The sequence below is a fragment of the Emys orbicularis genome, chromosome 6 (assembly GCF_028017835.1).
Source record: "Emys orbicularis isolate rEmyOrb1 chromosome 6, rEmyOrb1.hap1, whole genome shotgun sequence".
In the NCBI taxonomy this organism is placed as follows: Eukaryota; Metazoa; Chordata; order Testudines; family Emydidae; genus Emys; species Emys orbicularis.
In genome coordinates, this window is record NC_088688.1 from 104087295 (window position 1) to 104368105 (window position 280811).

Below are 280811 nucleotides of genomic sequence, written 5' to 3' on the forward strand. Positions count from 1 at the left end.
GGCCAAGAACTAATGGGCTGCAGAGAGCTTTCCTTTCACCTTGTTTTTCTGCAGTTAGAGCTGAGGCATGTTGATGGGATGGGATGGCTCATGTTGCCACTATTTGTGCTGGATCTGTTCTGTGGATGGCGATCTTCAGTCAAGCTGGCTGGGAATTTTTTGACAAGCCATTCCCCCACCCCACCCCCCAGCCCCAAAAAAAAGCCAATTTGTCAAAGTGGAAACTATTGCAAAACAGTGGGTTTCAAGAAATCTCCAGACCACCACCCCCATTGGAATATTTGTTAATTGTTAAAATGTCCTATTTTGACATTTTCAAACTGAAAAGTTTCATTTTTTTCAGTCAAAATGACACTTTATTTTGAAATTTTAGTAAATGTAGACTAAAAAATGGTGAAAGGGGGAAAGGTCAAAAACAAATGGAAGATTTCAAAATTATTAAAATTAAATCTTTTTGACTGACCCAAACCGAAATGTTCTTCATATTTTTGGGTCGTGAAAAATTTTGTGATTCTGTCTTTTCCTCCCAGTTCAGGATGGGAAGGGAAAATTTTTGCAGGTTGGGGAAAGACACCAGTCTCTATGGCCGTATGCAGAATAGTTTTAGCTGTGTTGATCCCAGGATATTAGCAAGAGAAGGTAAGTGAGGTGATATCTTTTATTGGATCAACTTCTCCTGGTGAGAGGGACAAGCTTTCAAACCACACAGAGCTCTTCTTCAGGTCTGGGAAAGACGTCTCCATGGCCCTGTCTTTCACCATCCCTAACTTCATTGAATGAAGGGGGAGGCAGGAGAGGGAAAGAAAATAGGAAAGGCTGATAGGCAGGGAAATCTCATTCCATAGTGCAGAGATGTATATCACACACTGAGCTGCTAGGCTTCGGTGGGTCCCTGTGACTTTGTGTCATAACCTTCAGCTGGCACATACAGCTAGGCACATGTTCACCTGCTTGAAGCTACAGACTGATGTGGGAGGGGAGCCTCCCGCTCCTTGACTTACTGTGTCCTCTGTGCCAGAGCGAGGGAGGCAGAGCGGATAGGCAGAGGGGAGGGAGGGAGTGGCCGAGGCCGAGGAGAGCGGAGCAGGGTGGAGAACGGGCCGGCAGTGGATGCTGGGCAGCTGGCACAGGTCAGTCTCACCCGGAGCTCAGCCTCTCACTTGGCCGGGTAAGAGGCGGCGGCCGGCTGACAGCAGCATCCTGCACCAACTACTCCCTTGTTTGCCCATCACTTCCAGCAGGGGAGGGGACCGGTCCCGGCTTGTAACACCGGCGGCGCCGTGCGGGCTTCACTCATGCAAACCACCTTCTGCCCCAGCCCGGCGAGGGAGAGCGCCGCACCCCGGTAAGTGCTGGGCCCGCGCTGGGGCTGGGGCGGCGGCAGTTGGGGGGAGGAAGGGGCACGGGGGGGGGGGCGAGCGGGGAGGGTTCCGGGCTAATCCCCTCACCCTCCCGTTGGCCCTTGGCAGAGGTAGGGAATGGGGGGGACCGAAAGGGGGTAGAACTGCCCCCCACACTGATCGTTTGGTATCTAATCCCCCCATTCCTTTGAAATGGTTTCTTTGTGGGGCCCCCATCCCTATCCCCCCCCCATTTGGTTACCCTTCTAAATTAAGCAAACCCACCCAAGTGGAGGGAGCACCTCCTCCCCAGAGCAGGCAAACCCATCCCAAATGCTTTTCTTGCCCTCAGTGGGGCTGCCCCCGCCCCCCTCCATGGGACAAGATATTTCCCAACACACAGCCCCCATCATAGGGTGCTCTGTGATGTCACATGAGATGTAAGGAGATGGTGCAGGTGCACAGCAGTGAAGCTGAAGCTTGAGGTGGGGGAGAAATCAGGAAATCGTACCCCCTCCCCAAGTACCTCGCCCTTTATATGAAGTGTTGTTCTGAGACTGGGTGTTCTGGGGTGGAGGTGGGGGGTTGGAGAAAGGAAAAGTTTTGCAAAGTTGGAACTGAGTTATTGGTATCTATGTGTGTGTCTGAGACATCTTTGCAATGACCCAGAGGAAGGGTATATATTAAAAAAGAAAGTCAGTGCAAAGAGGGTATACCCTCCGTATTCCTAGATATGTGTTATGTGCAGATATGCGTTATCCTATGGGCTCAAATCTCTTCAATGTGTGTGTCTGTCCATCGATCTAATCAGTACTTTGTAGAATTATCGAAACTGGGGAGGTACAGGGTGTATTTTGTCACTCAGTTCACACATCTAGAATTATATTTCTGATTTCCCTTTATAAATATCTCAAGAGAGAGCTATTTTGATCATTGGTTGTGTAAATTGCAAGCACAGCCACTGACAATGTTTCTTTATCTTGACTGTTTAATATTATTTGTGGCAGACTGGTGGGGAGTCTATGTAAAATGGAAAATAAAATATCTCCCCTATGGGCTGTAGACAAAATTTTATATCCCTGGCATCATCTGGAAATGGGAACAATTTTTTAATAAAATCAAGAAAAAATGGATCTGACTGTGCAACTGCTGTGTGCATAAATATGGATAATATGTGAAATTATATATTTAACAAGACAGTAATCACTGGTTTTTAAAAGTATTTTAAATTTATTTTTAACATTTCATATAATCTGTAATAATCAGACATGTTATACCTTAATGTCCTGAATAAGTGGCATGATATAAAGTCTTTCTATGTGCATATTCAGTATACAGTCGTAATATTAATTATTTTTATTGCTTACAGCATAAAATATCTAATGATTGTATACATCATTTTCTGTATTAAAATATACCTTTGAAAAAAGTTTAAATTCATTAATTTAAACAGCCATTATTCACAGTAGTTGTTCTGTGTTAAAGCACACTAATGGCCCAATACTCCAAACTCTTTCTTATGTTCTTACTCGCACACATAGTCCCATACACTTCAATGGCAATATTTGTGTTAGTCAAGACTATTTGCTTAAGGGTTTGCAGGATTGAGCACTTAAGTTTTTAGAAGATATATGTCACGTGTGCTTTTACTTTTCAAAAAACAAAGAAAAAATATTGATAAATGATATTTTTATCTTCGGTAGTCCAAACACTTTATGGTGTTTTAGGGCCTGATCCAAAGCAGGCTGAAGTCAACGGGAGCCTTTGTCTTGAATTCAGGGAACTTTAAGTCCATGTCTTAATGGGACATAAAGAAGACATAGATGTATTTAATCTTTATTTCAATCCTATTGTCACTAGAGTTATTCCTACCTAAAATTCAATGATTGTTGCAGGATTGTTTAATTTAAATTTAACGTTTAAATTAAAACTGCTTGAGCTGCAAATAGGTCTGAATAGGACCATATTTGTCCCTAGGTTAATATTATATATATATACATATATTCTCACAACATTTGGGAATTACGCATTGTGTAATCAGAGTGACAAATAATGAAGAAAAGGAATACTTTTAGTAGCATCCACTAACACAATAGTTTATTCATTTTTACAATATACTTTGGGGACAGCTTTTAGTCTCCGCTGGAATTATTTGTCATCTGCTATGAGTGACTTAGTTCTGAATGGCATGAAATGGTCAGATTACTGATGGATTTTTATCCACGGGATTTTCCTCCTGTGCAGAATTTATTTTTGTATTAAAACAAACATTTTGTTGCTGTGTCTGCTGGAAAGCTTAGTTTTGATTGGATGTAATATGACACTACATTACAATTTGTGTTTGCAGTGTTGTAGCCGTGTTGGTCCCAGCCTATAAGAGAGACAAAGTGGGTGAGGTAATATCTTATATTGGACCAACTTCTGTTGATGGAAGAAACAAGCTTTCGAGCTTCACACAACTTTTTTTCAGTTCTGGAAAAGGTAACCAGAGTGTCACAGCTAAATGTGTGGGATAGATTGATAAGTGTAAGGTGTTAACACATGTTGCAGGAGACTACTTAAAAGGAAGTGGGCAATTAAAACACAGGAAAAATGTTTAATATTCTGTATTAAACTCTTTGTTTAATCATGTACAGTAAAACATCTTTTAAAAAGTCAGGTTTCTAATCACGTTATAATATTAATAAAAATTGTTTTTCCTTTTAAGCATGAATGACGAATATACTTCATCTGAAGCATAAAAGTACTCGATTCTGGAAAAGCACGTGAAAGCACCTTTAGCTTTAAAATCAGGAAGAAGTATGAAAGAACAGTCTGTCTGATACTGAATTTCTGGGCCACAACATCTTACAGAGAACAAAAAATGGCTCTCTCTAAAAACATTGCTGCAAGTATCCTTGAAGAATGGTGTTTGGAGGAACCACTGTTTAGGTGTAGGAGACATCAGAATGTCAGGAAAAAACTGAGACTGATACGAATAATAGGTCTTTTCATGAGTATAATGGCCATTAGCACTTTCTCTCTTTCAATTAGTGCCTTTTTCAAGATGGAGCCACATAGCACAGAGATGACCAGTAGTCTAGGTAGCCAAAAGTCAATGCATGGGCATCAAAGAACTCTGTTGGACGTCAAGGAACAGAATCAAAATGGCACTCCAGATTCACCTATTTCTATGAAATATGAAACTGAACACAATAATGCAACAGAAGAACACTCCAAGGGAGAGTACCCAAAAGACCTTTTTTCTCTTGCGGAAAGAAGAAGGGGGGCAGTAATCCTCCATATCATGGGAATGATTTATATGTTCATAGCCTTAGCCATAGTCTGTGATGAGTTCTTTGTTCCTTCATTGACTGTCATCACTGAGAAGCTAGCCATATCTGATGACGTGGCTGGGGCAACATTCATGGCTGCTGGTGGTTCAGCTCCAGAACTCTTCACATCTTTGATAGGAGTCTTTATATCTCACAGTAATGTTGGCATTGGAACAATAGTAGGATCTGCAGTATTCAATATCCTGTTTGTTATTGGAATGTGTGCTTTATTTTCTAGAGAGATCTTGAACCTTACCTGGTGGCCGCTCTTTAGGGATGTGTCCTTTTATATCATGGACTTGATCTTGCTAATAATCTTTTTTTTGGATAATTTAATCATGTGGTGGGAGAGCTTAACACTACTGATAGCTTATTTTTGTTATGTGACTTTCATGAAATTCAACGTTCAAGTAGAAGAATGTGTGAAAAAAATTTTAAACAGGAACAAAGTTGAGAAGGTAACAACGGCAGATTCTGAACAAAAGGTTGGTTATTTTTTAATATGTATATAAATCTGAAATGCTTCTGTCTTAAGGGCCCTTGATGTGGTAAATATATGTGACATGGAGGTTTCTAGGTTTTCCCAAATATTTCTGTGATTTCCATTATAGTCCACTATACCAATCAACTGGCAAATAAGGCATGCAATAGCTTTTTGAAGCTTATTTACTCCCAGTAGCTTTTTACTCCATAATAGTCCAAGCCAACATTTACCATATCATGGTGTTTGAGATACTACAGTTTTCCTCCTATACTCTTAAATTAGACAGTAGCTTTAGTATCTCTTGGCAAATGCTGCCTTTTTTATGACTACCACAGCACTTTCTTCACCAGGAACAAGTAAACAAATTTGGAACAATATACAAAAGTACATCTTTTGTAAATTTATCTGTAGAACAGATTGGATCCTGTTATTTTTCCAGTTATTTGGATTTAGAACGATTTCATCACTTTTTAATAATTTTTATATGAATTAACTTTTCATTTTTCTTTGCAACATCTCAGTGATTACAATGGTATAGGGCTGAGCCTTTAATTTAAACAAATATCTTTATTGCACGTTATCTATCAGCTGAACATACTACAGTTATAAGCCTCATACTTGGGCCTTGTGATGAAAGCTGGAGATGTTTGTAATGGTATTCAATGGATCTGGTTATCATCAACTTGGTGAAGATAACTATAAAGAGAGTCTTTAAAAAGTAGATATTTAAGCTAATTAGAAAGCTGAATTCATAAATACTGCATGTAGGCAGTGTGGAATTTTGTCTCAGGGCTTTAGAATACTTGTGCAAACTTTGCATGTTGTCATCTAGGTGGGGTTTAATTGAGAGCCTAGTTGTATATGAACATGAGATGTTGGCATGGGGGGATTATTTACACAGAGATGATACAGTCACATTTTTTCATTAGTTAAAATTATGTTGTTCAGTAAAGTATGATAGAATTAGCCACCATTTTGTGTGTTTCTGCAGCAGCCACAAAATGGTGGAACAGAATAAAAATGATGATCTTGATCTCTCTATGTCTCTGTATACCTGTGAGTGTATTGTATACACACAGATAGATATATGTATGGGCTCCAATCCTGCTGCTGACAGCATACAGTCAGACTGGTGCACCTGTGTAGAATGCCAACTAAGTTAATGGGGCTTCACATGGTACTGCAGTCCACCTAGGTGGTGTTAGTTGTGGGACTGGAGACAGAAAATGATCAGAAAAATTTCCATCAAAATAACATTCAATGAAAATGGGAGGGAAAGTGAAATGTTTTTCATTTTCTGACCAGCTTTAGCATATATATATAATAATGTTTATATATAAAGAGACTCCTTTTGGCCTTTGTATTCCATCCATTTTCCCCAAACAGAGCTGTCAACTTTCTCTCTCTACATCTCTGTTTGAAAATTAAAAACGGAAGGAAAATAGCAAACAGCTATTTGCCTTAAATAATAAAGGGTCTTTCAAAAGTTGTATAAATATGTCTGCTTCTTAAGAATGAATTCTCTGGTAAGGAATTATAAAGACAATCGTATTTTATACTAAACGTGTTTCTGTAGGAAGTGGCTGAAGTATATAGAGTACTCATAATTAATCAGTCCATGGTTACCTTATCTATTAATCTTCTTATACAAGACATATGATGTTATAACCTGTCATACAACATCTATATACTATTTGAAGTTTTTCTCTCATCAAAATAAAAATGGAATCTGTCAATTGATTTGGATTATCCAGGTCAGTCTATTTCAGTCTATAAAGTAACAGTGTATTGTACATATATCATAAGGATTTATTTATTCTTTACTGAACAGAAGAATAAAATATTTGAAAGCCAAATAAAATGTTCTGAATGCACACTAAAGTACTCTTGATAGACTTGACTAATTAGACAAAAGCCATTTTGCAAAGTTCACTCATTTACTATATCTGAATAGTTAATTCATTTTCTTAAAGCTGACTCCATACCCATTTCAGCTCGTGCATTCCATCAGTGGTTCACTCATGTGCATGTATAGCTAAAGTAAAATGGGTATTAAAGAATCATAAAATTGTCAACTTTTTTCTAGAGAAGTTAGCTTTGCACCAGATTTGTGAAAAGACTGGGAAAGTGGATTCTGAGAGAATAGATACATATTTGTACGAGTCAGGTTGTAAAAGACTTTGGAAATTTCTATTAAAACTTTGAAATAATAATATATTAATTATCAATTCATTTAGTATTCATATGAAAAAAATTATCAGGATTAACTCATTTGGTAATAACAGGGCTGTCATATAGTAAGTGCTTCAATAAGAATCCTGTTGTAATTCTGCATTCATTTATTTACCATTAATCTAAAGTGTTAGATAATTGCTTTACATTGCTTTTTAAATGGGGGAAAAAAAGGAAAATGCAGCAGTCTCTCCTATAGAAATGTTAAAGGGTTCACTTTGTACAATCATTTCCTAAAGCAGAGAATAAAAATACTTATTGAGTGGTTAATCTCAGTGGCACATGGATGCTTACTCCCCAACCAATGGAGATTAGAAGAGCTGCAGAGGTGGTATTCTTGATCTTTGAAGGCAGAACTGCCTTACTTCCATACTATCCCTTCCTCCATAGGAAAAGTGCCATGGTAAAAAATTATAAAATTACCATACTTATATTCAAAAGCAACAAATGTAATTGTCCCTAATGCAAAATTGGCTTTTGTTAGATGTTTTTCTGTGGGGCATGGAATAGTGAGACAGCTTTTTGCAATCACAAGCTAGTGATTAAGGGTGTTTTCAGGGACTCCAACTGCAAAGGTTGTTTCATGCTTTTGGGTTTTGCAAGACTCACTAGATAATTTTCCTATTCCTTTTTGTTGTTTCTTCTAAATGTGCAGTACCAGCTCTACCATGGGTAAACTGGAAAGTGGTCAGCCAAGAAAACTGTTGTCTATGGTATTTATCTTTAAGACTTTATTGTAATCTGACAGCAGGTCAACAGAGTTCTGAGAGGTCTAAATAAAGAATCATAAAGCTGGATAGCTGAAGGGTTAAGTGGCTTAGCAACAAATCTCAACCTCAAAGAGTAAAAAATCTAGATGGTCATGACAGATGAAAAATATTTGAAAAGCTTAAAAGTCCTGTTGAAGTAGATGGCAATACTTTGATTATCAGTCCCTTTCAGTAAAAGTTTGCAGGAAACTTGCTATGCTCTAAGAGGGAAATTCACCCCATTGCAGGAGCCCTCATAATTAAGGCTAAAGCAGGGCGTAAGTAGTGTATACAGCACAGGGTGAATTTCATCCTATAAAGAACAATCTTCTGAGTCAACTGGTGTATTTTTAGTCTTAAATCATTTTGTTTGTCCGTCTAGCTACTTGCATAGAGATGGTGTAGATCACCCTATTGGTGTTTAAATATAAATCAATATGAATATCTCCTATCAAATTAAAAATAGGTCTTAATTACGTATGAAATTGTCTGTCTGCCTGTTAGTCTTTCTCAAGGATATTTCTAATGCTTGTGTCACCATATTGTTTAGGTGCCTCTTGAGTTTCACATAGATCTGAGATGTATAGGTGGCATCAGTAGATTGTGAGCACTGAAGCGCAAACAGAAAGCCATTTTTTGTGGTGTAGTCTTCTCTTGTTGTATGAATTATCTGTGTAAATCTGTGCATCTAGACAGGAACATCTGCATGCTGAGGGGTTTAAATTTAATGTGGGTTCACTTTAATCCTGTGTTTTCCAGCTGTTGTTCTTTAAATTTAAATATCCCTGCCCCCTTTAAAAAAAAAAGTACAGGTTAAGAAAATCTGGCAGAAGTTGACGTGGGCAAAGGCATGCTAACAACAATTTAGTGAAACAGATGAGAATGGTACAGATTGCAAGCTCCTTGGGGGTGAAGCCTATGTGGTCCTTAGTATTTTCTAGAGCACCAAACATACCGACAGTGCTCAGTGAAAAATTGTGATAATCCTCCTCCTCAGTTCCATTCTGCCTTTGGGGAAGCACAACCTGCTGAGCAGCATGGTGAGCTCTGCAGGGATGTACAAACAGGAGGGGGAAGGAAGGAGGACAGATAAAAGGGGGAAGAGATCAGAGAAGAGACACAGAACAAAAGTGGACAGACAAATGGGGAGGTACCAGGGGATGATTAAAATATGAACATAAGGGCAAACCTAGTAGTGTAGTAGCAGCACATCACAATTCAGAACCAACCTTGGTCTTTGGTTTCCAGGCCAGCAAGGGGCTGGAAGTGCTGTGAATGGATGACACACAGACTGGCATAGAAGCCTTAAGTTTCTGACTAGTGATCCTATACAGGAGTAGCATGGAAGAGCTTTTAGAAAGAACCACATTTATTAACCCATGCCCTTGCTAGTTGGATGGAGGGGATAAAAGGAAAGAGGTAAGGACTGAAATAAAGGATGGGAAGAGTAAAACAAAAACCAGCATGGGGGTAAAAGTGGAGAGGTACAGATAAACATACAACTGTACAAAATCTAAGGAGAGGAAAGAGAAAATGAGAAAGGAATAACTTTGAAGGTAGTGAAAACAAGGATTATAGCAGTTTTATTGGTTGCCTCCACAGAGAAACAAAAGATTGGAATGCCAATGCAAGGGAATGAAGGGAGGGATAGCTCAGTGGTTTGAGCATTGGCCTGCTAAACCCAGGGTTGTGAGTTCAATCCTTGAGGGGGCCATTTAGGGATCTGGGGTAAAAATCTGTCCCTGGATTAGTCCTGCTTTGAGCAGGGGGTTGGACTAGATGACCTCCTGAGGTCCCTTCCAATTCTGTGATCTCTATTAGCAGATCTGCCTTCAGCTGAGGTGCAATAGCGGGGTAGTCTACCCTGCCACTGAAAATGTTGAACCTTTTCTGTAGGTAGAAGGCTTCAATCTGTTCTTGAGATGGCAACTTCCACCTCGTTAAGTACAATTACGTTATTACATTACAGTCTTCCCGCACCAATGTTGGCACATAGGACAGAAACTAGTCTCTTCCATTCCTCTGTCATTTGCTGCTGCTTCTATCTGTTCTATATTGTTGAAATCAACTGTTCTGCTCTCCCTACTAAGGGTTCTTCTAAAGGTTTTTTTATGGGCAGCCTTGTTTCCTCACACAAGTTAGCTTCCACTTGACAGCTTCATGTGGGAGTCTGTGTGCTGGCATCTGGAGTAGATGCCCCAAATGTTTCCAGCCTTTCCATCTCATTCTACTGGAAATTAGCTGCTGGTTGGAGATTTCTCAGGTTTCTTCATCAATGATGAAATCTTTCAACAAATGCCCAGAATCTTTCCTAGGCACTTGCTTTTGAATGTGTCTAGTTTTCTAGTTGTAGTAGATCTCCAGCTCTTACAGCCATATGTTAATTCTGAGCTTATGGTTGAATTGAAAATTCTCAGTTTTGTTCTGGTGCTGTATATCTTTCATTTCCATATGTTGCTGGGTTTAGTAAATGCTGTGGATGGGTGCCTTTCCTACCCTTGATTTCACTTCCCTCTTGAGGTCTTCATTGGCCAATATGCTTCCAAATTAGGTGGACAGTTCTATTTTCTTGATATGTTTGCCTTCTAATGAAATGTTAGTAGTCAGTGTCTGGGTTTCAATTATGTTTGTTTTTGTATAATTAATTTTGAGCCCTTCTTGGCCTGCTGTTTTTGCTGGTTTGTCTATCTTTGTAACTTTTTTGAGTTGTTGCTCAATAGTGCAATATTATCAGCAAAGTCTGGTCTTCTGGACATTTTCCATCTCCCCATCCTATACCAGTGTTTCTGTTACTATTGCACTATTGCACTTGTGCAGTATTGCACAAGTTAAAAATTACTTAGACAAGTTAGATGTCTTCAAGTCACCAGGGCCTGATGAAATGTATCCTAGAATACTCAAGGAGCTGACTGAGGAGATATCTGAGCCATTAGCGATTATCTTTGAGAAGTCATGGAAGATGGGAGAGATTCCAGAAGACTGAAAAAGGGCAAATATAGTGCCCATCTATAAAAAGGGAAATAAAGACAACCCAGGGAATTACAGACCAGTCAGCTTAACTTCTGTACCCGGAATGATAATGGAGCAAATAATTAAGCAATCAGTTTGCAAACATCTAGAAGATAATAAGGTGATAAGTAACAGCCAGCATGGATTTGTCAAAAACAAATCATGTCATACCAACCTGATAGCTTTCTTTGACAGGGTAACAAGCCTTGTGGATGGGGGGGAAGCGGTAGACGTGGTATATCTTGACATTAGTAAAGCTTTTGATACTGTCTCGCATGACCTTCTCATAAATAAAGTAGGGAAATGCAACCTAGATGGAGCTACTATAAGGTGGGTGCAAAACTTGTTGGAAAACCATTCCCAGAGAGTAGTTATCAGTGGTTCACAGTCATGCTGGAAGGGCATAATTGGCAGGGATCAGTTCTGGGTCCGGTTATGTTCCATATCTTCATCAATGATTTAGATAATGGCATGCAGAGTACAGATATAAAGTTTGCGGATGATACCAAGCTGGGAGGGGTCGCAAGTGCTTTTGGGGATAGGATTAAAATTCAAAATGATCTGGACAAATGGTCTAAAGTAAATAGGCTGAAATTCAATAAGGAAAAATGCAAAGTACTCTATTTAGGAAAGAACAATCAGTTGCACAAATACAAAATGGGAAATGACTGCCTAGGAAGGAGTACTGCGGAAAGGGATGTGGGGGTCATAGTGAACCACAAGATAAATATGAGTCAACAGTGTAATGCTGTTGCAAAAAAAGCAAACATTATTCTGGGATGTATTAGCAGGAGTGTTATAAGCAAGACACGAGAAGTAATTCTTCTGCTCTACTCCTCTCTGATTAGGCCTCAGCTGGAGTATTGTGTCCACTTCTGGACACCACATTTCAGGAAGGATGTGGACAAATTGGAGAGAGTCCAGAGAAGAGCAACAAAAATGATTAAAGGTCTAGAAAACATGACCCATGAGGAAAGATTGAAAAAATTGGGTTTGTTTAGTCTGGAAAAGAGAAGACTGAGAGGGGACATGATAACAGTTTTCAAGTACATAAAAGGTTTTTACAATGAGGAGGAAGAAAAATTGTTCTTCTTAACCTCTGAGGATAGGACAAGGAGCAATGGACTTAGATTCTACCAGTGGAGGTTTAGGTTGGACATTAGGGAAAACTTCCTAACTGTCCGGGTGGTTAAGCACTGGAATAAATTGCCTAGGGAAGTAGTGGAATCTCTATCATTGGAGATTTTTAAGAGCAGGTTAGACAAACACCTGTCAGGGATGGTCTAGATAATACTTAGTCCTGCCACGAGTGCAGAGGACTAGGCTAGATGACCTCTTGAGGTCCCTTCCAGTTCTATGATTCTTCATTATCTAGTCAGTAGAAATGCCAAACAATAGCAGCGATAAAATGGAGCCCTGTTTTATGCCAGTCTGTTGTCTGGTTATTCACCCTTACAGAGCACATTGCCTTTCTGTACATGGCCTTGATAATGTTAATGACTTTAGCTGGGATTCTGTAGGACTGAAGAATATTCCACAATGTACATCTTTGCAGACTATCAAATGCTTTTTGAAAATCAATGTAATTGATGATATGGATAACTTGCCATTCTATATGTTCTTTTATGATGGTTCTTAGTGTGAATATCTGATCTACACAGGATTTCTTGGACTTGAATCCAGCCTGTTCTTCTGTAAGCTTCACATTCACTGTCACTTTCATCCTGTGTAATATCACACTGTATAAAGCTTTCTCTCTATAACAGAGAGTAATGTAACTTGTCTCCAGTTGTTCCAGTTAGTACAATCACATTTTTGTGGTATTCTGGCAATGATTCAGTGTTTCCACTGATCTGGAGGGGTCTCTTTTTTCCCAAACTTAATTGAACAGCTGTGTCAGGCTCATTTGGGTGATGGTAACAGGTGCTTTTAGCATTTTTGCTGTGATTTGGTCATCTCCTGCTGCTTTGTTATTTGTCAGCTTCTTGACTGCAGCCCACTTGTGACATCTATATTGGACCATTGTTAATGTCAAGTTGATCAGGTTCAGATGTTTGAAATCTGGTACTGGAGTGGAGCTGCATCTGTTGAGGACTTCTTTGAAATGCTCTGCTCATCTGTTCTACCTCATTTGCAAGCATTTTTCCATCTTTGCTTTTTATTGGTCCATTTCCTGTTTTGAAATTTCCACACAGGGTTAAGTCACTTGGTAAACAGCCCTATGGTTTCCTATCCTCCTTTGCTTTTTTCAGTATTTCATTGGTCTTAGCATTTGGGAGTTTTTCTTTCAGTTCTTTTCTTTCCTTGATGAGACACTAGGTCTCTTGGCTTATCCATTTCTTTGTCTATTTTGATATCCAAGCTGCAGCTTGAATCACATTGTTCCTGAGCAGTGCCCATTTTTCTACGGGTACAGTCTGTATCTCGCCATCTTCTGCCTCTGGCAGTGCCTCAAATCTGTTCCATAGTTCAAACTGGAATTTCTCACTGTATTCTTTGGTTTTCAGTTTTAAGTCCAGTTAAAACAGCATAAGTAAAGCACATCATTTTAGGTAATGGACGATTTTGAGGAAGGCTATGTTTCAGGTTTTTTGTACAAGATTTTGTGACAAGGATACTCATTGTTGAGGAAAGACTCAAATCTCATCACCTGGTAAATTCCAAAACCAGCTCCGTTTGGCAACTAAAAATAGTATGTGGGTGGCACTGAAATGTTGTGAAATGACATCTGTTTCAGAGAGAATAACATTCTTGACAAATAGGCTTAAAGTTATGTACTAGCCAGTTTTAAATAAGCATCTGCATATTAAGAGAAATTATCTTTAAAATATAAATAATTTTTACCAGTGAGACATGGTTTGAAATGATCTTATTGCTGACTTTCTTGTTTTGAAAAGTCTTAATAGGTTACATTCAGTGTCACATATGCTACTTTAAGAGGTGCAGTACTCTATACAGATTTAAAAGACTTGGCACATTACAGTAAATTGCAATAATTGCACTATAAATGACATGCAATTAACAAGTGAAATTTTCAGATATCTTTAGGCAATGCCCTACTTTCAGATAATTATAATAGAAAAAAATTACCCTATTCAATATTACCAGGTTGGATCCGATATATAATTGCTTACGGTAAAATCTTAGTCACCATGCACAGCCAGAGTAAATGTGGCACCTACTAAAGTTTTGTGTTTAAGTTACTGTTGTGGCCTGCTGAGCTTACTTTACTCAGCACTTTTCACCAGTGAATCCACATAGTTTGCAGACCTTCTAGCCATGAACCTACCCTATCCCAGCTTGCTCCCTTTCCTCTAGTGCGACAATGGAGAGAGAGTTTGTGAAGCACTATTTTGTGATTCATACGGAGTTCGGAATCTCCCTCCCTCAGCCTTTCCACAGCTGGCCAGCCCGCCTCTTTCCCCTTCCACACACACCAGTCCCACTGCCTTTGGGATCCTGCATGCCTACACAAGGAGGAGACTGGATTTTCCTCACAGTGTGCAAATATTGCATCATTAAAATTAGTGGGCCAAATTCTGGCCTGATCAAGACTTAAAGGTGTAAACACAATGACTATCTGCTTGTATTTGTCTTAAAAAGAATTGGGGAAACTTCTATGTAAATCACTGCGGTAGCTCAGAGAGCAATATATGGTGCTACTAAAGTTGCACTAAAGACTTTGGAGTGGTGCTAAACCTTAGGATTCTCACTGATGCACATGATTCTTACTAGCTGTTTCTAGGCAGCAGTTGGAACCATTAAATAGATATTATTCTCAGTTTTTCATAGCATCTACCATTAATTGATCCTCAGAGGAGCAATGATTATAGTGATTTTCACCTTCAGATTATCTTGTTTTTGTATGTATTCCCCTGGGTTAGCAGGCTAAATGTGGCAGCATAAAAATGTGAGACAAATAAATGCTCTTACATCATGGCCACCCACAAAGTTTTAGATCATATAACCAGTGTTAATTACAAAGGGGAAAGGAAGACTGAAGATTTAACACCTTTGGTCAGAACAGATCCATCATCTTATTAAAAGAACCATTAATTAAAAACAAGTCAGATAATATTTCTTAAAGCCATAGTAATGGCATTGTAACTTAACGTGTACACGTGTTGTTAAGAGTTTGATAATTTGAGCCATTGAAAATAGCACACATTCCTCTGACTCCATATTACAAAATGCCTTTGCCCCATATTATATCATCTTTGCACATTCACAAATAGCTTTTTCTAGTTATTGTCAGTTTTGTTATTGTAGCATCCAGAGGCCCCAGTCTGGATCAAGACCTCATTATGCTAGGTTCTGTACAAGGTGGGTGAGGTAATATCTTTTATTGGCCCATCTTCTGTTGGTGAGAGAGAAGCTTTTGAGCTTACACAGAGCTCTTCTTCAGGTTATGTACAAACACATGTAAAATCAGTCCCTGCCCTAAAGAGCTTACAATAGAAGAAGACAAATTGCATATGACAGGTTTGGGGAAGGAGATGTGATCCAATGTATACAATTTTCATATAATTCTATACATTTACTTAGTCACAGTCAGACTGAAATACCCTTAATTACATCAGCGCTAATTGGGGCTGCTAGAAAAGTAGCTCCATTTGATAGGAAAAATATTGTATGACACTATGAATGAATTTTACGTGCACCTGCTGTAGAACCAAACACAATCAACTAATAACTCTTCATTAACCTTTGAAGACATAGGACCTGATGGGACACTAGACAGGGAGGGCTCTGAGTTACTACAGAGAATTCCTTCCCAGGTGTCTGGCTGGTGGGTCTCGCCCACATGCTCAGGGTCTAACTGTTTGCCATATTTGGGGTCAGGAAGGAATTTTTCCCTGAGTCAGATTGGAAGAATCCCTGGGGAGAATTTAGGGGTTGCTTTCCTCTGCAGCATGGGCATGTGTCACTTGCAAGTTTAAACAAGAATAAATGGTGGATTCTCTGTAACTTGAAATCTTTAAATCATGATTTGAGGACTTCAGTAACTCAGCCAGAATTTAGAGTCTATTACAGAAGTGGGTGATGAGGTTCTGTGGCCTACAGTGTGCAGGAGGTCCGATTAGATGATCAGGATAGTCTCTTCTGACCTTAAAGTCTATGAGTCTTTAATATCTATTACTATGGGGGAAATGACCAGTTATTTTGCTACCAATTAGAGCGGGGCAGAGAAAGGTAATTCTGTTGTGTGGATGGATTTTGATATTTCAGAATTTAGTTTTGTTTCAATTAGGAGCAAAAACAAAAAACTTTCAAAATTCTCTACAAAAGGGAATGGTCCCCATCTCCAGGCAGTCCACATGACAGGGTTGTCCTGGAACTGTGGGTCCTGGAAGGCCTGGGTTTCCTGGCCCCAAGGCAGTTCACATGTCTGGCTGTCCCAGAGCCACAGACCCTGGAAGCCTGGAGTCATCAACAGCACACCAGGTGGGTTGCTGAAAAGCCAGGCAGGAAAGTGGGCAGATTTCTGCTGGAACCCATGCAAGATTCCATCAGAACTTAATCAGATTGTGAAATATTTTGATTTTGCCAAATCATCGAATTCTAATGAAGCAATGTTTTGTCTAAATGTTTCCAGCCAGCTCTATGGCCAATATAAAACGGTCCCTGTTGGACCCCATTGAAATCATTGGCAAAACACCTATTGATTTAAACTGGAGCAGGAACAGGTCCTATGTCTTCAGAGGTCAATGAGGAGTTATTCTTTTTGATTGTGTTTGGTACAACAGCAGGTACAAGGTTCAGAGCTCACATTGCTTCCAAATCAGCTTTAAAAAAATCCACTACTGTTCTGGAATCAGCTGTAACTGAAAGTTTACTTTGGCAATTTTTACAGTCCCACTGTATGCGCAAAGAGAGCCAGTTTTATCAATGAAATTCAGAGAATAATTATTTCTTCAGTTAAGATATTATGCATTGATCTATTACCAATCTACTCTTCTCCACCCAGTTACAAATATATTCATTTAAGTGGATAGCCATAAATATCTATGACCTTGACTGGCTTTTTTAAGGTGAGGTGCGGGAACAGGCTTAAAAGACATATGCTTGATGATATTAACAGCTCTAAAAAGCACTAACACTTAAAGAAAAAATAGAACAGTGTAAAATTGTTTTATGTTGTAGGAGAAATAAACGCATCAGGAAATATTACTGCAAGCTTCACTGGCAATTTAATCATAAATTATGCTCAGGAATTAATCCTGCTTTATCACCTCTTAACTGCTTACTGCTGTGAGACTAGCCTAAAGTAAATGGTATTACCAGTGACATTTATTGCATAACCACCTAGTGTCAACATTTCACCCTTTTACACTGCTGTAGAACAGCTCTAGCTAATGTAGAACACCCTTTAAGGAAGCGGAGGGTTTGCTGACAGACCCAGTATTTAGGCTTCAAGGCCTATCTACTTACACAGGCTTTTGCTTGAAGAACTGTATGGGAGGAATCTGAGATTCTCTGTGTGGGCAGGGATTGGGGGTGTGAGTCTGAACTTTCTTTGGGGTTGATATTTAATATTATGATAATTTTGTTGTTCAATCAATGTACTGTGTAGGTGCTTAAAGATCAAATAAATCAAAATCCTTTTGATTTCCTATTAGATTCCGTTCTGTCACAGTGATTAGTTAGTTAACACTTATGACAGATTTACATTTTTAATGAAAAACATTACATTTTTTTAAACATATCTTGGAATTCTGGAATTGCAATAATACTGCAAAAGTTGGGTGTGGGGTAGTTGGAAATAATTCATATTATCCAGGTATCCATTACAAGATAAACCTCTCAAATAATTTGAAAACCTCATGTTGTGCAATAGCTGATATATCTGCATGATGTTATTAATATTACCCTAGTCCTCCCATCCCCCTTAATGTTTATTATAACCACTTGTAGTGTCTTGTTTCAATTTATCGTGTATACTCTTTGAGGTAAGGGGACGTGTTCATATATGCCTGGCAAATTGAGACCTTGATCTTGGCTGTGTTGGGTGCTACAGCAATACAAATAGTAATCAATCATGAAAAAAATAATCTGAACAGTCTGGATTAATTAAACAAATGATTCTCTTCCCTATATTTTGGATACCAGAACAAATGGTCTCCATAGGAGTTAAATCCACCAACTCAAGATGCAGATCCAAAGCAAGTTTGTTTTGGGAATTATGGAATAATGAAGCCAGCCTGGCTGGAATTTATAGATACACTGCCTGTAACTACTCCCATTAAAGTCAATGGCAAAATTCCTGTGGAAAAATAATGGGAGAATGATCAAGACCTAGGGCTGCCAGCAGTGGTGGATTTAGAGTTAGTGGGGCCCTGGGCACAGCTTCATTTTTGGGGGTCCCCCTTTGGGACCCAGCCAAGAAAAAGAACATTCTCTCTTATCCCCACCCCCTGTTTTTCATTTTTTCCCCTTCCTCCTCCTCCTATATTATAAGTAATGGGAAGTAAATGAAAAAAAAATGAGGTACCTTGATTGGGGCAGGGGGTTGGGATTCAGAAGGGGGTGTAGGGTGCAGGCTCTGGGCTGGAGCAGGTGGTTGGGGTGCGGAAGGAGGGTAGGGGGTGGTACTTGGGCGGCATGGCTCCCAAAGCGAATGGCACACACACCCCTCCAGCAACGGCTCCTTGGCGAGGGGGCGGCCAGGGGGTCTCTGCATGCCAATGCCCATAGATGCCGCCCCTGCAGCTCCCATTGGCTGCAGTTTCCGGCCAATGGGAAGTCGGTACTTGGGGCAGGGGCAAGGCGTGGAGACACACCCACACCCAGGGGCCGCAGGGACATGCTGGCCACTTCCGGGAGTGAAGCAGCGTGAACGTAGGGCGGCAGAGCAGGCAGGGAGCCACCTTAGCCCTGCTCCGCAGCTGCTGGCATGTCTCTGCGTGCTCCTTGTGGGGAGGGGGACAGCGGGTCTCCGTGCTCTACCCTGCGTGGGGGTAGTGCGTGGAGCCGCCTCCCCCCGCACACACACACACACCAGGGGCATGCAGAGACATGCCAGCAGCCAGCCGCTTCCGGGAGTGGCGTGGGGCCACCAACCACGGCATGCAGGCAGCCTGCCTGAGCGCTGCTGCGCTGCTGGCCGGGACTTAGGGGCAGGTTGTCAGATATTTGTCCTGCATTTTGGGGGGGCCCTTGTTGGGGGCCCCGTGCCACTACATGGATTGTTTCATGGTAAATCCACTCCTGGTTGGCAGGCAAGGGGAGCGCCCATGTACCTAGGGGCTGCCAGGACCTGGCAGTTAGTTCCTGGGAGCTGCGGTAAGCGCTGCCGGGACCCCGCACCCCCTTCTGCATCCCAACCCCCTGCCCCAGCCCAGAGTCCCCTCCTATACCCAAACCCCTCATTTCCAGCCCCACCCCAGAGCCCACACCCCCAGATGGAGCTCGCACCCCCTCCCGCACTCCACACCCCTTGCCTCAGACAGGAGCCCCCTCCCATACCCTGAACCCCTCATTTCTGGCCCCACCTGAAGCCCACACCCCCCAGCCCAGAGCCCATATCCCCCCACACCCCAACCCCCTGCCCCAGCCCAGAGCCCTCTTCCAAACCCAAACCCCTCATCCCCAGCCCCTCCCCAGAGCCCTCACCCCCTTCCTCACCCCAACCCCCTGCCTCAGCCCGGTGAAAGTGAGTCAGGGTGGGGGAGAGCGAGCGACGAAGGGAGGGGGGATGGAGTGAGCAGGGGGCAGGAAGGAGAGGGGCAGGGGCGGGGCCTCAGGGGAAGGGGCGGGATAGGGTGTTTGGTTTTGTGCGATTAGAAAGTTGGCAACCCTATCAAGACCCCTGGTGGGAATGAGGGCACTCAGCACAACGCACAATTTTCAAAGATAAAAATAATGCCCAGTACCCCTTAGGATCAGGCCCAATGCCATATAATAAATTCCATTTATTATACAGCTTTCACATCACCTTCACTCTGCTCATTAATCTGTGTTCTATGGGACTTCAAAAAACATGATTCTAATGACTTTGTCACATGAATATCTAATGAATTTATCACATGAATATCACCTGCTTATATGGTGTGTGTATATATATATATATATATATATATCCATGTGATAAATGGCTCTCAATTGAGAACAGTTTTTATCATGCACCTTTCACCACTTCAACTGCACTGTGCCCACTAATCCAGGTTTATGGGAATTATTCTAATATTTCAAATTTCTGAGCTGCCTCAAACTCTGTTTTTAAAATCAGCCTGCCTGTGAACATAAGCCACATTGGATCAGATCAATGGTCCATCTAGCCCAGTATACTGTCTGACAGTGGCCAGTACCAGATGCTTCAGAGGGAATGAACAGAACAGGACAATTTCAAGTGATCCATCCCCTGTTGTCTAGCCCTGGCGTCTGGCTGTACAGTTTGAAATATTTCCTCCTTTTCTCCCCAAATATGGAATCCATCCAACCCACAGATTAACCTCTCTGAGTCCCAAGATATGCAATGCTAGTCCATTGCCATATTTTATTATGCATAAATATATCATACCCTATAAAGCTAAAAATAAGAGCTCCATACCATTGGAAAGGGGAGATTCCAAGCTTCCCAATGAGAGACAATCAGCACTTATTTCTAGCATGGGAAAGGTCCAAGACTTTACCATTGTGACATTTTATGCATAGAAAAGCTATTTTAGGTCATTTGGGGAGATATGACTCCTTCTGAGCCCCCTGTGGCAGGACTCATGGTAATTTAGGCACCTGGCTTTATAGCCAAAGGGATAGAAAAATAGTCCAAATATTTGTAAAAGCTTTCTAAAACATTTTTTCTGTAGTATATACAAAGTACATGATGGTACGGGGAGGGACTCATAAGAGTTGATCTGCATACAGCAACTTACTTGTGACTTTTCCACTCATCATGAGTAATTGTAAACCCCTGTTGATACAACCCTTATACCTCACCATCAAATGAGAGACAGACAGTAGGTAACAAAACTGAGTGACCACCTAAGGCATCATGGTGCACACTGTCTGCTTCAGTAACTCTTGGCAACAGCAAGGATACAGCTTAGATCCTCCTCCTCCAAAACTCAGATCTCTACTAGCTGATATTGAGATTAAAGCAAAGGGAAATGAGGGGAGTGCAAAAAGCAGATGGAGGGCTCCCCCTACACGGCTTGGCTTGCAAGAGCAGTGATCCCCCACAGGTCCTCTCCCTCCTTCTTGGCTGGTGCAGAGAGTGCTCCCAGTCACTGCTTGTGCTTAAGGAGAATTTCTGAGAGCAGTTATCGGGTCTATGCAAGGGCACAACCAGAATTTTTCTAAAGGGGACCCAGAGCTCTCCCTCCCCTGCCCTGCCCTCTCTCTCTCTCTCCGTGCTCTCCCCCTGAACACAACCCCATACACTCTGTCCTTGCACACTCACCCCACTGCCTCTGCACCCAGCCCCTTGCTCCCCTATATTGCCCTGCACTTAGTGCTCAGCTCTCTCTCCTGCACCCAGCTCTGCAGTCTGCCTGCCCCGTCCCCATCCCCAAGCTCTTACCCAGAGAGGTGGTCATGCTGAAGAGCACCATCCTCATCAAGGGCCAGGCAGTTCTGGGAGCCCCAAATCCCATCCTCCTCCTGCGTCTCTGTTTCCCTAGGAAGCACCAAAAGACTGGATCTAATCCTGCCAGGGACTGGGGGTTCCCGGTGCCCCCTTTTCCACTTCTCTCCATGGGCGAGGGAAGGACAGCAAGTTGGGGGGTAAGCAGGCGCATGGGTCTACAACACCACTCGAATTTGGCCTGGTTGCCCTTCTGTCCTGATGGGAGATCAGCTGAGCCAAAGTTTCAGTTCCGGTCAAGGGCTGGGATAGGGGAGCTGGACCCCCTGCCCACTCCACCCCCCCTTAAGGGGCTCCTGGGTCTGTGACACATGGCTGCATGTTCTGATTACATCCAGTAGTATGAAGCGGTACATACATACACCAGGCAGTTACATGAACTTCCCTAATTATAACAATGCTTGAATGTTTCACGAGGAGTTGAAATCCCTTTGCTAAAACCAGTGCAGTTAATCAGTGACCATTTAGAACTCTAATTATTACTACACTGCACATTTTGGCTGCCCAGAACTTCATAGTGGAGATAGAACTCAGATCATCCAGCTCCAAAAGCGCAGGTGACTACCATTTGAGCAAAAGATAAATCTGCTATGGCTGTTGACTGTATCTCTTTATTGTTATTATATACATTTTAGTGCTGATCAGAATTTTAAAAAAAAGGGCGGGGTTTGGTCCAAAATTCCTTTTTTTCTAAAATGAAAATTTTAATACAAAATTGACTTTTTTTAAAATGGTGGGGTGCTAATTTTTTTTCATTTTTGAATTTCACCTTTTTCTGTTCCACAAATATAACAATGATATCTGGATTTTTTTCATTATTTGAAATAATTTAGTGAGTATTTTGTGTGACAAATTCGTTGTCTGTAGTTTGTTTGCAAGTGGTTAATTGAGAATATTCAGTAAGTTAAATATTAATTTTGAGCAGTTTTGATTGGACACATCTGTCACAAAATACATTTATTTCTAATCATTGGTTGGAGAGCATAACGCTTAGAATCAGGTGCTCACAAATACAATTACCAATTCAAAATTCATTTTCTGCAATTATTCTCCAAAAATTGTGTAAAAATTTTCTGATTTGGCATATCTTCTTCTGCCAGAAAATTCATGGACAGTAAACAAAAAGGGGTGAAAACACAACTAAAATGAATTCAGTAAAAATGTGGAACATAGATATTTGAAACATTTTTTGCAGTATTTGCCCAGGTTTGCTTATTAACCACCAGAATGCAACTCCTGCAACCTCAAGATTGTGGGCAGCAAAAAAGGGTAGTGGTTCCATTAAGAGTTCCAGAGAGTGGCTGGCAGGGGAGGCATCACCTGAGCTGGTTGGCATGATGGTGGGATTTAGGTAATCCAAGGGCCCCTGTACATCTGTGGGAGGTTATATAAACCCTGTTCTCCAGCATGAGCCCTTCCCCCGCCACCTTTTTGGGGACAGGGAAGACATTTTCCCCTCACTACCATATTGGAGTGGGGGGGGGGTTCACCTTCTCCACAGCAGCTCAGGGATCCAGTGGGATAAGAGAGCAGGTACAGTTCAAGTTGTAATTTAGCAGGTGGCATGTGTCCAGTGCAGAAACTTGTTCCATAAAGGGTCCAGTTTCCTGACAAACCCCAAATGGACCTGGGTTTTGGGAAAGCCATCCCCTGAAGAAGCTTGGGAAGCTAGGTTAGAGCTCCCATTGCCACAGTAAGCCCCAGATAGATTACCCCAGACAGAAAAAAATCATTTTGTTTCATTAAATCTTATGGTTATGCTAGTCTTGCACATTTATGAGGGGTGGCTTTTGTTTGGCAAAAGCCATGCAACCTTTTCTGCTATATTGAAGACCGTGGTGAAAACATTTGATGCATAAATACAAAAAACAAGGTAGAGCTTTAGTCTTAAAATAGCATATGACAGCAGTTAGACATGTATGTACAGTAACAAGAAAGAACCAAATTGCAAACTCATGCTTTAGTTTAGGATTTAAGAGTCTAGATATGGTTATCTCTTTCATTTAATCTTCTTAGAAACCAGTGACTTTCAAGCCTGGTAGAACATTTTACAATGAGCTGTAGGAAGCTTTATTTCTGCTTGCCTGATTGGATTAATGTCTGAAAGTAAATCAATGGCCAGCATCTTGACTGCAAACTAATCTTGACACAAGGTAGCAGCCATGGCATTTCAAAGAAGGTGGGAGACATGGTAATTGTGCAGAATAGTAGGGACTAGGGTGACCAGATGTCCCAATTTTTGGGTCTTTTTCTTATATAGACTCCTATTACCCCCCCACCCCCTTCCCCTAGTGGGGACTAGCAAAGAAATGCTTACAAGAACAGGAGATGCTCATTTGAGTGAGAGGCTGTTTTTCAAATAGACAAAAGGGGTGAGGTAATATCTTTTATTGGACCAACTTCTGTTGGTCTGAGACAAGTTTTTGAACTTGCCCAGAATAATCAGTTATTGCCAAGACACCAGTATATATGGGGAAGGACAGGAAAACATTTCTTAATTCTCAATAATTTTCTTGTGCAAGAATATTTTTTGCGATTAACAGCATTTTTTCCCACAAAAAGATGTCTTTCAGAGTAATGCATGATACTCAAACAAAACCGGGACCACAATTCTTTTCTGCTAAAGAAAAATGTTTACATTACTATTATGTGTTAACTGCAAAAAAGGCTTGATCCTGCACTTGTTGAAGCAAGTCAGAATTTTTTCATTGATTTCAGTGGAAGCAGAATTGGGACCAAAAGTCAGGACATTCAGAGTTATGATTCTATGTTCCCTCCCTCCACCCTCGGCTATCTGATAATTCCCAAGTGGCTGGACTGATTTTCTTCAGACCTTCACAAACAAAACCGCACATGCACCAAGACACCACTTCTGGGCTGAGAACAGGCACAAAGGGCTTCATTCTGAAGTACTGAGTGCTTTCTGCTCCCATTGACATAAGTTGGAGAGAAAGGCCCTCAGCACCCCACAGGATCAGGCTCAATCATTTCCATCCAAAAATGTAGTTTTTGAAGAAAAGTTATGAATCTCAAAACCAAAGTGACTGCTGTATTGCTGGTGGGATACTCTAGTAATCTAGTCTGTGAGTGATAGAATATCAAGACATAAAACTGTTATCTTTTATTCTACTTTCCTGTGCCTGTTTTGACAGAAAGGATAGTATTATTTGAAAACATTGAATTGGAATGGTATTTTTGTTGGAGGAAATGTTTTCAGAAATAAAGTATTACTAAGGGGACAGAGTAGGACATTAATGTTACAGTAACATACATTTCTTATTTTGCCTTTTAAAATGACTACTCCTTGGCAAAGTGAATGGGAAACTTTTTTGTCAAATTAGATACCAGATACTCAAAACAATTTTCAGTTTTTCCTACTGTTGTAAAAGATGTAGTTAAATTGTTTATTAAAGTAATAGCAAGGAAAATGACATTATATAATAGGCATCAATTGAAGAAAAATCATTTCTAAATATTGCTATCAAACATGCTCAGGATTCATTGTAGACAAAATATTTTAGAATGATAAAATATAGTTATAGGACCATTAAAATGTTTCTGGTAACATCATTTGTACATCTGTATCCATAATAAAGTGGCTTGAAAGATCAACTTATTAAATGAAATTTGATATATATTCTTATCTTCGATAATTTAGGTGTTTTTTTTTAAATCATCCTTTATATCCAGAAAATGGAGAGAGCTGATTAACTTTCTCTTTACATTAATAATTTGACAGATAATAATTAGGCATCTTATTAGTACCTATTAGAACAAGTACATAAATACTGCTGTGCTGATACTGCCACAGCTGTAATCGGTGAATGCACTTTAGCTGGAGCCCTCTTGGTATAAGAGAGAGGGACCTACTGGCAGATGTTCTCCACTGGGGACCCTCAACTTTGGAAACTACCTCCCTCGGTCTGGAATTGTGCTTGTCTGCCAAGCTTTAGGCCATCTGCAAGGCCCATCTCTCTACCAAGAGGAAGTGTTTGTGTTAAAGTAGGTACTGGTTAAATTAATCTAAAGTTTTGCTAACTATTTTCTGGTTTGGGATTGAGAGTTGCTACTGGCTCATTCTTTTATTTTATTTTTTTATGTGATTCACCCAGGAATCACGCCAGTGCCATCTCAGTACAAACACTCCTTTTATCAGTAACAGTCACCTTGATTAGTCCAAATCCAAACTGCCCCAACTCGAGTCTCTGTACAGTGCCAATGCCAAGTGTGGGTCTCTGCATTTAGTATCTGCTGCCGTGGTCCTAGTAGTGGCCCAGATTTCTCTGCTGAGTCTTGGCTGCCCCCTGTGTCTGGTCCCTGGGTCAGCCCCTCACCTGTGGGTTCTAGCAGTTCTGCTCTCTGCTATCTCCCTAGTAGCTGCAGCAATGTACACTCCCAAGGACACAACATGCATTGCACAGCCACACTGCACCACCCTGTTCAGTCACTAATTCAGGATCTCCTTCCATTTGATTCTCAGCTGCAGTGCAGCGCATACTAACTGGGGCCATGTGGTTACGCTGCTCTCTGGACCTGTTCCCCAGCCCAGAGCTGACTTTTCTCCTGCTGTGGTCCTGCAGCAACAGTAGGCACAGTTACCCACTGCTCATGCTGCCATGTCCTCCTTCTTCCCCTTTCCAGGTGACTTTGCCACAGGAAATTGAGGTGGAATTTCCTTCCATCTCACTGTCCAGTTCCTGTTTGTTTGTTCCCCTGCCAATCAGGGCTTCAGAGGCACAGCCAGTTTTGATGGAGTGGGAATTTACACCTCCAGATACTTCCTCTCTTGAACATACCTAACCCCAAGTAAATCATTCCAAAGAGTGCATCAATTCTTTATATTAGCTATATGGTGATATTGATGTCACATGATGATGCAAACTCATTGCATCGTGCTGCCACTAAGTAAATTAAAATACATGTTTATATGCAAGTCAAGCCTATGGAAAGACTGCTCCACAAATATTCTGACCAGGTCATGAGTGCTGCATGTAACTCCACAAAGAGTTGCATATGACTAATAAGCTACTGGTGGAGTACCATTAGTATATATAAAAGTTAAGTTCAATGCGTACATGGAGACTACTCATTGTAAAAACACATTAGACAAATTCAATAAGAACTCATGTCTGTTAAACTTAGATAATCATTTCTCTATTACTTTCAGAGAATTACGTTATTGACTGGATCCTCTGTTCATTGCTTTGATTAGCTTTTAATGCAAAAGACTGAGGATTTATAATGGCTGAGTTAGTTTGTATACAGCTCCTAAAATAACAATGGGAAGTACTTATTAGCAGTATTCCACAATTCTAAACCCAAAGGAAAAAACTAGCATACAGTTATGCAGACTCAGTGGCATTGGCAAGTTTGGTGCTCCACAACTAACAAACATTGTGGTTTTCAAATAACTTTGGTATACAGAGGAAGCATGTGTGGTGCTTAAATCCCAAGATTGGGAAATAAGAGAATTATCAGCGTTCTATTCAGGGCTCATTCAGACTGGCTGTGTGAACCTGGGCGAGTCATTTCACTTCCAGGTGCCTCAGTTTCCTCATCTGTGAAATGGCAATAATGCTTACCTCAATTATGTTCGTAAAACAGTTTGACAGCCTTAGATGGATGGCCCAATGAAAGTGCAAAATAATAATTATTGCTATCTATACAATACAGGAATGTCACTCTCTTAAACTGAAAATGTCTGTTGAGTCAGTGTAAGTGACAGAAACAGCAACAAGCATGGATGAGAGCTCTTTTTGTTCAGAATATCACCAGGCTGAATCATCACTGAGATTCACAGTCTGTTACCAAACCATTTTTAAGTTCTCCACCATTTTGATGTTATGAATTACACTTGTGCAGTGTACAGCTACAATAAGGCATGTATCTATACCATTCCAAGAGTCCTAAACCATTGAGATATCTGGGGCAATTCAACCAACCGCTACCCTTACTCCACAGCTAATTTACATGCAACAGTGTAACTGGATGTATGAGGGGGACTGCACAGATGGTGGATTACTTGGCCCAACTGCGAGCCACACAAATCAACACAAATCTCCCAGCACATCATTCCAGACACAAATCAACACAACCACTCCCACAACCATGCAAGTAGTAACCCCAAACACACATAGCCCCTCATTGCAGCACATATCCCTCATATGCCACCTGTACAAATCAACACAAATCTTCCAGCACAACACTACCCCCCCACACACAAATCAACACAACTGTGGCATACACAATAACCCCAAATAGACCTTCACCACAACTCATACGCCTCATTTGCCACCTGCACAAATCAACACAAATCTCCCAACACAACCTCCCATACAACACAACCAGCATACACCCCAAACATCTCTCTGAAGCCTAAAATGGGGATTCAGTATGAAGCGATGGAAACAGCTACAAAGAAGCTTGAGAGCTCTTTTTTATTAGACTATTGCCATTGGTTACTATCTACTTTTTAAGGTCTGAGCCACTTTTGGCTTTTTTTACACTCATGACTTTGTGAATTACACCAGTGGTTCTCAGCCGGGCTACATGTATCTCTGGGGATATGCAGCGGTCTTCCAGGGGGGACATCAACTGATCTAGTTATTTGCCTAGTTTTACAACAGGCTACATAAGAAGCACTAGTGAAGTCAATACAAACTAAAATTTCATACAATGACTTGTTTATACTGCTCTATATACTATACACTGAAATGTAAGTACAATATTTATATTCCAATCAATTTTTTATAATTATATGGTTAAAATGAGAAAGAAAGCAGTTTTTCAGTAAGTGTGCTGTGACACTTTTGTATTTTTATATCTCATTTTGTAAGCCAGTAGTTTAAGTGAGGTGAAACGTGGGGTATGCAAGACAATCAGACTCCTGGCAGGGTACAGTAGTCTGGAACGGTTGAGAACCACTAAATTACACCCATGCAATAGTACAGGCTTTAAGCTACTAGTTTTATTATAAAAGCCTTTGGAAATAGGGGGAGGGTATCAAAAAAGGAACTCCATTTGCCTGCACCAGGGCTGATTTTGGTCTCATACCTCATTCTTAATCATATGTTATTTCATGGCCATCATGGATTTTGTAGAATACACCTCTACCCCGATATAACACGAATTGGGATATAACGCGGTAAAGCAGCACTCCGGCGGATCAAAGCAAGTTCGATATAACTCGTTTTCACCTATAACGCGGTAAGATTTTTGGCTCCCGAGGACAGCATTATATTGGGGTAGAGGTGTATATGAAGTTGACCCAAAAACCTGAAATTCAAACATTGCCAATTTTTCAGTTGCCAGACCTGACAGAGATGGGTGTGAGCAACCAAACATTTTCATTGAGGTAAGGGTGAAAGTGCCTGGGGGAGATGGGAGTTAAGCCTTGGCTGGAGCCAGATGACCTGTTCTTAGGCTTCCTTAGATTTTAGTTTGTATACCTCTTCACTGAAAGCAGTGGGAGAGAAGAGAAAAGAAAACAGATGATCCTATGAACAAGGAGAACTAACTTTCCCTATTTTCCTAAGCTCTTACTTTTTTTGTTTTCTGTTTTCCTCTGCTGCTGCTGCCAGTGGGTCTACTTTACTGGTTTCTCAAACTGTAGACCATGAAACACTTCCTGGCAGTCTGCAGTCTGCAGAGGACGGTATATTAAATGTATTTTTGGAACAGATTGAAGGGCTAGGAGCACTCCATCCATTCCACTGCAATGAACTGACTGGTGTCATGGTGCTGGTTCTCCCTGTTTCTAGCTGCTCCATGGTGGTAAGGAAAGCTAAAACACGGAAAGCTAAAACACAGAAACACTTTTCTAATATTACTTGCTCGTGTAGGCAATTGCTATAGTTGCCACAGATGTTATAGGATTGTGAATGGGAGGGAAGGTGGAGCATGAGAGAGTTTTTCTATTAAGGTGAAATCCATGCTAATAAAACATTTGTGACCACTGGTCTGTTCTGCAGGGCAGGTTTCTTGTTTCAGCTACCTAAGTACGACTTAACTATTCAAAAGTGAGAGAGACAGGAAACATACATTAAACGTTTGGGGAATGAATGCCTTGCTGCAAGGACAAGTTGGCAATTATGGCATCTGTTGTTTTAAGGTAGAATTTCTCATGGGTAAGGTGAGAGGTTCTGCACTATCCTGTTTGATCATAAAAGAAAAGCTACAAGCTTCCATGCAAAAGTCCCAATGCATAGGGTTCGAGCCAAAGCCAATGGGAGTCTTTCCATTGATTACAATGGGTTTTGGATCAGGCCAGTAGGAAAAGAGAAACTGATTATACTGCAACATACTCTGTGGAAAAAAGAGATGAGCATGAAAGAGTTGTTTGGCTCTCTAGGGCTCTCTAATTGGGTGAAAGCATGCATGTTTACTAGTGTGCCAGCCATCCAGTGCTCAGAACAACTCTACTGTAATGAAGTAACGTTTTAGGAATGTAAAGTTTCCAGAACATTTAAACTAATGTTATTGAAATTGTTGTGGCATTGAACAAGTTATACACAAGTTATTCTTTTCTATATGAAAAATAGATTCCAAATTTTTTTTAGAAAAAATATTACTCCATCAAATTCTATAGGCATTTGACTGATTTCTATAGAACCCCATTGGCTTCATTTCTATTAAATTCTGTACAATTTTTCCAAAAAGGAATTTACTTAAAATTTTCTAAGGTTTTGATACAGCATAAAAGTGAGTGGAAATTGTTTCTTCAGGTATGTATGGAAATATTTCTAGCACTTTATAAGCATTGTTTAGTTGCAGCTGGCTGTCATATATGTTTTTGTGTTTGTATATTGCCCTGTGAAATTTGCTTCATAAAATATGGCACTGTGCTTCCAAACTATATTGTTATTGTGGGCAAAGTTGCACATCTAACATGTAAATTAACATCCTGCAAATACACACGCTACATCAGAGAACTAAATATTTGAGAAAATATATATGTTAGGAGTCTGCGTGGTGGTAATAGGCATCATTAAAACTAATAGAAATATGCTTCCCTTGATCTGTGACAGAGTTCCTGTTGGCATCGGTGGCAGTTATGTGGGTAGATCAAGGGCACTATGTGCCCTGAGTATATAATTTAGGAGAAATAAGATAAATTGATGGGCTCAAGAAATAAGACTAGATGTGCAAGTGAAATAGTGAAGACACGTTTCTAGATGTCCTTTCCAATCAGTTTCTCTAATAAGATTTCCTATATGTCAGAAGTGGCATATGCAGATGATATGCTTGTCATCATAAGTGAACTTTTTATTGAATGCTATTGTTACATAAATCACATCCCAGATATCAGTGATTCAAATCAGAGTCACCCTAGACAGTTCTAGCTTGCTGTATGTGCTGACTGGTAATTCCATTGGAGTTGCATCAATATAAAATGTGTGTAAGATGGTAGGGAATCATATACTGTAGTACTGATACCAGAGGATACTATATTTTCTCAGCTATCTCCAGCTCTTTCTTTTTGTGCACTCATTTTCTGCATGCTGAACAACACTTTTTGCAAATACAGTCTCAGAAAAAGCCATATGAAAGGGGTACATGGAATTCAAAAGAATAATTCATTGAGTCTGCTTCCACATACTTTAAATCACAAAAAACAGTTTAATGTATACAAGGTTTCAGTATCACACTATTCAATTAAAATAAAGAATACACAACCCAACACTATTAGCAAGTCTACATTATTGTTCTACTTTAAGTCTGTGGTCAGGGCCGGCTCTAGCCACCAGCGTCCCAATTGGGATGGCACTTTTCAAGGGGCGGCATTCTGGCCCTTTGAGCGGCACTTTTTTTTTTTTTTTTTGCTTTGGCGGCGGCACTCCGGGTTTTTTTTTTTTTTTTTTTTTTTGCTTGGGGCAGCAAAAAACCTGGAGCTGGCCCTGTCTGTGGTAGTTCTAATATGTGAGGAATTATAAATTAGTGGATCTGACATTATCAGTGGTAAAAGTGAGAAACTCATTGACACTATAAACTGGACACATCAGCAATTATCCAGCTCACTGGTAGCTGTTGCATTAATAATATGACTTGTGCTGATGTTGAGATTGGAACAAATTTTGGTTTTTGTCTCTTCAGTGTCAGCAAAAGAGTTGAGGTTTAGGTTTATGTTGTATTGTCAAGAGAACTGTAGAGAGTGATCAAGAGAAAAGACCAGAGAAAATGTTTTCCATTTTAACTATCAGATTAATTCACATTAATGTGCAATGATTTGCTGATCAATATTCAGATGCTTTTTAAACTCTTGTTAAAGTTTCAACTCAGGTATTCTGTATGTACAACAGCAAAATTGAGGAAAGGGTCTAGGAAACTGCATATTTGCAGCATTTGTGGACTGTTGCCCCTCTGTTGAGTGGGAGGAGATGGGACCTTGCCGGTCAGCTTCCTATTGGAAAAGAAATCAGTGTGGGGAATCTGGTTATATTCTTAGTGTGACTTATTTTAATTACAGATATACACCAGTCATTGAACAGAGGTGGCCACAAAACAGCACACAGGCAGTCCCCTTTTTCAAGAGTCTCGGCCCAAAGACCAGAGGCCAGTTCCTAATGAAAAATTCTGCCTCAAGAGTTTACTCTAGTTAGAAATGTTAAAGCAGAAACAAACTCCCGTGTGGCTTGCCTCAGCTCACACTAAAACCATCACAAAACCGACAATACCAGCAGGACTAAAACTATGCCTGAACTATAAGAAAAAGAACTTAAGACTACATGTAATGGTGCCATCTGGCAACCCCTTCCATAACATGTAGTATATATATATAAATTATTCACCATATACATTGCATGATGATTTTAAAAAAAAATCAAAAGCTTTTAAAGCAGCATTAGCCTTACCTCTAAGTTCTTGGATCCCATCCTCCCCCAAGATTTAGGGATATTTGTATCTATGGTTTTGGTTTGACTCATAATAATTGAGGGGCAGTTGCAAAATTCTGATCCAGATCTGAATTTCCCCAAATGTTGAGGATGTTTAGATCTCTGGTGGTTTTGACTTTGGCCCATCTCTATTTTAAAATGTCTGTTGCATATACTCATAGAATTATAAGATCTCCTGAAAAAGTGAAAACTTCAGTGAATTGTTTCATTTGTGTTGGATTTCACTTGTGTATCAGAACACTTTTCATGTGGCATAAGGGTCCAGTGACCTGCAGACCCCATTTTCATTATTCACAGATGCTTGGTTTGTTATACAGTACGCCACCTGTTCAAAGGACTTGAGATGTTGCAGCTATTCAGCATCACTGAATATCAGACCATATTAAGGCCTTGATTCGTGATAGCATTCAAGCACATGCTTGACTCTCAGGCTACATCTACACTTGGAGCTAGGAGTGAGATTCCCAGCTTACATACACATACTCATGCTAACTTTCATTGAGCTAGTGTGCTAAAAATAGTAGTGCCTGGTCAGTGGCAAGCAGCACCATAGGCTAGCTGCCCTGAGTACAAACCCACCTGGATCTCATGGGGTATATAGTCCACGTTTCGCTCACCACTATTAGGCTACGACAGCTACACTACTATTTTTATCACACTAGCTTTATGAGAGCTAGTTTGAGTATGTCTGCTCAAGCTGGGAATCGCACCTTAATTTCCAAGTGTAGACATATACTTAAATCCCAGTTGTTTAGAGGCTGTGAGTAAGTGCTCTCCTGATTAGGTATAGGTGTCTAAATATGGCTGTAGGTGCCTAACTTTAGGTAGCTGAGTGTGAAAAGTTTGGTTTTATGGTCAGTTCCTGATCCCATTTAAGTAAATGGCAAAACTCCCACTGTCTTATCCATCTTGCCTTGAGACTTTGAGGGGGGGGGGTATTGGAAGCATTCATTTGTGCAGTGTAGGATCCAGTTTAGTTGTCTACTTTTGACCTTTTCATCCTTCTGACATCAAAACTGCCTTTTATAGATTCCAGAATCAAGTTTAGCTTATACCATTTTATTTCAGCTTGCAGCAGTTGTTTCACTTGAAGAAGATAGTTAAATTGTACTTTGCCATACATAAAAAATACCTCCCAACGCTGAAAGGTTCTGTACTGCCAATTACTAACAATGTACAGTTACAATAGGGTGACCAGATGTCCCGATTTTATAGGGACAGTCCCAATTTTTGGGTCTTTTTCTTATATAGGCTCCTATCACCCCCTACCCCCTGTCCCGATTTTTCACACTTGCTGTCTGGTCATCCTAAGTTACAAGGAACAGTGTAATATATAGTACAGATTAAAGAATACTAAAACAAGGTTTGGGTTGGAAGAGGTGATGTAGCAGTGCGACAACTCACCGCCACAGCACCTCCTGCTGGTCATACTGGGAATTAGCTCTTGTCCAGCTCCAGAGCGCCTCCTTCTGGCCAGTGTCTCGCCTGCCTTAGGCCCCATATCCCTCCCAGACCCCAGTGCCCCTTTCCTCAGGGTTCTGCCCCCAGCAGAACTCCCTTACTCTGGATCTCCCCTCCCAGGGGAACCCCCAACCCTCTAAACCTACCTTGCCTCAGTGGCTACTGCCAGTCATCATCTAGCCGCGGCTCACTGAGGCAGACGGCAGTCCATAATGGCCACTCATCATTGGCAAAGGGTTAGGATCAGCTGCCTCTGCCTATTCCTGGGCTGCACCTCTTTAGCCCCAGTACCTTTGTAGGCCTTCAACAAGGCCTGTAGCCTGGGATTTTACCAGGCTGGAGCTCCCCAGCTCCCTTTGCCCTTCCCCAGCACTGCTCTGCTTCAGGTACCTTGCTCCCAGGCAGCTAGCCCTTCCCACTCCAGGGCTAGAGTGAGACTCCCTTGTCTCCTGGCCCCACAGCCCTTTTATCTGGGCCAGCTGTGGCCTGATTAAGCCAGCCACTCCTGGGGCCACCTACCTCGCCAGCCTCCCTCAGCTGCTCTTAATCCCTTTTACCTTGGAGTGGAGCAGCCACCCCACTACAGGTGGTTATACCAGAAATTGAACCATTTCAGATTTTAAGAGTAGTTGGATTAAAAATAAAAAATATAAAATAAACTTCTGCTAAATAATATTTGCTGTGTGGGAAGAGAAAAAAATTAGTCCTCCATAGGGTGACTCTGAGGCAGCTTCACACTTTATCATGCTAAGACTTAAGATTTAGCTTAAGTTTTATATTGTCTTACCTCACATGCACAGTGCACACCATTAGAATACAATGAGTAAAATATTTGACAGAGAAAGGAACCACAATGTCCAAGCATACTAAGCTTTATTGGTTTTATACATATGGTGAGAAAAATGATTCATGCAATGTTTATATTCTCCAAGTATATGTACACAGTACATATATTGAATGTATCCATACACAGCATGCTTATGCTTTTTGCTATTTCCACACGTAAGTGTGTTGTTACCTAGATAACATCAATTTACAAATAAATATTTTATAAGTTGGTATCTATTGTAATATATTTCATGCATTATAATTTTCCATACCTAATAGGTAACATTTTTAAAAGTGTCCAAGTGTCCTTGCAGCCTAAGTCTCATTGAAAATCAATGGGACTTAAGCTCCGAAATGCCTAAGGGTATATCTACACTGCAATGAAACACCTGCAGCTGGCCCATATAAGCTGACTAGGACTTGCGGGGCTATAAAATTGCAGTGTAGTGGGGTCCCAGAGCCTGGACTCCAATCCAAGCCAGAATGTCTACATTGCAATCTTATAGCCCCGCAGCCTGAGCCCTGTGAGCCCAAGTCAGCTGACAAAGGCCAGCCACCGGTGTTTTATTGCAGTGAAGACATACCCAAAGTCACTTTTGAAAATGAGACTTATGCTCCTAAGTAATTTAGGCATTGCAATGCTGAGTAGAGCAATGCCTAAATATCTTTTAAAATCTGGGTCTTGGGCACTCTTGGAAATTTTATCCACCATCTAAAGCAGTTTGAGACCTGAATGACAGAGAATTAAAACATATACATTGCACATATCCTAAAACATTATATGTTATTTGCTATATGACATTTATTTTCACTTGTAAGGAGAAGAGATAACATTTTCCTGACCGTGTAGCTAATTAGTTATCCATCTTTTTTTCATTCCTGAAGATAAATGTCAGGACAGCGATCAGTCATCATGTGCACTCCAGTTGAGTTTATTCAAATATATATGTCCTGGTTTTCAATAAGTTATATAAACTGTATATACAAATATGAGGGTGTAATTCAATAACTAATTTGAACACACAGGTTATTATGAGTGTGGATACATATTGGATTACATTCACAAATTCAATTATTTCCATGTACAGGTAGAGTAATTGTGTGTATAAAGAGACATAAAATTGCATGAACATTTTGCATGTGCTGTTGCATACTGAACATTTTGAAACTCAGGCTCATTAAGTATATTTAGACATCTTGAAAGACAAGACTTCTTTTAATTTTATTTTTCAGCTTCTTTTTTATTGAGGGAACTTGATGGTATATACAGACTCCATCTGTACATAGAAGGCAAAAGAGAGACCCACAGGAGAGCTTATTCATAGGAATTCAAATACATATACTGTATTTTAACAGAGTTCTACTCTTTGATACATATAGTTTATGCTCCCAGATGGGAACATGGCTTACTCTGGAACCAGAAGTTGCTGGTGACTTCCAAAGGAGCTGCCATGTAGCATTGTAAAAAAATTTCAATTTTTTAAATAAATTTTAGAGTTTGGGATAGGTTTTGAGTTGTGAGCCCTGAGGTTCTCTATTGATACACAGAACAGGCATAGCCAGTGTAGCAGCAGTGCAAGCTGCTTAACCCTCTAAGGTTAAAAGGGTAGTTTTGGCCACATGCCTATTCAATATTTTAATCTCTCTTTGGACACTGCCAACAAGGTTGACAGTTGTGGAGGATTTTTTCTGAGCTGGTTACTCATCTGCTGGGTACTGATCTAAACTCACCAAACTCATTTCACATTGAACATCAGATGGGAATTACATTTCAGACCCTACCAACCTAGGCTGGATTTGAACCAGTGACTCAGGGTTGAAACATGTTGTACCCCATCACTAATCCTACAAAGCACACAGTCCCTCTGACTAGTTTTATTTTTAATTAACACTTAGAACATCACCAATATTGAAATACTGATCACCAATATTGAATGAGTGGAAGGCTATTTTACATAGGTTTTTATGCACAATGCACATAAGGAACACCTGTACTCCCCTCCTGCACAAGTTACCAACATCTTGAGTCACAATAGCGGTCGGGACAGGGAGAGTAACCACTCCTACTGTGTAGGTGGGCAGGAAGTGGGTTGGGAATAGGTGGAGCCTTGGCTCTGCCCTGACCTCACCCCAAAATGTGCCAGCCAGTGCTGCTGAATTGGAGTGGAAAGGGAAGAAAGCTGCACCAGTCCAGGAGATGGCACGGCTTTCTTCACCCATTGAGACAAGGGGGAATCAGGTACTGAATTATGACTGAGTCACAATTCAGCCTCTGGTCTGCTTCTGGGGCATTGTGAGTATGCACATCCCCTTTGTCAGGGTGGATAGATAGCAAAGTGTCAATCCAGCCCCATGTAGATTCAAATGCAAAATTCTAGTTTTCACTGCCTTTTCATTTAGGCTTGTTTGAAAAGTTGCCCAAAAAAGAGAGAGAGAGAGAGAGAGAGAGAGAGAGAATAATTCAAAACATATTCGTTGGCAGTTGATCACACATTACTATGTATTTTAAATTACATGCCTCTCAATAAATATTTTAGATACTGCAGATGAAATTGTCTCATGTGTATTATAACCTTAAGTAACTGCTCCGAAATGCTCAATGCAGCATTACTAAATCAAGCCTCTGATGTGACTGTGTGAGGTAATTAAATGTGAAGTCACTTTAGTGGCTCTGCAAACATTTGTCTGCCTGGACTCTAAGCCTCCTATGTAAGAAATTCCAGTGAAGGGGCAAAAAATAAAAAATAAAATTTTAAGCTGCATAGGGGAAAAACCTTTAAATTATTTCTGTTATTGGTGCAAAATGTGAAGTATTTGTTGAAAATGCTTGAGATATTTGTCACTTTTTTCATACCACAGACCAGATCCTTGGTCCTGCTCTGGGTGCTTTGCACAGAGCAACACTACAATCAAATTAATGTCCATTTGATGATTCCACTTGCATTGGCAGATCTTCAGGAGGTGTAGACAGGCCATAGTGGCTTATAGGCTGGATGTCTGAGAGAAAGGAGGCATGGCCTGTGTCCCAGCAATTCCAAGCTGTTGGAATGGTCCTTCAGGCTGCTAGGATAAGTTAAAGAAGTTCTCAGATCATTCTAATTTGTGGTGGGGCACAAGGCTGGTATCAGGATCAGAAGGCTACAAAGGAAATAGAAAAAGAAAAAGACTTTATATTCTATTGTATTTTTAAGAACTTGTACATTATTCTATAATCAAAACTGTTGCATAATGCATATATATATGCAAGAAGGCAGACTTAAATTTATGCAGGAAGCATTAACTGTGGTATTTCCTAACTTTTCCCTTCTTGATAATAAGCCTAGCATTCGGTTAGCATAATTTAAAAAATATATTGTTGGTGTATATCAGAAGTTATTTTTGATAGGGGTGCGTATCTAGTAGCCTGTGAAACCATCACCCAAAACAATCACATCTTCCACCACGGTAAGAGCTTTGTAATTAGCTAGCAGAAACATTGCTTAAAGTGGGCTAAGTTAATCAGTTCCCTAGTCTCCAGCGGAAATCTCTTTTTATAGTAGCAACATGTGGATCTGACATACTGGGTTTTGTTGTTGCTTGAATCTTAACCTCTTGGGTGGGAGATAGGAGTAAAGCAATGACAATATTTCACAGGATTTTCTCATACAAACATAACTTTTTAAACTGATTAAATATAGTAGATTCTAACAAAATAGAATAAAATGGCTTTCTAACGACAATAACTAAATACCTTCTGGAAAAGGTTTTATACCCAAGTGCAAATGATATAGGCAGGCTCTGACAATTGACACTTTGCTTGGGGAATCACACCTTAGTACACAGAACAACTAGACAAGAGAAGAAAGGGATGAAACAAATATTTGATTACAGTATTATTTTTATGTCATGGTTTATTTTGAGCTACCTTGTTTCTGAAAACATGCAGAGTGGCAAATTAATGTCTGCTAGATTTTTGAACATATGCAATATAAAGCGAACTGAAATAGTCTGACTATTTTAAATAACAATAATTAGTGGGCAACATTCACTTTTAACAATGGAAACCAAATAAAAACACTCCATGAGCAATCTTTCTTCAACAAATATCAGCTTAAGATATCTGAATGAATCTTTTCCAATAGGAATGACATTACATTGAGACCCAGGACTTCCAAGCTAATTATAATAATTGCTGTTCCTGACCTGATCCCTTTGTTTTCTGGGTCTCATTTTTCTACAGCCTAATCATTATAAGCTTTACGTAGTTCTAGATAACTTCTAATTAATTTCTAGGCCTCTTTTATTTTAATTATGCTGGGTAAACTCAGAGTTAACTTTCATTCACGTATGCTAAAATTCACAGTCAACTCACTGTGCTGCCTCAGTGAACAATGATACATAACACTCTTCAGTTCATCAGTTTGTTTCTTTTGCTTATAAGATGGAAAGTTAGCTTGAATTATCATTCTTATTTTACAAGTTATTTGTGTCTCCAATCCACCTCTCCCCTCTATCCCATACACACACTGAAATTCAAGTTTTTCTTCAGCCTGTAGTCATATTTTTAATTGCATGGGACATTGAAGAGTATCTTAAATGTCATGTCTGCCAATGTTCATTTACAATGAAGGCTTGTCTACATGGCAAAGCTATTGTGAAATAAGCTAGGATGTGAATTTAAAGAGCAATAGCTATTCACCACTAGCTGCCTATGTAAACACTCTTATTCTGCTCTCTAAGAGTGAACGAAGTTGAACCACACAAAGGCAATTTTAGTGTGCAATAAGAATGTCCACGTGGGGGAGCTAGTGCAGAATAGCTGTTCTGCAATACCTATTCCAGTCTGCCAAACCTGTTGAATTAATCTGGGGTCTTCTTCAGGCTACTGCTGTTGTTCTGTCTATATTCCAAAAATGTGTAACTAATCAAATGCTCTTTCAATAGTGCAGAGAAGTCTGCAGACTAGTGAACATGTGCATCAAACTATCATACCATACCAGTCATGTTACTCATCTTGTTTCAGGAAGAAATATACCCTTACTGGCCAGCCTACTGTAATCTAGAATTCTTGAAATAAAGTAAGAGAGCATTATTTTAAGGCTATGTAAAAATGGGTTTACTATTTTAACCAATTGTGGAAAATCAATTTACATAAGCAGGTATTCTTTGAACATATAATTGTTTAGAAACTCAGGTAAGCTTAAGCACAGAATTTTTCATTGAGTATTTACAGGCTGCTAAAAAAATCCTGAAGAATATACTAACAATTTCTCCACTGAAAATGTTTCTTTGATGCAAGTACTGTATAGTACAAGTAGGTTCTATTTCTAATCTGCTCTAAACATAGCATCCATATATATGATTCTTTCCTGGGCTTTGTCTTTATTAATTTTTATTTAAAAAAAAAAAACTAAGCAAATTTCAACCTAAACTTTCTCTTGAGCCTAGCTATTCCTAGGATTTTTCCTTGCCCTTAGCTCCCTCTGCCCCAGAGAGAGGTTCCAACCCGTCTTATATTCTATTTGTAGTTAACATGACCCACTGGCAGCAGAAATAACTCCTCATATTTATGTAGGTTTCTATCACCTGGCATTAAGATGACTTAGCCAACGAGCCCTAGAACCTGCCATCCTGTAACTTGTAGTATCAATTATTTTTATTTTGGTTACTGAGCCCACTCCTGAAGTCCTTAATCAGTCACTAATCAACCAAAGCTCTTAATGGGAAACAAATATTTAGAGCAGCTAGCGGGGATAGGCATAATGTAAGTTGTCTTTTTTACAACCGCTCTTCTTTTTGTTCCTCACCGTGCAGTGACACCATCATAATTCTTTACATGTGGCATCACAAATGGTTCTCATGGAAATGACTAATGTTACTAATACAGGATTGACCTTGCTGACTTGGAGCCTTAAATCCTGCTATAGCTAGCAACAGTGTCTAGGTAGGACAAGCTTTTCTCCTTAATGCATTGCAGGTATTAAAAGAGCAAAGCTATGCAGCCTCACAGCAAATTTTGTTTTGGTTATTTAAAGAAGCCACTGCTTTCCTCTGCAATCCAGCCTGCAGAGCCAAAAGCATTTTAATGAAGTGTATTTCCCCGACCCCTACATCAGCTGTAAACACATCACTAGCATAGCAGCAGCAGCAGCAGAAAATCATAAAACCAAACTGTGGAAAAGGGACTCCCAAATGCATTGTAAATTGTAAAGAAAAAATCAACTGGGAGACAGTATAGCAATGCACTTTTAATGCCAGCCATGCATTAATGATAAAAGCATGTCTTCCCTAATAAATCTTGCTAGAAAAGGTGCAGCTTCCTGAAGAGCTCAATTGGATGATCAAGATGACTAATCATTGGTTTAATGCATTCAAAAGGAAGAGGCAGAAACAGACAATTGCTTATAAGAGCTTTATTGAAATATACATTTTCACTGATGTAGTTTCTTATTTTTAAAATGTTCCTACCCAATGCTTTGTACATGCACAAATCACAAATGCAAAGGTCCATATAATAAATCCTCTTACTACCGTGTATCCATACCAACCTCTTCAAGCTGGGACTCACCTGGGAGACATGTTTCACTCAGTGCAGCTATATTACTGTTATATTTGGCAAGTTCTGTTCTGCTGAGTGCTGTGCACCTTTCCAGCCCACCAGCATCATCAGAAACAGTATGGACATTCCAGGATGCAAAGTTCATTGTTCTTTGTGTGTGATGTTGCCTTTTACTGCACAGTTGGATGACCAGCTGGTCACAGCATACTAGCAAGTCAATAATGGAGTGAGCAATGTTTAGGGATCCTTTTCTCCCCCTTCCCCAGATTGGGGAGAGCAGCACTATCCCTAAACAGGTTGCTCTGATGCATGAGAAGGATATAGATGCCAATGTTACTTCAAGTCAACAACGGAAGACCATCATTCTCGCACCATCTGAATGTAGGTTTGTGACTAGGGACACCCGGCAGCATCCTCTGCCTGTCCCTGTCACCATTTGCCCACTGCCACAGGGCTTTTGTGACAGATTTCAGTTACCAATCTGCCTGAGGCGTCAGGTGATCAGGCTGAGGCCACAGGAACATTTGGGGAGGAGATGACGAAATACACCAAGGGTTTAAATTTTAAAGCTTTATTAATACAATAATAAAATAACAGCGGAGAGTGATGGGTGCTCCCCCCATCACTCAGAGGAAGGAAGAAAGCGTTAGTGCCCCAAGCCCTAACCCACTTTCATACTCACACATGCTCTACCCACGGCTGGCCAAGCCTGGGTGTACCATAAGAAGAAGAGGGGGTAGGGTGGACAGGAGTTCTATTCTGGGCCCAGGCCGTCCGAGGTCCGCTGTTGATCTCCGAATTGATCTCCAGCTCTCAGGAGGGTTTTTAAGTCCAGGGTGCCTTTGGGGGTGTTTCGTTCCGCGACCTCTGTCCCTGGTGTTCTTTGTACCAATCCAAACTGGCTCTCTGTGGTCTCCTCAACTTTCCCAAAACACACCGGCTAGACTTTGTTGTCCTCTTTGTTTTCCTCCATGCTGGCCTTCACTTGTCTCGCTCGTTATGGGCTGCCTCTGCAGGTCTGCTCAGCTGCATCTTCCTTTCTCACGGCTGATTGGTAAATTCTGGGCCCCCCTCTTTCTTGGCAGGCAGCCAAGAGTCAGATGTGTGTTGTGGCCTTGAGCAGGCTGGAGTCAGCATCTTATCTTTGGGCCTAGCAGGAGTGCGGAGTTAACCCATTCTCTGCTCTCTTCCTTCTTCCCCCTCTGGCCTCACGTGACCTGCAAAGGAATCTTCCGTTCCACACTCACTCACACCTTTGACCCTTCCCAAAATGCCCTGCGATGCTTGCAATAGCGTTAGCAATATACAATGCTGATCTGCCTTCCCCAGAGGACCCCTTGGGCCATTGGGGTGTGACACTTTCAAAGAACAGAATGAGTGAAGAGATAGCAAGGAATAAACACTGTAAACCTGCACAAAGATTTGTTTAAAGGGGTACTAGGTTGTGCATGACTAGTCACGCTGCCTTGGCTTTGTCAGCCATTTTGTCCACTGGTGCAGAAGGCTGCGATGAGCCGGCTGACAAACAAAGGTGCAGCACTTTACAAGGTGCAGGCAAAATAACTGAGAAAATTGCATGCATAACCCTTTGAAGGCCAAAGTGATCAAGTAAAGCATTGCCAAAGCTTGTAGACTGAAGCAGAAAGAGCTGCTCCACAAAACTCCATGGGCCATGACTGGCTAGCAGGCCAGACAGCCCTGTTTGACCTGCACCTAAACCACCTGCCTACTGGGGCTAAGAAGCCTGGTCTACCCCAACAATGGGCTACTTTTTATCTGGCCCCTATTCTCTGATGACAGCTGAAATGCATCTGTTCATGTATGGCAATGTGCATATGCACTGACTCATATTCAGTGGTGTTTTGCCAGATCTCTGCATCTGGGTAGTATCAAGTATGTTGCTCTCACATTGCTTGGGATGTACAGGAGCAACAAGCAAATGGCAGTCCTGAAAGTGGGAGATGGGGACCAAACACAGCTTTCATAGTGCTGGGTACCACTCTGGTATAATTGCCTTTCTGATGTTTACTCTTGTGGGAAGTGTTCTGCATCCATCTATCAAACAGGATTGTTGGATTTTCCTCTGAAGTGGACCTCAAACCCTAACAGGAGATGATGAGGGGACAACAATCTCTAGTGTATTTCCCTTGACACTAAGTCAATGCCTGGAGTACATTTTCTGCCAGTAGGCATAGTATTATCATCATATAGAATGCAGAGTACCTACATACCTGCACTCTGACCAAGACCAGCTCTATTTTTTCTAGCTCATGCAGCCAAGAGCAATTTCCTCAGAAAAAGGGATGCAGAGGTGCTTCTCCACCCGTCTGGTGAATGTGAAGTTGCACAGTGGAATTCCTTTTAGGGAAATTGCCCAGAAGCAGTATGCTTTCAAATCACTTCTGGTACTCTGTATGTGTGTCTCACTAAGCCCAGCACAAAGGAAGATGAAGATTTGTGACCAAGTAGTACATGATTGAAAACATTTGGGTAAAATGATTAGCATTCTTGAACAACGCCTAAATTTTGCTGGGAGTTTGTTCTCTCTCTTATCTTTCCTTCTGTGGAAACTTTTCAAAATATCTTTGAAGGAGGTTGTTATAAGATTGACTGAATATTTGATAGTCTTATAGAGAAGTCATAATTCTTATCCTCCACAAATGCAGTGCACTATCATCTTCAGTACTGTATGATAATGAAGATGATGATAAAACAGGGAAATTCAAAGCAAGAACATACTGTAATAGCATGTGTCAGTAGATCTATCAGTCCCTTCCAGACTTTAATCTTCCTAGGTTCCTGTAGTAAGTTATTAACAACTGTGTGCAGACAGCTCATGCACTGCAAGAAGAGAAATACAACAGCCATCTAACTTCCGTTGCAAAGACTAAAGTCACAATCTAGCCCCAAATGATTTTACCAATTCAAGAATAACCATCTCAGTGGATCTATGCAAAGATGTTCAGTAAAACAATGAACAATGAATAATGATTTTTAAGTAAGCTAGGCACCTGTGATAATGCTTCCTGTGTTCTATTTAAAGCTTAGAAATCAGTAATTACCTTAAGTGAGTAATCAGCATGAGAACTAGAGAATATGTAGAGCCAAACCATTTTGTTAGCCAGCAGGTACTCAATTATCAGTGTGAAGGGAGAGAAATCACTTTTCACATTATGTTGAATTCTGAAAAGGTCAGTAAGGTCCTGCTGATTCAAATCAAAACCTTCTCTTAACTGACATGCCCATGTTTTTCAATAAAAGTACCATTTCTTTTTATTACTGCAGAAAGGCAACGAAGACAAGGATTGCAGAAATACCTGATTTAGTGGCAATTCATGATATTCAAAGAAGGAATATCGTCTTAGAATAATAGAATCATAGAATATCAGGGTTGGAAGGGACCTCAGGAGGTCATCTAGTCCAACCCCCTGCTCAAAGCAGGACCAATTCCCAACTAAATCATCCCAGCCAGGGCTTTGTCAAGCCTGACCTTAAAAACCTCTAAGGAAGGAGATTCCGCCACCTCCTTAGGTAACCCATTCCAGTGCTTCACCACCCTCCTAGTGAAAAAGTTTTTCCTAATATCCAACCTAAACCTCCCCAACTGCAACTTGAGACCATTACTCCTTGTTCTGTCATCAGGTACCACTGAGAACAGTCTAGATCCATCCTCTTTGGAACCCCCTTTCAGGTAGTTGAAAGCAGCTATCAAATCCCCCCTCATTCGTCTCTTCTGCAGACTAAACAATCCCAGTTCCCTCAGCCTCTCCTCATAAGTCATGTGCTCCAGCCCCCTAATCATTTTTGTTGTCCTCCGCTGGACTCTTTCCAATTTTTCCACATCCTTCTTGTAGTGTGGGGCCCAAAACTGGACACAGTACTCCAGATGAGGCCTCACCAATGTCGAATAGAGAGGAACGATCACGTCCCTCGATCTGCTGGCAATGCCCCTACTTATACAGCCCAGAATGCCGTTAGCCTTCTTGGCAACAAGGGTACACTGTTGACTCATATCCAGCTTCTCGTCCACTGTAACCTCTGCAGGTCCTTTTCTGCAGAACTGCTTCCTAGCCATTCGGTCCCTAGTCTGTAACAGTGCATGGGATTCTTCCGTCCTAAGTGCAGGACTCTGCACTTGTCTTTGTTGAACCTCATCAGGTTTCTTTTGGCCCAATCCTCTAATTTGTCTAGGTCCCTTTGTATCCTATCCCTACCCTCCAGCCTATCTACCACTCCTCCCAGTTTAGTGTCATCTGCAAACTTGCTGAGAGTGCAGTCCACGCCATCCCCCAGATCATTAATGAAGATATTGAACAAAACCAGCCCCAGGACCAACCCCTGGGGCACTCCACTTGAAACCGGCTGCCAACTAGACATGGAGCCATTGATCACTACCCGTTGAGCCCGACGATCTAGCCAGCTTTCTATCCATCTTCAGGCAATGGGCTGAGCCTGCATGCCCTCTGTATACAAAGCTCTCATGTCAACAGTGTTAGCAGTTCTGATGTTTAATTTGTAAACCTTATGTTACAGAATTAATACCGCATGAATAAGGACAGATTACAAAATTTTCAGGTATAGTTTCAGGTTGTCGGCAGACTCAGAGACAGTGTTGCAGCAGTTTATGTTTGGAATGTTATATTCACAACCCTAAGGGCTGGATTGCTTTATTTTTATTTATTTATTTAATTTGTTTGTTTGGGTAAATGAATACCTAGATTCTGGAGAACAGTTTTCTGGCAAGATGATTTCTTTGTAAATTGCCCAGCTGCTGAATTATGGAACACACAGGTCCCTCAATACAACAAATCAAAGAGATTACAGATCAAATTTTCCTCTCATTAACACTGGTACAATACCAATGTCTTCAGTGGGGTTGCAATAATGTAATTAAGAGGAGAATTTGGCCCTATTTATTCAACATATGTACCATTTAATCATAGAATCACAGAAATGTAAGGCTGGATGGGACCCTGAAAAGTCATCAAATCCAGCCTCTTGTGCTGAGGCAGGACCAAGGAAATTTAGACCATCCCTGACAGATGTTTGTCCAGCCTGTTCTTAAAAACTGATCTTAATGAAATGAGTCAATTGCCTACATTAAGTAGACTATATAATTTTTGAAGACAGCTATACATTTTTTAAATTAAATATCCTTTGGGTGTTATTTGCCATGAGGATTATCTTGGAGAGAATTAAAAAATGATAATCTGATTTAAAGTGAGAATACAGTAGAACCCAACTGAACCATACATCACTAATCCAAAAATTGGCAGTTTCTCCACACTTCTCAGCAAAGATTTAACAGCAGATTGCTATAGTCAAGACTATAGTCAGTCAGTATTTTTACTATATCTGTTGTAGTATAGTTAGTACATTCTGAAATATTATCATAAATAATTAGTGTTAAACTACAGTTGTCAAATAAGTAAAGTACATTTTAAATGCTTTATTCTTCTCATTGCATTCTTTTAACTTGAACAGAGGCAACTCCTACATTTCCTCCATGGCTGATCACGTTCCCCTGGCAAAGGAACTGGTGCCATATCTGTGGGCCGGGGATATATACTCACTGCATAGAGTGGAGTCCCATTGCATGGGGGCTGTAGCAACCTGCCTAGAATTTAGAGAGAGGAGCACAGGTGGCCTGAGGGAAGAGTTTGGAGGAGGCACCAGGAAGTCATTCTGACTGCACAGAGCTAGAATGCTAGCTGCAGTTGCAGCACCTGTGTAAATAGTTATAAGAACATAAGAGCTGCCACAGTGGGTCAGACCATGGTCTCTCTTGCCCAGTATCCTGTTTCTGCCAGTGGCCCATATCAGAGCTTCAGTAGGAGTGTACAGAACAGGACAATTATGGAGTGATTCACTTCTATCTTCCGCTCCTGGCTTCTGGTAGTCAGAGGGGTTAGGGTTGCCTCACGCATGGGGCTGCGTCCCTGACCTTCTTAGTTAATAGCCATTGATGGGCCTATCCTCCATGAACTTATCCAGTTCTTTTTTTAAAGAAGTTATACTTTTGGCTGTCATGACATCTCATGGCAATGCGTTCCACAGGTAAGTTGTGTGTTGTGGAAAACCATACTTCCTCTTGTCTGTATTAAACCTGCTGCCGTGTTGACTTTTTCCCACAAATCATGTTTATCTGTATGTCTGATCATTCTGTTCTTTACTATAGCTGTCACCAGTTTGCCTGCTACTGAAGTTAGGTTCACCAGTCTGTAATTGCCAGGATCTCCACTCAAGCCCTTTTTAAAAATTGGCATAACATTAGCTACCTTTCAGGCATCTGATACAGAGGCTGATTTCAGGGATAGGTTACATATGATAGTTAATAGTTCTGCAATTTTGTATTTGAGTTCCTTCAGTACTCTTGGGTGAATTTCATCTGGTCCTGGTGACTTTTTACTGTTTAGTTTATCAGTTGGTTCTAAAACACATCAGTTTAGGACTTCAGATTTGGTTCCCAAAAAGAGTAGCTCTGTTGTGGATCTATCCCCCACATCCTCTGCAGTGAAGACTGATGCAAAGAATTAATTTACCTTCTTTGCAATGGCCTTTTTTCCCCTTGAGTGCTCCTTTAACACCTTTTGTCATAAAGTCGCTCCACTGCCTGTTTGGCAGGCTTCCTGCTTCTAATGTACTTTAAAAAAATTGTTAGTTTTTGCTTCTTTAGCAAATTGTTTCTCAAATTCTTTCTTGACCTGCCTTATTATACTTTTATATTTTACTTGCCAGAGTTTGTGCTCCTTCCTATTTTCCTCATTAGGATTTGACTTCCAGATTTAAAAAGATGCCCTTTTGCCTCTAGTGGCCTCCATTACTTTGTGTTAAGCCATGGTGTCATTATTTTGGTCTTCCTACTGTCTTTTTTGATTTGTGTATACATTTAGGCAAAGCCTCTATTATGATGTTTTTAAGTAGTCTCCATGCTGCTTGCAGGTATTATACTCTTGAGACTGCCCTTTTTAATTTCTGTCTAACTAGCATCCTCATTCTTATGTAGTTCTCCCTTTTAAAGTAAAAAATTATTATGCTGGGTTTTTTGTTTTTTTTTGGTATTTCCCCCCCCCCCCCAAGGATGCTAAATTTAATTACATTGTGGTCATTATTACCAAATGGTTCAGCTATAGTTAAGGCTCGGCATTTGTCACAGGGGTCACGGAAGTAATGGATTCTGTGACTTTCCGTGACCTCCATGACTTCTGCAGCCAACCCTCCCCCCCCCAGTACCCGTGGCACTCCTCCAGGCTGTGCCCCCCTGGTACCCACAGCACCCCCCTCAGGCCACCTCTCCCAAGCACTGGCAGGACACCTCTGGCCATGCCCCCCCAGCACCCATGGCACCCCCTGGGCCACGCCCCCCCCCAGCACCCATGGCACCATGTGGGCTGGCCCCCCCAGCACCTGAGGTGCCCCCAAGGCCACCCCCCCCGAGCTGTTCCCCCCCCCCCCATTTTAATCAGGGGTATATAGTAAAAGTCATGGACAGGTCACGGGCCATTAATTTTTGTTTACTGCCCATGACGTGTCCATGACTTTTACTAAAAATATCCATGACTAAAACGTAGCCTTAGCTATAGAATCATAGAAGATTAGGGTTGGAAGATACCTCAGGAGGTCATCTAATCCAATCCCCTGCTCAAAGCAGGACCAACCCCAACTAAATCATATAGTTACCTCCAAGCTAGGACAGCTTTTGTTGAATAATGTGAGAGTCATCATGAAATGAAGCCTTTAAGGGTAAAGGAAACTAACAAGGAAATAATAGGAAGAATGTTGGAGCTTCCTTCCCAAGAATATAAATTGTAAAAGTAGTTATTATATATGTACTTTAACTAGTTTGAATCTAAATATTTCATACAAATAGTTGTGGGATAAAGTTTCTGCATTGGAGTGACCCTTCAGATCATAGGCTTCCTGTGTACATATGATGGATTCAGTAATCAAAGGAGCTATTGTGTTAATGATTGGCAGATTTAGGACCTCCTTCCATGCAAAAAGGAACATTGGAAGAGAGGAGATGGGAATATATGCAGCTAGAGAATGAAGCTTTGTATCAATATTTTCACTGCAAAGTGGGGGTTGGGTTTTGTTCCTGAAATTAATGTTTTTTAAAGATAATTTATGCTTAGTTAAAGCTCTTTCTGGTAAAACTTAACTTGTGATTTGTCTGCTGAATAGATCTTAATAAAACTAGCTGACCACTTCAGAAAAAGACAGGAGCAAACTAAACTGAAAACAAACAGCACTGACTCCTTAAGTGAGTTAGATGTTTACCTTCTGTTGTAAGTTTGATTTTTTTTTTTACCTCTTGTCAAAGCCACACCAAACTACCTGACCTTGCATAGATGGCATCTTCTGTAAAAGTAGAATATTTCTGATATGTTTGAGGGAAATTGAACAAGGTGATTGAGAGATGGAAAGATTCAGAAAGTTAGATGATTTCACCTCATGAACAGTAGTGAAGCTCCTTGGCATGCAGACATCTTAAACATTGTAATCAGGCTATATAAGCAGCTATGGAAGTGGTTTAAGATGGCTGCAGATGCTAAAGTATTTGAGGTTTAAAATGTCCTCAGCCACCCAGATGCTGAACTAGCATAATATACAATGTTTAACATGTCAATTGGCTTCAATAGCACAATAGATTTGAGGAGGCATGTAATTGAATGCTATATTTCAATACTTTCCAGTGTTTGGGAAGTTTTGTAACTAAGAGTCTAACTTTTTTTTGGTGAGGGGGGGACAAAATAGGGGGAAGTGGAAGATTTAAGACAATTGTATTTTTGTATTTTTTTACAGGATTTTTATGCCCATCGTTGTAGTATCTGAACACTTCCCATTTAGATTGTCTTAGCAAGACCCTAGCAGACTTTAAAATTGCCATGTTCTAAGGATTTCTCCTGTAAATTATTGATACATACTTACAACCTGAACTCCATTTGAACTAAGAGTTTCTTTTCTGGGAATAATGCTTTTAGTTCTGTTGATAAAAGCTCCTTTCAATACCATGGACAGCAGTGTGCTCCTGTATGACACACTTTACCAGCCCTAAGAAAGGTTACTTGAATTCTCTCATGTGTGTGATACAGATATTCAAGGTAGAATTTCTCCTCTGTGGTTTTACTTAATGCTGATTTGAAGACTATTATTTCAGGTCAGTACAATAATCTTTGAAGTGTCCAATTGTATGAAATTGAATGCTTGTACACTATCATAAAATATTATGAGAATTACGTGCTTTTGTTTAATCCAGATTAGATATTCTGTTTTTAATTGGTTTGATTTACATTCTATGCATTTGTAATTGACATGTGGTTTAAGGGAAGAAAACAAATGACACATGGTAATTAAACATAGGGTGAGATCCTCACCTCAGCTCCAGCCCCAGTACACCAAATACAAGGGTCAAAGTGGCATAAAGGAGCCCTAAAAGTCCCATATCAGCCAGGGAAGATTCCGCTGCTCCAAGAACTATGGAAGTCAGTCATAAGTCCTCTCCCTGGACTGCAAGTTCTGTGCTTCATCTCTAAGAGGCAAATCACAGAATCTCACCCATACTGAATAGGGTCCATTCTTTTTAAGCAATGTAAATTTCCATTTGTACACAATTTTCAATTGCAGTTACTGAGCTTGCATGCACAAATCAGGTACTTGTGCTCACACGTTATCATAATTTCCCATTTGTGTACATCATCATCTGGTTTGCACAAAGAGATGCTGTAATTGCATATGCAAGTTTCTTGCAAGAATGAGAGAAATTTACCTTTATTAAAATGAAAGCCACGTTTATAAATTTCTGTAAAATCCAGTTATATGACATAATATCCATGCCCTAACAAATATTTAAACTTTCTGTGTATCCTGTCTCACATCATTACAACTTTTAGTTCAGTTGTGTGGAATCTGTTCACAAAGCACATGAAATGGATTTTACTGTGCCAACAATGAAAATTTTCATAGTAAATTTTGAATCTGATATTTCTTTAAGTCAATAGAATTCTTTAGTACTTTTCCCTGTGATTTTTTTAAAGACAGTGGTAGATATTTAATTCACCTAGAGATATTAGGGGGTATGGGTTCTGATAAATTAAAATATATTTACTTATAATAAATTGATGCTATGATTTTCAAGGAAGTGAACGCTATTAAAGCTGTGGAACTTGGAATTGTATTTGACTTAATTTTGATTAAAATGCTTGCATGATGTAGCATGGATGAGCCTCTGGACTTGTTAGGATAGGAGGGTTCAGAGGGCTGTATTTTAAAAAAAAAGAGTCAGTCCCTGCTGACTCTTTCTTGATGGTGTTTGCTAGCCCCCATGGCTTAAGATCCAGATATAGGATTCTAGGAATTTGTAAGAAGAAATAACAAGTATTTTAAAAAACTGATTGAATAGGAAATAAGCCTTGGTTTATCTGGGGTTGGTCACTTTGGAAACAGCCCTAATTAATTTTAAATAATTTTTAATGTATCCAAAACTAGCTATAGCTCATGTTACCTCAAAGCTGCAGGTCTGCTTTGGGATGCTAAGTCAATGCATGCACAGCAACCAATAACATGAAACTTGTTGTGGTGCCAACATCAGAACAGGTAGCTGTCCTCCCCCATCATGTTCCAAAGCAGTCCATACATATCATAGAGGGGCAAAATTCACTCCCTTCCTCAGGTCATTTACAAAGAAATTAATTACAGTATAACAAATTCCAAACCTTGCCTTCTCCCCAGGCATGGTTGCTCCTTGTTTCCTCTCTAGAAACTGTTCAGATAGTAAATATCTTTGTGCTGAGAGCACAGGTGCCGACTTTCTGATTTCCCCAGGGATGCTCGACCATTGCTCTCCCAAGCCCCAATCTCACTCCACCCCTTCCCCAAGGCCCCACCCCCACCCCGCCTCTTCCCACCCCATTCTGCCCCTTCACCCAGCTGATCAGAGGTGGGTGGGAGGTGCTGGGGGGAAGGAGCTGTACCCACCCACTGTTTTTTTCCATGTGTCCATGTGTGATCCAGCCCCAGAGCACTCACGGAGTCAGTGCCTATGGCCAAGAGCCATTCCCACCTCCCTTACATGCAAAGCAGAACTCATGAGGCCCCATCCAGCTATGAGTCAGCAGGAATCCATGAGCAGTTCCCTACAAGGTTCTGACATCTGCTAACATGCTGGGTCAGCACAAAGACCTTGTCACCTTTTTACACATACAAACCATTAAACTCAGTAGGCTACAGATAAAGTCAAAAAAATCTCCAAATCTTGCTTGTCAAAGCAAATTTATCTACAAATTTAAACAAACATTTGTGGTAAAAGTTTGCATTATATACCCAGTTTGGCTAGTTCCCATCTATCTTCTCAGGGTATCCTTTGTTGTTAGCCAGATTATGCCTAATGCATATGGTTAGTGATTTTTAAAAAAAAGACAAAAAACTCTTGTAACCCAATCCTGCAAATACTCCACCTAAGAAACTCCTATTGATTTAGCAGGAATGGGATTGGGCCCACCATTTGTATAATGCTTGAATTCTAATGAAAAAATACAATACCTTTCTGGACATCTTGCTACCTTTTCGGTGGTTTGAAATTTGGGTCAGATTACTTAACTGTGGTTTTCTAGATCTTAGGTGAATGCAGATATTAGAGTAGGGATTTATCTCTCCATCTCAAGGACACATCTGTGGAGACTAATTCAGAATATATGTATTACTCTTTGGTCAGCAGTGCAATACAACAGGTTGGTGTTCTTCTGTTAGAGTAGATGATCTCTGAAAGAAAATCATTATCAGAAGCAATACTCACACACACATAATTTTTTTTCTTATTTTAATGAGTTAAAATACTCAGCTGAAATCAAGTAACGTAGTGCTGAGACTACATTAATTCCGTTTAGCATTTTTTGAAGTAAGATAATTTGAACAATCTTTATTTTAATATAGCATGGATACTGAATTCATAGATGTGAACAGATATTACTCCTGGATATCACAGTAATGAGAGCAGTATAGATGCCTAGAAAGAGCAGTAGATACAAAACATAGATACAATGTCTTCTGTTGCTGTAGGTATCTAGCAGCAGACAGCATGTCTGATACAGCAACATAGTTTCCCAAGGCCCAGAGCATACTGGCTAAAGCAAAGACTATTTTCTGAAGTGTATTTCTTAACAATGTGTACTTTTTGCACTGTCACTATCTTAGCTATTACTTGGGCCATTAAAATAAAAACTTCAAAGAATCAGACCAGAAGTTATATTTTTTCACTTCATTAAATAGCCAGCTAACTCCTTCTGTCTTTCATATTTATATGATACCAATCACCATAGTATCCGGGTGCAGAACCTGGAATCCTCTAAGGTGTCCCTCAGTCACTACCTTCAAAGTTTCTGCTTTTATGCCCTAGGGAGAAGGAGCCTACATACACTGCTATCGGTAGAGAAGAGACAAGGTGGGTGGACCAACTTTTGCTGGTGGAAGAGACAAGCTTTCGAGCGTTACAGAGCTCTTTTTTGGATCTGGGAATGATACTCAGAGTGTTACTGCTAAATACAAGGTTGGACAGATTGTTAAGCATAAGAGGTTGATACGTGTTGCAATAAGTCACTTAAAGTGAAGTGGACGATTAATACCTTTGCAGTCATAGTACAAAAGAGTTTTAGGTTAAAAATTATTATAATGAGCCATAAAACCAGTGTCTATATGAAGACCATGATTTTTAGTGTCTATTAGAATTGTGAATGTAAGCTCCCACGCCAGGGGTAAAAGTAACTTAACGGACTTACCAGTATACAGGGTCCTGGACCAGGTGGGGGGGGGCAGCTCTGGGCCCGCGGAAGGGGTGGAGCCTTGGGCAGAAGGGGCGGGGCTGGGGCCAGACTCCCCCAGCCAGCCCTTCAGTGCTGCCCGGCCCGTGCTGCCTGGGGCTCTGGCAGCGATTTAAAGAGCCCGTGGCTCCAGCCTCTTTTGCCACCATCCTCCCCCATCTGCGGCCCTGCCGGTACGGTCGGCTGTGTACTGGGGACCATTTTCTTACTGGTACGCTGGACCAGACTGGCTTACTTTCACCTCTGTCCCAAGCTCATTTTTTGAAGGTGTCGTGCAGGTTTCCTTTGAGGATGAGGACTGACAGGTCTGATATGGCGTGATCACTCTGTGAAAAGTGTCCACCCACAGGTCAGAAAATGTTTTTGGCTTTTATCATTTTTCTGTGGAGTTCCTTTGACAGTGTAGCAAATGTCTGGTTTTGCCCACAGAGTTGTTATTGGAGATTTCGTGCACTGGATGAGGTACACCACATTTTGCGATAGGTGTATGTAGGACCAATGGATCTTGAAAGGTGTGTTGTGGAGGGTGTTGATCATTGTAGCAGTGGAGATACATCTGCAAGTTTTGCATCTGTTGTTCTGGCAGAGTCTGGTGCCGCTTTGAGTTGGTGTGTCCTGGTCTGTGGGACGCTTCCTTCAGATGATGAGCTTGGCAAGGTTGGAGTGTTGTTTGAAGGCCAGACTAGGAGGCTCAGGAAAGATTTCTTTCAGGCTGTAGTCCCCTCATATATGGGTTGTAATTGTTTCATGATACCTTTATGGGTTCCAGTGTGGGGTGGTACATGACATCTACGAGTGTGCAGTTGGTGTTTTTTCCCCTGTATTGAGGTAGGTTCCTTCGGGGTATTTGGGTGGGACATTCCATGATGAAATGTACTTCTCTGGTGGGGCATCCTTGTTTGGTCAAGGAGGTTTTAAATGTGTTAATCTCAGACTTTTTCCCTTGGAGCATATTCTGTGGTATCTGAGGGTCTGGCTGTAGATAAAAGATTTTTTGGTGTGTCTGGGATGATTACTGGATCCGTGAAGGCAAGTGTGGTGATACAGGGGTTTCTTGTATGTAGTTGTCTATTGGGTTCCATTGTTGAAGCTGATCAGGAAGTTGATGCTGATGTGGGAGTGTTCTAGAGAGTTTGATGAATGGTGGTGATGAAACTCTAGAGAGTTTGATGAAAGGTGGTGGTTGTTGAGGTTGTGGTGTAAGCCGATGAGGGAGTTTAGGTCATCTGTCCAAAGGATGAAAATATTATTGATATATTTCAGGTTTATCATTGGTTTTGTGGTGCGTTTTTCCAGAAATTCTTCCCCAAGGTGACCCATGAACAAGTTGTCATAGTAGGGAGCCATCCTAGTACCCATGGTTGTTCCCATGGTTTGGACAAAGTGTTTGTTGTTGAGTGGGTGGTGTCAGGAAGTTGTTGGTTGGCCTCATTGACATAGTCATTATCCTTGAGGCCTACAGTGGTGCCCCCTTTGTCTGCTGGTTTGCTCACTCTCTGGTGATTGGAGTTCAGAGACTGCACGGCTGTCATCTTGGCAGTGGAGAAATTTTGGTGGAACAGTCATTAGGGCAGAACAGACTGCAGTGAATGTCAGACTGGCTGCCTTATCCCACACAGTCAGAGCCATGCTATGTCTCATGCAGGCAGGTATTCAGATTGATTTCCAATGCCTTGTTAATACACAGAGATCCTCAGACAATCAATGCACCAATATTATCATCCGCAGAATTTAACCTTCAGTGTTCCTCATTAAGCCCAGTTAAGCATATGAAGTACAGGGAGAATAGTGAGAAACTTGCAAAGCAGCCTGCCCTATGCTATTTAAATAAGGAGAGCACAGAATGTGTGAACTTCAGAAAAATCTCATTAATCTCACATTTAAATAAGCATGCTACTGAGTCATTCAAAATCACAGTGAGAAGGGCTAGAGTCAGAGGGGAACACTGAACAGGCAGGGCTTATAACAATATCAGGAAAATGACTCTTCTGAACAAGTTTTCAACTTCTGGATTTGATGAATAAGGCAATTTAGTCAGCCACTAATGAGTATCAGAAAGTGTTTTATTCTATCACATGCAGTTGTGAATATCAATGATTGATGATAGTTATAGAATTTCAGAATGTTTAGAACAATCAACATTCTGTAGCCTGCACACTACCCAGAGATAGATATTAACTAAGAAATGTAGAAGGATAAATTCCTTCATCATATATTTAATATTATTGCAGTAAGGCTAGCATAGCCATGCCTCAATGACCATTAACACAAGGAAACAGAGAAGACTGGTGATACTAATTACTGCTCTGTAATACAAAGTCCACACCAATCTTGCCCTCCACATACAGAGTGGAATACACTACACTGAGTGAGTAAATATAATTGTAGCCTTTGTCTGTGAGGCAGAAAAGCAACTATAACAATGGACGTGATTTCACCCATATAAGTGTTACAGCCAAGGTTGGCACTGATAAATGGACTGACTTACTTTACTTAGAGTCTTTTCAGATACAAAATGTATAGGGTCCATAAAAGGGAAAGGAAGATTGGATTCCTACAGATATGCTGATCTGACAAATGATTTAATGCTATTCTGGCCTTATTTTGTATAGCGTGCAATTTGCTTGCACCACCCTATGCACCACCTAAGCTATAGGTTAAGGGTTTGCATGGGCCCTGTGTGCTAGGCTAAATTTCACCTTGGAGAGAGGATAGCTCTTTGTCCAAATAACAAGCAAACAAAACTCTGGTGGAGTAATATCAAATTTAGGTATAAGGCTTAACTAAAGCAGAAGATTTATTGAGATTTACCAAATGTGCTGATTAAACAATCTCACCACCTATGTACGAAAACTAAGAATAATTAAACAATCCATTTCCAATTAACACAATACCAACATAAGTCTATCCCAAATCCGACTAAATGTCCCCTGCCGCTGTGAAAAACAGACAGGCCTGTGTAAGGATTGAAGCTCACATGTGTATTTTGCTATTTGGTTTTAATCACCAAGGGAGAGGCCTACAATAATGCATCCCAAGGTATTGAAGCACTTTTTAGAATTCGTAAGAGACACTAAGTTTCCATGATCACCACAATTTCTAGACCTATTGTAGGAGAAATTATGAGTGCAGAGTAAGGTAGCTCAGATGTATTTACTGTGAATACATTTCACTAATTAGCATTAGCTGCATATAAAAAGTGAGAACAAAACCCTGATTTCACAGCTACATGGGTTGTACTATATCTGATATTTGCAAAGCTTTGAAAACTCTGCTTTCAGCCTGTTTAATTTCAGAATCTTTCATCCCAGATTGTTATCAGTAAAGCTTTTTAAAGGGGGTAATTGTTACATGGAATTTATTTTCTTGATTTGGTTCCATTACTTTGGAGACCATCCCAATCAACAGCAAGTTGTATAGCCAATCCTGCAACGTGCACACTCAATTCCAGGATTGGGACCCTCTTGAAATCAGTGGAAGTTTTACCATTGACTTACTGACAGCAGGATCACAGCTTTATTTGGGAGGGTGGGGTGGCTAATTCCTTCCCAGATAGTCTCATTATATAATTAATACAATTTCAACTGCAGTTGAAGGACAGGGGAATAAACCAGAAGTTCTGAGGGCATACATTTCAGACACAGCAAAGTGACTGATCTGCCTGATCAATAGTCTTGATGAAATATCAGTCCCTCTAGATTGGTGGAACCAAGTATATCAGAAAACAATTTCCAGGTGAAACTGATCCAGTTAATTAGATAAAATACTTTTCCAATATGCTTTGTTCAGAAAACTCCAGCTTGCTAGAGCATTAAATGGAAAGTTTATCTAATATAGCAGTAGAACTCCAGAGAATATAAATGGAAGGTTTTACACATTTATTTCACACTAATGGAAAATCCTCATGCTATAAATTTTACTCTGACAGTTCTAGTTACACTGATTATGTCCCTATAGATAGTGTCCTCACTGCTCAAAGCTGTTTGTTCATGGAGGTTATTCCAGAAGACTTTCATTAAAGTATTGAAAAAGGAAGAGTTTAATTTTGTGAAGATAATTGAATCAACAGAAAATAATTTCAGCATATCAATTCTATTCCACAGATCTTTGGCATTTGGATGTATTTATGAATTTAAGTAACAAACAGTAGCCTTGAGCATCTGTAATAGCAGGTACTAAAAAGGGTGGATCTTGAAATGTGCATGTCTGCCACATCGAAAAAAAGACTCCCCAAAATGGATGTGCTGCCACTAAAAGTGGATGGAAATAGAAATAAAACACTTATTGACAAGAGTGTAGTGAAGGTACTGTGTGATTGAGCTAAGTAATATTTAGAACCTTTATTGCACTTTTCATCTGTAAATCTGAAAGCATTTTACAAAGAAGGATAATTAGTATCATTGTCCTCATTTTGTAGATGGGGAAACAGAGGCCAGGAGAATTAAAGTCTTTTGCTCCTGTAGGTTAGTGATGGAGCCAGGAATACATCTGAGTCCTCCTGGTTTTCAGTCCAGAGCTCTTTCTGCTACATGGCACTGCCTCCCAAAATGTTTGGCTGAAGTAATTAATTTATTTTAATGTTTATGGGCTTTGTTCATTTTGGTTTCAGGAAGCATCTAAATACAGGCCTTGCAAACCATGAATCACCTCACAACTTTTATTTTATACCTAAGGCTTCCATTGAATGTCCAGTTTTTGTCACCTATGCTCTACAATGTTTGCAGTGAAAACACTGCCTGTGGATGGGGAGAGTTTTCCTGAATAGGTACTATATTTTGCAATAATTCAAAAACCAAAAATTCTAAATTGTCATCCTGTTTTTCAGTCCTTCATACTCTTCTATGAGAGCAGTTGAAATTCCTATATAGACAGCCCTCTTAAGGGCTGCATCTTTCCTGCATACTTAGAACATTATGCTTCCATGTGGTAAGCACAACAGAACTGTTGTTTAAATCTAAATTTTTTAAACATGTAACCTCAGAAAAGAGCTTCAAGCAGTTAAGTCTGAGGCTCCAAACAGGCCTAATAATTACTGCCCAAAAGTCCAAAAATTGCAGTGAATGTACAGCTGTATTGCAGCCTTCTGTGGAAGGAAAAAAGAGCAAGGGAAAGGTAAGTAACCCAGTCTTGGGGCCTACTGACTTCAGCTGGAGTTGTGGGTGTCTAAAGTTAGTCTGTAGGTGTCTAAAGTTGAGCTTTCTAAAAATGGGGCCAAAATGTCACTTTTGAAAATTTGGTCCCAGGAATTACAAGCTGGTCACCGACTGTGGTATCCACACTTAGTGGACACATTTGAAAGCCTCAGCCTGCTCCCTTTATATTTTGAAGGCCCTATTCAGGAAAGCACTTAAGCACATACTTATGTACCAGTGAAGACAATGGGACTTCAGCACATTCTTCAGGTTTAGCACATACTTATTACTGAATCCAGGGCTAAGGGCCAAATTCTACCCTTGGATACCCACACAACAACTCCCATTGACATGTGGAGAACTTGCAGAGACAGAATTTAGCCCTAAAGAAATATTCATGGCACAGAAATATGTTTTCTCTGCATTTAAACTTTGAAGCTTTCTATATTTCTTCAGACCTCATATAATACAGGCATTGGTATGATATATCAAAAGTACTTGTAAGCTTCTTTGAGATCCCTCCTCCCTCACCTCTGCTAGAACTGCTAAGGTGATCAGAGTCTTATCTGACTTAATGAAACTAAACCTTCAATGGAGCTAAGATCCTGATAGTTTAGGACACCATTATCCTTGCAAAGGCTGGACCAAGCAGCTTGAAAAAGTTGATAAACATGCAATTTAGTGGCTTGTTGCAAATAGCAAAGTGTTGATCCCCACTAGATGTTTAATGGCAGTATTAATAATAGCATTCATCCTAATGATAACGTGTCCCACTTCTTACTGTAAAGAACATTACTAACTTAACAAACTCATGTACAAATTATACGTAGGTGCCAGTGAGAAGCTGACACTTCTGGACTGAGCCCTGGGAGCTGTTTAACAGCACATAGCAACACTGTCCATTCTCAGTGTATACAGATTCTGAATTGCTGAAATTCACTTCAATTCTGTGTTTAACTTTCAGCCTAAGTTTCATCCCTCCCTAGCTTGGTTGTTCCTGCAGTTTCCCCAGAAAAGCTCCTCTGTCCTAGTCACCTCTGGCTCAAAATGTTACCCCCGCCATCCACTTCATAGCTTAGTTGAAGCCAATTAGACCCCACCTGCCGGTATGACTCAGCAGTATTACTCAGAATTTCAATGTAGGGTTTGAGTGCTGGGTCTGTGGTGACTCAGCAAGAAAGCTCTGCATTTTTCTATTCAAGGTCTTAGCATTTGACACCTACTACATTCCAAGAGTTGAATATTTCAATTTTAATACATCAAATGTGACTCTCCTGAGGGTAGATACCCAAGATATATCAGGGGATACATGAACAAGCTTTCCTAAAAAAAAAAAAATTAGGATTTTTTTCTTAAATAGCAACGGGGTGGTGGTGAAGTTTTTGTGTGTGTGGTGTTTTTTTGTTAATCAAAGGGAAAGAACACATGACTACAGGGCAGTAGAGGGCTGTCTCTCCACATTATCACCCTGAATACCTTGATTAACTGGAGAAGCACCTGACTCAAAATGCTTTCTCCAACTGGTAGGTGGATTGAATTTCACATCCAGAATCTTCCTAAATGCACTACGATACTGTTAACTGGGGCACCTGCCTTTGTTCAACTTTCCTTGGTAGCTCAAGGCTAGATTGTCCTCTGTTATGCACTACTCTGCACTGAGAGTAGCATGAAGCTTCAGTGCCAAATGGAGAGCTCTGGAAGGCATTGTGCCTCATGAGGCACTATACTTCCTGGAGCTCCTTTACTTATGGGGTTAGTGGGCTAACTGCAGTTCCCTTTAAGAGGGTGCAACATGTATACCTCTTTGGTTTGGGATACTCAATGCCACTTGGGGTGGTAGCAGCAAGCAGTCCTTGTGCTCAAGAAATCATAAAAAACTGTAAGTATCTGCCTCTTTTGCAGGGGGTTAGTTCTCGTGCCCTCCCCATGTATTTGTACACAGCAGGCCCTACATGTCCTCTTTAACGAAATTTCCTGAAACTGCATTAAGACTGCTTGCTGGTTCAGACTATTACTTGGTCTTTATTAACAGTTTATAGCTTGTTTTTAAAAAGTTACATTCACACCTTTTTTGGTGCCAAGGAAATTTCCATTACTTCAGGCTTCAAAAATAAATAATGGCAATGTCTCTGGCGAGATCTCCGCAAATCTACCAGCTTCCTCAATAGACTCCCTTACTGAGCTTAACCAGCATGCAGGGGAAAGGACAAATAGCAGCGAGATACCTGATCTGTATATCTCTTACCTCATCCTGGTCAGTTTCGACTTTGTGTACCAGTCAAGAGGTTTCTGCCAGTAGAGCTTCTCAAGAGCCCTTATCTCCTTATATGGCATTATTACCAACCACCAAATAAAGGAGTTCCCTACTAGTAGAGGAAATCAGTGCTGGGAGGCTGCAGTTCCTTTCCACAACATCTCCGAGCACTAGAGAAAACTCTCAGCAGAAGTCTTGGAGCATCATCCCTGCCACTAATTAAATCCAGAATTTTTAGTTGCAGTTTACGCCTGTAAACAGGAAAGCAGGCCTCAGTCTGACTGAAAATTTAGGCTTCAGTCCTATAAACACTTAAATGTATGCATAACTCACATGTGCCTGGTTGGGACTACTAATGTGTCAAATGAAACAGATGCTTAAGAGTTTGAAGGATTGAGTCCTACCCTAGAGTTATTTATATCCTAGTCTGTATGTGCCCATGGCACTACTTCTCTTCCTTATGATTTGTTAGGCCCCAAGCCTGCAATCTTGCCATTATGAGTAATCCTTAGTCCCACAAATCACCTATTGTTGAGATTACATGTGAGAGAAGGATTACTCATGGGGTAAGGGTGACAGGACTGAACCCTTAGTTGTTTTTTACTTATTTTATTTGGGTGCAATATGTGAGTCAAATCTGGAAATCCTTAATCAGTCTTTATTCAGGGAACACTCTCACTGAAGTAAATAGAGTTCAACTACAGATGAGCAGACTCAGAATTTTCTTTATAATAACCTAATAAGGTCTGGTATAATGGGTCAAATTCTCTTCTTGGTTATCGCAGCGGAGTAGCTCTGATGTGAATGGAGTTACTCTGAATGTTCACATAGGAATGGGAGACCTGAATATGGCTATGTAAAATGGTGGCTCGCTTGCCCCTTAAGGGCTGGAAGACTGGGGCTAGCTAGCTGACCCTGATTACAGAATGAGCCACACCTGGGAGACATCAGGCTGATTGCCCTATAAAGAGCAGCAGCAGGGTGCAATGAAGGAGTGGAAGTTCAGGGAGCTACGGTAGAGAGCTCTCTAGGTAGGCAGGGAAGTCCAAGAGAGATCTGTCCAAGCAAGGGTGGGACTCTAGAGTTCTCAAGGTAGGGGGCCTGGGAAAAGGAAGAGAAACTTTGGTTGTAGAGTTATGAATGGACTTTGTTTTGGGGGTTTGAGTTTTATTTACAGTTTATTTTGTATTAGTAAACCCAGTCCTCATGCAGAGGTATTTTGTCACCAAGAGAAAGCCTGAAGTAAAGTTTATTTGAACAGTCTAAGAAGGGGAAGCTAAGGCAGGCTGCCTGCAGTGTGATCCAAGGCCAATAGTGGGTGCATGGGAGGCAGCTGGCATGGTTACAGGTCCATATACTTCGTCTGAGAATGAATATAGTTTAACCAAAATTGTGTGTGTTGAGGGGAAGGGAATTCCCTTACTGCATTGCTGCAATTAGGCTCCCATGTACAATAGGATTCTATGGTAGGTGTAATATCACAACTAGTGATATCACCTATGGCTTCAGATAGCTGTCGTAAGACTGGACATGAAGGGACCTTCTCTAAGATGTGCTAAATACCCCTCTGACCTTGGTTATTTGTGCCATTCCACATTCATTTCTTAAACTACAATTAAAAAGAACCCCAATGTCTTACTGTGAAGGTCACCTTTTAATAAATTGGCTTAGATATTAAGTTACCTCCCATTGTATTGCAAGCTGTAAAGTATTTAGTAATACACAAAGCTGTAGTTTAAGATGAAAACAAAATGTTTTCCCTTGAGTAATATAGGAAGGCATTTTATTAATAATCATAACAGAGCTCTAAATCAGCAAAGCTTTATGAACAGATATTCCCATGCTGTCGGTAATCTCTATTCCACAGGAAAAATGCTCTGAGCTACTTCTGAAGCTACATAGGAAATAATGTATGAGGAGCTCAGTAAGGTACTGCTTTGTAAGTAGGGGGTGCTCAGACAGGAGCAATGACCAGTAAAAGAAAGCTGGCAAGGAGCATTGTCTGATCTCACTGTGTTGCACTGTCAGGGACAGTTGTGTCCCAGCTGTGCAGCAGATCATGAGGAAGATGGAGATATGAGATTAGACTGATTGCATGCCAGATCCTGCTTATCTTTTTCATTTGCATAGGGACAACACAGCTGGTTTAAGCTGACTATAAAGCATCTTTGGCAAGAGTGATTTGGACAGTTTAATGATCTTATATTTAAATGTGATTTACGTCTGGTTCTAATTTTATTCCTTTTTAAAGCAAACAAATTTATGCAAAATAACTTAGAGGAAAGTATTTTTCTGAATATACCTATTTGCAATAGGTACATATTTAGCTTTTATCTTCTTGAATGCTTCCCTGGATACGGATATTTTGAGATCTTTAAAAAGAACACATGGAAACAACAAAACAAACTCAACAATACCAATGGAAGTTAACTTTGATCAATGTTGCTACTAATACTTTTAAAGCTGGATTGGCACTTTGCAATCTGCCCAAATAATACAGATAGAAAAGATAAGAACCATACAATGGTACTATAACAAAAGTATTAACAATATGTTGGTAAAGGACCAATTCTGCAATCTTACTCATGTTTAGTAATGCTTACTCTTGCAAGTAACTGATTGGTACCAATGGAGTTACCCACATAAGTAAACACTACTCAGTGATGTGACTAAGGATTAAAGAATCAGGTCCAAATAAAGTATTTTTAAGCACCCACAGTAAACTGAATATTTGTGGGTCCTCAATATTTGCTATCTCAGCCTTAAATTTAATTATCTAATGCTTATTTACAAATGTCTGCATCTGATGTGGTTTATAGTAAATGAACATTACCCAACATGAAAGCTGAAATCAAAGAATGAGGAACAGAAAAATAAATAAATCAGCCATATAGCATGTTTAAAGATCAATTCTGGTCTGATATTGACCTCTAAAGAAAGGTGCCTTCTTCCCAGTTTCTCTATATTCCTGCAGAATTCATTGTGCTGCAGTTATATTTTGCCATGGAAACAGACCCTTCCTTTCTGCTCCTTATTGGAGCCAATGTTGTTTGGTTGGTTTAGTTGCAATTCATTTCCAGTCTTTACCTGTGGATTATAATTAGAAGTATGTTGCTGGGATTGGAAAGAAGGCTAAAATTGAAGAACATTTAATGCAATAATTGACAAAAATGGAGATTGCACATTCAAGGAGAGATAGCAAATTAAGTTGTGATTACATCTTTACCAGATAAACATAGTGCCTTTTAAATGATATTTTCTTGCAATCAGATACCACAAAAATTATAAAATAAATATTTTCAGAGTGTAATAATGGGAGCATAGTATACATTGCTGCCTCGTGTGGTAAATCCACTATTGCTTTTGCTCACACATATATAGTAATGGATTTTTCAAAATACATTTGTGAGTTGTCACATCTAAGATTATAGTACGGCCCCTAATGAATATTATTGTAAAGCATTTCCATGTTGCAGCATGAGGGCTGGTTCTACCACACAAGCTGAAGAGGTGGCTACAAAGGTAGCAAATGTGTCAGTGCTTAGAGGCTATCAGATATTGACATTCACTGTTTTGCGTAGGACAACAGAACCTCGAGAGCCAACTCTCATGTGTTATAATGTAATCAAATGAGTTCCATCAAAGTCTTGATACAGCTATTGTATTATTGGTTAGCACCAACAATGTGCTTGATACTGTTCGAGACATAAAAGACAGATAACCCCTGCTCTGAAGCATTTACAATCCAATCAAGACAGAGTAGACAGGAAGCAAATCAAAGCCTATAGGGGATACCAACACAGGTTTTATTGTTAGTTGATTGTCATATTATTGACTCACCTCTTGTGGGCAATGCAGAAGTGAGTCCTTAAATTGATCTTGAATTTAAGGGAGGGTCATGGCTTAATGGACTAAGAAGTAGCAAGACATTCCATACTTAGCAGGAAGCATGGAAAAAGACACAGATATGCTTATGGAAGAAATAGTTCAAAGCTGCTACCATTGGTGGAGGTGGAGCACATGTGGCGGTGCTGTAACAGTCTGAGAAACCAGGTCTAAAGTATAGGCTGTGGACACAGTTCAACTACTTTGTGACAGTGCAAACGGTATGTAAATAAAAGAAACCAATGAATTTATACCAGATACAATCATCCTTTGAAGGGATGAGGAATTGGTTTGACAGGACATGCATTCATTTCTTGACAAATTAAAAGGAATTCAACTCAAAGAACAACTACAAAAATGAGCTGCAGTAATTGAGTTATGATGGAAGACTTCGATATGAAAAGATATGTATGTCTCAGCTAAGTGATGACTAAAGGTTGTAAAGGTGTGATCACAGTCTACGAATGTTTAAAGGGCATAAACTCCCAAATGTAAAAGGAATTATTTATTATGATAAATAGACAGACAATGAGAGGTAGTGGGATGAAATTAAGAAAGGGAAAATTTAATCAGAGTATCAGAAGAAACTTCCTGACAGTAAAATCCATTAGCCTGTGGAATTGCCCAAGGGAAATGGTGGAAACGCATTGCTTGGGGACTTTTAAAATATTCTAGATAAAACAATAGATAATATACTGAAGGGAACAATCTTTCATTGACAAAGCGATGGACTGGATGATATGATAGGTCTCTTTCATCTCTTGTTTGATTAATTACATTATTAAATTATTGTTTTGGCAAACCATTGTCTCTTATTTATATACAGGCTGATTCAACTCTCATTAAATCAATGGCAGGCTTTCCATTGACTTTAATGGGAGTTGGATTGGATCCAGGATGTAATAGAAAAAATAATTTGTTTATATAAAGGGGGGGCAAGTTCAGAGGTGAGTGTAAAGGAGTCTAGAGCAAGTCTTAAACTTGGTGTAAAATACACCTTCACCTTTCCATCACGCTTAAATTACCTCTCAGCTCTCTTAGAGTATATCCACTTACTAATATCTCTTAGAGTATATTTACTTACTAATATGTCACTGTATACAACATCCCTACATTTGGTCTGCAGAGTCTACCTGAGCATAAGAGAGTCTAAAGGAATGGAAGTTTGTGTAATTTACAGCATAGCAAGAAAATGTAGCTTGCTAAGCTCATCTTCCAACTCCTCATTATGTAAATAATGCCAATTACACCACCAGCAAATGGGTGTAAGTAGGGTTGAATTTAAAGGAGACAATGCGTAAGGGTCTTACACATTATCTTAGTTTGACTTGGGATATATCAAACATGAATGAAGATACTTCTGCACTTTTTCTTTGTTGATCAATAACATTGCTTATTGGTTACATAATCCAAAAGAGCCACAGCATGTATTACAATATTTGAAACCGTAAATGCTATAGTTTTTGTTAGCCCAATTTAATAATAACAACATAATGGCCCTCTTCACATGAGTTGGAATTTGCATGATCAGTTCCTAGGTCTAGCAAATTTAAAACTCTGATATGTATGCAGTTAGAAAGTGTGCACACACAGCTGTGGTAATTGCCCATCAAAAGTACACTTTTGGGAGCCTGTTGTTTGTCTATGGACTTCAGGCCTCCAGTTTTGGAAATTTGACCCTGAGTTAAATTTTAGTTGAAAGTCCACTAAAGAAATAGAGCCATCTTAGTAGTTAATTGTTGTATTATATTCATAACTGTCTGAGGAAAAACTCGTGTGGGACTGAAATTTTCCATTCATTGTCTCAGCCCAAAGAAGTTTGAAAAGTTTCCCCCAAATCCCTTCACTTGACTTGACCTTGTTCTTCCTTCTTTTATTTTCTCCCTTGAAAATAAATTATTCAGACTGAAAGTATATGGTTAATCTTTGTGTATGGAAAGCATAACACCCCCATAAAGCAAATGTTGTAAAATGGCTGAGGTTTTGTGTTGTGTCCTCTTATAAGTGAAGCTGAAATAAAAAGTGATATCCTTCAGAGAAGAGAGCTCTATTTCTCCAGTCTTCTTTACATCTGTAAGAAAGTGTCATGCTCTAAAGTTAGATTGCAGTCGGACCAAAATGCAAATGCTTTATTTGGTTACCTTAATAGCTTAATAGGTTTTAGGGATTGTTACTCTCACAAGCCCTTTTGAGCTTATAAAATCCTAATGTATTTGCTCATAGAAACTACAGGCCCAATCCCAGAAATTCTTACTCATCTGAGTAATCTTTAAACAAGAAGTCCCAGTGGAACTTTAAGGCTTGTAGGATTGCATTCTACATTTACAAACATGTTGCAGAGAAACTTAAAGGGCGGGAAACCCTAATTGTTAGTTTTCAGAATTGAACTGAAAAACTACCATTTTCAATTTCTCTTGGCACATATCCAAAAATATTTAAAGGTCTTTTTCACATTAAAACTGAAGTTGAACAAAGATCAAATAGGTTGTATCTGTTTGCTATTATATTGGTTTTTTTTTTTATTTCTTTAAACACATGTCTATTGCACACAGATGACAATGGGGGGGGGAAAGAAGTTTCTTATCCTACAACATCATGATGTTATTAGTCTCTTTTTTGCCCATCATTAAGAACCTTTATTTATTTTTTTAGACTTGTGGGTCTGCCTTTATGCTGTGCTGATCCAAGTTGTATGGGCCCCTTAGGGGCAGTTATGTAGCCAGAAATTGCTGAAACATAAGGTCTTATGGCCATGCCCCCTCCAACCCTCGTTGGGATAGCTGGGAAGAATTGATGTAAAGCTGGGTATGCCAAATCTACACCACCTTTGGAACTGAAACTTTTTGCTCCCTTTGTGTGCTAGAGAGACAAAAAGGCCAGAGAGGGGGCCAGTTCTTTGTGTAGTTTTGCTGAAGTATGAGAACAATATGTTTGCTGTATGAAAGCAAAGGGGATTTGCCATTTTCATACTTTCAGACTATGTGACTCTAGAATAGCCTTTTTTCCTTAAAATTTCCCATCAACAGTGATGTTGACCATGGGGAGGATAAAGGGGCTTGCTGTGGCTATCAGTTTAAATGGGTTCTCCTTTAGCTTAAGTGCTTAAAGGCTTATGCATTTGAAGCTAAGGAGGCCTGGGATCTAGTTATATCTCCTTTTATGTATATTTGATTTAGCTATAACTGAATCTGTTGTTTGCTGCAGATGTTCCTATCAAAGTTTTTAAGATAACCCTGTATGCTATTTTAAGGAAGTGAAGTTTACTAAGGTCAGTACTTCATATTTGTATAATACGGGGGCTGTACCCTGTAAAATCTTTAGAACCATAGCAAAGGTCATTTCCTTGTTGGGAAATAAGGAGGTCTAAAGAAAGCTCAAATTGAAAGCATGCTCCAAGAAAGGACAGCTCGGCTTCTGGTTCTACAGAGCCTAATAAAAACAGAAAGTCTAATTCAAAAAGTATTTAAAAAAAAAAAAAAAAACCTGAACAAACCAAAAAAACAAACAAACCACCAAACAGTCCTCTTCCTGGGGACTCTTTACCTGAGGATGGCAATCTGAAAATCAGGCACTCAGGAATCTGACCCCAAAACCTGAATCGTGCTTTTCCGTAGACAGGCTGTTCATCCAGTTTTAAGCTGGCCAGTCCTGTTTTTGTATGGCTTGTCCTCTGTCCAGTATTGTTATAAAACTGGACATGGTTTTGTCTGGTATCGTGCATAGAGAATTCCATTTTGAAGAGCACACTACTCCTTCCCCACAGCAGTGACATGTGTGTGAGATCACGCTGGTGGGTATAGAGTGCTCTTTAAAACTGTATCCTCTGGGCTGCATAACCTCACACGAACTGTGGGGGTGGGATGATGCAGTGGGGCTGGGCTCTCACAGGTGGGAAGTACTCGAATGTCCGGTATTCTGGGGATGCGTCAGTGGCCATTCTACGTTTCTGGCCAGGATATTTTGAAACAACAATCATCAAATGAATGATTAAGACACTGGAATTACAACCAGTTTAGGAAGAGTTTAAAAAGCCACAGGGAAAGTTTTTCTCTCAGACCCTACATGCAAGAATGAGTCACCTACAACTAAAAATAGAGGTATCATTAAGAAGGAATTATGAAGCAGCAGCTGTGCAGACAATAGTATCCTCCACCTGTTTTTTCAGGAGCATTTGAACTTGATGCAGTGACTGGTGAAAAGTCACGATGACATCCAGGGAAAGAGAAATTTATTGAAGAGTGACCTCCTTCCTGGAGAAAACTATTAAATAAATCAGACACAAACATAAAATGGTGTACTCCCCTCACCCTCTGCTTACAGCAGTGTTCAACTTGAGGCCCTTGAGGCACTAAATTGTGGCTCTTGAAGGTGACTCTTAAGAAGAAATGTGTTTAATTATGAACTGAAAACATGCTCCCTGTGCCACATTTGCAGTTTTTAAACTGATGTCTTTTGAATCAGCACAATCTCTACAAATGAGGATGTAGGAAGTGTTGCCTCTACATCTGTCTCCCTGCAGCCACTTGAGCAGCGATGACATGTACTGGGAGCGCTGTCAGCAGCTGCTGTCCCTCCCTTGCCACAGCTCCCTTGCTAGCTGGCTGTTTCATGGCAGGGGAGGGAATATTGCATATCTCTAGCTGCTCCATTGTTTCTTTCCCTGTTGGGCTGTAGGAGCCCCAGGGAAAAACAGGATAGGAGCTTGACTAGCTCTTCTGGCTCCTAGGGAAACACCTTTCAAAGAATTGCTACTCTCCATGACTCAGCAGCCCAGGAGAGGGGGGGAAATGAGAAGGTGAGAATGCCCAACTACTTACAGCTCCCTGATTCTCCCTGGTGCCACTAGAGCAGCATGGGGACTGCTCTAATTTGCATCAACTGGCTATGGTTCCCAAGGGTCCATATATTAGCTCAGGATAGCCACAACATAGTTCACTTCAGCTACTGTCCACTCTGCTCACAACATGATCCCAACACCAAAGGCTGCAGGAAAGGAAGACACACAAACCAGCTTATGCCAGCTCTATGCTTTTTGAGGACCAACCCCATTCCAAGATAATCCTTGAAATAGGAATTGTGGGCAGCATCAGCACAGAAAATCTGCACCAAAGAATTGATTGTGACCAGTTGACTTTTTGGAACTAATATATCTGGCCCTCAGGTTGGAAAGATAGGATATCACTGGTCTGCAATCATTCCTTATTGATCCTGTAATGAAGCCATAAAGCAGAATTTATAATGTGATAGCCACTTCTATGACAACAGATTGTGATGTCAGACATATGGTTTATGACTCTTCTGCATGATCAAGCAGAACCAATAATTAATAAATGACTGAAAATCATAGCCACTAAACTTAACAAGGATAGCTCAGTGGTTTGAGCATTGGCCTGCTAAACCTAGGATTGTGAGTTCAATCCTTGAGAGGGCCATTTAGGGAATCGGGGTAAAAATCTGTCTGGGGATTGGTCCTGCTTTGAGCAGGGGGTTGGACTAGATGACCTCTTGAGGTCCCTTCCAACCCAGATATTCTATGAAAAGTAAAAAAAAATATTAATCTAAGACTTGCTTAATTTCAGCATTACTTCAGTTGCCTGCTAATTCTCCTTCCTTTCTTTTTGCAGCTATTTAGATTGTAAACTTTTCCAGGCAGGGAGCTTGCCTTTTTACCTGTTTTCAAAGCACCAAACACATTTGTTGTTAGTGTTACTAAGTGGTGCTGGTGCTGCAGTGTTGTTAATACTGCTAGTGCTCCTGTTCTTGGAGCTCCAGTGTTATCTCCACTAGCAAAGAGTGCAGCTTGCTGATTCAGCAGACTTTTGTTCCTCATAAAGAAAGACCACACGCTCGGATTGGTGGTGAAGGCCCTCTGCCAGGTTTATTGTCAGCAAAGCACAGTACTAGCACCCCATCCAACGGGCCACAGGGACATTAACACATGTCTGCCCGTGACAAGGTAAAGGCTTAATCAGCATAACAGGATGCTGTCCCCTAGGCTGATATGAAGTTGCCCCTCCTAAGACTTCACCATTTATACTTTGATACAAACAAGTTAGCATTACATTCCAGATGTTGTTAGTTACCACCTTTTACCTTGAACCTGCAAGTGCGAAGAAAACATCCTCATCCTGTCATTCCATTCTTATCTTATGAGAAGTCTGTCCCTCTCTTAGGAATTTGTTTACATAGTTACTTGAGAATGCTGTGTGTACCTGTACCATCCTCTTAGGTCACGAATGTGTTTATTTGGTTAGCTAATACCTAGTGCTATTATTCTAAAAAAAGCCTAGTTTGGTTCACTTTTAGCCATGCATACATCTCCAGCAAGACCTACAATATTATTGGTGCTATAACATTCATAATAGTAATGAGAATTTGTACTGCATGGGAGTATTTGTTCATACCAATATATGTGAAATAATAGTAAAGGAATGACAGAAAACTGCTGATTAAAAATTCTTTTCGTATTGGAGTTCTCAATTTTCATGTTTGCTCCATTGGAAAGTACTCCTGTAAGTCAACATTGATAAGTCTTTATGCAGACACGATTTGTGAGAAAGAAAGATTACTTGTATTTCTGGCAATCGGGAGAGACTAGCCCCATATAAATCAAACTATGCTCAATTTAAAACAATTCTATATAAAGATGTGAATCCAGACTAGAAGAGGTAAAATCCTGGAAGTTCTGAAATTCCTACAGGGATATTTTTTGTTAGGCCCTCAAGAGGTGGTGGCTGTTGAGTGTGATATAACTTTAAAAATCTGAATGTATGTCATCTTTCACTCTCAGATAGTGATTTTTTTTAAAAAGCAATGAAACTGATGAAGTGTCCATCTGATTATCTAATCTGGAACCTTAATCTGATATCAGGGGCCACATTTCAAGAGAAGGAGATAGAATTATATCTGAAAATTTTGCATGTGCATTAATTATGTGAATATCACAACTGCACTTGAACATGATTTTTGCCATTCTCCCACCCATATACATATACTCCAGACGTAACCAATTATTTACCATCATGGTCACACCAGTAAGCTGAGGTTTGTATTCTCTTTTTGTTCTGTGTTTGTATAGTACCTAGCACAATGTAGTTCTGATCCATGTCTAGGGCTCCAAGGTACTTCCGCAATACAAATAGTTTTCTGTTAGTCTTAAAGGTGCCACAGGACCCTCTATTGCTTTTTACAGATTCAGACTAACATGGCTACCCCTCTGATACTAGATTTGTTTTGCTAATGAAAAAGAAAAATGACTTAAGAGGAAAAGAATATATATATTCCCATCAAGAAGCCAGCCAACACAAATGTCAAAATAAACTGTGAGGTCCTTGATGAAAAAGAACAAAGTAGAGACAACATTAATTCTCTGCTCTGTTCAGAAGCTCACAGTATGATAGATAAAATGCCAGAAATAATTAAATGAAGTAGTATTGTAGTCCCCACTAGAAGCAATACACTTTATAATGAAGAATTTCCTGTAAAGACTTTGAATTCTTTCATTTCAATTTAATAGTAAACATGCTATCATTGCAGGAAATTCCCTGGCAGCGATACCAGAGAAGTTTGTTTTCTCTACATAAATGTTATGTATGCAAAATCTGAAGTAATACTGCAGAAAGGCAACGAAGACAAGGATTGCAGAAATACCTGATTTAGTGGCAATTCATGATATTCAAAGAAGGAATATCATCTTAGAATAATAGAATCATAGACTATCAGGGTTGGAAGGAAATTCAGGAGGTCATCTAGTCCAACCCCCTGCTCAAAGCAGGACCAATTCCCAACTAAATCATCCCAGCCAGGGCTTTGTCAAGCCTGACCTTAAAAACCTCTAAGGAAGGAGATTCCACCACCTCCCTAGGTAACCCATTCCAGTGCTTCACCACCCTCCTAGTGAAAAAGTTTTTCCTAATATCCAACCTAAACTTCCCCAACTGCAACTTGAGACCATTACTCCTTGTTCTGTCATCAGGTACCACTGAGAACAGTCTAGATCCATCCTCTTTGGAACCCCCTTTCAGGTAGTTGAAAGCAGCTATCAAATCCCCCCTCATTCTTCTCTTCTGCAAACTAAACAATACCAGTTCCCTCAGCCTCTCCTCATAAGTCATGTGCTCCAGACCCCTAATCATTTTTGTTGCCCTCCGCTGGACTCTTTCCAATTTTTCCACATCCTTCTTGTAGTGTGGGGCCCAAAACTGGACACAGTACTTCAGATGAGGCCTCACCAATGTCGAATAGAGGAGAACGATCACGTCCCTCGATCTGCTGGCAATACCCCTACTTATACAGCCCAGAATGCCGTTAGCCTTCTTGGCAACAAGGGTACACTGTTGACTCATATCCAGCTTCTCGTCCACTGTAACCTCTAGGTCCTTTTCTGCAGAAGTGCTTCCTAGCCATTCGGTCCCTAGTCTGTAACAGTGCATGGGATTCTTCCATCCTAAGTGCAGGACTTCTGCACTTGTCCTTGTTGAACCTCATCAGGTTTCTTTTGGCCCAATCCTCTAATTTGTCTAGGTCCCTCTGTATCCTGTCCCTACCCTCTAGCGTATCTACCACTCCTCCCAGTTTAGTGTCATCTGCAAACTTTCTGAGAGTGCAGTCCACGCCATCCTCCAGATCATTAATGAAGATATTGAACAAAACCAGTCCCAGGACCAACCCCTGGGGCACTCCACTTGAAACCGGCTGCCAACTAGACATGGAGCCATTGATCACTACCCATTGAGCCTGACGATCTAGCCAACTTTCTATCCACCTTATAGTCCATTCATCCAGCCCATACTTCTTTAACTTGCTGGCAAGAATATTGTGGGAGACTGTATCAAAAGCTTTGCTAAAGTCAAGGAATAATACATCCACTGCTTTCCCCTCATCCACAGACCCAGTTATCTCCTCATAGAAGGCAATTAGGTTAGTCAGGCATGACTTGCCCTTGGTGAATCCATGCTGACTGTTCCTGATCACTTTCCTCTCCTCTAAGTGCTTCAGAATTGATTCCTTGAGGACCTGCTCCATGATTTTTCCAGGGACTGAGGTGAGGCTGACTGGCTTGTAGTTCCCCGGATCCTCCTCCTTCCCTTTTTTAAAGATGGGCACTACATTAGCCTTTTTCCAGTCATCCGGGACCTCCCCCGATCGCCATGAGTTTTCAAAGATAATGGCCAATGTCTCTGCAATCACATCTGCCAACTCCTTTAGCACCCTCGGATGCAGCGCATCCGGCCCCATGGACTTGTGCTCGTTTAGTTTTTCTAAATAGTCCCGAACCACTTCTTTCTCCACAGAGAGCTGGTCACCTTCTCCCCATACTGTGCTGCCCAGTGCAGCAGTCTGGGAGCTGACCTTGTTCGTGAAGACAGAGGCAAAAAAATCATTGAGTACATTAGCTTTTTCCACATCCTCTGTTACTAGGCTGCCTCCCTCATTCAGTAAGGGGTCCACACTTTCCTTGACTTTCTTCTTGTTGCTAACATACCTGAAGAAACCATTCTTGTTATTCTTAACATCTCTTGCTAGCTGCAACTCCAAGTGTGATTTGGCCTTCCTGATTTCACTCCTGCATGCCTGAGCAATATGTTTATACTCCTCCCTGGTCATTTGTCCAATCTTCCACTTCTTGTAAGCTTCTTTTTTGCATTTAAGGTCAGCAAGGATTTCACTGTTAAGCCAAGGTGGTCGCCTGCCATGTTTACTGTTCTTTCTACACATTGGGATTTTTTCCCTGCAACCTCAATAAGGATTCTTTAAAATACAGCCAGCTCTCCTGGACTCCTTTCCCCCTCATGTTATTCTCCCAGAGGATCCTGCCCATCCGTTCCCTGAGGGAGTCAAAGTCAGCTTTTCTGAAGTCCAGGGTCCGTATTCTGCTGCTCTCCTTTCTTCCTTGTGTCAGGATCCTGAACTCGACCATCTCATGGCCACTGCCTCCCAGGTTCCCATCCACTTTTGCTTCCCCTACTAATTCTTCCTGGTTTGTGAGCAGCAGGTCTAGAAGAGCTCTGCCCCTAGTTGGTTCCTCCAGCACTTGCACCAGGAAATTGTCCCTTACACTTTCCAAAAACTTCCTGGATTGTCTGTGCAGCGCTGTATTGCTCTCCCAGCAGATATCAGGGTGATTAAAGTCTCCCATGAGAACCAGGGCCTGTGATCTAGTAACTTCTGCTAGTTGCCGGAAGAAAGCCTCGTCCACCTCATCCCCCTGGTCTGGTGGTCTATAGCAGACTCCCACCACAACATCACCCTTGTTGCTCACACTTCTAAACTTAATCCAGAGACACTCAGGTTTTTCTGCAATTTCATACCGGAGCTCTGAGCAGTCATACTCCTCTCTTACATACAATGCAACTCCCCCACCTTTTCTTCCCTGCCTGTCCTTCCTGAACAGTTTATATCCATCCATGACAGTACTCCAGTCATGTGAGTTATCCCACCAAGTCTCTGTTATTCCAATGACATCATAGTTCCTTGACTGTGCCAGGACTTCCAGTTCTCCCTGCTTGTTTCCCAGGCTTCTTGCATTTGTGTATAGGCACTTTAGATAACTCGCTGATTGTCCCGCTTTCTCAGTCTGAGACAGGAGTCCTCCCCTCTTGCACTCTCCTGCTCGTGCTTCCTCCCGGTATCCCATTTCTCCACTTACCTCAGGGCTTTGGTCTCCTTCCCCCAGTGAACCTAGTTTAAACCCCTCCTCACTAGGTTAGCCAGCCTGCTTGCGAAGATGTTCTTCCCTCTCTTCATTAGGTGGAGCCCGTCTCTGCCTAGCACTCCTCCTTCTTGGAACACCATCCCATTGTCGAAGAATCCAAAGCCTTCTCTCCGACTCCACCTGCGTAGCCATTCGTTGACTTCCACAATTCGACGGTCTCTACCCAGGCCTTTTCCCTGCACAGGGAGGGTCGACGAGAACACCACTTGCGCCTCAAACTCCTTTATCCTTCTTCCCAGAGCCACGTAGTCTGCAGTGATCCGCTCAAGGTCATTCTTGGCAGTATCATTGGTGCCCACGTGGAGAAGCAGGAAGGGGTAGCGATCCGAGGGCTTGATGAGTCTCGGCAGTCTCTCCGTCACATCATGAATCCTAGCTCCTGGCAAGCAGCAGATCTCTCGGTTTTCTCGGTCGGGGTGGCAGATAGATGACTCAGTCCCCCTGAGGAGGGAGTCCTCGACCACCACCACCCTCCTCCTCCTCTTGGGAGCGGTGGTCGTGGAACCCCCAACCCTAGGACAGTGCATCTCATGCCTTCCAATTGGTGGAATTACTACAGTACAGACCCGTTTACCTGCGGATGTCGGGAGTCAAGCCGTCACAACCACATGTTAATGGACCGCGGGTTAAGAGAGCCATGCTGAAATATCTTACGATATCTATATACCCATGTATAATTATCTAGGATTACATACGTATTCACAGCATCCCAAATACTGCAGGCCTATCGGTTAACGGCGCTTTGCAAGAATATAAATTCAAATGTGTAATCTAATAAAAACATTACTACTACTACATGGGGTGAAAGTAACTCAGGACACTTACTGGTGTGGGGCGGGGACGGCTCTGGCCCCCAGAAGGGGCGGAGCCTCGGGTGGAAGGGGCAGGGCTAGGAGTCAGCATCCCCCAGCCAGCCCTTCCAGGCTGCCTAGTCCGTGCCGCCTGGGGTTCCCGTGACGATTTAAAGGGCCCAGGGCTCTGGACGCTGCTGCTGCAGTAGCGGCGTCCGGAGCCCTGGGCCCTTTTAAATCGCTGGCCCCGGGGCAGCTGCTCCCTTTCCCATCAGCGGCCGAGGGGGGGCAAAAGGGGAAGGGACCTTAAAGTGCTGCAGGGTCCTTTGCCGCAGCAGCGCTTTAACGTTGCTGCCCCTTTCCTCTCCCTCCCCCCGTCAGTGGTAAAGACATACAACACGTTTCCACTCCGCACTTCCTGTCGATTTCTATGTCAGTGAGTTAGTGAGCAAATCTGTAGCGCTACATAGCAAGTTCCTGTACCGCATGTTACCGAGTCTCGCGTGTTAAATAGGTAGCACTGGGAGGTATGGCGCTACCACGCGTTAAGCGGATTCGCGCGTAAATGCGTCTGTACTGTATATCTGACTGTTGTTAAATTATGTTCCGCAAGTTTGTGTATAACTAGGATTTGTTCAGCAGAATCCCTTTCTCTTTGTTTTCATGAGTATGTGTAATATATATAAGTTTTTGTTTTGCCTTCAATACTGTTTCTTTTGGATATGTCATCTTTGGCTTTTGTTCAGCAGGTTTCCTGTATTTTCAGTTTGCTTATCAGATGTAAGGATTCCATTTATTGACTCTTCCACTGTTTTCATTCTGTCTGACCCTGTTTCTGTGGGTTCCTTTCATGGTCCACAATGGCATGGCTGAGTGACTCTATTAATGTTTCATATTTCAAAGTTTTACCTAGAGAAAAGACAGGGGTTCCAGTTCTCATAATTATCTCTGTGTGTGAAGTGACTGTTGCAAGAAGTTAGCTAAGGCTTCCAAGTCTACCTTTGATGACAGAATTCAACCCCCTGTTTCTGAAGTCTATTTGGGGTAAGTTAGAGTGCATTCCACAAATTCTAACCACTGATGCTTAGAATTCTGTCCACAACTATGGCATTTTCTTGGACAGAAAGGAGAAGTTTTGACAAATTAAATTTCCAATCTCTCAGTGTCTGCCCTTATTTGATAAAAGGATGTATTCGAGGATAGCTTTTGCTTCTGTGGATACAATGTTCAGTTTCTCTATGGTCAGAGAGATTGATGTGTTGGTGTTTTGCTTTCTTACTCCTCGCTACTTTTTTTTTTTTTAACAAAATTCTAGTCATATCCCCTCAGAACAGAATAATGACTCTGTGATTGAAGAAAGTAATTTTTACTTTTAAATGTTTGCAACATTGCACACTAATTGGTTTTATTCTGAAGCCAAATGTTTTATAGTAATGAGTTCCTGCCGTAGGAGCCTCTCTGCTGTTTGTGTCTTTGATATTTTAAAATATTTGTGTACAGACAAATTGCTGATGAAATTGACGGCCCTGGACACTGAAATCGATTCTTCTACAAAAAAAGGTACGGCATGGCCAGCAACTTCCTCAGAGTCCTGTTAGACAGTATGTCTCTGCCCTGTTAGTGAGAGACCCACTCAGTCTCCAGGCCTGCTCAGTCTTCTACCTTTTTGCTGCTATGCCAAAAAGGATGCCAAATAGTGCCAGCTGGTGTGTCCTTTGTTTTGAGGAAATATTTCCACTAGGCACTAGACAGAGATCAGATTGGAAATGAGAGATGAAAGGCTTTGTCTATTATTAATTCTGTTTTGTCCTTTTTTTCAAGGGGCCAGTTAGTAGTTTTAGTTTAAAGTTTTGGATTTTTGTACTTTCTTTATTAACTTCTTTTCTGCGACTCTGAATGCTGTGGAAGCCAATGGGGGAAAAGATACTAAGGGCTAATCTACAGTCGTTTCCCTCAGTGCAAGGAAACCGTCTTAAGCATGTTTTGTTTTTAAATGGCTACTGATAATGCAGTTGGCTGGTATGGATGGGACATAACGTTAACTGTTTTTTCTAAAAATGTTCTAGAGTTTGATCCTGTTAGAGCAACTGACCTACTCTCATCCTGAGCCTAGTTGGATTGTTTTAAAGAAAGTGACTTGGGCCTAGATCCTCTAGCCCAGCAGAGCTGTATTCGGTACAAGAACCTGGGGGTGGGGCAAATGTGGCTTTAAGACACTTTAAGATCTCTGGGTCCTAAGGCTGCCTAGGGACAGAGACAGCCCTGAGGCTTTCCAGATCATTGGCACACCCTAACTATACCCCCTTTCTCCTTGGAATGGCCTCTGTGCCAAGAGATAGAAGAGGGGTGACCTCGGAGCTGCTATGGCAGTTCTACTCCACCTGAGGGTGCCTCTGGGCATTTCCTCTAGGAAACCTGTAGTGTAACCAGGGGCCAATAACATCTGGAGAAAGTTTGAGACCCATGAATTGCCAACATGTTAGCTGCTGTTTCAGTGGTGTCTGACCCATTAGCTTGTAGCACGTTGAAGATGTAAAAATAACATTTGTAGGAAAACGCATACTACAAAATAAAAATGATCTTTGATGTAATTGTATTTCATATTGTTTAAGTGCCAAGTTCTGATAGCACTAAACATTCTGGGTCTGATTCTGATCTCATACTAGTTTTGCGCCAGTGTAGCCCCTTGGACTTCAATTGGGCTACATGGGTATGAGGGTCAGAATCAGAGCTAAGCTTTGTCTTTACCAAAACAAGAACCAGTTCTTTATTCATTTCTTCATTCTTGTTCAGATCCAGATTTTACCTGACCTCCCTAACCTTTGTCATGTAATTGCTAAGCCTCTGTGATCTAGAAAGAGTAGCTTTTGATAAATAATTCCCCTTAACCAGAATTCTGAAAAATAATTGAAATCCTCAATGTGTGTGATATGAAGAGGAGATTTCCATGACTAGATATAAAAGAGTTCAAATATGCAAAGGGGACACTATGAACACAAATTAGTCATCAGTAACCATGGTGATTCTTTCCCATTTAATAAGCTCCGTCTCTGATTAAAAGAAAAATAATAACCACAATAAAGCACTTTTCAGATGTTGCCTGGTCTTTTGAGAAGTCCAAACAGAGACACCACAACTATAATTTTTGCAGTGTTTGCGTAACATATATAAACTAAGGTATTTCCTATACAATTATCAATAAAACAAATTTATGAGGCCAACGGACAGAAACAAGAGGGAGTTTAATCTGCTTATTCTTTACATTAGCTACAGACTATTTTACACATGCATAGACTGCGCTGCTCCAAAAATCAAATACACTTGTTTCATGCTTAGCACAAACTCTTGTTAATATAAAAACTCTGTGTCTAGAAACACTGTGTAATAGGTAGTGGCTTATGCTCATCAAAACTTGATTGGAGCCCCAGAAACTCTTACATGAGAGTAGCACTTTTCATGATGATTTAGCTAGATAGAGATTGCATTTTCCCAAAGTGTAGGTGAAGATTGTGAAGAGAATAGTCTGTGCTGTATGTATTTACAATGACTGCTTTTACATACTTACTAGGTGATTTGAGAGCTGGATGTCTGATTAATAAAAATTGGAGTACTGTTTTTTTTTATAAAACCAAAGACTTTTTCATGGGATAGTTCCAGACAGATTAAAGTTGCATAATGCATTATGATTTCAGAGTGCTTACCTTATAATTTTCTTTGCATGATTAATTCAACAAGGGCAAAAGGTTTCTCTTAGCTAACTAGAGTTTTTTTTTTTTTACTGGAATGGCCAGATAATTGTCGGTACAATAGTATGGTACATTACAAGAAAATCTAGGCACTTATATTGAAATATTGGGAAGCTATCAGAACCAATAACAAACTCATCTAAAACAAGGCTGTAGGAGTCAGGGTTTGATTATTCAAACAACTGCAAAGTATTTGCTCATTCATAGTGCAAATTAAAGAGTATTCTTTCTTTTAAATAGACTGCCCTCTCCAGGTATTTCAATGTGGGTTCTGGTCTACTGTTCAGATCTCAGGCTTGTTTTTATACACTTCCCATCCCCATTATTTTTCTTGCTATAGGAATGTAGCGTATGAGAGAGCACTCTACAAGACCAGGGTCATACAGGAAGCCTCTGGTGCAGCAGAGAATTCATTATGGGTCTCCCAAGTCCCAGGCTAGCACCTAAGCACAGGACCTTACTTCTTAATATACTGTTCTTGTGTATTTATTTGCTACTCCCTGCTGTATTACTCAAACCTTCAGAACTATAGAACCTCTCTATTTTCCGTGCACTATTTAACCACCACTAGTGATGTTAATTCATTCTCGGGGCTTAATTCCTGTCACTCACAATGGTAATTCTCCTCCAAAACTGTCATAACAGGTTTAGTGTTAGGCGGTTGTTAGCAGAGCCGAGTTATGCATTACTACAAAAGAAAGAGGCAGTGTCACCCATGTTACCACTGATAGGCCTTACCAACAAGCTCCCTATCAGCCAGCTGTCTGCATATGAGTAGGTTCATTTATGTCTATGGCTGCAAGGAACAGCGGGTCAGTAGTATGAGATGCGGCATAGTGTAGTGGACTACTCATAGACTAGTCTGACCTTCTGGACATTGCAGGTCACAGAACCTCTGCCACCCACTCCTGTAATAGACCCCATCCTCTGGCTGAGTTACTGAAGTCCTCAAATCATGGTTGAAAGACTTCAAGTTACAGAGAATTCACCATTTACACCAGTTTAAACCTGCAAGTGACCCATGGCCCATGCTGCAGAGGAAGGCGAACCTCTCCTCCCCACAGGGTCTCTGCCAATCTGACCCAGGGAACAATTCCTTCCTGACCCCAAATGTGGTGATCAGTTAGATTCTGAGTGTGTGGGCAAGACCCACCAGGCAGATACCTGGGAAGGAATTCTCTGTAGTAACTCAGAGCCCTCCCCATCTAGTGTTCCATCTTCGGCCATTGGGGACTTTTGCTATTGGCAGTCACCGATGGGCTACATGTCAATGTAGGCAGTCCCATCATACCATCACCTCCATAAACTTATCAAACTCAGTCTTGAAGCCAGTTAAGTTTTTTGCCCAAACTGCTCCCTTTGGAAGGCTGTTCCAGAATTTCACTCCTCTGATGGTTAGAAACTTCACCTAATTTTGAGCCTAAACTTGTTGATGGCCAGTTTATATCCATTTGTCCTCTCCATCCCTGGTATTTATCTCTCTGATGTATTTATAGAGAGCAATCATATCTCCCCTCAGCCTTCTTTTGGTTAGGCTAAACAAGCCAAACTCTGAGTCTCCTCTCATAAAGTAGTCTTCCCATTCCTCGGATCATCCTAGTAGACCTTCTCTGCATCTGTTCCAGTTTGAATTCATCTTTCTTAAACATGAGAAACCATAATTGCACACACGAAGGGAATGAGTCCAATCACAGCTCTGATTCCATCTGTGGCCTTTGTCAAGTTACATAGGCCAAAATTTTCAAATCGAGGTGCCTAAAGATGGATATGTGGATTTAGGTGCTTAATTTTACACCCCCACATTTGATAATGTTGGCCATAAATTTCTGGTGTCTCAGCTTCCACTTCTGCAAACTGGGGCTAATAATACTTTACCAATCTCACACAGGGGTTGTGGGAAATACATAGATAATGTTTGTAAAGTGCAAAAATATAAATTCTAAACCTCTTTGGAATGCACATTTAATTCTCCACCTGGTGAGCCTAGAATCCCAGTTTATTTTAGGCTATTCCCAATTTTCCAGGGCACAGGTTTACTTTACATATTTGTAAAAATTGATATTATGGTGTTGATTCACATTAGTGCAGAGTGGGCTGTGATCATGGTGGGAAAGAGTCAAGAGGGAGGGGTTGAGAGAGTGAAACGGGAGTCTGTACTTTTATTTTTATTTTTTTGAGTGGGGATGCATGGGTTTGGTGGCAAAATGTTTTCCAGTTCTGGAGAAAATACTAAAGCCAACTCTGTTTGCTGATGTAGCTGGATCTATGCAACCAAGAAGTGTTTGGTGAATTTCCTATTTGCTCTGGCGACTCTAGTAAATTCCTTGGTAGTACACTACTTATATTTTGTCTCCATGTTCCTCAGTAAAGTTCAAATCCTGTTTCTTTTCACTACTGTCTCTGTTAGCCATTGTGTTACACCCTGGCCAGAACACAATGAAAGCCTTAGGGTGTGTCTCCTCCAACATATGTAGCCAGAAAGCAATGGAAACACAGTAGGAGATTTGTCACCAGAGAGGAAACTGTAGTTGGGGGCAATTATCTTTAGAGGAAATGGAAAGACAGTAGCTATTGGGTGTCAATCACAGAGAGAACCAGATTGTTGGGCCTGAGGTTGAGAATCAGCATTAAGAGTAAGCAATTCTTTTTTGTTGAGATTTGAACTTGATGTTTAAGTTTATATTTTAAAAGTAAGAAAATATAATATGCTCCAGTTCTTAGATGAACTAAATAAACTGCTTCTACTCTTCCTATTTTCCTTTCACAATGTTTCAGAATTAGGTTAACTTCCTATCAGACTAAAAAAGTATAAGCATTTTGTATGGCTTGATTTCAGTGACTTTATAGTCTGACATGCCTTAATATCAGAACTGAAAATTCTTATCTGTATCAGGAAGGTGGATAGTCCCAAAATATAGCTGGGACTGATGTTTGGTGAGTCACAAAATGTGCCAGCCAGGGCATTTTGATCTTGCACTTAGAATCTTTTCAGGTCTATGGCCTGGTCTACACTAGGAGTTTGTCGAATTTAGCACCGTTACATCAAATTAACTCTGCACCCGTCCACACCACAAAGCTGTTTAGTTCGACATAGAGGTCTCTTAAATTCGACTTCTGTACTCCTCCCCAACGAGGGGAGTAGTGCTAAATTCGACATGGCCATGTGGAATTAGGTTAGGTGTGGATGGAAATCGACGGTAATAGCTCCGGGAGCTATCCCACAGTGCACCACTCTGTTGACGCTCTGGACAGCAGTCCGAGCTCGGATGCTCTGACCAGCCACACAGGAAAAGCCCCGGGAAAATTTGAATTCCTTTTCCTGTCTCGGCAGTTTGAATCTCATTTCCTGTTTGGACATCGTGGAGAGCTCAGCAGCACTGGCAACGATGCAGAGCTCTCCAGCAGAGATGGCCATGCAATCTCAGAATAGAAAGAGGGCCCCAGCATGGACTGATCGGGAAGTCTTGGATCTGATCGCTGTGTGGGGCGATGAGTCCGTGCTTTCCAAGCTGCGCTCCAAAAGACAGAATGCAAAGATCTATGAGAAGATCTCTAAAGCCATGGCAGAGAGAGGATACAGCCGGGATGCAACGCAGTGCCGCGTGAAAATCAAGGAGCTGAGACAAGGCTACCAGAAGACCAAAGAGGCAAACGGACGCTCCGGATCCCAGCCCCAGACATCCCGTTTCTACGAGGCACTGCATTCCATCCTAGGTGCGGCCGCCACCACTACCCCACCACTGACCGTGGACTCTGAGGATGGGATATTGTCGACGGCCGGTTCCTCGGAGATGTTAGCGGATGGGGAAGATGAGGAAGGAGATGAGGAGGACGAGGCAGTCGACAGCGCTTACAACGCTGATTTCCCCAACAGCCAGGATCTCTTCATCACCCTTACAGAGATCCCCTACCAACCGTCCCCAGGCATTAACCCGGACACAGAATCAGGGGAAGGATCAGTCAGTAAGTGTTTTAAACATGTAAACATTTATTTTTAACAGAACAGGAATATTAACAATATTAACAATGGGTTTTTCATGATTAGTTTGCCCTAGGTGCTTAACGTTTCAGTCCTTGGCTGTGCAACTACTGAAAAAAAATATAACAATGTCCGGTTTAGCATGATTGTTTTGCCCTAGGCGCTCTACTGTTTAGTCCCTGCCAGTGCAGCTACAGTAAAATCCAGTCTATATGTCCGGGGATAGAGCAGAAATCCTCCTGGGACATCTCCACGAAGCTCTCCTGGAGGTAATTGGAAAGCCTTTGCATCAGGTTCCTGGGGAGAGCGGCCTTATTGGGTCCTCCGTGGTAGGAAACGTTTCCGCGCCAGGAGACAATCAAGTACTCGGGTATCATTGCCTTGCAGAGCATGGCGGCATACGGCCCTGGTCTTTGCAGGCTTTCCCGAAGCATCCTTTCTTTCTCCGTCTCTGAAATCCTCATCAGAGTGATGTCGCTCATGGTGACCTGCTTTGAATTAGGTAGGGGAATGTTAGTATTGGGACTGCTTGCCTGTTCCTTTACAAAACTGTAACCGGCAGTTTACAGCCACGCGGTGGAGGCGGGAGAGGAGCAGCATACAGGGATCTTTCCCTGGGACAGCCGCGAGGGGGTGGGACAGGGGCAGAGTTCATGCTTGCCGGATTGCTGGCAGCAGGGACTGGCATTGCTTTGAACGTGAAAGGAGGCCAGTGCTATTATTAAAGTTTTAAGCAGCCACAAGTCTATGGCTTACCATGTCAGCCTGTTACCCAAATTCCGCTGTCCTGTCCCGCTTGTCTGATCTGCACTGCAAGACCCCAGGCACTGAATGCGAAGGCCGAAAATTCGACCTTGTCCTGAGTGCGCATGTGATAGGTGCTGTGCATGGTCTTGTTCACAGAGAAAGACTATGTTCTTTGTTCACAAAAAAATTTATCTTTCTGAGAAATTCACTCCCTTTTTCCCATCCCACATCTGCGACTGTCTCCCGACCTACCCTGGCATCACACTCCCAGAGGCTAGCGCAGATTAGGCGTAGGAAGAAGAGGACACGGGAGGACATGTTCTCGGAACTTATGGGCTGCTCCCGAGCCCAGGCAGCCCAGCAGACCCAGTGGAGGGAGAACTTGTCCCAAATCCACCGATCACACATGGAACGGGAGGAGAAGTGGCGGCAGGAAGACCAGCAGGCGACTCAAACGCTGCTTGGACTAATGAGGGAGCAAACGGACACGCTCCGGCGCCTTGTGGATGTTCTGCAGGACCGGAAGCAGGAGGACAAAGCCCCGCTGCAGTCTATCTCTAACCGCCCTCCCCCGCCACAAAGTCCCATACCCCCGTCACCCAAAGTCCCAAGAAGGAGGGACGGCAGAGTCCGTGAAAACTCTCACTCCACCCCTGCAGACTGCTCAAGTACCAGAAGGCTCTCATTCCCCAAAATTTAATAAGTCCTTTCCTTCCCGCCTCACCCAAGCCCCCGTCCCAGTTTCATCCCCCAGTTTCATGTGTAGTTGCTAATAAAAAATACGTTTCTGTTAATTACCGTTTCCATCATGTTCTTTTAGAGGAGAGTCTGTTTGAAGGGGGGGAAGGGGGTTGGTAATTGGACAGGACAGTCACCTTTACCAGGGTACAGACGCGGGGGCAGGTTCAGCAGCAGGGCACACACACATTGCAGTCACTAGTTACCCTGGTCAGTCTGGGAGGTGGTTTTCATGTTCTGTGTGTGGGGGGGGCTATGTGACTTTGTGGCGGGGGAGGGCGGTTAGAGATCTTATGCAGCGGTCCTTATCCTGGATCACAGAGCCACGCAGCAGGGGATCTGTAACTGTCCTCCCCCTGCCACAAAGTCACATAGCCCCCACACACAGAGTCCCGAACAGGAGGGGTGGCAGGCTCCGTTGAAACAACCAGTCCACCAGTGCGGAGCCTGTCATTCCTGGAGTTTAGAAGCGTCCTTTGCATCACTACACTACACCCGCTCCCCACCACAGTCTGCGTCCCAGGTTCAATACTTTACCGCAAAAACAGTAATAAAGAAAACGGTGTTCATTAACAAATTTCAAGTGATTTTATTTTTAAACGTGTGTTGGAAGGGGGGGAACGGGGTGAACGGGGTATGTAACTGGAGAGGATAGTGAACATTTACTGGGTAAAGAAACGGGGGCAGGTTCAGCTTCTCTGTAAACAAACTTAATAGTCACAGGTTACCCTGCTCACTCAGGAACCTAGCTTTCAAAGCCTCCCGGATGCACAGCGCATCCCGCTGGGCTCTTCTAATCGCCCGGCTGTCTGGCTGGGCGTAATCAGCAGCCAGGCTATTTGTCTCAACATCCCACCCCGCCATAAAGGTCTCCCCCTTGCTCTCACACAGATAGTGGAGCACACAGCAAGCTGCAATAACAATGGGGATATTGGTTTCGCTGAGATCAGAGCGAGTCAGTAAGGTTCTCCATCTCCCCTTGAGACGTCCAAAAGCACACTCCACCACCATTCTGCACTTGCTCAGCCGGTAATTGAAGAGTTCTTTTTCAGTGTCCAGGGCGCCTGTATAGGGCTTCATGAGCCAGGGCATTAGCGGGTAGGCTGGGTCCCCGAGGATGACTATAGGCATCTCCACATCCCCAAGAGTTATTTTGTCGTCCGGGAAGTAAATACCTTCCTGCAGCCGTCTAAACAGACCAGAGTTCCTGAAAACACGAGCGTCATGAACCTTGCCCGGCCATCCGACGTTGATGTTTGTAAAACGTCCCCTATGGTCCACCAGTGCTTGCAGCACCATTGAAAAGTAGCCCTTTCGGTTAATGTACTGGCTGGCCTGGTGGTCCGGTCCCAGGATAGGGATGTGAGTTCCATCTATAGCCCCACCGCAGTTTGGGAATCCCATCGCGGTGAAGCCATCTATGATGACCTCCACGTTTCCCAGGGTCACTACCTTTGAGAGCAGTAGCTCAATGATTGCGTTGTCTACTTGCATCACAACAACCCCCACGGTAGATTTGCCAACGCCAAAGTGGTTCGCGACTGACCGGTAGCTGTCCGGCGTTGCAAGCTTCCAGAGGGCTATGGCCACTCGCTTCTGGACACTCAGGGCTGCTCGCATCCGGGTGTCCTTGCGCTTCAGGGCAGGGGACAGCAACTCACAAAGTTCCATGAAAGTCCCCTTCTGCATGCGAAAGTTTCGCAGCCACTGTGATTCATCCCAGACCTGCAGCACTATGCGGTCCCACCAGTCCGTGCTTGTTTCCCGGGCCCAGAATCGCCGTTCCACAACATCAACATGACCCATTGCCACCATGATGTCCTTGGCACGGGGTCCAGTGCTTTGTGACAGGTCTGTGCCACTCTCAGACTTCAGGTCCTCACCGTGCTGCCGTAGCCTCCTCGCCTGATTTCTCAGGATCTGCCTCTGGGAAAGGTGGATGATAAGCTGCGAGGTGTTGACAACGGCCATAACTGCAGCGATGGTCGCAGTGGGCTCCATGCTTGCAGTGCTGTGGCGTCCGTGCTGTCACTGACCAGAAAAGTGCGCGAACTGATTTCCCGCCGGCGCTTTCAGGGAGGGAGGGCGGGAGTGATGGTTGGATGACGACAGTTACCCAAAACCACCCTCGACACATTTTTTCCCCCAGAAGGCATTGGGGGCTCGACCCAGAATTCCAATGGGCAGCGGGGACTGCGGGAACTGTGGGATAGCTGCCCACGGTGCACCGCTGCCAATGTCGACGCTTGCCCCGTTAGTGTGGACTCACAAAGTCGAATTACTGTCCTTAGTGTGGACACAGACGTTCGACTTTGTAATATCGATTCCACATATTCGATTTAAGTAAAATCAAACTACTCTCGTAGTGTAGACATACCCCTAGTCTCTGAGGAGTGCTGTTCTGTGGTTTATTAGTCCCCATCTCCATTGTGGTGTCGAGAAGATGCTAACCCAAACACAGAAAGAATAAGAACATAGAAATTTTCATAGTTAAGGAGACCAAAGGGCTGTCTTGACCAGTATCCTGTCACTATCAGTAGCCAGTGTTAGAGTTTTCAGGGAAAGGCTTAAAACCCCATCATGTACCTAAATGTGTAATGCTATGCAATGGAAGGAAATTTCCTACTGATCCCAAAGAGTAATCACTGTACTTCTTGAAGTATATTTATTGGTAGTCCTTGAAGTTTTATCCTAGGTCATGTAATGGCAGATGCTACTTTTATTTTTTCCTTTTTTAGTATAAATGTGATAAATCTTTCTTTTAACTCTTACTAAACTATTTGCCAATATCCTGTGGCAGTGAGTTCCACTGATTATATATTGTGTGATTAAAGTTTTCCCCTTTTATCCATTTTAAGTGTTATTGCCTTTTAAATTTCATTTGAATGCCATTTTGTTCTGATATTATGGAAAACAGTAATTTTTAGCAGTGCTCAGCTGGATTTTCTGTTCATTCGTTATTTTATATGCTTCAGTCATATTTTATTTTATTTTTCTCCTTTCAGACTCAGATCGAGTTTAGGTTTCTGCCAGTTGAAGCTGGCAGAAATCCAGGTGCAGGGCCCCAGTGGCAAAAAGTTTAGTGAGGTGGAAAGGATGCAGCAGTGGAAAGGAGGTGACGTGAAAAGTACCAGCCAGAAAGGGGGCATGAGAGAGAGTGCACTGATTCAGCATATCCCCTCAGCAGTGTATGCTAATAGGGCTCCTATAGAGTCCTCAGCAGAAATTACAGCTGCCCTCCCACATCAGAAATCCGGAAGGAAGAAAGACTGTGATACCGCTGCCTGGCCTCCCTTGGGGTGAATCACCTTTAGAGTGCAGTGTCTCTCCTGGTGCAGATATATCAATAGATCAATGTAAATCATTATAGTATTAACCTGTACTAAGGTTGAGTAACACTTTCCACTATAACAATTGATGCAATTGTTTTTATGAAGAGCTCTAATGTCTCCTTGCTAAATTCATGGTAATCCATTCAGATTTGGTTGGGTTATGAAAATTCAAAAATCACCATCCCCTGTCTGTGGTTGGCACAGTACACCTTGTGCTTGGAAGCATCCCCAAAACCATCCACATTCTTTGTGTGCACCCACCTGGAGGTCTCACTTCAGCATGTCACACAGAGGTCAAACTCCAGATGGAGCACAGACAAAATGGATTGTCTGCATCCTCCTCCTCCTCCAGCTGCCACCTACCCTCTATTAAAATATCCTTTAGCCTAGGGGAAGGCGCCCTGTTCTGGGAACCATGAGTTCCAGACTTATAACTTTTAGCTTATGCTAGTAACTCTATCCCCTTAATTTTAGGCCTTGTCTCCACTTACAGCACATTACCTACATTGATGGGAGAGCATCTCCTGTCATCACAGGTACTTCACCTCCCCAAGAGGCTGTAGCTATGTTGACAGGAGAAGCCTTCCCATCGACATAGCACTGTCTATGCTGGGGGTTAGGTTGGTATAACTACATCACTATGTCCACATCCCTGAGCGACGTAGTTATACCGACATAACTAGTGTAGACCGAGCCTTATTAAGCAAGGACTCACACTCCACTGAGAGGCCACACAACCTGAGCCTAGAATCCAAGTCCCATCCCGGTAGCCACACTGCCTCTCAAAAAGGGCATGTCATATCTTGGGCCTTCTATATGCCATCTGAAAAAGCAAGGTTACTTGTGCATGAAACCCTGTTTCTGAGTTTGTGTTGACTTTTGTGTGGCCTGGTTCACACAAGTTAACAGTTTTCTCCAGCTAATGTAGTTTGTCTCTTAGCTTAACATGTAAAACCTGTGCAGAATGTTCATAGTTCAGCCTTGTTGCTGTTACATGGTGGCGATGTTGTCACAGTTTCTCATAATAGAATTTGGCTCTGCCTTTTAAAGAAATACCTGGAAATTAAAAAGGGAGGGAAACTACATTAAAGTAAAGGTCCTCAGGCAGCAAAGTCAAGCACTCAAAATTCAGGTTTCCTGGGCAACCTTAATTCCAGCATTTTCTAAATTCCGCTCCCTTGGGTATTTACATTTTGATTCCGTCTTTAATGACATTATCACATATTATTTTTATTCACAGGACCCTTGCTTCATTTAGTGCACAGGATGGATGGTGCTCAGTGAGTGAATGAGGGTTGTGTAGTGACAGAGGCTATCAACTATAGGACCCCTGTCGCATTCACTGCACACCTTCCAACTTCTGCAAGAAATAAGATGAGAAGAAAAAGCATGCTTTTGTGATTGAGGCAAGTGAATCACACTCAGAATTAGATTCTATCCAGGCCTCTGCAGCTTTTTACTAAAACTTCACTAAATGAATGTTCCTCACTTTCTGAGTACGCAACCTGAGACAACTGCAACTGCAGTCAGTGGGAGCTGGGGATGCTCAGCCGCTCTGGCAGTTGGGCAGCATGAACACAGGTTTGGAAATCAGGAGTTCTGAGTTGTAATGCTGGCTCTGCTACTGATGCTGTAAATTGGATCAGTGAAGTTACTGTGTCCTCTTGCCTCAGTCACTCTGCCTGTAAAATGGGGATAGTACTCCTCTCTCATTTTGCATGGGAGTTGTGAAGATAAATTCATGAATGTTTATGAAACACTTGGATACTATGGAGATGAGGAAATTAATAATTCCATATTAATTGCAAGTTTTGGATCATGTGAGTAAGTAAGGCCAAGGGCCACACATTAAATTATGGGAGTAATAAGAAATATTGAACAGCTGCCTTACACCCGGAGCACCATCCATCCTGTACATTGAATGAGATAAGGGTCCTATGGAAAAAACAGTATGTGATCATGTAATTAAAACACAAGGGGACCAAATTAAGGTTACACAGGGAACCTTAATTCTGGCATTTCCTAACTTTTAGGTTGACAAGTCAAGCACTCAAATAACATTCTTCCAATGTATTTTTAACCTGTCATATTATGAATACAATAGCAGCATATTAATTAAACATGCTTTAAAAGTAATGAGCCTAGTTTTCACATCTGGGTACCTGAAGCTAGCCAGTACAGATTTATATTTATGCACTTAATCTGACACTCGTAGGCAGCTAATTTGGTAGGTACATATCTAAGTGTCAGTATAAGAGCTTAAGTTTAGTCTCCCATTTTTGAAAAATCCCCTCCTTTTCCCCTTCTAAGGCTTTGTCTTCACTACCCGCCGATCCGGCGGGTAGCAATCGGTTTTTCGGGGATCGACTTACCGCGTCTAGTGAAGCCGCGGTAAAATCGATCCCTGATTGCTCTGCCGTCGACTCCGGAAATCCACCTCGGCAAGAGGCGGCAGCGGAGTCGGCGGCAGCGCGGCAGCGGTCGACTTTCCCGCGTCCTCACCGCCAGGTAAGCCGACCTAAAATACGCAACTTCAGCTACGGTATTCACGTAGCTGAAGTTGTGTATCTTAGGTCGGACCCCCGCTGCAGTGTAGACCTAGCCTATAAACTGCCAAAAATGACATTGACTTAAATAACAATTGAAACAATGTCTTTAAAAATATTAGATTGCAATTAAAGGGAAAAAAGAGACAAACCTTTCAATGACAAGTCTTAACATTAAGATTTAAATGACATCTTGAAACTACATGATTATGATTGGCATTATGGTAATTAAATAATCACAGGGCCTTTATTATTGTGCTATTACATTGCTCTCCTAAACCAAATATCAAGGATACCTGATTTTTAGTAAGTTCAGAGCAGTTAAGACAAGTGGGCCAGATTTAAACTCTTACTCCTGTTCAGTAGGTACTTACTCCAGGAGTGGTCCCATTGACCGACTGGGGGAGTAAGGTACTATTTCACATGAGTAAATGTCTCAAAATTTGGATCTAAAGCAACTGGCCTCAGACTAGAATGTGATTTAACAGCTGATTTATCTTTAAGCCACTTATTTGTCATTCTCAAATTAACAAAGATGCAATTCCTTAATATATCTATGATAAGATTCAATTTGTGCACACACACTGGGTAATTGCATGAACAAACTGGTATTTAGAAAATACCTGATTTGAAGGCATAAAACCCTTTAGATATGCGTAGAGCTGGGACTTCTGACAAAACAGAAATGTACACACATTTTGCAGATGCAATTATGCACCCAAATTTGAAAATTTGTCTCAATATTTGTTCAGGGTCAGGATTCGCTTCAGAAATTTCTTGATGGGCGTGAATAAAGCAGGCTTGCAAGCTCAACTAAATTCAGGAAACAGCCCTTGTGAAACTTAATGTATTAGTTCATAGAGTAAAGATGTTTTCTCCCTTGAGAAGCCCTCCTGTAAACAGGGGAGCTTTAGCTTCTCCAGCTCTTTTCTTAATAAGATCTACAAAGTGATTTGCTTTGGATTCTAACAGGCCACATTCAGGTGATGTTTAATTTAGACTGGATGATATGTAAGAAAGAACACCTCATACTCACACTCCTTCTCAGTTACTCTCAGTCTAAGGGAATTAGGTAACAGTCTAAGGAAGTGTAATTTACATACTGAGAGTGAAATCCTATGTAATTTACGTATTGAGGGTGGCAAATCTTCCATTGACTTCAGTGGGGCCAGGATTTCAGCCTGAGCATTCAGCAGAAGGTTTAAGTTAAAGTAGGTTAGGATCATTATAAATTACACCTTCCAGCTTTTTGGCATGTAAACTACACTCACTTAGACTCCCTTTGGCATTAGAAGAGTGGGTATGTGAGGATCATTGAGAAGATACCCACCCACAATTACAGAACACCTGTGAATGTGGTCTGTAAGTCTGAAGGAGTCTAAATAAGTGAGTATGTCTAAGGGAGCCTAAAGGACGTTTGGGTACCTTCCATCCTAAAATAACTGCCTTTTATAATTTTCTTCAGAGCCGACAAACAGTGACTTACTGATACCTGTATAATTGCAATGAGCCATATGCTACTTATGAAAAGCAATGCAAGAAGACATCCATAAAAATATATGTACCTATAAAATATACCTGGGACAACTTCTTTGTAAAGCCCCTAACTTGGCCCCACATTCTATATCAGAAAAATAATCAGAGAAACCAGATTACAGAGTTTAAATACAGTTTGTAATGCACTATACTCTACCAGTCAATGCACATAATGTACTTTCCTTACTTCCAGTGATGGCTCATCCAGTAAATCATTAATCTCTTTTAATTTATTATAATGTTTTGAAAAATATTTAAGATAAAAGAAAAGACATGTCAAACTTGTATAATATCCTTTCACCTAAAGAGCTGAATCACAGCCTGACAGCTCATAAAAACTAGCCTATCCTTGGCCATCAAATAGGAGCAGGGATTTGATAATTACCTTTTAATTGGTGAGGCCACTACTGGAAAGCTGTTTACAATTTTTGTGTCCAAACTTTAAAAAGGATGTTGAAAGCCAATTACACTTCTGTCTTTCACTGTTTGATACCATAACCTGGTGCTGAACGAACTGAATTGAATGCCTAATCTGATTTGTAATTAGTTTGTGTTTGGGACGAAGAGTGGGACTGTACAATTGTCTAATTATCACAGTTCATTAAGCATATATTCCTAAAAAAATTAAACCAAATCCAGATGCATACTTGATTTTGATTTTGGAGTGAATTGGAAAGATATCATCTGATAAAGAATTGAAGTTCCCAGGTGTCTTTTATTGATGATGGTGATATTTTGCACTTATGTTCAAAACTCTGTACAAATTTTGGGCCCAATCCAGCTCCCACTGAAGTCAATGGGAGGACTCCCACAGATTTCAAGGGAAGCAGGAGCAGCCCCATTTACTACTTATGGGTTCGTTATTCCTGTGTATGGGAGAAGAAACTCACTCATGGATTTACTTACCATTCTTCTGGAAGGGATAGCAATTGAAGATTCTCTGAGATGTGTTAGAAGCCAGAGCCATCCCTTCTCTCTGGAGTGGCAGAGGGTTCAGGTCCCAAAACTTGAAGCTTCCCCAAGACTCACTGGAAGCCAGAGAAATCCGTATGGAGGTGTTGTGCCCTTTAACTATCTTCCACCACCTCACCCCATGGCAGTTTGGCTCTTCCCTTATTTCCATGGCCTTGCCAACTGTTGTTGCACCCCAAACACCTCTTTAGAGAAGGCCTCACTGAATGAGTAGGTTGGGAACTCATATACGTTCCTTGCTGATCCACTGTGCATTAACTTTGCACCAAGCTATCGTGTGGGCATGTTAGTGGCAGGAGCGACTAGTTCAACAGTGAGCTGCTGTCTTCCTAGCTCCCCATCCTTCCTCCGCATCATCTTCTCTCCCCACTCCTGGAAATGATCCCCACAAACGATGGAGATCTGGAGGGTGATGGTGCCCAGATAGGACGGTGTTTAGTGTGGTTTAAATGCATAGATAGATAATATAGAGATAGATGTTCACCCTGACAGCTCAACTACTAGACCAAAGAGAACTATGAGAATACTGATCATCAGGCCTGGGCACTAAGCTTTTGGGAGAATCCTCATGAGGGTTCATCAGTCCTGCAAGAATATGTAGCTGTTTGGTGAGAATTCTTCAAAATTTGGCCCATTCTTTGGGGAAAATATTTTCTGAGAGGAACAATGCCATCTGTGGATTACACAGATTGTTCACTGCACAGATTTCCAGCCAGTATGTTACTCGTGTATGGACATTGTTTTTTCTTAGAGGGAAAGTACAATAAATCATTATTTATATTTTTATTATTTGTAGTTAGGAACAATCAAAATTATTTTAAAAAAAGAATTACATGGACTTTAATGTCAATTTTGGGTCTAACTAAACTATGTCACAGTTATAGACAGGTTCTGGTTAACCATAATGCATGAGAAGGAGGTGAGTAAGGGCAGGTGGAAGCAAGGCTATGCTTTTGCTCTTCCCCTTCCCTTGTGCCTCAGTTGAAAAGTATTTGCTAACAGTTTATGTAATTTGAGTCAGTTCCTTGGACGTTGGCGTTTCAGGGAGAGAGGTGATGGATAATCTCAGTCAGTTTGGCATTCTAGACAGGCTGTACCCACTGAGTATCAGATTTAATATCTACATGGATCACTATCAGATATTTGTCAAACAGTGTTATACCAGATGGTGAAGGTATTTATGGCATCATCATGTAAGGGTATTTGTTTAGATGTTTTTAAAGTAAGAGGCTAAACCAAAAAAATTGAAAAATGGATATAAAGCTTTATCTATGAAATATGTAGCCACTCTAAGCCGACTGGAGAGAGCTCTCCCATTGACTTAATTAATCCACCCCCAATGAGTGGCAGTAGCTAGGTCAGTGGGAGAAGCTTTCCCACCAACAAGGCGCTGTCCACGCTGGCGCTTCTGTTGGTGTAACGTATGTTGCTCGGGGGGTGGATTATTCACACCCCTGAGCAACATAAATTATACCAACATAAGTGGTAGTGTAGACATAGGGATAGGTATTGGAGGGCTTCCAATGTTCCAGCCTTAATAGCAAGCAGGAAAGATATGGGATTGTTCCTGAAATAAATGCTCAGGGCTCTTAGGTCAGGTATGAAAAACCTTGCAGATTTAACGATCATATGGATATGAAGATAGAAGAATACTATTGTGTAAGCACAATAAGGTATGGTCCACTGGATACTATATCACAATGCAATTGTATGTATTTTGCAATACTATAAAAACTATCAACAGCTGTAAGTTAATTATGATGTGGAATTACAAAGAGTATAGTGCTCATCTCCTAGTATCTGTTCTAGAACTATCTGCAATGCAGAAATTAAAAAGTCAAAACAAAAGGATGGAAATAGCAGTTTAAAAAGGAGCTAATATGTGGTGATTGTCCTGATAAAAGCGCACACATTCCTGTACAGAACGTTTGTTTTCTAAAGAAAAGATTAATATCATTATAGCTATGTACAAAAAACTGTATTCAGAGTTGGTTTAAAGGGACATAATCGATTTAAATTTGGGCCAAATTTTAAATTTTATATTAAATACGTAAGCTTTATAAAACCTAAGACTAATAAAAATAGGCTTCTCCAATTAGGATGATCCAATGAAAACAATATTTTTGAATGTAAATATTCTCCTGAAGTGTTCAAAATCCAAATGCTGCAGCACTGAGAACCTGAATGTGAAACTGGCTGGAAACAAAAGAAAAATGGGATTAGAGATTTTTCATTGTCCAAACTAAAAAAACCCACAAAAAACAAAAAGGTAAAAATAGGGCATAAGTAGTGACAAATATATTTGATTTTAAGACATTATTATAACAAATAATAAAATTTGCTTCTATGCAATATGTGATTTTTAGTTGACAGTGTCTCTTTAACATTAACACTAGTAGTCAATTCAAAAATATTTTTTTCAAACAGAAATATTATATTGGTGTAATCGTTTTCCATTAGATTTTTGTTTTTTGGCTCATATGCTGTACAACACAAATACAGATAGCCTGTTTGATATCATTTGGCGTTTATAAAAAGCTTTATTCATGTCAGTCATCAATTTGAACTAATTGTGCTTGCACTGCAGTATTAAAGAGTTTATAATTAATATAAAATAGATTAAGAGGTTTTAAAATAATTAACAAAAATATCTGAGCTCTGTGGGAGCTCTGATGTGAATACAGTTAGTCATGTGTATAAGTATTTGCAGGATCAGGCCCAAAAAGTATGCTCAGTTGTACAAGGCTTAGAGACACTGGATCCAATCCTGCAAGATGTGAAATGTCCTACCTACCACTGAAGTCCATGGAAACTGATGGTGTTCACTAACTCAAATGTGGGCCCACTGTTCGCATTTCTGCTGTTAATGTTTGTGTGAGCATCTTCTTCCTAAACGTCTATTTATATTTTTGTCATGAATATTTCTTCTGCAATGCAACTTGATATACAAGGTTTCAGCACAGGAACAAATATATTATTTACCACATTTGAAAAAATATCCATTTAACAGTTTTATACTTCATATTGCAGTAGTAGAAAGAGAGAATACCTTTGTCATTTCAGAAGTGTATTTCCATCCTACTGAAATCTTTTTTAAAAATATAAATGGAATATGTATTGCCAAAATCCAGTATTTCTGTTTACTTCAATGATTATCTTGTACAAATTAAAATGTACAGGCTATAAATTTTCTTTTAAGCAAGGTAGTTGTTTATCTTAATATACCTACCTGACGTGATCCAGCTCCCATTAAAGCCATTGGCAGTCTTTCCACTGATTTGAAGGGGTGTTGGATAGGATTATGTATTGATCCTACAAAGTGGTAGGTGCTTCTGAGACGTACCGATCACTCTCAGCTCTTATTGACTTTAATGGGAGTTGAGGGTGCTCTGCACCTTGCAAGATCATGTCCAATAAGTGGCTAAAACTCAGTAATATTTTCTCATCCTTGGTTGGATCTTTTTTCAAAATGCAAGATATGGACTGGACCACATATCTCCTCAAATACAAAAGCCTTTGTTGATCATTTTTATCATCCATATTAAGGACCCAGTCTTTCAAACACTTACACATAAGAATAACTTGACTCACATGATTAGACCCACTGAACTCAATGAGACTATTTTGGGGGCTTAAGAGCTATTTAAGTGGTCTTGGGCTGATCCCTGTTTAGGTGAAAATTTCACCTTATAGTACATTTTCCCCCGTATGAACACAGATCAGATTTGTGGGGAAGGAATAATACAATAACAACCCCTGAAAGTATATGTGAATAATATATGTGTACATATATATTTATAGAATTTATATATGTATACATATATGTACACAACATTATTAAACAATACTCATCAAAATACTGTCTAAGGATAAATGAGCATATTTTGTTGACCTTTTACTGCAGAAATTTTCTTTTCTTTTCTTTTTTTTTAAGTTCTAATAAAAGCTCTCTCCCCAGGTGCTATTTCCCAGTTGTTGTTTGCACTGAGTCAGCCTGGCTTGAGAGATAGGGGGGAATCCATTACAGACCAAAAGATAGTCTTTTCTCACATAATCATTTCTTCAAATTGATGTTCTCAGCTGGGGACATTTTGGACATAAAGAATTAAGTCCTGTGCTTCCTCTGCTCACTGTGGAACAAAAATGAACTGCTTCAGTATCAGTATTTGCTCATAATTATTTCTCTTCTACTTAACCCCCAAGGTTAAATTCGCTAACTGAAAAGGCGTGTTAACAGTTAATCTCGATGTGTGTCAAAAAGCTGAGCTCATTGCACTGGATAATTCCCCCCAGGGATTGTGCTGTAGAATACAGCACCATTTGTTGAGCTGTTTGATAGAAAGAAAGAAAGCTTAGTATGGAGGAAATGGTTTACAACACTGCTTTTTGAGGGAAGGGGCATAATCACATGAGGTTGACTGTAACACAGGTAGAGTATGCAAGGTTTTATTAATCATAGTTCACTGGTGCTTTTGTGTGTATTTTCTGGTGAATTAACACTGTATTGTGGGCTTCAGCAGATTTAAGAAAACATTATGACTCTGTTTATTGTCCATTATCACAATCCTCCCAAAAATATTTATAGAAACATAGTTCTGTGGTGCACAAAACATCCAGGCTACCATCACTAATACATCTTTTGTTCATCACAACAACCCATGCATATAATATTGGTTAGGGATCGCTACGTCGACTTGTTTGCAGAGAAACCCAAAGTCTTCCCCAGTTTTTCATCCTATAAATGTCATTGTCTTGCCATTATTGTGCTCAGAAGAGTGAAAGAATATCTGTGAGACACAAGTCACCTATTTTGTAGTTTGCAATGTCTTCAAAATTCACCCCAGAGCCTGATTCTTGTACATGGGAGGGCAATACTCTGCTGCCATGTTGTCTGCTCTTAACTGTTTGATCCTGTCAATTAGGTCTACATGGCATTTTGCTGAGTCCCATTAAGATGGGTGTTTAAAAAAATAAGCTTATATAATGACTCATAACTTCTTTTTTTAAGATATCAAGATCATCATTTGGAATCATTATCAATAATGGTCCAACCTTGATGATCTTACTTAGTTTACTACACTCAACATTCAGGCAAACTCCCATCAAAGCCAATGTGAGTTTGCCTCACTAAAGACTGTATAAAAAATGAGGACTTCAAGATTTAGCCCATTGGCTATAATTGAGACCCTGAAATTCAGTGACATATCAGAGGCAAAGATAAGAGGTTTCAGGAGCATTTCAGCTTGAACTTTTCAAAAGAATCCACTATTACCTAGTACCTACAGAATATTTAAGGTCTTTAACATCACATAGTTCCAGAGCTGTGAAATCACATTCTAGCCCATAGAATCTATGTCACTCAGTACACAAGTACTTGCTGTTTAGCTGTCTCTTCAATTGTTTGATGTTCTTCTCTGAAAATGTATGCATGCACCATGTGACATTTCTTTTTTCCCCCCCATGCATGCAGCCACCTAATGCTGGGGACAAGGATGACCAAACACTGACGGTAAGCAGCAGTTTGTATTTTTATGTCTGGGCATTTGTTTCTGGAAGGTGTGGGCAAGACAAATCTTACTTTGCTTTGGCACACTTCAGCATTTTAATAAACTTATCATCCTTCCCCACCCCCAATGCTGCTATACAATTAAAAATAATTAAGTTCCAGTGTTAAAATGACAAGTTAATTCTGGTATTCAGTTTCTATAATTTTTCATTTGGCACCAAGAATTAATGTATGTGCCCTGTACATGCTTTCATTGAAAACAGAATATTTCCTTCAGCTGTTTTTTTTTTTAATTGGTTTGTCAGGGGCTTGTTAGTTTTACAAATTGTTGGCTCTGATTATTATTTATTATCCAGCCAAATGGAATGTTTTGTGAATATTGCCATCCACAAAATGGCTGTATTCTCTAAGAATCTTATGGCTGTACAACTGCAGCTACTGTTATACTATATAATTATTGGCACAGGAAAGAGAGTCTCTTCTAGGTGTTTATAAGCCTGTTAAAATATATTAAAGATGTTTTATTTTAGCTCTATTATTTTGTGTGTCTGTGCATGCACATGTGTGCACATTATTTATCATCATTCTGAAAGTCCTTTATTTTTTCTCCAACCTTGCCAACAGCATCTGATGGAAAACCATAGGCAGAGGCACACATTGTTACTATAACTGACCTAAGGCCTGTCTAAGATGCTATCGTATAAATGGGGTATTTTTTTAACCTTTCTCTACATCGTTTTGATTATATCAAATGGTCTGTAATGGACTGCAGGCCTTCGAAATGAGAAGCTGGTGTACTTCAGGACAGAGCTAGATCATTCCACAATGAAACTAAAGATTGCCATGACTGTCAACTGCTCTTTCTCTCCCCTAAAAGAATCCCCTCTAGGTTTTAACTTGACAAATTTAGCACATAATGTCTACACTGCCTTGTCTATGCTAGACTTTTAGAACATATTAGTTACACATTCTAACAACGCACCCTTAAATCCTAGGCTGGACAAAGTTAGAGGGGTCAGTTGATTTGCCCAACGAGTCAGGGGGAGTCTGTGGCAGAACCAGGAATTGAAGCCACATCTCCTGAGTCCCAGTCTACTGATGAATGACCCCAGTGGATCCTTTGGGATGAAAGGGGGTGTATACGTGACATTACTTAGTACAAAATGTGACCGGTGGAAATTAGAAATGTTTTCACTGGGAGATGAATACAGCTCATAGTGTAACTGGATCCATTCTCAAGAAAAGGCTAAATTCCTTTTCTTTTTTCATTCAGACCAAGCCACGTCTCCAGCGAGGCGGGAGCTCTGCATCTCTCCACAACAGTCTAATGAGAAACAGCATCTTTCAGCTTATGATTCACACACTCGACCCACTTGCCGAAGGTATCCCAATAAATTTTTTTTCTTTCTCTGATGTAGAAAACAAAACAAAAAAAGATTTTCCCCTTTACTCACAAAAATGTTGTTTGTATCTGAACTACTTTCTCTTTGGTTTTGGTTTGCTTGTTTTTGTTTTTTGTTTTGTTTTTTGCAATCTCTGAGAGAGGGCTTGCATTCTAATGCCACAGTATATACAGTCCCATGAAGGATTGTGACATATAGGGATTGCTTTCACTGCGATACCAATAATAATCATGGCTGTCTGGTGGATGCACTGTAAGTACTATCTCTCTCTCTCTCTCTCTCTCTCTCTCTCTCTCTCTCTGTCTAGTTTGGGCTTGAACAGAGTTCATGTTGGGCAAGGATGTAAAAATTAGAAAGATGTTTTTACTGCTACTTGTGTGGGATGTCAATTTTCTCTTCCTGGCTTTGATGTCAGTATATCACAGGGAAGCTAAACATGGAACTAACTTGTAATATGGAATGTAGACAACATTGAGATATTGCAATCTTGGCTTTGGATGGATATTCACTGAGACTAGATAGAATACGATTATCCACAATCAACTCAGAGCCATTATTGATCTGCAACCCACTCCTCCCCCGGCCCATCCACCCCATCTTTCTCTCTCTCTCTCTCTCTCACACACACACACACACACACACACACACACACACACACACACACACACACACACACACTTTTGCTGATATTATCAAAGTGCCAAGTAATGTGTTCACTGTGTGATCCTCTAGATGGAAAACATAACTGTATATTGGTTTGGTTTGAATCTGAGTATCACCTTGTCCACTACTCCCTTCAGGTGGATTTCCAAAGATCCAAACCCAGGTATTTATTTGTGAAGTGTGTGTTCTGATTACATGACTTTTCCCTGCTGCAATAAGGTATGTCTTCTGCAATCATGTGTTTTTCAAAGTTATAATTCCTCCTAAAAGATGTGAATGGCTCAAATGGTCCTAAATGTCTAAGAATATCACTTCCAAACTTGAGTGATTATAAAATATATGAAGCACCCTAATACGTTTAAATTACTCTTCATAGTACATACCAAGAAATCAGATTTCACTGGGTATGTTTTTAAATTGCAAACATTTTTCACACAATAAAAAAAAAACAAAATAAACCCAGCCCTGCATCACTCTAAAGCAGTAAATCTCCCTTTCCATTTCACTCTCCAGACTCGCAAGTTAACACTTATTATGCAAAATGAAAGTGTCATATTTTAGCTCCTCTGTTATCCACACCATTAATCCTGCACTCAGAAAGGTTTATAGTACAAATCCAAACCCTTTGTTCCTTTAATCTGCCAAAAAAAATATGGCTATCGTTTTTGTTAGAATTATACCATTACCACAAGGATACTAGGAACACAAATCATATGTCCCTATCCATCTGAAAGCAGCCTCCACTGCTTTTGGTCTTACAGAAGCCCTGTGGTTCTCTCTGTTGATGCAATTGAGGCTGCACTTCTCCGTTTAATAGATGCTGCATTATGTAACTGCCAAAGTCTGCCCCTTTAAGTAGCATAGAGTCAGTCACAGACTGTGCCCAGTCCTATTACCATACCTAGTAAACTAGGAAACATATTGGGGTAACCCACTTGGAATCCTTCATCTGAATAGCCATACAAGAGGATAGATATGAATCTATTAATATCAAAGCAAGCAGATATTCTCAATGTTGCAACTCCTTTCCCAAACCCAACTCAGGTCCCATCTCCACCTACCTGTGAGGCAGGCCTTCCATCCTCCAGAAGCTTGATATATCACCTACCACTGCTTGTAAACTCTTCCCCCTCCCCCCCACCACAACCCCTCCATTTTCCTCTCCCATCCTTAAAGATAAGTTTGTAGGTCCCTAGCTCCATCTGTGCTACTGCACACTCTGGTTTAACTATTCCAATCACATCACGTGCTAGAGTCTACAGAAATTCAAAGTGGAGGCACTTGGGCTTAGACACAAATGGGATTCCTGAACTCATTTTTAAAGGTAGGAGTTACTAGAGGCCACATAGAGGATTGCTGCAGAAAAGTGGATTAGGGAGAATCACATTAACTTTTTAACTGAACCCCAGTACAGGCCTCAATAAAGATTCAGAAATAAGATTGATGATCAGCCAGTTTTTATTTATCTAGAACCTGTTTGCCTAGCCCTACTTCATATGTTTCACAGGCCTAGCTGATTCCTCTGTATACCATTGTCCACAATTCTTCCCCATTGCAAGTCTTGCTCCATATAACATGTACCAAAGAGGAACTTAGGATCCTCTCATTAGAATAGTCTCAGAAGGAGGGCTTTCTAAATCTGTGTTCTAATTTGGGAGCTGTAGGTGCTGGGCTCTTTTAAAAATCAGATCATGTAATTACTGTAGCAAATAACTCAGTGTTTGGCTGTATATAGTAGTTAATCCATGTTAGTAAAATAAATATTTAGTCAATACTATTTAATACAGTGTTGCTTAGTGCTTATTGCATTCATCTTAAATTATATCTGAGGAAGCTTCCTTCAGTGTTCCCACCATCTCTATCACAGTCCCCATGTTTTCTTCCATGCCTTCAAGTCCATCCTGGCATGATTTTTCCTTACAAATTGGAATTGAACAGTCTTGGCTTCTAACTGGATTTCTTAGAAAGTCTAGCCACATTTTTGTTTCATTTAACAGAGTTTAATCAGAGTTAAATGACTGGACTAAATTTTCAAAAAGTAGAAAACTACTTGCACATGCAAAAATGTCTGTGACCTGCATGTCTACATTTGCATATGTAATTACTGTGATAGACCACACTAATTTAATGTACAGATCACTAGCTAGGCACCATAATGACTATCTGCATGTGCAAATATCAAACTCCCATTGACTTCAATAGGACAAGGATTTTAACCCTGATTTGCCCATAAATGTAGTAATGACTGTTAGGCTGTGTCGAGGAGAAGCATGTGAAAATAACTATCTGATTTCATATTCCGTTGCTATGGCTTACCAAGTTTATGTTCAAACTTCTTCAGAGAGACACTTCAGACTCAGGGCTTCAGATCTTCTGCATTCCAAGAGGTTTGTAAAGCAGACACATGGAGAGTTCTACAGATCTTTACTAAACGTTCTATAACATTGACACTCTGGGATTGGAAAATCAAGTCATGTTTTTATTTTTTTCCTAGCTCATATATCAAAATCAGTAATAAAAATTCTACACTTGTAATTCAGTAAACAATGTGTAGAAAATGGATGTGCCAGAAAAGAATCCAGCTCATTCTCCCAGACCTATGTTGGCTTTGTAAGGCTACCAAGAGTGAAAAGAAGTCAAATCTTATTTTTTGCCACAAAAGTCAGCAGATATGGGCCTGAATGCACACACAGAGTTGGTCTGTTAAGTAAAAAAGTTAGTTTGACCTATGTGACCTAATATTTGCCTTGGCAACTAATGTACTTCAGTGAAAATAGTTAATAGTATTCACTTTTGAATAATTCACTTGTCAAGCCACCACTATTACCTCTTCAGACATCTAAAACTTCATTTCTTATGGGAAGAAAACAAGAAATAAATAGCAATTATGTTAAAAAAATAACAAAAGCAGTTTTTACTCACCCCAAAATATACATGAATTATTAGTCACAACCACATGATTCTATTGATGTGATCCTGTCCTTCCTCTCCCCATTTCCCTCCTGTTTGTTCTCACCTTTGCTTGTTGTGTCATGTCTGAATTCTAGATTGTAAGGTCTTTGGGAGCAGGAATTTTTCCCCACTCTTTGTTTTGCGAACTGCTTAACACACATGTGGGTTTGATACAAATAATAATAATAATTAATAACAGCTACTCAGGTCCGTGGGAGCTGTTGCATGCTCTGCACTTTTGAAAATCAGGCAGGTTTCCAGATATGGATTTAAAAGCCTAATTTAGGCTTCTGCTTTTGAAAATCTTGGCCATAGTGTAGATGTTCACTACTATCAATTTAACCACTCTGACTGGCAAATGTACAGGACTTTCATTAGCTAGAAATGATCTCTGCATATCAATTTAAATTGGATCACCAAAACAAAATCAATGTAGCATTGTTTTTTTCCCCCATTTTTATCTTATAGCAATAATGACCTTGCAGCAGGACATTTCCTGGGGATTAAAATTAATGATTGGCTGTGCTTCAGACCATCAACTATTCCCAGCCAGTCATTAATCTCCAGGAAATGTCCTGTGCCAAATTTGTTTCTGCTTAAGTGCTGATCTTGCAACCCTTCCTCGCTCGATAGTCCTGGTGAAGTCAGATGAATTACTTGTATCAATATTACTCATGACAACAAGAGCTGCAGGATCAGACTCAGTGTACTGACTCATGTATAATTAGGTCCTGATCCAAAGGCCATTGAAGTCAGTGGAAAGATTCCTATTGATTTTAATGGACTTTGGATCAGGGCCTTACTGCTGGGAAGCTGCAGAAAATCCCTCTATTTATTTTTATTAGGAGCAACTTATAGGTCTATGAATATCCCACCCCTCCTCTTCTCCTGTGTGCTAGCCTCTCGCCAGTCTCTACGATTTCTTTCTTGTTCAAATACTGCTGTTAAATGGTCACAGTGATTACACAGGTCAAGCCATCTACCATATATATCTATTTTGGGGATTTTCTATTGCGCCCATCATTGTAGTATCTAAGTGCTTCACAGGTGGATTGTCTTAATCTTCTGGACACCATACTACTATGGCTTAGTCATTATTCTAAGAAACTTGTTTTGTTTTTGTTATTTTGTTTTTTATGTTTGGAAATAAAAACCTGCAAAATCTCTTTTCAGGATATGTCTGCAAAGACCTTTCATGTTTTTTTTTAATATACAAAAGGGCATTTCATTATGCCTCTATCTTACCTTTCACACTTTGTATTTAGAAATACAGATCTCAGGCTAAAGTAACCTTAGGTGTTTTAAATTCTGACCCTTCACCAATTTAACGCAGGGAAGCAGGGGTCTTCTTTGAACATCAAATTAAAAAAAATAGGAAGGTTGATCTTTCATCCAGAGAGGTAAAAAGCACTAGGCTGTATGAAAAAATCCAATAGGATTTAAAAGAGAATGTTATGTTTCTATAGAATTTTTAAATCAACCTATAGAATTCTATAACAAGGATATAATTCTCTATTAAATTCTATACATTGGTTTTAAAATTCTATGGAAAGGATATCATCCTCTATTAAATCTCATAGCATGCTTCGAATTATTTCAATAAACCTTATTGGTTTCATCCCTACCACATTCTATAGGCTATTTCTATAAATGTGGATCCTTCAGATCTTTCAGTAAAAGCTAGCCAGCCTGCCTTATTTATTTTAACATCACAAAGTCTGTGCAGGCATTACATTTAGTAACACCCAAGAGTATAACCTCTACCATTCAAACTGTTTCTTTGAAAATTGCCTCCACAAGCCAAAGAAAAGATCAGACAGAATGATTTATTTTTGTGTTCCTAATCCTTGCCCTTTTACCTCTCCTTCCTGAATTCATTCCACTGTAGCTACCTTGTGAGTTGGACATGTGAGGTATCCAGCAACTCACAGGATCAGACCCATGGTCATCATTTTAACAATCTAAAAATCTGTTGGACAAATCCTGATTGACGCACACTCAGCATTTGCAGAGACCTGCCAAAACTCTGCAGACTGCCTAGGCTTCGCACCCACAGGCAATATTGCATGCAATCATGAGATAGGAGGGGGGCCCTCCTCACCAACAGCCAGCATGCTGTCAGCAGCTGCTTCTCTCCATCCCTGGTGGTGGAATCCAAGACTCTCTTCTCCCCATGCTATGTATTGCAAGGGGGTTGCCAGGAAGTGACACTGCAGTGAAAAAATGCACCCCCTGCAGTGAAAAAATGCACCCCCTGCATCCCTGAGCTCCAGCTAACTGACGGGGGGGGGAGTCTAAATTGGACAGACAGTGAGGGGACCAAGTGGTGCCCTCTCCCTGAGTACCAGCTGACAGTTCTGAATGGCAGGAAACAGCCCATCAACCAACAAACAAATGGGTTCAGAGGCCAGAACGACAGACTCCTCCAATACCATTCCCACCACTTCCACCAGATAAGATTTTGGGGACCACACATTCCTTGAGGCTCTCGTCTCCCCGTATAGGCTGCTCTTGTTTATTGCAACTCCAAAGCTGCAGTAGCTTCTGTAGGACATCTGCAGGGGAGACTTGGGGGCTGAAACCTGTGGAAGGTTTGTCAGGGTGGTGGGAAGCTTATCTCTGCTTTAGCAGGACTCACCCATTGAATGGATGAGTGGCTGCTCCATGGCTGAGAAGCTGCTCCATACTGTGCCCACCTGACCATTCCCAGGATCATTTAGGGTGGCTATAGTTACTCTGAGGGAGTAAGGGACCTGAGTGCGCATCAGGATTCAGCCCTCTTTGTCAGGCTAATGAAGAATATAAATCCCTACCCCTCATCTTTATTTCCTTATTGGAAAAGGCTACCTTTTAAAACTGTTGTTCTGTCAAGGACTCTCACAACAAAAACAAAGAAGCACTTACTGTAATTTTGGTGGCAGGCCAACTGCAAATGATACAGAATTGTTCATCATCAAATGCAACCTAAATGATCCAGACATGTTCTAAAGGATATAAATGATTTATTATTTCTAATCAGCTCCATATGGAAAAAGGAACCCCCAATAAAATGTGTACCAGTTGGTCTCAAGCAAACAACATGAGAATCAATGACCTTTACTGAATTTTTCTCTTATGAATGTCAAACCTCAGATTCTATAAGGTTCTAGCCTTATCTAGAATGACACTTTTATGGATTAGGAAAACCCAGGAAGATGTCGAAAGCAGTGTTGATGATGCAAACAGTGGTTCTAAATGAGTATGGAAGCAATGCCCTTGCCTGCCACTAATGGGCATTATGTTATTGAGGGTGCCATCTTTTTGGTGAGATCTCTCCTTTGTCAATAAAGATCCCTGGCACATTTTAAAAGTTATAGGGATGCTTGTCTCAATGGGAGCAGGGGAAGGAAATAGCTGCAAGGCTCACCCTGCGAATATTTCTCCCTACTTGTTGTGTTGAGGTGCCAGGTCTACCCTCCCAACCCCTACATAGAACAGGCTGTAGAACCTGTCCACCATCTTACAGATACAGTGAGAGGCAGGACCATCTGTGCAAAGGCCCCATCCCATATGGGATCTGTGTCCTGACAGCTCTTCCTCCTACTCCCTGGCAATGTAGCTGTATTGCAACCATGCAGCTGTGGTTTCTCCTACTGGTGACTGTTCAAAGTGCTCCAGTTAAAGAGGGATTTTAATCATGGTGTGGGGGCTTCAGAAAGTTAATATAACTTGAGGATATATTAATTTTCCTGAAGAATCTTTGCAGGAAGATTGCAAGGCTGTTGGCAGCCCACTCATTTCCAGCTTGTTGACACTCACGAATCCCCAGACTAACAAAGTGTTCTGCTTGGGGTCTGGACAATAGGAAGAACTCTGCTACACAGATGGCTGACTCTCCTGTTGCCATGTGAGAAAGGTGTGACCCATAAACAGAGGGGAATCTCTGCCTGAAAAATCATGGGGCACAGTTGCACCCAGTGTCTTGCCCAAATTCACAGATTTATATCTTGCATCTCTCCAGTTGGATGAGTTACTGTTTCCTTCTATACTCCACCTCCAAAATATCCTATTACATAAAAATGTACTGGTGCTGAAAGGCTGCGATTTATTATATTTGCTTTTTTTTTCACAACAAAGGTGCCTGCATTTTATTAGTAAGAGAATTAATGGCTACATATATGTAAAGCTGAGTTGAGGCGAAATATTCACAGAGTGAACCTTGCAGATATTTCCTTCCCCTGCTCCCATTGAGACAAGCATCCCTATAACTTTTAAAATGTGCCAGGGATCTTTATTGACAAAGGAAAGATCTCACTGAGTTGAGATCCTTTGCAACTTTGCAAAGATCTGGAGAGATCCCTACCATCTAAAGCAAAGAAGCCAATGCAGCAAAATGCCCTACTTTCAGTGTTTTTCTAGACCGAACACAGAAACCTCATGACTTTTCAGGAAAGCAAAGGAGAATGAGATTCTAGACATTTTTCTTTAATGGGGAATTATTGGAAATTTTTGCCTCTAGAAATAATATGTTACTGGTTTAGGATCTCAGCCACTTTTTCAAAAAAACTTTTCAGTTCACCTTAAACTTAAAAAAAACCCACCTAAGACTATGTGGAAAATGTTTGTGGTTAGCTTAGCCAAAAGGTGAGCAACAACATAGCAAAAACAGAGATCTTGGATTGTGTGCAACTAAATGCAAATATGTTTGGCTAGCTACAGATGGTATTTTAGATAGCCCTGTTAATACCTATCATAAAGCAGAGAAAGAAACAAGCTAAATAGCTCTTCTCCTCAGGGAATCTCAAAGCATTACTTTGGATTTCAAAGCCAAAGATAATAGAAAATTGAATTTCCAGCTTTCCCTGTGGTACATATCAGAAATAAATCTCATTTTGACAGCTGGAGAGTTTGAACTTTCTGTAAAGATATGTGCATTTGGTGCAAGGCAAATGATATTTTAGAATAGTGCAGAGATTTTTGTTTTGAAGTAATATTTTGAGCTGATTTATCAATTTGCATTTGAGAGCTTTAGTTTTGTTTTGTTTTTTAAAAAGTATTTATGAAATAAAATAGCATGGGGGGAGGGATAGCTCAGTGGTTTGAGCACTGGCTTGCTAAACCCTGGGTCATGAGTTCAATCCTTGAGGGGGCCATTTAGAGATCTGGGGCAAAAGGAAAAAAAGAAACTGTTATAGACAGTACTTGGTCCTGCTAGTGAAGGCAGGGGACTGGACTCAATGACCTTTCAAGGTCCCTTCCAGTTCTATGAGATAGGTATATCTCCATATATTAATGTCAAAAAGTGTCCTTGGTTTATTTAGCATAAAAGCAGGAGCCACATGGGTGATATCTCTTCAGGATGTTGGGGTCTGATCCTGTTTCTATTGAATACAATGATGATGCTCCCTTTGACTTCAATGTGAGCAGGATCACATCTGCAAGCTCTGCATCCAGGAATAATGGGTCTGTACTTAGTGACATGACACAAGAAGTAGAAGGTGTGATAAAAGAAAAAGAGGATGAGCATATTGTCCTCAGTACCCTTAAAGACTGTTGCTTAAATGTGTTAATGAGATGACATTGGCATCATCAATGCAAAAAAGCTGTACTTTTACAATTACTATTTATTATTTGTATTGCAATAGCACCTTTGAGTTTCAGTCATGGACCAGTGCCCCATATGGTGATAGATGCTGTACAAACACAGTAGAAAAGTCTAATGGAAGCTTGAAAGTCTAACAAGAATTTAGGCTTCTGTACCAATACTTTTCTTCTCTGGTTTTGAGTAGTTCAACAAATATCAGAAAGGGGAAAAAAAGATCTTTTTGTTAAAAAAAAAAAAAATGTTCCCTTTTCTTCTGCATGCTGTAGTCATAATACATTCCGCATCATACAGCAATATCAGAGCCATTGTGATTATGCCATCTGAGACAGATGAAACAGACAATGAATAAACTATGAAAGACTTGCGAGGTTTATGGAATATGTAAAAGATGGGGAGTGGGATCAAATTTGGTGTGAGATTGAACAAACAAGAAATTCTTTCAAAATAACTCTTTCCCCTATAAATTCCAGAATGCCTAATATCCTTTTATTAGTAGATTATATAGACTTTTTCATTACCTCTATTTTTCAATCTACAAAAGTATTATCTTTTATTAAATCCCTGCTAGAGGTTTAGAACTCTCATTTTGCACCTGTGCTCTGTTAATCTTCTCTGCTAGATCTTTAGCATTTTTTCAACTGTGGTGGTTCTTTGTTCTAAATCTAACATCTTTGATGAGACCAAATCCAACTTTGATTCAAATTTAGATTGAATAGGTACTAGAATTGTGTCTAGTAAAACTTTTGAAGTGGCCTCTATTACCATTTGTTTAGGGGTAGATCTCTGATCAGCTAATTGAATTGCCTCAAAAGCAATAATGGCTAGCAGAGACTGCAAAGGGGATTGGGAAGAGAGAGAGAACCTAATCTCTTTTGTTGTCATTATATGAATTTTTCTATCGCTCCTCCCTCTCTGACTTCTGTCTTCTTTTAGGAGACATAAATGAAAAGCAAAGAAGAATCCATAAAGCAGTTAAAAAAATTTAAAAAACAAATTAGAATTTATAATACTAAGGATTTAAATGAGAAAAAATCCTCAAAATAGGAAAACTATATGGTGAGCTGTGCTGGGAAATCCACCTCAGAATATAACCAAGGAGAAGTTGACTATTATGAATACACAAATCTTGATTACCAATCCATAAGCAATGTGGCAAAGATAAAAAATAGTTCTCTACTTCCTTAAAGTCACCTCCAAATATACAGTTAATCAAAATGCAGTTACACACTTCTTTAAAAAAAACCCACACAACTGTAGGATATTGACACACACAAAAATTTCCATTCAGGACTCTGACTTTTTGCAAAACTCTTTAAATTTCATGTGCCAAACCCACCACCTTCTCACAATAGGACAATGCAATCAAAACAAAATTATCAAACTAAATTGTTTAAAGTTGTTCAGAAAATACATTCCAGGCTTTTTACAGATCTCTCAATAGATCTTAGCCTCTGTTCTCAGTCTTTTCAGTCATAGAGCTATATTCATCTTAGTTATACTGACATAAACCTGATTCTCCACTCCATTAAGCCTTGTCTAGACTAGAAGAAAAGATGCTTTTGAGTTAGCTCAATTGAGAGGGTTTACCTCAATTGAAAATCCCAGTTAACACCAGTTTAGACACAGTTTAACAGCTTTAGCTTGATTTTTAGCAGGTCAAGTTAGAAGCTAAGCAAGGCCCAAGCCAGTGGGACTACTTAGGTGCTTAAAGTTACTTGATGAATCGGCGCCTTAGAGCACAGAGCCTAAGGCCTGGTATACACACAGATTTTACACCAGTATAACTATTTTGGTTAGTGGTGTGATTTCCCCCTTCTTCCCCCACTCAAAAAATAGTTATACTGGTACAATACCTGGTCTGGATGCAATTACACCAATATAAAAGTGCCTTCCACTGGTATAGCTTTTTCTTCTCCCATTCCAGGATAGTTGAAATGGTACTTTTTGTGTGTAGACAAGGCCTAAGAGCTGTAAATGAACATAGAGTAGACCTCTCGTATCTGTAGGGTCAGAGGAATGGAATTCAATTCCACAGCTCAGGGAGCACCAGCAGAGCTCTGTCAATACTACCATAGCCCACTGCTGTGCCTTCAGCCCCTGTCTCTCAAGTCCCCTTCCATATACATGAGGTAGTTTCGCTGTTAGATCTGTGTTGTCACTGACCCTCCAGCCCTCCCATGTTGCACAGCTCTTCAGCATACAGGTAATGCTGAACCTCTTATGTTAGTTCTCTGTGGCATCCCTTTTGCACAGCTGAATAACACCAAGACAGTACATAGAACATCTTTGACTTTGAGTGGACCAGAATGATAAGATAATAAATAAACAGTCTTGTATTTAGGTATATTAGGTCTTCTCTTTTTCCATGGCTAGCTTTAAGCCACGTACAGTCAAGAGGGCACAGGAGAATACACATAAGTTACCAATGGCAGGTACTTGCTACTTATTGTGAATGGCAGTCAGCTACTTGCTGATTCCCACACAGTGGAGTTGTGGGTATATCCTGTTGTATGAAAAATCTCTTCAGTCTCTAATACAAGACTGAGTTTCATTTTCTAAGGGGTATTTATTAATTATTTGTGAAATGTTTGCCTTTGGGCTATATCTCAATATCAGCAGGGAATCTGGAGATGAACATTTTTCAGAAATGTTTATGTTCTCCAGAAAGTAGAATCACAAATGTTTCAGGGACTAGAGGTCCGTTAACTGCACGCTTATTTCAACTTCACTAGCTGAGTCAGGCACCATTTTCCCATCATGTATCCATTTTCTTTCTACATTTTCCTTTCACCACCCCCTTTCTTCCCTCCATTTCAGAATGTTGTGGTGCAAATGGCTCAATATTTTGGTTCAAAGGTTGATTCTGCTGGAAGGAAAATTAAGGATAGATCTATGTTAATGATACTGCCAGGTGTGATTCTGAGCAGATCAGTAGTAACTACAGGGCTCTGGGAATGAGGGTGAAGCAGTCAGCGGTGCAGGTGGTGTTTTTGTCCTTTCTGCCAGTTGAGGTTAAGGAACTATGCAGAGACAGATGCAACATGGAGATGAATGCATGGCTGCATAGATGGAGTTGACAGGAGGGCATTGGCTTCTTTGAGCCTGAGTCTGTCAAGGAGGACTGCTGGGAAATGATGGAGGTCCACCTGATGAAGAAAGGGAACAACACCTTCGGACACTAACTCGCCAACCTAGTGAGGAGAGCTTTAAACTAAGTTCAAAGGGGGCAAGTTACAAAAGTCCACAGGTAAGTATAAAAAATGGTGACCTTGACAGAGGGCTGGAAGTTTTGGGGAAAGTGGAAAATTACAGTAGGGTCATAGGATGTCTATACACAAAAGGGGAATAAACAGAAAGAACTGCAAGTCTTAGTACACAAGGAAAAATATGACTTAATTGGCATCACAGAGACTTGGTGGGATAAATCTCATGACTGGAATATGGGCATAGAGGGGTATAGCTTGTTCAGGAAGGACAGCCAGGGAAAATAGGAAGGAGGTGCTGCATTGTACATCAAGAATGCATACACTTGATCTGATGTCTAAAAGGAGATGAGAGGCAGACCAGTTCAAAGTCTCTGGGTGAAGATAAAAGGGGAAATATGGGCAAAATGATGGTAGAGGGTCTAATATAGACCACCAAATCAGGAGGATGAGGTGGATGAAACATTTCTAGAACAAATAACAGAACTATCCAAAACACAAGACCTGATAAGTAAGGGGGGACTTTAACTATCCAGATATCTGTTGGAAAAAGTAATACGGCAAAAGACAAATTGTCCAAAAAGTTATTTGAATGTGTTGAAGATAACGTCTTGTTTCAGAGTGTGGAAAAAGTAACCAAGGTCAGCCATTTTAGACTTGATTCTAACTAACAGGGAAGAATTGGTTGCAAATCTGAAGGAGGAAGGCAACTTGGGTGAAAGTGATCGTGAAACGATAGATGATGTGATTCTAAGGAAAGGGAGGAATCAGAGCATCAGAATAAAGACAATAGACTTTAAAAAAGCAGACTTTAACAAACTCTGAGAACTGTTAGGTAAGGTTCCATGGAAGAAAATCTGAGGGAAAAAGGAATTAGGAGAGCTTGGCTGTTTCTCAAAGAGACAGTATTTAAGGCACAAGAGCAAACTATCCTGATGCAAAGGAAAGATAGGCAGATTAGTAAGAGGTCAGTATAGCTGCATCAGGTTTTCTTTAATTACCTGAAAATCAAAAAGGAATCCTACAAAAAATGGAAATGTGGAAAAATTTCTAAAGAGGAGTAAAAAAGAATAGCACAAGCATGTATGGAGAAAATCTAAAAGACTAAGGGCTAGTCTACACTAGAAGTGCTATAGTGGCGCAGCTGCACCGCTGTAACATGTCTGATGAAGATGCTCTATGCCAATGGGAGAGAGCTCTCCCATCAGCATAATAAAACTACCTTCGCAAGAGGCAGTAGCTACATCAGTGGGAGAGCTTCTCATAGTGCTGTCCACACTGACGCTTAAGTTGATGTAACTTATGTTGCTCAGGGTGGTGGCGTATTCACACCCCTGAGCGACATAAGTTATACCAACATAACCTGTAGTGTAGACAAGCCCTAAGGCACAAAATGAGATTCATCTAGCAAGGAACATAAAAGGCAATAAGAGGAAATTCTATGAATTCATTAGGAGCAAGAGAAAGATGAAGGAGAGTGTAGGTGCACTACTTAGTGGGGAAGAAGAGCTAATATTGTCCACACCAAGAAGGCTGAGGTGTTTACTATATACTCTGCTTCAGTCTTTTTCTAAGTTTTTTATTAAGTAATAAAAGCCAGAACAAAGTAACTCACTAAGCAAAATAAAGCAAGTCTAAGCCTAATACATTAAGAAACTGATTACAGGTAATATCTCACCCTCAGAGATGTTCCAATAAGCTGCTTTCATAGACTAGACTTCTTCCTAGTCCGGGCCCAATCCTTTCCCCTGGTACAGTCCTTGTTAGTTCCAGCAGACATCTCAGGTGGTAAGCAGGGGTTTTCTCATGACTGGCCACCTCTTTTGTCCTGCTCCAACCCCTTTTATAGCTTTGGCACAAGGCGGGAATCTTTTGTCTCTCTTGGTCCCCATCCCTCCTTCTAAATGGAAAAGTACCAGATATAAAATGGATTTCATTATCAAGTCACATGCTCACGTCACTATAAGACCCCTAGTCTCCATTCCCCATGGGCTGGCCCACACATACACAGGAAGGCTTTCAAGTAACTAAGGCCATTTTGAATTGATTGTTTCTGGAGCACCCTTAATGGCCTCCACTTAATATGTTTATATCAGTGATACAAGTTTATATCTTATTCTCCTAATTCCAGATATAGAAATAATACATGCAAACAAATAGGATGAACTCACTTAGTAGATTACAAGCTTTCTAGTGACACCATACAAGGGGTATTTAGCATAAAGCATATTCCAATTATGTGATATTCATAAGCATATTCCCATAAAGCATATGGGGTGCAACGTCACAGCCAACATGGATTGTCAGGGACAAATCATGCCAAATCAACCTAATTTCCTCATTTGACAGGGTTACTGGCCTACTAGGTAGGGGGGAAGGAGTAGAAATGATTTATCTTGATTTTAATAAAGCTTTTGGCACAGTCCCACATGACATTCTCATAATCAAACTAGGGAAATGTGATCTAGTATAAAGTGGGTACATAACTGATTGGAAAATTGTACTTATAAAGTAGCTATCAATGGTTTGCTGTCAAATTTGGAGGACATATCTAGTAGGGTCCTGGAGGGGGTCTGTCCTGGGTCTGGTATATTCAGTATTTTCATTAATGACTTGGATAACAGAGTGGAGAATATGCTTAAAATCTGCAGATGACACCAGGCTGGGACAGGTTGCCAGCACTTTGGAGAACAGGATTAGAAGTCAAAGGGGCCTTGGCAAATTGGAGAAGTGGTCTGAAATCACCAAGATGAAATTCAATAAGGATCAGTGCAAAGTACTTCACTTAGGAAGGAAATATCAAATGCACAAGGATAAAGCAGGGAATAACTGACTAGCTAGTAGCACTGTGAAAAGGATCTGGGGGTTATAGTGGATCACAAATTGGTTATGGTCCAACAATGTGATGCATTTGTGAAAAAGGCTAATATCATTCAGGGTGTATTAACAGGAGTGTCGAGACACAAGACACGGGAGGTAATTGTCGTACTCTACTTGGCACTGGTGAGGCCTCAGCTTCAGTACTGTGTCCAGTTTTGGACATCAAACTTTAAGAAAGATGTTGACAAATTAGAGAAAGTCCAGAGACAAGCAACAAAAATGATAAAAAGTTTAGAAAACCTGACCTATAAGAAAAGATTGAAAAAAATTGATTATGTTTAATCTGGAGAAAAGAAGACTGAGGGAGCAACTGATAATAGTCTTCAAATATACTAAGGGCTTTTATAAAGAGGATGGTGATCAATTGTTCTCCATGTAAGTTAGGACAAGAAGTAATCTTTTTAATCTACAGCAAGGGAGATTTAGGTTAGATGTTAGGAACATTTTTCCAACTGTTAGGATAGATAAGTACTGGAATAAGTTACCAAGGGAGGCTGCAAAATCCCTGTCATTGGAGATTTTTAAGAACAGGTTAAACAAACATTGGTCAGGGATGAGCTAGGTATACTTGCTTCAGCACTCTGGGGTGGGGAAAGAGATGGTTGGTGACCTCTTGATGTCCCTTCGAAACCTACATTTCTATTGTTTTTTGTCTATATCTGTAATTGCATATATTTATCTATGATGCCAATCCTACAAACACTTATGCACATGATTTATTTTATTCATAGGTGTAGTCCCTTTGAAGAAGTCCTGTGAGTAATGTTAAGTGTACGCATAAGTGTTTGCAGGCTACATTTTTATGTTGTACTCATCACCATGAGATCTGAGTGCCTAAGACTCCTCTGTAGAATTTGGTTCTGAGGCAGGTGAGGTAGTTGCCTTAGTCTTGTCTAGTTACAGAATGAAATATTTTATCCAACTGGTATTGATAATCAGCTACAAATTAACATTATCCACAGACAACAGGATTTAAAAAATCAGATGAAAACAAAGCAGCACTCCCTACCATATCAAGGGAGCTTTCACAAATCTGATTGGATCCCTAACAGATAATGTATACATTGGAGAGATAAAATACCCATGTTACATATGAGATAATCATCCAATTCTACAGGCTGTAAACCACAGACAGAATTTCTACCCACACACACAAACATATTCACTGCTACCACATCTACACCACAATGTCTCATAATGCCATGTAGGCCAACCTGCCACTGAAGTTGATGTGAGTTTTGCCAGAGGATTTGACCCTAATGTCCATGCAGCCAAAGAATTAGATACCAGAAATGTCAAATATATTGCCACTTTCACTATGTAGCAATGGAGGTTTTCAGCTTCTGTGATTTTTAAAATATACAAGGTAAGGTAACCCTGCAACCTTCAGTGGTTACTCTTCAAAAAATTTCTAATTGCTTTAGATTTACGTTAATTTAATAATAAGGTTAGCTCTATGTTTGTTGTTTACCCTAAATATTCCCTGAAATATATATAGGAAGTATACAATGCAAAATTTAGCAAATTATTAAAACAACTACTGTGTATTCTTTTTGTTTGAAAAATAATAAATACTGAAGTTTTGCGAGTTTGGCCTGACACTTTCCTTGAAAAGGTTAAGTGTCAATAATATTTACCTTATAGTAAGTTTGACAGTATTGACTTTTTAAAATAACAGTTTATTTTATGTAGCATTATGGGATACTTTGGGCCAAACTCACCACTGGCATAAGTGAGTACAATGTCAGTGAGGATTTCACTATTCTAACAGTGGTAAATGTGGCCCTCAAATTCTGGGCTCAAGCCTTTCATTCCAAAAAAGCTTATGCAAAGTACCAGAGCATCCAAAACTCAATCTTTCAACACAGAGCCTGGGTGCATTTTACATGGAATATGGCATTGAACAAGTGAACAATCAGTTATGTTATTCAAAATTATTACTGTACTATTGACTGAGTAATTATATGGTTCTTTCTGTCTTAGATACAATGCTACAATGAAATATATAGACTTGCTTACCATGAGATCTTAGCTACCAACTCCCTGAGTTTGCTGAAGTCTGCCTTCTTGAAATCCATAGTCTTTATTTTGCTGTTCTCCCTCCTACCATTCCTTAAAATCATGAACTCTACCATTTCATGATCACTTTTACCCAAGCTGTCTTCTACTTTCAAAATCTCAACCAGTTCCTTCCTATTTGTCAAAATCAAATCTAGAACAGCCTCTCCCCAGTAGCTTTCTCCACCTTCTGAAATAAAAAAATTGTCTCAAATACATTCCAAGAATTTGTTGGATAATCTGTGCCAGCTGTGTTGTTTTCTCAACATATGTCTGGGTAGTTGATGTCCCCCATTACCACCTAGTCCTGTGGTTTAGATGATTTTGTTAGTTACTTAAAAAAAGCCTCATCCACCTCTTCTTCCTGGTTAGGTGGTCTGTAGTAGACCCCTAGCATGACATCACCCTTGTTTTTACCCCTTTTATCCTTACCCAGAGACTTTCAACAAGTCTGTCTCCTATTTGCATCTAATATTTCCATCTCAACCTCAGTCCAAGTATATACATTTTTAATATATAAGGCAACACCTCCTCCCTTTTTTCCCTGGCTGTCCTTCCTTAGCAAGCTGTACCCTTCTATACCAATATTCCAGTCATGCAGATTATCCCACCAAGTCTCTGTGATGCCAACTATGTCATAGTTGTGTTTATCTACTAGCATTTTGAGTTCTTCCGACTTACTCCCCATACTTCTCGCATTAGTATATAGACATCTAAGATACTGATTTGATCCCTCCCCCCCACCCCCAGTTCTGTCTTTTCTCGCCCTTATCCCTGCTACAACAGCCCATACTCCTCCCAAATTCTGACCCTTTTCTCAGGTCTCCATGTTTTCGACTTACCTGTGGGCTTTGGTCACCTGCCCCCTTCAAACCTAATTTAAAGCCCTCTTCACAAGGTTAGCCAGTCTGTATCCAAATATGCTCTTCCCCTTCCTTGATAGGTGGAAATGGTGGCTGCGATCCTCCCAGGCTTGGAGGTACATGGTTTCTCCTCCTCCACCTTTGGGGGTGATTCCTCATCACTCGTTGCCAGGGCAGCATAATGGTTTTTCATCACTATGGTGGGTGCGTTGGGAGTAGGGGTGGAGCACTGCCTGCCATAGGCGCCGACTCTGTGGGTGCTCCGGGGCTGGAGCACCCATGTGGAAAAATTAGCGGGTGCTCCACACCTACTGGCAGCCAAACTCCCCCCTCCTCCTTCCACCCCCGAGCGTGCTGCTCCTCCCCCTCTCTCCCAGCGCTTTAAATTAAATTAATGGAGATATCCTATCTCCTAGAACTGGATGGGACCTTGAAAGGTCATTGAGTCGAGTCCAGCCCCCTGCCTTCACTAGCAGGACCAAGTACTGATTTTACCCCAAATCCCTAAGTGGCCCCCTCAAGGATTGAGCTCACAACCCTGGGTTTAACAGGCCAATGCTCAAACCACTGAGCTATCCCTCCCCCTGCTGCCTAACAGTTGTTTGGCGGTGCTTAGGACTTTCTGGGTGGGAGGGGGCGGAGTGGGGATGCGGTGCACTCGGGGGAGGAGGCGGAGAAGAGGCAGGGCAGGGATGGGGACTTGGGGGAAGGGAGTTGAATGGGGGGGAAGGGGGTGAGGTGGGAACTTTGGCTTTGACTAGCACATACTCACCAAAGTAGTCTTATTCAAGTCAATGGGATAACTCACATCAGTAAGTACAGTGGACTGCAAAATAGCACGGTCAGTGTGCAGTGCGCTCACTACCCTCTTGCGAAGCATGAGCAGGACTATAAAAGCTTTGGGGAATGTATTCTCACCTGCAAGGTCTGAGTTTCACAGGCAGTAGTTTTTCTAACAATGTGGGAATTACACTATTTTAAATCCTTTTAGTCTGAAATTACTGCTCTTGGCAGCACACCCGCTATATCTAAACTCCAGGAACACAACCAGAGCCGGCATCATGCATTCTTATTGTGCATACGTCTTCTTTCCTTTGTATTGCATCTCGTGCCTTCTACTGTGATTTTGCTTAGTTCTGCCTGGATATTTGAGTCTATGTTCTTCACCCTTCCTTTGTTGGAAATCTCCTCTGTGTTTCATCCCATTCCCAGCAGGTCCCCTGCCTTACACTAGTGCCTTTCCGCACTATTGTTTTGTCAGTTCCCCAACATCTCTTGGGTAGAAGAATTCTTTCCCACAGTGCTGTATTCCCTTCCTATCCCCTACTCCATTTGCCCCCTCCTACTGGCCCCTTCTTTCCTGATTACTATATCCATCCCTTTATCAGCTGTCTTGTTCCCATGCATCTACTTCCTGGTCCCATTTCACTGCTCCTCTTTCCTTTAGGGCCTCCTTTCACTCCTCTCTCAGTCAAGAACCTCCACTGGCTTCTCTCCCAAGTCTAGTGCATCTGATCCCAGGGGAACTGGGACAGACATCAGGGAGAGCAAGTTTAAAAGAGGAAGAACTGTTTAAAGTTAATTTGAATGCTATAGTTAAGATAACCAGAGTTCTAACTAAACAATGTATCCAGTCCTGAGCTCCCTACTCAGAGAAAAGTCAGTGGGAGTTTTGCCTGGGTAAGGAATTCAGGTGCTAAATCATCATCATATATATTTATTTTTTTAGGATTAAAACCAGCATGTACAGACTAGAACTTCCTTTTGTTATAGAAAGATTTTTACAAAACTATATAAAATCTTTTCTTCAGTAGACTTCTCTTTGCTCTAAATGAGACTAATGATAACATTTATATACATGTATATGTGTGTGTGTGTGTGTGTGTATGCACATTTACATACTCATGGAGAAAAGAAAAGAGAGTGTACAAATATGAATACATATCATTACATATGATCGATTTTTGTTAATATGTTGATTATTTGTGTAACACAATCTTTTACAGTGAATAGTGTAAAGTGTATAGCACTTTAAAAATCATAATGATGAAGAAAAGACTGTAGACTTTATTTTTATGCCAGTTTTCCTTGTATCACATAAGTGGCCTCAGAAATGCTCATCTAACAGAATCAAGTGTTTGAAATTGTTAGTAGAAACAAAGGATCTTTTTAAATACCAGATTTGCATATCATCACAATACCTTAGAATGAAAACTAAGATCAAGATATCTATTGAAATTTACCCAAGTGAAAACAACTCTTTGAATAGAACATGCAGTACATCAGCTCCAAACAATGGGCTAAGAACAAAATAATGGGCTAGCATTTTTATAATTAATTTCTTAAGTGCTTTCATGAATATGAGGAAAGAATAATTGATCTGAAAATTCCATCATCAGCTTGTTAGATATCTATAAATTTTAAGATTTCTATTGCTGCTAAGTGTTGAATACTCAGAAGTGCAATTATTAAAGTTTTACATTAAAGGTAGAACTGAGTGAAATTGATGAAAAATGTCACATTTGTGCAAAAATTTTCTCCAATACATTTTGCATGATTTTGAAGCCCTCAAATATCATTTTACATAACATTTTGGAAGATTGGAAATTATTCATAATGAATCATGCAAAACTGGAAAGAAACAGCTTCACAGAAAAAAATGAACTTTGAAAAAACTTCTGGATGAAGAGGAGGTGATGCCTCACAAAAGCCGAATTCTCTAGAGGAATAAGCACAGGCTTGAGTGTCAGGAGGGTCCTCCGAAATTCTATTCCTTCTTCTGCCACTGACTGGCCTTAATAAATACTATGTACACGTATAGCTCTTTACAAACATTTCTAAGTAGATGTCACATAATCCCATGGAATAGGTAAATATAAACTATGTAGCTTTACAGATGATAAAACTAAGTCTAAGTTATGTATCCACGTTCAGACAGCAAGTCAGCATCAGAACCACCATTAGAACCTTTGTTTTAAATTCCAAACCTAGAGACCCAGTCCCATTCATTAGGGCATACATTTTCAAAAAGTGACTGTCATTTGAGGTGCCTCCATTTTTGGGTGCCCAACTTGAAACACATTAAAAGAACTTGATTTGCAAAGGGCAGGTTCTCAGCACTCTGTAAGGTATCTAATATAAATTAAGGTACCACAAATCACTCATCTCTCTAAAAGTTAGGCTATGTCTACACTAGTACTTTTGTCAGTAAAACTTTTGTCAGTCGGGGGTGTGAAAAAACATACGGGTGACCAATATAAATTTCACTGACAAAAGTACTGGTGTGGACAGCGCTATGTCAGCAGGAGATGCTCTCCTGCCGACACAGCTAACACCGCTCGTTGGGGGTGGTTTAATTATGCAGGCGGGAGAGCTCTCTCCTGCCAGCACAGAGAAGCTACATGGGAGACCTTCCAGCCGCACAGATGCAGCAGTACAGCTGTGCTTCTGTAAGGTCTCTAGTGTAGATATAGTCGTGGTCCTTAACTACAGTGTTTGTCCCCAAATCCCATCCAGCCAAGTCACTTAACTGTAGCAAGTGACTTCTGAAATTTGCAGTGAAAAAAATCACTGTTCAGCATTTCAACAATCCATGTATGCCTATAATTCTGCAGAAATTTTACATAATCACTCTGAACTTTATTAAGCACATGTGCAAATGTGTAGATTTCTTGAATGTCTGCTGGTTCCTTATCTTTGTGTCTTTTACTGTAATGTTGTAGAGCTTGGATCATATGGAAAACTAAAATATTATGACACAATGACTGAAGAAGGTAAGAAATATTTTAGAATTGTTTGTATTCGCTTTTTGTAAGTATTTTTTAGTGCCTTTTACGTGTTTGCTTTTTCTTTTTTTTTCTTCTTCCTTCTTTTGGGGAATTATGTATTTCCTCTTTGCATGATTTCACTGACATAGTGTGATCCGCCATCATTCTTTTTTTTCACATTTTTGTCATTTGCATTTGCAATTTTGTTTCTTTCAGATAAAGACATACAACAGATAATGTTTTCACTGAAGTAAATAATACATATATACTAGTAAGTATATACTAGTATATAATGTATACTTATATCTATATATTTTATACTGTGGCTTTGACATAACACATTCAATAAGATATGCTCATTTATGGATGACCTAACCACAAAGTCTGAGAAGAATTATTTAATGACCTCAGTCTTCTGAATTATTCAACAGCTATGAGTTAACCTGATTTTTTAAAATGCCCTCCAGTTTTTCTGGCATAATTTTGAGGGCATAGTTAACTTCAACACAGACGTTAGCATTAAGATTCCAATCCTGCCAACATTTATAAGTAGGAAGTACTTGGGGCCTATCCAATGCCCAGTGAAACCAATGGGAGTCTTGCGATTAACTTAGAAGGTCAGTGCTTATAGCCCTGACTCAGGAAAGCATTGAGACACATGTTTAACTTTAATCACATGTTTAAGTCCTAGTGCAGTCAACGTTTCCTTAATTGGGATATTTTCCTCAATTGGTGGGTAAATGTTTGCAGAATCAGGGGCTATTGTCTAACTACCTGATTGCATCTGCCAAATGGGTGGTTACAGTAGCATTTGGACTTGTAATTAATTGCACATTCAAAGTTGAAGATCAGCTAGAGGCTGCTGTAAAAATTGGCCATGTGTTCATATTCATTTCTAATGCTGCATATATGAGACAAATCGCTCAATTTTTTTGTTAAAATGAGATGTTTTCAGTATCTAAAATCAAGCTGAATTTTAGGATTTTTGAAGAGAAGCCTTCAAAACTATTTGTTTTATTATGATTTTGTTTTTGTTTCTTGTATATGCGTTAGTTTGTCAGAGAAATAAAACAAGTAGCATCTCATAGCCAAAGGGCCTGCTCCTGCAAGTCAGTGAGTACTCTGTTTTCACTAGCTTCCCCTCCCATGTTGCAAGACACTGGCCTCTTCCTTAGATGGAGTTGGCTGCTGACTTGCATGGAAGACCATGAAAGTTGAAGCTTTGCCGCACTTTGCCTGGTTGTCTAGCTGGTACACTGAGGGCTAGTCTACAGCTGTGGCTCTCCGGAGTGTGAAAAATCCACATCCCTGAGAGATGTAGTTAAGCCAACTTAACCACCGATGTAGACAGTACTAGAATTCTTCTGTCTGCCTAGCGACTGCTTCTCAGGGAGGTGGATTACACTGAAGTGCTGCACCTACACATTTTAAGTGTAGACATAGCCTTATACAATGCGTTGTATTAATTCAAACTACTTTATTCCTATTTTGTCATAATAGCATAGACTTCATATGAAATAAAATAATGTGCTACGTTAACCAAGTAACAAACTGCCATTAGAAACATAAGGATTTGCTCAACAGGATCAAAACATTGTACCGTCTAGTCTGATATCCTGCCTCTGTTAGCGTAAGTATCTCAGATGTACCTGAATGTGAAATGAGGAGAGAGGAATTTCATTTCTGACCTTGTGGCAGTCAACTTTATGGCCTGGAGCATAAGATTGGACTATCCTTATCTTGCATGACTATAAATGTTAGCTTATTAATGATCAGTACATTACCCAGCCATAGTATTTGACTTTCTGACCGCTCCTCTTCTCCGCTGCCTCCACCAGTGAATAAAATGCTTGGAAAAAATTGCTGATTTCAAATATAATTATACTGTGGAACTGTACTAATGAAAAGCTGTCACACAGCTCTATATATCTTTTTTCATTCAGCACAGACAGTTCTGTATGACAGATATCCCAGTGAAAAGAGTAGCTTCTGATTTATATTGTTCCCAAGCAACAGTGAGGTTGTTAGACATAGTCAGAAAATGAGGGGGGAGGAGGAATTTCCTGCAGAAAATTTTAACTTTTTGACAAAAAAAAATCAAAATCCATATTTTGACTGCAAGTGAAAATATTTTGATTCAGAAATGCCACTGTGGTGCCTCATGTCCACATTCTCCTCTAGAGGCTGGGCTCTCTAATCAAACTATATCTCCCATTATGTACCATGGTCCCCCTCTGGGTGAGTAGATGCAGTGCATTATGTGAGATAAAGGCTAGCTGGGGAGCCTGGCCTATAGAGAACTCCCATGAGGGACCACAATGGCATTTCCAGAATAAAATATTTTGGGGTTTGATTTTTCTTTTCAGACTTTTTGATTTTCGGGTGTTTGTTTTTTTGACAAAATTGAGAACCCAATTTTCCACTGAAAAACAGGTTAGACAGAAACAGAAAAAGCATGGAGCCCTGGGCTCATTACCAACCCAGACCAATCAAATAGCATTTGCTACCAAAAGCATAATTCTCCACTTTGGGCTAGTAAGAATGCTGTATATATTTCTCTCAGAAAATGATCAAGCTACAATGCTTTATGAATTCATCACCTTCAGACTGATGTAATGCTCTGTAACTGGCCCTAGGTAAGAAGTTCAAGAAGAAACTATGGCCGTGGATGGCACGTGAACCACCCGGACCACGGGGGCAGAGTAGGAAGCAGGCGGGAGCTTTGGGACAGAGCTTGGGCGGTGCCACCCCAGGCTGTTTGGGGAGACTCAACTTCCCCTGGCCTGCAATACCTGCTGCCCATGATTATGACTATTACTGAATATGGCAGCTTGGCTCCTATGAAGGATGAGTCAAAGACAACATATTATGCTTCACAAATTACGCTGCCTCCCCATTCAGGTTTCTGATTTACAAAGCCCTAAATGGATCTGCCCATATTATCTCAGAGACTGCCTCTTCTTCCAAGACTTCCTATGGCCACTGTGGTCATCTGTACAACATTTAGCAGAGCCTTTGTATAGATTCAATGAAGCTGGAGCCCAAACCTTCTCAACAGCAGATTCAAGGCTCTGGAATATCCTCCTAAAGGATACTGAGAAAAGTCCTTCCCTCTATATCTCCAGGCCATACAGTAAAACCTACTTCTTCACTATACCATGCCTCAAAGAAGCAGAAGAATATTAAACAATTCTTCTAAGCTTAATGGTACCTGATTCTTTTTGAATATTTAACTTCATTTGTAAAAGAATCAGGATAACTTAATTGTGACTAGGCCATTCATAAGTCTCCTCTCTTCCTTCACGAAGTTATATACCATAACAAAAATTACCTAGCTTGTATTCTACATAGACTGGGAAGATAATATTTGTTCTATTGAGACCAAACTGCACCCATCCGTGTTATGCAGTGCTCCAACAGATAAATCAAAAGAAAAATTCCACTGCCATCTTGGGGGGGAAATGTCAATTTTATAGCTGCATGTTGTCAGAGTGATGTTATGTCATAGCCATAAAATATCATTTGTCTCTTAATGTTTAGAAAAATCCAAGTCAATATGTACAGCACTGTAGTATGTGCAAGTTAGTTAGCTTAAGCTAACTATATGATGATTGACTGAAAAGGTTTTAATGTTACAACTTTATTTCCTGTAACACAGCCATCTTGAAATCACAACTGTGAATTTCAGAGTGCCTACCTATCTATGTTATTTTTGCACTGAACTGCAGTTCTTTCCGATGCCTTCTTTCCAATGCTGGACCATACTGCTTTCATATTTCTGGATTTGTTAACTACTGACTTTCACTGGATAAAAGTGACTTGTATGAATTGAAAATGTTATTTGCTGTACATTTTGAAGTTTCTCCCTTTATCATAATGAATTTTTTTACAACAGCACTGAAATTAGTGGAGATATTCCAGTTTTCCACTGTTCTAATTGAGAGCAGAATCTAGTGCCAAATGAGTATAAATCATTATTACAATAACATAAATGGATATACATTCCACCCTCCTCTCACTCGCCCCCCCCCCCCACAGTTGATTAAATGATCTGTCCATTTCAAAATTAATCTTGTACTTTGTATAAAAGAGAGTTCTGTTATCTCTTTATCTGGAAGAACTTTCCCATTTTAATGGCTTGACTAGGGTGACCAGATGTCCCGATTTTATAAGGACACTCCCAATTTTGGGGTCTTTTTCTTATATAGGCTCCTATTACCCCCCACCCCCGTCCCGATTTTTCACACTTGCTGTCTGGTCACCCTAGTCTTGACAACTGATCCACACTGATGCTTCTGTGCTGCACAGGAATGCATTGATCTTCCTTTGTAATGTTATATTGGAATATATGCATTTCAAAGTGTTGTGCAAGTTACATGGACCATCACATATCAACTACATTGAGGCAGCAGTGAAACTATTAAGTCACATCCTATCCTTCCTTTTTAGTATTTTTTCTTCAAGCTGGAAGGAACAGTAATATGGATGAACCCTGGCCATTATCTAGACTGCTCTATACATATCTGAATGGTGATACTAGAAGAGCAGAGCAGTTTAAACACTCTCCTCAGGTACCATGGTGTTCAGAAAAACAGTGCCCTCAGTTACATCCATCTAACCCAACTGATTTCAATGAAGGCAGAAATTTTGGGGGCCAGTGAAGATCGGCAGGCAAGAACACAAATCTAATATTATATCTGAACCCACAACTTCTGCAGGGCTACTCAATTGTCTCATCGCTATGTCAGGTTGATCATTTTAAAATTAGAAGAGAATTTTGTAAAGATTATTTTAACATTTAAACTCCACTAGCCTTTAGTAATTTTCATGACATCTGGCAGAGCATAATCCTGCCTGTTTCTTCCTCATGATCCCATTTCCAGCTCCAGAGAGCATATCTACACTTGATAGCGATTCTGTTTCCTAACTAGGTAGCAGAATGTAAGAGGGAGTCTTGCCCAGAATATCTGATTCCCCTCTCTTCTGTCTCTTCCATCTAAGGCTATGTCTACACTACAGACTTCTGCCAGCATAGCTATGGTGGTCAGGGAGGTGAATAGGTGTAATCCCTGACTGTCATAACTTTGCCAGCGGAAGCCCCTAGTGTAGACATATTCATACTGGCAAAACTGCACTCATTTTGTTTGTGGGTGTGGTTTACTATACCAGGAAACAGTGCAGATTTGCTGGGATTGCTGCATTCACACTAGGAGTGCTTTGCTGGTATCATAAACCAGTATTCCTATACCAGTAAAGCGCTTCTAGTATAGACATAGCCTGAGGTATTCTTCATAATCTCACATGAACCAGAGCCTTGAGTCTCAAATTCATTTTCAAATCTACACCCAGTGACCAGAAAGAAATAATACTGAAGTGCCCAAACCCATTGACTAGAATTGAACTGTACTGTATTTCATTCATTTATCATTTCACTTCTTCAGAGTGGCTTGTACCCAGACGGAAGTTCCATTTAAAACGGGTCTCTTCGCTGAGATATGAACAGCATAATTGAAAGTACAATTCTAGGCTTTTCAAATTCCATTTCACCACAATTGTTTAGAAATGATGCAAGCATAGCAGCAAACTCTGTAGAATCAGTATAAAATAGTCAAAAAGCTAAGAGTGGCCATTTTGCCTTAATGGAAGTGGATTCTGCATGGTTACTGCTGTAGTGGCCTTACAAATTCAGACTGTTTAGCACTTACCCCTTTCTGCTGTTGCTCACAGTAAGTAGGCTATTGCTATGTGATGTTTGTAGTGAGAGCGAATAAATGAAGTTGTTTCTAAAATGCTCCCAACACTGCAGCAGAGTAGCTAGTTCTCCACTTTTGGCTGTCTCCCTTTTACATCAAATAGATACCACAATTACTGTGGTATTTTCAGGGCTGAAAATGTCAACTCACCAAAAGATCTCAGCTTTCAGGTGTACTTTCTGGTTCCTCCTCCTGCCCTACTGAGTCTCCAGCTTTGGATAGCATGAGAGTAGCCAGGGCTGACTGCTGTGATCTAGTTGCTGACTGGCTTTTCCCCTCTCCTCCATCAGGCACCCAGAGGCTACTAGGGGAGGAGCCCAGAGAAGAGCTGATCAGAAAATGGGGGGGGGGGGAGTTCTGTGCCAAATGTAGATGAAAACCTCAAATGTTTAGTTTGAATTGCAATTGTCCATGAAAATTTCATCTTTCCATTGAAAAACCAAAAACTGCTGCAAACTAAAATTTTCAACGAAAACTGATGGAAAATGGCTTTCTGGTGGGAAAAAATGGATTTTTTTTTTTTTGAGGATAGTAAATACTTTTTGCAAAAACTTTCATTTAGTTGAAATCCCCATTTTCTAGTGAACAAATGTTTGGATGGAAAACCTTTGACCAGGCTTTGGGATAAGAAGCCAGCTGGGGAAGGGAGAGAGGGGAGGGAGCTGCAGGTATAACAACAGCAATTGCTAAGGCAGGAGCCTCACTTAAGGAGTACATTGAAGGGAGGAGGAACTGAAAGGGAGAGCCTGGAAATGTGTGCACTAATGAATTACAGGGAGAAATAGAACTGATGGTTAAGAACAGCAGAGGAAAGAAAAGTAATGTGTTGGGAGGAGTGGGAAAATTAATGAGGGAAAAGAGAGACTTGATATACATATGTGGGAGGATTTATGTATCCATAATCAGGATACGTGATGGATTTGAGGAGGAACTGATGATTTTTGGAAGTATGTGTACTGTTTGCCTACTTCAGAACTTTAAAATTTGCATAATATTTGTATTTGTAAATGTTTTGAAAGCTTTTCCAAGGCTTTTTGTTGCACTAATATAGACAAGTTTGGTTGTCGTTAGAAATCCATCTTGAGTGGAGCCTAACAAATTTTTAATATGTTGTTATAGCTTCTGAACAGTTAATTAAGGATATGGGCTTCTGGAGAAAGTCTTTTCCTTTCTGGAAGAGAAATGAGTGGACAAAGAACCAGCATATGCCAGTACTTTTTATTCACATTATGTATGTAATTCTGGTCTCTTTGAACAAAGGTGAAGAATAGACACAGTGCCTCACGAGGTGTGTCTCAATGTGTTTTAACCAACACCCCGAAGAGTTTGTCCAGATTGGGATTTGTTTGAAATATGTTTGCTGCTCATGGTCAGCCCAGGCCTAGAAGAGACAATGACCAAATAATACATTTTTAAACATGGATCTCTCTGTCTATGCTAGGTGCAAAGGTGTCTATGATAGGTGCAAAGTTATGTTCAAATTTCTTAGTTAAAATGTGTGTGTGAGTGTGTTTACAAAGCTGATTTATTTTCTCAGTCTAGACAAACCCAAACACAGTAAACTCTTTACTACTGGAGATGCCAACTCAGCCGGATGTCCAGTCAAAGCTAGCATCCAGATGCAGTTAGCTTGTATGAAATTGTCTAGCTAACAAGGATTTATATTATAAACTATTTTGCTTGAAAGAAGCTTTTGCTTGACATAAAGTGGTGGCTAATTTGTTTAAATACACCACCCAATTTCCTTCAGTGGCTCATTAACCCAGCCCACTCAGCTATGGCATTTACATTTAAGCCTTGTGCAGAAAATCTCATCTTAGATATTTGTTTCAATAAAGTTATTTACTTCATTTCTTATTATGGGCTGAGGGTTGAAGAGGTTGGTGGGATTTTTTTTAATCTTAAAATATTTATTAAATATACCATTTGAAAAAAATGCTACAATTACTACATTCATGATCCTCTGATTTTTCTTTAGTCTTGCAGTAATAAAGTATAAATACATGAGAGAAATTATTCCTATAAATATACTATGAATAAAGTAGGTAACTGCTACGTATTACCATACATATGCTGCATGTAGTGTGTTATTGGTATTAAAAGAACCTAGAAAAATGTCATCTTAGAAAGCACCCTTTATGGATTGGCATAATGCAATTTCCATCCCAAAGCTTCGTGTACTGTAGGTAATACAGATATATCATCTGAGACCATACTATACATTTTCTACCAATGAAGAAAGTAAGGAGGTAATAAGTTATTTTTGTTTGTTTTCTCTGTAGCGACATTAATACTGATGAGACCCTATGATTCCCTTTAGCTTCCCAAAGAGATCTGTCATCATTGTTTCTGCATAACTTCCAAAAAAACCAAACAGGAGATAGTGTTCTAGAAACTTAATTTAGATCAAAGTATGGTATTTTAGAGTTTTCCATTTTGATTTTTCACAAAATATAATCTCCACTTGCTATATTTTACATCACACCTCCTTTTGTCATCCTTTCTGAGCCTGAGTGCATTAAATAAAACACAGCAGCATGTGGGTTATCACATTGCAGGATTCCTTTTGTAACCCACTCCCTCGTATAGCTTTCGCTGTAAAGTTGGGAGCCTGTGAGTAGATTTCTTGGGACTGTTCTATTGGCATTCAAATCCTGATAGAGGCTATACCTTCAGCTCTTCTTGCTGAATTCAGGAGAAGGTGAGAGAGACTAGCACCTCAAAAGATTAGCAACAAATCCATTCATTTTAAATTCCAAAGCAGTCAGAAAGGTACCTGCTTTGTAAGTAGCTTTTTGTGCATCAGACTCTTTTTTGTCGGCATTAACCCTATTTGTATTTTTTTTGTTTTTGTTTTGCTTTGTTTTTTGAATCACAAAATATGGTTTCTAGTTTCTAGGTTTTGGTCTTTTTGGTTCACTTTTCCAGCTCACTTATGGCTCATTGAAGAAACATTTTTTCACTATATAAAATAAGTATCTATTTAAGATGCTGTAGAACAGATTTTGTAGAACTGTTCCAGATTTAGCTTACCAATTTTGAAGCCAGTGTGACTTTTTGGTATATTTTAGAGGTGTGCTACAATTGGACTTTCAAAAGAAACTCAGTTACAATTGCAACTATTGGATTGGATTCAACTAATGTAAGGATTCCAGCATACCTTGATCATGATTGTAATACTTAAATAAATATTTAGTGATGGTGGAGGCTTTCTAATAAGGTATAGGATATAAATTAACAAATTAGTGAAAACAGTTCTCAGTAGCAAACGCATACACTTGTTACCTTTGGGAGTCAATGGAGGTTTAGTGATATCTGCAGTGAACCTTTGGAAGTGTCTTGTAGAAGACACATGTTTTATAAGTTCTTTGAACCAAGGTTCACGGGCTAGATAGGCAAATAGTGTACTGAGTACAAAACGGGGCAATATATTTTCCTCTAATTGGCCAGTAGAAGGTGTCTAAAGTATATTCCAAGCTTTTTATGATTCCGGGGTGACTGTGACCCACTCCCATGAAAGAACAGTAAGGTCTGTAGGACTGTTTGTCTCTGTGAAGAATGTTGCACTACATGACTGAACAAATCTTTGTGTAGTGTGCAATAATAATCACCCCAAAGTTTGTGCACATCTGGAAGAGAAGAGGTACCATAAGTTTTCAAAAGTGGAGGTCTGTGATTAGCAGTCTCCCATACAAACACTTGCTGTAAGTCTGAACATTCTTGGTGAAACCTGAACTCCATTAAAGTCAATGGGAATTTTGCCATTGACTTTAGTAGGGAAAGGATTTCACCCTCTTTGCCAGAAGAGTGAAAAGATCAAAGTTTCAAGAAATAGCATAGGAGTAAAAGAAAGAGAAATACTGCAAAGCAGAGCTCAGAGACTTTAGTCAGTAATTACATTCTATCATAAGGTATAAGCACAAATGGACAGAGTTAAAGTTGTGTGGGCAACCTGAACTTTGTCATTTCCTGACTTTTGAGTCCTTATCTACAGCCTTAGCATTGCATATGTGCAACTTTTTGCATTTTATCAGAGGTTAATGGAGAACAAGGAAGTTGAAAGGTAAATAAATGGTACATTTATTGATTTAAAAAAAAACCAGAATTCATCAAAATGGATATTTCTTTATGTATCATCAAAACAACCATTCGAAAGCCAAATATATTGATTGTACAGTATCTTAATGCAAACTCAGTCTGACCTGTCTGACTAATGGCTCTCTAAATCCAGTTACGCCGTACTCAGTCCTGGGCTTGTCCTGATTACAGACAGAAATTAGCAACAGAATGCCTATTTTGCTTTTTCTCTTTTTACAATCATTTTACCAAGTAAGTCTTGAATGGATCTGTAGTTCTGTATGGACCTTTGATCTAAATGAATTGCTTCACATGCTTCATTGGCCAAGACATCCTTTTGATTGACCTCAGCACCTCACTGAATCAGTTCTCTTGCCCTCCAACAACGAGTTTACTCAAAATGCCCAGAGCAATGGTGCTCAAGCAGGTGGCTTTTCTGCCTAGCCTAGAATGTGGTTCTTTTTTCATGTATGAATAGGGTATCATGAGAGGTCCTAACGAAGATGGCAATTACTTTGTTTTTTAAAGATACAGAAACTGAAACACAACCCCTCAGAAAACACACAGATGGAGGGGTGGAATCCACATTTACTCTGTGATAGAATTTCTTTCTGATATACTCATTACATATACATTTGTATATTGTGGGCCTGAACCTGGGCACCTCCTAAGAGATGGGGAGCATGCACAGTCTCCATTGACTCCTTGCAAGACTGGGCGGTGTATGATGTGTAATTGTTTTGGGGACTTTCTGAAGTCACTGGGAGCTTTTCGCTCACAAGGTATGAAGAGTTGGGCCCTTTGTTTAATGAACTAGTTACTCTTCACCTGTTAAAAGTTGAGAGTCATTGGTCTACACTAAAAAGAAATGGGGAAAAATGTCTGTCCTGTCCCTTTTTGTTCTTCAGAATGAATTCTAATTACAGTAATAAGGCACCAAGTGTTCACTGAGTTTTACATATTTTTAGAAAGAATGCAGGGATCACCTAGTAGGGGAATTGCATTTTTACAGTCACTCGTCTTCTGTCTCTCACACATGCATGCACATGGACACTCCTACACATTTCAGCCCTTCTTTAATTTTCTGTTTAAAGAAGAAAGCGTACATCATCATAACTACTCGGAATCACAGCACTCCGCTGCTGAAGGGGCACAACTGGCAAGGAGGTGCCATGGGAAAACCACGTATGTCCCTAAAACGGGATCTGAATAGGATTGTATAGCACCCAAAATGATATAAAGCATGAGGTACCCCTCAGTGGTTAGGTATTATTTATTTGTATTATGGTAGCACCTAGAGACTCCAAGCCCATTGTGCTAGGTGCTGTACAAACTACAAGACCTAAGTAATCTGAGTTTGTCTACATGGAAAGTTATTTTGGAAAAGATATTCCTGATTAATGCCATATGTGGTTGCTCTTATTCTGGAATTCCACTGAGTAAGATAATTCAGAATAAGGTGCTTTAATTCTGAAATAAGAGCATCTATATGTGGTGTTAATCGGGAATAGCTAATCCATTTTAAATTCACACTGTATCTTATTCTGGATTAATTTTCATGTGTAGGGAAGCCCTAACTAAATTATAATGAATGTAGGGCACTGCTTAGAACTTCTCTCCCCTCCTCCTCCTTCCTTTTATCTCCCTTCCCATCCTATTCAACATCCCTCACCCCAGGGAAAAAGCCTAAGAAAGCAGATGAACCCTGCAGCTTTTCTTGTAGGTCATTAGATCTGGATTATATCAACCCAAAGGGTGGGAAATGATTTCTAGGGCACCTGTGCTTCCCAGGGGTCTATGAACTCAAGCATTTTGGCTGATCTGAACTGTCATAGTATTTTACGAGGGGAGGAGCAGTGTCTCAGATAATTAGTCCCACAGCACCTAGTTCTTTGTAGAGCAAAACCCATACCTTAAACTCCCCTAGAAATAATTTGGTGGTCAATGCAAATCATGGAGCATAGGTGTAATACAAGCCCCATTTAGAGTGTACTGCTTTAATCCAGACTTGAAGTAACAAAGGCATGGTTAACTGACAAAATCCAGGTCTGAAATGAAAAGTTTTAAGCGTTTTGCCAAATGCAAATGATTAGAAGCACTCTGGTCCAGTCAGGATTCCTTGTGGGGCTCTGTCTCTCTGTGAAAGGGTGCATCATGCACTTCTCCTGTGCCTGGAAAACTCCCCAGACTGGTGTTTGGGGGAGGCATTGCCCCATTTTCCTCCTATCCCTCCTTAGTGCACAGGTGCTCACCTGGGATAGTGTCTCTGCTATGTATTTGCTGGCTGGCCCCTCCACAAAAGCCTCACTCTTCCCCACCCCCTTGGGCACCAGTGCGAGGCCAGTCACATTGTGGCCCCAAGGATGGAGAAGAAGGAGGTAGAGTGATATAATGATCATAACTAGGATTACTGGGCAAAAAGTGAAATAGATAACATTTTCTCTTAATGTTAAGAAGCACTTCCTTGAAGTGATCTCTGGCTGTAGAATAATCTTGCAAAGGGAGTGATGGATACTTCATCTCTTTGGACATTTAAAAGTAGGTTAGAAGATGTATTGGAGAGAAAAACCTGGCACTGGGAGAAAGATGGGCGTGGTCTACAGCAGAAAGTTGCACTGGTTTAATTTAAACCAGTTTTTAAACTGATATCAAACTACTCTACCTCGATATAACGCTGTCCTTGGGAGCCAAAAAATCTTACTGCGTTATGGGTGAAACTGCGTTATATCGAACTTGCTTTGATCCGCCGGAGTGCGCAGCCCCGCCCCCCCCCCACCCCCGGAGCACTGCTTTACCGTGTTATATCCGAATTCGTGTTATATCGGGTCACGTTATATCGGGGTAGAGGTGTAGTTCAAAAGTGTGGGCAGCTTTAGTTCAGTTTAAGAGTGGCTTAGTTTGGTTTGGTTTAAACCCATTCCTAATTGACAGAAACTAAACCACACAAAGCCATTCTTGCACTGAAATAAGAGCCTCTACGCAGGTGTTTGCATTGGTTTAACTACATTGGTTTAAAATCACACTTTAAATTAAATCAGTTCAGCCTTCTCATGTAGCTACACCTATGGACTAGATGATAGTCTAATAGGTATTTTCCATCACCAATTTATATGATTCTTGCTGAAGGAACTATCATAAAATAGCATGAACATCAGCAGGGATGCTGGGTCTTAGAGCACAAGTAAACATGAAATGAAGAATAAATGTTCCACACAAAATACAAGTTGAGACTTTTTAAAAAGCCTCTTTTTTTCATTTACCTGTGCTCCCAAGAATGTAGTAATATACCTGGGACATTATAGGCCAGATCTTGAAAAATGCTTATGTACCCATCTTGGACACTGCCACCCCCAATTCATGTGTGCAAACTGCCATGTCTGTGTGAGTGCAAGCACACATTCCTCCACAACTTGTGTGCACACCATGTTTTTCACTCGTGTCAGGCATGCACAAAATTGTGCACACAGACTTAAGATGACTCCTGTGTTGTAAATGGAAATACTTGACCTTTTCGGCATTACATTATAAAATAATTGGTGTGACTGTTCTCTCCTTTTTTCTTTTCCTTTCCCTCTTCAATTCATCTCACACTACAGGCTCTTCCCTTTCTCTATCCTTTTTTCTTTATTCAACTTTCTGACTCTTCTTCCTCTATGTCTTTGAATTATAGTCTCTGGCATTGACCCTGCACAATGAAGAGGTGAGCTGGCCTCTTACTTTTCACTGCCGCTCTGTTCTGCAGATGTTTCTGTTTCACCTTGTGCACTATATAGCAAAAAATTTCAAAATCCCCATATACATTTTTTTAGCAACTGAAAAAGAAACTGCCTGTGATATTCCCTACTGTTCTTCTGGCTGAACACATGTTATTTTACAGTGTGATGTTCATAGAATAATACGTCAACTGAATGGGGCAAAGCTCATGACTTTTCCTAAGATTCTTTTATTATTTTTTCTCATCAGGTGGATTGTGGTTGACCATTTATTCCAGTCCCACATAAATGATTGTTTCTGACCTCTTGGTGCATTAGCGTGTAATTATTCCATTATGGTATCCAGCTTTCTAAGCATTCCCAATTTTTTTTTTGAGGGGGAGAGCAGAGGCGGTATTTATTTTATTTTAGACCTCTGATTCATTTGTCCATTTCATGTAAACAGCACAGGCTGATTTTATCATAATTATGACTTACATTTGGAAATGGTGACATTCTAATATAAATCAAAGTTTGTTTATGCATGGCTTCTCTTTACTTTCTGTAGTTAATTGACAGAATGTATCCTTTGGGTAGTATTGCTTGATTTTAATGAAATACCTTTTTGTCCTAAACCATGCAAGTCTTTGCACCCCCAAAACTCCAACTGATTTCAGTGGGAGTTTAGGGAGAGCAAGAATTGTAGGATAGGACTTTCATGTCATATGTTTGTTTTGAATTAAGCCTGCATTCTACTTAATCTGTAATATTTACAATGAAGGAGGAAGGGGACAGAAGAAATAAATCATAAACACATATATTAGGATAAAAACATACAAGGAACATAAACTATGATACCACAGGGCATAAACCAACCATTACAAGATAAGCAGAGAGCTACTGTACAAGATTGTAGAGAACAATGTAGCACTAACTGGCCGGGGTTGGGAATAAAATTAGCCTATGGGAAGGTTATTTAGAAATTGTTCATTATGGGGATTCTTACGCGTTTTTCAGAAGTATCTGGTACTGGTCACTACTGGGGACAAAATACTGGACTAGATGGACCACAGATCTCATCTAGTATGGCAATTCCTATGTTCCTATAGCAGACCAGAAATTGTGTTTTTTATTTACAGCATTTTTATTTATTTGCTATTCATCTTTAATTTTTTATACTAGCACTTTTGTTGGGCAAACTTGATTGACTGCATCACCAGAAAAATAATATTTTTTTTATTCTCTTTGAGTTTTAGGGCAAAAACAAACATCTTTTTAAATTCTTAACTCTGTAAGAAACAAAAATATGCATATGCATGAATGTCAAACAATGTTTAATAATTAGTTAACTTTCTATTTGGGATAGATAGAAATTAATTCTTGGTTTTGATTTATAGAGCAAAAGCTGAAAGCTATTACAGAGAAATGTAGCATCTCAGAATGGCTGCACTTGAACAATGACAATGTTTTCTTTTAGGAAAGTTCAAAGAGAAGGCCTCAATTCTTCATAAAATTGCCAAAAAGAAGTGCCAGGTGGAAGACAGTGAAAGACGGAATGGGGCTGCTAATCATGCTGGTAAGTATAAGAGTACAGAATTATTTCTTATTGTTTGGGGTATATTTGCTATGTGTTACTTTACTTACCCAAGAAAATAAATAAACCTACATTTTTTCAGACTTGAGTGCCCTCTAAATCCATATCTGGACTCCCAAATGGGAACCTGATTTTCAGAGATGCTTAGCACCTGCAACTCCAAATGGGTTGGATTGGTATAATTGAGTGAAAAATTTGGCTCATAGTTTGCCCAATGGACTATTTCATACAGTGGGTCAGATTCAAGCTGTACACGTGTAAATGCAAAATAACTCCAGTGACATTACAAGATTTACTCTGGATTTTGACCCATTCATTTCTGGTAGGCCATTAGAGTCAGTCATTTGAGCCAAACAGGGCTAAATTTTCCTTTCTCATCCATGTATTCTATTCGGACTCCCTAAAAATTGTGCATGAAACCCCCATAGACATGAATGGGAGTTCTGTGCATGAAGAGAAAACAGAATAAAACATCCAGAGAGCTGTTGTGCAAGGTTGGAAAGAAGAATGTGCACTAATTTTGGAAATGTTCTAAAGTAAGACTGATAAAAATATGGAGACAAATTCTATCCTCAGTTATGTCCCTGGAACCCCATTGACTTCACTGATGTTTGGCAGGTGAAAGTAAGGGCCAAATTTTCACCGTGATGCTTTATTTATTTATAACATTACCAGGCCATTTGACTCTGGTATTGGGTTCTCTCTGCATGTGGAGAATACTCACTGAGATCCACCAGGTGTGCAGTTTGGACACTTACATACATTTTCCATACACCTGAAATAAATGTGCATTTTATGTGGGTCATGTATCTCCACACTTGCAAGGAGAAGAGAAGAGAATATAGGATTTGAGATCTACCCTGTGGATCTAAGAGCAAAAATGTTGCCCTTAGAGAGGTATTATGATTGTTGCTGCAAGCCACGTGGTCTGTCAGAGGAAAATCCTGCCTATCTTGCATTGGCACGCAAACCTTGATAGCAATGTTCTGTTGTGCAAGGGGGAGACTGCAATGAGGGGGTCATAGTAGCCTGCTGCAAGGTATCTTTCTGATGGGGAAAGGATTGGGGCTGGGCCCTAGGAGGAGCAGGCTTGCGGTCGGTAGGTTTGTACGCACGGCTGATCCACTAGCCAAAAGGTTTGTGGACTAGTTGTCTAGTGGGTACTGTTACTTGCAGTCTGCAATAGCAGCCACAGAGTTGCTGCACAGCTTCTCTGTAGCCTGACTATGAATTGGAAAAAATTCATGCTTCCCAGCTCCGTATATACCACCTACACAAACCCCATTTACTCTGTTTTGTTTTTTTTCAAAAAGAATATTCAGCTCAAGACTTATACATTGTTAAAACAACAACAACAACAACTTAAGTCACCTTCATGTTTCTTTTAGCCACTGCTTTACCACTTAATGTTCATTGCAGTGGAAAAAACCAAAAAAACTATCAAATGAATCTGGTAAAAACTGAATCAGTTTGACACTTGCCATGACCTTACTCTATATCTAGATGCACTTTGACACTGAGTCAAGCAATTGGATGGAATACTTTGTTAATATAGCATAATGCTGAGGAAAATAGCCCACAAGCAGTTAAATAATCTCAGATATACTGCACTTTGCACTGCTGCTGTGATCTCAGATTTTAATTCAGGACGAATCTGAGTGCAACAGTAATGCAACCACACAGCTATATTTACTTCTTTGTACAGCAACATCAGATAAAATATGTCTTATTGTGTCAGCTGTTGTTAGAGGCACTTCCTCATGACTTCTGATTGTTCAAGGATTTCTGGCCATCACTATCTTTATCTAATAATAACAGCTGAAAATTTTGACATGCCTATTGTTTAGAAGATTCCTTGAATGATCATAGGGAAAGGAATTGCATTACACAAAAATAAACGGTTCACTAGTAACACTTAATAATTCAAATAGACTGAAGTATGAGTGCAGTGTTTTATCTGTTCTTTGTTCTGTTTTTTTCATTTATGGATGATGTTACAGAAAAAATTGAACTCCCAAATACTACAAAAGTGGAAGTTGAAGTAACACCACCAAATGATGGTTCAGGACCAGTGCAAAATGGAAACATTGCCCATGGAATTGAAGAGGTTACTGTCTTTTATTTTCTCTCTCTCGCTTTCTCTTTACCCTGATAAACATATTCCTGCCTGTTTTTACTATTTTGGAAAGCTAGTGAGTTGGCTTTTACCAAGTAGGATCTTGCTGTTTCATGCTCTTAGACCTGAAGCTACAGCTCAAGGCACTATGGAGAGAGAAAACCTCGTAAAAAGCCATTCTTGGCACTGAAGTTCATACCGTGGTTTACTTTAAGTTTAAACTATGCAGACAAATTCTTAGCATTTTCCTTAGGTAAGTTCTAGCAAAAGTTGCTCCACATTGGGAAACTGCAGGGAAATGCTATCCTTGTTGTTACCTTAGATCTCTACTTTTCAGCACTACTCTGCTACTGCTTCCCACCCTAGACACCTCAGACTCATTCTGGCAGTTGGTTTGCACATTTCTATAAAGTAGTCACACTGAAACTTAAATTCCTTGAAATTTGAAAGCATTTTCCATTCTCTTACAAATATGAAAAGTCTTATTTTTACAAAAAATATTAATTAAAATTTGAACACGGACCATTTTGAGAGAGAGAGTGGCCCATTTTCAAGCAAAAATTATCTCTGCAGTTATAAGAGATAAGATACAGTTAACAATTGCAGTATGAAAATAGTGATTTTGATTAAAAGTAAAATGTCAGGGTAAAAAATATCCTTAATAAATGTTTTAACTACTTTAGCACAGCTCAAGAGTGTATTTTTGAGAAGTATACATACATGGCCTCAGTCCTGCAAATGTTTAACTTCACACATTTTTGTAGTCCCATTAAAGTCAGTGAAAATTAAGTATGTGAATAAAAGTTTACAGGACTGAGGCCATAGTGGGACCTTTTATGGAAGAGAATGGCATCCTTCCTAAAGGTTTATCTCAGGGCTTGGAAACAGCTGATACATGCCTATACACTATTCCAGAACCTTTCTGAAGATATTATCATGTTCCCCAGAATCTCAGCTTTTCATTTAAAAATAAAGCAGTCTCTAGTTGTGGTGGTGAAGAAAACCTGAAATTCGTGAATTAAGTGTAACTGAGTTGCAGAGATGAACAGAGAGCCTGGAACAATAGCTCTGAAAGGTGTGAACTGCCCCATTCATCTTGGTGAGGTGTTAACTCTGATGCCCACTGCTGACCATTCAAATGTCACCATTGTTAACTAATTCATGCCTCATGTAAAAAAAGAGAGGAAGAATCACAGACTTACACATTTTACTATGAATGGTGTCTCAATTTCATGCCACAAATGGGCGATGTGTGATATATGTAAAGATGATTATTTTTCCCCAGTCAAGGAACCTAGGAGAGCCTATAGGCATATACAAGACCCACCACTGAGTGGGAACCAAGCTCAGATAGCTGCACAGTCATATTTTAAACACCTGCCCAATCTATTGTGAATGGCATCTGATTTTGACAACTCAAATGGGTGGAGGGTATTATGTGGGTGGCTTTTGGAACAGTAACACCACTGTTTTATTTCTACTCTGATCTCTGGTTAATACTTCTAGAGCAGAAATTGTTGTTGTTCATTAGGGACTTGATCCAGCTCTTATTGAAGTCAAATGCAGTTTTTTCAATGGGAGCTAGAGGAGGCCCTAGGTGAGACACTTAACAAAAGAAAGAATGAAATGCCAAAAAGCAAGTTTATGAAAAACAATTATATTATTGGGTGCAACACTCTGCATAGTTATGTCTTACAAGGGACAGAAAATACAGTCAAAGTGCATTTACAAGGGGGAAGTCATCTGAGTTCATATATTTGTCTACAAGCCTGAAAATAACATAAGATGCACAGTAAGATACTGGAGGTGATTTCTGCTAACTGGAGAGGTTTCTGTTTATTTCACACAGCAAGTGGTGGAGAGATCACAAGAGAGCTGTACCCCATAGGTGTTTTATAAAGCACAAGATGCGGCCAAAAGCCTTTAATCCTCTCTGTTAATGGAGTTATCTGACCTCTGGAGATAGGAATGGAATAATGCGCTCACAAGACCACCTAAAGAGACCATGAAAAATATGTTGCTTTATTATCCTGGTTAATTAGGCTGTGAAAAGTGGACGTTGAATGTTGTGTCAAAAGAAGAGGATGCTGGCAATTTGCACAGTAAATTACAGTTTCTGTAAACTGTGCCATCCAGATGGATGGTCCCCCTATACTACAGAATCATCATCAGCCAAGCAAAACATGCCCCCTAAGCGAAGTAGTTGGGTATCACTCCTTTTAAAAGGATCCTCAACAAATTACACATTAATTCATGGAGAACATTCAGTTTTCATAAGGTAGCTAAGATCACTATTGTCTACACTTGAAACACTACAGCGGCACAACTGCACGGCTGGAGTGCTTCAGTGTAGACACTATCTATGCCGAGAGGAGGGGTTCTCCCACTGGTGTAGGTAAGCCACCTCCCCAAGAGGTGGTAGCCTGGTCAACAGAAGAATTTTTCCGTTCACCTAGCACTGTCTACACCGGAGGTTATGTCGGCTTAACTACGTCACTCAGTTGTGTGAATTTTTCACATTCCTGAGCTATGTAGCTATGGCAATGTAAGTTCCCAGTGTAGATCAGCCCTATTCAATGTCCACTTGGGACACGTTCTGAGAGTCTGAATTCATTGATGAACCAAAATAAATGTTGAGGCTGGTTTTAACATTAAGCAAAAATGTGTATAAGAAAAAAATCCAGCGAGTGATATTAATTCCATTCCAGTAGGCTAATATAGTCATTGGTGCATTGTTAGGTTTTATTATCCTACAGTAGCACTGAATAACCTATTGTGGTGTAGATGAATAATAATTTTGTGGCACACATGAATATTCTAAATGATCCAGTTTACAATAACTTAGTAAGGAAATCGATCCTGCCTATAGCTAACTCCTGAGAAATTATTCAGGAAAAACAGTGAAGGAAGAGCAATTGTATTTCATAGAAAGGTTCAGATGTTGTAATTTTGCATTATAATGAAGTGGATTCTAAGCCAGTTCAAAAATGGGTCAAGCAGCCTCATCATCCAAGAAGGAAAATTGGGTGGTTTCATTTCAAATAACTGCAGGACAAGCAGATAAAATTATTGCAAGGTTACAATACTGAGCAAAGCTTGGTTTGTTTTTTGTTTTTGTTTTGTTTTATTTTCCTAAACACTTAAAACTTTCAGTGAGGCAATGCTTGAAATTTTCATGTCAGATCCTGCAGGCATTAGTATATGCTCAAAATGTACTGCACTGCAGTAGAGGTGAGATGCATTATTTATCCCAGTCAAGAGTAGAGAAGCTTACAACCTAAAGAATGCATGAGTAATTTTGTACCTTCAGCTCCATCAGTCTGGAAGAAAAGTTTTAGGTGTTCACTTGCATAGGCAGAGAGCAACTAGACAGTGACCTGGCCTCAGTTATTCATGTCTTTGTCACCACTCAGCTGGACTACAGCTGGAAGTTGAAGCTAAGGAGATGAATTCAGAATGGAAATAAGGTGTAAAATTTTAACAGTAAGAGTAATTAACCATTGGAACAATTTACCAAGAATTGTGCTGGATTCTCCATCACTGACAATTTTTAAACCAAGACTGGATGTTTTTCTAAAAAGATATATGCTTCATATAAGGTCAGACCAGATGATTACAATGGTCCCTTCTGGCCTTGAAATTTATTAATCTATAAATACTAACAGTTACATTTTGAGGCAGTCTTTCCTGGCACCATTTCCACAGTCTCTCTACTTTTCTTCTTTTCCAACGATTGCCACTTGAAACTGAAGGAACATAAATCCACACCGTGTAGAGGTCAAGCATAGGAGTTTATTACACACAGTGCTGGCAGAGTGTCACCTTGCTTATTCGGCTCAGAGACACTGTCAATCAATTGATTACAATAGAATATATAGATTTTCCATGGGCGGGGGAAAGTGACGGGGTAGGCAGTTCCACACCCCAGGATAGGTTTTGCAGCAAGACAAGATAGCACATTAGCCAATGGTTAACAGGTTACATAATGTCTCCGCCCATGGTCTCAAGTTAGCAAGTTAACATTTGTGACAAAGTTCCTCCTCTATCTTGATGGGTCCTGCGCTTATTGGCAGATTTTCTTGCCTCAGAGATTCACCATGTGGGTTGGGGAACAGCCCAGAGACCTTCCCCTCTGGAAGAACCCACAGTCCAGGTCAATTGGGAGGTTTGGGGGGAACCCGGGCCCGCCCTCTACTCCGGGTTCCAGCCCAGGGCCTTGTGGACTGCAGCTGTCTATAGGCCTCCTGTAACAGCTGCATGACAGCTACAACTCCCTGGGTTACTTCCCCATGGCCTCCTCCAAACACCTTCCTTATTCTCACCACAGGACCTTCCTCCTGGTGTCTGATAACGCTTGTGCTCCTCAGTCCTCCAGCAGTACACCCTCTCACTCTCAGCTCCTCACACTTGCACCACAAACTGAAGTGAGCTCCTTTTAAAACCCAGGTGCCCTGATTAGCCTGCCTTAATTGATTCTAGCAGCTTCTTCTTAATTGGCTCCAGGTGTCCTAATTAGCCTGCCTGCCTTAACTGGTTCTAGCAGGGTCCTGATTACTCTAGTGCAGCCCCTGCTCTGGTCACTCAGAGGGCAGGGTGTCGGAGCGGCTCCGGAAATGGACAGGACTGCTCCGGTGTCTCTCCCTTCGAGGGAGAGCACTGGTGCTCAATCAACTAGTCCTGTCCATGCTCTGGTACCGGCTCAACACCCTGGTCCCGGCCCCGGGCTTCCTGACCACCCTCCGGACGTTGATTCTGGAGTTCTTTTGGTCAGGACTGCACTGGGTCTCTGCGGGGGTTCTCCATCTACCCCTGGAGGAGGGAGGGCAGGGCCTGAAGTGTCTGCACGCTCAGGTCCACGTCTTCCGCCTCCAGGCCCTGCAGAGGCTCCTTTATGGTGCAGGTAGTCCGGCATGGAGCGTATTGGCGCACGCCTTCCTGCGCCGCTTCCGAGGGCTCCGATATGACCGGCAGCTCCTTTGTCTCCATCCGAGAGGTCTTCCGCGAGGCCTCTCCGAGCTGCCGGTCTTCTACCAGGACCTCCTCCGGACCTGGAAACTGTTTTCAGTGACCAGGTCCGTGGCGGCCACCGTGGGGGCAGATCTCCTCGCGGAGCCCCTGCTACACAACCCCCAGCTTCATGTGCAGGTGGCGGAGTCCCCCATGGTGCGCCAGAGGTTGGTCCTAGCAGAAGTCACCAAAGTCGGAGACCTCCTGGACTACGACCGAGGAGACTGGCTGGATCCCCTGACGCTCGCTCAGCGCATGGGGCTCTCCAGACCTCGTACTCCCCGGCGCGTGCTTCAGGAGGTGAGGGCCGCTTTGCCGCCCGCTGCTCGGGACTATCTCGACCAGGTCCTGCGAGAGGGCATGCCCCGCCCACCCTCCACTCCGAGCCCTCCAGACTTTTTCATTGGGCCCTTGCCCCGTGGACCCAACCAGCCCCCTCCCCGTCCATTCGCCATGAGCCGGCTGCACCATTTGCAGCCGGTTCTGTTCCGGACCGCGCCAAGGAAACATCTATACACGCTCGTGCTACATGTTCTTCATGTCCTCACCCTCGCGTCCCGCCCCGATACAAAGTGGCGGGACCTTCTGCCACCTCTGGAGGGTGAGGAGCCCCGGTGGGCCAGCCTTTATTCTGCTCTGATCCCGAAGCCCACCGGGGACATCAGTTGGCGGCTCCTTCACGGAGCCGTAAGCACGGGCGTGTACTTGGCGCGGTTTACCCCTATCCCAGACACCTGCCCCTTTTGCGGCGTGAGGGAGACCCTGGCGCATATTTACCTAGAGTGCGCCAGGCTGCAGCCCCTATTCCGGCTCCTCACAGATATTTTGTTAAGATTTTGGTTGCACTTTTCTCCACACCTTTTTATTTATGCACTCCCTATCCGTCGCCCCACAAAATTGCGGGACCTCCTGGTCAACCTCCTTCTGGCCTTAGCAAAACTGGCCATCTATAAAACCAGAGTGAGGAGGTTGGCCGATGGAGTTTCCTGTGACTGTGGGGCGTATTTCAGGTCCTCCGTTCTTTCACGTATCCGGGCAGAGTTCCTCTGGGCAGCGTCCACTGGCTCCCTTGACGCCTTTGAGGAGCAGTGGGCACTGTCCGGGGTTCTCTGCTCGGTGTCCCCATCTGGTTTGCTTCGTTTGACCCTTTGACCTCACTCCTGTCCCTGTTCTTTTATTAGTTGTCCCCCGTAATTTTTTGGTTTCCAGGTCCTGTGGACCCCCCCTGTACCCCACTGGTCATAGTTGTGTTTATCTACTAGCATTTTGACATAAGACTCCTGTACCCCACTGGTCTGGGTCTGTCACACATTTAATTAATACTTTGATAAAATGTTATTAGTATAAAATATATATGTTGAATTCTGATTTGGGGTCCATAGGAATGAAGCAACTCCTTTGATTGTCCAACAGGTACATTCCTAGGGGTTAAAACAAAGAAACGGTGAACGTATATGACAATAAAGATTGTTTCCTTTGTGTTTTAAGGCAGGCATTGGTCCCTGGGAAAGGGAGGTGGGAGGAGGCCATATCTTATACTGACATGTGCCAACCTTTCATAAACTCAAGGTTGGATATGTGGGGACAACATCTCCCTACAAACCCTTCAAAACAGTCACTGCTTAACTATCCATAAAAATATATTTGTATAAATATAAATTCCATATAAGCTGGAATTTTAAAAAATTGTTCTGTTTCTCTTTGATTGTCATAACATTAAAATAAAATTAGTGTTTATCTGTAAGAATCAGATAAACACTAATTCTCTTTTTTGCACATTGACCCTTGACAAAGGTACCCCTGCTTGTCTTTGGCTTGAACACTGTTAGAATATTTGTCTTAGCTGGGCCTGACGTGGTACTACCCTAAAGCTAAAGAGTAGGAAGAAGGAAAGGAACAGGCCTTCCTGGAGTGCCCAGTCAATGCTGGGAAAGTAGCATAGACCAGACAGAAGCGAGAGAAACAGGCATTGAGTAGAGTGGAAGGAAAACTCAGTGAAGAGTAGGAGATGATGAAGAGGAGAGGCAGAAAAAAGGCTATGGGAAGGAAAAAGAGTGAGGGGCAGGGTGAAAATTAAGGTGCAATTTTAGGTAAAAGGAGCAATTGCCCCCACAAAGAATCTGCCAGTCATCTGGTACAGCAACTGAGGGTGTCAGAGGCATTCTCCACCTTGAAGGATCAAGCCCCACATTTGCCTTCAGGGGAAAGCCGCTGTTCTGAAAACTGATGGCTGGGGAACAAGTGTGCTCAGGATGTAATTTTACTGCCAGAAGCTGGATCATGGAACGCTATCATAGCCTGTTTGCATTCTGAACCGGCAAAATCTGCAAGGGAAACTAATTGTCTTCTGTCTTGTGCCTACCATATCACATTTCTGTTATTCAGTTCCCATGTCAAGAATACACAGGGTCACATTTCTGGCAATTTTATCCTTCATTAGTCCAAATTGTGATAGCTCAATCTAAATCTTTAGATCAGAAACATAATATTATGAAGTTCTGTATTTGATGCACATTTGTCTGAAGTGAAATGCATCCACAATCTGAATACTGGAATTATTGTTTTCCATATACCAGCCCCAGAAGTGTGTATAGATAAACTCTTTCTTCTTGTTTACAAATACTTTTTTTTAAACTAAAACAATGAGCAAAGGCCTCCCAGCAAAGAAGAGAAGAGGGGCTTCTTAGGGTGATCTGAGGCTAAAGCTAGAGGAATAGGGAAATTTTATTTTTTTATTTTTTTTATTTTATAACATTTTGAAATTATACTTTATTTTAAAAAGGTAACTCTGTCTGACATCCCTCTGTTTGTTCTTCCTTCTTTCTTTTTCCTTCTCCCTAGTTTTTTGTTGTTTTTGTTGTTGTTTTGTTTTCGTACATTTTTTTCCTGAGTCTAATTTCTCCTCACTTCCCTCTTTTGTTTTTTTTAGTGTTGTACTCTCTGGCTGAAATTCACTCCTATGCAGAGTGCAAGCACAAGGCCTATAAACCAACTTGTAGAAGGCTGGATGAATTTCACCCTACTTAAGACCTTCTTTCTCTCTCTTCTCTTCCTCATTCATCTTTCTCTCTTCCCCATCCTCAGTATCTTGCTCCTTCCTTTCTTCCCAGGCCCATATTCAAATTCTCATCTCCTGACCCCAGTTTTCTCCAGCAGAGGATCTAAGTTCTGCTGGACCTCTTGCCAGACCAGGGCTCCAATCCATGGAATAAGCCCAGATCTCTGCTTATTCTGCCACTGCTTGCAGGAGTCTTGAGAGGCCTTCCCTTGTAGCCCTGTCCACCAATCCAAGCCAGTTATATTAATGTTTGGTCCAATCCAAGTCCCACTGAAGTCAAAAGGAGTGACTCTGATTGACTTTAGTGAGTGTTGGTTCAGCCCTCTTGAGAGGAAAAAAATACACTGGGATAATTTTTTTTCCAATCCAATCTGTAAAATGTTCCTTTTTTTGTCCTGGTCAACCTATGCTTTCTTCCCTCTTGCAGTGTATTCCATCTTACTTTGGATTTAGTCCTAGTTATTGTGGTTTTCCTTTTGACCTTTAACAGGTTTCCATGAAGGAGAAAATTCTATTATATAATACGGTATATTTATAGCTTAGTACTGAGCATGTCTGACAAAATGAAAAGAGGACTAGAAGGACAGTGATGATATCTCATTAAATATTTTATAGGTTGCCATATAGAGAAATGATCCTTCTGAAAGTTCTCCCTCCCCTTCCCCCTTAACAAGTACTTGATTAAGCCGCTTCAGCTGTAATCATTCTAACCTGTGGCTTTCCTAAAAATAACATCCAATTTCAAGTTAGCACCTTCTCCTCCCGCCTCCCACACTTACACACACACACACACACACACACACACACTCTTTCACCAGTTTCCATGGAAACCTAATTGGAAAACTTATATATGCCAACCATCTCAAAGATAACTTTTAATGAAAAGAAAAGGCACCTTGGATGCAATGAGAACACATCACTAAACCTTCATTGTTTTCAGTGTGATTACTAAACAGCTTACTTGAGCAACTGTGGTAAAGTGGATTTAGCTTTCTTTACCAAAGAGCAGCACATGGTTAGTGCATTTCAGGACAAAGCTCTTGTCTGAGGCATTTATTCCCTTCCAAGGAATGTGTGGCCCTTTTCATCAAATTAGCGTGATTTGAATCTTAATATAGGCGTGCTCTCAGTCACTGGATGTGTTTCCCAAAATATGTTAAATGCTTCAGTTTGGGAAAGAAAGGGGAAGAGATGACAAAAGCCTTTGTTGAAAGGTAATAATATATCCCAAAGTGCCTGATATTCTTTTGATCAGTAAACATATATTTTCTGCTGCCTGAAAATCTTCTCCTTTGCCTTTTCATTGAGCCTGAAATAATTGTACAGATCTCTCTTGTCAACTTCACTTTTATGTAACTTCGAGATCGTTGCACTGCCATAAAATGGGATTGATCATTGTATTCCCATGGCTATTTACTGGTCTGTTCTACATTTTTTCTACTGTACACCTTTTTCTCTTTTTTTTGAAAAATAGGACAGTGGGAAAGAGGCTACAAGACGGGCTTACTCATCAGTTGCATCTCCAGATCACTAGGATTGTTATTTCCATTTGCCGGCCTGCTGAGCATAGTTTGTAATACAGCACTCTACGTGTCTCTTTCTGTACCCACCAGTGAACGCTGCAGCGTAACTTTGAGGGAAATAAATGGGTACAAGTTCAGGATTTTCTAGTTTCCCAGGATTCCAGCAGTAGACCCGGAAGGTATACAGATTGCAGTTATGGCATATGGGTTAAAAATCATCCACATATTCCTTATCAGCATAAAATCCAGCCAAAGAAATCTAGCCTCCTCTTGGTGGTTCACAGTACATGGAGGATTTACATACACCCTTACCATTAATGTGAGTTACCTATGTAAATGGGATGTATCCTAAGAAGAAATAGATGCAGGGTAGCATAACTTGAATTTTTGCCACATGATTCCACAAGGAGAGGTTGCTCTTCTTTCTGTCTTAGGTATTTATATGGCCACTGTTACTGTAGGAGCTCAGCACCTCATAAACTTGAATTTATTTAGCCTTACAACACCTCTGTTAAGTAGGGAGAAGTATTATTATCCTCCCATTTTACAGATGGGGAATTGGGGGACAGAGGCTAAATAACCTGCCCAAGGTCATCCAGAAAGTTTATGGTGGAGCAGACTTGAGACCCAGACTAGCATCCTAACCCACTTAACTGTCCTCCCTCTCTGTCTCGGTGAGGACATAAAATAGCCTGAGATTTGCTTTTTTGTAGAACAAAAGTAGATCTTAACATTGAACAATAAGATATCAATTTAAGGCAGGTGACATTTTGAGATATCATCCTATTTTTATCTTAATTCCCTCATTAAGAAAGGTCATGTTGGTGGGTGGTGTCCACTGTCTAGAAACAAATAGCCATGACTGTCTTTTGTAACACTAAGAAGCAGAAAATGGATAGGAACACTCTTACACGTGGTATGATATCTATCCTTCAACATGATCAAAGTGAATCATAAATGGTCCCTGTCTGCCTGTTTACCATTTTCACTGGAAACCTGATGCTAATTCTGTGCTGATTATCTGTGTCAGGAATCAATATACAGGAGAAAAGCACAAACAGAAAAATATATAGTCCTTGTCTAATTTGGGACACTATAACGAGGCTCAAAACTTAATATTTTTAACTCATATGAGATCCCTGTTATAAGATGTAATCAATTTATTGTAAGCAGTTAATAAGTATTTACACACTTGGGAACACTGATACATTTTGGAGTGGGTTATTTTATTTGTTTTTCAGACTTTTTTACATCCAGAACAAAATGCAGTTTTCAGATGCAGTCCTAGATGAACAACTGTTTTTCCTGAGTAATATATTTTGAGCATAAGTATCTAAACAGACAATTCTTCTCTGCTGTTTGCTAGAAGCAGTGAATACACTATGATTTTGGCAGATGGGAATCGGTATAATCTGTTGGTTATAAACAAAAGAGTTACTGATGAAATGTCACCATCTGTTGGCATTGTTGAAATGCTCTGAGTCATACAGTCATTACTTTTCACTGTAAAGTTTTCTCAGAAATGGCCTGATTATGAGTAAACTAATAGGAGATGGTGTCTAAGGAGTTACAGGGAAGTATCTAAAGAAGAAATTACTGAAGTTGGAGGAGAGTGTCATTTTAATTTATTGTAATGTGACACATGCAAGAGCTGAAGTGTAGAAAAATCAGACTCTGACTTTATAGAGAGTATCTCAAAAGACAGTATTGAAAGTAAATTTGTTGTGGAAATTAAAATAGGAGACACGTTCCAAAATTATTTTCCCAACCTTCATTTCTGTAAAATAAAAGCTTGATTTTTTTGTTGTTGCTGACCCACAATGTAACATGTAAAGGGGATATCTGTCTAGTGTAGTTCTTACTACATTTTTATTGATTGATTGATTTATATGTATTGCGGTAGCACTTACAGCAGTGGTCCCCAAATTTTTTCCGTCGCACCCCGTCCTTACCCATAATGGAACCTGTCTGGGCCCTCTCCAGGAACTGTGATGGGGAGCCACAGCCGGGAGTGGGGCCAGAGCTGCTGTCGCGAGCCGGGGCCTGTGGTTAGGGACCCAAGCTGGGGTGTGAGTGGGGCTGGAGCAGAGCTGGGGGCAGAGTGGGGCTGGCCAGCACTCTCTCCCTGCCCCCTATGGGGGTTGGGCAGGGCCCTGCCATGTCCCCCGAATGTTCCTCCATGCCCCACAGTTTGGGGACTACTGACCTGGAGGCTCAGTCAGGGATCTGGGTCCATTGTATTAGGCACTGTTCATGCACACATAAAAAAAAGATGCTTCCTGCTCCAAAAAACTTACTGTCTAAGTATAAGATGAGAGAAAACAGGTGAATATAACCCGCGGGCAGAGAGGGGCAGGGAGCATAGCACAAGGGAATAGTGATACGATTAAGTTTTGTGTAGCAAGTAAACCACACAAATTGCCTTTTTGTGTAATATTTTTGGTACAGTTACTGTATTATGAACAACTGTAGAGAGTTCACACATATCTTAATAAAAAAAACACTTGTTATACTGTGACAGGTATTAAATAAGTTTAATGGGGAAGACTAAAGAATATAATGGTAAGTTATTCTCTTCACTGACAGTTCACTGAGGCAGTCAGTTTGAAAGGAACAGTATTCATATATTCTGATGGTTATCTAGAATACTAAAGAATTAGTTCTATTCATAACATGAATAACATATATAGTTATATTTTCCTTGGCATATTCTGATCCACATTTTCAAATGAGGCCTTTAAAATGCACCTGCAAAATTTGTGGGCACATCCATCTGCTTACACCAATGTATATTTGCATGGACAGATGGACATTTACACACGTACGGCCTGATTTTCAACCTAACTTTAACCTGACCTCTGTGCGACTGCAGTTATTAGGAATCCAGGCAATGAAGATATCTAAGTACTTCACAACACTCACAAATGTATCCTTTTAGCATTCTTCCTTGGCAGTGCCCTTTGTGCTAGATTGGTATCTGCTTACATTTTTCTCAACCAAATCTCACCAGAGAATGAATCTTTTTGCCCTCTTGCTTTGTTTCTTTCTTGTCATTTCATGAGGGAAACATACCTAGTATTGTTAGACTGGCACATTGACTTCTGATCATACAGGCAGCCAAGGATCATCAAAATTAAGTTTCATCGTTAATTATTAAAAACCAGGAATTTTAGTAAGGACACGGAAATCCATTTACACTTGAAAATACTCCCCAAAAAATTTATCCCGCAGATGGGTTTAATTCAGAAATATTGCAAGCATCTCTGACTGGTCTAGCTTGAGTTATTTCACTCATAGAATCATTGAATAATAGAATCGTAGGACTGAAAGAGACCTCAGGAGGTCATCTAGCCAAGTCCCTGCACTAAAGGCAGGACTAAGTATTATCTAGATCATCCCTGACAGGTGTTTGTCTACGTTGCTCTTAAAAATCTACAATGACAGAGATTCCACAACCTCCATAGGCAATTTATTCCAGTGCTTAACCACCCTGACAGGAATTTTTTCCTAATGTCCAGCCTAAACTGCCCATGCTGCAATTTAAGCCCATTGCTTCTTGTCCTATCCTCAGAGACTAAAGATAAAAAAATTTCTCCCTTGTCCTTATAACAACTTTTTATGTGCTTGAAAACTGTTATCATACCTCCCACCCCCAGTCGTCTTTTCTCCAGATTAAACAAAACCAATTTTTTCAATCTTCCCTCATAGGTCATGTTTTCTAGACCTTTAGTCATTTTTATTGTTCTTCTCTGGACTTTTTCCAATTTGTCCACATCTTTCCTGAAATGTGGCGCCCAGAACTGGACACGATACTTCAGTTGAGGCCTAATCAGCCCAGAGTAGAGCAGAAGAAATACTTCTTGTGTCTTGCTTACAATACTCTTGCTAATTCAGTGTAGAATGGTGTTTGCTTTTTTTGAAACAGTGTTACATTGTTGACTCATATTTAGCTTGTGAGCCACTCTGACTCCAAGATCCCTTTCCACAGTTCTCCTTCCTAGGCAGTCATTTTCCATTTTGTATGTGTGCAACTGATTGTTTCTTCCTAAGTGGAGTACTTTGCATTTGTCCTTATTGAATTTCATCCTATTTATTTCAGACCATTTCTCCAGTTTCTCTAGATCATTTTGAATTTTAATCCTATCCTCCAAAGCACTTGCAACCCCTCCCAGCTTGGTATCGACCACAAACTTTATAAGTGTGCTCTCTATGCCATTATCTGAATCATTGATGAAGGACTGGATCATTGATCAGATCCGGACTCAGAACTGATACCTGCGGGACCCCACTTGCTATGCCCTTCCAGCATGACTGTGAACCACTGATAACTACTCTTCGGGAATGGTTTTCCAACCAGTTATGCACCCTACTTATAGTAGCTCCGTCTAGGTTGTATTTCCCTAGTTTGTTCATGGATGAGTTGACTCTGAGTGGAACAGTTATACTGTCTCAGAGTCGTGGTGATTTTTTTTTTCCTTTTCTCCACTCCAACCTCTTGTGGATAACTCAGTATTGCTTTTCCCCATTAGTCAGATTTTTCAAAGATTCTGAACATCTTCAGTTTCTGTTGATTTCAATGTGAGTTGTTGGAGCTCATTAACTCTGCAAATCAAGCCCTGATTCTGCATCCTTTATTCCTACAAGTTAGAAATGAAGGATTAGACCTTAAAGACCAAATTGTGCCCGTTATAATGTATGCGCAGCTTCCATTGTTGCCACTGGAACTGGTATGCATATGACTAAGGGCAGTATTCAGACCTAGTATGGTAATAATCACTTGTGATGTGTACAATATCTTTCTGCTAAGTATTTTCACCAGAATAAGAGGCCTGCAACCAATTGTAGTGTATGCTTCCCTTTTTCTTTACTACATTGTCTGCAAAATCTCTGCTTAGAACCCAGAGTCATATGCAGAATTACAGAAGCTGCCACCTGTTCATAATTCCATAGCCATTCACAGTGCCATGTGGTTGCCTTGTGGTTCTTTGTATTTTTTTATTACTGTGAGTTTTAAATTGTTTGCCACATAAACTGCAGACTTGTGCCTAAAACCTGGTGAAGAGAAACCAGAGCATAAAATGATGCTGTTTTCCCAGTGTGTGCAAACAGTAAAAGCTTTTGTTTTTGAATTGAAGGGACTTTGATTTAGTTCAGATAACTCGCTCTTCATGTCACCAGCTCCAAATTTGTCACTATAATTAGTCTCCTTTCCATCCCTCTGTAGAATTATGTGATGAGCTTCTGAGGTTTCATAGTTTGCGATATTTTCTGTGCCTGTGTAAGACAACAATGGGTCTGATTCTGAACTCATCAGTACTTGGGTAAATCATGAGTAATTCCACTAAAAGCCAGTGGAGTTAGTCCTGATTTACACAGAAGAAAAATCAGAATCAAAAGGCATATGATCAGAATGGACAGTACTGCATGCATGAATTGTGTGTTTAACATTTGCATGTTCTACAAATGTGTTTGTGTGTCCATATACATATCAATATATGTGCAGAGCTACCATGATTAAAGAAGATTATTAATCACTGCTAATCTCTAAATATGATAATTCAGAAAATACTTAGTCATTCAGTGCTGTTTTTGAAAAGTGTTTATGGAGGTTTATTCCTGCTGAGTCTGCTGCTTGAAATATACCCAGGCCACTCAGAAAGAGTTACCTAGGCAACCTTTCAATTGCTTCTTTTGTGCTCCTATTTTACCTCAATAATCATTATTTCAAAGCTAGGTATCTAGCCTCGTCTGATTCCCCCACCCCTAAAAGCTTCTACCAGAATCTGGAGACAGAGAGAACAGATTTGGTTTGAAGGAAGTAGTCTTGCACCTGCACAGGTTTTCTAAAGAGATCAAACTGCCATAGATTATGGAAATGAAGTGCTGAGCATCTGCCTGCTTTGGCAGTGTACAGAAAGATAAAAGGACACGCCAATCTCTTAAACTGTCCAGATGCTTAACGTTCTGTGGCGAGAGTGTGACAAATTGTACCCATATCTGTTTGTAAAACCTTGTCATAATAAATACCTGTGACTCTTCAGTTCACTGTCATTTTTTCATCACTCAGATTAGTTGGGAATTTCTAGAAGTATAGGGACTAACAAGATACGGTCTTCTCTTAACGTGTGTATAATTGGTAAGGCAGCTGCATCTATGAACACATCAAGAGGGGACTGTGGATATGGGCTTGATTGTATCTATGTAAATCTGGCAAAACTCTAGTGAAGTCATTGGAGTGATACAGATATAAAACTGGGAAAAATTAGATCAGAATCAGGCTTTGTGTCCCTTAGTGTTGATAGGAACATTTTAAATGATCGCTTTATAGAGATGACAACCTTGAGTTATTTGTAGAGTAATCAAAGCATGATTTTCTAGTTCTTCCAAACATTTGGATAATTAGGAATGGATTTTGAAACAGAACTATTAGTAAGCCCCCAAAATTACAGAGCTATGCAATTAACTAACCAAATCAAGAAGATTCCGAAACCAGCCTCTTGCAGCACCGTTAAAAATCTTAGCTAAGCACTGTTAAGACAAGGTCTTAACTCATAGAAACGATGATGATAATGTTCCACAGCACTGGATAAACTTATTGGAAGAATAGTATGTAATTTTCAGAAAGGTCTGAGATCTCAATTCTAATCACTTTTTAAAATAACTTTTAAAAGTAGGCACATCTCTGCATGCTCTGAGGAAAATCCAACTTATACCATATATTGCTTTTTGGGCGTTCTCTTACTGAACTCAATGGGAGACTTTCCAATGAATTCAGGGGGGTTGGATCAGGCCCTTTGTGGGACAGAACCATTCAGGCTGAATTTTGTGTTGGCTTAGACAGCAGTGTAAGTTGGAACTGGTGTAATTCCATTAACATCGCCTCTTTGAGTTACACCAAGGATGAATTTGGCCTCTTGGGCAAAAAGGCCAGAAAACAGGTATAAGTGTCAAAGTAGTCTAGGTCATGCCCATTAGTGGCATTCTATGGCAGTCCTAAAGGGTCTGACGTCACCTGCATGCTAAGGAGTGAAAGGAAGGCAGAGAAACAGGAAAAGTGATGTGGCCAGCCATAAAGATCCCATGTCACAGGAGAAGTCCCTCCAAGCTTATCCTGTGGTAAAGCAAGGGGCTGAAAAGCAATTAACAGTAGGGTGTAAAAACAAACAAAAAACACTGGTGTGTAGAGAGATTAAAATATTGGAGTGAAGATCCATCATGTGAGTGAGAGTTTTTCCCTAAAGTTTTGCTGGTTAGTTGCTAAAAAAATTGATGTGCTACTGGAAGGTCAGAGGGCAAAACATTGTGGATGGTCTTGATTCAGGCCTGGGTTACTCTAGTTTTGCCCAGTATAACCCAGGATGGAGGAAACAGTGGTGGAAGTCTGTCTGGAGATGTGTCAGAGGCACAAAGTGAATACAATCCCTGTAGCCTGGTCTTAGATTATGTATTAATTATATTGATTACTTAAGAATCCCCAGTTATCACTTCGAGGGTTGACAGGTTCTTGCCCCAAGATCAGGCCCAGTATTATTCAAATTATTATATAGTTGGGAACCCTGATGTGCACAGCTGCAACACTGACTATAGGAACTCTTTTATGTTTATTAATACATTTGGCAGAGTTACAAACACCCCAACTCAGTAAGATAGATAGAGATACTACAGAATGTACATCTGCACATCCATATACTCGCATCATCCCTTGTAGAACAACCTGAAATGTTAGCCATCATCTTCCTCATCACCATCACCTTCCTCATCATCACCAGTGGCCATCATTTTGGCACCTCCCAAGGACTGCATCTCTCTGTCCTACTGCCCCTAGGCTGGGATGCCACTTTTATAATTTGTTATGCTGACACAGTTATGTTCAATGCATATTCAGTAGGGAATTTTTCCCTTCTTATTATTTGTATTTTCTTACCTCACTAATGTTGGAGTGTCTTTTTTCTATAGGTTAGTATTTCAATTATCTCAATTTAATATATACGTCAATTCGTTACCATGTCCCTTTTGTGGTTAGGTATCACATTTGTTATTTCTGTCCTACCTGGTTATTTTGGTTCTTTCCAAGTTCTAAGTTGTGGTGTACCTGTTAAGCTTAAAAGGGTATGAAGTTAGGAAACCCCCTATGCCTACCTGCTTTAACACATCCTTTATGTTAAAGGTCGCAGTTATACATGGACCTTATGCTTTAGCTCCATTTATCTAGGTGAAAGGTCCCAGACATTTGTATGCTAACTTGCTGAAGCTAATATCTTACAGCACACGGGCCTGTAGGTTTCTTGCATTACTGCTGAATATAATGCAAAGCGGTAAATATAATGAAGGTGAGCTAGTCCACTGGGCTACATTAGCAGTGAATATAATAAAGCAAACTAGCCCACTGGGCTACATCCCCACTCTGCCAGGATGCCTGAAGCTGGTCAGTGCAATCCCAAAGAATGGCTAGCATTGGCAATGGAGGGGCCACTGATTCATTGCATCTCCAGGCAGCCTTTGGCAGCAGGATTCATGCGAAGCTCCAGCTGCAGTTTAGTGCTCCATCCCCCTGGCTGCTATTGCATAGACTCCTGGCAGTGTAAACATAATCTGCCCTTCTTCAGGGGTAGAACCCTTTGGGACACAGGCTGGTGCAGCTTGCACCTTCCTGCACCAACGCTGGCAATTCAAGCCCAATAATTGTAATATACCTGCAGCCAATAAGTCTTTCTTCGAGGCATGAAGTTCGCATGACTTTCTCCTAAGAGATCGCTGACTTTATTCACCCAACTTACCTTCTATTCACTTCCATTTTTATGACAGAATTCAGAAGACGATGATGAAGAGCAGCCTCTCAGCCTGGCCTGGCCTGACACCCTACGCAAACAGCTCATGTATCTTGCTGTTTTCCCCATTGTTTTGCCATTGTGGATTACCCTGCCAGATGTCCGAAAGCCTGTGAGTACCACACTGTTGTTATAAGTTGATGTGTTTTGCACAATGGAATGGTTTCATTGAACAGATTCAAACTTCTCTGTCTTCTTGAACATTTTTAACCCCCTTTGGCATAGTTTTAATATAGCTTAGGATCCCTCTATTTTAAGACAAAGATGTGATAAAGAATTTTGTGTGATTTACAAAGCCTACTGGATTAATGTAAAAGTAGAGTTTGTGATTTTTCAGCAGTTTCACTCGTGGAGAAAATACACCACCAGAATTTTGAAGCAAACATCAACCTTAAACCAAGTATTAATGATTATCTGGGAGGTATCGTTGTGAATGTGTTGCCAGTATCTGCATAAATATTTTATGGCACAAAGAGAGAAACTCTTTCTTGTGGGCCTTGATAATTGCATTTCTTGATGTCCACTATGCATTACTTAAGCTGATAGGAAGTCTACCTTTCAGGAATGTGCAGACTGCTAACAGTTCCTGTATCCTAGTGTCTCCGAAACAGCAGTAAAGTCTGTGCTTTCTCACTTTACTAATTAAACGTTAGTTTAATCTAAACATCTAAATACTCACTTTAAGAATTAAACATTCAGATTTAGTCAAATAAAATGGTTATATATAATAATGTCACTTTGCACTTCTGAGGCACCTTTCAACTTAGGCTCAAAATGCTTTACAAAGAAAGGTCCACGTTGCATCACAGCTTCCTCTGGCAACTCATCAGCATGGCCAAAGTGCTAACAGGGCTTCTCCTGAGAGCAAACAGTCCTGAAGACCCACATGGTTCTCTGATTCGATGCCACAAATATACTCTAGCCAACCCCAGTGGCGCTTCAGTCTTCAGAGTGGTTGTACTCAGAAATGAATGCAGCCTCAGCCAGTATTACTATCTGAGCTGATTCCATGTGAGTTAAAAGAAAGATGATACATATCCTCCTGACTTGGTCTCTGAGTCTCCCTCTTCTTCCCTCCCAGCCCACCTGCTTCTCAGTCTCAGATCTTGGACCCTATCAAGAAACATGCACAGGAGTGAGGAATGTGGGACACAATACTAGGGAAACAGCTGACTCTCACTACCAAAAAAGAGGATTGTAATGTTAAGATGATACTGTGTGCCCACGAATGTCAGGGGAACAATCAGACCCCTAGGGCATGTCTACACTACAGGTGCTACAGTGGCATCTATTACCTACATTGACATTAAAACGCCTTACAACTCACCTAGTGGTGGTAGCGAGGTTGATAGAAGAACCTAGCTGTGATTAGGCTGATATAACTACGGTGTTCAGGGGTATGAATTTTTCACACACCTGAGAAACATATCTAGGTTGATCTAAATATTAAGTGTATACCAGGGGATAGTTAATTAAGCCCCACAACACCCCTGCGAGGAATGGTATGTAATGGATTTAAAGGGATTACTTCATCCAGCATTAAAATGCAGTCCCCTCCTGGATTTAACGAGGCTCAGCAGTTTATGGCAAAGTGAAGAAAAGTACCATATAGAGAGACAAGGTGGATGAGGTAATATGTTTTACTGAACCTACTTCTGTTGTGAGAGAGACAAGCTTTACAAGCTACACAGAGCTCTTCCTTTGTTAATTGACACTTTAAGGGTTTTAGGAAGGCAGAATATAATTATCAGAGCCAATACACAGGGGTTAACATGTTTACTTTTACTAAAAATGCCATTGGACATCGCTTTACCACAATTGATCAGAACATTTGATTTACATCCCATCCCAGTGATGGCTCCTCACCCCTGAACACCATGCTAAGGTATTGGTTCAGTATTGATTCAAAGGGAAGATTGCCACCTATTGGATCCCTAAAAGCACTGCCTGCAGCACTTAGATTTTCCACACTAGTACTGACCTGGCCTGACTCTGCTTAGCTTATCTGACCCTACTTAGCTTGTGACATCTGACAGGGTCACTGCACAGCATGGGTTCACCACACGACACAGTATAGCGGAAGATTAAATACTTAAAGCCGAATTCAGTTCTGAGACCAGTGCAGACAAGTTGTACAGGCCTAACTGAAAGAGGGATCAGGCCTATACAAATCAATTAAAAAAAAAATTGTTTTATTTTTAAGATGTTTTAACACAAGTACAATTAAATTTAAAATGGTCATTAATACCATCAGTGTGAAATCTAGACAGCTTCAAAAAATGAGTTAAAAGTAGTTTGTTATTACATCTGCCCCTGAGTCCCCCCAAGACAATTTACAACCCACATTTGCCTTTTATTTTATTTTACTTTGGTTTGTTTGTTTCAAATGTTTTATTATGGTAAGAAGAAAAATAACCAGATATCAATATCAAAAGAACAATATCAAAAGATTAATTACTCCTAAGGCATAAATTTCATCATCATTTGGCAGTTATGGCCCTGATTAAGAGAGAGAGTTAAGCACATGTCCTATGTTAAGTACGAGTCATCCCATTGAAATAAAAAAAAAGTAAAAAATATTTTAAAATATATTGTTTTCTCTAGTCTTTTTCAGGAACAGTAATCTTAGTTGTTACTTGTTAAACATTTTCACGCACAGGTTTGATTCCTAAATATAACTGTCTCTTGAATGCAGTTATATTCATCCTTACTCAGGCAAGCTTTCATTAAAAGGAAGTTTAGCCTGAGTAAGGACTGAGTAAAAACTGAAAAAGGTGGATTTAGGAGTTGGCCCAATATTTATATTATTTACAATCTCTTGGTTATCACTTTAGGATGAGATCCAGCAGTCTTTCCACATGCAGACCATCCATTAATTTCATCCTGATCTTTGTGTTGGTAGTCACTGAAGGTTGGATATTAATAAAAATGACTGTAATAGTTTGTCATGTCCTAGCTCTCTTGTATTTACATATCGAAACAGTAATAGCTGATAGACTCGTGAAAGCTAAAAAGTCAATACCTGGATTAATACTTCAGTAAGTGTTTTAAACTGTTCTTCTCAGTTCAAAAATAGATTTAAAACTGCAAAAAGAGGGGATGCACAAATGTATGTGTGTCTAAATCAGTGTTCTGAATTCTTCCTCCCATCACATTTCCCCTCCCATACACTGAAAAGCTTCAGTTCAGTGCAAAGAACACAAGCTAAAATAAGACTGTCCATTTGTTCTTTGATAAAGATTTCTCAAAAGGCATAAATTTTCAGTTTTCCCTTCTAATTTTTGTGCTTTCATGGTTTTTTCTTTTAGATTTCAAACAACTATTTTTAAATGTGTTGTTTAATAACATATAACAGCATACAGTATGATATAGGTTTCAGTCTTGTATTGGTCTTTATTAATTGACTATTAATATGAATCAGGATGTATGAAGTTATACACAAAGGATTTCAAATTCTATTCTCAATTACACCTAGACATGGGAAGTAGTGTGCATTGTTTTGAATAAAAATCTCAAACTAACTGCAATACTACTTGTAATAATTTTTATTCATTTGCCTCAAACATTTATATTGTGTGAGACCAGTTGTTAACAAAAATGTTTAATGAAAATCAAAAATCTCATTAATATTCAAGTGACTGTAAAAGTCATGTGAAGGTTTGCATCAGAAGTGCTCACACCAGATCTGGCCCATTGACAAAAAAGAATTTATCCCAATAGGACATACTATATCATAACATAGAGGATGAAGTATAAATGTATATACTGAAAGTCAATGGGTGGCAGAAACTAAAGAAGAATTTGATTCACAGAAAGGAATGGCTTGTCACGTGGGAATAGCAGGAAACAGAGCCTAATATTGTATGCAGTTTGTAATCACATGTAATAATAACAGGATAGGTAACAGGATGTATCAGTGTGACAAGCTGTTTACTTTGAACATTACTGTGAAAGATTTAACCAGATGGTTGCAGAAATTCTCTGTGCCCAGCTGCCTAACTTGTCACAGATGCTTCATTAGCTTGTTTGTGTCTAAAATTCTCTGGCTTGCTCCTGCCTGTCACCCCCACCCATACCACCCAAAATAGTGGTTGATTATGATGGTTCAAAGTGTGCTTCAGAATTCAGATTTACATGTACAGTGTGAGTCAAAGGTTTGAGCAAACCTACGGCAACATTCAAATAGATTTTGAAGGCAAACTAAACACTTTGGACACAATTTGCAAATGTGATCATTTTAATAGGAAATTCACATTCCCTATTTGGAGGCTTGTGTTGGCAGTTAGGCACATAAAATGAGCACTTGTGTGCTAAGTGCAGATTTGAGAGTCCATATAGAGCTTTGTATGTCCTCTGTGGGTGCCCACTTCTGAAAATTATCCTCCCCATACCTTTCTTCTGAGGGTGTTTTTCCTTTTCTCCTTTACCTTCCTTTCTGAAGTATATTTTAGCTGAGCTGAAGGGGGAAGTATTAATAGTGTTTACCAGCACTAGAGCAAACTACAGTCAGTTCTATAAATCCTTATGGTTTAAAGAATGCAAAATTTAGCAAAACTCTCTAACGTGAAACATACAATTTTTAAATCAGTGAGATCCCTGCTGTCCTTGTTTTTGTTTTTCCTGAATTTTATCCAATGTAGAGATATTTACTTTTTTTTTTTAGAACTGTAACTACAGTGATCTATATACTAGTTGAAAAGCAGCTCCATAATTAAATCAATAAATGACCCATTTTAATAAGCATTTGCTAGCTTAATAAACTGTTTACTTAAGACAACTGCTTATGGAGCTAGACCCATCCTCACTGTAATGCTGTTGAAGTAACTGGCAGTACACTAGGGATGGATTTATTCCATAGGGATTTAGCGGTTGGCTTTTTGTTCAAATGCCTTTATTATTAATAATAGTAATAATAATGGATAGATGTTGTAATAATAGTAACTCATATTTGTACAGTGCTTTTCAGCAATAGATCTCAAAGAGCAATACAAAGGATGTAAATATCATTATCCCCATTTTACAGATGGGGAAATTGAGGGACAGAGAGGTGAAGTGACTTCTTCAGAGTCACTCACCAAACTAGAGGCAGGGCCAGGAATAAAACCAGGTATCTTGAGTCCCAGTCCAGTGCTCAATCCACTAGACCACACCCCCAACTGCCTCCCTCCTTTCCACTCTGAAAAAAGAAAAAATAATAAGGCTCAAATTCTGCCATGGTGCCAGCATGGGGCAAATCATTATGCCTATCAGTGGCAGATTAGCCACTGGGCCAACGGAGCCCGTGCCCAGGGACCCCAGCCAATTGGAGGACCTGGAAAAATGGGCACCCCTGCACTCCAACCCACTCCACCCACCGAGCGCTCTAGCCGGAGAACAGGGTGAGGGCATGGGGGCTTGCTCTGCTCTGCCCGCCCACCCGCTCCAGCTGGGCGCGGGGGCTGAAGCACCAGGCGGGCGGAGCTGGGCAAGCCCCTGTGCCCCGACCCCATTTCCTCGGCAGGAGTGTCGGGGGATTCAGGGGGGAAGGGGTGTGGAGGGGCCTCCACTTGCTCTGGCCCAGAGGCGCCACAAAATCCTAATCTGCCCCAAGTGCCCATGCAGAGTCCCATTAACTACAATTAGACTCCATTTCCTTCAACAAATAGAACCATTATCATCTACAGGACTCTGGACAAGGACAAAGGTGTGCCCACACAGACCCAATTTCAGGATCAGAGCTTAAATGATCAAAATATGATGAATGATAAACTATATCAAATGCCTAGAGTAATAGAGAATAAAGAGTTCACACAAATACATGTACATATGAGACAAATATATGAGGTGTTAAGATTAAATATAAAATAAAAGCGCTAGTAATAAAAGTTGGAAAAGGTAAAAAATCCTTTATTTTTTTGCCAAACAATTAAAGGCTCAACACCTTGCAGGATCAGGCTCTAAGAAACAACACATTTGCAGAAAACATTCTTTGATCATAATCCTCTTCGTTTTAAACTCTGATATTTTTCAAATACCATTAGGAATTCTGTACAGATGTGCCCCGGGAAAAATATGTGAGCAAAGAAGGCACTATGTAGAAGCAACACCAGTCCAACAAATCTAGATTCAAGCTACTAAATTCAGTTGACATCTCTAAGTGGAAATGGCATATTTACTATATGAACCATGCTTCTTGATTTGTCCTGTTACCATGACCACAGCAGAGCCAACTGGTAATAAAACTGGGTGCTAGGATCTTTATAAAGCAACCATTACAACAACTGCATACTCCACTGGAAAGAAATGTTGAGAAAAATTGCTGTCTGACAGCTCTGACTAATTCTTCTAGGAAAATTTTTAGAACTGACAGCTCTGATTGTTCCCAGGAGCTTGTGAATTACTCGCAGGGATGAATATCAGAAACTTTGACAATAATTACAATCTAATTTTTTTTGAAGATCCAGTACTCCCACTCTTTTTTTCAAATTCGTCTGTATGCAAATTATTACAATATTTATTGGATTTGTGCATGATTTCAGCTTCTACAATTGGCACAGGCTTTACATTTTGCACTTTTTCAGTTATAATGTTTTCTCTTTTAAAAATAGATAATTAAACGGTAAAGTCTGTTAAAGTACACATAGCCTTGAACTACTGCTTATCAGCTAATTATAATGGAACAAAATTGGCTCAGACAGTCAGGGTGCTTGTATGCTGTAAAGTTACTGACATAATTCTCAGCTATGCAGTTTCCTGCATTATAGTTGATTCCTTGTCTGATTTGCATAAGCACTATATCATTATTTTACAATAACCATATGGTATGGATAACCCTGTACTCTGGTTGACTGACAGCCATTATTGGCCAATAGCTAGAGTTTGAATAATTCACAGTATTGTTATTTTTTGACGACAAGAATATGCAAATCCCTCTGCTCTGATTGGCTCTCCTACTTAGAATTTTAAAGCTGATTGCCAACAACACGCATACCACCTCATCTTCTCACTGCCTTCAGTTAAAGAAAACACTACAAATTTACACAAAATAAGAAAATAATCCAAAAAGTTGAAAAAATGGACTGTGAAAATACTGAACAAGAAATGGATGTCTTTAAAAAAAAAATCATCCTTTTGAATCATTTGCCCCATTCAGGCTCAGTCCTACTCCCACAGAAGTAAAATTACATATACTCGTTGCAGCAGCCAGAAGTGTTGTTTTGACCATGTTGGTCCCAGGATATTAGAGAGACAAGGTAGGTGGGGTAATACATTGGACCAACTTCCACTGGTGAAAGAAACAAACTTTCAAGCTATGCTGAGCTCTTCTTCAGGTCTGGGACTGCATTGGGACTGTACTTTGGTATAGCTATGTTTCTCAGGGGTGTGAAAAATCCACCCCTCTGAGAGACAGTTCTACTGACCTAACCCCTGGTGTAGACCAGCTCTAGGTTGATGGAAAAATTATTCCGTCAATTTAGCTACCACTTCTCAGGGAGATGGATTACCTACACCAGTGGTTTTCAACCTGTGGTCCATGGACTCCTCTATTTTCTGAGAAGTGCATGAAAGGTTGTCGTTACCATAGAACAGTTGTTTTCAATTTCTGGTCCACGGCCTGGGGCGCCACAGACTATGTCTAAAATTTCCAAAGGCATCCGCACCTCCATTCAAAATGTTTTAGGGGTCCGCAAATTTTAAAAGGTTGAAAACCGCCCGTTGGCGCAAGTAGCATCTACAGGCACTCCATTTAGCTTGCAGTCACCCACACAAAACAGTCCCTGAAGATTGTGCTGCCCCAGGAGAATGCCTGTTCTGCCTAATGTGGGTGGGTTGAGTGGGTTCTGGTCTATGAGGAGGTAATGTATAGCAGAGCTGGCCTTGAATTTCTGTGAGCTCCCTGAAAAAGAAGTCTTTAGACTGACTTAAGCATGCTGAATGGACAATATTCAAAGAGTGCTTGTTCTCTGACTCTAATTGCAGTCATGTTCAGGGAAAGTAATGGGAACATTCAGTACATTTCTGAGCCTAATTCTCTCCCTGCAGTTGGAAATTACTCATATGCCTATATGGGGAGAGTTGTGCTCCAGAGAATGGAGGAACAGACAGAGGCTGCATGTATCAGACATTTTACATTCTGAAATGATAGTTCAAATGGAAGCTGCAGGATTTGCCTAGGATCTCATAGTTTGATCTGAATGCACTGTCTGAGGAAGTTACTGTTTGGAAAGATTTGCTAAGCAAGAGAATGGCCTGTAGTTAAGGCTAAGATTTTGTCACAGTTATTTTTACTAAAAGTAATGGACAGATCCCAGGCAATAAACAAAAATTCATAGGGGAACCCGTGACCAGTCCATGACTTCACTAAAAACAACCGGTGCCCAGGGATAGGTAGGGGAGAGGAATGGAGTCCCATGGCGTGGGGGACTGACAAGCTGAGCCCCCCACAATGGCAGGGGGCACAGCCCTGCCTCCAGCGGCTGCAGTGGGGGACACAGCCACGGGGGTGCACAGCCCTCGCTCTGGAGCTGGCCACAGCTGTGGGACAGGGGTGACCGGCCCTGGCTGCAGCCTCCGCCAAGCCCCAGGTGCAGCCGGGGGGCGCACTGCCCTGGGAAGCCGTGGAGGGGGGGTGCATGGCCCCGGCTGCAGCCTCTGCCACAAGCGGAAGGACAGGGGCTGTGAGGTCCTGGTTCCAGCCTCAGTTGCAGGACAGGGGCACACAGTCCCGCATCCAGCCCTGGCTTCAGCCCCAACAGCTGAAACCAAAGAAGTCACAGAAGTCTGGTAAAGTCACAGAATCCGTGACTGCCGTGACCTCCATGACTAAATCATAGCCTTACCTGTAGTCCATGGGCCCAAAAATTAAAAGTGAAGTTAAAAGGAATTTCACAGACAGAAGTGCTGTAGAGTCAAGCCACAATTACAGGCTACACAGTGGAACCAGTATTCCCAATGGAGAGCACTTACTCACACAAGCAGTCCTAGTGATCATTCACATAAGCTTGTAAAACATTACCACTGGCTCATTAAAGATAATCTGATGTGAGCGACAGCCAAAACAACGAGAGACTTTAAGGAATGTTTGTTGTTTAAAATCTGAATCATAGAATCATAGAATATCAGGGTTGGAAGAGACCTCAGGAGGTCATCTAGTCCAACCCCCTGCTCAAAACAGGACCAACACGAACTAAATCATCCCAGCCAGGGCTTTGTCAAGCCGGGCCTTAAAAACCTCTAAGGAAGGAGATTCCACCACCTCCCTAGGTAACCCATTCCAGTGCTTCACCACCCTCCTAGTGAAATAGTGTTTCCTAATATCCAACCTAGATCTCCTCCACATCAACCTGAGATCATTGCTCCTTGTTCTGTCATCTGCCATCACTGAGAACAATCTAGCTCCAGCCTCTTTGGAACCCCCCCTTCAGGTAGTTGAAGTCTGCTATCAAATCCCGCCCCCCCCCTTCTCTTCTGCAGACTAAATAAGTCTGTTCCCCCAGTTCCCTCAGCCTCTCTTCATAAGACATGTGCCCCAGCCCCTAATCATTTCCGTTGCCCTCCACTGGACTCTCTCCAATTTGTCCACATCCTTTCTGTAATGGGGGGCCCAAAACTGGATGCAGTTCTCCAGATGTGGCCTCACCAGTGTCGAATAGAGGGGAATAATCACTTCCCTCGATCTGCTGGGAACGCTCCTACTAATGCAGCCCAATATGCCGTTGGCCTTCTTAGCAACAAGGGCGCACTGCTGACTCATATTCAGCTTCTCGTCCACTGTAATCCCCAGGTCCTTTTCTGCAGAACTGCCGCTTAGCCAGTCGGTCCCCAGACTGTAGCGGTGCATGGGATTCTTCTTTCCTAAGTGCAGAACACTGCACTTGTCCTTGTTGAACCTCATCTCAGATTTCTTTTGGCCCAATCCTCCAATTTGTCTAGGTCACTCTGGACCCTATCCCTACCCTCCAGCATATTTACCTCTTCCCACAGCTTAGTGTCATCCACAAACTTGCAGAGGGTGCAATCCATTCCATCATCCAGATCATTAATGAAGATGTTGAACAAAACCGGCCCCAGGACCGATCCTTGGGGCACTCCGCTTGATACCAGCTGCCAACTAGACATTGAGCCATTGATCACTACCTGTTGAGCTTGACGATCTAGCCAGCTTTCTATCCACCTTACAGTCCATTCATCCAATCCATACTTCTTTAACTTGCTGGCAAGAATTCTGTGGGAGACCATATCAAAAGCTTTGCTCAAGTCAAGGTATATCACATCCACCGCTTTCCCCTATTCCATAGAGCCAGTTTTCTCATCATAGAAGGCAATCTGGTTGGCCAGGCATGACTTGCCCTTGGTGAATCCATGTTGACTGTTCCTGATCACCTTCCTCTCCTCCAAGTGCTTCAAAATGGTTTCCTTGAGGACCTGCTCCATGATTTTTCCGAGGTGAGGTGAGGCTCACCGGTCTATAGTTCCCTGGATTCTCCTCCTTCCCTTTTTTAAAGATGGGCAGTATATTTGCCTTTTTCCAATCGTCCGGGACCTCCCCCGATTGCCACGAGTTTTCAAAGATAATGGCCAATGGCTCTACAATCACATCAGCCAACTTCCTCAGCACCCTTGGATGCAATAAATCTAGCCCCAAGGACTTGTGCATGTCCAGCTTTTCTAAATAGTCCTTAACCTGTTCTTTCACCACTGAGGGCTACTCACTTCCTTCCCATACTGTGCTGCCCAGTGCAGCAGTCTGGGAGCTGACCTTGTCTGTGAAGACCAAGGAAATAAAAGCATTGAGTACTTCAACTTTTTCCACATCATCTGTCAATAGGTTGCCTCCCCCACTCACTAAGTGTCCCACACTTTCCCTGACCTTCTTCTTGTTGCTAACATACCTGTAGAAACCCTTCTTGTTACCCTTCACATCCCTTCCTAGCTGCAACTCCAATTGTGCTTTGACCTTCCTGATTACACCCCTGCATACTCCTCCCTAGTCATCTATCCAAGTTTCCACTTCTTGTAAGCTTCCTTTTTGTGTTTAAGCTCACCGAAGATTTCTCTGTAAAGCCAAGCTGGTCACCTGCCATATTTGCTATTTTTTCTGCACATTGGGATGGTTTGTTCCTGCGCCCTCAATAAGGCTTCTTTAAAATACAGCCAGCTCTCCTGGACTCCTTCCCCACTCATATTAGCCTCCCAGGGGATCCTGCCCATCAGTTCCCTGAGAGAGTCAAAGTCTGCTTTTCTGAACTCCAAGGTCTGTATTCTGCTGCTCTTCTTTCTTCCTTTTGTCAGGATCCTGAACTCGACCATCTCATAGTCACTGCTGCCCAGGTTGCCACCCACTTCTACTTCCCCTACCAATTCATCCCTGTTTGTGAACAGCAGGTCAAGAGGAGCACGGCCCCTAGTCGGTTCCTCCAGCACTTGCACCAGGAAGTTGTCCCCAACACTCTCCAAAAACGTTCTAGATTGTCTGTGCATTGCTGTATTGCTCTCCCAGCAGACATCAGGGTAACTGAAGTCCCCCATGAGAACCAGGGCCTGTGGTCTGTGCTCTGGAAACTTCTGTTAGTTGTCCAAAGAAAGCCCCGTCTACCTCATCCTCCTGGTCTGGTGGTCTACAGCAGATGCCCACCACGACACCACCCTTCTTGCTCTCACCTCTAAACTTAACCCAAAGACACTCAACAGGCTTTTCTGCAGTTCCATAGAGGAGCACTGAGCAATCATACTGCTCTCTTACATACAGTGTAACTCCTCCACCTTTTCTCCCCTGCCTGTCTTCCTGAACAGTTTATCCCCATCCTCGACACTGCTCCGGTCATGTGAACTGCCCCACCAAGTCTCTGTTATTCCAGTCACACCATAGTTCCTTGACTGTGCCAGGACTTCCAATTCTTCCTGCTTGTTTCCCAGGCTGCTTGCAATCATGTACAGGCACCTAAGATAACTAGCCGATTGCCCTACTTTCTGGTATGAACCAGGACGCCTCCCCGCTCTACCTTCCTCCTTGTGTTTCCTCCCAGTATCCCACTTACCTCTGGGCTTAGGTCACCGTCCCCTGGTGAACCTAGTTTAAAGCCCTCCTCACTAGGTTAGCAAGCCTGCCTGCAAAGATGCTCTTCCCTCTCTTTGTTAGGTGGATCCCATCTCTTCCTAGCAATCCTTCTGGTCGAGGAATCCAAAGCCCTCTCTCCGACACCACCTGCACAATCACGCATTTACCTCCACAATTTGATGGTCCCTACCTGGGCCTTTTCCTTTAACAGGGAGGATGGATGAGAACACGACTTGCACCTCAAACTCCTTTATCCTTCTTCCCAGAGCCACGTAGTCCGCGATGACCCGCACAAGGTCATTCTTGGCAGTATCATTGGTGCCCACATGGAGAAAGTAGGAAGGGGTAGTGGTCCAAGGGCTTGATCAGTCTCAGCAGACACTCCGTTACATCCTGAATTCTAGCTCCAGGCAAGCAGCACACTTCTCGAGTTTCCCGGTCTGGACAACAGATGGATGACTCCATCCCCCTGAGGAGGGAGTCCCCGACCACCACCACTCATCTCCTCCTCTTGGGTGTCATGGTCGTGGAACCTCCATCCCTAGGACAATGCATTCCATGCCTTCCAGTTGATGGGGTCGCCTTCTGATCCCTTCCCTCAGATGACTCTTCCAAACCATTCTCCGCCGTAGTACCTGTGCAGAGAGCCTGAAAACGGTTTCTTACCTCTATCTGCAGTGGGGGTACATGGGTTCTCCTCTTCCTTCTTCTGGAGGTCACATGTTGCCAACTTTCTTGCCTGTTCTGCACTGCCCTCTCTCATTCTTCAGCACGCTGTGCCTGCAGTACCAAATGCTGAAACATTAATTCGCAATACAAATTTAGCATCCAGCCATAATTTGATTTACACTGTGATTATTCCAAACAGAATTACGATCAAGATTGCTCTGCCAAACTAGTTAACTTAAGCTCTCCCTTTTAAACAGGTATAACTGACTTAAAAAGACAGTGGGGATGATGAATGACACTGAAAGGCACAGAGACCAAAATAAGTCATGAATTTTAATACAACCCATTAATTTGTTATGAGAATACAGTACATTCAAAGCTTGACATTAGTAAAGGAGAAATCCTAATTAAAAATGAGTCTGCTTTGGTGTGATATAGATTTTGGAACTCATTAATGGGCTTCAAAGACATTATTGTGTCTACAGGTTCACCTTTCTTTTATAATGAATCTCTGTACAAAACAAAGCAAAGGGGTTCCACAGTAACCAGTACATCTTAATTTCATCCTACTATGTTAATTGAAAATAAAAGGGTTATTTTTCCAAGCAAAATATGATGAGCTAAAAACTTCAAAATGTACCTCTTTATCATTCTGGACTCTGCGGCAACCTTTGTGATGCTGACTGTACAAAAAGTACATTCTCACTATAGAGTTTGTTGGCAAAAAGTAAGCTTTTATATTAATTGTACCTGGAATATTTTGAGTGTGTGCACATGGCCTTGAGGATGGGGCACTCTCCTGCATTCAGAAGACCTAGTTCCAATTTCCATTTCTAGCCTGCTGGATTACTTTGGGCAAATCACTTCACCTCCCTGTGCCTCAGTTTCCCTATCTATAAAACAGGGATAATGATACTCGTGCTTTGAGACCTCAAGATAAGGACTAGCTTGAATATGAATAACTTTTATTCACAAGGAATCACTTCAAAAGTGGAAAATGGCTCTAAAGAATATCATAGCCTGTTACAGCCGTTTTCCCCTTTCAAAGCCAAGGCCCTGATTCAGTAAAGCACTGAAGCAAATTTCGGCCTAAGAATATACAAAATGAATGGCAGACTAATATTTACTATTTGGTATGATCAGGATCACCGCTATGGGTCTGATATTACAGTCCTGAGATAGGCTATTTTCCTATTGAAGTCAGTGGGAGGTTTGCCTGTGTAAGAACTGCAGGATCAGGGCATGCAGCTACTTAATCCTCTTCTAACTTTCTTAGATCACTATATGTTTGTAATTCTGAATTTGTTTAGGGACTGTATATGCATTGGTCAATGTTTAACATAAATGCACACTATTTCTGTTTTATTTCTCTTTCAGTCCTCCAGGAAATTTTTTCCTGTCACATTCTTTGGAGCAATCACTTGGATAGCAGTTTTTTCTTATTTAATGGTCTGGTGGGCACATCAGGTAAGAGAATGATAAAGGTGTGAAATGTAAGCTTTCATATGTGTCTCAGTTTGTGACTAGTCATTTAGGGCCAGATTCTGCAACCCTACCACATGCTGAGTAACCCCTTATTCTGCAAGCTGGAATGATTCTCAGAGGAAAGTACTACTCAGTGTCTGGACAGGTGGGTCGTGGACATTTGCTGACAAATGTTTGATCATTCTGTTCGCATTAGAACCAGCAACAACCATTCACTGATAGCTATGTAAATAATGCCTCTTTGAAAATCTTATATGGGCTACTCCTCTTTAGCCTGGAACTATGATGCAAAGGCCTATATGGGCTTAGCGTGTAGACCCCCTCTCAGTCACTCTGTCCATGACCCCTCTCACCTGACAGTAACATCATAGGGCTTACGTGGAGCAAAGAGTCTTGCAAAGGCCCTGCATGCTTGCTGGGGAGAATTTCATCCTTAACAATAGCCCAGTTCCTGCTGTCCTCCTCAGGCAAAACTCCCATTGAACTCAATGGAGATTTTTGTCTTTTTGCAGGATTCAGCCTTAATGGAAATACATTTGAGTGAGTTGAATCCTTGTAAAGGTGACCTACAAAAGGAAATATCTTTTCCATAGTGCTGATTTTTATTCATTTTTTCCTGTCATTTCCGCATGTTTGTCTAAATTTTAGCATCATTTTCCTTAGCCTCATATTTTTCTTAAGTGTTTGTTCTTGTCTGAAAACCAGAACTGTGCAAATCATGCATTGTTCGGTTTCTGAGGGATTCACCAGCTGAACCATGTAGCTTGATTCACAGAGGTTCAGAAGGATTCAATCTCTGCAAGCTCCAGTTGAAATTCTATTGCAAACCCTGATGTTGCCATTAGTGGGGGGTGGTTTGCCTTCTGAGACATATACAGAATTGGTCACACTAGTAATTTCTTATTATTTATCTAGTGCAGTAAGTTTAAATGCCACTGTACTTCAGTAAAGCTACACACAACTAAAAGCAAAGTCCCTGCCTGTACAACTTGGAAGCTAAGGGCTGCCCTTAGCTGCTGAAGCCATGGTTGTCGAGGAGGAGGAGTAAAGTTTTATTAGCTGTGTGGTGGGTCCTAGAGCCATCTTGTCAGCACAAGGTAGGATGGCTCAGGGTAGAATAAGCAGTAGGATATGCACTCTGTTGCACCCTTAAAAACAGCAGTGTGCATATCCTACTAGCACATCCAGGACACTGCAAAACATGCTAGCCAGCTGAGGGTCTAACCACATCCCCATACTGGCAGAAAATGGTTATTTGGGGCTGCAAAGCACCAGCGGGCGCAGTAGCAATGTACTGTCATTAGCACATAGATCTCATGCCCTGCTACCTACAGACCCCTCTCCTTTTATGTCCCCAGAGCATACTCATGCAACTCAGGGCAGTATTTGGCCCTAAAGAAGCAACCAACCACTTCTCCCCTTACTGACTGCTTCATTAATAATATAAACGTGTTCTTTTTCTCCCTACTAGCAGTAAGTATTAGAAAAGTCACTTCAGTCAGTAGGGTCATCTTGATGATTTAATTCCAAAACTAAAAAATGTCATGTTCCAAAAACTTGGGAGCATATTCTACTCTCTTTCCATTGACATTCTACCAAAGACTGAGGCTAGAATATGCCCCGAGGTGATTTTCCATTTTAACTAACTTTACAGCAAAGAATGCCCATGACCTCTCTGCATTCTTTTGTACTTTTCCCAATACCTTTTAGGTTGGCGAGACCATTGGCATTAGTGAAGAAATCATGGGATTGACTATGTTAGCTGCAGGCACCTCTATTCCTGATTTAATTACCAGTGTTATTGTGGCACGAAAAGGCCTAGGTGATATGGCAGTATCCAGCTCTGTTGGAAGCAACATCTTTGACATCACAGTGGGGTAAGTACTGCACAAAGATAATTATGGCTAAGTTATAAAAACTTAAATGTTTTGTCATAGTGTTAGCTACCATTACTTTCTGCTCTTTTGCATGTAACAGAAATAGATTTCAAAATACAGTATCTTACACATGCAACATGCTTTACTGTCTTTCTTGATTTGTATCAAGGTTACTGTATAATCAGGTCAAAAGTGAATATTTGTTAAATAAGCTTGTTATAAATCAGTTGTTTGAGCCTCCAATTTGCTGTTTGTTCGTTTGTTTGTTTGTTTTGTTTTGTTTTGTTTTGTTTAAGGGACCATTCAGTCAGGTAAATTTCACATTTTAAAAATATTTAAGAATATTGTTGCAGGTATCGTATTCAAAGCATGCTTTGCTTTAGTCAGCAGTTTGGGATTTGGCCCCTTTTGTTCACAGTTTCCATACTACAGCTGTCTGTGTGATCAGTGATCATTAATGCTTTTTTGTTCTTGCAGTAGCTGCCCAGCTGTAGTCTGTACCACTGAGTGTTCCACCCTCCAGATAAAGCCTGACAAATCCAGACATACAGGCGCTGATTCTGTTATTCTAAGGCCCCTTCACATAGTTCTGACACTGAAGGGAGGCCTTAAAGTGGAGAGAAATGGCACCCTGAGAATACACTCTGTGCTGGGGGCCTCCCTGGCAACTATAGAGCAAAAGGGTTCTACACCAGCCCTGCTTCCAGCCCCTGGTATAATGGTGATCAGGAGTATGGACAGGTGTAACGCATTGTTTGCCCCATCGGGGCCATGGGAAGCTGAGCACAAGTTAAAGGCTCCTTGAGGCTGTTTTAACTTACATCAGGGCCAGGCAGGTTCCTGGCTGCCTCAAAATACAGGATGTGGGGGGTTAAAGTCACCTTTGCCCCCCCATCTCTGCCCTAAGAATAACTGAGAATCTGGCCACCTCTAATATCACCATCCCCAAAGTTATTTGTTTGCCATCAGATGTCAGCAGGAGGAGATTTCACATTATATTTTTGATAATCAGATTGATTCTAATGTGCAAATAACAGGTTATTGGGCCAAATTCTCCTCTCATTGACATCCTCCAGTTCAACACCACTGATATCAACTGAGTTACACCAGCATTGCTGGGGAAAGAATATGGCCCATAAAGTGTAGTTTCTTTTAACAAGATAAAGTGCTGTCATGGGAGAAACTTAAAATAGTATTTGAGTGGAGACTAAACAAACTGTGGGATTGAGTCATCTCCATACAAGAATTTCCATTTCTGTACTGACTCATAGGAACAAACATATACCACCATTCCCCACTTAGTATTTTGGGTAAAATTATGGTTAATGCAGGGTAAGAGGCACAATCCTCTTCCCCACACCTCCAGATGAGTACATATATAAGGCCAAATTCTGCTTTGTGCAGTTCAATGGAACATTCCTATGTTGTTGCACACTCACTTTCTGGCATGTGAAGGGTTTTGCCAAAAAATTCTGGGAATTCTTTAGGCAGATCCTTGTCCCTTTAAATGTGCTGTGTGTCAGACCCCTGACACACAGCACACTTAAGATGAGAGTATTTGGCTGATAGACTATTACCCTGTCACAGGAGGATCCGTGTGGTGAAGGGACAGCAGAACACCCCAACACTCAGTGTAAGGGGCACTCCAGCAATCCCACCTCCCAGAACAACCCTTGCAGGCCATCAGCAGCTGAAGCAATGTAGAGCAGTCCTGGAAATGCTCTAAATTACACCACTGGCTGGGCTGATACGGAACAGTCCCCAGAAATTGGGGAGGAGTACAAATGGTTTCTTTATACCACCACCTGTCAGCTATCCCCATCACTTTGGGCTCAGCTGAGACTCTGGACCTCACTCTTCATTAGTGTGGTGAACCCAGTGGCATGTTTTGTTTTTAAATAATCAACTCATAAATATGATACCTACACACATTAAATCACTAAGCGTCCTCAGTGCATTTATTTAGAACATAGGCAGTGGACATATTGCAAGAAGTTTCTTTTTGCAATATTCAGATGTAGCCTTTTATTTTCCTCAAATGTTTTAGCTTTTATCTCTGGAAATGTAAGGTGCCTTGTATATCTTGGAAGCTCTGCTTTAGTTATGATTAAAAATGGCAGAATTCAGCTGTGTTTCCAGTTTAGTTACTACTCAAGCTGTAAAAAATTATTCCCATTTGATCAGGTTAGTCAGAGATGATATAGTTTGAATTATGTGAGCTTCAGACATTTTTTCTACCTGTTCAAAGCTCTTCTAAACTCCTGTCAATGGCTTAAATATTTATTTCTATTTGACATATTCCAGAGTAATGTTGCCTCACACTGTAGCAACAGAATGGAAAATGCAGTAACATCAAGCACAGAAATAGAAGTTAAGCTTAAGTTCAAACATTTTTGCATAGTGTTATATTCTAGGTGTGCATCAAGAAGCTTTGAGGGCCAAAACATGAGGGCCATTGCTTCCCCAACTTGCCCAGGCTCCACTGCCAGAGAATCAGAGATTCTGTGTTCTCCTCTCTTCCAGGTGCAGATCTGTGACACTGCATGGATCCACTGCCCATTTGGCAATCAGGCTGTTTGGTATGATATCAGGGGCTAGGTTTCTCCCCAGCTGACTGAAAGGAACAAATGGAATGGGCAACACAGCTTACAGACAGCCTCCTAGCTGATAGCTGCAAGCTGTGAGGCAGGCAGGAAACACTCCATCGTGACAAAGAGCTCTTCATGGCAATTGGTGGAGGAAGAGAAGGGAGTCCCCTAGATATCTCCACTTCTGTCGCCTACACAAAATAACCTAGTTGCTTATTTGCAAGTTATGAGAGCCTGGTCCTTCACCCTTTGCGGAGGCTTGTGGTTGGACTAGCCTGAGTAGGGAATAGAGAGGAGACTGGGAAAATGTGAAAAGAGGGTCAAGAAAGTATAGCATACTTGGGAGCATAGAGAACTCATTTACATTAATTCCCCATCCACTTATCAGCTCCACACCTCCCAACAGTGGAGAGGGCAGCAGAAAAGTAGTAGTAAATATTTGTATTTTGGAAGTGCCCAAAGGGCTGCATTGTGCTAGGTGCTGTGCAGACACAAAAAATAGGCAATCCCATTCTCCTCACCACCTTGTACACTGGGCCCAGTCTTCTGCAACCTGCCAATCTGTGCCTTGGCCTCTTCTGGACGTAACTGCTGAGAAACAGGATGTGTGTCAGCCTAGCCACACCTGCTGCTCAGCCCAATCTAGTCCATCCCCCAAGGCCCAGTACAGAATTTTTCTTTTTAGTATGTTACCTAATGCCTCTCTTATTGTGTCCCTGCACTAGCCTATTAGATGTGCTTCATTATGTTTAAATCAACAGCTTTATGTTGAAGTGCCTCCAGAGTATTCTTAATACCACTTTTTGTTTCTCTATGGCATTTCCAATTTCTCTTTGTGTTTTTCAGTCTTCCCCTTCCATGGCTCCTGTATGCTGCAATTAACGGCTTCACCCCGGTGATTGTCAGCAGCAATGGATTGTTCTGTGCTATCGTCCTCCTCTTCATCATGCTACTCTTTGTCATCCTCTCCATTGCGCTCTGCAAGTGGAGGATGAATAAATTCTTGGGCTTCACCATGTTTGGTCTCTATTTCATATTCCTGGTCATCAGTGTCCTTCTGGAGGACAAGGTGATCTTGTGTCCCGTCTCCATCTAGTAGGAAGTGCCGTTTCTCGAACAAAACAAATATCTGCAATGGACAGCATCCCCTGAGAATAAACAGTGGATCCACAACCCTTACAAAAATAAATACATAAAGAGGATAAAAAGGGCTGGATTTGAAGTGGAAAAATTATTCAGCTGATGCATTTGCTGCTGAACAAAACAGTTACACGTAAGAGGTGAGATCAGCTACCTTTAGGCTTCTTTGCATGTCACTTGGAAGATCTCACTGTTCACTGGCAGAGGTCCTGTATGTGTGTTATAACAATGCAAGTTATTATATATACTACACATATGCTATGTTTCCCCGTATCTCTCTTTCTCTATATTAATATATGCCTACATGCGGAAACAAAGAATAATAGATACATACAGGTATAACCTTGCAAGGAGAACGCTAGTATCCATTTCGGGGAAGCACAAACTTCTAGTTGGGGATTTATGTAGTTACCTGTTGAATGTATCAGTGGAAGATGTTAGCCAACAGCATCTGCATGAGTAACTGACAGAAAAGGACTCACACATCGCCTCATTCAGATGGACTCATATGCTGTGAGCTTGCACACATTTTGGACATCCACATTGCGGACCTTTAGAAGCCCTTGGTGAAGTGAACATGATGTTTCAATAGAATCCTGCTAAACTCTGCAGCGTCCAGACACTCTGGCTCTAGCACTGATGGTGAACTGTAGGCTGACTCATGATAGTCAAAGGTGAAACCCAAACTGGGGATTTGTGGCCTCTTCTAGCATCATCCCAGCATGCAAGTAGAAAACACAACTACTAAGTGAATTCACTACTTTTCTATAGTGCAGCAATACTATAAATAGTACCAATGTCTTTCTGATTCTATTACTACTATAGGCTTGCCTTTTCATATAAGAAAGAAGGCTGGATTTGTTTGTGTGTAGTATTTCATATAAAATTTAGATGCAGCTGCATGATGGGAAGCTGCCTACTTGCTGAAGTGAATATCCTTTTATAGACTATTTTCCACCATTATTTGCCGTGAATAAGTCCTTCACTGTTGCATACTTTCTTATCAGCTTTGGGGCAGATCCTCAGCTGATGTAAATTGTCACAGCTCCATAATGAAGTTATGACAATTTATTCCAGCTGAGGGCCTGCCCCTGTAAATCTGAGAATTTAGCAAGGGGGATCTAACAATTGTAATATGGAGGGGTTGCAGGTTGAAACACAGGCAGGAATCTTCTAGAGTTGCTGAAGTGTTAGCATGTGTTAATTATGGAGGTCTAAGGGGCCCCATGAAAGAAGAGAGCCCATTCCTGCTCAGATTGAAGTCATGAGAGGAGAAGCAGGTTCAAAATTAGAACAAAAAAGGACCAGGAAAGAGAGAGAAATCACTGTTCCTACAGAAAAAGATTTTACATTTCCTATAGTTGGATATAAAATGGGACACCTGAAACCTGAGTAAAAATTATTTGAGGTAATGCCTGTTTGTTTTTTCAAGGTCTGTGTTTGTTTAGAGTTCATGCAATTTCACTGTATATCTGTTTTCCAGAAGTGACCCATTTCAGAGTTGTTTCTGGTTTAAATCCCACCTGCAGTGGAAATACTATGCCAGGACTATGAACAGAGGGTTCAGCACATTTTGGTTTGTTGATTGTTCTGATGTTATGGCCGTGCTTTTCTTTCTATATCCCATGCTTTCAGCACTTTTGCCCCTCATTGTATTCCTTGTATGTATGTTTATATCTCTACATAACTATATCTGCTTAGAGCATAAAAACAAAGTAAACAACAGTAGATCAAACAGTAAGAAATATATATTTATAACAAAAAAGAAAAAAGTATATATTATTAAAGTTAAGATATTAATGAACAAAGACAAGAAATTAGGAGTTACAGTTACTACAGAGTCTGCTACTCACTTCTTGTGCCTAGGATTTAATACCTAGGTACAGAATTGCATACAAAGCCAGATTCTGCTCTTAATTACACACCTGCAGTTCCCTTTGCATTTTTAGTGGCACTTGTGCCTGTGTAACTGTGAGCAGAAGTTTGCCCGGTGTGTTTCATATCCCCTATTGCTCTGAAATCCCCTTATCTGGGCTGCAATCCTACCTACAGTGGTGCCACTGCCACCACTCACTATTTTTTTACATGGATACAGTCCTGTGGAAAAGCAGGTGTACATACTTATAGTGACCTCAGCAGAAAGCAATGGAAGTCCTGTGAGGAAAAAATGCAGGGCCCAAATTCTGAACTCAGTTACACCAATAAAATCCCATTGATCTCAGAGGGTTTTCACAGCTATAAGTGAGGGTAGAATTGGCCCCAACTCTTGTGTGTATCCCGAGGGAACCACCAAATCCTGTGTGATATCTTAGATGACAATACTCAAAGTAGCTTTATCAAACAAAAACAAAGTTTTCAAGTGGCCCCCTAGAGCTTCTTCCCTTAGATGAGAGGAATAAAAAGAGCTGGTGACCACAAAGAATATGTGCAGGACTTTGTGAGTGTGTTGAACCTTTAAGTGAGGTGTATGTGTAATCATACACAATATACTGAGATGCACAAACTCACAAGAGGACACGCATTTTGCTGAAGTTACAATAAATATCTGAGTAGTACCAGAAACATCTAGCAAGGTGCACTGTGATGAAAAGTCTCTTCTGCAGTGCTATGAAACAATTCACGAGACTGTACTTTAAAGCAGACACATTATGTTTCAAATGAGATTTAAAATCTTCTTACACTGGAATAGGTGAGTCACTCCTTCAAGTGATATTCTTTCCCTGTTAGAAAATGACATTGACCTTGAATTGCTGGCCCAGGTGGACATACCCCAGGTTCAATGTCTGACATTTCCGGAAAAGCCTAACAGTTTCCTGCAGCTGTTTTTCCCCTTTACCCAGGAGGTCTTGGTGCAGGCACAACACTGAAAGGAGAAATTCAGGGAGGTAGAAAGGAGGGAGACGAGAAATCTGACAAAAAATAATACATTTTTAATTCAAAAGAAAGTTAGAATTGACCAGTATAATTAAACAAACTAGTGAAACATATTTATTCAGGCTGATCTTCCAAGCATTGCTTATTTCACATATATGCAGATTAGGGTATATGTCAAATGTTTGCACAGCCACATGAGACATAAATAGGATCAGGCAGTCAAAACTAACAGAAAAACTAGCAAGCAAGCAGTGGCTTCAGAGGTAAATGTAATGTAATGATGGATTGCTATTTAGTAGGAGATTATCTTTCAGGCATGGCACAGAAATCATTTTATAAAGACAGGTATTTAATGTTCAGGTAGTTCTATACCAAGTGACCAACAGAGCAGGCTTACAAAGTTTGCTGTTTAGTTTAAAAAAAAAAGTTCAAACACACCAGTTTGACATTTAAAACAATAAAACACACAAACCAGATTTTGATCTCCATTCAGTGCACTAAAGCTCTCAGTGTAGTTATTCCACATTTAGACTAGTGCACCTACCATAAGAACCTGTTCCACACTCAGAAGGGGAAAAGCCACCATTCCTATTTACATCTATAACAGGAGTTGCAATAGGAGAGCTGTGACATGCTCTGGAGAGTAAAGTCATTAGCAGCTGAATATGATACAACATTGTGGCACGGTAGAGAAAGAACAATAATTTTTTCAAGATGGTATTCAGTGAAAATGTTTCAGTCCAATGGTCACATAGACAATTCTAAGGACAATTTTTGAGTAGGCCTAGTGACTGGTATACTGTAACTGCATTTGTATGCTGTGTTTAAAATATCTGACTCATTCTTTCCCTTTCAAGGAAGTTGGTGGCGTTAGATTGCCTCCAACACATTCATCTTGGAAGGTATTAAAAGTGATTCCCTGCCCCGCCCCAAGAATAACAAAACTTACAGCTTCTGCTGCCTTGTGTCTATCAGGCAAATCCTTATTCAAATGATAATGCAAATTTGCATAGCTCCACTAACTTCAGTGGAACTACTCCAGTTTCTACCATTTGAGGATCTGGCGCCATATTTGCAAAATTCTGTTTAGGTCCTACAAGTGTTTGCTAGTTACAGGAAAACACCAGTTGTGGAGACAACTGTGCTGGGAACTCTGGGGTAGGTAATTTGGATGCATGGAACTGTGGTGCTTGGAGATACTGCTGTGTCGACATGCAAAAATCTTTGCAGGAACAAATAGTTCAGGCAACATTAACTGTAGCATTTTACTGTGAGCCAGTTTAGTTTCCAAATGCAGATAGTCCTTCTGTGTCTATGTGCCTGTCTGTATTCTGCTTGTTTGTTCAATTGATCTCACTGTCTACATATTCCTAGAGCATAAAATTAAAATACACTGGTGACACAAGTTATTCAGATGCTTATCAAGAGATCATATGTAATATCTGTTATGGTAATGCACCTTCCATGTAGTGTCCATAACATACTCTGAAGAATTTTGTGGTCACTATACTTATATTATTATCATCACTATATGTGAAGATCTACCAGAAAATAAGTTACATATATGATTACCCTGAATTCTATAAAGATCTGAAGTACCTAGAAATCTTTTTAAATGGGATATTTTTATGCAGCTATCATTTTGTCCACTGTATCTTTCAAGAAAATATGGGAAATATGACTGCTGAACAATGATTCTGCAAAATGGCATCATGTCATTCCATATTTATTGTGGCTCATTGATTCTATATCATGTTTATTTTCTAACTGTCAGCCCTAAAACTCAGCCTGGGATCTGAGATTCAAGCTTAGTTCTTTCTTTCTCATACATCATCACCTGTAATAAAGTTTCTGCAGGCCAAATTAGGCTTTCAGTGACATTTAGGCAACCACATTGCCTTCAGTAATGTTACATTACACAGATTGGATTGGAATGTAGTAAACACTTGTTGATGCACAGAAAGGAATAGAATCCAACTCACTCATTAATAACTGTATTGGTTGTGCAAGGCTAATGGGAGTAGAAAAAAAATGTAAGTACCTTGGAGCTCTGACTTCATGGAGGTCCATTAATATGCTGTTTGATATTAGAAATGAACAGGCTGGGACAAATTTTGTTCCATGACACCCATACAGAAATCCCTGGGGATGCAAAGGTGTAAATGAGAGCAGAATTGGACCTAATAGATGTAACAAAAAAGATAAAATATTTATTTGACTATCGTTATTTTGGGTGATATTTATTTTATGAAATGCTGTTTATTCATATAAACATTGTGGAAAAAAATTAACAAGGAATTGGGAAAGACTGAGATCATCTTGCTGAGTAAACAAATTATGCATGCTCCCTGAAAGAAGAGTTAGACCCCACTGGTTTTAGATACTGAGTCTTACTATGCTGACCAGTTCAATATTGTCTGTTTTTGGCCTAATATTATCTTGCTCTTAACTAGTCAGTTCATTGAAGCTAATGGATTTGCATGTGGGTATGAATCAGGATACACCATGACCGGGGTGAAATCCAGGCCCCACTGAAATCAACAGAAATTTTGTCATTTATGTCTGTGAGGCCTGGATTTTACCCCTGGAATCTTTGTGGTTTTGACACACAGGCAAAACAGGTGTAATTGTAATGGGAGTTGTGTGCATTTATTGAAGAGAAAAATAGACAACATAAAATATATACATTGGAAATGTTTCAGGGACAGTTTAGAGCATACAGTCAACACTAATTACAAATAGATGTAATAGTTTAAACACTTGTATTTTGGGAAGTTATTTTCCTTCCCTTGTAAATAAGATGAAGCAGTTAATAAAATTGATAGTGTGTGTGTTTTTCTTGGACCAATTGATTCTGTTTAATATTTTCCTGTTTCCTGGGAAGCTTAATATGAGTGAGATGGGTAGCTTGAGGAATCGCAAATATATAAAATAATTTGAATAACTTTGGCCTAGAAGTTTTTGGTCCTAATTTGAGTGATTCAAGTTGTGCATAGGTTTTGCACTGACCTTCTGCACAGGAGTTAATTTCACTCATCAAAATGATCCTTCTTAATTTGTTACCATAAGTACAGAAATGTCAGTGTATCGGTCTTAATTATTTCTTGATGAATGAAAGCAAGAAGCAGCCACCAAAACCTTCCAGACCAAAGTTATACAAAGCATTGTACCCATACGACATAAATGTAAGACACAGTCCCATACTCCTTATGTAGACAAAGCTCGTACTAGGCCTTTGTGTGTTTTTACTCATGAATTCATGAAGACTGAATAGCCCTAAACAAGATGGCCTACAGAATAAGAAGTATATATATAAAACCTCATGTACAGTAGGTTCACCCACTCCTAACACATACATATGCGCGCACACACACACACTATGTATATGAGTTAGGAGTGGGTAACTCTACTGTACATTAGTATAGGTTTACAGCAAATTCTCCCTATCATCAAACCAGAGTAACCCCAATGAAATTTGTATGTATGTTTAAAGATATTGCACTTTATAGTATTTTATGTTGCATAATTTTCTTAGTGTAAAGTAAAGCCATTTTAAAAAAGGCAACTCATTTTTGGATTTCTGAATATGGGCATTAATTTTAAATAAATAATCTATTATGCATCTCTGTTACATAATGTTTAATATAAAATATTGTTAAGTCAGTCATCATATGTTATCAAAATGCTGACACTTTCTTACAAATATGCAACAATCCTATCTTCTGATGAAAAAAAGACAAAACAGGAATCAAATGTTAATGTGGTAATTAACAAAATGACCTCAGATAGGTAGAATAACACATATACGTTGGGCCATATTCTACCCTCAGTTACACAAGCACAACTTTACTACAGACAATGAGATAAGAGAAAGCAGAATTTGCCCATATTCTTAATATTTACAGCATGACTTTACAAAATAATGTGCATTATTTTGCAGCAAGGCATTTAATCCTGCAGCAATCCTGCAGTCCTTGTACACCCAAAATTGGATGTTTTGGGTTTGCAAAGAATTAAGTCTCAGGCCTAATATGGCAATTAATTCACATCACTACTCTAATATATTCCCCAAATGAAACCTCAGTAAAATAAGCACCTTGAGTTTTAAGTTTACAGGTTTCAGAGTAGCAGCCGTGTTAGTCTGTATCCGCAAAAATAACAGGAGTACTTGTGGCACCTTAGATATATGCATCCGAAGAAGTGGGTTGTAGCCCACGAAAGCTTATGCTCTAATAAATTTGTTAGTCTCTAAGGTGCCACAAGTACTCCTGTTATTTTTAAGTTTACAGACACTAAGATACTTCTATCACAATTCCTACAGTATCTTAAATTCGCCAGGGTCAAACTATCTGCTGAAAAGCAACAGCTTTGAAATTATTGTCAAAAATAAGCATTGCAGATGTTACTTTTTTGTTTTCGTTATCTGGTCTCAGTTCCTCATAATGGGCCTACTCTTGCAATCCTGAATCCAATAAGAACTACTTATGTTAGTAAGGATTTGCAAGATCAGCCCCATATGTTGTCACTTGAAAATTTTAGTAGTATACTATAAATGACAACTAGATGTTATTTTTGTAATAAAGTATTTTTTTTTAAATGCAGCAGTTTTCAAACTCTTCCTTCCTTTATTTTTAACTTAAAGGAAAAGAAATCCGGAGCCCTAGCCTTATTTATTTATGTAAAATAATCTTTTGTCATGGAAAACCAATTTGTGTAGCCCCGAGATAATTACAAGCGTGTGTGTGTGTGGGTGGGTGTGTTGATCATTATTCACTGAATGAAACTGTACTATAACTCTGCATTGATATATTCTCTGAATACAAGTTTGTACATAGTATGAAAGCTATATTTATTTACACATAGGCTCTTGGAAATAATCCCTTGCTGTCAAATGTACTATTTCACTATAACTACAGAACTTTTCACTGTGCTTGTGTACTCTTTCACACTAATGTATCATCCTTGTACTACTGATAATCAGCTCCTCATATAAGTCACTTTATGTAACTAAGTCTTCTGAGTGTGAAATATAAAAAAGACTTAAACGGATGTCATTTTGTTTAGTATTCTTTCTGTCTTGATTCTCTTGTTACAGCTCTGAAAAATACACGTTAAACTATTTATTGTTACTTTATAATGATATCAGAATTGGGAGATGGATTAGATGACCTCTCCAGGTCTCCTCAAGTCTACATTTCTATGACTTCTATTATAAATATAGGTTATTATTAATTATTTGCATTAAAATAGCACCTCATTGCCTCAACAGAGACGGAAGCCCCATTGTGATACATTCTGTGTATACAGACAGTAAACAAAAGTCCATGCCCCAAAGATCTTAAAACCTAGACAAAACAGACAAAGGGTCATAATAAGGAGATATTATTATCCCCATTTTACATATAAGGAATTGAGGCACACAGAGATCAAGACCGTGATTCAGCATGGTATTTAAGCATGGGCCTAACTTTCAGCTAATGAGCAGTCCCACTTATGTCAGTGGGAAAAGTTAATTAATTTGGCGTTAACACAGACTTAAACATTTTGTTGAATCAGAGCCTAAGTGATCTGTCCAGCATCCCACAGGAAATCTGTGGCAGGAGGTGGGAGTCAACCGAGGTCTCTTGACTCTGTCCAATGTCTTAACCACAAGAGCATCCTTCCTCATGTAAGTGCAGACCTAAATTATACCTGGCAAATGCACAGATAGGTATAGGTGTGGTATTATTGTATAGAGCTATGAGCACAGGTACTTGGGCACTCCTATTCTACAAAAGAAGAGCAGAGAACTAGCAAGTTAATAGGTTCAGAGCCCTTAGGCTGAATTTTTCCAAATTGCTAATATGCACTTGCAAATTCTATAGACCTCAAACTTCTAATGCGTTGTGTGACTATTAAACTTCCACACCCAGCTAGCAGATGGCAGCAACTTTGAACATTCTATCTTGTGCATTTCACAGTGCTCATTTATTTGCAGGATGACATCTGGCAGACGTCCTCTGGGAGAGGCAGTGTAGTAGGAATTCTGGGCAGCTGCCAGCCCTTTAGATCTCTAGCACAGTCCATAGTGAGAACCAGTTTAAATAAAGTTCATCAAGGATGAAGTAGCTTCTGGGATCTATAATGCAACTGGCTCCTGGCTAGTTCACTGGATGAACGGAGACCATGGGACACTTGGTGAACTCCCTGGTGCATTAGTATTGGGGGCCGGGGAGGGTGTCCAGGCTGATGTCACTTAACAGGCTTGGGCCTGCTTTTCACCTGGGCCTATAAGTCATAGTAACCTATGAAGGACTAGACTGTGCCTTTAACCACACAGCCTTGAGTAGGGAGAGATGGAGAACCACACAGCCCAGTTGGAGTACCAGAAAAACTCTGCTTCCAAGAGCCCAGTCCCTGCTGGGACTGCTCCCTGCACACAGGGAATGTGCAGATCATACTAGGCTGGTCTAGAACGTTCTCCCAGAAACCCCACCCTCACTCTCACTACCCTTTTCACCAGGTTCATCCTCGGGGTGGGGGGGCAGCTCTTGTAAGCTTGGGGGGAAGCTCTTGTGACCAGCCACACAAGGGTAGAGAGACTGGGTGCACCTTCATGCTTGTCCTTTTGTCCTTGCATAACCATGCAAGGGCCAATCACAATCTGGGCCAAAATACTTCACATCCTTGTAGGACCACAAAGCAGTCCTCCCCTCTGTGGGGATTTTTCTCACAGTCACACACCCACTGGGTTTAATGCCCCTCTGTTTTGTTTAAGGCCAAGCTGATACAGAGAAAATGGGAGTGGCATATGAGCAAAGTCTCCTATATTCATGAGCAAATGGCTCAGCAGCTGACGAGCACAACTCACCACTGTCTGCCTAGCCCATTCATCATGTATTAAGAAGATGAGAAGAGCCATACTGGGTCAGATCAATGGTCCATCTGGCCCAGTAGCCCGTTTTCTGACTGTGGCCAATGCCAGATGCTTCAGAGGGAATGAACAGAACAAGCCAATTATTAAGTGATCCATGCCCTGTTGTTCACTCTCAGCTTCTGGTAGTTAAAAGCTTAAGATACTCAGACCATGGGGGTTGCATCCCTGATCATCTTGGCTACCAGCTATTGCTGGACCTATCCTCTGTGAATGTATCTCATTTTTTTTAACCCAGTTATAATTTTGGCCTTCACAGCATCCCCGGCAATGCATTCCACAGGTTGACTGTGCATTGTGTGAAGCTGTACTTCCTTTTATTTGTTTTAAACTTGCTGCCTGTCAATTTTTATTGGGTGACCCCTGGTTCTTGTGTTATGTGAAAGGGTAAATAACACTTCTTTACTCACTTTCCCCACACCATTCATGATTTTACATACTATCATATACCCCATTAGTCATCTCTTTTGTCCCAGTCTTTTTAATCTTGCCTCAGATGGAAGCTGTCCCATACCCCTAATCATTTTTGTTGCCCATCTCTGTACTTTTTCCAATTCTAATATACCTTTTTTGAGATGGGGTGACCAGAACTGCATACAATATTCAAGGTGTGGGTATACCATGGATTCATATAGTGGCATTATGATATTTTCTGTCTTATTATCGCTCCCTTTCCTAAGTGAGGGAATTGCTCAGTTGCATGATTCTAGTAGTATAGGGCAATGGTATTTCCATAGGCGGTGGTGATTTTAGCTGAGATCTCACTCTGGAGGGTAACAAAGGCAGAGACAGCACAGCTGCTGCAGGCACCTGAAGCCACCCAGGTCCGTATGCTGCTAGCCTGTGTACTGCAATGGTGTCTGCTGAAGTTATCACTGAGTGATGTCAGAAAGTGTTCTACCCTGGCAAAAGAAATAAGGCAGTCCTGCTTCAAAACCTTCAGTGGAGAATTGCAGAGTACCTCCATGAAAGTGTCATCTCTGGAGGATTCAAGGGATATCCTTGTGCACATAAACAAACTGCTCAGCATGTCCCTGACCCACCCACTCCTGCCTAACTCCAGCGGGGACTGAAAAGCAGATAGCAACTCTACCTCTCCTGATTGTACCATTACATGATAAGGTTGTAAATCACTTGGCATATCAGGAGTGAGTAAAGAAGATTGTAATACCTTGCTATAATACATTGACTAAATAATTACTTGCCAGGCTGCAAGCATCACTGCGTCAGGAAGAATGCAAAATGTTTGTTCGTTATCAAGGCATATGTTTCTATCAAAGACAGAGGCCCTGGTTCTCCACTATGAATGAGCAGATGTTGTGGACCTTGACAGAGGCAGGAAATTGCTTACGACTCCCTGAACCTTGGATGCCCAGCGCTGGCAGAAGTTAAAGCAGCAGGTGGCCTACTCTAATTTCTGCCAGTAGCATAAGCTCCATAAGGAGTATACACTAGCAGAGGATCAGTGTTGTAGAGCTCAGCACCACCATGCTCCCTGCCAGCCCCAGCACACCCCGTTCTTCCCCGTACATTGGGTTAGGGTGGGCATCAATCATAGGAGGCAACTACCTCACCGCTGCAGTGCTAGCTTTACAGCAATGGAGATTCCCCCTGTACAGGAGGAATTCTCCTGTGGGCAACTTAGCTGGCTGAAATTCATTTTGTGTCAAATAGCTGGTGCAAAGTGCAATGTGGCTGATTGAAGAATCCAATCCTGAATATCGGAAAATGCACATAAATCAAGAATGATTTTGATAATGGCATAATTAATTCCATTTGAACTCTACAGCTGCCTGCCCCAGTCCCACTGGACCCAGAGGGTGAAATTCACCCCGTGCATAAGACCAGCACAAGACATTTATACCACATATGCCGTGTTTGAAGGGTTTAAGTGGCGCATAGAGCTGCTAATGGCTCTCTGCACAAGGATGGATTCAATCCATAATGGCCTGGTGCTTTTCACTCCTAATGCTAAACACTCTCTCCTAGGCCTGGAAATAGAACCCAGGAGTCCTGACTCCCAGCCCCTTGCTCTCCCCAGTGGCTGAAGAATTTCTTCAACCTTCAGCATTGTAGCAGCCTGTATGGAACTTGGAAGGAGGAGCACAGGTTTCAGGAGGGAAAAATTTAGAGAAGGCACCCGGAAGACAATCTGTTTGCATATGGCTGGAATGCTAGTTGCTGTTGCAAGGTCTCTGTAAATAGTTCTCATAATAAAGAGTTGGTTTAATTTTTAGAAACATGAAGTCCTCTCATGCTGAGTAATAACATGGTATTTGAAACACGGTGGCAGCAGTACATCTAGTGAGAACTACAGCAAGGAAGAAAGTGTGATTAACAGGAAAACAAAACAGCACCTAGAAACAGAGCAGACAGACAGCATGGAGGGACTCAGGCCACTGGAAAAGCTGGATTTCCAGATTTAAAAAAAAAATTGCACAAGTACAAACTTGAGTCTGTATATAGATCTGATCATGGGGAATAAAGGGGGGGGGGAGAAAGGTAAAGCTTTTTTACTATTTTATTGGGGGAAAGGATGCATAGTAAGTAAAGTTTGTTACCAGGAAAAATGACTGAAACAGCTGATAAAAGTGTTTGGTGAATAGTGATCCCAGACAGAATGAGACTGTAGAGAGACACTGTTTTTTACCTGAAACCAAGAAGCAGACGAGGGAATAGATACTTACAGAACTGAGAACTCTAGCATCCACATATAACTTTGGCAACATAAAAGATGCTTGATTTAGAGACAGAATCACTTGTGGGACATGTGATTCTGAGTTACAGGAGAGAGAGCATTGAGAAAAACAGATCTGACCCTGGAGCAATGCCTCCAAATAGAAGGGCAGTCGAACTATCCAGGGGAAAGGTCTAAACAATAGCTTGTCACTAGTGCAGCACAATTACAAATGTTCAAGCTAAAGGAACTCAGGAAGCAGGACAGAGACAGACTGCCCAAGAATGCAGGCATCATATAATATAGTGAAAGCAACATGGAAAGCAGAAAGAAAAATGCCCAGCCAATGGACAATGATCAGCGGGTGTGGGAAACAGAACCACTTTATGTTTTTAGTTTGAGAAAAATAGAGTCCTCCCAAGTTATGATCCAGCACAACGTACATGAAACATCCATGAAAGTCATTTGGCCTGTAAGGTCCTGGTTAAATTAAATGAACTGAAAAAGTCCTTCAGGATTGGTTTGTTTTAATTGGTTGAGCTGCTCCTGTGTACTGAGAATTGAGTGACACCCCTGCTGATGATTTAAACTGATAACCAGACTATTCAGGTTATCTGACAAGCTTCAGGTTATCCTTCATTTCAGAAGAAGGTGGGTGCATATTGAGTCCTGTGTGTGGCAAGCTGCTGGGGATACCCACAGCTGTGAAGCACTGTGCTCCCCCTCTCAGCTTCAGCAAGCAGAAGCTTTGTTGCAGCTAAGCTGTATGATAACTCCCTGATATACCAACTTGTCCACCTTGCCAGCAAACTTCTCAGGGCTCTCCCAGCCCAAACTTTGCCTAGCAGGTAACAATCAGTGAATTCCAGCCTCCGAGTTCCTCAGAGATGTCTTTCTGCAATGCACAGACCACATTCACAGACCATATTAAGTGTGCTGCTTCTTTCAAGCGACAGCTTGTTATCTTGACAGGAGTTAATATTCACTTCAATTCAATCAAAGCACTGGATTGGGTTAGATAACAAGTAAAACACATTTATTTAATCAAAAAGATGGGTTTTAAGTGAGTTCAAATATAAGGTATAATGGTAGAAAGTGTTACAAACAAATAAAATTAAAAATATGCTTTCTAATGACTAAGACCTAGTTTAACAAGTTACAGTCCTTGTTCAAGGCAGTTTCCTCATCAATCTTCCTTTTCTAGCAATAGCTGAGTAGCTCTTAGACAGGATCCCCACAAAGTCCAAGGCACTGGTTCTCCTTGTCTCCTCAGGTAAAGGATAACTTAGGGGTTCTCTGCCCCTCTCTCTATAGTCTAGTCTACCTTTGAAATGTATATTCTCAAAGTTCATTGGCCCTACTTCAAGAGGCAGGAAGACTTCCTGGGGATGCAGTTTCCATCCCCTGTTGAGATTGTCAAGTGATCACTTTTTCCCCATGTGCTCTGCTGATGGCTTTGTTTGCCTGGATGCAAATGTGCTTTTCTTTGTCTTTGATCATACCTTACTCAACATACATGGGAGACACATTCATGCAGATGAAACCATGGTCCTTTGTCTGGAAAAAAAAACATTTATCAACTCCCCCGATATGCCTGGTTTCAACACATTTTAGTGCTAATTCCAGCACATCTGTGTAATCCTTTGTGGACCATACATACATCACGTAAAAATATTAATGATCAGTGAGTGATTCGTTTTCCAATGACATGTGACATGATACCTTTTAGATACAGATTATAACAATAGTGACTTGGCGTACACTGAGCTGGTCGGGCCAGCTGAAAGTCACTGCTAAATACTAGGAAGTCCCTTGCCTTCTGGCATAGGGATGCTCTTAGGGTCACACCGTGGCACCGTAAAGCAGTTGTTAAGTATTACCAGTGCAAGGCAGTTTGGTTTGTCTTGCTTCACATGCGAGTTGCTCTAAAGGCCTGTGATAAAATATAAGTGGGAATCTGGATTGCTTTCATTTTGTCATGCCTATCAGGTAGCTCATTAAGCTCACACTGTATATCTTTTATGCAAGCACTCAGCCTTCTTGCCAGTTGTAATCATCTGCAAAAACACAAACATGTTCTCAAGCCAAATGAACCTTTAATAGGTGGAGTCGGGGTGTCATCTCGACATGCATTTAAGTATGTCTGGCCTCGTCTGAAACCCAGGGTAGAAATTGCTCAGAGGAGGATCATTGGGCTTAGATTTTGCCAGCATTCAAATGCATTGCTCTGAAACCTCAATGGCATTCAACTTTTCAGAATAGCCCACAGCAAGATTTCATGTCCCTGGAACAGCATTATACTGCATGGAAGAGAAAGATGTGAGACCGTACATAAGAAACTACTTCTCCCCTTCCCCCCCCATACCCACAGACATAGAAAAATGATTAATCAGTAGACATTTCTTACTAACATAATCTGTGGGCCTTTCGGATGTTGTCCTTAAATAAGTGAAACCGTTTGTTTGTTTGTTTTGCATAGAAGCATAAGTGTCCATACTACAGAATTCAACAATTCAATCTTCTATGGTTTTGTATTGTGAGCTGCAGGTGCTCTCAGGCTTTGGAATATCTCTGGGAAAAAAACGAGTTGGAGAACAATTATGTTGGGCATCATAGGTGACATTTGCTCCTCTGGAGAGGGCCAGCACAAGGCCTATGCGACACCTAAATTCCACTTGTATGGCTAAAGTGAGACTTAAGTGGTGCATAGACCCTATGTTGGCTGTCTCAGCAGGGATAGATTTCATCCTCTTTAGACTGTTAGCTCTTCAAAGCAAGGATCTTGACTGTATATCTGTGTATAAAGCACCCATATTACCATACTCCCTCCATCTGCTGTGTAAATCACAATTGCTATCACTAGGAGGTAAAAAATAATGCCAGAGAAGGTTGAAAGTAGAGAGATTTAAATGGATTTACACTGATTTATACCAGTGGAGGATCTATCCTATGGTTTTCGCATATTAATCCAACAGTCCAGCCTGAATGAGTTTGCTACCGGGGAAGGTTATACATGTCTCCAAAGTGTCGAGACAAAACAACATCCTGTAACTCAGTTATTAATGACCAAAAACTGAATAGGCCACAGTGCTTTACCCAAGAACCATCAGAGTGATATCCAAAATGGCAAATGGTAACATGCTCTTTTTGTTACCTACATATTTCTGCAATGTTTAATGATGATGGGCCAAATCCTGCTCTTAGCTACACTGGTGTAAATATAGAGTAACTCCACTGAGCTGAACAGAATCACTCCAGATACACACCATTTCATGGGGTTGTAGAATTTGGGAAACTATAAATCTAATTGAGAAGTAAATGTTCTATAAAAAATAGTATGTTGCATAATATGATCTATATGATTTCCAGAGTGGGAACGGAACTGTAACAAGGGAACTGGAGAATTAACATATGGCTGTAGCTGGGGAATGTAAATAAAATGTCATATAATGACTGAGGAATCATTATTTTGTAATTTATAGAAGACAGAGGTACTCAGCACTTTGCTGGATAGAGAAAAAATAATATTTGATTAGCAGGTTTGATGTAAAAGATTTATTGTCATGAGTTTGAAAAAGTTGCAGTAATTATGATTAACGATGCCATTGCAATAATGAGGTGGGTGCAGATGATACAAATGAGCACCAATAAAACTCTTACCCCACATGATACCATCATGTATTATGTAAATGTCAAGTATGTTACTTATAAACTATTTTTTAAATGCTTTAGACAATTGTTTTTAAAAATGGTATTGGAGCTATTGCATTCCTCTGTTAAAATCAATGATGGTGCATCAGTGGAAAATCCCAACCACAATGAATAAATCTTGTTATTTATGTGATGACTGAGCTTTTCTTTTTCTGTAAGGTAATTGTGTCAACTATTAAAAAAAAACAAAAACTGAGAGTTGTTTTTCTTTTTAATGTTATTTTCCCATTTTTCAAAGTGTAGGAGCACAAATGCTGCCAGGTTCCTCGTAATTTACCCATTGCTTCTGTTTTTCCTGAGCTTGCAGCGGGTGTATTAATACTTCATAACAATTTATTTATAAAGATTCAAACAAAATGAAGCTTCAAAGCCAAAAATATTGAGTATGAGACTCTTATGTTCCAATAACTGGTTGCCCATAAGGCTGAAAGTTAATTGCAATACACACACATCACATTAAAAAGGTAATTTCACTTGAAATAAATTCAGGTTTTAAGAAGTTGAGGGCAATAATGCTAAACTAGACATAAAAGTCAACAAAATATCAAATAACATATAATAATGCTTTGCAGTTTTGTGACACGACCAATCAATTAAGTCTCACAATATCCCTGTTAGGTAGGAAACACTATTGAAATAGACTTACAGATTCCTAAATTGAGGCACAGAGAAACCAATAGATGTGTCCAAGGTCACAAAGTGAGTCAATGGCAGAGCCAGGAATAGACTCTAAGTGTTGCAACTCCCAGCTTGGAGCTGCTAACTCATTTTACACAAGACAGCCTGGAAGAGGGAGAGGGAAGCCTGCTGCAGCCCCTCAGGCCTGGGTGAGGGGGATGAAGGAGGAGCAGAGGTGAGGCTGAGGGGGGCTTTTGGCCTCTTGGTATGATGCTCTTGTGGCCGGCTAGTGAGAGTGACTACCCTGTAATGAGGGTGCAAGTCACACAGCCGTGGCTTACGGGGGATATTGAGCTCTTTGGAACCCTGAGCAGTGTGACCTCCCTGTAATGAGGGCTCAGGTCTCTGTTGGCAATATAGGCAGCGTGACAACTCTGTAATTAGGGTGCATGTCACGAGCCTCTCTTTTATGGGACATATTGAGGCCTTTGCTGCCTTGACCAGCCTGACCTCCCTGTAATTGAGAGCAAGGTCTCTGCCCCCTAATGCACCATTAGCTGGTGAAGTTGATTGACCACCCTGTAACTCAGGGTCTAGTTTGCCTCCCTCCTTGTTCTACATGGGGGATTAGGGGCATTTTAGGAATTTGGGCAGAGTGACCTCCTGGTAACTAGGAATTGAGTCCCTGCCCTTTAGTCTCTTGCCATTATGCTACTGTAGCCTGCTGGTCAGAACGAGCACCCTGTAAGTAGGGTACAAGTCTCATCCGTCACTATTAGTCATGCCCCTGAGAAACTCTGTCCAGGGTCCTGGCCCATCACCCTCCCTTCCCAGCTTGCTTAGAATTCTGCAGCCAAGCCTCGCAGCTAATACCCTGCTGGAGATGACACATTCTGCAGCTGTTGCAGGTAAGTTCCAAAAGAGAGGGTCCTTTGGCAGTTTTGGAATAAAACTGATCAGAACTAGTACTGCTGTCATGCGTTCCAAAGTCAATGGTGTTGAATAATTTCACACTGCCCTTAGTCATCTAACTCCTGATCTCTTTGTATTAAGAATCTTGAACTGCAGTGTGTAATAGCTGTGGAGGAGAAACATGGAGACGTTGCCTTAGGAATAGGACGTATTGGGTAGCACGGTGTCCCCAGGGAGGGAGTGGAATCCCAGTGAAGAGTATGATGACAGGGTGGAGCTCTCTTGGAGCTAGAATTGCAGGCTGTCCGCAGACTCTGGGAAAACAAGGCTGCCTCGTTGAGTCGTGCTCAGTTTGCATTGGGGACTTGGAGTCTGAGCCCTGTTCTAAGTTCTAACTTCTCTCTCTCTCTCTGTTTCCAACACTTCCAAGGAAGAGAAGAAGAAGGGAGCTGTAAGAAACCGCGAGCAAATAGAAGGAAAGCAAGCAAGTCACTGAAGGTGGAGAAGGAAAGGGACTCTCAACAGAGTGAGCACCCCGTAACTAAGGTCACATGTAATTAGGCTGAACGTCATGAGCCTCTCTTTTATAGGACATATTGAGGGCTTTGCTGCCTTGACCAGCCTGACTTCCTGTAATTGAGGGCAAGGTCTCTGCCCCCTTCTCACTTGGCATTAATGTGCCGTTAGCTGGTGAAGTTGACTGTCCATTCTGTAACTCAGGGTCTAGTTTACCTCCCTCCTTGATCTATGTGGGGGATTAGGGGCATTTTAGGTATTTGGGCAGAGTGACCTCCTGGTAACTAGGGATCAAGTCCCTACCCTTTAGTCTCTTGCCATTATGCTACTGTAGCCTGCTGGTCAGAACGAGCACCCTGTAAGTAGGATATAAGTCTCAGCAATTACTATTTTTTCGTGTTCCCCTCCCACCCAAAAATTCTATGTCTAAAGTCCTGGCCCTTTATTCTCTTTTCTAGCCTGACTGGGATTGTGCAGCCATGCTTCATGATTTCCCCTCTCCCCACTCCCCACCCCGTAATATGGGAGAGAAGATTTTGCAGCAGTTGCTCTTAATTTGTGTAAAAATAAAAAAGAGAGAGAGAGATTCCTTTTGGCATTTTTCAAATCAATCAATCAGTGTAAGTATTCTTTTTTCATTGATATTGTAATGTGTGTCAACAATTTCACATTTCCCTTAGAGATCATGCTGAATTTTTATTAATAATTTTTATTTGCACTGTATATGAATTGTCATGGAGAAATCTGGAGATCTTGACGTTTTAATAGGATTTTCTTGGTAATATTCCTCTGTCACTTATTTTTCTTGGTAGGATGCTAATTTAACAAGTTCATCAGAGTTATTTCCCCTAACTTATATTGCAATTACATTATAGTCACTATTTACCATTTCCCTCTTACACAGTGGGCAAAGTTCTGGCTAAGCACTCCTTTGAGGTTGCCTGTGCTTTTTATAGCTGTGAGTCATGGGTTTTGCCCCAGTTTTACTTTTCAGAAATTGTGTTCATATCAGGTAATTTGAAAAAATCAGGGGTTTATTTGAATAAATTAATTTGTATACAATCCTTTTTATTTTGGAGTTCATTTCTTATTGATTTTAATCTTGCATACTCTTTCCAGCTTCAGAGACAACTGGACAAGAAGGAAGCCCCCAACTGAAAAGAAAGAAAAAAGAATGAAAAGGAACTATGCAAAAGCAGAGGGAAATGCATGCAGAGAACGTAGTAATTGGAAATTCCTGTAATTATGAGATACTTCCAGCATAAATCATACAATAATCTCACACCGTGAATAAAACTTAAACTAACTTAATTTCTCAGGGTAGTAATATTAAGCAATACAAGGCAATATTAAGTATTCCTTATGTACCTTATAATAAATATTGTAGTAAAAAATCTTTTTTCTCTTCAGATTTATAACCATGTCCATCACCATAGCACTTAAATGCATTGGAAGGATAAATTCAACAACATAACTAGCATCTCTCACCTACTAAATCCTGTTAAAAGGCAGTAGTATATAACAATCTCAATTAGTCATATTGAAAGAAAATGGTTGATGAACCACAACACCAATGAGTGAATAGTTTCCTGCTGCATTCTTTCATTGTTTCTTTAACTACTTTTTGCAATATGAGAGAACACTGATAATGCATCTTCTCTAACAGTATGTATGGCCTCCCAAGAAAAGGTCTTCGCAATCAGCCTATAAAGCATGCTGTGCATCATACCTATACATTCTGGTAAAAAAGCAGGACGGGCTTTTGGATTTAATTTATGAAACTTAACCTTTACTGTTCCTTCATAACCATTTTGCTGATGTTGTTTAGGAATCTGGGCTTTGTGTTTACCAAGTAGTCATTCTGACATTCTTAGTCTGTTGGCTACAGCAAGTTGTTCAAAGCTCAAGAACCATTTGGAAAGGATATAAGAAGGAACCGAGATGCCTTGTGCCCACCCTAAAGAAGCCACTGAAGAAGCCATACTGTCATTGTGCACACTATTTACACTTCTCCCTTCTCTCAGCCCTTAAGAAAACTCTCTTTTAATACCAGAGCAGTGCCATAGCTATGTGATATGGAATTGAAGTAAATTTCTAGCTATTTTGAGGTGCTAGCCAATTAGAAATTGTCAACAGAATTCAAGAATTTCCATCTAAATGCTGATTTAATCTGGATAAGTAACAAAATATTTCAAATGTATGTTTTATATAGGTGACTACCTGGTTTTAAATGAAACAATCACATCTTAGAAAATGTGTTCTGAATACATGACTTGACTTAAAACGTTAGCTACCCAATTATAATATGTATTTGTTTTTAACGGGTTTCTCACCAGGTATAGAGGAATAATTGTAAACAAATGAAACAACGACCTTAAATACAATGCTGTATGATCATATCTCCATATTCTTGATTGAAAAACTATTTCCTACTAGGAATGCAAAGATATAATGGGAAGGAAAGCATGTATTTGTATTCCACACACAAAAACTGCAAGATTGTTAACAACCTTTTTTAAATTTTAAACCCAGATAACGCTTTAGCTAATGCTTTTAAAGCTCCCTATCAAACTTGTAAAAAGAAGCAAACAAAACTAAATGTTTCTCTGAAAATTAGTAGATAGGGTATCCTCCCTATTTCATAACTTTCTAGTATTTACTCTCCTTTAACTGTCACACCAACCAGATTACACTGCATATTCAATTTTAACTTTGCACCCATTGCGTTAGGGTATTTTTGATAGTCGGACACTTAATATAAGTGGTAGTAGTGGTGTTTATCAGGTTTTTTTATATTGTATTAAATGAAAGCTATGGACTGAGGTTGTGGCAGGTTTATGTAGGAATTTCTGTCATGTGTTAGCTATCAGTATTAGTGCAGAAGTGCAGTGTTGTGTGATCATTGTTTTTGAGGTCTGGTATGAAAAGGGATGTGAATTGTTGAAAATTATAGATGTTTTTGTTCATGTACATTATTAGATGTAGCTTAAGGGAAAGTTGAGGTTGCTTGTGTGCTGTTTGGATGGTGTGAAAGTTAACATAGGGTGGGTGTTTGAAAGTGGCAGAGTTTTTTTAATTTTAAGATCAATAGGGACCTGGGCCTATCAGCTTACCTCAGCTCATACTATCTTGACTAATTCCAAAATGGACTGAAGAGGACTCTGCAGAATTTATATTCATGGGGACTTTCAACAGTTGAGCATCTCCACAGACCCCTGAGCACTTAAGGGCTCCCTTGAACCTTTTAAAAAGCTCAAAGTGTAATAATTGCTGAAAACAGTTCAGGTAGGTGTTGAACAGTAATCTGTATTAAGTCTTCATTTTAGTAGCAGTAATTAATATTTCCAGTACAGAATAGAATTATTTTGCTAAAATCACTACTTTATGATAAGAATTTGTGAAATGATTTAACAAGGTTTGATTATTGCTACTTGGTAAAACTTTCAATATTCCATGTTAAATTTTTGGGTTTAACTTCAGCTGTCATAACCATCTTGTTTTATTTTACTCTCTGTAACTCTTTATCTATTAATGTAATTTACTTAATAAAGTTTATAAATTCAGGATTAGTCTCAACTGACTATCTTTGGCTTCCAGTAAAGTTTCAATGATTCGTTTTAATTTCATTGTGATTTTTATTTCTTATTTTTATGGCCTTTGGAATTAGCTGTCCTGTAATGGTTCAAGTTTCATTTTTCTCCTGCGCTCTGTGATCACTTTTTTTTTGTAGACTTCAGTGAGACCTTGAAATGAGGCTGCAGAGTTTACCACCATATTGATGTAGAAAGTTTTTCTTGAGCTTGTGAGGTGCACATGAGTGGGACTTTATTTGGTCTCTGCATGCCACTTTTACTGTCCACAGGCCTCTAGTCAGCTGTAGATTTTCCATTCCTGTGGATCTCCTGAGTTCTGCAGAAGCAGAGACCGATTCCTGCATACGTGGTATGCAAGGCCCCTATGTTTTATATGGCAAAAGTAGCATAAAACAGGTAACCCTCCGCCCCTCCCAGATTTACTGCAACAGTCCAGCATGGGAAAATTCAAAAGTAGGCAAGTAAGTTAAATATAGAGACTAATACTACATTAATCACCTCTTAATGTTCAGAAATAAATGTAATCCCATAAAATTAATTTTCAATATGCTTCAGGTTTTTTTACATAAATGAGAAACCGCCTTTGAGTTAGAGAAAAATGTTAAGTATTGTACTTTGTCCTAGTGCTGTGATCAAAATTTTAATTAATTGTTCACTACGTTTTTCTTCTTCCCCTTTGATAATTCCTTTATATTGCACCAGATGCTTTTGTTGTTGTTGTTGAAATATATGGGGATGTGTTAGGGTGGCACTTCCATTTTATTACTCTATCCCTATGACTTAATATTCAAAAATAAAGCAATAGATCATCTACCTGCTGTAGGACAAGCAGAAGCTGAAGAAAGAGAGATGGGATTAAAGGAAAAAATCTATTTTAATCCAACACAACGTGCTGGAGGGGTCAGATGGAAAATTCATACACAACTTTGATTTGCATGGAGGGAAGGAAGTTTGAAATACTGTCTTCCTAGTGAAGTTGAATCAGTATGAACCTCAGTGCTTACAGGTTCTTAATATGTCTGCTGTCTTCAGTTTGTTTTATGGGCTGGGGCTGTGTTAGGTAATAGCATGTCTCATAGTATCAAGCACATTTACTATTAGTTTTTTTTAAATAAACACTAATGCTGTTTGTATTTTTATTGAATTTTAATTTTCATCCAAAGAGAGTTTAACACAAATTACAAGAAAAAATTAATCTAGTAAATAAAAAATGCATCATTCACCATTGTCTAACAAGAATCTAAAAATGTAACCATCTGAATAAACATAAATTAAGCTTATAATTTCTTAATTTGGTACTGCTATATTTACACACATTTTAGTGTAAAGCCTATATTTAGTTACAAATCAACATGTTTAATGGTTACCAAGCTATGAGACTCAACCTTTCTTTAGTTATTTTTAGGGCTGCCAAGCAATTAAAAAAATTAATCGTGATTAATCGCACTGTTAAATAATAATAGAATACCATTTATTTAAATATTTGTGGACATTTTCTACATTTTCAAATATATTGATTTCAATTATAACAGAATACAAAGTGTACAGTGCTCACTTTATATTTATTTTTTATTACAGATATTTGCACTGTAAAAAAAAGAAATAGCATTTTTCAATTCACCTTATACAAGTACTATAGTGCAATCTCATCATGAAAGTTGAATTTACAAATGTAGAATTATGTACAAAAAAACTGCATTCAAAAATAAAACTTTAGAGCCTACTCAGTCCTATTTGTTGTTTAGCCAATTGCTCAGACAAACAAGTTTGTTTACATTTGCAGGAGATAATTCTGTCTGCTTCTTGTTCACAATGGCACCTGAAAGTAAGAACAGATGCTCGCATGGCACGTGTCCATGCTGATGACGGGTTCTGCTTGATAACAATTCAAAGTAGTGCAGATCGACGCATGTTCATTTTCATCACCTGAGTCAGATGCCACCAGCAGAAGGTTGATTTTCTTTTTTGGTGGTTCGGGTTCTGTAGTTTCCACATCAGTGTGTAGCTCTTTTAAGACTTCTGAAAGTAAGCTCCACACCTCGTCCCTCTCAGATTTTGGAAGGCACTTCAGATTCTTAAACTTTGTGTCAAGTGCTGTAGCTATCTTTAGACATCTCACTTTGGTACCTTCTTTGCGTTTTGTCAAATCTGCAGCAAAAGTGTTCTTAAAACGAACATGTGCTGAGTCATCATCTGAGACTGCTATAACATGAAATATATGGCAAAATGCAGGTAAAATAGAACTGGAGACATACAACTCTCTCCCAAGAAGTTCAGTCACATATTTAATTAATGCATTATTTTTTTAATGAGTGTCATCAGCGTGGAAGCATGTCCTCTGGAATGGTGGCCGAAGCATAGAAAGGGCATACGAATGTTTAGCATATCTGGCACGTAAATACCTTGCAATGCCAGCTTTAAACGTGTCGTGAGAATGCCTGTTCTCACTTTCTGGTGACATTGTAAATAAGAAGTGGACAGCATTATCTCCTGTAAATGTAAACAAACTTGTTTGTCTTAGCAATTGGCTGAACAAGAAATAGGACTGAGTGGACTTGTAGGCTCTAAAGTTTTGCATTGTTTTGTTTTTGAGTGCAGTTATGTAACAAATAAAATCTACATTTGTAAATTGCACTTTCACGATAAAAAGATTGCACTACAGTACTTGTATGAGGTGAATTGAAAAATACTGTTTCCTTTTGTTTATCATTTTTACAGTGCAAATATTTGTAATAAAAAATAATAATATAAAGTGAGCAGTGTACACTTTGTATTCTGTGTTGTAATTGAAATCATTATATTTGAAAATGTAGAAAAACATCCACAAATATTTAATAAATAATAAAGTACCAATTGATATTTAACAGTGTGATTAAAAATGTGATTAATCATGATTAATTTTTAAGTTAATCGCGTGAGTTAACTGTGATTAATCGACAACCCTAGTTATTTTCTTAAAGCGCAAATGCAAAACACTATTAAAATCTATTTAAATCAAGGTTTCCTGCTTTCTGATTTAAATCATGATTAAAATTGGTAATTTAAAATTGCTTTGATTTACATCAATCCACCCTGATTGCACAGACTGCTTTTCTTCCTACTGTCCTCATTTGCAAGCATGTAACATCCCTGTGGCAACTGGAGCAATTGCTTGCACAGAAAAGCAACATTAGGGAAGTATATAACAAGAGCCAGAGCCTCAGCTGGTGTACTTTGGCATAGCTCTATTCAAATCTATGGATTAAGGCCAATTTATCCCAGCTGCGAATCTGGGATATATATTTTTAGCTGTCTTTAATGCAAGTTAGGCATCTGGAAACAAGGAGGAGAGCCAGCTCTTTTTGGACCACCAGTGATCCTGAGAGCAAAGTTTGTTTAATTGGTATAAATCAGGAATTCTCAGTTTCCTTTTGGTTTCCATTAAAGTTTGGGTGCCAGAATAAAGGTGACACTGCTCAAAAGCACACATTGCTCTACCTGAAAGTCAGCCCTGGCAAACTAACTCTCTCACCAGGGAAAAAAAAATCTTATTAGCATAAGGCTGCTTTGACATCTGCCATGGTTTAGCTTGAGCTAAGCTAGTGACACAGAGCCTGACACAAGGTCTCTGTGAACAGATTTTTCTTGGAAGCAAAAAAAAAGGAAAATCCAGCAACCCCCCAGCTTTCCCCATAGGACACAAACTGCCCACAAGAAGATCCATGGCAAGATGAGTTTCTATGAGAGGCTTGAATGTCTCAGGATGCCAAGAAAGTGGGCATGGCTGTACAGCTGGTCACCCCTCTTTACTGCACACAAGCTGCTATCCTCACCTGGATTAATATGTGGCACCTGCAAAGCTGCTGCAGGGGCGCTCTTTCTTAGAATCAGGTCAATAACTAAGGTGCAGTAGGTGCATTCATGGACACGTGCAAGAGATCTAATTACTGCAAACAAGGAGATGGCAAAATCCGTAAGCTAGGAGACAACTGCACCAGCCTGCTCAGCTCTTTATAAATGCAGCAGGCAGGTTGGTTATATCGCTCTCTCTATCACTGTTACCAGGTACAAGGTTGCATGCAAACACCTAATTAGAGGCACGCAAACCCTGATTTGCATGCATTGGGGGAGTTGCATACCTAAACTGGGTGCACTGGGAAAATATGAGCAACAGTGACTTTCCCAAGGACACATACAATATGTCAAACTGCAGCTGGGAACGTGCCTCCTGGCCCAGGTAGACAGACACACGCTAGCTCTACTCAAGCAAACGTGCTAAAAATAGCAGCAACACAGGCTAGCCACGCAAGGGGTTGGTGAGCTTGGACTTGGGCAGCTAGCCAGTGCTGGCACCTGTGCTACAATGTCCACATTGCTATTTTTAGCATGTTTGCTTGAGAGGCGCTAGTGTGTGTCTGTCTAGACACGCCCAGCTGTATTGTCGACATACCCATAGTAAACCAGCCACAGAGCCAATGAGGCCTCATCTACCCTTGGAAAAGTAGGCATGGTTAGCAAATGTGTTCACCTTTAAACACTACTTAGCACCTATTGCAACCTTATGACAATGGTGCTCAAAGACGTGTGAGCTGGTCCTGGTCAACCCTATGATTTCCTCATGTGGCTATATTTAGGCTGGAGGCCTGTTTTAACTCTAGTTAATTAAGTCAACTGGCAATCCATTAAGTGGAGTTAAAACAAAACCAACAACTCTAGTCTAGACAAACTGTCTGTTTCTTCTGTACTTTTACTAGAGGAACAGTAGCTTCAGGAGCCAACAGACCAACAGATGTATTGTTCTGTTCCAAAATCTAGCTGTCTAGCTGTAACCAAAATAGGGGCCTGGTCTATGACTAGCGCTCCCAGGCACTGCAGTAATTAATTAATAAATAATAATTAATATCGACAGGGCAGCTGAACAGTTTCAGCTGGATTTTCCACAAAGGCAAATCAGTACATGCAGACTATCCAATGCCATTACCTTTGCACAATAGTTTCTTTAGAGTGAGTCATCATTTGGTTATTACACATACAAATTTAAGACAGTCTTAGTTGAGAAAACAAAACCCACCGTAGGATACTGAAATGGAAAATAAAACTTTTCAGAAAGGACCAGGGTCAAGAAGGGTCAAAATCTCAGCTATTTCCCCCCATGCGAATTTTAAAATATCAAAAATATAATCCTAAGAGATTATGAGGCCTCATCTTTCTCCACAAAAATTACCTGAACAAGTTACAAAACACAAACATGTTAAAGGGATGCTATCAGGCTAACTTATGTAACAGTAACAGGCTTACTGATGGCCTTGCCTACACACAGTTTGTGAACTAATATAACTAAATCAAAAGCGATGTAGTTAAATTGGAGCAAATCCCTCGTGTAGACAATTTCAGATTAAGAATGCTTTATACTGATTTAGATTAAAAACTTGGTTAAAAAAACCACACCTTAAAATGCATTGATTTCAGGCACTCAAACTGGCATAAGAGTATCCCCACAGCGTGGTTACACTGAACTAACTAAACTACTTTCTAAGGTGCACAAATTCGGTGTAGACAAGAGCTATATTATAAATAACATCTGGTTACTAATTCTTATGGGTGAAACCTGGCCCCACTGAAGTCAGTAGCAAAACTCCCACTGACTTCAGCTGTGCCAGGATTTCATCATGAATTTTTCAAAATAGAATTTACTGTCTATGCTGGTTACTTAGTGCATTTTTTGCTTGGCTCTAATTGCATTTATGTTTCTAGCCAATTTCCAGTCAATTTCACTTTCAGATTCTCAGTCCTAGTGGAAACTCTGCTTTGGGTTGCCAACACCCCAGGGGAAGGTTTGTTTAAATTAAATAGTTTCCACTGGGGAAAAAAAGTAGTTGATGGAAGCATTTCTATTGGTTTCAGTTTTATAGAAGTTTGTTTTTACATAACCTTAATTTAGGGTCAAATTTAACCTGACTTGACAATGTCCTTTTAAAATTCATATCTAAATTACATAAATGGAATAGAAAAGTACTGAAAGTGCCAAAATTACTGAATATTTTATATAAAGATCATATGGTAACTAAATTGCTGTTTCTGGTTTATGTGAGCTCTTTGTACATGCAATGGTTTATAGGTTGGACTACATTTACTATATGTTTAGTTTGTTCAGACATCAAGGCCTGGTTACACTTAAAACTTTTACTGCTATAACTATGTTTGTTGATGATACAGGGTGAGTGAGGTAATATCTTTTATTGGCCCATCTTCTGTTGGTGAGAGAGAAGCTTTTGAGTTTACACAGAGCTCTTCTTCAGGTCTGCAAAACTTACTCTCTGAGTTTTTTACATTTTATATCAGCAAAAGCAAAAGCCCTAGTGTAGACACAAATATACCAGCAAAAAAAATAAAGGCCTCTTGGCAGTATAGTTTATACTATGCCAGTTCCCTAAGCCAAATAAGCTATTCCAGCGAAAGGACAGTTTTGCCAGTATATCTGCAACTGCAAATATACTAGGGCTTTTGCCAGCATAGTTATGTTCGAAAAAACAAACAAACAACCAAACCCACATCCCTAATAGCTATGCCAACAAAACCAGGCCTCAGTCACGAATTTTTCTACCAAGATCCCAACCCTGCAAAGACTTATGCATATGCTTAACTGTATGCATGGTGAGTAGCCAGTTCCTCAGCTGGTGTAAACAATTTACGACAATTTAAATAGGTTAAGGATCTAGTCCCTTAACTTCAGTGGGACTCACAAGCCTTGTCTTCATCAGGAAAAAAGGGTTTTCTGTTGTTTTTAAACCAGGAGTTAGCTAACATGAGTAGGCCTGTCTTGACATAACTAACATGCCTCATTTCTCAGTGGGCATGATTGGGAAGGTGAATGGAAGGTTAAGTTATAAATAGAGGCTTGATAAACAGTATGCTGGAGTCAGGATGTCTGTGCTAGCTAAGTTAAGCAGCAACACCCTCATGCTAGGGACTATGGACAAGATAAATGTGGCATGTAAAATCAGGTTCCACGTGAACAGCATATGGACAGAGTATGCTGTACAAGGATTAGTTCCTGCAAAGTAACCAAGCCAATCCAAAAATGTGTGATTTAATGTATAGCAAATGCAAAGTAATGTGTAAGTCTAGATAAAGGATGAGGTTGTCTGTGTAACTTTGGATGTGCGGTACACTCTTTACCCACCCCCCTAAGTTTGAGTCTGATCAACTCAGTGTAGCTTTGCTGTATGCAGAATAAAGGAACCTGAGTGACAAAATCCAGAGTCGAACTGAGTGTTTTGGATCCCAGAGAACTGGATCAAGTGTTCTCCCAGAACTGGGCAAGGTATTTGGATAAGCCAAGTGGAAAAGGTCTCGAAGGGAATCTCAACAATGTGGTAACTAACAAGTGGTAAAATGCTACTGCGGACAAAGCAGTTTGTAGCTTTGACACATATCAAGGCAAAACTTAAAGTTAATTATTAAAATTACTTGATAATTTCAATTGAAGCATCTTTCTTTTTCAATACAATGTCCATTAAACAAATGTATTTCCTCTGCTAAAGCTTGTTTGAAATATAATAAAATGTTTCTGTTTAAGACAAATCTGATTTACTCTTAATTAATGTTACATAGTTAGAACATTTTATATTCCACTTTAGTTTTCTTATAAGACAATTGGAGAGGAACCCTGGTGAATTATATCTGTGTCTCTCAAGAACCTTTCAGAAGAAATATATTGTTAATTCTTATAGCTGCTCCTTTTTTAAAGGTCTGTGGCTGGAGAAGATATTTCTCTTGGCTCTATGAGGAAAATGAAATCTCAGACTTCACTGGTTTGGAAAGAGCTATGTGTGGGATCTTATCTGGGTCAAAGGCAGTGCTAACGCTCGGAAGTACTGAGACTCACAGGAAAAAGTCCCTTAAGTAGCACTAAAGAAATGTCTATTCAGTTTCCCTTCAATGCCTTTGTCAAGAGGACAATGAGAGAAAGTTGAGATACCAGAGCCTGATGATGGGATTCTTTAAACCCGTCAGATCAAAGTTACAGAGAACACAGAAATACCTCTGTAGCGATGTTCGTCCCATGGTTACAATACTGCACAATTTCAGGGGGGAGCATTTCTATTTCTGTATGAAATGGTCTTTCAATTTACCCCCTTTTATTCCTCTTTTTCCCCCCGCCCCACCATTGCTTCTGTACTGACCACTCTTCAATTTTGTGTGGGGGCAGTTGGTTTAATTTTACAATGCAACATGAGTCATCTTCCAAGCTAACACCGTATATACCACAGGATAACATGGCATGCTATGAAGGTCCTGATTCTGAAGGTCCTGTCCCACTGCTTTGACAGGAGAAGAATTGGGCCCACCAATAGTAAGCTGAAAGGAGTTACTATGTAAGATGTCATGATATAAAGTGGTATCACAAAAGAAGTCAGATGTGAACTGGTATCATCATTGTAGTTTGTGCCAATAAGAGTCAGTTATTTATGTACATAAAGAAGCCACTGCAGCAGATTCCCTCCTCCTTGTTTCTGGAGGAAGTTAAAGTGTGGATCATGAAAAGAAATCCTTCTTTCTAGTGGTCTGTCTGTAGAGCCCAAATGCCGTTTCCTCAGCCCAGCTAGCTAAAGAATCTGAAAAGTCTGCCTCGGATTGTTAGGCCTTGTGGTTTAAGGCACAGGTCAGGGACTTAGGAGATGTGAGGTCTAGTTCAAGCTCTGCCACCATTTCACTGTGTGACCTTGGATATGTTATGCAGGGCCAAAGTTTTAGTGGGTAGAGGTCCTGGCCTATGCAGTTACCTCAACAGCATATGCAAATAGTTATTTAGGTATCTAAACCCCCATTTACACATGTAATTGTGCACACATATTTGAGTGTCCAGATCTTGGGCCTCATTTCAAAAGCTGATTCTTGATCTCTCTGTGCTTCAGCTTCCAATCTGCAATTATAATACTTCCTAATCTCATATATGTGTTGTGAGGCTTAAACTGTTAACATCCTCATATGGAAGACAAAATCCTCATATAGAGAGATATGTGTATGTCACACAGATGCATGATCCTCCTATAGGAATTATTGTATTAGGAATCTCTGGATCGTGGGCAAGAAAGAGGAAAAGTTTCTCTCTGTGCTTGCAAGTTTTGTGCTGCTTTGATCTCCCACCCTCTCTTTCTCAGCTTCTTATCTTAGGGGAGACACCTACAGTTGTATGACCACTTCCAGAGTGCATCTAAAGAAATGAAAGCAAGACAAATCCACTAATACAGAGGGGTGGAAAGATAACACACATGCATGCATACACAATCCTGGGAAATTATGCATTTTAACTCTATGTACAGTTCTCCATACAACAAAAGGCATATCTTGTTCAAATTCAATCTATTAAGGTGAGCAAAAAATAGCAGTCAGCGGTGTAATAACCACTGAAATTAAAACAGTTACATAAGCCTTTTAAAAAGGAATCAAGACATTTCCCAAAAGTATGAAGCTGCTCAATCCAGTGCATTCAAAGACAAAAAAATGGATTATTAATAAATAATTAATGCAAATCTCCCACAATTACCTCTGGTCCCTTTAAAAAAATCAGATCTGATTTTTTTAAAATGAATAGAGCCCAATTGTGTAGTTTTAGGCCTTCCAGCAATCATAGAATCATAGAATCATAGAATATCAGGGTTGGAAGGGACCTCAGGAGGTCATCTAGTCCAACCCCCTGCTCAAAGCAGGACCACTTCCCAACTAAATCATCCCAGCCAGGGCTTTGTCAAGCCGGGCCTTAAAAACCTCTAAGGAAGGAGATTCCACCACCTCCCTAGGTAACGCATTCCAGTGCTTCACCACCCTCCTAGTGAAATAGTGTTTCCTAATATCCAATCTAGACCTCCCCCACTGCAACTTGAGACCATTGTTCCTTGCTCTGTCATCTGCCACCACTGAGAACAGCCGAGCTCCATCCTCTTTGGAACCCCCCTTCAGGTAGTTGAAAGCAGCTATCAAATCCCCCCTCATTCTTCTCTTCTGGAGACTAAACAATCCCAGTTCCCTCAGCCTCTCCTCATAAGCAGGGCCGGCTCCAGGCACCAGCTTAACAAGCAGGTGCTTGGGGCGGCTAAGGGAGAGGGGCGGCACCTGTGGCAATTCGGGGGCAGCAGGTCCCTCACTCCCTCTAGGAGCGAAGGACCTGCTGCTGAACTGCCGCCGCCGATCGCGGCTTTTTTTTTTTTTTGCTTGGGGCGGCAGAAATGCTGGAGCCGGCCCTGCTCATAAGTCATGTGCTCCAGACCCCTAATCATTTTTGTTGCCCTCCGCTGGACTCTTTCCAATTTTTCCACATCCTTCTTGTAGTGTGGGGCCCAAAACTGGACACAGTACTCCAGATGAGGCCTCACCAATGTCGAATAAAGGGGAACGATCACGTTCCTCCATCTGCTGGCAATGCCCCTACTTATACAGCCCAAAATGCCATTAGCCTTCTTGGCAACAAGGGCACACTGTTGACTCATATCCAGCTTCTCGTCCACTGTAATCCCTAGGCCCTTTTCTGCAGAACTGCTACCTAGCCATTCGGTCCCTAGTCTGTAGCAGTGCATAGGATTCTTCCGTCCTAAATGCAGGACTCTGCACTTGTCCTTGTTGAACTTCATCAGGGTTTTTTTGGCCCAATCCTCTAATTTGTCTAGGTCCCTCTGTATCCGATCCCTACCCTCCAGTGTATCTACCACGCCTCCCAGTTTAGTGTCATCTGCAAACTTGCTGAGAGTGCAGTCCACACCATCCTCCAGATCATTAATAAAGATATTAAACAAAACCGGCCCCAGGACCGACCCTTGGGGCACTCCGCTTGAAACCGGCTGCCAACTAGACATGGAGCCATTGGTGAATCCATGCTGACTATTCCTGATCACTTTCCTCTCCTCTAAGTGTTTCATAATTGATTCCCTGAGGACCTGCTCCATGATTTTTCCAGGGACTGAGGTGAGGCTGACTGGCCTGTAGTTCCCCGGATCCTCCTTCTTCCCTTTTTTAAAGATGGGCACTACATTAGCCTTTTTCCAGTCATCCGGGACCTCCCCCGATCGCTATGAGTTTTCAAAGATGATGGCCAATGGCTCCGCAATCACATCCGCCAACTCCTTTAGCACCCTCGGATGCAGTGCATCCGGCCCCATGGATTTGTGCTCATCCAGTTTTTCTAAATAGTCCCGAACCACTTCTTTCTCCACGGAGGGCTGGTCACCTCCTCCCCATGCTGTGCTGCCCAGTCCAGCAGTCTTGGAGCTGATCTTGTTTGTGAAGACAGAGGCAAAAAAAGCCTTGAGTACATTAGCTTTTTCCACATCCTCTGTCACTAGGTTGCCTTCCTCATTCAGTAAGGGGCCCACACTTTCCTTGACCTTCTTCTTGTTGCTAACATACCTGAAGAAACCCTTCTTGTTACTCTTAACATCTCTTGCTAGCTGCAACTCCAAGTGTGATTTGGCCTTCCTGATTTCACTCTTGCATGCCTGAGCGATATTTTTATACTCCTCCCTGGTCATTTGTCCAATCTTCCACTTCTTGTAAGCTTCTTTTTTGCGTTTAAGGTCAGCAAGGATTTCACTGTTAAGCCAAGTTGGTCGCCTGCCATATTTACTATTCTTTCTACACATCGGGATGGTTTGTTCCTGCAACTGTAATAAGGATTCTTTAAAATACAGCCTGCTCTCCTGGACCCCTTTGCCCTTCGTGTTATTCTCCCAGGGGATCCTGCCCATCTGTTCCCTGAGGGAGTCAAAGTCTGATTTTCTGAAGTCCAGGGTCCGTATTCTGCTGCTCTCCTTTCTTCCTTGTGTCAGGATCCTGAACTCGACCAGCTCATGGTCACTGCCTCCCAGGTTCCCATCCACTTTTGCTTCCCCTACTAATTCTTCCCTGTTTGTGAGCAGCAGGTCAAGAAAAGCTCTGCCCCTAGTTGGTTCCTCCAGCACTTGCACCCGGAAATTGTCCCCTACAGTTTCCAAAAACTTCCTGGATTGTCTGTGCACCACTTTATTGCTCTCCCAGCAGATATCAGGGTGATTAAAGTCTCCCGTGAGAACCAGGGCCTGCGATCTAGCAACTTCTGTTAGTTGCCAGAACAAAGCCTCGTCCACCTCATCTCCCTGGTCTGGTGGTCTATAGCAGACTCCGACCACGACATCACCCTTGTTGCTCACACTTCTCAACTTTATCCAGAGACTCTCAGGTTTTTCTGCAGTTTCATACCGGAGCTCTGAGCAGTCATACTCCTCTCTTACATATAACGCAACTCCCCCACCTTTTCTTCCCTGCCTGTCCTTCCTGAACAGTTTATATCCATCCATGACAGTACTCCAGTCATGTGAGTTATCCCACCAAGTCTCTGTTATTCCAATCGCATCATAGTTCCCTGACTGTGCCAGGACTTCCAGTTCTCCCTGCTTGTTTCCCAGGCTTCTTGCATTTGTGTATAGGCACTTAAGATAACTCATCGATCGTCCCTCTTTCTCAGTATGAAACAGGAGTCCTCCCCTCTTACGCTCTTCTGCTCGTGCTTCCTCCCAGGATCCCATTTCCCCACTTACCTCAGGGCTTTGGTCTCCTTCTCCCGGTGAACCCAGTTTAAAGCCCTCCTCACTAGGTTAGCCAGCCTGCTTGCGAAGATGCTCTTCCCTCTCTTCGTTAAGTGGAGCCCGTCTTTGCCTAGCACTCCTCCTTCTTGGAACACCATCCCATGGTCGAAGAATCCAAAGCCTTCTCTCCGACACCACCTGCGTAGTCATTCGTTGACTTCCACGATTCAACGGTCTCTACCCAGGCCTTTTCCTTGCACAGGGAGGATGGACGAGAACACCAATTGCGCCTCAAACTCCTTTATCCTTCTTCCCAGAGCCACGTAGTCTGTAGTGATCCGCTCAAGGTCATTCTTGGCAGTATCATTGGTGCCCACGTGGAGAAGCAGGAAGGGGTAGCGATCCGAGGGCTTGATGAGTCTCGTCAGTCTCTCCGTCACATCGTGTATCCTAGCTCCTGGCAAGCAGCAGACCTCTCGGTTTTCCCGGTCGGGGCAGCAGCTAGGTGACTCAGTCCCCCTGAGGAGGGAGTCCTCGACCACCACCACCCTCCTCCTCCTCTTGGGAGTGGTGGTTGTGGAACCCTCATCCCTAGGACAGTGCATCTTTTGCCTTCCAATCGGTGGAGTCTCCTTCTGCTCCCTTCCCTCAGATGTGTCATCTAGTCCACTCTCCGCATTAGTACCTGTAGAGAGAACATGGAAACGATTGCTCACCTGTATCTCCATTGCTGGTACATGGACACTCCTCTTTCTCCTTCTGGAGGTCACATGCTGCCAAACTTCTTCACCATCCTTCTGTCCCTGCTGCGCCTGCTCTGAATCTTCAGAACGTTGTGGTCGTAGAAGCATCTCCTGACGTCTGTCCAGGAAATCTTCATTTTCCCTTATGCAACGCAGAGTCGATACTTGTTTCTCCAGACCTTGAACCTTCTCTTCCAATATGGAGACCAGCTTGCACTTTGTACAGACAAAGTGGCTTCTGTCCTGTGGAAGAAAGACAAACATGGCACAACCTGTGCAGGTTACAACAGCTGATCGCTCACCTTCCATATCACCTTCCTCTTAAGAGCTTCCTCAGCTGTTGCAGTAACTACTCAGAGAAACCCGCAGATGAAAGCCTCAGTGAGCTCTCCCCAGGCAAACTCCCTCTGTTAGCCTCTGCTGTTCGCCGCTCAGCTGGTTCGCTGCTGACTGCCCTTATATACCAGTCAGGCCCACTCAAGGCCCACCTGGAACAAAGCACTCCCAATTCACACTTTTCAAACAAACAAGCAAGCAAGCAAGCACACGGTCAAACTGACAAACTGTCCCAGCAACAGACACTCAGATACTCACCAACACAGCCCCCCAATGCAGCACTTAGCATACCTCCTCTCGGACAGATCCCAGGCAAACTCCCTCTGTTAGCCTCTGCTGTTCGCCGCAATATATGTGGGTTAGGGGTTGGGCATATAGGCAACCCCATTCCTCAAAAACTAGAAAGAGATGTAGGATGTGATACTCCTGGGGAAATTCTGTGCTACTGTGCATGCACATAATTAATGAGCCAAGCATATTTTTAATTTTTTGCACACAAAAAACCTTCTGCCAAAATGTTGCTGCAGTTCTGCCTTTTTCCCACCAGAGGGCACTTTGGCGCAAGAACAGCAGCAGCTCTCAGCAGAAAATAACTTCTGCAGTTCCGCCTTTTGCCCACCAGAGGGTGCTGTGGCAATAGACCACAGCAGCAGCTCCCGGCCAGCGAAGGAAGAGAAAGAGCCTGCCTTCTTTGCAGTGGGCCAGGTCAGGAGACAGGGGCTATGGGGAGACAGACAGCGTGGGGCTGCTGGGTGATCAGAAAGGGGCTCATAAGGGCTAGTGGGGGAGGACAGACTGGGACAGGGGCTGAATGGGAGTGGAGGCACAGGGCCACAGCAGGGAGGAAGGTCCAGGGCCACATGGTGATGGGGAAGGAGATGTAGAGCTACATAGGGACAGGGAAGTAGCTGGGTGAGGGCACAGAGACACATGGGGGCAGGGGGAGGGGTGTAGGGCCACATGAGGATGGGGGGAGTGGGTGTCTGAGTGGGTGTGGAAGGACACATGTGGACAGGGGTTTCAAAGACACATGGGTGTGCAGGAACACATGGGAACAGGGGCAGATGTACCTGACTGAATGGGAAAGGCTAGGGGTCAGCCAGGGTCTGCATGGGGGAATCTCCCTAACAATCGCTCCCTGCCCCACACCAAAAAACCTGTTCCATACTTTTCCCACCCATACCCAACAACTCTCCAAGTTCACACCCAGGCTCCTTCCCAGCAATTTACTTCCCTCTCCCTCGGCTCCTCCATTACCCCTGACTCCCCCAAGCCTTTGCACTGCTTCTGAGGCATGCGGGAAATATGGTTCTATATTGTAGTTTAAATGAATTATTACTCAGAGTTCTGTATTAATATGCCTAGTACAGAATCTATTTGTCAAAAAACATTTCCTGAATCTTTTTTGTTGTCTGTATTGTTACAGACATACTTGCTGACAGGTACTTTGAAATAAATTACCAAAAATAATTGAAACTGGTGTGATTATATTGTGTTATTTTGACAAATAAAATATACAGAATTTAAAAATATTGTGCGCAGAATTTCCCCAGGAGTAATGTGAATTTGGGAAAACGAGAAAAGTAGGTATGAAATTCAAGCACCCAGTCCAGGTCTATCAACCTACCAAGAGAGAGAAACTAAGGAACCTCTGCACAGTAGAAAAATAACCATGTTCAATATGTGTAACTATCTCCACCTCTGTACATATTTATACAATGTGCATCACTGTGGCAGCTGAATACATTGTGGGTGGAGGTTGGTTTTGTTTTAAAGAAGAACAGATTTTTTTAAAGGTACAAAAAGTGATTTGGGAGATCTGGGTAAGTTGTTATATACTTATTAGTTATTCCATTTTAATTTGGCTACAGTGGACTGAGCAGCTTCCTAATTTCAGGAAACTTTCCTTGACTCCACTTTAAAAGGCTGATGTGAGTGTTTTAAAGAGGGAAATCTAATTGTTTGTTTACTGAAGGCATCTGAAATAAAGTAACTAGAAACAAAATTAGTTTGTATCTCACAAACAGGGATGGCTCAGGATGTTTTTTGATCAATAATCTAATTAGAAAACTCTATTGCTCTTGATTTTTAATAGCGGCCCTAGTGGAAAGTTGCCTATTGGATAAACTGACAATTAAGGTACAGATGAAGATATAACTGAGGAGAAACAGATGCTCTATACAGGGATTAACTTCAGTGCAAATATGTTATAACCTGCCAGCACCATAGACCTTTCCCCCCTTCTTTTGCAACTCATCAATCTAAAGACAACTGGATTAGAATCAGTGATCTCCATCAGAACCTCAGACCTAATCCTTGTCTCTTGGGCATGCACACCCACACAATGGAAGAGGCCAAGAGAGTCTACTTTTCTTCTGCCATAGCAGCTGCTAATTCATGCTCCACTGAACACCTCTACTTGACTCCAAAACCCAGCGCCTCTTGCTGCAAGGAATGATCAGCCTACTTCGCAGAGATGACGGCCTGCATCAAAGAGGGCCTGACTGGACACCAGGGACTACATATCAAACACAGGCCCAATAACCCAATATCTCTTATTTCAGAATTTGTCACATTCATAGCACTGCAAAAATTCCAGCCACCACCTGTGACTGTGATCCATGCCCTTTCTGTCTGATGGAGGAGAGTTGAGAGCATCTGGAATGCTATTAACAGACATCATTAACACTTTTTAAGAGGGGAAGTTTACTACACATCCTAAAGCATACAATAGTTTGAATGGTGCTTAAGAAACCATTGCTAGATGCAGATAATCTCACAAACTACTTCCCCATACATAACCTCTCTTTCTGAAGTAAGTCTGTGAAAAGCTCAAAAGAACCCTATCCAATTCCACCTAGTTACTGCCACTGTGTGCTATGCTGTCAGTCAGACGTGGAATACAAATTGAGTGCTGGATGATCTCTGGTCCTTGGATGAGGACCCTGTATTCGTACTCTTACTTCTGGATCTCTCCGTGGCAGCCCTGACTGTGGTCATAGAGAGAAAGCAAGAGATGCCTGCTGTGTATTTTAGATCCACAAGGTGAGACATGTCTAGATAAACAGTGTGCCCAGAATCCCCACCACACATACAGCAACAGCATCAATATCACTGGATTGCTTGCTGCCTTTTCCAGTAGTGCACAGTCTGAGCTGAGTGATTTATGCTGGGAAAAGGGTAAGAATTATAACAACTCCATAGCTGCACAGGAGCTCAAAACCTTGTGTTCCAGAAACACAGCCCTCTATCACCATAGCAAAAGAGATGCTCCATTAGATGACACCAATATCAACAGCTTTTATCCTCTACATTGGCCAGCTACTAGAGGATCATATTATTACAGACGCTTTGTACTTGGGTACCCAGATATCATGGTATCCAGATAGGCCCCTAGATAAATAAATTACCTAGATCCCCAAAATTAGAAGACATTATGTACAATCACTCTCTAGGACACTGCAAGGTCCATGGTCTTCTAACCATCTGAGGCTCACTGTTCTGCACTCATGCGTGATGCCAAAGCCACATGACCACAAAATCCACAGTGTCCCATTAGGAGGTTCATTTTATTTTCTAGGAACAAATGCAGCCACTCACTCGAAGACTCACTGAGGAAAGGCAAATACATAAAGAACAGAGAAAAAGACAAGCTCTTCATAGAATGTTTCCATCAAATCAGCCTCAAAGTCAATATAGGTTGCCAATCAATGATTGTGGTAGTGCCAAGGGACCCTAATCACAGATCAGGACCCCTTTGTGCTAGATGCTGTACAAACACAGAACAAGAGGATAGTCCCTAACCTCAGGAGCCAGATCTGAGCTCTGCTGTAACTCTTGATTTTATGTTCAATTGCATAACCTTGCAGTTAACTACATCACAGTAATATCCAGTGTTTCTAGATTCTTATTATAATCATTCACGTATACGAGATACAATGATTCTTCGCACAATATCCATGCTTTCAAAAAGAAAAATAATAATAAATAATTCTAGCACTAAATAAGAAGAAACACAGAAAAAGAAAAGTGGTTAAAGTCATGAGAATTATTTCCTTATTTAAATGCAAAGGCTAAACACTGTTAGAAGAAAACTGCGGTACAGTATGAAAGATAGTCTAATCTCTGCATCTAATTACAGAGCAGAGCAAAAGCAAATGTCTTAAATATAATAAAAAGAATAATTAACAATGAGCTAGGAAATGCCATTTTACAGTCTGAGGATACAGAGTAGACTTGGGCACGTCTAGTCGAACTTACTATGATACAAGAATAATGAAAATGAAAAGCAGGAAATATAAAACTGACAAAATAAATATTTTTTCCACACATCACACAATTAGCCTATTGAACTCATTGCCACAAGATATCTTTGCGGCCAAGAGCTTAGCGGGATTCAAAAAAAGAACTGGGTATTTATAGAGATGACAACATACAGTGTTAAAATAGCAAGGTACTTCAACAAAAAACACTCTGTTTTAAAAAGAATACAGACCCTTCATGCTTCAGGGCATAAACCAACCTCTAACTAATGAGGGTTAATAAGAAACTTTCTGTGACACTCTACACCTTGGGGGTACATATGGTGTAACCCCCATATTCATCATGTATATATAATTGTGATATTGCATTAAAGCAGGCCATGTGAGGTATCAGGGGACAGGTTATGATCTGCTGGAAGCTATGGTTCTATCTAAAGATGTATATCATCAATGCATATGAAATTATAAGAATTGTGTTGTAGGGTTTTCACTAAAATATACTATGGGTTTGGGAAGTGCTCAGATACTAGCTCTCCAGAGACAATGACAAGAGAGGTCACCCACCACCCAGGTGGGGGCTGAACAGACATTGTCCAGCCAAGGAGTTACAATTCAATGACTCGCTCACAGGAGACACACCGGGGATATTGCTTCATCTGGTGACTCAGCAGTGCCCACCAGACATGCCTGGACTTGTGCTCTCCAAGCACATGGACAAAGGGTATAAAACAGAACACAGTGGCCCCCATGCAGATTCACCTTTCCTCCTCTCCCCCACCTATGCTGCAAGCAACAAGGATGCTCAGAAGACTGAAGACTCCAACAGAGACTGGCCCAGGTCTCAAGGGTGAAACCTGTGTATTATGAACTGTAACATCCAGTGGGGTGAGAAAACTGCTTTATCTAAATACTGCCTAGAGTCTTAAAGGTTTACGATTTAGACTGTGCGCTTATTTTGTTTTCTTTGGTAGCTAACTCTGACTTTTTGCCTATCACTTATAGTCACTTAAAATCTATCTTTTATAGTCACACTTGTTTTAGAGTTTATCTTCATCAGTGAGTTTGCCTGAAGTGTTTGGTAAATCTGCTCAGATTTACGAAGGCTAGTGTATATCCACTTTCCACTGATGAAGTGATGAACCAATTAATAAGCTTACACTGAGCTTACACTTGAGCAGTGCAAGACGGTATATTCTTGAGGTACAGTGCTGGGAGCTGGGGGCATTCAGGTGGTGCCTTTCTCTGTGTGATTCATGAGTGGCTCTGGGAGCATTCATGCAATCTTGCTGGGTGTAGGGCTCCACATGCGGTTGTGTTGAGTGATAACAGCACATGGAGGGGTTTGCTGCTTGCCACTAGCAAAGCATTGTGAAAGACGGCCCGGGCTGGAAAGTTAAGGGGGCACAGAGGTCCCACAGTCCCAGGCTGCACCCTGGGGATCCTGTCACACTTTCCTTATGGACAGGTTATTCCATAGCTGCCTACTGCAGGGTTTCCTACACCTAAAGTGCCCGGCACTGGCCACTGCCTGAAACAAGATTGTATAGACCACTGTTCTGATCCGCTATGGCAATTCCTTTGTTCGTGGCCATTGCACATTCTTTCTCAATGCCTAAGCAAGGAGATGCCATTTTCAAACTGTATTGTAATGTCAGACACAGTCTCATTTAAGGGTGAAATTCTGGCCCCATTGAAATCAATTGGAGTCTGCACAATTAGGCTGGATATTTCACGAGTAAAATTCACAAGACTTCCAACACCTCTACTTCCAATTCTGGTTTCAAAACAATATGAAGACATCCTCCATCATTGAGCACCAACCCCCTTACACTATTGATTCCAGCCAAAATTTGATTCTCGAAATGGGCAAAGGTTCCAACTGGTTCTTAGTGTATCTGATCCAGTTTGTGCAGTTTATGGTGTAGGAACTTTTCCACACAAGCAAACTTCATAACTGATGTTAGCAAGGGTGGGAGCTGTAGTGTAGACAGGACTCGTGTGCTTTTATGGCCATTCCATCTAGTCTATATTGCAGTTTCCTCTGCCCTGCCTACATTCAGCTTCCACTGTTGCTAACACCAGCAGAGGTGCACAGATAGAAAAGTGGCTAGAATAGGTACAGCCTTGAAAACTGGAATAACGAGCTTTTATTTGATGCAGAAAGTAAGAGAAAACTAGTGGACAGATTCAAAGAGGGTGTGGACATTATCAGTGGCAGGCAAGGTATGAGACTCTGTATTTTGGACAATTGGAAGGAGGGGGCAAAGTAGGAAGGCCAGAGAGCAAGATGGTCTGTAATCAGAACCAACTAAACTATCACTCAGCCCAACCATTACACACACACTTGCTGCATCCCTGCTCTAAAGCACCTATAGTCTTGCATGTACTCCATAGCATTGTATGGGGTTATGGCCCTTCCTCTTTTCTACACATTTTTCTCTGTAGTGCCCCCCCCCTTTTTAATATATGTGATTAAATCAAATTGGTACAGGTAGAACAGACAGCTGTTCTTCTCGGGTTTCTGGAGTGCTTTACACTAAATGCCTGTACGTTGAATTATTCCTTTCCCTCAGAGGAAATATATACCCTTGTCCATCACAATTTGGGAAATGACACAAAATGGAAACAGTGTAGTGTAGTGTACTGAATGAGCGCTTGTTAGACAGATTGCAGATGCCCCTTTCCTGGGGGCATCAAATTGTGTTTTATGAGGCATTGCTCTGTTTCATTAAATGACTAGGAGTGTCTGTCACTCACACACACACACGCCACTTCCTCAGTCTGCTGCTCTTGAACTGAAATGAAGAAAGACACCCTGTGGCAGAAACCTGGCGCAAGTTTTTCTTTCTTTAGCCTTAAATCTCTTATAAGTGCACCTTCTTTGGGCAAGGGCATCTTCGCACAGTGCAAAGAGAAGCGTGCACTCTCTGGGAATTAATGCCATGCTGCAATTTAGGAACAGGGAGACAAGAAGCAGAGAGGAACTTAGTGACATCAGCTGGCTCAGATTCCCATGCAGATCAAGAAAAAGTTGTTCAAAATCTTCGATCGGCTGGTTTAGTTTTGTATATCCGTTACAGTCTCTGTATCCGAGCAGGAAACATGGACTGTTGGACTATGGGTCAAATAGGGAATGTCATTTAAAAAGGATTGGAAATATTTAGGACCTGGGAACAGAATGAAATGACATGTTACACACACACACACTCTCTCTCTCTCTCTCTCTCCCTCCTGAAGGATTTCCAGTTTTTCTAGTTACATTTCAAACTATGTATTTGTGACACTGTCAACATATTTTTAAAAAAAATCTTGCAGGAACTGATATAATTAGAGAATCACGATAGCATGGGCCTGATTCCGCCACCCTTACTCATGCGGAGGAGGAGTTTAGGGCCCAATCCTGCAATGTTATGTGCCCACATAGAGCCTCACTGAATTCAGCAGGGCACTGTGCCCATGTGCAGTGAATCAGGGCCTTACTATGCTATGCCACCCAGAGGGAGTCCCAGGAGGCACTTTGCTTCAGTTACAGTTTTCAGAGTGTGACATACTGACCGAGGAGTTAACTAGAGCCGGAAAGCTCTATTCGTTTTCCCTTGACACACTGACCAGGCCCAGGGCGCAGTTAAAAGGAAGGAGACCCAGGAGAAAGGTGGGTTGCAGTTCCTTCTTTGTGGGAAGGACTTGCAGGGGCCAGGCAGTGGGAAAACGACAAGAGTGGTGTTGACTCATATGCTGGGCATTGAAAAAGGAGCAAGGACTTCAGGGAAGCAGCCCTGGTAGGAGCAGCTTTTCTGGAAAAGGAGTGAGAGTGAAGAGGAGCCCAGGTGGGGTGGACGATGTTAGTCACCATTATTCCATTGGACATTACTTGTTTCAAACGTCCCTACCCCAGAAGGGGTAGGAATACAGCATGGCCTGACTGGAGGGTCAAGTCCGACTCCTCATCACACCAGACCACCGAACTCTGAGGAAGGGAGTTAGGCAGAATTGCTGAAATGGTGGGTCACATCATGAGGGGGTTGCTCCGCATTGGTGGGTTTACAGAGTTTCCCCACAGTTCTTTTGGCTGGCATGTCAGGGGAACAGAACCCCTCCCTGCCCCCTTGCTGCTGGGGTTGAGAATTATATCTGCTGTGCAGCCCCTTCACTCCCATACCTGTAGCTATAATGTGTCCCTGTAAGTAGAGGAGAGATCCTTGCCCCATCTGACTCCCCTGCACCGCTGCATTAGTGCTCGTCACAACCCAGCCCCAGGTGATTAGACATTTTTCTTAGTAAAGAAAGAAAAAAAAAAAGGATATTGTGGATTCTAAATATTTCACCTGTTAGACAGAGCAGGGGTAGCTACCAAGAACCCTCAGCTCCCTTAGACTTCAATGGGGCTGGCGGATACATTGTACTTTTGAAAATCAGGCCACTTCAACTGCCTAAATACGGATTTAGGTAGCCATGATTGAAATTTAGGCCTATTCTTTACTTAAGGCCCCAGTCCTGCAAGAACTTTCACCCACAGAGGGGTACTCGCTGCGAGTAATCCCATTGACACAGTGTGTACAGTTAAACATATTCATAGGCCTTGGCAGAACTGGGGCCTTACTCACTAATAACCCATTAAGGATCCCAATCCTGCAAACAAGCGTGAGCGTAACATTACTCATGTGAGTAATTCCCAAGGAAGTCAATGGGCTTAGTCAGGTAAGTAAAGTCATGCATGAATATAAGTGTCTTCAGGATTGGGCCTCAGGTATTTTTGTCCCCTCTCTGTGTTTCACACAGCTCAGACTTGAAAGCTGATGAGTCACTTTCACCATCTGGAGTGTTCATGCAGTAGCACGCTGCTGCTGTGCTTGGGCTGTGAAGACGGCAGGGGACTCGTTACATGAAAACAGGCTGGTTCTAAAAAACAGCATTTTTTCTAAGTTAGGTTTTGTAAACCTTTGTTAAATGAAGTCCTAAATCTGGGGCCTGAACTCCATGACAGCACCCATCTAATGCCCTGCCTCTGCTATTGAATCGGCAGTGTAGTGAAATGCTCCTCAAGAACCAAGCTTAAAAACCATTTCCAGTGACACTTTGCCAACCCAGGCTGGCCTGCAGAGTTGGGGCATAATTTGTTTCAAAATGGAGACTGAAACCATTTCAACAAAACCATGAGTTTTGGCAGTGTTACAAGAACCATAGCCTTAGAGTACCCCCTTACAGCAAGCCCTAGCACTGCTGTACTCTGCCTTAGTTTGCCCCCAGCACTTCTTTGGCCTACTCCAGCCATAGGAGTAGCTTGGCCCTCCAGCCACACCACTTCCGAGAGTGCCCCCACCCCTCTTCCAGAGTAATGGAATCCTCTCGATAAACCCCAACAAAAGCAAGGCACAGAGGAATCTTCAGCCCAGCTAGGCTCAACATACAGCTCCCAGCTGCAACAGCCTTTCTGCATTAGAGCTCAGGTAGAGTCACTCAGCAATCCATCCAGTCCAGGCCCACACTCTTACAAAGGGCTCTAGCTGGTCACAGTCAGCTCCTGGACCTCGGTCAGGCTTCTGGCCGCCGGTAGCAGCAGTTTCTCTCCTCAGTCAGCCCTCAACTGATGGGTTTTACTCTTCCTAAATCCAGCACACAGCACAAGTGTGGCGGAGTTAATTGAACAGGGCTGACTGACCCTTAAAAAGGCAGGCCACCCTGTTACAGAGAGCACTTGAAATGAGACTGTGGAGTCACAGACATGCCTGAGTTCTGTTGCGTTAAAGGGGATAAGAGTTTCAGAAGTAGAAAAAACTAGGATGCATGTTGTGGTGCAAAGGAAGGGTCAGGGCTGTGCATAGGCACCATATTTTGTAAAACTGACCTGGAAACAGGGACATCTGGTCAAGTTAAGTCATGTGTTACTGCATCAGTGGTTTCATTAACATTTCAGCTAATTTGCTGGCTCTGGAGTGGAATGCATTATATCTTTTCTTCTCAGCGTCCTGAGCACCGTGGATCAGATCCACTCCAGCACTCCTATGCTGCTGAAAAACAGCCCCCACCTGGATCCTGTGAGTCACACTTTTATTACAACTTGCTGAGCAAGCAAATTAGCTGGTATATTAATCCTGGTGCTCTTGTGTTGTTAAAGCGCTGTGGCAGTAATAAATGAAAGTGTACAGGTTCGCACAAGCATCGCCATGCTGCCAAAATATTATGAATGCATTGATGTCGACAGACCCAGCCACTTCCTCCTGAGTCCCCTTTCCCTGTCTGATATCAGTCACAGTAGGAAGCAGAATTTGCAATTCTTTAACAACAGAACAAGGATCACAATAAATCACAGAACTGCTTTAAGGTCACCTCTGAAAATGCATGGGACTGAATGTATCTGCTTCCCAAGGATAAATACTAAAGGCCAAATCCTCAGCGGATATAAATTGCCATCGTTCCATTGAAGTCAGTGGAGCTTTGCAGATGTCTGCCAGCGGATAATCTGTCTGGCAGAGTCTGACTTGACCTTGGCAAAATATCTGCCTGTAGTTTTGAAAGTCTAGATATTCTAAACCTGATATTTAGAGTAAGCCATCCCTTACCAGTAAAAAGAGGAGAGAAAACAGGGAATGGGTGGAGGGGCTGTTAAGACAGATGTAAAAATAGATATCTTTTGTTAAACCAGAGTCAACGTACACAGCTGGAGACCCACAGGATTAGAAAAGGAGAGAGATCAGTAAAGGCCATGACAGCAAGTACAGAACTGATTCTATATGGCAAGATATACCATCCTAGGAGGAGATTTTATGTGCCTCACTGAATTATAGGTGCTGGTAGAAGGAAGTCAAGATGATGCAGTAGGGGAGGGCTGTGGAAAGTGGGGGTATCTGTTTGCTTTTTAACAGGTTTCAGAGTAGCAGCCGTGTTAGTCTGTATCCGCAAAAATAACAGGAGTACTTGTGGCACCTTAGAGACTAACAAATTTATGCAGGAGGCTGGCACATCCCTTCTGAATATCATGTTTATGGTCCATGGAAAGAGAGTACACAGAATTCTCTCACAGTATTCAGGATACAAGCATCATATAAGCATAGTGACAGGCATCTCATTTCAATCCCTTGGAGCTGATTTGTTAGTCTCTAAGGTGCCACAAGTACTCCTGTTATTTTTGCTTTTTAAGTCATTCCTATATAGATGTATGCAGGAATGATGCTTTGTTACCCTGGAGCGCCATCTGCTGGCTCTATAGTAGTTAAAACGCAGGTAACATTCCTAACGTCAAGCGTAGGGAGAAGGGAAAATGCTGGAATAATGTATTTGTTCTATTTAGCACTATGTTCCAATGCTGGATAGCTTCTGTAAACCATGTCATCCTCTACTGGGAATCCTTCTATACATACTGTACATTTATAGTCAGTACTGAAGTAGAAAATGACCCTGCATAGTCTATTTTGTTTTTGTTTTTTTTAAGGTAAAGAGGTTCCTTAGCTAATTTCATTAAAGATGATAAGTTTCTCAGCTCTCCCCTGCATGTTTTAACATCAGTTTGAAATCCCTTATGGGTTGTGAATAACTGTATTCATGCACAGCTTGCATTTAGTGAAACATTGCCATCTTGTGGTGCAAATATTTGATTAGGTTTTTTGAGAGACACAAACCATCAAATTTAAAATCACATTTTAAACAAATTCCCTTATCTAGATTTACTTAGGTTGTAAGCCCAGGGATGGCCTTTTTGTTCTCTGTTTGTGCTGCACCTAGCACAATGGGGAGCTGGTCCATGACTGGGATTCTAGCTGCTACTGTAAGTAAGATAAATAGTAAGTAAGTTACCAACACCACCTTTGATTATTTAAATAATTTATCAAGTTCAGAGACCTCATCCCTGTGGATTCTGTTTGGCCAAGCAGGGAAATATAAATATAAACAATAAGTCAGAGGTGCACTGTTGTATACACCTGTACAATGTGGCACACTATGCATACTTGTACTATGTGTCTGAGCCTCAAAATGGGAGGGAAATAATTTAACATCATTTCCCTCAGAGTAGTTAGTTGTTCATAAAACCAAAGGTAAAGTGTGTTTATAATCTGGGGGATAAAGTGTTGTTATTTTTCTCTTGTTAGAGGTAACATGTTTTATAATCCGATGCTCAAGTTCTCCCATTGTCCACTTCTAAGGTGCTCCATTAATGTTGGATGAAGATTCTGCTGCCTGGCCAAAGGGATGTGGAAAGAACAGCTGTAGATATGACAACAACCCTGTCTGACAGAGTAGTTTATAATCAACCCAGCAACTCGGTCTGTGACACCTGGCTAACCACAACTGCAGCAATTGCCTCTCTGAGTGAGCCACATACGTAGGAACATCTAGGCCTGTGGTTTTCACATGGGTTTTACCATATGTTTGCTTGCAGAGACCTAGAGTTGTTATTGAAGAGGATGCTCTGTGAACTCTTATGGCACTAGAGGTTTCTGTGTATTTTTCAAGACAGAAGGAAATAGATAGATCTACACAGAAGTGTAGAAATTATACAATGTGAATAAGCTATCCAGCAAAGAGCCCTTTTTTCCTGTTTGTGAACAGATTCCATTTCTGACAAACAGATTTATTCCTACCTATTCACAGAACAATATTGACTGTTTCTTGTCCATGGTATGCAATTATTCACCTAAAATCAGATGTTTTTGCATCCTGATTGGATGTTTGAAACTCTTAAAATAATAATGTAAATCTTACAAATTTTTGGATGAATAACCTTTCGTGCAAAAATTCATAAAGTTCTTTGAATTACTCACATTTTTGCAAATAGCCAGCAAGTGAGTGCAAACACAATAAACAAGAGTGAATTATAAGGGATCCCCTGCTTTTATCTAAAAGTCATGTCTTGTATTATTTAACCAGCTCCAGTCAAAAGTTGGGTGTGGAATCTAGACTCCACAGGCAGCAAGACAACTGTAAGGTGGGTGGACCCAGTTGGGATGGAATGCTACAGGCCATAGGCAAGGGAAGAGGGACTTCCCCATGTTCTTTGCATACAGCATCAGCACGTGTTTAAAAAAAAAATAGAACAGTGAAGAGGAAGTGGTCAGATCTATTTAAGAGACTCTTGAGATTTTGATGCCTTGCCAACACTTATGACAAAATGTTCCTGTTTGATCTTCTTAAGCCCTTCCTCACACAGGTTGGACCTGAACAACACACACACACACACACACACACACACCAATGTTCATCTTTGTGCTAGCAACCAGGGCCCCTCCCTGCCCCAACATCCCAAGCCACAGGAGAGGCTGTCTGTAAGACAAAGGGTCAGAGAGGAGGTTGATATAGAAAGCCAATGAGCGTCCATTATTTCACTGTGTAAGAAAACACTGTCTGACAATTGCTTGTTTTCTATTTTGAAGATCAGTACCATAATCTTCTCCACTCAATCCCCAAATTCTACTTCCCCAGTTCTCTGTGGCCTCAAAGAGTTCAAGTCAGCTGGACCTGCTGATTTGTGCACTACTCGTTTTTCTAAGTATTTGCTTGCCTACTTTTTTTATTATTATTTTTTAAACTCAAAAGCACTAATTATCCATAATGTTTCTTTACTTTCTTAAAGAAGAATAAAAAAACACAATCAGTCCAGTAGGCTAATCAATCAGTAATGGAATCTCCAGCCTCATTTATTAACGGTCTTACCGCCAATCTAGGGTTTCTCTCTCCCCTGAAACACCTGTAAAAGTCTTCTTCATTGCCCTTTACCAGCATTAACTTATCCCTATAGTATAGCTTGTACCATCCTGTATTAATATAGCTGACTGTAATATGCAATCCTTTACATTATTATAAGCATTTGAAATTTAAAGATACAAACAGTATTTGTTCTAAAGGTAATTTAATATTGCAAAATAATTACACACTTCTGTAAACTTTCAATACATAGTCTTCAAGTAAAACAGAAAATACAGGTATTACGTTTATTGCCCCTTTTAGAGACACTAGGTCTGATTTTCAGTCCCCTGTAGGTGTACATTTGTGCATACATTCAGATATGTGCACAAGTTAAATATGCATTTAAAAGAACATGTATACATAAAGGCTGTTTACCTCCGGGACATGCCTGTGTACCTCCAGGATATGCCTGTGAAAAGTAGACACACATTTGCCTCTGTGTAAATGCACAGATTCCAAGGCCAGAAGGGACCATGATGATAATCTACTCTGACCTCCTGTATAACACAGGCCATAGAACTTCCCCAAAATAATTCCTAAAGCAGATCTTTTAGCAAATCCAATCTTAATTTAAAAATGGTCAGTGATGGAGAATCAACCACGATACTTGGTAAATTATTCCAGTGGTTAATTACTCTAGCATGGGGTTGAAAATCAGACCCTTTGAAGTCCATAAGGCTTAACAATTTTATATGAAGGAAGTTGTATTTATTTATATACATACACACACAGTCTTTATATTAAAATAGTTATACCTAAAATAATATTTTTGTTTATAAAGAACACACTCCTACAAAAGTGATCAAGGTTCTGAACAACAATCTTAAAAACAATAGTCAACTATAATGGTCTTCCAATACACTAGCTGAATCTAAAAACACAAGGCCCAGTTCACCTCCCATGGGAATTGGATTGGGCCCTTTGGCCCCAATCCCATGCACTCAAGTCACTTTACACACCAGAGATTATTCACGCATGTGCTTAAGTTTCTGCAGGATCAGGACCTTAGGCCTCAGCTGAAGAAAGTACCTAAGCACATGTTTAAAGCTTTAGTGCTTTCCTAGATACGGCTGCTTTCCTGAATCAGGGCTTTAGTTCAGAAAAAAGGTTAAAGTTTTACTTTGAAGTTCAGAGAGCTCTGTTTTCATTATGGCTCATAATGGCCACAATTCACAATTAAAACAAAGCAAAGAACCATGTGGCGTTGACAGAAGAGATTAAATTATTTTAATATTTTATAAGGAGTTTAAAGTGCAACAGTTACATTTTGAAAAGTCAGTATTCAAACAAGGTGGACTGAGAGCACTTATTTAGAGTGGAATACATCCTTACACAGTAAGGTCTGCAATAGACTTCTGTACATGAATGGAATGTTTTTTGTTTGCATAAACATATATTACAAGTACAGAAGCCAGAGGTTAGTTTAACAAAACATACAGAGTACATGTACATGCGTTCATTCACTTCTGAGATAACTAGATGCTCAATTGCCACTCATTTACATAAACTACTTCTCAGTGAACAGTCAGATTAGTGATCAGGATTTCACAGCCTGCCCTTAAAATGTGGAAAGTTGTTTTTTTATTTAATAAAAAGCATAAGTAGAATTTATTCTCATCATTTCTAGTAGTGTGAACCTCAGCAATCACGAGTCTCACAAACAATGCTGAAAATGACTTACCATATACAAAACAGTTTAGCACACAGTATTAAAAAGACCCTATCTGAACTGGGGATTTATCAGGCAATATGAAAATGATCAGTTCCAGAATCACCATTCTGATGAAGAGCTGGTAGTAAAACTATTTTAATACCTGAGAAATATCACAAACTGAGTGTTCACTAACTTTATTGAGGGAGGGAAGGGATACAGCAATTGTATAGTAGAGAGTAACAAACATTATTATATAAACTCTAACAAACAGGTTGTGTACAAAAGATTTTAATTTAAAAATTGTGTTTCTCACAGACACCAAAAGAGAGAAGGGCCAGATCCTCGGCTGGTATAAATCAACATAGCTCCACTGAAGAAAATGGGGGTGATCACAGGTAGGATCCTACTCTTAGATTCTAGAAGATCCAAAATTTTCAGAAAGGTAGCAAGCTGCTTACCTGCTTTAAACTCCCGAGAAAGACAGCCTATGCCTGTAATCTATAGGTTTCCTTTAAGCATGGGTACAGAACTCCCAATTAACTTCAGTGGGAGTCTGACTCAATTAAGGGCTGCAGAATTTGGCCCCTTGTTATCTCTGAGAATGAATTCAGATAGAAAAGTTATACAAAGAAGATGAAGTCAAAATATTTTAAATCTGCTAATCCACCAAATAGCTGTAAAATTGAAAACATTGTTTCCTAAAGCCAGTACCTGCTGGTGCACCTGTTTTTGTCCCTGGGCAAATTCTGTCCCGCAGTAAGACTTATTCGAAAAAGGGGGGGGGAGGAGGGACCTTATTCTAGCACACAGATAGGAAATATAACTTGTCTTTACAAAAAAAAGAGGTTATTGCACATAATCTGAAGAGGAACGAATCCCTAGTTAACAGGCGAGTCAACCCTCTAATTAAACTATTCTGCTTACAAACTGAAGTCGAGTGCCATTCTTTGGCCACAGTTGCAGAAATGTGCTGCCGGCTACCTAACACAGAGGGCCTGATTCTCCTGTCTGGCAGAGCTGGCCTTAGTGTAGGATTGGTGGGATGTGAGAAGGGCAAATGTGAATTCACAAGTCTTTTGAGTCTTCCTGATCCTAGTGCCTCCCTGGTGCTATTCAGGCACCCACCCACAGCACAACTTAGAACAGCCCAGATGTTCAGTGCTGCTCTAAATTGTACCCAGCTGTTCACAGCCTTAAGGGGCCATTCCAGCAGCCGGGTAGTCAGAGTGCAGTGACTGGCCCCATGCTCTTTTCCCTAGGGATGGGGTGCAAAGCTGAGAAGCATGCAGCTGTCACTGGCTCTATATCACCCAGGGATTCCCCAAGTAACTAGCTAAGTTGGCTTCACGGTCCTTTTTTACGTGCTGAAGCTGCTCAAAGAAGTGCTGCAGATCTGGCCTAGAATGTTGAGGGGAAAAAATCATATTGGTGGAAAACACTAACCACTGAATTCAGAATTTAATTTAAGGATTGAGGGTGGTCTCTATGCTCATTTCTATCTATTCAGGCTTTAATACGTTTCAGAAACGCCAAATGCTTAACACCTATTTTTCAAGTTTATGGGAATGTACTATACATTTTACATATAGTTCTGATGTGTTCACAATTATTTGCATTTTCATGGTTATTCTGAGTACTAACAAATACTCTGTATCTTAACGCCAATCAATGTTAACAAATGTGGTTTATGTTATCAACTAAAGGCTAGCGTGAAGCCTGCTGGTATGAGACTGCATCTTCGCTTTATATTGCTAAACCACTAATTTTACTTCTTCTTGTTCCACAGCAGATTTGTATTTGTTTTTATTACACGTTATTGGCAAAATGTGAACCCTAGTTCTGGGGTGCCCATATTGACACACCTAGGGTGAAATCCTCACTCCCACTCTGGCCCCTTTACACGGAGTAAAATGGACTGGACAGGCATAAAGAAGCTTGAAAGCCCCAGTTCCAGCTAAGCGAGGTTTCCTCCAGTGCAGGCACTGCACAAGACAGTCTTAAGGCTGCCCTGTGAGGATCCTCTCACAAACCCTGACATAGGGGGTGTACTGAGGGTGGGTCCAGGAGTGGGAGAGGTGAATTGGAGGACTGGGCCATGACATGCTATACTGTCGAGATTCTAGGTAGTGCTGTGACCCACAGGTAGGGCCCTACCAAATTCACGGCAGAGAAAAATGCGTCACGGACTGTGAAATCTGGTCTCTCCCCAGGAAATCTGGTCTTTTGTGTGCTTTTACCCTATACCATACAGATTTCACAGGGGAGACCAGCGTTTCTCAAATTGGGGGTCCTGACCCAAAAGGGAGTTGCCGGGAGGTCACAAGGTTATTTTAGGGGGGGGTGGGTCATGGTATTGCCACCCTTACTTTTGTGCTGCCTTCAGAGCTGGGTGGCTGGAGAGAGGCGGCTGTCAGCCGGGCGCCCAGCTCTGGAGGCAGCGCCCCGCCAGCAGCAGCAGTGCAGAAGGGTGGCAATACCATACCATGCCACCTTTACTTCTGCATTGCTGCCTTCAAAGCTGGGCGGCCGGAGAGTGGCAGCTTCTGACTGAGGGCCCAGCTCTGCAGAAGTAAGGGTGGCAACACCATACCATGTGATCCCTACTGGTGGCGGCTCTGCCTTCAGAGCTGGGCTCCCGGCCAGCAGCCACCGCTCTCCAGCTACCCAGCTCTGAAGGCAGCATCGCCACCTGCAGCAGCACAGAAGTAAAGGTAGCAGTACCACAACTCTCCCTACAATAACCTGGTGACCCCGCCCACATGTCCTTTTTGGGTCAGGATCCCTACAGTTACACCACCATGAAATTTCAGATTTAAATAGCTAAAATAATGAAATTTACTATTTTTAAAATCCTATGACCATGAAATTGACCAAAATGGACCGTGAATTTGGTAGGGCCGTACCCATAGGGCAGTGCTGGGAGTCTGACATGACTTACATAGCCCTGGGGGGTCTAAGTTATTCTGGGGGCCGTTTCAGTCCCTGGAGCAGCCAAGGATCAGGACAGTGCAAAGATTGTTAAGGCCGCCTTAATCACCTTCCCCCTAGATTCAGAGTTATCTGCTACACTTCTTAGAGGGGCCACACAAAATCTCACCCCTAGCATGTGATTTGTCAGATGTTCTGCAGCTCCCTCTGATTTCATCTAGTGCTCTGGGCACCCAACACCTCTGAAAATCAAGCCCTATGTGCCTCAAATTGGACACCCCCCCCCCCCAAAATCAAAGGATGCTGTTGAAAATATGGGCCTCTGGGTATTCCACCTCTACTTGGTTTTTGTTATACTTCTGAACTATAGAGAAATAACTCCCTGCTCCTGCAAACCAATTAGTGTTCTGCCATGGATTTTAATGGGAACAGGACTGGACCATTAAAGTGAAAAAAAAGTTGGCTGCAGAGCCTGCTTAAAAGAGGTTCCCCCCCCCCCACCCCCCAGCCTAAATGATATATACTGCAAGGAGAACAGGAGTACTTGTGGCACCTTAGAGACTAACACATTTATTTGAGCATAAGCTTTCGTGGGCTAAAACCCACTTCATCGGATGCATGTAGTGGAAAATACAGTAGGAGGATATATATATGAAGTGGGTTTTAGCCCTCGAAAGTTTATGCTCAAATAAATGTGTTAGTCTCTAAGGTGTCACAAGTACTCCTGTGCTTTTTGCGGATACAGACTAACACGGCTGCTACTCTGAAAACTGCAAGGAGAGAGAGAGAAAAAACCCCACTGTAATTTAAGAAGATTGAAAGAGTCACTGATTGGGAAAGAGTTTATGGCTTTAAGGTGTCTGCTTCTCAACTGCCCTGTATCTCATGTGGTCATTGATAGTAGTGTTGTTGGTAGCACTTTGCATTGATGCTAGTGCTTTGGTAGCACTTTGCACTGGTGGAAATAACAACACAAGGTGCAGGGCAGTTGAGAATCAGGCCGCGTCTTTTCATCCCCTTAGTCACTAATGATTTTTCCAGTTAAACCAACGTGTTCATTGGAGCAGAGTACGATTTGGTTCATACCGTGTTATATTTGTCTTTCCTCTAGAACCATGTTCTAATAAATAGAGGAATGTGTTTATTCTGGCACAGACAGTGGCTCTTGAAATGGGAAGGGCTGATCAATCTAGTGTGACCTATCACTTTCTTCAGACTTTGGGGATGCTTCCTCCCTTTGTATTTCTGTAATAAAGAACTCAGTAGCATTTGGGCTGAAATGGTCTATGTTTTTCTACAGGACTATTTGTATCAGACCCTCCAGTGTGCAATATTCACTTCACCACAGGCAGATTTTGGCCCTAAGTCTAGCATAGCTGACAAAGGGAGGTACAGCCTTGTATATGGGAACCCTCTGCTGGTGTAGATCCAAGGTAGTGGCTCCTTCACCCTCCTTCCCCTCCCTGCTGTTGGGATACAGGGTTTAGCTGAGGCTTCTCTACACCCAGCTGATCCTTCGAGGCTGACTTAAGCTACACCAGGGGGCCAGACCAACATACATCCAGACCAGCACTGGGGGAGCAGATCTTTGCACATCCTCCCTTGCCCCTGCTCCACAAGAGCTGCACCATTCCATAGCAGAGGATCTGGGTTTTCATCTCTCAGTAGCATATTCTCAAGTAAAAACTGTTATAAAGTACATTTCTGTGACCACAGCAGCCAAGTGTAAGAGAATGCTTAAAGTTCCAGGACCCAGTTCTCCTCTCGTTTACACCGGTGTAAGTCAGAAGTGACTCCACTGAAGCCAATGGAGCCAACACTGATATAAGATAGCAAAGAATCAGGCCCTCAGTATGTGATACTGAAGAGTTGGTTCCACCAAACAGCTCTGGAACACTTGTCGTAAGTTACCGTGCCTTGCTTCCTAAAACTACACAACACACTTCCCATCTAATCCAAATTAAGTGTTAGGTGTTAGAATAAGGTTAAAACAGAAATATCCCTGAGGCTGGTTATATACAGACCAAATCTGGGTAACATTCACAACTCCCAAATTGATCCCAAGTAAAGCAATAAAGGCCTCAGCTAACTGGAAAAGCATAATTATTACAGCTATAACAATTATTATATTTGCATATTTAACAAACTGGAATAAACTAATGTTGTATGAGCACTTCAGTTTGATTTTTCAAAATATATATTGTAAAACTAAGGATCAACTTTTATCACTGCAAGTAGCAATATATATTTTAAATGGAGGGGAACTTTCTATATTACATTAGAGATTATATCACATTGGCGCCCACCCCTACAGTTTTGGTATTGATTTGGATCTCAAACAGTAAGGACCCTCTCTCTCAAGAACAGCTGATCACAATAGTTAAAGATGGTAGAAGTCTCAGAAAATCAGTGACTCCTTCCTTGCATCATTTTGTCCTAAAAACTTGTGAAAACAGCTTGCAAGATTTCAGTGCAAGTGACTTTCAACCATAGCCCTAACTAGGAGTCAAAACCAAACAGCAGCCTTAAAACTAAACTGGATTCAGATACCACCCCTTTGGACTGTCCCTAATGTTTTACAAGACAGGTTGATACAAATGGCAAAAATTATACCACACATTCCTTCAAAGAATGTAATCATTGAAGTTTTAAACTTCACTGCTTATTGGAAGGACATGCAGGCCCTAAATATGATTTTAAGTGGTCATTTACCTTTACTAAATACAACTACTAGGGCATTAGGATACAACTGCATTCATTTCTACTTGAAAGGCTTTAGTCAGAAACTAACTCTCACCAACTGGACTTGGAGTCTAGGGTTTTGTTTTATTTATTAATAGTTTAATCCAAATTTTAGTGTTAATAGTTTAGGGTGGGATTTTCAAAACTGCTCAGTATTGGCTGAACACTGCTCCCATTGAAGTTATTGGTACAACTCCCATATAATTTTGTGGGAGCAGTTAGGCCAATATCAAATGCTTTTGAAAGTCTCACCCTTTAATCTTTTTTCTCCAGATATGGTAAAGTTTAAGCCCAGAGATAGAAGGGGATTTTTATAACCATCTTCATATGCTTATTGGGAATATATTCATTTTTAAATACGTTTGTAATGGCTACCAGGTTCTGCTACACCCCACACAAGCTGATACTCATTAGCATCCTGTAGATAATTTAGCCAAAAGACACCGTCATTCCATTCTGAACTGTTTGAGGAAAACATTAGGAATTTAGGGTTCCTGAATTTCTTATTTGGATTTAAGGCCTGTTCCTTGTCTCACTTTCTCTTGTTTTACACCAGTGTAACAATTCTGGGTCCGATTTTCCTTTGTTGCCATCCTCTTCTGCAGCTCTGCTAATGTATTTAGCTACTGGGGAATTTCCCATGCAGTGCAGAGCTGCCACAATGGCTCTACACTACCCCCCTCTGCCGTCCACATGTGGAGACATGACTTTGGAAAAAAACATCGCTGGAATACCACCAGGACAACTTATGGCTAAATGCATCCAGGTGCAAATTAAAGCACGCTCAAGATTGCTCTAACGTATACTCGGAGCTGGGCACAGAATAGAGGAGGCACAAAGATGGCTTAAAGGCACCTTTGTCCCCCTCACTGTTCCTTCACTAAATAGAGCTCTGGCAGAACCAACATGAAAAGAGAATCAGTCTCTTACAGTGAGCTGTTTTGGTCAACCTTGAAAAATAGCCTTAACTTTGATATTTGGAAAGAATTACCGGTATATCATGATGGATGCTACATCAAAAACAGAGTGCAAAACAAACCCAACCAGTGTCAATACAGAGTTCTAATATAAATGTTCAGGAGCACCACAATAAACCTTCTGGCCTCCTCTCCAGAAAAGTGAGGAAAGGTCATATTTTACCATGTATTAACAAAACACTTGTGAACACCATATGCATAGTAGTCAGAAAAAACAACCCTAGCCACTACCTTTACCTAAGTACAGTCTGTGATGAAAAAATAAATAGATTGTCCCCTCCACTAGGTGCTTGATTTCATGTAATCTTCACAGGTGATTTCTTATGTGCGCAGAGGAGGGTGACATAGGGGACACCAATGAAAGCCCATTTTTCACTGGGCCAGAACTTTATGACAGGACCCTGTTCAGGGATCTCGGAGGCAGCATCGAAGTAGGCAAAACAGACACAGCCTAGGTAAGCAGCAAGGCAAATGAGGATGTGCCTGAGGAGAATGAAAAACAAAGAAAAAAAAAAGTCATGTGGATTCAGTAAAGATATCAAATATATCACCAAGTTTTCAGACTAATCAGCCCCTACCCTTTTCTCCTGTCCCTCCTGAGCCTGGCTAGTGTCAATCCCTGTCCTCTTAGGACTAACAAGATGTAGCATATAGATAACTATACTACAAATATGCAATGAATTGTAGCATTCTTGGTCCAAACTTGATGACCTTTGAATATGCTGCAAAAGACACTTACACAGAGTTTGGGGGAGAACGTTGAGAGTATGGTCTTGAATAAAAGGGACTTTTGCTCACAGGTGGATAGGTGTGAAGGAGTGGCACTGAGCTCTGACCTTCCTTGTCTACCTGTCTGCTGTCATGGCTTTTTTAAGGATGGAGAGATTTGTCACCTCTCAGACCCATTGTTTCAGACTGATAACAATGCATTGGGTTTACACTTGGAAGGTTATTTCAGCATTCGTAAGGGCTAGAAACTTAGTTTTCATTAAAAGTGAAGTTAGAGTCTGCAGAAACTAAATAGACCAGGAGGGCACATAAATCTATCTAGTATTTGGTCCTGCCATGCGGACAGGGGACTGGACTCGATGACCTCTCGAGGTCCCTTCCAGTCCTAGAATCTATGAATCTATCAAGTGGATGGGATGTGTGAACACTACTGGTTGGGAGTCTTACTAGTAAAGCTGATCATCATGGTGAAAGGAACAACATACAATGCACAAAACAGCCTATGTGAATACATCTGTATTAAGGGCTTCTTTTCTTTAAATGAAACAACAGAGTTTACACACAGTACTTACCATACACAGTGCAAATACGGAAAGTTAAATGAAGACCAGATCTCACAAAATGCTTTGTCACTGATCCAGCAGAAAAGTGCTAACATCCACCAAAGACCTGAAAAGAGGCCCAGCTTGTACACACGCAAATTTTCACACCTAAAAAAATGACGTAAGGAAGGGAAGAAAAGCCGTTATTAGTCACTATGCGGTTTGGCTATATTGAGCCTTGGGATGGAACCTGGAATGCCAGGCTACACACCTTTAAGAAGCCTGCAGCTGCTTTGCACACAGTGCAGCATTCTGAAAAAGTCATATGTTGAGGAGTTTACTTACCATCAATTTGAGGTGCTGTCACAGTCAGAAAAGAGACTATGCAAACAAAATGGCACCTTTACTCAGCAGCTCTGCTCCTGGAAACTCTTAATTACTGATGTGCAACTTTTGGACAAAAAAATTGTTTTCACTCCTGTTAGGACTACAGCCTAAGTAAAAGTTCTGGAAGCCAGAGCTGGAATCCATTTTCCTTCATACATCAGCAACAACCCTAATCCTGCAACAAGAACCATGAGGAAGCAGGAATCTGCCTGCCCAGTTCTCTTTACACGATAGGGACCTAAATGCCAATTGCAGCTTTTTTTTTTTTTTTTTTTTAAACTGGTGATGATGCATGGTAAGCATTAGGAAAAAAAATTATTCTTTTTACAGTACTTGTCAACTGAGCAAAATTGATTTGGAGTCATTGAAAGACAATAAACATGGAACCCACCTATGTCATTATGAGCAAGAGTCACTTTCCAGACAAGAACTACACTTGAATTCTTTGGTTTTTAATATTTTTTTTTTTAAGATCAAGATTTTAATTAATTAGCACCCATCTAAGTGAAAGGTTTGGTGTCAAAACTTGAAACACACAAAACACATTCTGTCTTAAGGAAAGAACAAATATTTAAGCAAAACTTTTACCATTTTAACACAGAGGAGTTTTTCTGATTGTTAGAGGCAGTGGTAAAGCTGATGGAAACTGATTACAAGTCTTTGGCATTGGGGTCCATTACTAGCTTTGCCAAATATACTCAGACTGGAGTATGGTTTTCAAGAACTGGTTAAATACAATGTGGTCCCAGCCACACTGTTAGAACACAAGGGAGAGGTAGTTGAATTTTTAAAATTCTGTTATCAAAACATTTCTTTGGGTTTAGAATTTGAGTAAAAGTTTGTTTCGACATCTAAATTTTGGGCCAAATTTTCACTTGCCCCTTTGATATAGCAAACATTTTTTAAAATTATACAACTATGAAGAATGATATGCTTTCCAGGGAGTGGAGGAGGACTAGCTGTTTTTTTCTACACATTATTAATTTAAGTAATCTACAGTTCCAAATGATGCTAACCCAAAAGTTTAAACATCCCCAAAGGCTTTGACAAGAACAGTTTAGCTGATGTTGCATGCTTCTGAACCTCAGAAACGAAATTCCCAATCTAGGTTAAGCTGGAGTTTGGACTATGGATGGGGGAAACAAACCTGTCCATATACAATAGTTCCTGCTGTGGAGGGAAAAGAGCCATCTGTTGTAGCCATAAGCAGCTTGGCCTGTAGTTGATGAGCTCTGCCCTCCAAAGCATGTGCCAATGTATGTACAGGGAATTATCTTAGGCTGCCAGGCCTGTAAAGTAGGAATACTCTTTTTTTAATGTAATGAAATTTGTTCACCTCAATTTTGGGGGGGGGGGGGGGACTGAATTCTGTGGTCTCCATAGTTTTGCTCAGGAGTCTAGATTCCTTGTGACATTAAATGTTACTTAGCCAATGAGAGAGTTCAGTACAGGAGTTATACAATATGAGGTCTCTTGGGACATGACCTTTTTCTTATATGCTGTCTAGGATGAAGTGTGGTTCGCCTTTGTTGGTCTTTCTACAAAAAGAAAATTATGCTTCTGGTTTTTGTTTTTAAATTGGGTGGATTTTCCTGGGGCCCAATCTGTAAACACTGCCAAGAGTAGTTCTTACCATTGGTCAAAAACCATTGGTCAAAAACCACTCTCAGCAGGATTTCAGTCCCTTTTCTTCAAGGTTGCATTTTATTTCATAGCGAGAAAACAGTTCAGCATAAGTCCCCTTATAAACCTGGCCCCTTGCCCCTGACCTGGAGCTGCCTGCAGGAGCCTGTCTATTCCTTGCAGATCTCACTCCTCAGACTCAATAAAACCTGTGGTATTTCAGGACCAAGGACACAGAGATTTCAGCATAAATCTCAAACATTTATTTATTTGCAACAAAAATAAATATTCTGCTTGTGTTGCAATGAACACTATTATTATTGTTTGTAATAAGGAAACACCTAGGGACCATGATCCTACAAACACAGGACAAAGAGAGCTTCTGCCCCAAGGAGCTTACAGTCTAAGGGCTTGTCTACACTGGCAATTTTCAGCGCTGCAACCTTCTCGCTCAGGGTGTGAAAAAACATCCCTCTGAGCGCAGCAAGTTTCAGTGCTGTAAAGCACCAGTGTAAACAGTGCACCAGCGCTGGGAGTCACGCTCCCAGCGCTGGTAGCTACGCCTCTTGTGGAGGTGGTTTTTTTAGAGCGCTGGGAGAGCTCTCTCCCAGTGCTCTGCCATGACCACACAAGCCACGTTAAAGCGTTGCCAGTGTAGACTAGCCCCAAGTAACCCTGTCGTTTTATGACTGATTGCAGTACATACAAGTAAAAATTCCTAGTCTCTCACACAAGTTTGTCACCCTCAATTTTGAAATTCCAGCGTGACAATTGAGGGAATTCTGAGCGGTTTCCAACGTCGGTCATTACCTGTTTGGATTTGAAAGCAGAAGACATCACATAGAGGCCAGAAGCCCCCTCCCTCTATTGCTGCCATGACAACCGTAACTCTATACCCTGGCACAAATTCATTGCAACTTCTTCTTACATAATAGAATCTCAGCTCACTCTGTATTGAGAGGGGGAATAGAAGGGCTGGCAGGAGCACAGGGTCTCCAGCCCACACGTGGAGGTTGGGCAGAGTTATGACTGGCACTGGAATCTTAAAAAAAGAGGAGAATTTTCTGTTTTTTTTTCAATGTATAAATTCTCAAGCTTATATTTGCATAAGCAAATATTCAAAACAAAAAAATATATAAAAAACACTTTACTGGGTGACAGCTTTCTAAAGATGTAGCTACAGTGATACAACATCTGAGTTTGCAAATTCAAGATTTAGTAAGATATTTTTCCATAAAAAGACCCAAAGATTCTTTTTACTATTAAAATTATTCTGCTTCATTTGAATTTTTAACGTGCATTTGGGATTAGGCGGTGGACTTCTTTATTAACAGGCATAAGGTTGGCAGTGGATTCCTTTATAGCCTATAGATTAGCAACAGAAAACCTACCATGCTGCATAATCTTGTTCATAAGGATTTCCTCTTGCATTCTTTTGCACATTAGTTTTAGGGTCTCACATTTCCTTTTTAAAGCCATCTATAAATAATCTGACATTCAAAATGATTACAACTTCTCTGTTTGTACATAAAGGACTTCATGCTTCCACTGCCAGCTTTCTGTGTTGCTGTTATGTTCTGTTTGTTTCACAAGAAGTATATCAATATAAAATGATTTTCCCAACAGAACGACACCTGTATGGCTGCCACTGAAATTATTACTGCATGTAGAATGCAAACCAGGATAGATTTTAAAAAAGGCCGAATTCTCTGATCTGGCTGATGATCAAAACAAATCCAGAGGAGAGGGGGCAGGACATAAAGGTAGCTTTACGCATTTTGTATGCTAGCTACAATATGAAATGACAACAGATTTCTTCTGTAGTGCTTTTTTCCACGTCAAGGTTAAATAGTTGTAATAAAGCATCAGAAAAGGGCAAAGAGATTTTTCATCTGCATATGCAGAGGCATCCAGTCAAAGGCAGGGACACAGAGTTTTTCTTTATACTTCCCAAGTGAGACCATACGTGGAATGCTATGTTCAGTGCTGAGCACCCCATTACCAAACAGATATAAAATGCCCAAGGGTCTAAAGAGATTACTTTATTAATACACATGAGAAGCCCAATTCATGACTCATTAATGTCAATGGAAAGATTCTCTCTCACTCACTCTAATGTGAGATGGATCAGGTCATACAAGACCAAAAACCCATATTGCCACTATTCATGTACAAATACCTAGGCACTGATGGATATGTATGGATTCGCTGTTTGAACACACAACAAATGGACACATACAAATGCATGCCAAGCTTTGACATTCTGTTAGCTAAATGGTCATGTGCATGCACACACAAAAAATCAGGTGTTTGTGGTCATAAGTGTGGAAAGCAAATGCATATGCATAATTGTGCACATTTAACACAGAAAACCTGATCTCAACATGTAGCTGCCTTAAGCAATGGCCATGCCTACAAATATTTGAAGGGTGTGAACAGCAAGGAAGGAGAGTAATTGTGCATGCTTCAAAGAGCTTTAAGTAGTGGGATGAGACTGAAAATTTATGCTGAATATCAGAAATTTTTTTTGCTGACAGTGAGATTTAAGACACCCCTAAGGAATGTGGTGGAGACAGTAGTTACAAGATAACATAATGGTTTTGGGATTATTTAAAATTGTTTTTATAAGTCTATAAAATAAGTAAGTGCTTCAGGGGACATTGTAAGAGGGTGTTCAAAGGTAAGCAAGGGCAACCCCCCCAAAAAATAGGATGGTAGAGATGGTCTTTTCTGGGCAACGTTCAACAATTTTCTGTAATTCCCTGAACAGTGCCCTAGACAGTGATGGGTGCTTTAGAAATACTGATGGGGAGCAGCAAAGCTAGACATCTCTCCTCCACTGCATTCACCAGCAATATGGGTGCAAACTTCAAACCCTAACTGGAACCAGGTAAATGCTATGAAGCTGTCCAGTCTTTTTATTTTAAAGCAAATATGGAAATGAAGTTTTAAAAACCTGTTAATGCAATATTAAAATTGAACAGGACTTGCACATGCTAAGGTTCCAGGAGCATGGTTCATTCTGCCATATTGCAGATCTGTAATATTTTTGTCCCTCTTTTTCCTGATAAATGGTAGCTTAATATATTCTAGTGTAAATCTGGCCAAGTTAATTTTGCTGTTGAAACCTTACCATTTGCTTTTCCTGATTGTGCAATATATTTGCATGAATGCAGTGCTTGTATATAATCATAGGAACATAATTTAAATGTCTGTTAATAAAAATTACCACAATGTGTATGAGTCTCTTCTGATATTAGCCATCCATAGTTGTTATTCTTACAGGGCCAGCACACACTACCATCATGCTACCACCACAGGGGCTGCACTAGATTACACATGGAATTTATCATCTTCTTCCTCCTGCCCTTTGTGCCTTTGAAAAAAATCTCCCATTTTAGTGTTTCCTACCTTACTAGCCATCTCTTCTCCCATTTGAGATCATAATGCTCTTTTTATGGCAGCAATTTGTTCCCAAGGAAAAATTAGAGTAAGAAAAATCTTCATTAGGAAACACAAAAGGCCTGATTCACCACTATCCAGTTTGCAACTTACATCAGCATAAAATTGGAGTAATGCAGTGATAAATTAGGCCCAAATATCTTCTTCTACATGGAACAGGGGAAACTACTGGCCTATAATTTTTTTCCCTCCCTACCCAAAATAGTTTCATAGTGAAAGTTCCACATCAGAGCGACCAGATTTCAGTGTACAGCTGGATGACTGACTGCACTTGCATGGAAAAAAATCCCATTGGTTTTCAATAACGTTCAGATTTTGTAGATTGTAAAAAGAGATTAGATGACCTCTTCTGGGTTTTGGAGACTGCGTCTGTATTTAAATCTCCCAGAGATCAGCATGGCTTAAAATAATACCTTTAATCCTTTGCTTTTACATTTAGGAATTTATCAAAAAATGTTGCAAGTATTAGATCCCACATTGCACAATTAAACTGACAGCTCCCTTGGGTCCCTTATAATAAATTATTCAAAAGCAGGAGCGTTCAAGCCTTTCATTCTTCGAAAGGTAAATAACAGAGTTCCATACAGCTTAATGGGAGATGATCTTCCATATGAAACTCTTAAAACAAAGGTATTAATTTACTTATAGGCATATCTATGGCACTTGACACTGAAGTGTCTGAGCCCCTAACAGGTTTGTGATTTCTTCTTACAACTTCCCCAGGAACTAAAGGCACATTATTATATGCAGTTTCCAAATGGAAAACTGAGGCACAGATAGTTTAAGTGTTTTGCCCAAAGTCACACAGGATGTCCCTCCAAATGGCTCTCTATGAACATTAAAAATCCTGTGGCACTTTCATCAGAGTTCTAGCCAACTCCACCAGCCTCCTTGGTCAATTTCCCCATCTCCTCCTTTATTGTGCAGTGCACTATTCAGTTCCCACACTCCTCGTACCATAGAGATGGCTGGGTTTCTTCTTCTTCTTTTTTTTTTTTTAAAACAGGAAGGATTTAATGATATCTTTCCAAAATATTACAATTAGGAAAGGCTGTTATGTAGTCTGATAAAATTGAATGGAAAAAACCCACCCTATTCATACACCATGAATATTGCATATTTAAATATAAAAGAGTCAAGAAATACTAAAGTTAAGCTTGATTCTTCTTTCTTTTACACAGACTTCAATGGAGTTATTCCTGATTTATAAGGGTAGCAGAGGAGAATCAGATCCAAGAGCAGGGTGGATAAAAATCAATTTTTTTTTTTTAATTGGATTTTTTTTGTTAAAATGCTTTTTGAGGAAAAAAAAATCTATCTAAAGATAGTTTTAATTAAAATACATTATAGCTCAAAGATATCTCATCATGGAATAGGGATTATAAATTCTAATTCTATAGTATGAGACAATATATTCATGCAATGTTTAAGAAAAGTTTTGTAAATGAGTTCCAATAGTTCATGGATTAGGGACCCAATCTTATGGGGTTCCAGGGGCTTCTGTATAGATTATTTAGGTTAATCTTTCTAACTACCCAATGGGGCTCAGTGCTCAGTCTAGAAGATACCATCAGAGATGCTTAGTTTTGCAGTTCTCAAACTGTGGATTTGTGACTCCAGAGATAACGCCTGTTAACAGCAAAAATGTTTTCAAATAAATAAATAAATAAATAATATAATAATATACAGAGGTGAGAAATAACAGACCTCAACCCTATTGTCCCTCTGCAAATTTGTGTACATAGAGTCAATCCCTTATCTCCCTCTAAAAGTGAAAAGTTTCAAAAAGTTCAATGAATAGAAGACTGTTGGGGGCGGAATAGATCTGGACAAGGAGAAGAAGTCTGGAGATAAATGTGAGAAGGGAGGGACAAGCAGTAGAAACAAAAGTGAAACTGTTTAAGCAGCATATTCCAGAAGTCTTGAGGTCTTTCTGAATGTAGCCTTCATTGATTTTAGATCTACCATACCATTCTCTCACTAGAAGGGAAAACCTATAATGGCAGCAGGCCATAAAAGAGACCCAGTTTGGGAATATTTTAATGAAGTTCCTCTACCTGTGGGTAAGACAGGCATGCGTGCAAAATGCAAACAGTGCAACAAAGAAATGCAAGGCCTGGTTGCCCGAATGAAACAACATGATGAGAAGTGTTCCTTCTCAGGATGAAGCTGGGTTGAAGGTGAAGAAAGGAACATGTCTGAACATGCAGGATCTTCAGTTTGGTAAACTTTTTTATTTCATACTTCTTTCTTAAGGACTGCCTGTCTTCCTTCTGGACTATTCTTGAATTCTCATGTTTGAGCAAAAAAATATAGTTGTTACTCTATCGTTCTATCATTTTAGATGCAGTTGTGATAAAAAATAAATAGCTGAAATAGGCAGATCTTCCTTTTACAATTTCACCTTTAAAGTAGTACTGAGTGTCAGTAAATGCAATGAGTGATAATAAATGAGCAGTATGGTCATAATAATTAAATAACTGCATTGACTTATTTTGTTTAGGAGACTCCATCCTCAACATACAGGATTTTGAAGATTATCCACCTTCAAGATCACCATCATTTTCTATAGTTTCAGAGTTATCTGCCAATGACAGTGTTTCAGTCACATCATGTATCATCTCTAGCAAAAACAAAAAATCTCCATCATCCAGAAACAACCATAGATAAGTTTGTGATAAGAACCAGCAGATTACAAAAAGAGGTAATTGATGAAAAAATTGCCCGGTTTGTTTATGCAACAAACTCTCCTTTCTGTATGATTGAGAACCTACCCTTCATTAACATGGTTCAGTCATTAAGACCAGGATACAGTCCACGCACCAGAGCAGATGTCACAGGCAAATTGCTGGATAAAGTGTATGAAAGAGAAATTGAGCAGTGTGCGAAAGGTCTAGAGGGTGAAATTGTTAACCTGAGTCTTGATGGGTGGCACAATGTCCACAATGATACTGTTGTATGTGCTTGTGTGACAACAGAAGAAGGGAATGTCTTCCTTACAGAAACAATTGATACATCAGGAAATGCACACACAGCAGAATACTTACAAGAAGTAGCAGTAAAAGCTATAACAAACTGTGAAAAAAAATTCAAATGTCTAGTACGCAGCTTGGTCACAGACAATGCTGCAAATGTATCCAAGATGAGAAGAAATTATTTAGAAGAGAGTCCCAAGCTAATAACATATGGTAGCAGTGCTCATTTGATGCACTTCCTTGCCAAATACTTCAGTGTTCCAGAAATAAAGGCTAATGTTGTTGAAATTGCAAAATACTTCTGTAACAACCACTTTGCAGCAGCTGCTCTGAAAAAAGTGGGAGGAACCAAGCTAACTCTCCCACAAGATGTGCAATGGAAATCAGTAGTGGAGTGTATTGAGGACTATATCAAGAACTGGCCTAATCTGATGACAGTTTGTGAACAAAATCATAAAAAAAATAGATGGCACTGACACAGCCAAAGTTCTCAACATTGGGCTTAAGAGAAATGCTGAACACATGCTGAGTACCCTGAAGCCTATTTCTGTAGCCTTGAACAAAATGCAGGGAAATAGCTATTTTATTGCTGATGCTGTTGAAATTTGGAAGGAACTGAGTGAGATCTTAAAAAGAGAAATATGCAATGACAGAGTTGAATTCCAAGCATTAAAAAAACAAATGGGACAAGCACAATCTCCAGCTCATCTTCTCAATACTCGGTACTAGGGTCAAACCTTAACTACTGAAGAAGAGGAGTTGGCTATGACATGGACATCCAGCAATCATCCCTCCATAATGCCAACTATAATAAACTTCAGAGCTAAGGGTGACCCATTCAAGAAATATATGTTTGCTGATGATGTGTTAAAGAAAGTCACACCAGTGAACTGGTGGAAGTCACTTAAGCACTTGGATTCAGAGACTGTTGAAGTGATAACATCACTTTTAACAGCAGTAGCTTCTTCTGCTGGTGTAGAAAGAATATCTTCTTCCTCTGGACTAATTCATTCCAAATTGAGAAATCGTTTGGGACCTGAAAAAGCAGGAAAGCTTGTTTTTCTTTTCCAGATTATGAACAAACAGGAAAATGAAGGTGAAGACGACTGAGTTAGCTGCAGAAGCCAATATTTTCAGTTTCTCATGTTGACCTGGCTGACATAGTCAATTTAATTTTTGTTTTTGTTTTTTTAAATATTTCATTTAACTATTTTAGTTAAAAACAAAAACAAACCTGATTTTAAAAAACTTGAATGTTTAACTAAATTCAAAAATGCATATGCTTGTTTTGTTAAAAAATTATGTTTGCTGTTGAAGAAAAAAATTCAGAATACATAACGTTGTTGTTTTAGTTAAATAAAACAATTTAAATGTCTGTCTGGTGATGTTCGCCTCCTAATACAGCATGGCAAGAAAATCATCCAAATATTAACGATTAACCTGTTGAACTGGAGATAGATATTTATGAAGTCATTGGGAGGTGAACTGCTTCAATTACCTTTGTTAAATGAAATAACCAAACAATCATTCATTTTCTGATATAGCTGTAAAAGTAATCTGAAGCGTTTTCAAAATAAATCACTTTAAAAATGTATAGTGTGTACCTTCTAAAAATGAAACCTACATCTATCTCTGAGCTGTGAAGAATATGTATTAAGGTTATAACAACCAACAAGAATGCACTTTTATGTAGAAATCCATGATTAAATTGAGTCTTCCTGACTAGTGATTTAAATCAATCTGATTTAAATCAAATCCACTATGTCCAACATTAACTTGAACTTGTTGCATATACTGGGCCAAATTCTCCTTTGGTGTAAATCAGTGCAGCTCCACTGACTTCAATGCAGGTAATCCAGTTTACACCAGCTGAGTATCAGGCCCTACATATTTAGGTATACGTGTAATGACCTAATTAATCATTGGAAATACATGCAGTGTGAGAGAGTCCAAACAGCTGGGGTGGAGCGGAGTGAGTTCACACCATTGCTGGTATAAAAGTGCAGCAGCAACAAAAAGACCAACAGCTAGATTGTGCCTCGTAGGCCCAGCCCTGCATTGGGGGCATTGCACAGCTGCATGGCTGTAGGAGCAACACCCTGCCTCAGAGGCCTGGTCTGTGCTAAGTAATGTTACCATGTCTCCTCACCACTATGAACTACAATGTTCTGATATGAGATGCTGAACATGTTCAGCGGTCAGTGCAGACCAGGACAAACCATGGTCATGTCAGCACAAATACTGTCAATATCAACCTTGAACAAACATGACAAAGTTTCATGGTGTAGACCAGGCCAGAGAAGCAGTTGCCAACACCAAAGATTCACAAATCATAAATCAGGAGCCCAAAAGTCATGAGATTATAAAACAACAATAAATGTTGGGTCTTTTTATTTGCCTTCTGGCTTTTGAGCCTTTAGGGTTTGGGTTTTTGAGCTTTTCTCTGCAACCATGAAGGCTAGAAAACCATGAGAAAAAAAAAAAAAAAAAAAAAAAAGTTGAGATTCCCACAACCAAGTGTTCCAGGAGTTAGGGCTTTAAGTGAAAACATTAAAGGTTATGAGACTTCCTATAAAATTGCAAGAACTGATAACAGCATGCCCGGTGCTTCCCAGTTCTCTGCCTGCCAGCGTGGGGGTGGAGAGCAGGGAGGGTTGAGTCCCTTGAGTACACAGACAGATTCTGCCTAGCCCTTATGTGGGTCATGCATTTGGAAGGTGATCTGCCCAAAAGTATATTAGTATCTAGAATGAAACCCTCAGAAAACAAGCATCAAGAAAGGCTGCTTCACATACAGAAGAAAGACACCTACCTCTTCAACTCAGCAATAAGCAGAGCCGTGCAGGGGACACCTAGTGTCATTAATGAGATGTTGTTGATAGCAGGCTTAATGAATGCAAGGCATGTAGTAACTCCAGAAAGGACACCGACTGCAGCTTTAAACCTTGCCCTGAATAATTAAAGAAAAAGGGTACATTTTGCTTTAATTAAACCTTAAATTAATGATAAACAAGAAAAGGCAACTATAAAATCCTAAACATGTTTAAAATTGTTGTAAACAACATTTTATTTCTTTGAATAGGTATAAGAAATGACACACACTATGACAACAACATGATGTGTACAGAATGTCTACTTTGGTCCCAATCTGGCAAAGACTTTAACTTTGCATACCTGTGTGTCTCGTACATAAGTCTTCGCAAGACTGCAGCCTTGAAAGTTTAATATTTTATATACACACTGATCATAAATATTTGAAACTGAGGCCCTATTCTGATCTCTCTTATTCCAGTATAAATCGTGAGCTATTCCACTGCATTCAATTGAGTTACGAGGTCTAAAACCAGTGCAGTGTTGCCAATTCTCATTATTTTACAAGTATCATGATATTTATTATTTTCCTTAAAGCCCTATTTACTGGAATCATGTTATGTTAGAATCTCAGCTTTTATTTTTTTATTTTTTAATAAAAGTATGTTTCTAGCTTGCCTGGTTGCAGAGAAAAGCTTGCAAACCTGAAATCTAAAGGTTCAAAACCTCACAAAGCTAATACAGAGAATTTTTTTATTTTTTAGATTTTTTTTATGTCATGATTCTTAAACCAATGATTTTGGGGGGCCTGACTTGTGTTTTTTTGAAGTTCAGGTTTGGCAATACTCCCAGTATAATTAAAGGCAGAATCAAGACCTGAATGTGTATAGTATACAGCCTGATAAATTCAAATTTTAAATTCACCTTAAACTCCCTTTAAATTTTGGCTTTGACAGGCTACATACTTTAAACATCCTGTTTCTGGGGTCTAATCTATGGGAGGGAAAAAAATATATGTCCTCCAAGCTGGAGTTCTCTCAGAAGTCACATTCCGGATGCATTTCTTATAGCGCAGAGTTAGGCAAAACAGCTTCATTTGAAGGTAACTGACCATTATCTGCCTGTTTTTCAAAACTCTCCCTTGCCCCTCTTAACTTCTGTAAAAAAAAAAAAAAAAAAAAAATTAAGAACAAAAAATTAATCTCCCTGAAATTTCACATCCCAGATTAAATTTTTTCTCAAGAGTTTTAAAGTTACAGGACCTGATTCTTGTACTCATTGTAGATCAGTCATCTCCTCAGATCTGACTGCAGGGAGCTTTGCCATTGACTTCAATAGATCCAGGATTTCATCCCAAATGTCTATTGTTCCTTTTTTTTATTTAAATAAGAAGAGCACTGAGAAACACAGTTTAACAAGGAAGCTGTTTAACCCTGTTAGCAATACTGTGAGTCTATGCACAGAACAGTTGCTGGATGTAACATTAAGTTATGTAAAGCAATGACTAAAGGATTTTTTTGGCTAATTCTTATGTGTTCATATATTTTTGGACAGCATGAAATGCTGCCAACCACGTAATGAAATGCTACTACAAAACCTCTGCTTCATTTTTGCTTTTGGGAGTGAAAGAGCAGGCAGCGTGTCCTATAAAAGCACTGTGTTGCAATATGCAGAAGTAAACAAGATTCACACAACTGGGACAAAGTCATGAGATTGGAATGACAACGGCATATGGTCATTTAAGATGCACTTTTCATAATGAAAGCAATTTGAGGAGTGTTCTGGTGGAAAGCTCAAATCAAAGATGTTTTTAAAATAAGATGATCCTCCAATAAGATTTATGACAAAAACAAAACAGCTGATCCTAGGAAGGCAGGAAGCAATGGAGTACACTAATATTAGCAATGAGTGGGCCTGGAGGTAACAAACAGCTGGAAAAGAATAGCATGAGGAAGGACAGTAGCGACAGTGGCAAAATTACGTGGTTATTCAATGCAGTTACGTGCAGGTCTAGATGCTAATGCAATGAGCTTCAAGACACAATCAGGGAACCATCCTGAGTTCTTTAAGATAGATTTTACCTGAGTTAATATCTTTTATTGGACCATCATCTGTTGGTGAGAGAGACAAGCGTTCCAGCTTACACAGAGCTCTTTTTGAGGTCTGGAAAAAGGTACTCAGAGTGTCACAGTGAAATACAAAGAGGAACTAATAGTTTAGCATAAATAGTTAACACATATTTCAAGAGACTATTCATCGTAAAATGGCCTGATAACACATCTCCAGTCACAGGGGGAAAGGAAAAATAAAACTGGGGATGTGATATAGCAGGGTACAATCTAGATCAGGGGTCGGCAACGTTCGGCACGCGGCTCGCCAGGGTAAGCACCCTAGCGGGCCGGGCCAGTTTATTTACCTGCTGACGCGGCAGGTTCGGCCGATTGTGGCCCCCACTGGCCGCGGTTCGCCGTCCCGGGCCAATGGGGGCTCCGGGAAGCCGCGGCCAGCACATCCCTCGCCCGCGCTGCTTCTCGCCGCCCCCATTGGCCCGGGACGGTGAACCGCGGCGACTGGGGGCCGCGATCGGCCGAACCTACCGCGTCAGCAGGTAAATAAACTGGCCCGGCCCGCTAGGGTGCTTACCCTGGCGAGCCGCGTGCCGAACGTTGCCGACCCCTGATCTAGACTAATAAGCAGCTCTACCACCCCTACACTGTAACACTGAGTGCCTTACAATGCCTTGCTGAAGTAGCTCCCACCTAGGCCACTCACAAACAGCCTTCCAGCATGCAAGCCACACACCGAGTGTTTATGTAGAACTACAGCCTGCCAACCACACTCTGGCTCTCACCAGCCTTCAGGGTGACCCCAATAAACCCACAGTCTTAGATTTGTACCCAGAAATGTATGTCCTGTACTGCCCAGCTTCTCTGGACAATGCAATTATATTAGGTCCGTTACTTCTTTAAAGGGATAATATGCACACAATTTGCCATTCCCAAATGGAGTTTCCCAGGCACTTCAAGTTAAACACAATGGATTAGATAAAACAAATGTATTAATTACAAAAAGATAGATTTTGAGTACAAGTAATGTAACCATTTCTGACTTTTTATGTTTCAATAAAAATTAAGATAAAAGGCTACTGGTGCCTAACTTAAACTATGTTAAATTCAAAGCAAAGTTTTCTCACCACATCCTTTCAGCAGTCTTACTGACCAAGACTCTTAGGTCAGGACCCCTCCCCCAGCGCAGTAACTGCTTCCTTTGTCCCTTCAGGTGCAGTGAATCGATGGGCATGGGGGGGGGGGTCCTTTGGGGTGTCTTCCCCTTCTTTTTATAGTTCTGTCCCCCCTTTGAGAAGCATTTCCAGCTGGAAGTAAGGCAACAGGCAATTTATGTAGCAGGATGTTCTCTGCTGCTTTTTTTCTTGCCCTGTTTGAGCTTTCTTTGTTTCCCTTCCTGCTTGATGACGACTGTTTACTACTTAAATGCAAGTTAAGCAGAGCACAGATTCCCTTGTTTAGGACAGACCTGTTTGACAACATATGTTAATAACACCATACAGTGGAATCTTATAACTTCACATTGCCTCACATTTTACCAGGACAATAATGAGTTTTTAAATGATACCTCACAAGACATATTTTGTACAAAGATTATTACAATAGCGTGCAGAGTATGAATACAGGGGTACATTCTGTCACAGGGTGGGGTGAGGGAGTTAAATGGATTATAGACTGTTGCAATAAGCCATAAATCCAGTGTCTCTACTCAGTCCATATCTCCACTGCTGTCAACCCACAACACACCTTTCAAGGTCTATAGGTATGTTTAGGACCTATCACATATGGTGCACTTCATCCAGTGCACTAAATGCCCCAGTAACAACTATGTGGGTGAAACAAGACAATCATTACACACATAAATGAACTCACACAGAAAAATGATAAAAGACAAAAACACCCTATCACATGTCGGTGATCACTTTAAACAGAGTGATCATTCTATATCTGACCTCTTAGTCCTCATCCTCAAAGGAAACTTGCATGACACCTTCAAAAGATAAGCCTGGAAGCTTAAATTCATAACTTTGCTAGATACTAAAAATCATGAACTGAATAGAGACACTGGATTTATGGCCTATTACAACAATCTGTAGCCCACTTAAGCCCTCTGCTCAGCGCTTTTTTCCCCCTTCCCTCCCATGACTGGAGAGGTGTTAATGGGTCACTTCACCTTGAATGGTCTCTTGAAATATGAGTTAAATATTTACGCTAAACAATCTGTTCCACTTTGTATTTAGCTATGACACTCCGCGTGCATTTCCCAGACCTGACGAAGAACTCTGTGTAAGCTGGAAAGCTTGTCTCTCTCACCAACAGAAGTTGGTCCAATAAAAGTTACTAATTCACCCACCTTGTCTCTCTAATATTCTGTGACTGACACATCTACAACGACACTGCATACATATATATTACCTGTCATTTCGAAAAACTTTTGGGAGGTATCTTCTGGGGAACCACATGGCCAGAGCACACATCAGGACCCAAAGAATAGCCAGCTCATCTAGCATCTGACCCAGGAAACTGAGTGTAGCATGGAAATAGACAGATCCAATTCCTGGATGAATCAATTAAAAAGCCAATATGAAGTTACAGTTGTGTATGGCACTAAAATGTGCTGCTTAACAATGGACCTAATAGTCTGGAAATGGTAGAAAGACTTAAACAACACCACAATCGGTGGCAGCTAAAACTTATTGCAAAACAACTGATTTATGAAAGGGGCAAATGTCAGCTCTAAATAGCAAAATGGAGCTTACGTAAAGGAAACAGCACATCAGGGTATCACTATTAATGAAATGGGCACAGTATTATTTAAAAAAAAAAAAAAAAAAAAAAAAAGCACCACACACAAAACACTCCAAACTAAACAACTAAAAATAGAGATTCTCACTGGCTGGGAGGGGGTAAGTCAAACAAGGCTGGCAGCAGGTGGTGGCTAAACCTTAGCATGATTTACAGGTGGAAAATCCCATGGTCTTTTACAGAGCCATGCAACCTGCACAATAATTCTTTGCCCCATCTATGTAGTATTTCAAAATCTTCCATTGTTGCTGACAATGGAAACATTAATGATCTTCCGTACATAAAATGGGTAAACATTCACTTCTATGGAGAGAAATTATCAGCATGTTACAAACAAAAGGCTCCGGAACGCCTCCCAAATGATGCTAAATATCCTCAACTCCTACTAAAGTAATGGGATGTGGATGTTCAGCACTGCTCAGGATCAAGCCCAAATACGCAAAGGAAGGGCAGAACAGAGCTAAGCAGGCCAGAGTTCCAGCCAACCTACATTGTCACAGTACATTTTCCTTTGTAAAAGTTCATTTGCTTCAGTATCAAGTAAGTTCAAACAAACTGCTCACTAGACGTCAGGGTTGCTTTATTTTTCAACAACATGATATGCGGGCAGGAAAAGAACCCAATTTCCTCTCTCTTGCAGTTCGTGCATGACCAGACACATACACGCACACACACAGACTAATCAACTTACCAACAACAACTAGCAGAGTCCATATTAAGTATATTCCACTGTTGAAGCAGGTTGCATATTGACGAAATAAGCACATACATATGGGTGGTAAAACAAAAAACAAGATGTTGCTTATCTAGAAAAGAAAATATAAAATAAAATGTATCAAATAAAGGGGGGAAATGAAACAAACCTTTAAAGTTTGTAAGCTGTTTAAAGCCATCTAGAAAAGCACATTTGTTGCTTGATCTGATGACAACCCCAGCTTACCAAAACTCATATGTCCTATTTTTTCAAAGCTGACCCAGGTTCTGCAGTGGAGGTCTTTACTTTGAGAAATGTTAAGTATAAATCCATCAGGACTGGGAACAATGTATAATGTAGATGAGCCCTTCCTTAAAATACCTTGTAAATCTATCCCAGGAGCAACACTTCTGTGATTACACAAATACAGTATCAAATATTCATGTCATTGCAATTCAAAAAGTATATAATGACGACAGCAAGAGGTGAATAACAAGGATCTTAGCTGGTGGCACTCTCTTCTTAATGACTGAGGGAGCCTTGCATGAAAACTTGTGGAACTGCCCGGATACAGATCATGTGGTCCTCCCTTAGGCCTGGTCCACACTACCCCCCACTTCGGACTAAGGTACGCAAATTCAGCTACGTTAATAACGTAGCTGAATTCGAAGTACCTTAGTCCGAACTTACCGCGGGTCCAGACGCTGCAGGCAGGCTCCTCCGTCGATGCCGCGTACTCCTCTCGCTGAGCTGGAGTACCGGCGTCGACGGCGAGCACTTCCGGGATCGATCCCAGAACATCGATTGCCTGCCGTCGGACCCGGAGGTAAGTGTAGACGTACCCTTATTAGAGGAAGGCAGAGGCACTTGGGCTGGGGAACCCTGCTGCAACTCTTAGGCTGTAAGAGGCAGCTGTGGAGCATCTACCCTACAGCTTCATCCCTGGGGTGAGAGACAGGGGAGGGAGAATTCCTCATCATTGCCTCTATTACATTCTCAGTGCCTAGCCCAATTACTCAGGCAGGAGAGAGAGTTTGGTCATAAGAGTCCACCTGAAAAAAAGGGGAATTGCAGCTGCCTTTGAAACCCATAACTTATACTGGCCAGTTTGGCCTTTTAGGGCCTGATCATATATTCCCAGTGCCCCTCAACCTTCCACTGAAGTTAATGAGAGTTTGGGGTGGACAAGGCATGTAGGATTGGACCATTAATGGGTGTGTTTGCTCCTTCAACTATATTTTTCCCTACTCACTTCCTCAAATACACCTCTACCTCGATATAACGCGACCCGATATAACATGGTAAAGCAGCGCTTGGGGGGGGGGGGCTGTGCACTCCGGTGGATCAAAGCAAGTTCGATATAATGCGGTTTCACCTATAACACGGTAAGATTTTTTGGCTCCTGAGGACAGCGTTATATCAGGGTAGAGGTGTATAGTCTTCACTCTACACAAGAATTCAGAGAGATTAAAATTCAATCACCTCACTTACATTCCCAGGAAGGGTCAAAACATGTTCATAAAACCAGCATTCAAAATGACAGGAACTAAAGGAGGGGCTCCCTAGGCATATTCATTTGCAAGCACTGTATACGAGAAGCATTAAATCAAACTAAAGATGCCCCCTCAGAGGGTCACATTTTCTTCAGAAGCCTTGACCTTTGGGTTTAGTTAAAGTAAAATATTTAGAAAAAGCAATCTCCTGCTCAGTTTGAAATAGCACACTCTTTACTAGAGACACAGTGAACCTGTGCCAGCAGAACCCTTGGAAACAGCATTCAGCCTGAGACTCAGAAGATAATGTGATAGAGACGAGCTCACTGGTACTTTTAAAATCATTTTTTTATTTAAGAAAAGATTACAATGAAAATGTTGAAAAGGCTGAAATGCAACAAAAACCAATTAAAAAAAACTGACCAACCCACCTCCCCTGTCACCTAAAAATAAAATAAGCTAGATCATCAGGCTATTGAGAAGAGGGAGGAAGGATTCTGTGGTTTTTTAGGACTGGCCTCTAGGACTGTTACAGAACAAAATATGGTTGGCAGGAAGAGGTCTAAAATACATCATTAGAAGCCACTGTATTGCACTTCCAGTTTTATAAAAATAAACTATATAGAAAAGAGGGGATCCTGATATACTGTATTAAAAGGCCTAATGTAACCGTTCTTTGTTTTGAGCTGTATCACAAACTGGACCAAATTCCACCACTGCAAACATTTGGTTCCCTAATTTTGGTCAACAAAAGACCCGAGAGTGGAAACAAAGGCACAATGAAGAAAGATTGACCAGTTCTTGTTACCCAGGACTTCCACATAGGTCTGCAATGCCGCAGATAGAGCATAGCTTTACAAAAGTCAATTAAAATCAAAACAACCACCTCACCCCCCCCCCCCCAAAAAAACCCACTGATTTACATTCAATTTAGGAGTGTCCACACAGTTTGCACCAGTCTAACTAAACAAAATTAAAATATCTTTAGATAACTGTTGCAAAATTTGTGTTTAGATAAGGCCTTCGTCCTGTGACTACAGGACTGTGCTGTTAAAACTTTGCTGAGAAGTGAATAATATCTGGCCTTTTTGGATGTGTATTAGCAAGGTTCTGCTATAGTACTTTAAGGGCCTGATCCAAAGCCCATTCAAGACAAGGGCAGTCTTTCCAGTGACTTCAATGGGCTTTGGGTCAGGCTCATAGCCATGTTATCCCAAGCCATTTTAGAGGTATGGAGTGAAATCTTGGCTCCAGTGAGGTCAGTGGCAAAACTCCCATTGACTTGAGTTGGGCCAGGATTTCCACCATAAATCTGTAAACAGCTGTCTTTTCTTGACCTAATCTGATCATTCATCCTGCACTTTCCAGGACTACATTCTATAGTATTACCATTCATGTTTTAGCTAATCTGCTCAGCATATCACCACCCTCTCCCATCTCATTTCCAGCCTGCTCCAAGGCACAGTTGTTTTCATAAAAACTTCCTCCCTGTTTTTTATGTTCTTGTGCAGTGACAACATGGGCAAATACAGCAGACTACTTTCACCAAAGTGCTCAGATATCATAGGGCACCCATAAACCAGATCACCTTTGATAGTGGTTCTAGGGAAACCATAGCATCAGCAATGCTGGGCTCAAATGTGGGATTTGTTTTATTTAAATGTGTGGAGCCAGCAAGAAAAAAAGACACGGACTGAGATGATGTAGTCCTCACTGATTCGCTCAGCAGAGGGTTCAGTATGTAAATGTACTTCTGTAACATTGTACAGCGCTACAATCGGTTACTAACCTGGAAAGGAAAAAAAAAGCCAGAAAGAACAGGAGACAAAGAGGAAGGAGCTAGGCAAGTTTTTAGGAAGATGGGTTTGAGAAACCCCAAAAGACAGTGAAGTGGGAAGAAAAGAGTCAGAGAAACTTAGGTTACCATCCTGCCAGCCCTCCATGCATGACTGCCCATTAAAATTGAAGGAAGCCCTGAACAGAATTTGCAGGACCCAGTGTACACCACACTTTCCATACAAATCTGTGAAGCTACACAATGCCCCCCCCTCCCCCAATGTGGATGCAGTTATACTGGTATAAAGCTATTCCCATACAGGAAGGGGATAGGAGAATAAACTATACTAGTAGATAGCACCTTTATACTGGTTTAACTGCATTCAGATTTGGGATTCTAACAGTATAATTATTTCAGTTAAAAAAAATGACACCCCTAATTGAAATAGTTGAATCAATCCAAAAGTCTGGGTGAAGAGCAGCCCAACAGAGATGCGCTTGAACTGGTCAGTATTAATCTAGCAATTTACCAAATTAAAATGTTCTAATACAGGTAAACCTATAGACCAGCCCTAAATTCGATACACAAGAAGCTGCTATTGCAGAGCTGTGAAAGGAATTTATTCAGCTCAGTGGGAAAAAAACAAAACTTTCAACAGCAGCAATTTTTAGTTCTTCCATGTACAGCATTCTGTGTTCACCTCTACTCCAGTGCAAAGGCTACTAGCCAAAACCCCAAGCATGTTGCTCCCAAAAGAAAGAAAAGAGCGTCACACAAATTAGATGGTCCCAGAAAATTAGAATATGGGAAGATGAGGGCAGCAGCGTTCCACCTATAATAACTGATGGCTCTTCATTGGGAGTGGGTGGAGATAAAAATCTGTTTTGTATTTTGTTTAGTCTTTGGGCCTGATTCTGATCTCAGTTATGCTGGTGGAAATCTGGAGTAGCTCCAATTAAGTCAAAGTTATACTGGTAAATCCAGCATAAATGAGACTGATATTTGGCCCTTTCTATATATTGTTGATTTGAGAGAGAGATATACACAGAATTAGGATCAGAAAATTTTCCAATCAATATAGTAGATGGTATTTTGTGATCAACCTTAACATTTCCCATTTCATTTTAAAACAAAAATGTTTTAAAGTTCCCCTAAAATAAAAATGTTAGCCTAATACGGTGGTGAAACAAAAATCAACAGTGAACAGGCATGTGAAACCAGATCACAAAAGACGCTTCCCACCACACATCCCCAAATAAAGCTACAGGAAAACTGATAACTTGTCATGCAATTGGATAGTAAAACCACACCCCTAATGCAATACAATATCAACACAGTCACATGCAAGAAGACCTTATTCTAGCCCTGTGTGCAAAAAGGCAAGGGAAAGCTGAGGGACTGTTGCTATTTCACCCAAGCTAGAAAAACAAGAGATCTCATTTCCTTTTAACTCCCCATGGAAGTGCTTTGAAATCAAGGCTAAAAAACTATGAAATACAAAAGAAGGTGATGGTATTTTTGCTATATTTGGATATTGCTCCTATTAAAGTTAGCAAACAAAAAGTAACAAATGTAAATATTTGCATATTATTTTTTTTAATTTAAAAGCCACTGAAAGTGACAAAATGTACCAACAATATTTAAATAATTTCTTAGTCACACACACTCTCTCTCTCTCTCTCTCTCTCTCTATATATATATGTATTAAACATAAGCTATAAAAATGAATACCGAATGTACTGCAGGCACTGTAGGACACAGGGACATGCATACAGATGTAAACACACACAAATAAATATGTGCTCGATACACACCGTGTTGTAGAACTCGGCTATCGTGGGCACGATAGTGTAGTTATCTTCGCACCAGTCTACCTCGGAGCTGCCGGCTCGCAGCTGATCCCACAAGTAGAGGGTGCTCATGTCTGGGGTGGATCTGCCTTGTGGCAGCTTCTGCTTTTTCAGCTGCCGCTGTGTTGGGGCTCTCTCCGTGCTGTTGCTCCCCTGGACTAATCAGCAAGGCGCAGACAACATTGAGGTAGCACCCGCAGCAGCTTCATCCTGTTTTTCTTTGCTCCAGCCGGATATGGAGCGCCACAAGCAGCAGCTTTGCAGCTCTCAGCCTGTTGGACTCATCCTCCCTCCTCCCAGTGGGTTGTTTAGCTTCATGCACGCTTCCCAGCTGATCAGCCTGCCTGCCCTCGGCCCCAGAGCGCCTGCGCCTTATGCCTCCCCCAGCTGGCTGAGGCTCTCTACAAGAATCACTGCTGCTGCCCTGTATTTACCACACAAGACACAGAGAGCCGGCTCCTGCTCCAATTGAAGTCGGTGCAAGCTCCTGTTGATTGACTTCTATAGTGCAGGACCGGACTGCAGGAGCACAGGAGAGACGAGGCTGTATGGAATAATCCTGCACTGGTCCCCAGCGGAGGCACTATGTGGGATTTAATAAATCTTAATTTCTATCTCTGGGATTCCAGGCTGTCAGTTGACGGCCAATCTTCACTCCGAAACCCACACAAATGTGGGCGGAAACATTCAAGACTCAAAGTGAACAAACAGGGAAATAAAGGATAACGCAGACATTTTTTTCAATGCAACATGCTCTGCATCTGGGCACCAGCACAAGTAAAACAGACTGTATTAGAAACATTTAAATTAATGAACTGCAGTAATCTTTCCTAGAACAGCTTCTGGATTCAGCTTTTTTTTTCTTTTTCTTCTGTTCTGGTGAAAATCCATAGTCTGGCAGCTTTACAGACTAAAGCCATCTGTTTACACACAGAAAAAGAGAAAGGAGCTTCCCCACACTGCCCCACCAATGTGCCTTGGGCCTGGTCTACACTGGGGGTGGGGGGGGAGGAAGAAATCGATCTAAGATATGCAACTTCAGCTACAAGAATAGCATAGCTGAAGTCGATGTATCTTAGATCAAATTAAAATTACTTACTTCGCGTCCTCGCAGCGCGCCGCGGCTCCCCCGCCAACTTTGCTTCCACCTCTTGCAGAACTGGAGTTCAGCAGTCGACGGGAGAGCGATCGGGGATACACGCGATAAATTGATCCCCGATAGATCAATTGCTGCCTGCCGATCTGGCCTGTCTCAGGAGGGATAACCTCTAAGGGTATGTCTACATTCCAATGTAAGCCTGGGCTCAGATTCAGGCTCAAGCCCAACCCCCCCTTCAGTCTACCCACAAATCTATCTGATTCAGACCAGTAAGCCTTCTGAACCCAGACCCTAGGACCCTGCAAGATGGGTGCGTCTGAGCCTGATTCACACTGGGACTTGGGTCCACAATGCATCATTTTGCACCATGAACAGAGCTTGGGATCAGATCCCCCAGTCTCACATCCTGAGAGTCTGCAAACACTATCCCACAATGCTATGGGCCAGCCGTCTTATCCTTTCTATCCCAAGATTAGCCAATTGACTCCCAGGAAACAGAAGCAACTCCCTGGTGCATGTACAGCTGCTTGGCATTTAATGTTTCCATTTTATTCTGCCTGCTAAGCTGCAAACAGAGAGAACTGTCTCCCGAGTTAGCTATGGCCACCGACAAGAAGTCTGTTGCCAAGCACACTGCTACCTGGTCACAGGACCATGGTCAGATTCTGGTATATCTGTGGTGTGAGGAGAAAAAGACATTCAATTTCAATAAGAGTACCAGAAATGACCATATGTACTAAGAAATAGCAGACAAGCTGGCAACAGATACAACAGAGCAGTGCAGGTAGTGGATTAAGTGGTTCAAGAGCAACTACCAAGAAAGCCAGGGATGAGAACTGCACCTCTGGGAACTCCCTATCATCCTGCCTCTTTTATGAGGAGTTTGATCAGATGCATTGAGCACTGAGCCCCCAGCAGTTCACAATAGCCTGGTCAGCCATGGCAACCTTCTGACCTCTGAATCTTGTACACCACCAGAAAGGAGCCAGCAGCTGCTGGATCAGGCTAGCAAAGTGACTCTGGTGCTCACACCAGTCCCCAAGGAGACTTTGCTGCCAAAGCAGCTGCAGCATGTCCACACTCAGAGGAGCCGTTTGATGACCCCCTGGAGGAGCAGCCCGCTGTAGAAGTAGAAGCAGAAGAGGCAAAAATAACCCCAGTGCCTGGTAAATATTTTGGCTCCATGTTTGTTGTTATTAATACAGAAATGGGAGGGATCTGTGATTTATGAGCCAACACAATTTTTATTACAAGCCATGGGTAGGAGTGTGTACCCACTAATGGTGAAATGCATGCCTCAGTATTTTGGCTTCAGCCCCCTCGATTCACATGGCATTAAAATGGAGACTGAGAAGTGCAAACAACAATTAAGCAGTTAACATTACATTTTTACTAGATACTTGTATGTTCTTACAAAGATATGCTGGGGTGTTAAAAGTAAAAACCTTATATTGCCTTTCCTTTTTGTACGCTGTGCAGTACAAATTGGCCACACCACAGCATAACAGGCCACCTGTAATCTGTAAACTGTACGGGGAGGAGGCGGAAATGTAGTTCATGAGTGATGAAATCCATGTCTAAGAGGGCTGGGGGGTTGTATGTAGTCCAGAGAAGTTTAAAGGGAGAGGAGCTGGCTGTGCAGTTCTTTGAGAGTCCATATTATCATGTGTGTGGACATGTGTAGTCACAGTAGGCTGTATCATAAACCGTAGGGACGCAGTAATCCATGTGGATGCTAACGCAGCATCCTGTTCATTCCCCCATGAATCCTGGGTGCTGATAGCTGCAAACTTTTCCTATAGTAGGAACTCCAGATAGGTAGTCACATTTCGGGGAGAGGCATATTTTCCAGACCCTCCTCCACTTGTTAACGTGTTGCTCAGTTACCATAAGCTTGAAAACCTCTGTGGAATACATGGCTGGCTTGCCACTGGTAGCATGGAATAGAATGACCCTTTGCCATTCAGGGAACTCCAGGATTCTTATGTCCTTTATAATATGGAATGCCTGAAAGGACTGAGAAACCTTAGCTAGTAACCATAGTGCACACACCCCTGCCCCAGGCTATAATCGTCTGCACTTTACAAATGCTATATTTTTTAAAATTTCACCTTACATTCTTTGCACTCTGCTTAACTCAGTTATGTCCATGGAGTTTCTGGGAACCAAATCATTTCTCTAATATTCATTATAAGAATATAATGAAGCTGAGTTTTACAAAGTATCAATTGTTGGCCTTGAGATTCCACAGGCACTTTTCTCTGAAAATACAGTGAACCTTTTTTTAAGTACAATAATGTGCTGTTTGATGGCTGCTTTCACTCCCTTCCACCTGTGCAGGCCCTTCCACCTGTGCAGCTTAACCACACTCCAGTAGAAGCCTAGATTTCTAACTGTCACAGAACGGTCAAAGAGAAAGCATTTCTGTGATGAACTTAAGGTGGACATCCTGGACAGGGCCAACAAGCAGGTAGATTACCAAAGGGAAAAGAATTCATGGCCAGTGGAAAGGCACAGACAGGCAGTAAATTGCAAGGAGAGAGTTGCTGCGCAGTTTCGGGAGCAGGAACATTGCTTGAGGGAGGAAGACAGAACGCGGCAGAAAGACCTGTTTGAGAGGCTGCAAGGGCTAATGGCCACAAGAGTTCAGGCTTCTGCTCCACCTGTACCACATCCTGAGCCTGCTCCATGGTACCATGTCATGCAGACTAGGAACACATTGGACAATACAAAAGTTGGGTGGCCCATGCAACCAAGACTGAACACTAGTAGCTGGACAAGGCAAATATAGCCCCAGCAGTCATCCACCCCCAGGCATCATCACCAAGTTTGCAATAAATGTGCTAGAAAGGGAGGCCCAGGGACATGCAAAAGTAGGGAATTTATTTGTTTGCATTGGCTTCACAGTTCAATGTTTGTGTTATGCACTTTATTTTATTAGGGGTTTTGGTGTTGGTTTATTACTGGTGTTTTGGTGTTCTAATGGCAGCTGGCCTGCCTGACAATGCTTTAATATTGTTTGGTTGGGTTTTTTTGTTTTTGTAATAGACGTGTTCACAAATAAAGGCTTTTATTTTATTATAAAAGTTTATTGCCATCATTCCATCACATCATATAACGTGTATTTCAAAGAATGAAGACATGATAAGGCACAGGAAGTTGTATCCCAATACAAGTTCTTAATACATCTATTCAGATCAATCAATAATGAAAATCCACAGTTCATGTCACACAAACCACTGTCCCCACCCCACTGGATAAGCAGTTATCTCATCCACAATTAACCATTTGTGACAATCACACACACTCCATTTGTAGCATACAGCGACAGTACTTCGTTTATTGTAAAATTACTGTACAAATACACTCATAAACGTACCATTCTCCCTCCTCTACTGGTCCAGGCAAGTCCATAACGCAAGTGCATAAAGTATCTGTGATTTCTGTTGACTGTGTGTATCGTGCTCCAGCTGTGATAAGTGCACCTTCTGGCCGAGTGTACAGGTTCAGCAATCCATTACTGTCATACGTCCATTCAGGGCCAACTGACTCATCCTTTGGATTCACAAAGACTGCGAAGCACACAGCAAGTCACAATAATGCAGACTGCACTGATTACACTGGTGTACAAACAGTTCTGTAAACAGCACCAGTGGGATTTCAATCCACCAAATGCTCACTCATTCTACACCTACTGAGGGTGTAATTACACCTTCTTTTGCCAGGGCCTCTGAAAGGAGGATAGTTTCATAAGCCAAAGCAAGGTGGTTTCCCCTAGAATAACAGTGGGGACCGTTACTCCATTTGACAATATAATTTGGTCAGAACAGTGTCCGAACCTCTCCATGAAGTTAGACTCCCAATCAGCGGAAAACCCTGGGCATCATGAACTTTTCCAGTGCAGGCCATGTTGGCATCCATATATCAGCCTCTGTAGTCCACAAGGGCCTGCATTACGATGTAGTAGCCTCTGCAGTTTATGTGCTCCTTGAGGAGGGCAAACTATGGGCATGAGTCCCATTGATGGCCCCGGCACAGTCTGGATACCCCATTCTCTCAAAACCAGCATTTACTTCAGGGATATTGTTTATATCCACCAACTTGGGGTAAGTCACACGCCTGACTACCTCAGAAACTTCCGCCACCACTTTACCCACGGTTGACTTTTCAACACCAAACTAGTTAGCAACAGACATGTAGCAGTCTGGGGGTAGCCAGCTTCCAGATGGTTATGGCAATCCAGTTCTAGACTGGCATGGCTGCCCCCCTGTCTGTATCGTGAAGCTGGAGGGTTGGGGCAGGCTGCTCAGAAAGCTCCAGAAATGTAGCTTTCTTTGTGTGAAAATTTTGGAGCCACTGCTGGTCATCCCAGAGTGATGAAGTGATCCACCAGTCTGTGCTTGTGGTCCTGCTCCAGAAGTGCTGGTCTATGGAAGGGGCATCAGCAGTTATAATGAGACTTGGGAACAGCATCAGACAGTTCAAGTCTTCCATATCTGTATCGTCCTCCTCCTCCGACAGGTGCCTGAGATAGGTCAGAAAATACCGCCAAAATGTTCACCAGCATCTCATGGATGCTCTGCCAGTTTCCTGAAACAGGAGTGTAAGCCCAAGCAAGACAAGTTCTTCAAATAGTGACTCCTTCATGTTGCTGGCTCCGGTTGCCAGGAGCGTGCAGACTCAAAAGATGGCTCGGCAGGATGTGTTGGCAGGCTGCAGTGACATCCTGTAAAGAGCCAGGGGATGGACAGACAAGTTTACTAAAGTGTACCACAAACAAAGGGCTAAGACAGCTACAGGTGGGGCGGGTGCTAGGAAGCACGGGATAGGCTTGTTTAACTTGGGTCTGCATAGTGTAGTGCTGACGCATGAGTGTGGAGGTAAGACGTAGGTCCAGAAATTCTAAATCCAGGGTCAATGTTCAGTGTGGACACTCAAGCCTGAGTTTACAAACACTGAGCCCGACGGCTCAAGTCCCACAGACCCCGGGCTTACATTGCAGTGTAGACATACCCAAAGGGCCAGAGGGCAGTTCATGCTCCATGGCTCATTCAGTCATTGGTGTCTCTGCTGCGTGTGCAAGCAATTAGTGCTGATTATGGTAGTGGTTTTGTGACGTGTACACTTGTACACTAGGAGCTGAACAGAACCCATAAAAATCTTTCCCCATGGACCATTGAACATTCATCATGCTTACAAGTTTTGGTTACTAATGTCCTGGGCTGGATGGAAATCAGTGCTCTAGAGTGAAAGACTCCACATCACATTATTTTTATGAAATATTCTACAATATATTTGCTAGCACGTTAAGAAATGTTATAAATTAGAACACTTGTCAAAATAAATTAACAAAACACATTGTCATGAGGCACCTTGGATGCCTTTTTTTTTTTTTTTTACTGTATTTACTTGATATTTTGCAAAATGTATGAGTTTATCATAGGTGTCTACATCATTAGTGTGAATTAGCAATGTTCTACACTAGGGGCCAGATTCTTTGCTCTGGGTGAGCCATGCTTGTTGCAAGACCAGAGGACAAGGAAGTAAAGAGGGCAATGGAAACTTTAAGCATTTCTTTTCCTGTTTCCATGGCTGATTCCATAAAAGGAGACAATTTACATCTTCCTTCCTTCCTACCTTTATTTGGCTCATGCTACTATTTTGTATTCAAAATATTTGTTAAAAAACACTTAGAAGGAAAATAACCGGATCATTACTTCCACCCTTCTCCAATATTTTGGGTGATCTCAGAGAAGAAAGCAGATATGCAAAAGATAGGTTAACATTTGAAAGCTATAAATAAGAATACTGGAGGGAAAAAATCAATTGGGGCACACCTACATTGAAATATCAGAGACTCAGATTTTTGAAGGTAGAGAATGAAAAAAATATTGCTATTTTGCTAAATAACTGGGACTGTCCCTCCTGAATAGGGGTAGTTGTGTGCTTTTAGGTCACTGTGATTGTTGGATATCTAGCACTAGGACATTTCACTTACAGATTGAACTGCTGTATTCCTATTGTTCCATTAGCACTGAAACTAACTCATATGAAGTATCCGTAGGAGGAATCTTTCAGGACACAGGAAATGTCAATGTATAAACATACAAATGAGCAATGCAAATGGTAACAATACATATTGTTACAAGTAGTGTACCATAAGCGAAGTGCCCACTGTAGGTACATCATATACTAAGTTCCCTTTAAGCTGTGTGGCTGCGCAGCAGGCTATCCAGGGCCACACAAGCAGAGAGAAGCCTCTCTCCCGGCCCCAGCCTCGGAGCTGCCACGGCTGGGGGGAGAAGCCTCTCCCCCGGCCTTGGGCTTCTGCGGAGAGAGAGGGCTGTGGGAGTCCTCACTCCCTGCCACAGCCCCAAGGCAGCCTGCACCTCAAACCCCTCATCCCCAGCCCCACCCCAGAGCTCGCACCCCCAACCGGAGCCCTCACTCCCCCGCACTCCAACCCTCTGCCCCAGCCCTTAGGCCCCTTCCGCACTCTGAACCCCTCATCCCCACCCCAGAGTCCTCACCCCCAGCCAGAGCCCTCAACCCCTGCACCCCAACCCTCTTCCCCAGCCTTGAGCCCCCTCCTGCACACCAAACCCCTCATCCCCACTCCCACTCCAGAGCCTGCATTCCCAGCCAGAGCCCTCACCTCCCTGCATCCCAACCTTCTGCCCCCCTCCCACACGCCAAACCCCTCGGCCCCACCCTCACCACACATCACCTCTACATTGGTGCACATAAAATTCATTCTGCACATGGATGTAAAAAATTAGGGGGAACACATATGATGGTCTTAAATCAACATAATCCTGTTTTTACCTTAATTTTCTATCTGTTTCCCTGCTGACACCAACACTTGGCCACGGCCTGTCTTTCTTAAATCTTTCTGAAACTCTCACTCATCAGACTGCATCACACAGCTCTCAATCTCTCCAGTTCCAGCTGTCAGGCATCCTCTCCACCCATTCCAGGCTCACAGGCTGCTGCTCTACTATTTCTGGATCCACAAGCTGTTTTTTGGCAGCTGCAACAGACTGCATTTCCTAGCCCGGTTATGGCCGATCTCTTGGACTCCTACATCTAGTCTCTCAGACCCCAACAGAAGCACGTTCCCTAGCATCCAGATGTGACGGTTCATAAAGTTAACACACAGAAAATTGAACAGGAATAGCCACGACTGTTGACTTATGATAACCATTCACTTTGAAGGTAGGTGAACATTTTTTCCCATTGCATGTTTTCATTTATTCCTAATAATGGGAATACTCTCCCCTCTGCCTCCACAAAAGGAAGACATCCTAACTCTTGGAAACCAGCCTGTGTTGTAAAGTTGGGGAACAATGGGTCCCCAGCAAGTTTCCCTGGCACACTGAAGAAGTTTCTCCACTGCCTGCAGGTTATTGATGGCAAATCAGAAGAAGGTGGGGTAAGAAATAATCTGTTCTCTGCAACACATCCCCTTCAGATCCAGTGGATATTTGAGCATTAACACCCATGGACTCCCTTCTGCCTGGTTATGAGGGGCACTGGTCACTGGCAGCATGACTCCTTCAGTAGCCCTGGTGCCAGGGGGAGAGCCCTGGCCCTTTTGTGTACCTTCTGAATTCTGACTGGGGCTATGAAATAAGGACCAGTCTCTCACCAGCACTCTAATGTGCCCAACTTTTATTACAGGACCTGCAGGAGCCTATGGCACAGAGGCTCTGTGGATCTTGGGAGAGCCACTGGATAACGAGGCTATCTGGGTTATTTGTTCTGCAGAGAGAGGGACAATGAGCAGGAAATTTCCCAATGTAACAATAAGCAGGAAATTCCACAAACAGCATCTCACAGAGTTTCCTGAACTTGGCGTGGAGGAAAATATGACCCATTGTTAAAGCGCTGAAGCAGCAGATACTAGCAAAGCAATTTAAAAAACAAAACAAAATTATTTTCAGTGGAGACGTTCATCAGCAAAATACCTGTGACACAACCTTCTTGTAAGGGCAGCAGTGCTGTGATTGCGACCCCAGGGCTAATGAAACACTGGACATTGGTTCCTGGACGCAGCCCTTAACAAGCACAGCAGTTTGTCCACCTTCACTGCACCACCTGTCATCGCAAAGAAAGTGCCTTCCGCGCTTTGCACACAGCCGCCTTTGCGCACGGATGGGCGAGGCTGGCTCTGACAGCACGGGAGGGGGCCGCACGCGTACCCGCGGGCACTCAGACACACTGCACCTGGCACGTCTGGCACCAGTGAGAGACACACCTGGGCTGCGGTTACCACTCACCTAGACACCTGTGGGGTCGCCTGGCGGGAACCAGACCTGCCTGCAGGGGAGCTAGCGAGGGGACTGTAGCCTCTCACCGTAAGCAAAGCATCCCCTGCACCGGCTCCGAGTTAACTCTGTCTTGGGGGGAGGAGGGGGGGAGTAACATCATTTAGCTGTTGCCCTGGCAACAACCGGCTCCCTCCGAGAGGCAATGAAGGTACCTGCCATAGAGCACGCGGCGTACACCACCACAGGGCACAGAGCGGCCACGAGCACCTCTTCTTTCCCCTTCCGGTGCGAGAAACACGCCATCCGCGCAAATCCCTTTTGCCATTGGCTAACCTCGGTCACGTGGCACTTGTGTTAGGCATCCGCCCAGGACGGTGCTCCCTTTCTCGCGAGACCTCGCGGTGTGTCGCTCGGCTCTCTCGCGAGATCCCTGCGCGCCTATGTGTGTTGGGCTGAGCGGAAGTAGGGCCTCTTTTGCCGTGGCGGAGCCGAGGGGAGCGGCTCGGCGAGGATGAAGGTGAGGAGAGGGGCCGGGCACGCGCTGCCGCCTCGGCCTGCAATGGCCCTGGCACTCGGTGCGGGGCCGTCTGCGGGAGGCGATGCCGCCGGGGCTGGGCTGGGGAGCGCGGCTGCGGGGCGGATGGGGTCGGATTCACCGCAGCGAGGGGGCGGACAGGGAACATGGCGTCTCTCCCCCGCTATCCCCATGGGCGCAGAGCTCCCCTCCTGGCGGGGCGAAGCACATCCCCCTGCGGGGCGTTTGAAGGGCGCTCCCTGGGGCAGCCCCCCGGTGCTGCGGCCGAGGAGCTAGACCCTGGGTGCGGGTCGGCGGGCTGGTCCTGTCCTTACTGCGCCTCAGCGGCCTCCCCCGCAAGGGGAAGGTAACCAGGGGAATCGCTCTGCGGGGTCGCTTCAGGCTTTTGGCAGTGCCTTTGGCACGAGGCCTTGTCGAGTGTGCATTGAGTGCTTGGGGGGGGGGGGGGGGGGCAGAGCCTGCTGCCTTGGTTCTGCCCCAAGGAGCTTGTAGCATCTTAGCACGTACCTTTCAGGACGTTAAGGTTTAACGCTGAAGCAGTATGCTGCCAGTTAAAGGTGTGGACTGACTGACTAACAGACGTCAGTAAGTCTCTGCAGATTGAGGCAGTGGGTGTGATTTTAACCAAGAATATTGAAACAAGCCACAAGGAAAGTTGGTTTCAGGTGGGGTATAGGGGCTTCATGGGATGAATGTTTAGCTCTAGAAAAGACTTGGGTTTATTTTGTTGTTGTTGTTCCTAGCTCAACATCTCTTTCCCAGCCACTGGCTGCCAGAAGCTCATTGAGGTGGATGATGAGCGCAAATTGCGTACCTTCTATGAGAAGCGGATGGCCACTGAAGTTGCTGCTGATTCTCTTGGTGAAGAATGGAAGGTAAGAATTGGGCTAATGTACTGAACTTATTTTTGGCATATTAGAGGCAAAATGAGGCATAAGAAATAAAACTGAGTTAAGTATTCAGTGTCTCACACTACTCGCCTAGAGAGCATGTGGTAGGTAGTGTCTGGTGTAATGATGCCTTGAAAACAAGTGTCTCAAAGTATATTTCGTTTGAATGGGGAGCTGTGTGATGTGTTTTTTTTTTTTTTTTTTTAAATCAAGTTGTGTTTAGAGTATCTGTTTCACTGCTCTCTTCAGCGGACTGTTTGCTGTTCTTGGTCTTGCTCTCCTGTACTTGGCTGTTAGACTGGAGGAATGAGGAAAACAGGCATTGCTAAGGAAATGCTCTTTGTAGACCTAAAGTGTCTTCCTGTGCAATGAAACTGTAAAATGTTAAGAAAAATGCTTTGTTAAAAGTAAACCACTAAATCAATATTTGGAGGCTAGAATTTACCATAAATTGAGCTATAGGAAAGGGCACTCTTCTAATTTAAGAATGGTATCATTAAGGTTGATTTGCACATACTCAGTTGGCAAAAACAAAAACCTGTATGGGCAGCAATTCACCGTTAACACTGTGTCCTTTAAGTTGAGTAGACAAATTTCTAGAACTAAGGTTTTGGGTTTAATATCTGAAATCATCCTCTTGCTAAAGAGGGTTTTTAGAACAATTTTTTCTGGTTTAAAGAGAGGGACAGATGTGAAACATCAGGGCTCTGTGCCTAGCTCTGCCACAGGCTGACCAACCTTGAGCAAGTCATTTAATCTCTTTACCTATGTTCCCCCTCTGTAAAACTGATAATTTTTCCACTTTTGGGTTATCTTGTCCATTTAGAGCGTAAGCTCTCTAGGGCAGTCTCCCACTATGTACATGAAGCCTAGCATAATGAGGTAATAATCACCCTTGGCCTCCAAGATGCTGCAGTAACACAAATAGCTAACAGGGGAAAAGATTATGGACAAAGTAATATAAAGCCCACAAAGTAACTAGGAAAATGAACCATGTTTTCTGTAATTGCTTTAAGTAATGGTTTTCAGCCTGGGGTCTGACGACTGTCTAAGGGGTCCACGAGTATCCATGAGAGTATCATTACCATAGAACACTGGTTTTCAACCTGTGGTCCATGGACCCCTGGGAGTCTGCAGACTGTCTAAGATTTCCAGAGGGGGTCTGCCAATGAAAAATTGAAAACCGCTGCTTTAAATTATAGCAGTCTTAGTTGGTACTGACTTAACTGCTTTTATTTGAGCCAGCTGTCAAATCTATATTTTCCTTTGAACAAAAGTTTTAGTGATTTTAGACCTCTGATTAACAAGTGTCAAACTAAATGTACTTTCAAGCTGCACTGAACAAAATTCAACTTAATATGACTTTGGCCAAAGTTTGCATTTAAACTAGACTTGTGCTCTCCTTTAATGAGGCTAAAATGATGCTGGGGTATTTTTAAAGCTCCCCCACAAAAGCGATTTGTTCTACAAATCCTAGAGAACTAAATTGATGGGACCCATTGCTGTTTTGCCCATTGTTAGTGTTGTTCAATGGTCTTAGCTGCAGTGTACTCAGAATACCTATTCCCATAGCTCCTAAAGACAGTGTATTGGAGGAGACTTTGAAAGTCCACTAATTCAATGTGAGAGAGCAGCAAGACTCTTTGAATAGTTTCTGTTCAGTCCAGCACTGAAACTGTACAGTACTTAGGGTACGTCTATACTTACCTCCGGGTCCGGCGGTAAGCAATCGATCTTCTGGGATCGATCCCGGAAGTGCTCGCCGTCGACGCCGGTACTCCTGCTCCGCGAGAGGAGTACGCGGAGTCGACGGGGGAGCCTGCCTACCGCATCTGGACCCGCGGTAAGTTCGAACTAAGGTACTTCGACTTCAGCTACGTTATTAATGTAGCTGAAGTTGCGTATCTTAGTTCGAAGTGGGGGGTTAGTGTGGACCAGGCCTTAGACTTGCTTTCAACAAATCTAATTCAATTTGGCATGCTGCATGTAAGCTGTCTGGAACACTTGTGGATGGATGCTGTTTTACAAGGGGGCATAGGTACAAAGAACATGACTTCTACGGAATTTATAGAAGACAGGGCTGTGCTGACTTTTCTTGTTTGATGGAAACAAGTGCTTTTAAGAACAATTAAAGGAATATGAGGTGCTTAGGTGTCATCTTCTTAACAGGGATATGTTGTCCGTATCAGTGGTGGTAATGATAAACAAGGCTTCCCCATGAAACAAGGTGTTCTGACCCATGGACGTGTCCGCCTGCTGCTCAGTAAGGGCCACTCCTGCTATCGCCCCAGAAGAACTGGAGAAAGAAAACGCAAATCTGTCCGGGGTTGCATTGTTGATGCCAACTTAAGTGTCCTGAATTTGGTCATCGTAAAGAAAGGTGAGAATCTGTAGATAAGGCCACAAAGGCCTTGGTATATAGGTTCACACAGCCTTAAACATATGCCTTAATGTATTGATTGACATTATCACTGATTAGTGTTGGAAGTGTTCTGTGGAGGCTTGTAACCCAGCTAAAACCTGTCTTGAAACAGCTTGGTCCACTGGTGGACTCCTGGAATTCTGCTCTTGTCAGATTTGAACTAATGATTTTTATACCTAAGATCACACAGCAAATTAGAGACTCTCATTTCTTACATTTGATGTGAAAGAGAAAATAATCTGTGCTGTACGTGGCTCAAAATACATGGAGGAGTCCATTTCACCAGCACAGTGGTTCAGTGTGCTTTTGGTGATTAACACACTGCCCATTTCTAAACTGAAATGTTTTTATTGCTACCAAGAATGATGGGATAAAGTAGTCTTGCAAAACTGATGTGAAACTTTATCACAATAATTGATAGCAAAGCTTGGGGGTGGACTTGAGACAATATAGGCTAGTAGGCCCAAATGTTGCCCTATCTGTGTGTGTTGTATTGGAATTTTGGCAAGTACACGTAGTCTTAGGCTTTGTCTACACTGGCACTTTTAACTTTTGTTGCTCAGAGATGTGAAAAAACACCCCTGAATGACAAGTTTTAACTATGAGAAAAGCGCTGGTGTGGACAATGCGTTGTCAGCAGGAGCCATGCTCCCGAGGACAAGCTTCCACCCCTTGCTGGAGGTGGTTTTATTTTTTCACCAGGAGAGAGCTCTCCTGGTGATAAAGAACGGCTACACAGTTCACCTTACAACAGTGCGGGTGCAGTAGCACGGCCACGCCATTGTAAGATGCGCAGTGCAGACATAGCCTTAGTTCCAAGCAGCCACAGCATTAAAATCTAGGAGGATAACTAATTTGACAACTTTCCCAAAAGGTGAGAAGGATATTCCTGGACTGACAGATACCACAGTGCCTCGTCGACTTGGTCCCAAGAGGGCTAGCAGAATCCGCAAGCTGTTTAACCTCTCCAAAGAAGATGATGTGCGTCAGTATGTGGTGAGGAAACCTCTGAACAAGGAAGGTGAGACAGATTCTGCAACGTTGTGGGTTTGTTACACTTACTAGGCAGCCAAGCTTCTGCAGTGATTAGAAACCCTACTTTAAAAATCACACTATCTGAAAACATTCTACCAGCTAGAGCTTGAGCTCACTGTCCATGAAAGCACTGACAAGTATCAGTAATTAGTATTGATAAGTTTTAGCTAGAGCACTCTTTCTTACTCCCCAAACAGTCACTGGGGAGGTCAGTGTTAAAGACCTGGTGGATTCTCTAGATGCATCTAGTACCACTGATTCACAATGTAATTTTCAATCAATGAAATGAGGCTGAATTTGAGATTTGAATCTTACTGTGGTTGGAAGTCCTCCCCCAGAACATTTTTGAAACCCAGGTATCATCTTTGGCATCTAAGTGCCACAAAGTCAGGACAACCCCCCCCCCCTCCCCCCCATTAAGACTTTTCCAATTGCTTCAATAGCATCTTGGACCAGAAACCCAACTTTGCTTGGAAGCAGTGCTTCTTAAGTGACATGCCCTTTGTAACGAGAATGTATTTGTCACCTTGAATACTTGCCTCTTCTCCCCACACCTGTTGCCTTTTGCATCCTGCTACTTCCCCACCACATTGAAGGTGACATGAGAAAATAGTTCAGTGTTTCATTGAACAAGTCAGCAAAGAGACCAGTCAACCTAAATATCACTTATCTGAAATTAGCTATTCATACAACACCAGCAGTTACTATAACCAGAATTGTTATTTTACTTTGTATTTTCACAAATTGGCAGGTCTCAAGTTTGATATACTTACAATAGCTTGAGTGGGGTTTTTTTTTTTTTTTTTTTTTAAAGTTGACCTAGGCTAGGTTGACTAAACTTTAGGCCTCTCTATATGATGTATGTACAACAGATCAGACTGTCATGCTAAAAGAGTAGCTTGATTAAGATGTACACACAAGGTTTCAGAAACAGGTTGATTAGTTAGGGGAAGGTTTTCAAAAGCAACAAGGGATTTTGAACACAATCCTAATTGACTTTTGGGGGACTTGTGCTCAATCATTTAAATGTTTGAGAATCTCCCCTCTAGTTAAAAGGGAGGGAAGAATAGCTGTACTATTCAGATGCTTTGTGTTCTAAAATAAAGATCTGCTGAAAACAAATGCAACAAATATTGAAAGCATCAAAACTACTATTGAAGTATTAAAACAAATCAAAGACCCGATAGTTTGCAAAATAAGACAGGAAAACACAGTGGAGAGGAACTTGGTTCTTTGTTTGTACTACTGAACAGTTCTGTTTGATTTCCAGAAACACTAAACATAAGCTTTTCTACTAGTAAATTCGTTTCTTTCCTAGGCAAGAAACCCAGGACCAAGGCTCCTAAGATCCAGCGATTGGTGACTCCCCGAGTTCTGCAACATAAGCGCAGACGTATTGCTCTAAAGAAGCAACGAACTCAGAAGAACAAGGAGGAAGCGGCAGAATATGCTAAGCTTTTGGCCAAGAGAATGAAGGTACATCTCCTTTTGAAGACAGTGTGTTTCAGTATGGAGGTAGCTCTCTAGCACCTCAGAGTCAGTCTGTTGCAGGACAAAATCCAACTCCTACAATGACTACTAAGGACTTCAGTGCTGCACCTTTCAGCAGTTCGCAAGCAGATAGTGGCCTAGCTGGCTCTAATGATAGACTGTGGTTATACAGCACAACTTGTTACATCGCTCAAGCTTTCTTTAACCATTTTAGGAGTAATGAGATCTTCTTCACGTTGCATGCATAAGCTGAGTGTAAACGCTGTTCCAGTTAAACCATTTTCTTACCTAGTTTGACTGTCTGGAATGGACATTCTGGTACAACAGTTTTTTATCAATCGCATTGTAGGCTGGGGGCCCCATGTAAAATACTGGCCCTTGGACAGAATTTTGTCCTAGCCAGCTATGTTAAACTGACTTAACCGGAACTCACTTCCCTAATGCTTAAGACCCAGTGCAGGTAGGGTTGGAGAGTTGAAATCAAGTACCATAGCTCCAAAGTTGACTAATTGAGATAATGAATATACATTGAAAATACAGGTCTTAGAAAAAATATTCAAGTAAATCACCATGGTAGTGTGGTGATAGATTAGTGTGCTGTATAGTAGAAATAACGGAGCTGTTTCCATAGAGTTGGCAAGATAGGGGCATCTGTGGAATTCGGATGTGGGAGGGAAAAATACTGGGAACAACAGTTTGAACGTTTAAAGGGGGTTCCTGCTTTCCAGTTGGACACATCCAATTATGCTTAATAGATGTCATAAACAAGAGTGTGTGTTCCTTCATCTTTACTGAAGTATATTTTATTCAATTATAACAGTATTAGGCATTACTCACTGTGTGCTGCTTTTCTTTTTAAAGGAGGCCAAGGAAAAACGCCAGGAGCAGATAGCCAAGAGAAGACGACTGTCCTCGTTGAGGGCCTCTACATCTAAATCTGAGTCAAGCCAAAAGTAAAAGATGTAAATGATTAAGAAAATAAATCTTTTATGGTGAAATTGAATTTTTCAGTGTGTTAGTAAAAATATGCTTGTAGCGATGCTCTACTCTTAGAATTGGCAGGTCTTGTTGGTGCTTATACTCCTATTTTGCCACTGTTAAATAGAGAAAGCAACATAACTCCCATCAAAAAGGTGGTTCTTCCAGAGAAGATTCTTCATGCAGTCACATCTAGGGTAGTTAAATTAGCAATACCAATCTTCATAAATATTAGATTGAACAAACTCACTTACTGGTCAATACTGATAGTATTGTTTCCTCTTTACCTTGAATGGGTTTTAACATTTTTTCCAAAATCTTTGATGTAGAAGCTTTCTATAACAATTTGCACTACTGCCTTACTTTTCTCTATCCACTATCTCTTCTCCTACTTACCTAAAAGGCAAAATAAACATGCACACAAGCATCTTCTCAAAGTACAGATTTAGGCCAGATGGTTTGACCTGTTTAACATAGGCAATAGAGCAGTGGTTCTCAACCTGTGGGCCACTTGTGGCCCAATCAGAGCACAGCTGTGGCCCACATGATATTCTCAGGGTCATACTGTGCCCAGGGCAGGTGCCCCTCCCTAGAGTCAGCAGGGGGGGTGCAAAAATGGAGTGGTTCAGGATCAAGCCTAGAAGCCAGGGTGCTTAGTGTTGTGTGACACACCACACACACACACACACACACACCCCATAGCAGGTCCAGTGACCCCAGCTGGAGCAGGCTCTAGGGGTATGTCTACACTACGAGAGTAGTTCGATTTTACTTAAATCGAATATGTGGAATCGATATTAAAGTCGAACGTGTGTATCCACACTAAGGACAGTAATTCGACTTTGTGAGTCCACACTAACGGGGCAAGCGTTGACATTGGAAGCGGTGCACTGTGGGCAGCTATCCCACAGTTCCCGCAGTCCCCGCTGCCCATTGGAATTCTGGGTCGAGCCCCCAATGCCTTCTGGGGAAAAAAGGGTCGAGGGTGGTTTTGGGTAACTGTCGTCATCCAACCGTCACTCCCACCCTCCCTCCCTGAAAGTGCCGGCGGGAAATCAGTTCGCGCACTTTTCTGGTCAGTGACAGCGCGGACGCCACAGCACTGCGAGCATGGAGCCCGCTGCGACCATCGCTGCAGTTATGGCCGTTGTCAACACCTCGCACCTTATCATCCACCTTTCCCAGAGGCAGATGCTGAGAAATCGGGCGAGGAGGCTACGGCAGCGCGGTGAGGACCTGAAGTCTGAGAGTGGCACAGACCTGTCACAAAGCACAGGACCCCGGGCCGAGGACATCATGGTGGCAATGGGTCATGTTGATGTTGTGGAACAGCGATTCTGGGCCCGGGAAACAAGCACGTACTGGTGGGACCGCATAGTGCTGCAGGTCTGGGATGAATCACAGTGGCTGCGAAACTTTCGCATGCGGAAGGGGACTTTCATGGAACTTTGAGTTGCTGTCCCCTGCCCTGAAGCACAAGGACACCCGGATGCGAGCAGCCCTGAGTGTCCAGAAGCGAGTGGCCATAGCCCTCTGGAAGCTTGCAACGCCAGACAGCTACCGGTCAGTCGCGAACCACTTTGGCGTTGGCAAATCTACTGTGGGGGTTGTTGTGATGCAAGTAGCCAACGCAATCGTTGAGCTACTGCTCTCAAAGGTAGTGACCCTGGGAAACGTGAAGGTCATCATAGATGGCTTCGCCGCGATGGGATTCCCAAACTGCGGTGGGGCTATAGATGGAACTCACATCCCTATCCTGGGACCGGACCACCAGGCCAGCCAGTACATTAACCGAAAGGGTTACTTTTCAATGGTGCTGCAAGCACTGGTGGACCATAGGGGACGTTTTTACAAACATCAACGTCGGATGGCCGGGCAAGGTTCATGACGCTCGTGTTTTCAGGAACTCTGGTCTGTTTAGACGGCTGCAGGAAGGTATTTACTTCCCGGACCACAGAATAACTCTTGGGGATGTGGAGATGCTTATAGTGATCCGCGGGGACCCAGCCTACCCGCTAATGCCCTGGCTCATGAAGCCCTATACAGGTGCCCTGGACAGTGAAAAAGAACTCTTCAACTACCGGCTGAGCAAGTGCAGAATGGTGGTGGAGTGTGCTTTTGGACGTCTCAAGGGGAGATGGAGAAGCTTACTGACTCGCTCTGATCTCAGCGAAACCAATATCCCCATTGTTATTGCAGCTTGCTGTGTGCTCCACAATCTGTGTGAGAGCAAGGGGGAGACCTTTATGGCGGGGTGGGAGGTTGAGGCAAATAGCCTGGCTGCTGATTACGCCCAGTCAGACAGCCGTGCGATTAGAAGAGCCCAGCGGGACGTGCTGTGCATCTGGGAGGCTTTGAAAGCTAGGTTCCTGAGTGAGCAGGGTAACCTGTGACTATTAAGTTTGTTTACAGAGAAGCTGAACCTGACCCAGTTAATGTTGACTATCCTCTCCAGTTACATACCCCATTCCCCCCCTTCCAACACACGTTTAAAAATAAAATCACTTGAAATTTGTTAATGAACACAGTTTTCTTTATTACTGTTTTCGCGGTAAAGTGTTGAACCTGGGACGCAGACTGTGGGGGGGAGCGGGTGTAGTGTAGTGATGCAAAGGACGCTTCTAAACTCGAATGACAGGCTCCGCACTGGTGGACTGGTTGTTTCAATGGAACCTGCCACCCCTCCTGTTCGGGACTCTGTGTGTGGGGGCTATGTGACTTTGTGGCAGGGGGAGGATGGTTACAGATCCCCTGCTGCGTGGCTCTGTGATCCAGGATAAGGACCGCTGCATAAGATCTCTAACCGCCCTCCCCTGCCACAAAGTCACATAGGGGGCCCCCCCCCCACAGAACATGAAAACCACCTCCCAGACTGACCAGGGTAACTAGTGACTGCAATGTGTGTGTGCCCTGCTACTGAACCTGCCCCCGCATCTGTACCCTGGTAAAGGTGACTGTCCTGTCCAATTACCAACCCCCTTCCCCCCCTTCAAACAGACTCTCCTCTAAAAGAACATGATGGAAACAGTAATTAACAAACGTATTTTTTATTAGCAACTACACATGAAACTGGGGGATGAAACTGGGACGGGGGCTTGGGTGAGGCAGGAAGGAAAGGACTTATCAAATTTTGGGGAATGAGAGCCTTCTGGTACTTGAGCAGTCTGCAGGGGTGGAGTGAGTTTTCACGGACTCTGCCGCCCCTCCTTCTTGGGACTTTGTGGCAGGGGAAGGCGGTTACAGATAGACTGCAGCGGGGCTCTGTCCTCCTGCCTCCGGTCCTGCAGAACATCCACAAGGCGCTGGAGCATGTCCGTTTGCTCCCTCAGTAGTCCAAGCAGCGTTTGAGTCGCCTGCTGGTCTTCCTGCTGCCACCTCTCCTCCCGTTCAATGTGTGATCGGTGGATCTGGGACAAGTTCTCCCTCCACTGGGTCTGCTGGGCTGCCTGGGCTCGGGAGCAGCCCATAAGTTCCGAGAACATGTCCTCCCGTGTCCTCTTCTTCCTACGCCTAATCTGCGGTAGCCTCTGGGAATGTGATGCCAGGGTAGGTTGGGAGACAGTCGCAGCTGTGGGATGGGAAAAAGGGAGTGAATTCCTCAGAAAGATAAATTTTTTTGTGAACAAGACAATGCACAGCACCTATCACATGCGCACTCAGGACAAGGTCGAATTTTCGGCCTTCGCATTCAGTGCCTGGGGTCTTGCAGTGCAGATCAGACAAGCGGGACAGGACAGCGAAATTTGGGTAGCAGGCTGACATGGTAAGCCGTAGACTTGTGGCTGCTTAAAACTTTAATAATAGCACTGGCCTCCTTTCACGTTCAAAGCAATGCCAGTCCCTGCTGCCAGCAATCCGGCAAGCATGAACTCTGCCCCGTCCCACCCCCTCGCGGCTGTCCCAGGGAAAGATCCCCGTATGCTGCTCCTCTCCCGCCTCCACCGCGTGGCTGTAAACCGCCGGTTACAGTTCTGTAAAGGAACAGGCAAGTAGTCCCAATACTAACATTCCCCTACCTAATTCAAAGCAGGTCACCATGAGCGACATCACGCTGATGAGGATTTCAGAGACCGAGAAAGAGAGGATGCTTCGGGAAAGCCTGCAAAGACCAGGGCCGTATGCCGCTATGCTCTGCAAGGCAATGATCCCCGAGTACTTGCTTGTCTCCTGGCACGGAAACGTTTCCTACCACGGAGGACCCAATAAGGCCGCTCTCCCCAGGAACCTGATGCAAAGGCTTTCCAATTACCTCCAGGAGAGCGTCGTGG

At 41.2% G+C, this 280811-nt stretch overlaps 3 protein-coding genes across 3 annotated transcripts; 2 read left to right on the forward strand and 1 right to left on the reverse strand.

Annotated features, from left to right (window-relative positions):
- Positions 1 to 4203: 4203 nt before the first annotated feature.
- Positions 4204 to 178895, forward strand: SLC24A2 (solute carrier family 24 member 2). The gene is made up of 11 exons (XM_065406686.1): positions 4204 to 5139; positions 100087 to 100125; positions 101396 to 101504; positions 123451 to 123501; positions 138495 to 138593; positions 140612 to 140718; positions 159121 to 159255; positions 160225 to 160278; positions 173227 to 173316; positions 175045 to 175211; positions 178646 to 178895. Exons 1-11 carry the CDS (start codon positions 4204 to 4206, stop codon positions 178893 to 178895), a joined length of 2037 nt encoding a protein of 678 aa, XP_065262758.1.
- Positions 178896 to 236180: 57285 nt separating this feature from the next.
- ACER2 (alkaline ceramidase 2) lies at positions 236181 to 259977 on the reverse strand. Its single transcript, XM_065405878.1, has 6 exons — positions 259788 to 259977; positions 254701 to 254815; positions 253620 to 253761; positions 249140 to 249277; positions 237911 to 238048; positions 236181 to 237092 (listed from the first exon to the last, which is right to left on the reverse strand). Exons 1-6 carry the CDS (start codon positions 259893 to 259895, stop codon positions 236906 to 236908), a joined length of 828 nt encoding a protein of 275 aa, XP_065261950.1. The 5' UTR covers positions 259896 to 259977; the 3' UTR covers positions 236181 to 236905.
- A 9630-nt stretch (positions 259978 to 269607) lies between these two features.
- Positions 269608 to 276566, forward strand: RPS6 (ribosomal protein S6). The gene is made up of 6 exons (XM_065405879.1): positions 269608 to 269709; positions 270471 to 270602; positions 272787 to 272997; positions 273914 to 274060; positions 275393 to 275550; positions 276427 to 276566. The coding sequence occupies exons 1-6, from the start codon at positions 269704 to 269706 to the stop codon at positions 276520 to 276522; spliced, it is 750 nt and encodes a 249-aa protein (XP_065261951.1). The 5' UTR covers positions 269608 to 269703; the 3' UTR covers positions 276523 to 276566.
- The last annotated feature ends 4245 nt before the right edge of the window (positions 276567 to 280811 follow it).

Excerpts from the sequence above, each read along its gene's own strand:
- SLC24A2 (XM_065406686.1), top strand. The coding sequence starts at position 4,204 with ATGGCTCTCTCTAAAAACATTGCTGCAAGTATCCTTGAAGAATGGTGT. Across the intron at positions 159,256-160,224 it reads TGCCAGATGTCCGAAAGCCT|CCCACCTGCTTCTCAGTCTC; the intron begins GTGAGTACCACA and ends CTTCCCTCCCAG. Across the intron at positions 173,317-175,044 it reads TGGTCTGGTGGGCACATCAG|GTTGGCGAGACCATTGGCAT; the intron begins GTAAGAGAATGA and ends AATACCTTTTAG.
- ACER2 (XM_065405878.1), bottom strand. The coding sequence starts at position 259,895 with ATGAGCACCCTCTACTTGTGGGATCAGCTGCGAGCCGGCAGCTCCGAG. Across the intron at positions 254,816-259,787 it reads TAGCCGAGTTCTACAACACG|ATAAGCAACATCTTGTTTTT; the intron begins GTGTGTATCGAG and ends TTTCTTTTCTAG. Across the intron at positions 253,762-254,700 it reads GACTCTGCTAGTTGTTGTTG|GAATTGGATCTGTCTATTTC; the intron begins GTAAGTTGATTA and ends TGATTCATCCAG.
- RPS6 (XM_065405879.1), top strand. Across the intron at positions 270,603-272,786 it reads CTCTTGGTGAAGAATGGAAG|GGATATGTTGTCCGTATCAG; the intron begins GTAAGAATTGGG and ends TCTTCTTAACAG. Across the intron at positions 274,061-275,392 it reads GAAACCTCTGAACAAGGAAG|GCAAGAAACCCAGGACCAAG; the intron begins GTGAGACAGATT and ends TTTCTTTCCTAG.